Source organism: Schistocerca cancellata, chromosome 4 (assembly GCF_023864275.1).
Source record: "Schistocerca cancellata isolate TAMUIC-IGC-003103 chromosome 4, iqSchCanc2.1, whole genome shotgun sequence".
In the NCBI taxonomy this organism is placed as follows: domain Eukaryota; kingdom Metazoa; phylum Arthropoda; class Insecta; order Orthoptera; family Acrididae; genus Schistocerca; species Schistocerca cancellata.
The window spans coordinates 562793004-563081361 of NC_064629.1; the positions used below are offsets into that span (position 1 = coordinate 562793004).

The following is a 288358-nucleotide window of genomic DNA, read 5'->3' on the forward strand; positions in this document are numbered from 1 at the left end:
TAGTACAGTGTATATCCACCTTTCGCAGCAATGCAGGCTGCTATTCTCCCATGGAGACGATCGTAGAGATGCTGGATGTAGTCCTGTGGAACGGCTTGCCATGCCATTTCCACAAGGCACCTCAGTTGGACCAGCGTTCGTGCTGGACGTGCAGACCGCGTGAGACGACGCTTCATCCAGTCCCAAACATGCTCAATGGGGGACAGATCCGGAGATCTTGCTGGCCAGGGTAGTTGACTTACACCTTCTAGAGCACGTTGGGTGGCACGGGATACATGCGGACGTGCATTGTCCTGTTGGAACAGCAAGTTCCCTTGCCGCTCTAGGAATGGTAGAACGATGGGTTCGATGACGGTTTGGATGTACTGTGCACTATTCAGTGTCCCCTCGACGATCACCAGTGGTGTACGGCCAGTGTAGGAGATCGCTCCCCACACCATGATGCCGGGTGTTGGCCCTGTGTGCCTTGGTCGTATGCAGTCCTGATTGTGGCGCTCACCTGCACGGCGCCAAACACGCATACGACCATCATTGGCACCAAGGCAAAAGCGACTCTCATCGCTGAAGACGACACGTCTCCATTCGTCCCTCCATTCACGCCTGTCGCGACACCACTGGAGGCGGGCTGCACGATGTTGGGGCGTGAGCGGAAGACGGCCTAACAGTGTGCGGGACCGTAGCCCAGCTTCATGGAGACGGTTGCGAATGGTCCTCGCCGATACCCCAGGAGCAACAGTGTCCCTAATTTGCTGGGAAGTGGCGGTGCGGTCCCCTACGGCACTGCGTAGGATCCTACGGTCTTGGCGTGCATCCGTGCGTCGCTGCTGTCCGGTCCCAGGTCGACGGGCACGTGCACCTTCCGCCGACCACTGGCGACAACATCGATGCACTGTGGAGACCTCACGCCCCACATGTTGAGCAATTCGGCGGTACGTCCACCTGGCCTCCCGCATGCCCACTATACGCCCTCGCTCAAAGTCCGTCAACTGCACATACGGTTCACGTCCACGCTGTCGCGGCATGCTACCAGTGTTAAAGACTGCGATGGAGCTCCGTATGCCACGGCAAACTGGCTGACACTGACGGCGGCGGTGCACAAATGCTGCGCAGCTAGCGCCATTCGACGGCCGACACCGCGGTTCCTGGTGTGTCCGCTGTGCCGTGCATGTGATCATTGCTTGTACAGCCCTCTCGCAGTGTCCGGAGCAAGTATGGTGGGTCTGACACACCGGTGTCAATGTGTTCTTTTTTCCATTTCCAGGAGTGTATTTATGTGTTCATTAATATCAAATATTTAATCTTATTTTGTTTTATAACTAAATTAGGCTTTTGGTCATATCTAGTGTTAAGAAACTAACAATTTTATTCTAACATTTACCTCCAATATCTACAAGTATTTCAGTATTTGTATCTCCATTAACAAATGAATAATAGATAGGAATATATTTTACATCACATTTTTTACGAAAATCAGGAAATTTAAATTATGTCCTTTATGTTTTTTTTGCAGTCTCATAATAAAACATTCTGAAAAAGTATTTCGAGTTTGTAATACAAAATCATGATATAGCAGCAACATATCATCTTTACATACATAAATAAAACCATATCTTGATCACAAAAATAGCCATTTTGTTATGGAATATATTTTAAATTTCATTACATATTTTAAAAATTTGGTACTTACTGTTCTTTGATATTTCTGTGTATTTTATCTCAGTATAATCATTCAAATATTAAGCTATAATTGTCATTGATGTTCTTGAATTTAGTATTACTTTGCAAAGTTTCTACTGTAATTTCCTAAAATCCAATGTTTGTTTGACAGTGACCATCATCCATTTTACTAATAGTAAAATTAAACTAACTCTATTCATTGAGTATTACAAAACTTCTAATATTTCTAAAAATAATGATAATGTGCAGAGCGTAATGAAAATTAATATTTGTCTTTAAATAATGTCGAATTTGGACAGTGTCTATTAATGAAGCATTGTATACTAAATTTATTTATATTCCTTGTGAATTAGTAATCAGTATATGACAGATTATGCTAGTCTAGTAGTTGTGTTGAATTCAAATGTATTTATTTTCTGGTCTTTTCAAGACTGAATGAAACTACTGTATTGTAAATAAACTGTCAGAAATTAATTATTGTTGATAGTAGATAATTGTTACCATTGACTTTGAGTATCGAACTAGTTTGTCTGCATATTAAGCTCAAGCTAATACAAAGCTGATGCTTCATTAAGCTTGATAAATGTGAGGCATTGTAATAATTCAGAAAGGAATAATATCACACAAAGATAGTGGTATTTTATCAGTATATTAAATTCGTTAATGACTTCTTTTCAAGATAATATAGGGGAGGATTGTTATGATGTATAACTATATAAAAGACTAATGAAGTTCTGTGTCTATTCACATTATAGCAGATTATTAAATATTCGTATGAAACAAAGAGGCAAAGTGATATTGTAACATTCTCCTTATGGTTGAAAACAGCATTAGCACATTGTGTAAGTTTATGCCTAGCATGAGTCATACCACAAAAAGTAAGGGAAATAATTGGGACAAATTTGAAAATTTTTGTTTTCATTCTTAAATGTGATCCTGCTTATGAACCAAAACTATGCTGTGTTAGTAATAGTCTCAATTGTAGGAAAGGGGAATTTTGTTAAAAATTCAGTAAAGGTACAATTGAGCAATGAAGCCTGGAGCCACTGGCAGTGTGTGGTAATAGTCGGCAGCCAGTAGGGCAGGCAGAGTAGACATGGCGCAGAGCTGTAGTGGCGTATTGCACATGCAATTTGTTTGGAATGAAGCAGCAGCAAGGCAGGGAACTGCAGTGCGGCTTTAAGTTATTGCGATGTATGAGGTGAGGCAGTAAGCCAGAGTCGAGAGTGGCGATGTGTAAGTGGCTGACATATGGGAATTTACCCTTGCCATAGGTTCTGTCTCGTTTTGATGCTACATCAGAAGCGAGGGGAAAATCAGTATAAATAGTCAGGCACTTTTAGCTTGAGGGGTGCCAGGTCAGTCGAGAGTCGGGTCGGACCTCTGCTGGTCTACACTTATAGGGGACAGTCTGGCAGCAATGTTGCAAATATTCTGTGTAACGTGTTCTTTGTTTCTGTGTACTTGTTCGGGCTGTATTCTGCCTCCAGGGACACAACACCAGGGCGGGATGGAATGGCAGCTGGGTACTTGGAGATTGCACGGTCTGCCTGAAGGAGGGGCAGTGACAGTGGTTTGCAGCGGGTCCAGGATGGGTCACGTTCGCTTCCCACCTGGTGTACTGGGGTCCGGGCGAGGCATACGCTGCAGGAGGCGTGGCAGCACTGCAGCAGCGCTGGAGACAGCGGCAGGTGTTGCCATCTGGCAAGCAACACTAGCAGCAAGTTGTGGTACCGCATCCAGGAGGACGTGGGTTCGAGTCCGATCATATCTAGGGAGCAGCAGTGGCTGAGGGCCATGGGTGGCCAGTTCAACCACCTTCGTCCCATGGTCAGACAGAGCAGGCCAAACGAGGTGGAGGGTGGCGGGGATCAGGGACTGTAACAGTCTCAGGAATCGAGGGCAGCTACGCAACACAAGACGGGACGCCTCGGCGGGCGGCGTCTGGTGAGAGTGCGGCCGGCTTCCAGCTGAGCGGACTTGTTGGCGGCAGCAGCGGTGTCGGCATACCAGGATTTACTGAGCCGGCTGGACTCGTGGGACAATGCTGTGGGTGGCATGCCGATGCTTCGCTGCACCCATCGTAGTACTGTAAATTATGTGAATGAAGCAATGCTACCAAATACCACTTTATCACTCTGCACTGCCCCTTGACGCTATTGAATTTGCTCGGCCTCCTGATGAGAAGCTGCGCAGTGGGCCCCAGCTTCAGCTCAGCCATCTGGAGTGCTGGGTTCAAACATCAACTAACTGAACAACAACTAATTGAATTTAAGCATAAGAAATTTTAAAATTTCCACATGTTACAATGGATACTCGATATGTATTTATGAAGACGCATTTTAAATTAAGTGTCGCAAATTAATAAATATCTAAAAAATATGATGAGTTATATTTCATAATTCTTGTATTCCAAATTAATCCCAAGTATAATGACATATTGCTATTTGATCACTTAACATTGCCAAATATTTGTACAGAAAGATGTAAAATAAAATTTTCTTTAATGATCATTGAATTTAGATCCATTGAACAGTTATTTAAAGGCTTATGATCATTTCATGGCTATGAACATTTTGAAGATTATATTCATGTTACACCTTTAGATTTAATAGTAAATAAATCTGTTTATGCAATAAACATGACATATACAGTGAATATTGTTTTGATACAAGTGAAATACAGTGAAACTAGATGTATATTTTAACAAACAAAAACATGATAGAAATTATTTATATAACTTATAGCTGAAAGAAAAGCTTTATGTATGGCATTTGTCATAAATTATAGATACTTGTAGAAAATTTTAAACAGTGTACATAAACAAGAAGTTATGACATTTAATTAGTCATAGACATCTGCATTTACATATATCCTCCACAAGTCACCATATGGTGTATGGTTGAGTGGAACTGTGTACCAGTGTTAGTCTTCTCCTTTCCTAATCCACTCAAAAATGGAGCTAGTGAGAGACGACTGTCTGTGTGCTTGCATTCGAGCCCTACTTTCTCTTATCTTGCCTTTGCTATCCTTACACGAGATGTGTGTTTGTGGCAGTAGAATTATTCTGCAATCTATTGCTGGTGGTTCCCTAAATTTCCTCACTATCGTCTCCCAAAAAGAACTGCTTATTCCCTCCAGGAACTCCCATTTCAAATCTTGGAGCATTTCTGTGTAATACTCATGTGCTAATTGAACAAACCAGTAACAAGTCTAGCAGCACACCTCTAAATTGTTTCAATGTCTTCCATTAACTTGATTTGGTGGGGTTCCCAGACACTCAACTATTACAGCAAAAGTGTAAAATGCCACCTTCTATTAATAAATCCATTGCTGTGCTCCCACTATGAAAAACAAAAAGAAAAAGAAAATTCTGACAGTTTCTTTCATCTTATGATGTCCTAATGGCTTATACCACTGATACGTCATTAAGTGACATTTAATTATGACGAATCGACAAAGAGTGATGTGTCTGTGGTAAATCATCAATGCACCAATGCCTTGAAATGCCATTAACACACCTCCAAAGCTCTACATTTGTCAACTGCTATCGAGTTTTGCGCTCAAATCGAGTTTTGTAGGAGAAATGTTATTTTGATGTCACTTCCCAACAAGAATCGGGTGAAGGTAGCATTTCCTTCGAGAAGAGGATCGTCGGGGCATCACACACTGATAGATTACACAGGCAATTGGCTATAGAACTGCAGAATGAGGATGCTGACATGGATTCAGGACAAATGCAGGACAACAGTGTAGCAAGAAAAGTTGGGGCGGCTGCACTATGAAATGCTGCGAGGTGCAGTTGCTCGACTTGCTATAATTCTATTCCTCAAATAATTATTTTTTATGTTTTATATTCTATCCAGAAACATGTATCCCGAATGTATGAAATCTCCAGATTCTTTCTTAAACTGTATTTCACTAAACTTCGTTATTCAAGCTACAGTTTTCGACTACTAATGATAATGGTATAATTAGTTTTTGAGGAAACAATTTATTTAAAAACATATTCACAATTTAGGGGTCCTGTAAACCACCAGTACTTCAGATTTTGATCCTGATAATAATTGTTGTTTGATGGCTGCCATCATCAGCACTACCTGATGATGGGGGAATGGTTATTCGCCGAATTATTGGGGCATTCAATGGTCGTATCCGGCTGGACAGCCAAGAACCCTTCAAACAGCATATACGCTGGCCTCAGATCACATACTGATAATAATGGTTTATTTTAGGTTTGAGCTTCCTTGTTTAAAATCTGTCATTCCTATCTTTCTGTAGAACATATAGAACATATATATTTTCTATTCAAAAGTTATTCCTATTCAGAACTATCACATCCCACAAAGTTCGAATCTTAAAATGTAATCCTGTCAAAATTCCAGTGCTAGGTTGGTGCACAAGTTGGTAGCGTTTTCATTTTGCGTGTTGGTATTCCGGTTGCTATGGTTTTATTTATCGATTGGCATGTTTTATTTGTAGTTCACTGTTGCTATCTAACTTTAGAGCTGTGGACGCTATAAAATGGAGTGCCAGGTGGATACATCGGAACATTTCTGACATGTCTACATGTACATCTACATATACATCCATACTCCGCAAGCCACCTGACAGTGTGTGGTGGAGGGTAACTTGAGTACCTCTATCGGTTCTCCCTTCTATTCCAGTCTCATACTGTTTGTGGAAAGAAAGATTGTAGGTATGCCTCTGTGTGGGCTCTAATCTCTCTGATTTTATCCTCATGGTCTCTTCGCGAGATATACGTAGGAGGGAGCAATATACTGCTTGACTCCTCGGTGAAGGTATGCTCTCAAAACTTCAACAAAAGCCCATACCGAGCTACTGAGCGTCTTTCTTGCAGAATCTTCCACTGGAGTTTATGTATGATCTCCGTAACCCCTTTGCGATTACTAAATGATCCTGTAACAAAGCGCGCTGCTCTCCATTGGATCTTCTCTACCTCTTCTATCAACACTATCTGGTACAGATCCAACACTGATGAGCAGTATTCAAGCAGTGGGCGAACAAGTGTACTGTAACCTACTTCCTTTGTTTTCAGACTGCATTTCCTTAGGATTCTTCCAATGAATCTCAGTCTGGCATCTGCATTACACTTGTCTACATTGAGATTCAATTGCCATTCCCTGCACCATGCGTCAATTCGTTGCAGATCCTCCTGCATTTCAGTACAATTTTCCATTGTTACAACCTCTTGATATACCCCAGCATCATCCGCAAAAAGCCTCAGTGATCTTCCGATGTTATCCACAAGGTCATTTATTTATATTGTGAATAGCAATGGTCCTACGACACTGCCCTACGGCACACCTGAAATCACTCTTACTTCGGAAGACTTCTCTCCATTGCGAATGACATGCTGTGTTCTGCTATCTAGGAACTCTTCAATCCAATCACACAATTGGTCTGATAGTCCATATGCTCTTACCTTGTTCATTAAACGACTGTGGGGAACTGTATCAAACGCCTTTCAGAAGTCAAGAAACACATTATCTACCTGGGAACCCGTGTCTATGGCCCTCTGAGTCTCGTGGACGAACAGTGCGAGCTGGGCTTCACACGATCTTCTTTTTCGAAACCCATGTTGATTCCTACAGAGTAGATTTCTAGTTTCCAGAAAAGTCATTATACTCGAACTTAATACGTATTCCAAAATTCTATAACTGATTGACGTTAGAGATTTAGGTCTATAGTTCTGCACATCTGTTCGACGTTCCTTCTTGAAAACGGGGACGACCTGTGCCCTTTGCCAATCTTTTGGAAGGCTACGCTCTTCTAGATACCTACAGTACATCGCTGCAAGAGGGGGGCTCCCCCTGTGGGTTCGGGGGTAAGAATAGGCCCGCGGTATTCCTGCCTGTCGTAAGAGGGGCGTAAAGGAGTCTCAAACGTTTCGGCCTTCTGTGATGGTCCCCTCTTGGTTTTGACCTCCTTTTTTCCAAATTTCCGTTGTTAGTGCGTGTCATTTGGGGAAGGACGCCTTACATGGTGTTTTTCTATTGGGCCATCATGCACCACCATCTTGCATGTTACCTATTGTCGTGTGGTGGGATTTACACCGAACGTCTTCTGGGTTGCCTCCTTCTCGTCTTGTTCGCAATCCCCTTCTTCGCGCCCACGACAACTGTGGACCCTTTCAACACCTAAAATCCAGCACGGTAGCCAGTCCGTTGTGGTGGGGTCGTCATGTACCCTCTTGGTGGTAGCCCCCTGACCACGCAGGGATCACACTACAGATGCCAGAGCTGTTTCCTCCCCATGCATGCCAAGGAGTATGTGCCCATCGTGTCTGGGGGACTCCGGGCAACGGGATATTGGCCAGGTACCTGTTGCTTTGGCTGGGTGGCGCCCTTGGGGTGATCCCTCGTTCGGAGTAGGTGGCATCTGAGCGGATGTGGCGCAATGAAGCGCAATAAATCACACCAAGCTGGTGGTCGCACGGCGACCAGCGTCTCTAAGCGAGGCAGAGTAGACTTTGATGCTGCGCAATATGACCCTCAGTCATTCCCCTCGTTGGCTGCGCCATGGGAGGTACGCGGATCTAGTGCCAAGCGGGAGCCTTATGTACCACAATACCTTGTCTGCAGCAGAACTGATGGTGACTCCTTTCTTACGACGAAGCCTCTGTTTTTTGTGGAACACCTGGAGGATAAGTTTGGGAAGTGGCAGGGTTGTCTAAAATGAGGAATGGGTCCATCCTCCTCAAGACGTCCTCCCCAGCCCAGTCACGAGCGTTGCTCTTGTGTGATAAGCTGGGTGACGTCCCTGTTACCGTTGCTCCCCACAGTAGCTTAAATATGGTCCAGGGGATTATTTACCATCGTGACCTATTGTTACAATCCGACGACGAGCTGAGAGCCGACTTGGAACGACGTGGTGTACGTTTTGTCCGTCGTGTACATAGAGGACCCAAGACTAACAGGGTGGCCACCGGTGCCTTTATCTGGGCCTTCGAGGGTGCTGTATTGCCCGAGAAGGTCGAGGTAATGGTCTACCGTTGTGACGTCAAGCCATACATCCCTCCCCCAATGCGGTGCTTCCAGTGCTGGACGTTTGGGCACGTCCTCCCGTTGCCCATCCAGCGCCACATGTCGAGATTGCGGACGCCCCTCTCATCCCGATTCTCCATGTGCGCCTCCACCTGTATGTGTCAACTGTGGGGAGCACCACTCTCCATGCTCGCCGGATTGCCCCGTTCTTCATAAGGAGCGGAAGATAATGGAATTTAAGACCCTGGACCGGCTTACTTATCGAGAGGTAAAACTGAAATTTAAAGGTTGTATCCTGCTTCCCTTCGAACATCTTATGCTGCAGCCACGTTATCGTCGCCCTCGCGAGCGGCGGTTGTCGCCTCATCTGTGCCGCCTTCAGTGGGCCCTCGGGGCCGTGCACCTCTGTCTGCCCCCCTCGTGTCTGGGGGCAAGCCTTCCTCTGTTGCCCCCTTAGCAGTTGGGGGCAAACCCTCTTCTGTCGCTCCCCCCACGCTTACTTCGGGAGTGATCTCTGCTCCAAAACCGGGGGGCGCGATCCCTCCCCCGGCGTTGCCTATGCCAGTTCCTCTCTTGCAGAAGGGGTCCCTCGGGGCTCTCCCTTCCTCCGTTTCTTCTCCTACCCAGCCGGATGTCAGCCAGTGACTGAAGGTTCCGTCACCTGCTGGTCGTAGGGCTTCTGCATCGTCGTCAGCCTCTGACGCTCCTTCAGAGAAGCTCTCCCAGCCCTCTCACCCTAAGGGCAGATTCGAGAAGAAGGAACGGAACGTGTCCAAGAAGAAGGACGTTCCGGCGGTTTCAGTACTGCCTGCTGTCAATAGTCCTGGCTCCGGGGATGAGGTGGAGATCCTCGCCTCTGCCGCGGATCTCGCCCTCACGGAACCCTCGGGGGCCTTTCCTATGGACACAGCTGACTCTCCCCCAGTGGCGGCAATTGGCTCTGAGGCGCCATCTGCCTCATAGTCGCCTTCACGCCCTACCAGTCCCTTACTGCTTCCATTCTCCAGTTGAATTGCGGCGGTTATTTCCGCCACCTGCCTGAGCTCCGGATGCTTCTGAGTGTTTCCCCTGTTCTCTGCATTGCTCTGCAGGAAACTTGGTTTCCAGCAATGCGGACCCCCGCCCTTTGCGGTTATCAAGGCTACTATAAGAACCGCACTGCCTGTCAATGAGCGTCAGGTGGAGTTTGCCTCTTTGTTCACCACTCTGTCTGTAGCTCGCCCATACCCCTTCTGACGCCTTTAGAGGCAGTCGCTGTCAGGGTTGAGCTCTCGCCGGCTATTACTGTTTGCTCTGTTTACATTCCTCCGGATGGGGAGCTCCCCCGACATGTCTTGACTGCGCTGCTGGCTCAACTCCCGCCACCATTGCTGCTTCTGGGCGATTTCAATGCCCACAACCCTCTATGGGGTGGGACTGTCTCCGATGACCACGGTCGTGCCGTGGAGCATGTGTTGGCTCAGCTCGACCTTAGCCTCTTGAACACCGGTGCTCCCACGCATTTCAGTGTGGCCCATGGCTCGTTCTCGGCCATCGATCTCTCTCTTTGCAGCCCCAGACTTGTCCCATCCCTCCACTGGAGAGTGCATCCTGACCTGTGTGGTAGTGACCATTTTCCCATCTATTTGTCACTGCCCCAGTGTCATTCTTCTGGGCGCCTACCCCGCTGGGCTCTCCACAGGGCTGACTGGCCAGCTGTTACTTCCGCTGCCACCATTGCGTCTCCCCCACAGGGTGACATTGATGAGGTGGTCCATGTCTTGACCACGTCAATCATTTCTGCGGCCGAGGCTGCCATCCCCCGCTCTTCTAGACTCCCTCGGAGGAAGGCTGTACCCTGGTGGTCGCCGGAGATTGCTGAGGCTATTCGCGACCGTAGGCGGGCTCTCCAGCGTCATAGGCGGTACCCGTCTCTGGAGACCCTCATCGCCTTTAAGAGGCTCCGTGCCTTGGCCCGTCGTCTTATTGCACGGCGTAAGCAGGAGTGCTGGGAGAGGTATGTCTCATCCTTGGGCTCCCGTGTCTCTCCCTCACTCGTGTGGTCCCGGATCCGGAGGATTTATGGATACTGGACCCCTATGGGTGTCCCTGGGCTCTCCCTGGACGGCGCTGTTTGCACGGACGCTGCCGCCCTTGCTGAACACCTTGCCGCGCATTTTGCTATGAGCTCTGCGACTGCAACTTACGCCCCCGCCTTTCGCTCTCTAAAGGAGCGAGCCGAGCAGACGCCATTATCATTCCACATGCGTCATTCTGAATAATACAATGCTCCTTTCAGCGAGAGGGAATTCCTCGCTGCCCTCGCCGATTGCCCTGATACAGCACCAGGACCAGACTGCATCCACACGCAGATGCTGAAGCATCTCTCCAGGGACTGCCAGAGGCACATCCTCACCATCTTTAACCGCATTTGGAATGAGGGCGTGTTGCCGTCGCAATGGCGAGAGGGTGTTATTGTCCCCATCTTGAAGCCCGGTGCGGACCCACTGGCGGTGGGCAGCTATCGTCCCATTACCCTCACCAACGTTTTGTGCAAATTGCTCGAATGTATGGTGGGGCGGCGTTTGTGTTGGGTCCTTGAGTCGCGCGGTCTCCTCGCTCCATCCTAGGGTGGCTTCTGTCGGTGCCGGTCTGCTGCGGACAATTTGGTGCGGCTGGAATCTGCTATCCGTACGGCCTTTGCCCGACGTCAGCATCTCGTTGCTGTATTTTTTGATCTGCGGAAGGTGTATGACACCACATGGAGGCATCACATCCTTGCTACGTTGCATGAGTGGGGTCTTCGTGGTCAGCTCCCGGCTTTTCTTCAAACCTTTTTATTGTGCCGCTCTTTCCGGGTGCAAGTCGGTGCCACCTCTAGTTCATCTTATATACAGGAAAATGGGGTCCCGCAGGGCTCGGTGTTGAGCGTCTCCTTATTTCTAGTGGCCATTAATGGTCTGGCTGCAGCTGTGGGGTCGTCGGTGTCTCCTTCTTTGTATGCCGACGACTTCTGCATCTCATTTAGCTCAACGACTATGGGAGTCGCCGAACGCAGGCTGCAAGTAGCCGTTCGCAAGGCAGCATCATGGGCTCTGACTCATGGTTTTCAGTTCTCTGCAACCAAGACTCGAGTTATGCACTTCTGCAGGCGTCGGACGGTCCACCCTCATCCTGAACTTTACCTCGACAGCCACCTCCTTGAAGTGGTGGACACTAGCCGCTTCTTAGGACTTGTCTTTGATGCCCGGCTCACATGGGTTCCTCATATTACTCAGCTGAAGCAAAAGTGTTGGCGGCACCTCAACGCCCTCCGCTGCCTGAGCCACACGTCTTGGGGTGCAGATCGCTGCACACTGTTGTGATTGTACAGAGCCCTTGTGTAGTCCAGGCTTGATTATGGGAGCCTGGCCTATGGGTCTGCATCACCCTCAGTGTTGACGATGTTAGACCCCATACACCACTGTGGGGTTCGGCTTGCAACTGGCGCTTTCCGTATGAGCCCCGTGGATAGTCTACTGGTGGAGGCCGGGGTTCCCCCGCTGCGGATTCGCCGCCATCGACCGCTCGCCGACTATGCTGTCCACGTGCATTGCTCGCCAGGCCATCCCAATCATCGCCTGCTTTTCCCTGCCATGGTCCTCCATCTGCCCGAACGGCGACCTCGGTCTGGGCTTTCCATAGCTGTCCGCGTCCAGTCCCTGCTGTCAGAACTGGGGTCATTCCCTCTTCTGCCTCCCTTCCGGGTCCGTGCACCTACGCCTCCCTGGTGTTTGCCCCGGCCGTCCGTCCGTCTGGACTTGGCACAGGGACCCAAGGACTTGGTTCCGCCTGTGGCCCTCCGTCGCCGTTTTCTTGCGCTCCTCGCCTCATTTTCGGGCTGTGAGACTGTCTACACTGATGGTTCCCTGGTTGATGGTCGCACTGCCTACGCTTTTGCTCACACTGCCCATGTTGAACAGCGCTCCTTGCCGGCTGGCTGCAGTATTTTTACTGCAGAGCTGGTGGCCATATTGCGCGCTTTTGAGCATATGCGTTCCTGCTCAGGTACGTCCATCGTCATCTGCAGTGACTCCCTGAGCAGCCTCCAGGCCATCGATCGCTGCTATCCCTCTTCTCCTCTGGTATCCTCTATTCGGGAGTCTGTTTCCGACATTACCCGCTCTGGTCGTTCGGTGGTCTTTGTTTGGACGCCAGGTCATGTTGGCATCCCGGGGAACGAACGTGTCGACAGGCTGGCCAAAGGGGCGATCGACGCCCCAGCTTTGGAGATCGGCCTCCCGGCTCGAGATCAGCAGTTGGTGTTGCGCCGTAAGGTGCTTGGGATGTGGGCTGATGAGTGGCGTGGCCTGACATCCCTGAATAAACTGCGGGCTGTTAAGGAGACGACCGATGTGTGGTGGTCCTCCCTGCGGGCTTCTCACAGGGACTCTGTAATCCTGTGTCGGCTCCGCATTGGCCATACCTACCTGACGCACGGCCATCTTTTGCGTCAGGAGGATCCCTCCCTGTGTCGGTGTGGGTCCCGGCTGACGGTCGCCCACATTTTGTTGGAGTGTCCCCGACTGCGCACCCTCCGGCAGTCTTTTAATCTCCTGGGCACTTTGCCATTGGTTTTATGCGACAATGCCTCCATGGCTGACGACATTTTAAATTTTATCTGTGGTAGTCCTTTTTATGGTTCCATTTAGGGAGGTCCTGCACCTTTCCCTTTATGTGTCTCTTGTCCTCGAGTCTCTCATATTTGGTTGCATATTTTAGTGTGCAGTAAGATGGTTGACTCTTTCCCTTTTTTTGTTCTCGTGGTCAGTCAACCAATCTCCGGCCATCTTCTTTTCTTGTGTTTCTTTCTGTCTGGTGTTCATCTGTACTCTTCTTGTCTGTAGTGTTTGTTGCCTAATTTGTGTTCTTTCAGTGCCTGGGGGGGGGGGGGGGAGTCACCTTCCCCTTGGGGTTTTACCTGCTCCGCGAATTTATGTCTCGCCTGTTTTTGGAATGGGGGACTGATGACCTTAGCTGTTTAGTCCCCCTTAAACACCCCAACAACCACCACCAGAAGGGGGGCAAGTTCCTTCGCGTTCTCTGTGTAAAATCGAACTGGTATCCCATCAGGTCCAGCGGCCTTTCCTCTTTTGAGCGATTTTAATTGTTTTTCTAACCCTCTGTCATCTATTTCGATATCTACCATTTTGTCATCTGTGTGACAATCTAGAGAAGGAACTACAGTGCAGTCTTCTTCTGTCGGAGTTCAGTAGAGAGATGACAGCAGCAGAGGAAGCCAGAAACATTTGCAGCGTGTGTGGGGATAATGTTGCTGGGCAGAGCATGACAAGAAAATGGTTTCCTCTATTCAAGGAGGATTGTTTTGATATTAATGACTCTCCACGTTCAGGAAGATGATGAACTGTAATCATTCCACCATTGTGTGACATTTGCATGCAGTGGTGAATGTTCAAAAATCGGGTGTATGGGTACCACATGCTCTAAGCCAAAATCACAAAGATCAGCAGGTGCCCATATGTGCATCTCTGCTTGCTCATCATCAGCTGGCTCATGAACAATGCCGTCCATCCCTAGACTGTATCATTACTGGTGACGAGAAGTTTTGTCTTTGGTTGAGCCCAAACAAAGCAGCAACTCCCTGAGCAAAGACCTGTACACATCCACAAAAGCTCGCTTCCCGAGCACGGGGTCCCGGGTTCGATTCCCGGCGGGGTCAGGGATTTTCACCTGCCTCGAGATGACTGGGTGTTTGTGTTGTCCTCATCATTTCATCATCATCCAGGAAAGTAGCGAAATTGGACTGAGCAAAGATTGGGTAATTGTACGGGCGCTGATAACCACGCAGTTGAGCGCCCCACAAACCAAACATCATCATCATCACATCCACAAAAGATAATGTTACACGTGTGGTTGAAGAGCGGCAGTCTGGTGTACTTTGAACTGCTTTCCAGAGGTGTAACCATCACTGCTGACGTTTATTGTCAACAACTGAGACATCTTTAGACGGAATCCAAGAACAAGGATGAGGAAGACTGTGTGAAGTGATGCTACTGCACGGTAACACCCACCTGCATTCTGCTAGACTGACAAAAAACGCTATACAGGAGTTGGGATGGGAAGTAATTCCGCATCCACCTTATTCACCTGATCTTGGCCCTCAGTTCTTCATCTTTTCCGCTCTCTATCGAACAAGCTTCAAGGAACTTCCTTTCTGGATGAAAATGCGCTTCGAACAGGGCTCGAAGAGTTTTTCGATTCAAAACTACATGATTTCTACAGTTTCGGAGTCGAAAAGTTACCCAGCTTTGGCAGACTGTTGTAAATAGGGAAGCAGAATATATTGTTGATGGCTAAATTCTCTGTTATGTGTATGAGTTGTCTTTACTACACTCATGGAGAAAAGGCTATGAACATGTGCACCAACTTAATATTTCAAATCTTTTTGATTCTCCCTCAGTATTTAAATTCATCGTTATTTGTGAAGTTCAAACTAAAATTACAGCTAAAATTCACTCTGTCTTTTTAGTAATACCTTCACTTGATGTTAACACTAAGATTTTAGTATATAGTTCCACTGGCTCTGACAGACAGATAGCAACAGCTGAAAGGTTACAGGTAGAGTGTCATCATGACCTGTGGGGATCAGGTTACTGGAAGTTGGGTCGAGATCTCTAGTTGCCATGCATCTTTTACCGCTGACACCATGCCACAGACAAAAGTGGATGGTGTAGTGTAGAGCCAAGGTCAAATGGGCCACTAAGTGACATTCTGTGGTTTTCAGGAATGAGTCTCACTTCTGTTTGTGATGGTCGGATCGAGACGACCTGGTGAAATTCTTCAGATCCATATTCTCCCAACTCCTTGTATCATGATGTGGGGAACTTTTCGAAATGAAAACAGGTAATTTGATAATTATTGGAGGAAGGCTGTATGCTCGCCAGTACATGGCAAGAATGATAGACCCTGGTGTCATAACCTTCTTGACCTGGGCATCAAATGGCATATACAAGCGGGATAAATCAAGAAACCACACTGCAGTTCACACCAAAAGCGCTTTGAGGAATGTGCAGATCCCCATGTGGCCTGCCCAGTCCCTTGATTTATTGCCCATAGAGCATATTACCAGCCTTCAGCCAGCAGTCCTCATGAACTGACTCAGCGTGTATTTAAGATAAAATAGAAAATTCCTCATCATGATATCTGGAGGCTGTTTGCTCCCATTTCACAATGAATTCAACAGTGTATTCGTGCCCATTGAGGCTACATCTCATTCTGATTCTGCCAATAGAAATCAGTTCTGAACGGAATGAAATTTTAATAGTTTGATACCTGATCTGTGGGGACTACCTCCACAAAGATTTTAGCGCCTCCACTATTTTTTGGGCGTTTCTGCAGACACTATCAACTCAGCCACAGCAGTTGAAAGAGCCATAAGCAGCTGGCAGGCACTAAGGTGCACGCTACTTGCAGTAACAGGGCTATTTATACACTGCAAGGCTGGCCAGGCCAAACATGACAACCCTGCCAACATGGTTCTCTCGCAGGATGGGCCATGCACTTTTACATCACCAGATCACAGGTTTGTCGTTCTGAATGTGACTGTAAGCAGGACATCGGTACAACAAGTGAGCTCATATCCTACGGAAATAACTAAATTTTAGCAGAGGTATCAGCTGTCCAGCGGTGCCTACTATGACTAGAGAGCTACACCAAGTGCAAGAGTGCTATGCGATAGTAACAATCACTGTGACTTTGGGCCTCCACCGCCACATCATCGTCTAGCACCAAGTCCTTCTTCTTAAACTTGCTGCCTCTTCACTGGTGGGTCACCTGCAGGCTCACTCCAACAGCAGCCACGCTCCTGCCTGGAGACCGTGCTGGTAAAGGCACTCACCCTTCTGTACCATGCACCATCGCTTGCAGGAGTGAGCTCCATCAACGGAGACTGTCATCCCCAGGAAGTATTCTGGCAGTCATTCACACTGCTGGCACCTCTCGTGAGCATCTGTGTAGCATCTGACTGGGATGTGCTGTTTAATGAGCTCTTGGCATCAGCATTTCTGGGTTCAGACGTCATGGCCTACAGCGGCCATGCAACATGTGGTGTGCTCAAGATGCTGTGAGTATAGTTGAATAAAATTCAATAAAAAATAAGATTTTCGGTGTTGTTTATCTGAGCTGGCACTGGCTTGCACCCTCGCCACGACCTACCACCGCTACCTAACCAGGGGTCCACTTCAGTTGATGTCAGAGGGACCTTAACGCAGCGTACATCACAGTTGCAGCTCGCTGTGTCATCATACAGTAGGGTGAGTGAAACACCTGTTTGATTCTACTTTCGTGTGCAGAGGAGGTGGGGTCAAGGTGGGAGATTCACCTGAATTTGAAGTTCATGTTAGTAAAGCCCTTAGAACTGGCTAACATGTGGCATTTATAGATAATACCAGAGAGCAATATTTTCAATCCATAGGGTATCCCCAATGCAGTCTACCTAGACACGCTGTACTGTGTGCTGAATCAGTGGCAGTAGTGTGTTTTACTTGTCACCAGTATGGCCATATGGCTAATCAATGCATGGAGTCAAGATGGGTCATAATGAAACATAGGGTGTAAGTTGTCTTGTAATTGCGAATATGTGGACTAGTATTGACTGATACTGTTATACTTCCTTGTGTATTAAGGACAGAGGTTCCACAATTCCACAATGACAGAGTCCAGGCCACAACGGCATAGCACAGTTGAGAGCAGGTAAGATGGAGTTACTCTGGCAGACTGTGTGACTCAAGATAAGGAGTTAGCATTATCTGAATATCCTGCTCTTCAGATAGATCAACCCGCTACTAACTTAATTATTTCCGGTTTCTAGTAAATCAGCTGAAGATGTAATGTCTTTTTGGATGACCTCATATCACCGGCAAAGATTGGAGTTTGGCCAGATGATCAGTTATTGAAGGTGACGAAATTACAGTTTGTTGTGGAGGTGGAAACGTTTGTTCAGTGCATGGAGGAGCTGATGAATGCACACTCATTTAGTGAGTCGAAGGAAGGCTTCCTACAGCAGTATAAAAAGCGAAATAGAACGAGAAATGAAGAAGTGTGACGAAGATGTGTAGTTAAACAGTAGAATGTTTCACAGTTAGGATTTGAAAGATTGATGCACAAATATATGAGCTGGGGGAGAATAAGATTATACTACAAGAAGCCCAACATAGGGCACTACTCGCCTTCCTGAGGGGCGTGTCACCCAATATGTCTAGAAGAGTTTGGACAAGTGCCCTGTAAGACTTGTACACTGCAGTCAGATTGGCTGCAGAGTTTAAAAAAGCGATATAGCATGAGGAGTGCTTGACAAACAAGGGATGTTTTCCACTAATCTGAAATGTTATGGATGTGTCCAGAGCCACTGTAGGTAGCTACAGTGAGCTAGAAATGATTTTGGGTGGATACCAACAACAGGCTTGTACAAGGAATGGTAAGGCTAGACAAGGGGGAATTGGGCAGGTGTTAAACGAAAGAGGGAACCCCAAGTCCGCCGAGAGGCGTTCTCATTAAATTTTAATGCGACAGTTGCACACACAGAAGTGGAATGTGGTATAGTGGGAATTAGGAGAGGCAGGAAACATAAGATTTTGTTAAACACAGGGGCACGTGTGCCATTGATGCATTGGGACCTCATAGATTGGAAGGAACTGAACCCACCATGTTATTGGTTGTGTGTGGTGAGAGACAATGACTTGAAGTCATTAGGGTCAGTGGTATTAAATTTTCAGATTGGGGCAGTTCAGTTTCAACAATGTGTGGAAATTGTGCCTCATGTAGGCGAATGTTACTGTACGATCCTGGGGTTAGACATTCTGTTACAATGTAGTGCTAAAACTTGAGAGGTGGCATGAGCCCCCTCTCATATTTCTATCTTACGATTCTCCTCTCTAATTGCATGTGGTGGAAAGTTGCTACTCCTTCACATGCGGACTTCCCACGCAGCGTCTCTCATCACCTGGGTGGTCCAGTGACAGGCGGGCTCTGCTGATTTTGAAAGGGTAAGCCGACGGGTGTGAGGGAGTCGAGTGAATGCTTTCCAGATGCTGACATTGTCAAGAGACACGCCCGCAGGGGCCTGAAGTAGTGGCTGGGCTAGAGGTTCCGTTACTTCGCAGAAACTTGGCGAAAACACTTTCTGGCGGGCTACCAGCGAGGCTTGGGAATGACTTGTGTACCCAGGCAGTTGTGGCAGGAAAATTCCCGCGCTTTCTGTAAAATAGTAACTGTGATTGGCTTGCTCAGGGCATAGCTCCGTGACGTAGCAAAACCAGCGAAGAAATTGGCGCCAAGAATTTCCATTGGTGGAATGGTAGTGTTCCGGCAATAGAGTGGAATTTTCCACCGGTTTTCGAGTTGCTGATTGGAACGGTTAACCACGGCCACTGTCGTGGGGGCGGGAATGTTCTGTGTTCGGTTTGTACGGGTGCTGTTGTGGGGTAGTCGGCTCTCGCCTTTCGGTCGGAGTAGGTTACAAGACTGAGCTCTTGCTGCTCTGGTCAGCCTGCTTCCGTTGGCTGTCTAATATACGTTTATTTAATTGTAACTGCTTGACGAAGTTGCTGAAGTTTCGACTTCAACGTAACTTTCCGAGTACAGTTGGCAATTGAGCGTTCTGCGTACAAGAGGCCTATGTTGTCTGTCTTGAGCAGTTTTGGCTAAAGTTGACTGTATTGGAGTTACTGTGTGACTTCGCTTGTTAAAATCAATCACTGTACCGTCAGTGATTGTGTGGCGAGCCTTCTTCGTCTCCCTCAGAGGCGCATTTGTATTGCTAGGAAGTCTTTAGTCTGGAACAACCAGACCAGGACAATTTGTTTCGGGCTATACTCGCGACATTATCATCACCACGACGGGACGTCGAAGCAACCAGCCATCGCTTCCAGTACCCCAGATCGCGTCCTTGCAGCTAAGAAGACAGCTTGGTAATGTACGTCCGCAGCACCGGCAAAGCAGGCATTTTTGCTAGGCGATAATCAGAGCTCAGCAGAGCGCGCCTGTTCGTCTTTTCTAACTTTGTTCTATCTTGGGTGTTCATTGTCTGAGTTCTCACTAATGTAGCAGCAATTAATGTTGGGTTAGCAGTGTGTCTCTCTTAAGAGTTGAGTTGCTAGGAATTGGCTCCACATACCACTTCGTCATAAACGTCACAATCTAGTTTAGGGACAACTTCACCTTCACAGCGTTTATTTGAGTATCCAATTTGAGCCAATTTGAGGTATTGTAAATGTTTCATTTGTTTTTGTTTATTATTTTGTGTTTAGTCTTAATAAATCATATTGTTATTTTGGACAGAACTTTCATTCTGTTAATCGGTAGAGCAACCCTATCATTTCTCACTACGTTAATGAAACCTTCCTTTATTTAACTTATTTATCAAATTAAATTATTGCAGGTGCCAAACTCTTTTTCTACTCCACTTGCAGGGTTTGTTACAGTCAGTTCGCGTGTCTTTTTAATCCATGTGCAGCAGCAAAAGTCGGAGTTAGAATAGGGGGGGGGGGGCGCTTAGAGCATCATTTAAATTTGTAGATTCTAGAAGAATTTAGTGTTAAATACACTGCTACCCCTGGCACCTCGCAAACTGACAACAGCAGTGTGTGGTGGAACTTGGAGGGATGACATTCCAGCTAGTGGAAGCTGTCACTGGTAAAGTACTGTCACAAAGCTCATCTGACTTAGAGGATAAATCAATTAAACCGTGTACAAAAACACTAAGGCTTCATTCGCATGATACTGTGACACAGAGCACCATAATGTTACTCTGGGTGAGTGTAGAACCCCAGTTGCCTGTTGATATGTTGTGTGAAACAGAGCCACTAGCGGAGAACGATATATTGGACACATCAAGTCGTTTTGTGAGAAAAAAAACTTTGCATGTGTACAAGAGAGAGATGGCTGGAAAGTGGTACCTGTGAAATTAGATAATTGTGGTACTGATTAAATGAATTTGAGATAAAGAGACTGCTAGTTGCGAATTTAGACACCCTAGAGGAGAATAAATGGGACATGTCAAATTTGAACTAGGGTCAATTGCAGTTCGCCACTAAAACTGCATTATGTAAGAAGGTAGAGGATGTGGAAGAAACAGAAAAGGTAGAGATGGAGAAGCTGTTATTGGAATTCGAGGGTTTGTTTAGTCCCCAAGATCCGTTGCCAGTGATGCCCATGATGCAACATCAAATTCCAACAGGATGTGAATCACCAGCTTACATGTTGACACTGCCGCGCGGTATTAGCCGAGCGGTCTTAGGAACTGCAGTCATGGACTGTGCGGCTGGTCCCGGCGGAGGTTCGAGTCCTCCCTCGGGCATGGGTGTGTGTGTATGTCCTTAGGATAATTTAGGGACTGATGACTTTAGCAGTTAAGTCCCATAAGATTTCACACACGCCTGAACATCATCATGTTACCCCCTTTTGAGGTGGAATATGGGAGGAAGACACCATCACCATTTGATATGATCAGACTAACAATCTGTAAGGATGGAGATCTGGTTTACAATTTTGTCAAGACTCTAAGAGAGGTATGGGGGTATGTGCAGAGAGCAAATACCAAAACACAATACTGAAAAGATGTAGTGGGGAAATGCAAAGGGAAATCACAAATTACTGCAGGGTAGGTCAGTGAATCAAGTTATCAAGCCTTTACACCTCAAAGGGTAAAACAAAAAAAGTTTGTGACAAGGTACCAGTAACTATACCAAACGATAGAGACAATGTCACCAGTCAGCCTCGAACTTCAGTGGCCAACTAGAACAACAATAATACATATAAGACACAGAGGTTGAAAATACCGCTTCAGTTGTAAATTTCTTGATTTTCACACGACCGGTTTCGGACTGTTATAAGCCGATCTTCAGGTATCGTAGCTGTGCTGTGGCCCCTGATCGCTGCGTGTACCAGGCGTGGTGTGCTGCTTATGAGCGCAGAACAGGGAGTGATCGAAATGACAAAAGGGAACAAGGCAGTAGTGCACTGGCGTATCACGCAATCAGAAAGTTTGAAGCATGAGCTGTTGAAAAATAAGTGCGAGTTACAGAAATTGACGACTGAGGTAGTGGAGTATGTGAACTCGTCAGTTGGTACCGTGAAATGGATTCTAGGAAATATGCCCACTGGGGTGTATAGCCAGTATAGCCACTCACCCGTCTGTGGTGGTATGGGCACGTTGGTGTCATATGCGAACACTCGCATGGGTGAGATCCATCACTGGAGGCTGTCATCCCTAGCAAGTATTCCAGCAGTCTCCCACACAACTGGCGCCCCTAATGAGCAGCATCCTACTCGGACACAGTACGGAACGAGCTCCTGGCATCGGCATTGCTGGATGCAGACGTCATAGCCAACTGGCCGACAGCGGGCCATGCACCATGTGCCGCCCTTACTACTTACTGATAGGCAACGTGGCCGTCCCACCACGACACTACGAGTGTAGCTATAGGTAACGAATTCAGACTGATTCCCCGTTTCTTAATTTCGGGAATGCATTTTACAACGAACCACAATGCAGTTAAGTGAAAAAAATACGAGCTTTCCGAATATCGGACCAGATTTAAGACTACATTCAAGACTTCCTTGCAAATAGAACTCAACACGTCACTCTTAACGGAACTAAATCGACAGACGTAAATGTAATTTCTGGAGTACCCCAAGGAAGTGTGATAGGACCGTTACTGTTTACAATGTATATTAATGATGGAGTAGAAAGCGTCGGATGCTCTTTAAGGGGGGCAGGACGTCAAACGGGCCGACCTGGAGCAAGTGAGGCACAACAGGACATTTTAATTTCCACTGTCTATACTTTTACAACTAAATTCATAAAACTTTGTCAGGGTCACCGGAAAGGATTCAGGATTCACACTCATAGCAGTGGAAGTTCAAAAACATAACAAAATTCATTTTCTTGCATGTGAAGTTTCATCATTTTTTCACTTACTATTTGGCTGCATTTGTTGCTATAGATACACTTTTGCTCATAAGTTAGAGAAATACTTTGATGAATTTTGCACAACAAACAAACTATACTTACAGGTGTATGAAACTCTAGAATTTTCCAAATGTATTAAAAACTGTGGTAAAAATTGAGATAATTATCTATAAAATTTGAGTTTTTTCTAAACATGAAGTTTAAAATGCAACAGCTCATTTATTTTTTCATAAATTAAATAAATTCTACAGTTTCGTACAACTGTAAGTATGGTTTGCATGCTGTGCAAAATTCATCGAAGAATCTCTCCTACTTATGAAGCAAAGTGTACCTATAGCAACAAATGCAGCTAATAGAAAGTGAAAAATTTATGAAAATTCACATGTAAAAAAATTTATTTTGTTATGTTTTTGAACTTCCACAGCTAAGAGTGTCAATCCCGAATCCTTCCTGGTCATGCTGACGAAGTTGTATGAATTTATTTGTAAAAGTATAGACAGTAGCAATTAAAATGTCCTGTGGTGCCTCACCTGCTCCAAGTCGGCCTGTTTGCCGTCCTCCCCCCCCCCCCCCCCTTAAGATTGTTTGCAGATGATGCGGTTGTCTATAAGGAAGTAGCAATGCCAGAAGACAATATCGATTTACAGAATGGACTACAGAGGAATGATGAATAGTGTAAGCTCTGGCAGTTGACCCTGAACGTAAATAAATCTAATAATACAATGCACATACATAGAAAAAGAAATCCGCTACTGTACAAGTAAGCTATTGATGACAAATTGCTGAAACCAGTATCTGCTGTAATATATTTAGGAGTAACTATCCAGAGCAACCACAAGTGAAATGACCACATAAACCAAATACAGTAGTAGGAAAAGTTCACCAGAGTGAGATTCATAGCAACAACCTTAACGAAATGTAACTCATCCACGAAAGAAGTGGCTTGCATGGTACTTGTTCGACCGATTCTTGAGTATTGTTCATCAATCTGGGACCTTACCACGTAGGGCTGATAGAAGAGATAGAGAAGATCCAACGAATATTTGCGCATTCCGTCACGGGATCGTTTAGTTAGCGCGAGAGCGGTATAGAGATGCTCTACAAATTCCAATGGCAGATGCTGCAAGAGAGGCGTTGTGCCTCAGGGAGGGGTTTACTACTGAAATTTCGAGAGAGTCCTCTTCCCAGGGAGAGTCGGACAACGTATTGATTCCCCCCCCCCCCCCCCCCCCACATACATCTCGCAAAATGACCATGATGAGGAAATTCGAGCTAATGCATATAAAGGAACTTAATAATTTTTTCTTATTCATAAATGTATAGATAATTATTCGATTCTAATACCAAAGATTACTTTTAAAAGTATTTAACACTGACGGACAAAAGAAGATTTACGCTCTTCGTTTATTAGTTTTAGTAATCGTTACCTTTCGTTGTTCTCATGTCCTGGTGATAACATTTGGACATTTGTGGTAATGACTATGGGAACAAACTACTGAGCTCATCGGTCCCTAGGCTTACGCACTACTTACTCTAACTTAAACTAACTTACACTAAGGGCAACACACACACCTATGTCCGAGGGTGGACTCGAACCTCCGACAGGGGGAGCCGCGCGAACCGTACAAGACGCGAGAGACCTCACGGCTTTCCCGCGCGGCCCTGGTGATAAGACGTGCTGTATAATTACTAGTGAAATTGTGCTAAATAATGAAAGCAACTGCCGAAACAAAGCAACTTACTTATTTACGATACCATGGATCCCAGCTCCTCTAACTCTGGAAGATTATTATTATTATTTTAATTTTGTATGGAGAATTTAGATGGAGGCGACGATCTTCACGAAGGCACTGCTCAACAACAGAGGTACGTGAATATGTTCATCTCTTTCCCTTCGTGGCCGCCAGTGACAATTTCAATATTTAGGTCATATTTGCCGTGACATTCAGAACCTGCAGTCTTTCTTTTCATTAAATTACGAAGTCCGATTATTTTCATTCTTAGATGGATAAATGCATTTTAACTACAACTATTTTTACCCAGGCCACGGGGAGTGATAGACTTAGCCCGTACGTGCCTCTACCCCGATCGTACGTTCGCATACAACTGAGTGTTACCGACGTAACTATACTTATGACCCATTTCCTTTACAGTATTAATTATTATTTTGAACCACTCATTAGCGAATGTACGTGCCCTCTTATTTTGTGTAGTCAGTTGGGTGTGTTCTTTAACAACGTTGCTTATAATATTCAGTGGCTTAGTTTCCACAATATTTATTACGCGACATTCGTACGAACTCTCATTTCAAAATTACGACACCGATTGATTAAGTTTCTAACAATTTAAACAGGGCCGTTACAATGGCGACTGAGTACCTTGACCTTTGTTTCAGAAAAAATTTGTACATATTTTAAGTTGAAATATTTAAGTAATTTTTTCCATCCATTATTTTGACTATAACCAATTGTTTCTGTTAAATGTTACACCAACTGCGCACCAGATAAGAAAATTATTACCGAAATCAGTCCACAAAATTCACAAATATTTATCCTAAAAATTTAGAAAAGAAGAAAGTTTTCGAACGTTAAACGTTAAACCTACTACCAAGAAAACTGACTGGTAAAAGAAAATACCTAAGATACGAGCAACAGTTCTACTACGCTTTTGGTTGATCGTAAATGTGGTACAGAACTGCATTTTTGCGACACCCATTGCGTAGCACGCATTTTTTTTTTTCAAAATTTATTTTTCAGTTAGTTTTCTATATATTTGTAAATATATTATACGTGAATGTATCACAAGGTGGAGGATCATTTTCATTGATTGCGCGAGTACAAGTCATATATCAGCCTTCTGTTTCACCACATACACTGAGCGAGGAGGCACAGTGGCTAGCACACTGGACTCGCATTCGGGAGGATGACGGTTCAAACCTGGGCCCGGCCATCCTGATGTAGGTTTTCGCTCCAGGCACGGTCGACTTCCTTCCTCGTCCTTCCCTAATTCGATGAGACCTATGACCTCGTAGTTTGGTCTCTTCTCCCAAACAACCCAAACCCATCACCAAAGACATATTTTACTGCATTGAATATCACGAACGAGCGCGGCTTCATCTGTGATTTGTTTACGTGTAGTACGAGCCGGAATAGTAGTGAAGTTCGGCTGCACGGTGATTTATGGATATATTCAGCTATGGTGAAATTAAGATCACAAACCAAAACGATTCATGCGATGAGGAATCAGTTGCTCAACCTGTGCCTAACACAGAAGTAGAAAACACTGCAGATACTGGTAACGCAGTCGCAGCGACTAGTAGTGCTCAGTCGCAAGCGACAGACGATAATATGTCAACTCTCGAAACTGTTCCAGATTCCGCAAATGCACAAGGTCCAGTAGAGCCAGACATTATGCAGATGTTTAGAATAATGCAGTAAAGTTTGATGTCACAATTTGTAGCTCAGATAACAGCCAAAATTAATACACACATGGTGAATGTAAGAGCCCGAATGATGTACACAGATAGGAAATGTCACAACACAGTTAGGGAATGTAACAGCCCAAATGAATACACAAACAGGCAATGTCACAGCACAGATAAGCAATGTCACTGTACACAGGTAGACAATGTCACAACACAGGTAGGAAATGTAACAGCCCAAATGAATACACAGACAAGAAATGTCACAGCACTGATAAGCAATTTCACTACACAGGTAGACAATGTCACAACACAGATAGGGAATGTAACAGCCCAAATGAATACACAGACAGGAAAAGTCACAGCACAGATAAGCAATGTCACTGTACACAGGTAGGCAATGCCACAACACAGATAGGGAATGCAACAGGCCAACTGAAGACACAGACAGGAAATGTCACAGTACAGATAGGCAATGTCACTACACAGGTAGACGTCACAATACAGATAGGGAATGTAACAACTCAGAAAAGCAATGTCACTACACAGGGAGACAATGTCACAACACAGATAGGGAATGTAACAGCCCAAATGAATACACAGACAGGAAAAGTCACAGCACAGATAAGCAATGTCACTACACAGGTAGACAATGTCACAACACAGATAGGGAGTGTAACCATTCAAATGAACAGGCTAGACAGTGACGTAAAAAACCTTAGTGATATGCACAATAGCCTGACATCACAACCGACACAACTAAAAAGAGAGGTAGCGGATCAGGTAATAGAAGTGATACGTGAAGATTTAAATTCCATGACTCCGGATATTGATAAACTGAAAACCACAGTTAAGGATGTGCCAGATCAGATACGTAAGTTAACTGAAAATTTCAATGCCATGAGTGTACAGCAACCCGAGCTCAATACAAAATTGCAGGAAGCTGTAAATCAAGTTGAGGACATGACAAAACAGCAAAAACAGCAGTTGTAGGGCTCTCTAGAAGAAAAAGACACACACATAAAACACACTCTACGAACGGAGTTACAAAAAGCAATAAGTAACACAATGGAACAAGTATACACTACACAAAACACATCTGTAGTTAAAGTGCAAAATAACATAGGCCAGATACAGAAAACTTTGACACAGGACTTACCAGGCTTGCAGAATCAGATAGTCGAGCAACTCAACAGGAAACTTAGCACATTGAAAGAACTACATCAAGACGCAGAAGAAGAACTTGTCAACATACCCACAGGTAAGAGCGATGGTGCAGCTAGTGGCCATCCTACACCGAATGTAGATGTGTTCACCAAATTATGAGCTGTACAGTAACCAACGACACCATGATGAAAGAAAGAAACAGCAGACAGCTGAACCCCCTTTGTCATCAGTTTTATTAGAAGAGAGTCTTATAAAACACCGGCAGTTTCAAAGTTTTTATCCCTGAAAAGAAGTCTGTGCATCCGGTAATTTTTATAAAGTCATTCAAAAATGTATTGCCTAAAACACGGTCGGAACAGCGAAAGGTGCAATATGTTACGAGTTACATCCAAGGCGATGGAGCGTTATGGGCAATGGAAAGGTCAGAAACTTGTCAGACATTAGAACAGTTTGAAAACGCGTTTCTTTCAAAGTACTGGTCACATGGCGTTCAAGTGAGATTAAGAAAAGCCCTGTTTAACCATGAACAATATAATCCAAAATTTGGTTCATTGCGAAAGTATTTTGAGAAATATTTAAATAAGACGAGGTTCTGGGACGAGCCAGTAATACACACCGACGTCCTACGCATTCTGAAAGCTAAACTACCGCTTAATATTTGGGAAAAGCTAGTCCAAGTACCAGAAAGCAATTTGGAGTATTTTATGTCTGCCTTGGACTCTATTGACTTAATTAATGAAGATGCAATAGAGAACCACACCAACCAAAATAATTTCCGTAGCAGTGGTGGAAACCACCCTCCGCAGCGCCAGCCGCAGTACAGCGTCAACAATGTAGCGTGCATAGCTGAGTCACGACCGGCTTTTGTCGATCCCACGGCAACAGCGCATATGCCAGGCCCGAGTTCGGGAGGCAAGTTTAGTAATAACTATAGCCAAAATTTTAACCCAGGGTATAAAAGGAGAAGAAGGAATGGTGACAGAAACTACTCTGGCTATTCCCGTAACCAGAAATGAAATTGGAATAGAAACTAGAACAGGAATCAGTGGGGTAACGCTTAAAGTAAATTTCAGCCTCAATTTAGCAACAACTTCACAGCTGACGCACGAAATGTGCAGTGGCAGTACCCGACTAGCAATCAACCTATCAGTCCCAAGCGCAAAATTACATTATGCCTATAAACTCAGGGCAGAATCGTGATCAGAATACCCAACAGAGTGTCAAACGAAACACCTACAAACAGTAATAATGGGGCATTAAACTAAACATGGCCTCATTATGCTCACCAATGTTGGCCATGGATGGTCGTGGGGTCGATTCATGCTACCATGGTAGTAGTTTGCTAAGGTATCAAGACGAAGCCTCTCATCTGTTCCAAGACAACCTGTAGATTTAAATGAAAAGGTAAGACAGGTATTGGTCTCTATTACAGAACAAGCTCAACGCCGTAAGAAACACTTTGACATCTACATGGTGTTACTAGATTTGTGTTTACAGAAAAAGTATTCCTTAAGACCCATGTGAAATCTTCTCTGTTAGCCAAGAAAAACGCTAAGTGGCAAATAAGGTATACTGGTCCGTACATTATTGTACATTCCGCATGACAGATGTTATTTACTTGTGCATCCTCACAATGGTAAAATTAAAGGACTCTATGCACACTGAGACTTGAGGAAATTCCACCATATGTAAGTATCACACTCCACATTTATCTATGCACACAAGTGAAATAAGTAACCTATGGTAAAAAGAAGGAATACGATAAGGGTAAAGTAAGTATGTTTTATGCAGCTACGTGAATCAGAGCACTTCACTACCTTTGGTTACATTTGTCAGTGACTGTGGACACAATACACAAGCAAGCTGGGACGTACACATAAGTTGATGAGTAGCAATGTTAACACAGGGTGTACTTGAAAGGTTTGACTGAGTAGTTTATGATCACAGTGATATTTTAGTTTTAAGTTTATGTACGAAGGATTCTGAAGTGAACAATTAGCACAGACCTCGGAACAAAGTAGCTGTAAGTTTTTTTTTTTTTGTGCCACTTGTGCATCAAGATTTATGGTACAGGATAATATACAGAAAATATTGGACTCCCTCAGGTACTGCTTAAGTATATGGCCACGCAAGTACATGTCATGTTGCAGAGAGAGTATTTTTTTCTTTTTCTGGCGTATCCACCCCACTAGGCATTATCTGTGAATACATCGAGCAAATCGGTATTAATTTTTTTGTATGCTGCAATCATGAAACGATTTCTGGCTGCTAATGAAAGTTTAGCGTGCTATATATCATATACACGACAACCTAATCTCAGTAAAGTACATCTAAAGATACAAGCTATGAATAAAAGCTAGTGTCATCTTACTGAAATACAAATAATTTTTCAACTTTATACACACATTAGAGTCCAAATACACTGTTGTGGTACGATTTGTAAACGTTATCCGAGGTAAACTTAACACAATTTCTTATAAAAAGAAAAATAGAAATATGTATGAGGTAAGTTACAGGAAACTGACTGGCTAAGAAATTAGGTAATGCCGAAACAGACATAACTCTTTACAGGTGGCGTTCATCGAGATGCCGCGAGACTTCAACCGATGAGAAGCAACTAACTTACCCTAATGTCACTACGATTTACGATCGGTTATAAAATATTACCATGATCACTGAGAAGTGCACTACTTGACGCTCAGTAACACCAGAGATTTTTAATAGTTTGTCATGGCTTCGGCATGAAAGTACTACGTTGACTTTAGGGGAATACATACACTGATTTTCTCTAATGGTTATAATATTGTATCCAATCTGAGCTGAAGATATTTGGTGGAAGAAGTAAAGTAAGGAGTGACTAAGGTCATGTTCGGAAAAAAATTGTGCACATACCAGTGATACAATGATGAACATACAAACTTGAAAACGTGAACAAACACTGACACAGACTTAGAAAGCAGAATAGCATACAGCAGCCAAACTACATTACCAGTCTGTTCGTATTACTTAGCACTTTAATTTTCTATGTGTGTGTGAATTTAAGTATAGTGATTTGTTTATTTGTGTGTTTTTGTTCATTATACTTGTTTCTGGTGTGTATCACACTTCGTTACAATGTTGGGTGACATACACTCCTGGAAATTGAAATAAGAACACCGTGAATTCATTGTCCCAGGAAGGGGAAACTTTATTGACACATTCCTGGGGTCAGATACATCACATGATCACACTGACAGAACCACAGGCACATAGACACAGGCAACAAAGCATGCACAATGTCGGCACTAGTACAGTGTATATCCACCTTTCGCAGCAATGCAGGCTGCTATTCTCCCATGGAGACGATCGTAGAGATGCTGGATGTAGTCCTGTGGAACGGCTTGCCATGCCACTTCCACCTGGCGCCTCAGTTGGACCAGAGTTCGTGCTGGACGTGCAGACCGCGTGAGACGACGCTTCATCCAGTCCAAAACATGCTCAATGGGGGACAGATCCGGAGATCTTGCTGGCCAGGGTAGTTGACTTACACCTTCTAGAGCACGTTGGGTGGCACGGGATACATGCGGACGTGCATTGTCCTGTTGGAACAGCAAGTTCCCTTGCCGGTCTAGGAATGGTAGAACGATGGGTTCGATGACGGTTTGGATGTACCGTGCACTATTCAGTGTCCCCTCGACGATCACCAGTGGTGTACGGCCAGTGTAGGAGATCGCTCCCCACACCATGATGCCGGGTGTTGGCTCTGTGTGCCTCGGTCGTATGCAGTCCTGATTGTGGCGCTCACCTGCACGGCGCCAAACACGCATACGACCATCATTGGCACCAAGGCAGAAGCGACTCTCATCGCTGAAGACGACACGTCTCCATTCGTCCCTCCATTCACTCCTGTCGCGACACCACTGGAGGCGGGCTGCACGATGTTGGGGCGTGAGCGGAAGACGGCCTAACGGTGTGCGGGACCGTAGCCCAGCTTCATGGAGACGGTTGCGAATGGTCCTCGCCGATACCCCAGGAGCAACAGTGTCCCTAATTTGCTGGGAAGTGGTGGTGCGGTCCCCTACGGCACTGCGTAGGATCCTACGGTCTTGGCGTGCATCCGTGCGTCGCTGCGGTCCGGTTCCAGGTCGACGGGCACGTGCACCTTCCTCCGACCACTGGCGACAACATCGATGTACTGTGGAGACCTCACGCCCCACGTGTTGAGCAATTTGGCGGTACGTCCACCCGGCCTCCCGCATGCCCACTATACGCCCTCGCATAAGTCCGTCAACTGCACATACGGTTCACGTCCACGCTGTCGCGGCATGCTACCAGTGTTAAAGACTGCGATGGAGCTCCGTATCCCACGGCAAACTGGCTGACACTGACGGCGGCGGTGCACAAATGCTGCGCAGCTAGCGCCATTCGACGGCCAACACCGCGGTTCCTGGTGTGTCCGCTGTGCCGTGCGTGTGATCATTGCTTGTACAGCCCTCTCGCAGTGTCCGGAGCAAGTATGGTGGGTCTGACACACCGGTGTCAATGTGTTCTTTTTTCCATTTCCAGGAGTGTAGATATGAAATTCCCCCCCTCCTCCCCCAGTAACTTGCGGGTAGTTAATGTACAGATTTTGCCTCATTTGGAGACAATTTCTATAAGCACTGTAGGTGCATTCATTTTTAGTATATGAGGTGCGACAATATACATTCCTGGTACCGCCGAATTGCTCAACACGTGGGGCGTGAGGTCTCCACAGTACATCGATGTTGTCGCCAGTGGTCGGCGGAAGGTGCACGTGCCCGTCGACCTGGGACCGGACCGCAGCGACGCACGGATGCACGCCAAGACCGTAGGATCCTACGCAGTGCCGTAGGGGACCGCACCGCCACTTCCCAGCAAATTAGGGACACTGTTGCTCCTGGGGTATCGGCGAGGACCATTCGCAACCGTCTCCATGAAGCTGGGCTACGGTCCCGCACACCGTTAGGCCGCCTTCCGCTCACGCCCCAACATCGTGCAGCCCGCCTCCAGTGGTGTCGCGACAGGCGTGAATGGAGGGACGAATGGAGACGTGTCGTCTTCAGCGATGAGAGTCGCTTCTGCCTTGGTGCCAATGATGGTCGTATGCGTGTTTGGCGCCGTGTAGGTGAGCGCCACAATCAGGACTGCATACGACCGAGGCACACAGGGCCAACACCCGGCATCATGGTGTGGGGAGCGATCTCCTACACTGGCCGTACACCGCTGGTGATCGTCGAGGGGACACTGAATAGTGCACGGTACATCGAAACCGTCATCGAACCCATCGTTCTACCATTCCTAGACCGGCAAGGGAACTTGCTGTTCCAACAGGACAATGCACGTCCGCATGTATCCCGTGCCACCCAACGTGCTCTAGAAGGTGTAAGTCAACTACCCTGGCCAGCAAGATCTCCGGATCTGTCCCCCATTGAGCATGTTTTGGACTGGATGAAGCGTCGTCTCACGCGGTCTGCATGTCCAGCACGAACGCTGGTCCAACTGAGGCGCCAGGTGGAAATGGCATGGCAAGCCGTTCCACAGGACTACATCCAGCATCTCTACGATCGTCTCCATGGGAGAATAGCAGCCTGCATTGCTGCGAAAGGTGGATATACACTGTACTAGTGCCGACATTGTGCATGCTTTGTTGCCTGTGTCTATGTGCCTGTGGTTCTGTCAGTGTGATCATGTGATGTATCTGACCCCAGGAATGTGTCAATAAAGTTTCCCCTTCCTGGGACAATGAATTCACGGTGTTCTTATTTCAATTTCCAGGAGTGTAGTAATGAGACTGATTTTCTTTGCAAGATATGGCAACCCTGCAGGCTTGCATAGGCACAATATCTTTGATCTTGTTCTATAAGCTGCTTCTAGTTCAAGAGGCACATCGATGGAACTGATCAGTCGTGAGTTGTGCTGTAATAAGTTAAAACGTGTTTGTCCCTTTTGTCACGGAAATGGAACCGTATAATATTGCGCAGTAGTATGCCAATTCTTTTTGCGTTAAATTGGGTGAAAACGCGACAACAATTTACGGTAAGCTTCAGGACACTTTTAGAGGGGAGCTTATGTCAAGAGCTCAAGTTTTTCCTTGGCATAAAATGTTTAGTGAAGGCAGAACGAATGTTGAAGAAAAAGTGAAATGCATGCTTGTGAGCTTTGATTCAAAGGGAATTGTTGATAAAGAGTGGGTGCCTCCTGGATAAACAGTTAACCAATATTACTACTAAGAAATTTTAGAAACACTTCGTAAAAGAGTTATTGGTGGCTGTGCCAACACTGTTGATTATTAGATCTGCATCACGATAATGGGCCATCCCATACTGCTCTGTCAGTGCAGCAATTTTTAACTTCAAAACAAATTTCAGTACTACGCCAGCTACCTTTTTCACCAGATATCACTCCGTGCGACCTTTTTCTATTTCCAAGAGTCAAAACGGCTGTCAAGGGACACCATTTTCAAACAACACAAGATATCCAAAAAGCTGTGACGAGTGTCTTGGAGGATTTTACAGAAGATGATTTCTAAAATGTTACCATCAATGGCAGAAGCGCTGGAAAAAGTGTGTGCAATCAGAAGGGAACTACTTTGAAGGAGACAGCACTAAACTTGACTAAAACGGTAAGCAACATTTTTTTTCACATAAGTCTCATTACTTTATTGTCGCATCTTGTAGTTGTTTCGACGTATAAGTGCATTTGCAGCAGGATCCTAAGTTAGAGAAGTGCTGTTGTTCTCGAAAACCTGTTGTCTTATGCCCTGTGTGATGTAAGATAGTATCGCGATCGCTAACTGTAGTAGTAGAGGCACTTGTCTTCAGAGAACACATTCACCTACCAACTTGCGAATTATTTTGAGCAATATGTACACTGATAATGTTTTGAAAGAGAATACAGGAACAAATAACGAACGTGGCCACAAACTACAAAAACCTAGCAAGTGGTGTTATGAGCTACAATTTTTTGAACAGTAAAATTGAACGGAATGGTGTATAGTTACTCAGTGACATTGATTTATTCAGTGACAGTGATTTATTCAGTGGTATGTGAGTTATACACATAGAGGCAAGCGAGAATAAGTTTTGTAGCATGAGCCTTCTACTTCGAAATAATTGAGACTTTGTGAAGCCAGTACGGTACGGGTGTTTGTGCACTAGGACAATGTGCCGTTGGCAAGCTAAACAATAAAGTGCAGTTCTTACCTTCCTGCAGTTAACGTGGGAGGTGCCCTGTGGTCCTTTCTCACAACCAAGGTGGACGACGAGTTGAAGCAGGTGCAGTAGTTTCGCATCTGCGAACGCTGCACAAAAACACTTAAACAGATGCATTGACCGGCTGCATCACTACCGGGCGGTGGGTGCATGGCTACTGGACTCCAAACGGTGTGTAGCATGCTGCCAGACTAATGGTTGCATGTGTGGTTACTTTTTAACTGACGCATTGTTCACTCGTGGTGTGATGCAGAAGGACAATTTGAATGGAAAGCAAAATCTACCTTCAAATGGACACTCACCATAGTGCAAAGAGATATAGAGGCACGATTTCCTGACCCACTAAATAAAGTCTTACCACTACAGCTCATGATTTACGTCGCACGTTACGAAATAAAAACGATACCCATGTTCATTGAAGAGCACCTGTGTTTATGTATATGTTAGTGTTAAGATGGACTAAGTATTAACTCTGTGAATTTTATTTGTTACATGTTTATTTTGCCCATGATGAGACAACTATAAAACCCAGATGGGAGATATACTAGATCGTTGTCAAATATATCCTGGCACAAAGGAGGGAGGCAGTGGAGAGTATAAGCAACTATAAGGAAGAATTTCGCACTTACCACCCCAGATACCCTTGCTAACCCTAGAGCCTGGATCGACACAGCAAAACATAGGACATCCTTGTGAAATTTTTGCAGTAATTTTTGTGTGCAGTATGTAAGTTAATATATATTTTGTGTATCCTAGTGTATATATTTTGTTTTCATTGTTAAACCATGAATGTACAGCATACGAAAGAAGCGAATGTTACAACAAATGATTAGCCAAATGCCAGTGCCGGCACCAGAAATTTGTAAGTAAAGTGATGATGAAAAATCCGTTAAATGACAGACACGAACAGTGTAATTCAAGTACGTGTGTAAAAGAGTGACAGAACTACCAGCGTGTAATGTGGTTCATTTCTTTGGACAGTTCACCCAAGGGAATACATATAAAGTAACATGCACAGAAAATCGGGTACAATTTCTTATTCAACATTTTGAAATTAGTTTCTGGTGACTTTTCACACCATCGAGAGGTATACAGGACTGAACTGAGTTTTAGCATGTGGCTACAGGTGGGCACAGGCGCATCAGGTGTGAACCTCTGCTGTATCCACCAGCAGCCTCGTGGCAATGAACATGTTAACTACCTGACTAAAAAAAGAAATATTGTCAGAGGCATAGCTTAGGTTTTGGAAGGGTTCCAGTATTGAGAAGGCTATTTACCCACATGGTGAGAATGTACTTTATTTGTTACATAACAAATTACAGAATATCAGTATATTCTGTAATGTGTCAAATTTATTTTATTGTGTAAATCATAATGTGTTTTTAAGTAAACTGGAATATAAAGTCGCAACAGGAATTGTTCGAATAGTATCTCTCTGACAAGAAACACAGGATGTGAACAGGAACGAGTTTCTTATTATGCTATCAGTCGTCGTCCAACAGGGAGGTAATTACATGTGGTGTCCCACAAGGTTCAGTCTTAGTGTCCCTGCTTTTTCTTGTGTATATTAATAACCTTTCATCAGTCACGTTACCATATAGAGCAAATCACAGAACTGTTGAAGTGGCTAACAAATCTTTATTAGTAACGCAGTTGCTGCAGACATTGGTAATATGAAAATAAAAAAGCTAGATTACGAATCTTACTTTAATTTCTCCATGCTGTAGGGTATCTTGAGGTAATTCACTAAACCAAGGTAAAGTTTGCCAAGCCAAAAGTGTATAACACAAATTATACTTATAAAGAAACTGGTATAGGCATGCGTATTCAAATAAAGAGATATGAAAACTGGCAGAAGATGGCGATGCGGCTGGCAACACCTATACACGACAACAAGTGTCTGGCGCAGTTGTCAGATCGGTTACTGCTGCTGCAATGGCTAGTTTACTTCAAGATTTAAGTGAGTTTGAACGTGGTCTTATAGTCGGCCCACGAGTGATGGGACACAGCATCTCTGAGGTTGCGATGAAGTGGAGACTTTCATGTGAGACCATTTCACGAGTATACCGTGACTATCAGGAATCCGGTAAAACATCAAATCTCCGACATCTCTGTGGCTGGAAAAAGATCCTGCGAGAATGGGACCAACGACGACTGAAGAGAATCGTTCAACATGACAGAAGTGCAACCGTTCCCAAAATTGCTGCAGATTTCAATGTTGGGCCATCAACAAGTGTCAGCATGCGAACCATTCAACGAAACATCATCGATATGAGCTTTTGGAGCCCAAGCCCCTCTCGTGTACTTTTGATGACTGCATCACACCAAGCTTTGTGCCTCGCCTGGGCCCATCAACACTGACATTGGACTGTTGATGACTGGATACATGTTGCCTGGTTGTACGAGTTTCGTTTCAAATTGTATCGAGCAGATGGACATGTACAGGTATGGAGACAATGTGATGAATCCATGGACCCTGCATGTTAGCAGGGCACGACTGTTCTAGCTGGTGGAGACCCTGTAATGGTGTGGAGCGTGTGCAGCTGGAGTGATGTGTGGTCCTTGACACTTCTCGATACGACTCTGACAGGTGATAGGTACGTAAGCATCCTGTCTGATCACCTGCATGCATTGTGCATTCCGACGGATTTAGGAAATTTTAGCAGGACAATGCGACGCCTCATACATCCAGAACTGCTACAAAGTGGCTCCAGCACACTCTTCTGAGTTTAAACATTTCTGCTGGCCACCAGACTCCCCAGACATGAACATTTATTAATAATATCAGTTAAAGTGTTGCATAAAAACTGACTTCTGCACATCTTAGAATAGAACAGAATAAAAAATGGTTCAAATGGCTCTGAGCACTATGGGACTTAACTTCTGAGGTCATCAGTCCCCTAGAACTTAGAACTACTTAAACCTAACTAACCTAAGGACATCACACATATCTACGCCCGAGGCAGGATTCAAACCTGCGACCGTAGCGGTCGCTCGGTTCCAGACTGTAGCGCCTAGAACCGCTCGGCCACTCCGGCCGGCGAACAGAATAATAGAGAGTAGAATATTTATTCATTTTTGAACATTCAAACACGCAATCGGTGTCGTCATATAAAATTGATATCCACTTATAGTTACAACTTTACAGTGATTTTACATTGATCCTTACCTAATTATGTTACAAGGAGGTTTTTATATGAGTAACTACTTTAGGAAAGGACATAGGTATACAAACTGATCACTTTTTGCAAACCTAATTCAGTGTGCCACAATGAATCGACATATCATGTTAATATCTTTGTACTTCTGTAATATGTAAATAATTATAATAATCATGAACTTTATCTTGGTATTGCCTTACACAATATGGCACAGTAGTGCATTGGTAGATTCATATAATATTACAGTCTGTAATTTTGTGTACTTCCAGCTCAAAACTCTGCATCATTCATCGTATTTTCATCAAATTCCTTCACTGTATAGAAGGCTTTGCTTTTTACTCACTTTGTGATTACGCTTTTTTAATATATTCATGGGCAGTTTGTGGGCATTTTAGGTAGTTTGTTGAAATTTGAGAGACCAAAATATTTATAGTTGTTGTGGACCTTTGCTGGTCTAACATGTGGCTTGTCAGTTTCGTGTCTATGTCTGGTGTTATGACAATGTACTGACATCTTTAGGTTAAAATTATTCATGTTTTCTTTGGTGTATACTAAACAACTATAAATATGTAAATTAGATGCAGATATAATGTTCATTTCCTTGAAGTAGGTGTCTACAAGATTCTCATGGTGTGAGTTGCAATGCATCTGATAGCCCTTTTTTACCATTTAAATACAGTCTTAGATACGGGTGAATTTCTCTATAGCAAAACACCATATGCTAGATGGAAACTGAAAAGTATGCATACAGTAGCAGAGTTTTACTTACCTAGCCTCTCAGCTTGTATGGCAGATAAATCACACCTGTGAGTCTGGAGGATAACTTATCCATATGTATATCCAAGCTTAGACTTTGATCGATATGGAATTAGAGGAATTTATTTTCATTATTGAGGGCATTCAGATTAAATACAATGTTTTCTGTTTTATTACTATTTATGTGTAATGTATTAGCCTCAAACCAGAATGTACATCTATCTATTGCTACAACAGATTCAGTTATGTCTCATTCCTGTTGGTTTCTGACCAGTTAATGTGTTGGTGTCTGCACATAGTACAGTGTCAGAGGGCAATATGGAAGGTACCCCTTTTTTAACGGATGAAGGATCTGGTTTTTGGATATTCAAAACACAGTACTTGTTTTCTATTGCATAGGTATGACTCCAGTAGGAAGAGGGCTTTCTCCCCTGTTCCATAGTACTGTAGTTTTCTTATTGGTATACTGTGGCACATTCTACCAAAGGTTTTCCTTAAATCCAGTAGCGTTGTACAACTTACTGACTTATTCTCAAAGCAGTCATATACTTTTGTTATGATCCTTTCAACTGCTTTTTAAATGGTGGAGAGGATAGAGCTAAAGCCATACTGTGCAGGACAGATTAGGTTATTACATTCAAAATGTTTATTCATCTGGTAGTGTATACAGTGCTCTGTTATTTTAGAGAAAATTTGGACTAGTGAAATGGCTTTGTAATTGTCAGGTGATGTTGTTATACCTTTTTTATGGACCAGCTTACTTAAGGATATTGTTAGGCATTATGGGTACACTCCTTCTGTCAATATTTTGTTTATTATTTTTGTTAAGGGGTTATTATTTATTTTCTTATTTGTGAATAAGAAAATTAGAAAAGCTATAGTAATCGTCTGTTCAGGAATTACTGAGTTTAGCTATTGCTTCACTGACATGTCGGCAGGTTACATGACTCCATTCAGAACATTAAGATGCTTTATTGGGTAATGGTGGCAGTATTACTTCTGTCTAGTTCTCGTCATCCTTGACTTTGGTTTTTGATATAAAATTGGCAACGTATTTATTTAGTGTACCAGGAGAAACTGGAATATAGCAATCTTTCTTTTGACAATTTATTTCAGTTTTGATAACTTCCTATACTGTTGTTAATTTATTTAAAGAGTTAAAAATGTATTCGTCATTGGCCTTGCATTTTGCTGCCTTGATTTCAGACTCGTAGTGCTCTTTTATGAGCTTGTTTTTATCCCTATCTACTTTACTGTGTTGTGGCCTGTCATAATACAGGAGCATCAAGATTCTTAACTTATTTAGCTGTGGTGTGTACCAATGTTTTAAAGTCATTTGTTTATAATGAAGGTTATGCTTGTGATGTTTCTTATAACATCTAGAGCATATATCTTGAAAGATTCCAGTTACCACTTCTAAAAATCTTTTGGTTAACTCATTAGTATCCATATCATGTCTAATTAGTTCATGCCACACAGTTAATGTTAACGTAGATTTTATTTTGTTTAGCTTCTGTTAATTTATGTGCCTGATTATTCATTCCTGACAAGTATCTGTTTGATCCAGGCGAATTCTAAGCCATAGCCCTTCATGGTCAGAAATACCTAATCTGATTGTATTAAACTGACATCTGTTCATGTGAAAATTACAGATAATGTTATGGAGACATGCACTAAGTCTGGTGGGCTTGTCATTTATACAGTTAAGATTTAGTGATCTTCATAAATTGAGTAAACTGCTTACAATGCTACTTATAAATCTAATGTCTATATTAATGTCACCAAATCTTAAAACTCTGCAGTTTTTATGCCTGAAAAGCAAGACTATAAGTTTCTGTAGACTTTCTATAAGCAAATCTTCATTAGAATTGGGAGGATGATATGGAGACACTGCTATAATTCCCAGTCTTGGCAACACTACTGCAACAACTTTGAAGTTAGATTGTATACAAAGAACACTTACATCTGTGATTTCATGATTTAGTTTTAATGTTTCATTGATGTAGAGAGACACGCCACCATGTTTCATATTTGTTGTGCAGTAACCTCTAACCAATTCATAGCCATTTGCTACACCTAGCTCTAATTCACTTCATGATAATGAGCGTTCATTTACCATAAGTATACTACAGCTAAACGTTTTCAGCCAGTATTGGAAGTCTAGAACTGTCCTTTTTACGGACATTTGGCTCTTCTCATTGCAAGCTGTTGTTAACAAGTCTACTTCAGAATTATCAAGATCACTTACTCTACTTGTCAGTTCTAGTTGGTCTGCACTATTGTCTTTTAACATGGATGCATTCATATTTGCATATGTTACCTTATCATTTATTGTAATTATTGTGGATGAGGTACTGCTGTAATGTTTCATTTGTCTAGAAGGCTTCAAGGTGATAATGTCGGGCGATTGGTTCCTTCTGAATAGGGGACTGAGATTTAGTTCACTAACCTTAATTTCCCTTTCATGTCCGTGTGAAGTCCATGCTGTGTGTGTGTTCATCTTGGTCCAGGTTGCCACCATCTACTAAGTGTTCATAGCAAAATATTTTACATATTTTCTGTAACACTGAATTGTGAGCCGCTATTTCCCTATTAACACAAGACCACTCTCGGAGGTCGTACCATACTGGTACCTTTGTTTTGACAACATTGGTGTGGTGCAATAGTGGCAATCACTTCTGTAACTTTGCAATGCTGATTTGCTTCAGTTATTGCTTATGCCATTGACGCCTCCTATGGTCAAAATACAGTCTTCATTGTTCAATTTTTTTGTTTCAATGGTTAAGTTTTCGATCATAGAACTAAATATAGCATCAGGTTTGACCTTAGCAAACACAGAATAATCTGAGTTCGTATTTTCGTGAAGTGAGAGTCTTTTTCCGTGGCTAACAGCACAAATTAGAAGTTTTTTGCTTTTTTTGACGTTTGAACATTTCGGTTTAGAGGTTTACTGGTCGTCCTGACAGATTTTTCGCCACCTAGATCTTGGGGTGGACGGTTAAAAAACACAGGTGAAGGAACGAGACCCACTTGTTCTGCTTGCTTGTGCGATTTATTCAGTAAACTGCACTTCTGCTGCGATGAACGAACGCTTTTAGAAACTTCCTGGCCGTTTAAAACTGTGTGTGGACCTTTACCTTACGTGGACAAGTGCTCTAACGACTGAGCTACCCAAGCACGACTCACGAGCCGTCCTTACAGATTTGCTTCCGGCAGTACCTCGCCTCCTACCTTCCAAACTTCACAGAAGCTCTCCTGGAAGAAAGGATATAGTGGAGACATGGCTTAGCCACAGCCTGGGGGATGTTTCCAAAATGAAATTTTCACTCTGCAGCGGAGTGTGCGCTGATGTGAAACTTCCTGGCAGATTTTTTAATCCGCCACTTACTGCACAACCACATCTTCAACTTGGTTCTCATTAACATAGCTATAACGGTATATTGTGTTGCATTTTACGCACATGATACCTTTCGTCGCAGGTTTTTCGCAGCAGCAGATATCTGTGCTCACTTTTCACGGACAGTCATGAGATGATGTAGTCACTTCACATGAGAATTCTTTTATTTTTTTCCGAATTATTTGTGTCTATTTTGTTATTATATTACACGAAATACACTCAGTTTCACTGTATAAACATAATCTTTTGCATTTCTGACACTTTTATTAATTACTAATATTATTTGGAGACCTACTAAACTCACAACTTCCACCTGGCGCCATCTCGGCAGAGTGATGCGATCGTTGTAAATCAGTGTTGTTAACTGGTTTCCTGTTTAATGATGTATTACTACAATAGTCTAAGAACAGTTATATAGGCATCAGTATATTGTAGAGTTACACATTTTGTGAAAGTTTGTCAAGTCTTCTGAGATGAGAGATTCACATCCACGAGGGCCATTTAACTTGGTAACTGTGGTACAAACAGTAATATATCTCTTTTTAAAGCAAATATGTATTATGCATTCTAGTTATAACATTTTTCACATCCATTGAGGATTTTTGCATCATGTATATATGGAACAGAAGCATATTTAATCAAATCTGATGTAAATGTTGTGTTATGCAAATGTGCACTCTAATTGTCACAAAATTTTTTTATGAATTACCACAAGTAAATAAAATAAACCCCTTTTCCCTGATATGTTAGCAACTTTCAGTAATTTATGAGTAGGTAATAGAAACTAGTTTGGCTCCTTCTACTAAGTAACCATCTAATCAAAGTCCTGTGATCCATTTTGAATTTTGTATGAAACTCATGGCGAGCACCAACCAGGAGAAAGTGAAACTAACGTAGTACGTTACTAAGAGAGAAGGAAATCGACGACTTCCAGTCGATAGTACTGAACTAAAGGGATAAATTACTCCAGGAGTAAATGTTTCATTTATTTCTGAAGTAAGTTTATTTACTCCACTGCTGATGGAGAGCACCACTGAAGAGTACACTACTATGTTAGTACCTTACAGAGGTAATAAGGCCAAAATTTTCTCCTAGGCAGTAGTACGAGTAAAGTAAGAGAGTAAGGTGCGATCTTTGAGTTCTGTGTTTAAGTGTCAAATTCTGCGGATTAACTGGGCTACGAATAATATATGGAGATGGAGGAAGAAGTGAACATCCCAAGAATTAGGGTTTTGATGGAGAGAGGAGACGCATTTGTGACGTATAGCAACAGTGATTTCAAAGAGCGGTTTAGGCTTCGTAAGGAATCTTTTGAGCTGCTGTTTGGTATGCTGGAGCTGTTACTGCAGCATAATTCTGATAAGAACCGTGCTTTGTCTCCTAGGCTGCAACTTATTTGTGGACTGCGAATCTTTCACACAGGTACTTATCAAATTGTCGCAAAGGATCTCATTAATGTCCATTGTACTACTGCTGGAAGAGCTTTTAACAGTGTGATAAACAGTTTAACTGCCTTAAAGCCACTGTATTTGTCCGTGCCACAGAGCCAAGAAAATATATCAAAGAACAAAGGGGAATTCTATCGAACTGGTGGATTTCCAAATGTCATAGGGGCCATAGATTGTGTACAAATATTACTCGCGGAAACAAAGTTGACACTCGGCGCGGTGGCTGATGGGAACGGCTGTAAATGGGAAATGCCTTTACTGTCGCTCCCATCAGCCACCGCGGCGAGTGTCAACTTTGTTTGCGCGTGTAATACCTATATTTTGTCCTTCTGGAGCAGAAGCAGAACTATACAGAAATCGCAAGAATTTACAAAAATCATCTGTGATGCCAATATGAAGATTTTGAACGTGGTAAGCTGTTGGCCGGGTTCCATGCATGATGCACGCATTTGGCACTGTAGTAGAGTTGCTGCAGAATTTGAAAATGGACAGTACGTTGGGTTGCTTGTTGGTGACAGTGGATACGCTCTCTCCAAACATCTTATGATGCCTGTGTTCCGAGCCCACACGAGAGCCGAACGGCGCTACAATAGAGCCCATATCGCTATCAGATGTGTAATAGAGTGGGAGTTGGGTGTTTGGAAGAAACGTTTCCGAATTCTCACTAAAGCAATGCGATTTAAACGAAACAAGTGTGGGAATGTTGTTGTGACTGCTGCAGTTCTAAACAACTTTGGAATAGAAGTTAGAGATGTTTTTCACCCTGTTGCTGTGGAGATGAATGACACCGAACAATATGCATTTCAGCCAGAAGCATACCAAGATGTCAGAAAGTCTATTGTGCTTAATTACTTTAATTAAAATTGTACCTAGTTTGCTAGTAAAAATAGAAGTTAGTGTAAAGACACCAGATTGTCACTACTGCAGTGAAAAGTGACTCATTTTATTTATGTGTAATTTTATAGTTATGCTCTTTTTTTTTTTTGCTTGTGGGTGAATATTCTCATTGTTTCGATTATTTATAAAAGAAAGACTTCTTTTATAACACTGCAAATTCAGATACATATTGGAATCTGGTACTGACAAAAATCAGTACCGATGCTGAAATGATAAACACAAATATTATGCCATACAAGAACACAAACATATTAACCACTTGAAAAAATACCAAGCAAATAAAAGATATTTTAGACATATGAATATTTTCTTATTCATTCACAAAAACCCCAATTTCTTGATCACATTGGCTGAAGAACTGGAACCTGAAGTTTGCTCCATTACGTTCTTGAGCTTATTCATAATTCCCATTTTAAGGTTATGCTCTTCTTCCATTGTTTCTCTTTGTCTTTCTATTAATAACATTTTTGGATTGTATTAAACGCATTTTTAAGGAATGAAGCTCGTCTGATTTTATCAACAACTCTCGGTTCTTCATTACAACCAGATGCTCTCTCCCTCTTTTGCTGGGCACATCTTCTGATAAGCTGTCACCAGAGAATACTGGCCAATGTTCATGACTATGGGATAAAGTTCCACCTTCAGCAGTTTCATTGTCACCTTCAGAGCAGTTATCATCACCGAAGTTGCTTGAAAGTACCACATTATCTTCAGATGTGTCATTGTCGTTAACTGCAGCTATCCCCTTGAAAACTTGCGGGATCATATCAACAACCATTTGGCTTATATCGTCAAGCTTCGTCTCACCTACTCCACCGTAGTTTGAAATTGTTCTCGATTACATTTAGCTTTCAATTTCTTTGCTTTGGCTTTTATGCCCTTCCAAATTACTTTAAGCTGCTCTTATGATCTTTGTGTAAGAGATTTTGCGTTGTATTCAACGTGTATTTTTTCCCAAGCATCCTTCTTTCCTTTTTAGCATGTTGACATCGTGCGTTAGCCAGCCGAAGTGGGCGTGCGGTTCTAGGCGCTGCAGTCTGGAACCGCGTGACCGCTACGGTCACAGGTTCGAATCCTGCCTCAGGCATGAATGCGTGTGATGTCCTTAGGTTAGTTAGGTTTAACTAGTTCTAAGTTCTAGGGGACTAATGACCGCAGAAGTTGAGTCCCATAGTGCTCAGAGCCATTTGAACCAATTTGAACATCGTGCGTTTTAGATTCAAAAGTAGTTATGTACTTTTCATTATTTCAGCAAAACGCTCTTTTTAATTTTCTGGTATGTGTTTTCAACGCTCCTTGACGACCTACATGTTGCTGCTAGCTTGTATCTCAAACTACACTTAAACTAATACATGTCTCCAACCAACAATGGACGTTGGTAATGAAATGGTCGTATAGCGTTTATTGGCTGGGATATCCCCTTCGGAGTCCGGCCAATGTATTGCAAGTCTTCTTAGTTGACGCCACTTCAGCGGCTTGCGTGTCAATGATGATGAAAATGATGATGAAGGGCACACGACACCCAGTACCCTGCCAGGAATTGAACCTGGTCCCCGCTGCGTGGTAGGCAGTAACGCTACCGCTGTGCTTCGGAGGCAGACATGGACATTTGTAGCTGTAGATGGTGGGGTTAGCAATAGATTCAGTCATTAATAGGCTGTTTCTCTTTCATAATACACAGATCTATCATTAGTTTGTACAATAGCATTTAGATTTTCCAATGTAATAATGCTTTCTACCTTCTAAAATTATAGAAATGAATATAAATTACACAAAAGATGATGCAATAATGTCTGCCGACAATCAATATTTTCCATGAGGGAACATAATGCATATGCCACCAGTGTGCAGAAATGGCTTACATACTTAGTAAACAGGCATTACTACTTTAGTTACAACTAAAGAAGTAAATAGAAATTGAGCTCCCCAACAGTTACTAAAAGTGTATAATACTACAGAAGTAATTTACTAAAGTGGTCCAGACCAAAGAAGTAAGAGTCAATACAAGAGTAATTTATACTAGTCTGGTGCTCACCACCCATAGGAGCGACAGATGTTAGGTAAAGTGCTTTTATTTTAGAATAGTTTATTCAGTTCTGTCAGAGCAGATCTTCATGCTATTACCAGTAAATGCAAGTTTTATTTGTCTAATATATTACTGAGATTGTCTTTATATGAAGATCACAATCTCTTGAAAATTAATTTCTTGTTCATTGGTAGTAGCAACTGAGAACACAATGTACCAAGTGTTCTGCAACACATCACTCTTTCTATGACAAACTTGAAATGTCTTCTAGGCAGTAGTATTCTTCTGTGTACTAGAGATCACATAATCTCTGAAGAAAATGTAAATTTTTGTCAAATTGGTATACAAATAAAAGTACATTTAAGTGCTTATTTATTACTTATATCACTTTCACATATGTGAACATTATGTACCAAGATTAATACAAAATTACTTTTAATGAGGGGATTGCACTCATTATTAGGTGTGTGCTACACATAAAAAATAATACTTTACCGTTAAAATAAAATTTAGGCTGTGTAAAAGTCACGTTTTTGATACATTGGTTAGAGAGAGGATGAGTGGGTCACAGTAACCACACTTCTCATGTTCGTATGATGGCTTTTGTTTCCTGGATTCCAAAATGCAATCCTATTAGACTGAACATCAGTACTGTCATTTTCATCATTCCAGTCCTACTTGATAATTTTGTTTTTGTCAGTTTGCTTCTTATGTTCACATTATTTTTTTTACATATGAGGAAGTGAATGATCAAATGTGTCGAAAAAGAAATCGTGATGTATACATTTGCGGTAAGGGTGATGGAAAATATATTATATTTTACTGAAAACTAAAATGAGATGTCATACATCCAATGAAGAGTCAAACCTACTCTAATACATAGTATTTTAATGTATTTATTACTTGATGACATTATAACAATAATGTCTATTCACTTACATAGTAAATAATACTAATCGCTTACATAGTAAATAACTGTTTAAATGAAGCAACACAGTGATGGTGGAGCTGTTCAGTCAACACAGTCAATCATCACACATCATCAAGGGCTTACTTAGTATATTATAAATCGTATGCTACTGTAACTCTTCAAGCAGCAAGCATAGTAATACTTCAGGTTTGTATTACCCAGGTATTAGTGTTTTAATATCTTTGAACATTCATCAAAGAATAACTAAAGAACTAAAAGATATAAGTTTAATTTATTGACATAGTATGTATATACATATACATTTACATTTGTGCAGTGTATAGCTTAAGTAAGGAGACTTCCATGTTTGAATGTGAAATTCAGCAATAATTCTCGAATTTACAGTTTGGTATACTTTCTACATGCAATATCACACCTGAAATTCTGAGTTTTGATTTTCATTCATACACAAAATAGTAACTGAATTTCCATCCAAAATAAAGTTTCTTGCACATAAAATATAACATTTTCAGTTGTCCTCAATGAAATGTCCTTGTTCATCCTGAAAAAGATCAAAATAAAAATTAAAAGTATCTTTTCAATTTATTATTGTTAGTTTCTTATTTTATACTTTGTAAATGACATGAGAAGTACAAATGGAAAGCAACAGACTCTTTTGAAGTGACAGGTGACTATTTACTTTGTACGTGATATTGACTGCAGCACTACACTGGAGGCTTAAGATAATTTGTGCTTCACAATCGAAAAATTGATGCAAACTGCAAAAATATGTTCCTAATTTTGTAATGTTTATTGTCCATAATTATGAAAGTTTGTTATGTTAAGTTAGTAAATAGAAAAGAGGATATCCACAACATGTAATAAATGTTTTAGAGAATCTGTATAAGTAAATCTATAAGTTTAGATACAACTAGTGCTTTAACACAGTCTATAACAAAAAAAAAAAAATGAATTCGACAAGGATGCAGCATTTCACCCACATTTTTTAACATTTATTTATATAAAACTATCTGGAAATGGAAAGAGATCTTTAACAGGGAAATAGAGATTAACAAAACTTTCCACTTGAATTGATTTTCATATGCAGGCATCATGCTGCTGATGGAAAATGAAAATGACCTGCTAAGGAGAATACATATATTATATAAGACTTGTGTAGAGTACAATATGAATTTTTCAGAATATAAGACAAAGTCAATGGCTTTTAAAAGAAAACACCCTGTAGGAGAAAAGTTTTAGTTAACAGCAGAATAAACAGACAGATCAAATATTTTAGCTACTTTGGGTGCAGTTCAAAAAATGGCTCTGAGCACTATGGGACTTAACTTCTGAGGTCATCAGTCCCCTAGAACTTAGAACTACTTGAACCTAACTAACCTGAGGACATCACACATATCCATGCCCGAGGCAGGATTCGAACCTGCGGCCATAGCAGTCGCGTGTTTGCAGACTGTAGCGCCTAGAGCCGCTCGGCCACTCCGGCCGGCTTGGGTGCAGTGTCATATATTAGTGTGAAAAAGACATAGAGAAGATATTAGCAAATTTTGGGAATATATGTAGAATAAGGAAGAGCTTCCTAAAAAATAAAACAAGTAAATAAATGAGACTGAAATTTCATAAGATAATGGCTGTTCCTAGGCTTGTTTAGATACATGAATTGTGGGTTACAAATAAATGCCAAGAAGTTTCGCACAAGCAACAGAGATAAGATTTCTAAGACAAGTACAGGGATGTACAAAATGTGAGAGTTTTTGAAATATGGAATTTAGGAAATAACTGAATACATTTAATATTCTCAATAAAGTACTACTGGAATAATCATTTCAAAATAATAAGTGGAGAGACATTACCTCTCCAGATAAGAAGTTTTAACACATTTGGTAGATGTAGTCCAGGAAGACTGAGGAAGCAATGGGTACCATAGCAGATAAAACAATAAAGACATAATGCTTCAAATGAATATGGTGATGATGATGATAATTAAATTATGTAGAAACATCAGGAAACCCAACAGAATGCAACAAACTCTTTTGAAATGGCAGTGAAATATTTGCTTTGTATGTGATATTACCTGCAAGAAATAAGAAATAACTGAGAAATCACTCACAAGTCTTTTTTTTTTAAGTATAGAGTAGAGCTGTATGATTTTATGGACTGACAGAACTGATTTATTTCCATACTTCTCGAATTATACCTACAAGGTTTTAGAAAATCAGCCAGTAGATGCATATTCTGAAGACTGATCATTTTTATGAAAGGGCAGCTACTGAGAACTGTGTTTCTCTTAATGGTTTTCACACAAATTTTGGAAATTTCTAAGTGGAATGTCGATATGCCATTAACTTTAACTATTTTTCTCTATTTTGTGTGTGTGTGTGTGTGTGTGTGTGTGTGTGTGTGTGTGTGTGTGTGTGTGTGTGTGTGTGTGTTTGTGTTACTTAAAAATGTACATTTAAATATTGATTATAACATACAAGTTCTGAATTAAACAACAATGTATATGAGTTTCTTACTCTTAGAGTTCATTTTTCGAAATATAAGGCAGTTTAATTCTTTATAAATAATGGTTTAACTGATTAATTATAACTAGCTCCTCATACATATTTGAGAGTTCGTTGTTTACAGTACTATATAAGTTCTTACCTTGCTGGTTTTGTTTCCATATTTTGACCAGAATGTAACTTTACATTGTGTCTTTTTTCCAGTTCTCTGATTAAATACAGAACATGTGTCAAATGGAGGACAATAGAGGTGAAGACTAACAGCTGGCTCTGTGTGGCTTGGATTTTCAACTCGATGAAGACCCAGTGAATCTGAAATATTACAAATGACTTAAAAATTATTGTGTAAACTATGCTTGAGAAAGTAAATTATATCTCACAAACCATATACTCCTATTACCTATTATAGCAGTTTGTCACTATTTCAGTAGTAACTGAATTAACAAGGAGTGGTAAAATGACATGTAAATAGATACATGAAGTTTTGGTACTAGATGTATCTACAGGAAAGTTTATTGGAATAAATATTTTAGTGCTCTGCAATGGAACCAATTAGTGCTCAAGTGTTTTGGTATTCAGAATGTCTATTTACATTGAAAGCAGGAATTATTATTTAAAAATAATTATCAGCCTCTAGGGTTGTGCTGCATAATATTAGTTCCTGCCAATGTAAATATAATTGATATATTTCTTCATATGTCTGGCTGAATGTTGAGGGGTTCCATAATTCTGGAAGCTCACTGAATCCTGTGTGGTCAATGCAATGTATTTCCCAGGAAATGCAAGTAATTGTTTGCTGATATTTACATGTTAAAAGACAAAAGCTTTGATCATACACGCTAATTACTTGTGAAACAAGTGTTGTTCTGTGACTATCAATGATCATCACATGTAATTTATTCCAACCAATGTAAATATGTTTGCATTAGTAAAGACTGTTAATAAAAGCACCTCATGATCTGTGGTAAATCATTGCCAAATAACATCAAGTTGAGCGGCACTGCCTCCATTGTGAAGATGTTGCACATATTGTAGGTGAAGTGGGGATATATGCATTGCAGAAGCCATTGTCTACTAGATGCAGAACTGTGCTGAATGTTGTTCATAATGTGTTGCTGTCCCTGGGCATTATACTGAGCTTCTTATTAATATTTAACATGAACTGGGAAACGTACCCCTTCTGTACCATATGTTGAAAGTTGATTGCAGAAAAATTAAGGGGGGACACTGTCACAAGTGGTAAAATGCCAGTGGTCACAAGTGTCAGAGGGATGCCTTTTTTGGATAGGGAAGGGGGAAAGAAACCGAGTTTTAAGAGAGATTGGCAGACACACTCAGTTTGAGAAAACAGATGAACAGGAGTCAGATTTTAGCATACAGCCCCCATTTTAACAATGTTTAACAGAAAGTAATCAGAAACTGCCAGTTCATCTCCGCCAAAGCAGTTATAATCCCATTAGTATGCAGTATCAGTTATCCTTATTACACCAGAACATTCCAGGACTCAGAAATAAAGTTGATGAATAGTTGTATAGATGAAATGAATTCATCTAACCAAATTAATATAATCTGCCTCTCTGAACATCAAGTGACCACTGGTATAGATATTTTAGACATTTCAGGATTTAAGCTAGCTTCCTACTTCTGCAGAGTAGATATGGATGGAGGAGGAGTTGCCACATTTATTAAAAACTGCCATAAATTCAAGAACATTGACATTAATAAATTCTGTTTAGAGCAGCATCTAGAAGCATAATCAACAGAAGTAGAGTTCCATAACAGATCCTATATAATAGTAACTGTTTACTGAGCACCTGCAGGAAATTATAATCTATTCATAAATCATCCAGAAGCTCTTTTGGGTTATTTAACAGGCAGAAACAAAGAAATTTTGATTGCTGGTAACTTTAATACAGATTTTCTAATACAATCTTCCAGTAAACATTTGCTGCAGTTAGTAATTTTGTCTTTCGATCTAACTCACACTGTAAACTTTCCAACTAGGATCACTAAATCCTCAAGGACAGCTATTGATAACATTTTTATAGACAAATCAAAGGAACAAAAGCATATCATGGACTATCAGATCATGACATGCAGCTCCTTGTTTTAAATGTAAATTCTAAGCAGATTATCAAGACTGCTAAATCTGAGTACGGGAGAGTAGTCAATCAACCAAAAATTGAGTGTTTTAGAAAACTACTCAAAGATATGAACTGGAAAGATGTTAATAGTGCTCATGACATGAATGAAAAATGTAACACATTCATGAACAATGTCAGTACCATGTTTGAAAACTGTTTTCCTCTAAAAGTTACTCAAATTAAACAGAAGACTATAATAAAACCATGGATTACACAAGGAATAAAGATTTCCTGTAAGACAAAAAGGAAAATGTATCTGTCGACCAAGAATAGCTCCAATGCTGATGATTTAGCTAAATACAGGGAATACTGTAAAATATTAAAAAAAGTAATTCAGACATCTCAACAAATGCACTACGAGAAGATAGCAATGTCAGGGAACAAAATAAAAACAATATGGGATATAGTGAAAGAGGATACTGGTAGAACCAGAAAGGAACAGGAGCAAATATCACTAGGGGTAGATGTCACATAAGTAACCGAAGGGCATAGTGTGGCAAATCTATTTGACCAGTACTTTATATCCGTTATTGATAGATTGAGATTGTCAGGATCAGTAAATAATGCCCTTGAAAATCTGAAACTAGCCTTTACAAATAGCTTCAGGTACATGAATATGTCACTCACTTCGCCAAAATAAATAACTTCCGTAATAAAATCTTTAAAACAAAGACTTCTAGTGGTTATGATGAAATATCAACAAAGTTAATTAAGGCCTGTTCTTGCGAGTTAAGTACAATTCTAAGTTACTTGTGTAAGCAGTCAGTTATAACTGGGACATTTCCTGACTGGCTAAAATATGCAGATGTTAAGCCTCTATTCAAGAAAGGGGATAAAGAGATACCATCAAACTACAGACCGATTTCACTTTTGCCAGCATTCTCAAAAATTTTAGAAAAAGTAATGTACAGGCAGGTTCTGAACCATATGACCACAAATAACATATTATCAAGAACACAGTTTGGATTTCTGAAGGGTTCTGATATCGAGAAGGCTATTTACACCTACAGTGAAAATGTACTTAATTCATTAAATAACAAGTTACAAGCAGCAGGTATTTTCTGTGATTTGTCAAAGGCATTCGATGGTGTGAACCACAACATCCTTTTAAATAAATTAGAATTCTATGGTGTCACAGGCAGTGCTGCAAAATGGTTCAAGTCATACCTCGCTAACAGGAAACAAAGGGTGTCAGTGCAAGGAACTAGTGAATTAAGTCATCAGTCATCATCAGAACTGGAAGAAATTACATGTGGTGTCCCACAAGGATCCATCTTAGGGCCATTGCTTTTTCTTGTGTACATTGATGATCTCTCACCAGTTACACTGCCAGAAGCTGAGTTCGTTTTGTTTGCAGATGACACAAGTATTGCAATAAATAGTATGTTGAGTGTAGTTCTAGAAAAATCTGCTAATGATATCTTCATGGATATTAATAAATGGTTTAAAGCCAACTCACTGACATTAAACTTCGAAAAGACTCACTATATGCAATTCAGAACCTGTAAGATGTTTCCACCCAGCATATGCATAAAGAATGAAGAAGAGCAGATAAAAGAGGTTGACAGTCTTAAATTCCTGGGATTACAACTTGATAATAAATTCAGTTGGGAGGAGCATGCCACAGAACTGCAGAAACGCCTTAACAAATCTGTATTTGCAATTCGAGTGTTAGCAGACATAGGCGACATAAAAATGAAAAAGCTTGCATACTTTGCCTACTTTCATTCCATAATGTCATATGGTATAATATTTTGGGTTAACTCTTCAAGTCAAACAAAAGTTTTCAGAGTCCAAAAGCGTGTAATACGTATTAATTGTGGAGTAAATTCACGGATGTCCTGTAGAAACCTCTTCAAAGAACTGGGTATACTAACTACTGCCTCTCAGTATATTTACTCCTTAATGAAATTTGTCCTAAATAATGTACCTCTTTTTTCAACAAACAACTCAGTTGATACATACAATACCAGGAACAAAAATGATCTGCACAAGGGCTTAAAAGCACTTACTTTAGTTCAAAAAGGGGTCCACTACTCAGGAACACTCATCTTCAATAATTAGCTAGCAAAGACAAAAAATTTAGTTACAAATAAAGATCAGTTTAAAAGGAGCCTGAAAGACTTACTAGTGGCCAACTCCTTCTACTTCATTGACGAAGTTTTTAATAGAAGCAAATGATGTATTGTATATATTCATACTATTAGTACTGTTATTTCAACTTTAAAAAAATTATAATTTCACTTGTTCCACATCCACGAGGATCTCCTCAGCACAGATCTATGGAACGAAAAACTAATCTAATCTAATATAGTCTAGGAAAAAACGTCATGGTCTAATTGGTGACCATACAGAAAGTTGTAGTAGGTGAAATATCATCCCAGAAGCTGTAAATATATATGACATCTGCTCATTGTGTATTATTATTTTTAGCTACCACTTGTACAGTGAAACAGTTATCTTACTTTGATACTCCCATAGTTGCCAGTACTCATACAGTCACATGACTAACTGTAAATTCAATGATGCAGTAAAGATATGCAGTACACACACAGAGGAAAGGTGGTAGATGGGCTGAACAGAAACTGCGTTCAAGAAAGGCAAGGAAACAATCTACATAAAATATACTCTATCTTGGAAAAAAGTCATTGTACGAATATCTGTGTCAGTATCTTGCTAAAAATAACCATCTGTCACCTATATGTACATTGACCTTTTGTTAACAGAGTCCTTTCATCACTTCAGTCATCTATATCCCTACCCCCAATACCAATTACTCTGAACTAAGTAGGTGGGAACTAGCTTTTCAACACACTTCTGCAGCATCCTGCATATCATAAATCTACTCACTTGAAGGCCTATGTTGAAACCATGACAAAATCATAGATCACAGTAAGGGTAATATTTCAACCAAGGAAGCTAAAGGTTAACAGGAACTCTTTTACATTGCAATATTATGTCTGTTGGCTAGACCGAGTAACTTTCTGCAATTATGGCTCAGTCTTGTTTTCAGTACGGCTGCTGTACAGTAGCTGATAAGCATAAATGGTCAGAGTCAAAGAGTTCCGAGATAAAATTCTAGTGAGAAATAGTGCATGAAACTTTTCTACAAAAGAAAAATGGCTAATGCAGCCATTTTATCACCTCAGTCATATATATCCTTGCTCCTGCCACGAATTACTCTGAACAAAGTATGTGAAAATTAGCTTTTCATTACACTCCCTCTTTCCGGGCATCACCCAGCTGAAGTTTTAAAAATGCTACACCCTCTACTTCCTCTATTCCTATTTTCTTGACAGCTCTCTTTCTGTTTTCCTCCAATTATTTTCCACATTCCTGCTTTTTTAACACACTTGTCTCTTGTAGGTGTGTACACTGTCTGCATTTTTTTCACTCTGTACCTTTGTCAATTTCTATTCCCCATTTCCAGTTCTCGTAGTTCCACTTGTTGTCTTATATTTGCCTTACCCTTCCCAAAGCCCTCCTTCTTCCTTATACAAAACTGTTAGTCTGTTCTGTGGATTATGTAATCAAATAAGAAACTTGGACATTACTAACACCTAAAATATTTGTTTATTAGGTGCAATAAGAACTTCAAAATTTGAACCTTTGAGAATAGCACACAATGCTGTTAAGCAATATCACTTTGGTAATCCATCTAGTGTTATTAAGAAAACTCAATGACAGCTACAAATTTGGGCAATGTTTAAGGTTTCATATATGGATAATGTTGGATCTATATAAGAGGAATGTGTCCTGTTTTATTGCTGTATTATTTCTTTATATTCTAATAGGATTTTAGTCATATAATGTACTCAGTATAAATAACAAATTAACAGAAAAAACTATGCTTACACTGCAACTTTTACAGAAAGTAGACATAGTCTCATTCACAGGAGCTTTAATTAAAAATATGAGTGAATTATGGCACTGCATGCTGAGAAATTTGATTCTACCATATGGCACTGTTCATTATTGACACAAAAATTACGTTATATCACTAATCTGTTAAACTAGACAGAGATTTCAACATACTGTAGTAAATTTAGTTTTGATTGATGTATTCTTATCAGAAGCATATCTATAAAGTAGACAACAAGTAAATATTTGTGATGTACTGTCAGATTTAAATCTATTCAATCTCTAATATATTTTTAGAAGACAAGTGTTAGAATATTGAGGTGACAGGTTTCAGATTGAACACTTGATTGTGGAATCTATGCCCTTACACTTACTATTCTTCTTCTTAGCAATTAAAACAAAGACTTTGTATGCATCGTGTCTGTAGTTTCACCCTTATCAAATGGTTACATGCTGTATGGATCACAAACACAACTGTGTTCTGTGATGCGTGGAATGAATTATATGTTCATACAGGTTAAATTAGTTGCTTTTTACAACTTACCATTAATATAGCATACTTCATTCAGACCAAGCTCGGTTCTTGAAAGTTCTTTCAGTCCCCCATCTTCATCCATTATTTCATCACCTTCTTCAATGTTTTTTTCAGGCCATGCAAATCTTACTTCACTGAGGGTACCTTGTAACACTTTCATGAAACAATGTGCATCTGCATGATCATGAATGGCTGAGCCATGTCCTTCACCCCAACATAGGATCATCAAGTTAAATTTACCATTTCCTTCATCCACTAAGTTCCTTGTGTACCTGTAAAAAAATTATTTTTTCTCTTGTTTATTTGTCAATATAAATATTCTATGATATTTAAGATGTTGGACATTACATCTATCTGCCCAAGATTGTGTAGAAATAGTTTTGGAGAAATTAGCATGCCACTGATATTTTTTAGACTAGCTAGGTCAGAAATAGATTTTATACTGGTAAGTAACACATATTATTACTATTGTTTCTTTTTTTGTTTTTGGTTTCTGAAAGCTGTTATATTCCAGTTAGCATTTCTTGTAGATGTGGTGCTGTACATAAGCATAGGTACATAGGTACTTTACCAATATATTACACTATTTCAGAATTTGTTTTGCTCAAAATGATTCCTTTCAATGTGATTAATTTAGAAATATATGAGAGATCCATTAAAGGTTTCCTTGAGTATGACTTTAAAGAAACTTAATTTCAGGAAAATTTTGAATACCTTTTTTATTCTGTTGCAGATACAGGTGTACAGATACTGTTTTTTGACAAAATATGCACACTCTTCTTCAGACGCTGCCATATTCTTAGTTGTCTTCCTTCAGGAACTGTGAGTTAACAGACACTTTTGTGAAGGTTAAATGTAAATCTTATTTTCTTTCATGACCTTTATTTCATTGCTTAAGGATGATTTTTCATATGTGATTCTATTCAGTCATTTGACTGAACTCTACCACAGCATTTGTGCTGCCTTAGGAGAACAGCAGATCAACTACAGCTACTGTATTTGTCAGGTGTAAGGGCTGATACATTTATTTTCATTTTTCCACTTCATTTTAGACCCGATTTCTTAGGGTCAAAGTAGATGGTTTGGTTGAATACTGTTGCTTGAAGCCTATTGGTAGCCATAAACAATAATACACTCCTGGAAATTGAAATAAGAACACCGTGAATTCATTGTCCCAGGAAGGGGAAACTTTATTGACACATTCCTGGGGTCAGATACATCACATGATCACACTGACAGAACCACAGGCACATAGACACAGGCAACAGAGCATGCACAATGTCGGCACTAGTACAGTGTATATCCACCTTTCGCAGCAATGCAGGCTGCTATTCTCCCATGGAGACGATCGTAGAGATGCTGGATGTAGTCCTGTGGAACGGCTTGCCATGCCATTTCCACCTGGCGCCTCAGTTGGACCAGCGTTCGTGCTGGACGTGCAGACCGCGTGAGACGACGCTTCATCCAGTCCCAAACATGCTCAATGGGGGACAGATCCGGAGATCTTGCTGGCCAGGGTAGTTGACTTACACCTTCTAGAGCACGTTGGGTGGCACGGGATACATGCGGACGTGCATTGTCCTGTTGGAACAGCAAGTTCCCTTGCCGGTCTAGGAATGGTAGAACGATGGGTTCGATGACGGTTTGGATGTACCGTGCACTATTCAGTGTCCCCTCGACGATCTCCAGTGGTGTACGGCCAGTGTAGGAGATCGCTCCCCACACCATGATGCCGGGTGTTGGCCCTGTGTGCCTCGGTCGTATGCAGTCCTGATTGTGGCGCTCACCGGCACGGCGCCAAACACGCATACGACCATCATTGGCACCAAGGCAGAAGCGACTCTCATCGCTGAAGACGACACGTCTCCATTCGTCCCTCCATTCACGCCTGTCGCGACACCACTGGAGGCGGGCTGCACGATGTTGGGGCGTGAGCGGAAGACGGCCTAACGGTGTGCGGGACCGTAGCCCAGCTTCATGGATACGGTTGCGAATGGTCCTCGCCGATACCCCAGGAGCAACAGCGTCCCTAATTTGCTGGGAAGTGGCGGTGCGGTCCCCTACGGCACTGCGTAGGATCCTACGGTCTTGGCGTGCATCCGTGCGTTGCTGCGGTCCGGTCCCAGGTCGACGGGCACGTGCACCTTCCGCCGACCACTGGCGACAACATCGATGTACTGTGGAGACCTCACGCCCCACGTGTTGAGCAATTCGGCGGTACGTCCACCCGGCCTCCGTCCGCCGCTCGTGGTCTCGCGGTAGCGTTCTCGCTTCCCGAGCCCGGGGTCCCGGGTTCGATTCTCGGCGGGGTCAGGGATTTTCACCTGCCTCGAGATGACTGGGTGTTTGTGTTGTCCTCATCATTTCATCATCATCCAGGAAAGTGGCGAAATTGGCCTGAGCAAAGGTTGGGAAATTGTACGGGCGCTGATAACCACGCAGTTGAGCGCCCCACAAACCAAACATCATCATCATCATCATCATCACCCGGCCTCCCGCATGCCCACTATACGCCCTCGCTCAAAGTCCGTCAACTGCACATACGGTTCACGTCCACGCTGTCGCGGCATGCTACCAGTGTTAAAGACTGCGATGGAGCTCCGTATGCCACGGCAAACTGGCTGACACTGACGGCGGCGGTGCACAAATGCTGCGCAGCTAGCGCCATTCGACGGCCAACACCGCGGTTCCTGGTGTGTCCGCTGTGCCGTGCGTGTGATCATTGCTTGTACAGCCCTCTCGCAGTGTCCGGAGCAAGTATGGTGGGTCTGACACACCGGTGTCAATGTGTTCTTTTTTCCATTTCCAGGAGTGTATCTATATTAAGGAGTGTACTCACTTATAACAATAAGACTTCCTTTATATTATTTCGCAACGAAATCTTTTCGAGACTCACTGAATTTGTGGCCTTGAAAATCTCCCATGCTCTCAGTATACTGTTAATATTATGAATACGCTTACTTAAATTCGTAATTTGGTGCCTAATCTCGTTATTGGAAATCTACATACGTATCAATTTTACATATGCTAGTTACTACTGGCATGTTAAACTTGAAAATGGAAGGGGTAAACAGTATACGATGAAAAGTATCCAGGCACATCTACGTAACAGGGAGGTTAGTGACCATGTCATCATAGCGACTATGGTTGCTAAACCTAATAAATCAGTCAAGAAGGCTTGGAGAGTATTTCCGCTAGAGAGGCCAGATAAGCAGTTTTTATCATCCAACTTAGACAATGAATTAACATTATTTAGTTCCAGTATGATGGATGTAGAGGAACTACGGGCAAAGTTTAAACTTATTGTAAATCATGCTCTGAAGAAGTGTGTGCCGAGTAAGTGGATTAAGGACGGTAAAAACCAACCATGATTTATAAACGAAATTCGAAAGTGCTGAGAAAGCAAAGGCTGTTGCACTTTCTGCTCAAAGGAGAACGCGCTAATGACGACAGGTAAAACTTAGTAGAAATTGGCGCGGCTGTAAAAAGATCGATTCGCAAAGAATACCACAATTAGCACCCATCATACGTTACCAGAAGATCCTGCCCAGTACCCAAGAAAATTCTGGTCCTAGGTAAAATCGCTAAGCGGATCTAAAGCCGTCGGCACACGGACAGTGCTGTCGAACGTCAACGTTGAGTGTGCAGAATTCAACGTGCTGTTGAACACTTACAAGGGAACCTCCCCATCGCACCCCCCTCAGATTTAGTTATGAGTTGGCACAGTGGACAGGCCTTGAAAAACTGAACACAGATCAATGGAGGAAACAGGAAGAAGTTGTGTGAACTATGAAAAAAATAAGCAAAATATACAAGATGTGCAAGATAGGCAATATCAAGGATAGTGTGAGATAAGGAGCGCCGTGGTCCCGTGGTTAGTGCGCGCAGTTGCGGAATGAGAGGTCCTTAGTTCAAGTCTTCACTCGAATGAAAAGTTTAATTTTTTTTTATTTTCGCAAAGTTATGATCTATCTGTTTATTTCATTGACGTCTCTGTTCACTGTAATAAGTTTAGTGTCTGTGTTTTGCGACCGCGCCGCAAAACCGTGCGATTAGTAGACGACAGGACGTGCCTCTCCAATGGGAACCGAAAACATTTGATCGCAAAGTCATAGGTCAACCGATTCCTCCACAGGAAAACACGTCTGATATATTCTATACGACACTGGTGACGGCAGTGCGTCACATGACAGGAATATGTTGTGGACCCACACTTGTACACTTGGCGAATGGGTAAAAAGATTCTTCTACCTTGCCCGATTTAGGTTTTCTTGTGGATGTGATAATCACTCCCAAAAAAGTCATGAAAACATAAGAGTTTGTCAGATAATAAAAAATTAAATTTTTCAGTTGAGGGAGACTTGAACCAGACGCTAACCACGGGACCACGGCACTCCCGAGCGCATAGTGTCCTTGAAGTTGCCTATCTTGCACATGGACTACTCAGTTTGTATATTTTGCTTATTTTTTCATAGTTCCACACAACTTCTTCCTGTTCTCTCGATTGTTCTGTGTTCAGTTTTTCAAGGCCTATCCATTGTGCCAACTTATAACTAAATCTGAGAGGTGTGCGATGGGAAGGTTCCCTTGTTAGAAACGATTCTATACGTGCATACAGTGTATATGCCGTAACGTGAAATACGCGATCGAAGCGCACTCCAGCGGCGGTTCTCAGTTGTATCTGGCTCGCAAATCACACTGTTTACGAAATGGACGGGCGTAAAATTCCTGCTTTAGTTCTATTAAACCGCACACTTCCTCCATTATCAACATGCTAGTAATGTTGTTCTGTCTGTAGTATAGATAAATAAAAACTGAAATATCCAGGGACATGTTATATGGCAAAAAGGAGAGTAATATATCCATTCAATAAGAACATTGGCTTATAAAAGTTCCATTACAAATAGTGCGGAAAAAATTACGATAGTTATAAGATAAAAATTATTTCATCATTCTCACTGTTCAGTAAAATCATAAGATCATTCTTACTTGATCACCGTTCCTATTCAGCAGCAGAAGCCTTACAACATGTAACAGACAAAATTTAAAACAAGAAAGTGCAACCTGTCTTGTAGATCAAGTCAATCGACCAAACTCATTCCTCAGAAAGAGAGCTTTTACATTGACATAGCATCGACTATATCTATAGAACATACTTTTATTAAAGTAATAAGAAAGTATCACAATCTATCAAAAAACGAGAAGGATAGTAAAAAAAAATGCAGTTTGTTTTTCCTCGGCACGATGGCACTTACCATCAGGATAATGCAACGTGTCACACTGCTCGTAGCCTACATGCGTGGTTTGAAGAACACCAGGATGAGCTTACTCGTATACTCCTCTGACTACCAAACTACCCGGATTTAATCCTAATCGAGAATCTGTGGGACCACCTCGATCGGGCTGTAAGCGCCATGTATCCTCAACCGGGAAATCTAGCGCAGCAGGCCACAGAACTGGAGTCAGCATGGCTCCACATCTCCATCGGTACCTTCCAGAACCTCATCGACTCTCTTCCTGAACGTCTCGCAGCGCTCAGCAGTGCAAAAGGTGGTTATTCAGAGTTTTACCAGTGGTCACATTTAAGTGACCGGACAGGGTACTAGGATTGTATGGAAATACAGCATAAAATAAGCATGGTCTGCCTGGAATCTGAAGAGTGAGCGGCCGAGTCCTCACAATCCACCCACTACTTCACAAGCAGCAACTACACACTGTTTCACAATGCTATACAGACCCTTTTGTAGCGCACCTTGTAAGTCAGCAGTGAAGCAGTGACCTGACACGCCCAGGGAGTGTTTATTTTCCACAGAATGTGTTAACAGCCTATGGAATACAGAAATAAGTAACTAATATAACTAACGCAAGAAACGCACACGAACGGTATCCATGTAAATCAAAGAACGCCGTGCTCTTCGAGAGGAAGCTAGCAGCTGCAGCGTTCTTTCAGTAAAGGCCACTTCCCAGCAACAAACGCTACTCGCTCTACAGTTTACAGATAGACCGTACTACTATTAGAAGTGGACCTTCACATTTTCCGCTAAAAATATGGCCCTCCACAGGGATCGGTTCTCAGACTACTTCTGTTCATTACGCATGGCAGTTTTACAGGGTAAGTCAGGAGGAAAGGTTCCTGCTTTGAGGGGTGATAGTATTTCTGAACAAAAAGTCATATGAACATACCTCCTATCGTTAAAAGTTTCACATGAAACTAATGAAAACATTGGGGAACAGGACAAATGCCGGTGATAGTAAATGGAACATTGTGATCTAGTGTTTTATTTAACTGCGTAAATTTCCTCACAAAAGATGTTCAAAAACTCCACAACCAAATACAATGCATTTTGCAGCTTTTGTCGTTAGTGTACGGTCCTATACTAGAGCACACGCATGTGAAATACGAGGGAGAACTTACTCCTTTGTGTCCACTCTGCCCTTGTAGACTTCGGTCTTAAGCCAACCTCACAAACAGTAATCTAATGGAGTACGATCGGGTGACCTCGGTGGCCAAGAAATGACTCCATGGCAACCGATCCAACGTCCACGATACGTTTCAGTGAGGTACTGTGTCACTGGCCGTGCCGAATGTGCAGGAACTCCATCATGCTGGAAGTACATACCGTTTCTTGTTGCCGAGGTATATCTTCCAAGTATTCTGGTAACACATTTTGAAGGAAATCAAGATACCGTACTCCATTAAGACGGCTACCTAAAACAACAGGACCGATGAGTTGGTCATCAACAATACTAAACCACACGGTCACTGAGAATGGTCAATAAAGACAAAACTACGTAGCGTAATGTAGCTTTAGTTGTATCCACATGTGAGTGCTGGTGAAGGAGGACATGCGACTGATGCCTGTGATTTTCAAACGGTTGTATGTCGGATACGGCTAAGAAGATGGCATATCACTAATGAAATGTGATTAACGTTGTCGACTTACATAACAAACTAAGGTTTTCACTTTAGGATTTTGTTTATGTAGTGCGACTTAGCTTTAAAAAATATACGACAATGTGTAATGAGTGTCACTCAGTGAACAACATTTCTGAAGAGGGCTCGGTAATGACCCGAAGCCGATAATCAGTAAATAAAATTTGTAATCTTAACGTAGGATTTTTAGCCACACATGTTTTAGATCAACAGATCGCGTATCTCTCCCCACTGACAATGTCCAAGAGTGACACTAATGATGATTGTTTTTGAATGCCAATAAAGATATTTTGTTTGTAACTCTTTGTTTCCTTTATTGTCTGAGAGCAGTCACCGAATTTGGAGGCTCACACTGTACATTGTTTATAACTAATTAATGTAACCAACACTAATTAGCTTCCAAAGCAATATAGTGTAATGAATCAGTCGCAACATAAAATGACTTCATAACGTGCACGTAACTAAAGATGACTACATTGTTTTAAAGTACACAGAGTTTATGAATATGCCACTCTAATTGCACATGATAATCATCAGAAAATCTTTGCTTTTAATTACATAAGTAAAGTACTGAAGCTCACGGTTGCGTCAGCGAGAAATACTGCATCTTTTACCCACATGACATTACTCAGTGATGACAGTGCCTCTGCATTCATTTACATAGAACATGATGGTTTCTCCTCGAACTGCAAAGAACACGTCAAGTATTTTGCCTCTCCCAGGAGAGATATCACGCATATGTCACTACATGCTGCTTCTCTGCCTTGTGAAAAATTTTAACTGACGCTGTGAGGCCGTGAAAAATTCGTCGCGCACCGTCAGGGCCGCAGGTTGTAGGCTAATACTGTGGTATGAGCCCTCTTACAATCGTAATCTCTGGGTTTATTCGATTGCAATTTTCAGCGATCATCTGATTATGAATTAAGTCAGCGTACAGCTATCAAAGACCGCGTTCCTCAAGTCATATCCGCAATGGTATTTGATTAAATGTGTGGCAGTTCAGTTAGCAAATAGCAAAGAGTTTTAAAGGAACAGGTAAGGGAGATTTGGCAGTTTCAAGTGAGTTCGATTCCGGAAAAGCCAACTTCTTCCATACCTCACCTCATCCAAGCCAAAAATCCTAATATTTCACTTTCAGGCGCTGGACTCGGCTTCTGACCTCTTGAAGGAAACTACACTGAAGCGCCAAAGAAACTGGTATAGGCACGCTTATTCAACTGCAGATATATGTAAATAGGCAGAATACGGCGGTGCGGTCGGCAACGCCTATATAAGATAAGTGTCTGGCGCAGTTGTTGGATCCGTTACTGCTGCTACAACGGCAGGTTATCAAGATTTAAGTGAGTTTGAACGTGGCGGTATAGTCGGCGCACGAGCGATGGGACACAGCATCTTCGAGGTAGCGATGAAGTGGGAATTTTCCCGTACGACCATTTCACAAGTGTGCCGTGAATGTCAGGAACCCGGTAAAACATCAAATCTCCGACATCGCTGCGGCCGGAAAAAGATCCTGCAAAAACTGGTCCACCGACGTCTGGAGAGAATCGTTCAACGTGACAGAAATGCAACCCTTGCGCAAATTGCTGCAGTTTTCAATACTGGGCCATCAAAAAGTGTTAGCGTACGAACCATTCAACGAAAAATCATCGATATGGGCTTTCGGCGCCGAAGGCCCACTCGTGTACCCTTGATGACTGCACGACACAAAGCTTTACGCCTCGCCTGGGCCCGTCAGCACCGAGATTGGACTGTTGATGACTGGAAACATGTTGCCTGGTCGGACGAATCTCGTTTCAAATTGTATCGAGCGGATGGACATGTACGGGTATGGAGACAACCTCATGAATTCATGTACCCTGCATGTCAGCAGGAGACTGTTCAAGCTTGTGCAGGCTCTCTGATGGTGTGGGGCGTGTGCAGCTGGAGTGATGTGTAGCCCCTGACACGTTTAGATACGACTCTAACAGGTGACGCGTACCTAAGAATCCAGTCTGATAACCTGCATCCATTCATGTCCGTGCATTCCCAACGGACTTGGGCAATTACAGCAGGTCAATGCGACACTCCACACGTCCAGAATTGCTACAGAGCGACTCCAGGAACACTCTTCTGAGGTTAAACACTTCCGCTGGCCACTAAACTCCCCAGATATGAACATTATTGAGCACATCTGGAATGCCTTGCAACGTGCTGTTCAGAAGAAATCTCCAGACCCTCGTACTCTTACGGATTTATGGACAGCCCTGCAGGATTCATGGTGTCAATTCCCTCCAGCTCTACTTCAGACATTAATCGAGTCCATGCCACGTCGTGTTGCGGCTCTTTTGCGTGCTCATAGGGGCCCTACATGATATTAGCCAGGTGTACCTGTTTCTTTGGCTCTTCAGTGTGTTGTCGGGTAACTTCATTCGTTAAAAAGATACTTCTTCAAAGCAGTGAAGCCTGATATTGTGTTTAAGTGGTTTATGAAATAAAAATTTCTTAAGGTAAAAAAACTTTTAATGCCTAGACTGTAATTTTCCTGTCACAATTAAAGTACGATAACTAGTTGTGGTTGCAGATCGTCCAAAACTTGTAAAAGCCGTGAATATGCATTGGAAAGCATCATAAGATGTAGTCATGCAATAACATGTATTCTCAAATACGAAGACAATCACAGTACGTAGTTTAAAAACATCACCTTGAGCAACCCAGGTTGTAGACCGTAATCTCGCGGGATGACGGAAGTATAGGAAAATGTCCAGTTGCCTGAGTAAATGTTGCTTCGAATGCTCATTATTTGCAACGCAACAATACTGCAGGTATTATTGTGGGAACAGTGTATGATTAGGTTCCAGAAATGGTCAGCTGTTCCGTAGACTGGCGTATAAGAGGATGATCCTGTATGACGCATGAAGTAGTCATCTTTATAAAATTTGCGCAGATTGAAGAATAGTAGGAAAATAGCGAAAGTGGTTTATGCCTGACAAGACACGTCAATACAAACTTAGTTTCGACGTCTATTGTCAGGCTGGTGGCTTTCTGAGGATGACACACCGATCAGTCGGTACCATTGGGCCTTCTGAGGCCTGTTCGGACGGAGAGAGAGAGTTACTTCATAACCTGTGTACTTCGACATTCCAAACGTTTATGAGTTTCATAACTTCTCGTAAAGTGATATCATATGACTTTTTCTTTTCACCACTATAGTGATAGTAATCGATCAAGAAAACCAATCCACAAAATAAATTAGCGGTATGCAGTGAAAGAAGAAAAAGGACAGTTCTGTCATTTTCCTCTCTCTCTTTTCGGTGGAGAAAGACCTCGCTGTATTTTAACAAATATACTAGCATAGCATAGAGGAGCATGGGTTACTATGAAATTTAATAATATCACTGGGACACATTAATATTTCATAATGTTAAGCAACATATTTCAATTGCACTTAAATAAAATGTAAACCTTTGCCTTTTTTACATTACTCAGAAACCCCTCTCCACTTGATCCATGGAATGCGGCTAATATTATGCAACGTAACACTCTTTTCATTTATTTATCCGTAAGTATTTACTTATTGAAATCATAAGCCGTGTAAAAGAATAGATACTTGCTACAGTTAGTAAAGTCTGTTAGGATGGATACACACCTAAGTTACTAAACTAAATTTATTTCAGTTTATTCCACGGGAAAGCTGAATCCAGAGGGCTGGATGAGAATTTGAACCCCGCTGTTCCTCTTATGCTTCTTTATAGGTTTAGTGATGCATTTTACTTTGCGATAACACTGTTTTAAGCGCAACGTTTTTGCGCCTTTCCTTGAATCTGGTGACACTTTCGCGCATGTAATCCGTGTTTACTATGTCAAGCTGGTGGAGTGAACGCCTTTTTGTTAGCAGGAATTCTAGTGAGAGATGTAGCATGGAGCTTAAGGCAATGGACTCGCATTCGAGAGGAGCGTGGTTCGAATCCCCGTCTGGCAACCGGCAATTAGGTTTACCATGGTTTATGGTTTCTCTAAATCAGTGAAGGTGATTGCCGTGATGGTTCCACTGAAAAGGACGCGACTGATATATTTCCTTGCCAATGTCCTAATTGAGTTTGTAATCTCCCTCAACGAGACGTTGTTGCTAATCTTTTTACCTTTTTTAATTATGGTGGTTTCCTAAGATTAGCCTTTATTGTTTTTTCTTTATTCTTTCTTTTCCTCGGTTTTACTTTTCTTTATACATAACGAACAGCTGAAGAACAGAGTGATAAATTTCTGAATGTATCTAGTCTCTGGAGTACGATGAGTGAGGCACGTAGATATCAAGAATCCACAGATGCCATTCTACGTAGCTCGCTCTGATTTCATATAAGCTAACTTGAGATAAACACAGAGGTTCCTTAAGCCGACATGGATCAAAAGATATTGATCCAGTTGTGTTTAAAATTCTCCGAAATAATTTGCTTCATTTTCTCATGTCATGTGTTACGTTGAATAGTTACTTTCAAGTATCAGACTAGAGTAACTGTGCTTCAGGAACTCACGCTTAGTACTCTTCGCAACGTGGCCGAGCGGTTCTAGGCGCTTCCGTCCGGAACGCGCTGCTCCTACGGTCGCAGGTTCGAATCCTGCCTCGGGCGTGGATGTGTGTGATGTTCTTAGGTTAGTTAGGTTTAAGTAGTTCTAAGTCTAGGGGACTGGTGACCTCAGATGTTAAGTCCCATAGTACTCAGAGCCATTTGAACCATTTTCTTCGCAACGCCATAACAGGTGTGACTTGCTGTTGCCTTTCTCAGACCGTCGGCTGGTTCGTCGAGTCCTCGACGATTATTCAGTATCATTTCAGTCATGTTCACTCCTCGCAGCTAAAAATCTTAGTCACTGAGATGAAATACAACCTGGCTGACCGAGACAGTGAGATACTACACACAGGAAGCGGCTATACGGGTAGCAGGGGCTGTGTGGAGGAGACTGGTTGGTTTTTTAGGTTGTAGTGTTTCGGGAAACTACAGAAAGGGCGTCAGTCTAAAAGGGTGCAGGGCAAACAAAGGAAGATAGACCTAGCAATAATCATTATTGTAGTTGTAAATTGTCGTAGCTGTGTTAGGAAAGGACCAGAGCTCCAGCGCTAATAGAAAGCACTGAAGCTCAAATCGTTATAGGTATGGAAAGCTAGCTAAAGTCGGAAATAATTGTAGCTGAAATTTTTTCAAGGGACCTCACCGTATTGAGAAATTATGGATTATGTACAGTTGGCGGTGGAGTGTTTATTGCTGTCAGAATTACTTTACCTTGTTGTGAAATTGAAGTAGATAGTTCCTGTGTTTTAGAATGGATAGAGGTTATACTTGACAGCCGGAATAAATTGATAATTTTTCTCTGCCTCGTGATGACTGGGTATTGTGTGCTGTCCTTAGGTTAGTTAGGTTTAAGTAGTTCTAAGTTCTAGGGGACTGATGACCATAGATGTTAAGTCCCATAGTGCTCAGAGCCATTTGAACCCATTTAAATTGATAATTAATTAGTTTTACCTACCCCTTGACTCAGATGATACAGTTGCTGAGCATTTCAAAGAAAACTTGAGTCTTGTTTCAAATAGGTACCCTACTCATACAATTATAGGTGATGGTCACTCGAATCTACCCTCGATATGCTAACAAAAATACATGTTTAAACGTGAAGTTAGTTCAGGAGCCTACTAGAAGTGTAAATGGTTGCGAAAACATTCATGACCTCTTATCAACATGTAATCCTGAGCAAATTGGGAACATCACTTAACATACAGGCATTAATGATCACAAGGCATTTGTAGCGAGACTGAAAACCGTAACATCCAAATCCACCAAAAATAAACGCAAAGTACATCTGTAAAAAAAAAAAAAATATTCGTTCGACGTCTTTCTGACTGTGTAAATGAAGACCAGCTGTGGTTTGAATTCAGAGAGATAGTATCGACGGCAATTGAGAGACATATACCACATAAATTAATATGAGATGGTACTGATTCCATATGGTACACAAAATGGGTCAGAACATCATTGCAGAAGCTACGAAAAAAGCATGCCAAATTTAAAGGAACGCAAAATCCCTAAGATTGGTGAAGTTTTACAGAAGCCCAAATTTAGCGCGAACTTCAATGTGAGATGCATTTATTAGTTTCCGTAACGAAGTTCTGTCTCGAAATCTGGCAGGAAACCCAAAGATATTCTGATCATATGTAAAGTACACCAGCGGCAAGACGTAATCAGTACCTTACTGCGCAATAACAATGGTTATGTCACTGACGACAGTGCCGCTAAAGCATAGTTACTAAACACAGTTCTCCGAAACTCCTTCACCAATGAAGTCTAAACAAATATTCCAGAAATCGAATATAGAATAACTGCCAACATGATTAACTTAGAAGTGGATATTCTCGTTATAGCAAAGCATCTTAGGTCACTTAATAAAGCCAAAGTCTCCAGTCGAGATTGTATACCAGTCAGGTTTCTCTCAGAATATGCTGATACAATAGCTCCATACTTAGCAATCACATACAACCGCTCGCTCTTCGAAAGATCAGTACCCAAAGACTGGGAAGCTGCACCAGTCAAACCAATACCCAAGAAAGGAAATAGGAGTAATTCGCTGAATTACAGGCCCATATCACTAAATTCGATTTGCAGTAGGATTTTGTAACATATACTATTTTCGAACATTATGAATCACCTCGAAGAAAATGATTTATTGACAAATAGTCAGCACGGATTCAGAAAATGTCGTTCTTATGAAACACAACTAAATCTTTAGTCTCACGAAGTAATGAGGGCTATCGAGAGGGGATGTCAAATGGATTCCATGTTTTTAGATATCCAGAAGGAAAAGTCTTCCGCCGCGCGCGGTAGCCGCGCGGTCTGGGGCGTCTTGTCACGGTCCGTGCGGCTCCCTCCGTCTGAGATTCGAGTCCTCCCTCGGGCATGGCTGTGTGTGTTGTCCTTAGCTTAAGTTAGTTTAAGTTAGATTAAGTAGTACGTAAGCTTAGAGACCGATGACCTCATCAGTTTGGTCCCATAAGACCTTCCCACAAATTTCAAATTTTCAAACGTCTTCTGATTGAATTGCGTGCCTATGCTGCATCGGCTCAGTTGTGTGATTGGATTCATGATTTCCTGTCAGAAATGTCACATTTCGCAGTAACTGGCGGAAAGTCATCGAGTAAAACAGAAGTAATATCTCGCGTCCCCCAAGGAAGAGTTATAAGCCTTCTGCTGTTCCATATGATGCTATCATTTACCGCCTTCTACAGTCATCAGATGGTCGAAAACAACTTAAACAACTTCTAAATGATTTAGACAAGGTAACTGTATGGTGTAAACCGTGTCAACTAACTCTAAATAATGAAGAGTGCGAATGCATTCATATGAGTGCTAAAAGAAATCCGCTAAATTTCCATTACGACTAAATAACAAAAATCCAAAGGTTGTAAATTCAGCTACATACTTAAGGATTACAATTTCGAATAACTTAAATCGGAACGATCACATAGATAATGTTGTGTGTAAAGCAAACCAAAGACTGCGATTTATTGGCAGAACATGTAGAAAGTGCAATAGGTCCACTAAGTAGACTGCTTACACCATGCTTGTCCGCCCTCTGTGCGGTGCGGCATTCACACCAGACGGGACTGTCGGAGGACACCGAAAAAGTTCAAAGAAGGGCAGCTCGTTTTATATATATGATAGGGCGGCCAATCTATGTTCGTAATTGTACGACAAATTAACGTCAGTGATATAGGTCTATAATTCTGCGTCATTCTTGTGATTTTCCTGGTCACGTCTCATGTTCCTTTGATCCGGTGACTTGATCTTTTACTTGTTTACGGCACTAGGTACTTCACGCGCGAAAGTTATGGTTTTTTATTTTATGAAAATCGCGTATGCTTTCTAAATAATGAAGTGCATGTATTAAAATTCGGGTTCATAATATTCTTTCTAAGAGATACCATCTACGCTGCCACATGCAGACAACGGGTAACTGAGTATTGCGACACCGCTGGCGTGTTCTAAGTGCATCTTAATCGGAGTGTTTATTTGTTTTTGCTTTATATGTCCTTCGCTAATTGTAACTTGCTTTCAAGTGTAGAGGAAAACACGTAAGTGCCATCTACCGACAGGATGTAACCCATAATATTCACTTACACTGCAGATGTGACATTTTTTCACTTCAGCGAAAGTTGGTGAACATTGCGGTTACAGATGAAGATGTTAAGCTGAAGCAGATGTAACATGCACAAAACGTCAATGTAGCCCTTAAAAACGGAGTTGCAGCTCCGAAGCGCGTTTGACTAAAACGGGAAAATAAAGTTCTGTGACTGAAGACGGCGTCATACTAACAAAAATATTCGTCACCATTAAGCTATACTAACGTCTGTTAAGGGGACATTGTACATAAAATTCGTTGAAATTTGAGATTTTCTGTTTCCTACTCCATAATGTACGTTGGACGTTCCTAAACGTTTTGGTATGTAATACATTAAAATCGGACAATTGTGAGACATTCAAATAATATTTTGAATGTTGACGTGTGACTGTCAAATTTCGCGGCTACGCATATACTGCAACAGTTGAGCAGTCATATATTGGGACCTACTCAGTTTAGAAGGCTGTGAATTGCTTCGTTTTGTGTCTACTGCTACATCTGAAAAGTTCACATTACGAATAAACGAATCAGTCCTTTGTTTGTGATACTAGTTTTCGTTGAAAGTAGTGTAATTATCGGCTATTTTTGTAGTAAGCTAAGTTCTCTTGCTTTTTATGCGTAAATAAAATGACTAAGCGTAAAAGTAACTTCAAGAAACGCAAATTTGCGGTTAACAGATATGCGAGACCTGCATTTTCTTCTGACGTACTATAAAACACGTATGTTAGCGGTGAAAGAAACCACGATAATGTTTTTGAAGTGACCACGTCCCCTAGTGCATCGAAAAGGAAAGTAACTTTAGAAACAGGTGACAGTGGTAAAAGTAATGATATTGCGGACAGCGTCACTATTGATCTGCAAATCCTTGCACAAATTGTCTCTTGCTGTCTTTGTGGTGGTGAAGTTGAACTTTATGAGGATATTGGAGCTAGAATAGGTGTATCTAAATTAATTATGAAATGTCAGAAATGCAAAAAAGAAAGGCATTTCATACTTCATCAAAGTGTTCAGCTAATGAATTGTATTAAACTAATGTGAGACTGTTCTATGGCCTTAGATGCATTGGTAAAGGTGCAAGGGCTGCTAATGTTCTCTGCACTGTGTTGAATTTGCCAAAACCACCTTCGATGTATATGAAGTATGTAACAGCAATTGGGGACTCTGTAAATGCTGTGGCTGAAGATTCAATGGTTGCTGCTACATCAGAAGCTGTTGAACAAAATGAGGGTGACACAGACATCAGCATTGCTGTGGATGGATCCTGGCAAAAGTGTGCGCTTAGTTCTAAAAATGGTTTTACATCTACAATAAGTATTGACACTGGAAAAGTTTTGGATTTTGAAGTTCTCAGTAAGTACTGCCAAGATTGTACAGCGAACCAGAAGAACAGATTACTTCATAAGCAGCAGTGTATAAAAATTATGATGGCACAATTGGAGGAATGGAAGTGAAAGGAGCAGTTAACATTTTCCAGTGTTCGCATAAGGAGAGAGGTGTCAGATATGTGAATTACTTAGGTGATGGAGACAGCAAGGCTTTCATTACAGTACAAAACAGTACACCATTTGATGTTCCTATGCAAAATCTTGAGTGTGTAGGACATGTCAAGAAAAGGATGGGAACATGTCTGCATAACCTAAAAACCGTGCAGGGTAACACAAAAATCTCTGACGGTAGGACAATAAAATGTGCTGGAAGATTAATGGACAAAGTAATTGATGAATTACAGGAATATTATGGAAGGCCATTAGAGATAACTGACAATTTACAGGTGATGAAAAGAGCTGTGTGGAGCACTTTCTTTCATCGACTATCAACTGATGAAAAGCTATGTCATGCTTTGTGTCCACCTCCACCAAACACTTGGTGTAAATATAGGCAAGCTGAATTTTCAGGCACCCTGCATGAATGTATACATAAACATTCTCTTCCTCTGGCAGTAATAGAGGCAATCAAGCCTATTTACAGAGATTTGGCAAATCCTGAGCTACTAAAGAAGTGCTTGCATAGCAAGACCCAGAATGTGAATGAATCCCCCAGTATTGTTGTGTGGTGCCGTGTGCCTAAAAATGTATTTATTGGCCTTATGACTCTGAAGTTAGCAGTAATAACTTGTAATGGTGGGACCTATGAAAGACTTAAGGTTCTGGAGAAGTTAGGGGTAAGATTTGGACAGAACACAGCTAAAGGACTACGGGAACAGGATGAGCTTCATGTACGTGGAGTTAGCTGCTCAGCAGACGACAAAAGAAGCAAGAAAGGAAAGGAGAAGGCAAGCACTGGACTGTTGTGACACTGAAGGAGACACAGACTATGGGCCAGGTCAATTCTAGTGCATAAAAGACGCAGAAATGTAAGTCTGTATAAGAATTTGTAATAAAAAACTTTTATACCTCAATATCTCTGAACTTAAGTTTTTGCAATAACTGACCCATTTTCTAAAAAAGTACTGATGGTAGAGACATGAAATTTCCACAGCGTGTCAGTGAGATTCAAGACATATGGAACTAGAATATTTAAAATATCCTGAGTTGTTTTGTTTTTATGTTCATTTATTTACAAAATTCTGTCAGAAAGTTGAGCGTTTGAAAAAAAAAAAAGATAGCATGTCCCACAATACAATTTTAGTAATAATTATAGTTCAGTATATCTGGAAAGGTGCATTCCATAATTATGGAAAATTGTAAGTTGGTGTCTTAAAACGTTTCCAAGATAATGGATCACAAAATTCGATTATTTAACATTGGCGGCATAGGACATACAATGTCCCCTTAATGCAGCGTCAAACATGATGCTTTTAAGGTAAATGAATGGAGCTCTCTCGATTAGCGTCATAATAGCAACACAGCAGTATTGACTCAAGTTGTGCAATTCAATTGCTCTCTCACTTTGCAAATATTCCATCGTTCATTCTTAAAAGAACATGGTATTCATAGTTCAAACTTGCTCGACATCATATAACACAAGAAATAAGAAAAAGAAATGGAAATGAATGTTAAGCTCCACATAAGCTAAGTTTTAACCCCTCCATAAAGCTAAGTTTTAACCCCTCCATATTGTGAAGATCGACTTTTATAATTGGCAGCTCTACATCACCAATGCTAGGCTGCTCCTGTTACGACCGTCAGATGGTCAGAATCAATAATGCAATCGCCAAATTTAAAATTCATGAACCTTGCATGACAGTCAGAAATGTATGTTCGTGTCACAAAATATTTTGAACAAACATACACTCGTATGTAAAGTCTGAGATAGGATGGACACCAAACCACAGCATCCTCAATATTTGGTTTACTCCAAGACAGATGAATTTCGATCATAAGGTGCGAGAAAAATAAACCATATGCAGTCATTTACTCATTAAATGATTGTTTGTATTCACGATATTAATCATTACTCTCTATTGGTTACTTATTTCTGATAATGAACCTATGAAACTTACGAGTGTCACAGGATTGCCAATTACGAACATTCTCAGCACAAGAACTGAGTAATTATGTGGCGTTTGTGAACATGTTTATAACTTTGTAGTTGTCTAAATTGCCAGGTAGCTGGATGTCATACAAATACGAACAATAGGAAAAATATATGTTGTGCACTGTCTGGCACTCAAGTCATACTAGTCATGCGATCAGGAGTAGTGCCTATATCACATTGCATTAGTGGTATTCCATGGATCGCATGGAGAGTGGTCTCTGGAATGTATTAAAGTGCTAGTACTAACTATAAAATAAGATAAAACATTAAATTTAATATTTTTGAGAGCATTTCTCGTGAAGAGCAGCTGTTTTTCTTGGTGTTTTAAAATGAACATAAACAGTTTCGACTGCAAGAAACATTTATTTTTGTGGTTACCGGTTTCGGTCAGTTTCTGACCATCTTCAGACCTCACGCCATGACAATAGGTGGTAGTAGTGAATAGAGCTGGCGTTTCGAATTCCACGAATGTCAACCACTCAGTTGATTTTCGTGGAGTTCGTAACGCCTGCTCCGCTCACTGCCAGTGCCTTCCATCATGGTATGTGGTCTGAAGATGGTCATAAACTGACCGAAACCAGTAACCATAAAAATAAAGGTTTCTTGCGGTCGAGACTGTTTATGTTCATTTTAATAAATTAAATTTAATAGATGATGACTTACTGACAACCTCAGCTGCCGACAGGTGTTGTTGATATACCTCGATGTGGACAGCTGAACATGTGTGCCCCGACCAGCACACGAACCCGGGATCTCCTGCTTACATGGCAGACGCTCTATCCATCTGTGCCACCGAGGACACAGATGAATCGTGCGACTGCAGGGACTTATCCCTTGCACGCTTCCCGTGAGACTCACATTCCCAACTGTCCACAATTCTACATATGTTTTGTACCTTATAGACATTTTCCCACCCACTCTTTACTCGCGCACGCTTTGGCGATTCCCGTAAGAGTTTGGGCAACCTGTACGCATTCGCACAGACGAAGGTCAATGGCTGTGTAGCCTGTAACTATATATACGAAGACAGTAACTTGTTCTCGAAAGAACCGTTACTGTTGATGACCGTGCAGCTTTTCCCAGGAATAAATGATGACTAACTGACAACCTCAGCTGCCGACAGGTCTTGTTGATATACCTCGATGTGGACAGCTGAAAATGTGGAGTGTCTGCCATGTAAGCAGGAGATCCCGGGTTCGAGTCCAGGTCGGGGCACACATTTTCAGCTGTCCACATCGGCAGCTGGGGTTGTCAGTTAGTCATCATTTATTCCTGGGAAAAGCTGCACGGTCATCAACAGTAACTGTTCTTTCGAGAACAAGTTACTGTCTTCGTATATATAGTTAAAGGCTACACAGCCATTGACCTTCGTCTGTGCGAATGCGCACAGGTTACCCAAACTCTTACGCGAATCGCCAAAGCGTGCGCGAGTAAAGAGTGTGTGAGCAAATGTCTATAAGGTACAATACATATGTAGAATTGTGGACAGTTGGGAATGAGTGTCTCACGGGAAGCGTGTAAGGGATAAGTCCCTGCAGTCGCAGTATTCATCTGTGTCCTCGGTGGCTCAGATGGATAGAGCGTGTGCCATGTAAGCAGGAGATCCCGGGTTCGTGTCCCGGTCGGAGCAAACATTTTCAGCTGTCCACATCGAGGTATATCAACAACACCTGTCGGCGGCTGAGGTTGTCAGTTAGTCATCATTGATTCCTGGGAAAAGCTGCATGGTCATCAACAGTAACTGTTCTTTCGAGAACAAGTTACTGTCTTCGTATATAAATTTAATAGCTCCTGTGAAAATGTTCTTCAATTGAGTAGAAAGATTTACTCAACAGAAAGTTCGTTACTTCATATTTGGACTCCACCACATTATTTACACCACACTTCATGTGCCCTGGCAGGTTGTTGAATACATGTGGACTCATGTATCTGAGTTCTTTCTGAACTAATGTTGACTCCTTGGAAGAGTTTGTTTATGGTCTTTGTGTTATATTCACGTATTTCACTATTTCCGAAAGAAGAGAAATATTGGTAATGACCAAGAACGTTATAGAATGTAAATGTAGCTGTAGTGAAGCAGTTGTCAAAGTTTTTCGATCAAATATGATTCTTATAATGCACTTCAGTATACAGTTGTGTTTCCCTCAAAAAATGAGTCGATTAGTAAAAGTAAATATGCTGCATAAACTCGTTTCTTCTTTTTTAAAGCACCTCTTGCATGAAACACGCGTGCTCCAAATGTACAAGGGAATTTCATGAATAATGCACATTAATTATTTTTACTTACACGTTTATTTTTGTCACTATCTCTTTTCAGTATAGTTTCCCTGCTTCTCTATGACGGAATCCCAATGTTTTGGAAGCTTTATTATTCCAATCAGGACACCACTTCTGTTTGTATGTCGAATGGCTCGGGTAACAGCGGTGGTGGAAAACTCTTCCAGAGAAAGATAACGATGTTCACGCATACGTTTTTTTCAACTTCGGGAAGAAGTCGAAGTCTGGTAGACTCAAGTACGCGCTGTAGGGAGGATGTGGCAACAGTCCCATCCGTATTCGCGCGGTTTGTGGGCTACAACGTTGCCGATACGCGGGCGAGCATTGTCGTGGAGAATGAGTGGCCCAGCCTCGAGGAAGTGAGGTGTTTTTTTTTTTTGCATTTTTCTGCGTTGGTCTTGCATGAAGTTACAATAATACACTGCTGTGACACTTGTTCCACATGAGACTCTCTCCATCATATTTTGGACGTGGGGAATTTGAAGCTTTCGACCCATTCCACTGTGATTTTTAACTCCAGTTCAAAGTCTCTAATACACGTTTCATCAACAGCGATAATTCGACACGAGAATCCTTGACCTTTATGAACGGATTGTTGTTTGTGCAAGGTTGCAGTGTCCAGTCGTTTCTACTTCTCTAACTTCTCTATAGCAGTCAAACAGTGTGGGACACATCTTGCAGAAATTTTTCTCTTTTTCAAATCATTAGTCAGAACACGGAATACAGATGTTGAGGTAAGTACCATGGTTTCAAAGAGTTCCTCACAAGTCGCAACTCCGATCTTCTTCAAGAACATCTGCCACTTGTCTCACACTTTGTTCATGTGTTGACGTTTTTGGCCTTTCAGGTCTTGGATTATTGTTTATGCTCATGCGACCACTACGAAAACGATTTACCCAACGTGAAACTGTACTATGCTCCACTGTAAATACATCACAAACTTCACTTAACGCACTATGGGTTTCTGTCGGGTTTTTGCCGAGTAAAGATCCGACCTTGATGTACGACCTCTGGTTTTCAGCAGTACCGTAACAGTCCCTGAGACGCCTGCAGGGTCCATTACTACACCCCGCCAGTTTTATGTTAGAGTACACAGCGAAAAATCAACCACTTAACTCAAGCTCCCAACTACATCTGACGTAATTTTCATTGTTGTTGCATCAAACAATCCACAGTGATACCAGCTTGCGCATTATTTGTGAAATGCACCTCACAATTGAATAAGGCGCTACATTAGTTGTATACAATGGGTTTCCCGAATGAGATTTTCACTCTGCAGCGGAGTGTGCGCTGATATGAAACTTCCTGGCAGATTAAAACTGTGTGCTGGACCGAGACTCGAACTCGGGACCTTTGCCTTTTGCGGGCAAGCGCTCTACCAACTGAGCTACCCAAGCACGACTCACGGCCCGTCCTCACAGCTTTACTTCTGCCAGTACCTCGTCCCCTACCTTCCAAACTTTACAGAAGCACTCCTGCGAACCTTGCAGAACTAGCACTCCTGAAAGAAAGAATATTGCGGAGACATGGCTTAGCGCACACTCCGCTGCAGAGTGAAAATCTCATTCTGGAAACCTCCCCCAGGCTGTGGCTAAGCCATGTCTCCGCACTCATGGAATTAATGCGAGAAATTAAAACTTGTAGTATATTACACACAATTACACAAAGATGGCAATGTCAGGGGTAGTATAGGTATGGAAGTTGTGAGTTCTAGAAGACTACTAAGTGAGTAGAATACTTTATCATAAAATTTAGTTACAATTTATTAATTTGACAACGTCAAGAAAGACCAAATTAAATTTTCTTGTTGTCCACTTGTTCTGGCTACTTGTCTCATTTATCATTGTACGTAATGAACGAGAAGGAGAAATTGCATCAGTTTGCGCATAGCAGATCGTAGTTTTGGCCGGCCGTGGTGGCCGAGCGGTTCTAGGCGCTTCAGTCCGAAACCGGGCGACTGCTACGATCGCAGGTTCGAATCCTGCCTCGGGCATGGATGTGTATGATGTTCTTAGGTTAGTTAGGTTTAAATAGTTCTAAGTTCTAGGGGACTGATCACCTCCGATGTTAAGTCCCATAGTGCTCAGAGTCATTTGAACCATTCGTAGTTTTGATCCGAAGGGATTATAACAGAAGGGATTAAAACTGCGTATCCTCTAATGGACCCACGTGCTCTTGTAAATCAAGTACTTTCTAATTGTACGATTAATATCGTTACTGATATCTCGCTTGTATACGCATAGAAGGATCCTTGTGTTCCATAATTACGAATGCTCCAGTACCAGATTAGATACAATGTTTCATGTCGAAATCAACACCTAATATGGCATCAATACCTCGATAATATTGGGGCAAAGGTATCGAGAGGAATAGGTTGCTTTTTTATGTATTTTAAGCCTTTTTTAAGAAGCATAAGCACTTACTTCGAATACAACGCGAAATATGGAAATTATGATGAGTTTCCATGAATCAAAATGAGTATAAAAACAAATAATAACATAAGCAGATAAGGACAAATATTGCAAACACAAATTTAAAAAAAATGGTTCAAATGGCTCTGAGCACTACGGGACTTAACATCTATGGTCATCAGTCCCCTAGAACTGAGAACTACTTAAACCTAACTAACCTAAGGACATCACACAACACCCAGTCATCACGAGGCAGAGAAAATCCCTGACCCCGCCGGGAATCGAACCCGGGAACCCGGGTGCGGGAAGCGAGAACGCTACCGCACGACAAATAAAAATATGAGCCTCTACGTGAATAAATGACACATGCAGTACGCTCGTTACAAGCAAACCTATTTTCTTAGAGAAAAGTCATATCAACTTTATCCATTCTGTTTTCATAAGCAGCCTAAAAATTTTGCTTTTATGCTGAACTGCATGAAGTTCACATAGATTTGAGTACTCGAACTACTTTTCCAGGGTAGTAGATATACTTCCTGACAAAAAAGTGAAGCACCCAGAAGACATAGCCGCTTGCCAGCAGGTACGTAAATGGTTAGAGTTACATTACTCTTTGACAAGTAGAGCGGCCAACAGAGTGCATTAGTGTTCATGTTTAGTGTGTTACCAGGCCTGGTGGTGTATACAGGGTGAATCACCTAAAACTTGCTCCGCAAATATTACGGAAATGGAAACCGCTACTGATCTGTGGTTTCCACAGAACGTGTTGGTAGTCAGGAGCTCGTACTGTCAGCCAATCGACAGATTGTAATACTTAGAAAGCGTATTTTTTATGCAAACATTTTGATATTTACAAACTACAGGTAGAGTAAATTAGAAAGTCTGTGTTTGTTGTAGGATTCTAGTGCGAGTCGTTTACGAGATACAGTATTTTGGAAAATTTCCACGTCAGCACTTAATAGTGCCATTCAACCTGCGTAGTTGCTAGGTACGATGTTCTTATGTTTGCTTACAGTGTGCTCGTGTGTTCCTTGAGTGCACTGCGACTTGTAGTCAGTTAGTGTGTTGAAACGACCCCTTTGAAAAATTGTGAATGACTGTGCTAGTAAACTTCTACGTTATTTGATACAAAGACAGCTGAGTAAAACAGAACGTACTGAGACAGTTCTCTCTTTACTTATTCTGATCATCACTAAACTGACACACAACATTTTTTTTAGCGCAACGCAATCTGACTTCCAATAATCCCTACAAAAGAATGTCACTGACTAACAATAACCTATACCTTTCATGAATCACTTACCTCACAAAAATTTTCGTTACTCGAACTACTACAATATAGCGAGCGCCAGTACTGTCAGCTAAATAAAAGAAGGCACTAACTACTGAAGGCACTAACTACTGATAGGCATAGTTAGCAAATGAAAGATTTTGATAGAGAACAAACAATGTATTTACCTTAATAGCGTGCAAAAGTCATAATATATATATTATTGCTTAATTTGATGTCACAAAATTGTGACATCAAATTAAACAAATTTCCTTTTTCTGAAGGACACACGTCCAGATCGTCCGCTCAAAACTGGCATCTCTCTCCACAATCCACCACTGCTGGCGGCTCACCTCCAACTGCGCAACGCTACGCGCTGTTCACATCCAACTGCCCAACACTACAATAGCGAATATTACAACAATGCCAACCAGCAACAGACTGCACACACCACAGTCAGTGATTTTCATACAGAGCGCAACGTGGCGTTACCAACATAAAAACCTAAACAGCCTACTTACAGTGTGAAAGTCCAAACAGGAGGTCGTGAGTAGACGATGGGATTTACCAATGCGGAAAAAGTTGACATGCTCATGGTGTATGGAGACTGTATGAAGAATGCAGTTCGTTCTTGTACGGTATATCCGGCAAGATATTCCAGAAGATGTCAACCACCTAGGCAATTATTTTTCAACCTCTTCAACGACTTACGTGAAAGTGGTAGCGTAACACCTAGACAACGTGACAGAAGGAAACAAGTGACGACAGAAGAGGGAGAAATCAATGATCTCACTGTTGTTGTAGTTGATCCGCACTTTAGCTCCTGCACAATCGCACGACGAAGTGGCATGAGTCAGGCAAGTGTCTTACACATTCTCCATCGACATAGGTTTCATCCATATCACACCAGTCTCCACCAAGAGCTGCATAGAAACAATTATGAGAATCGTGTTAACTACTATACATCAGCATTAGGCAGGATACTCCAGAAGTGCCATGTATCATGTTTATTGATGAAGCCACATTTAGCAGTCATGACCCCGCAAACCGCTGAAACATGAAACATGCTTCGCCAAGAGGAACGTCAGCGTCCACGGAGTATAAACATGTGGTGTGGGATAGTGAGCCGTCATCTATAGGCCCATTTTTCAGAGACAGAACACTTTACATGCATAAGTATCGTCTCCTCCTAACAGACCATCTTCCACGGATGTTAGAAGATGTTACTCTGCAGACTAGGGGGAACCTGCAGTACCAACATGATGGCTGTCCAGCACATAGTGCACGAAGTACGACAACATGTCTTCACGAATTGTTTGCAAATCGTTGGATTGGACGCAAGGAGCCTGTACCTTGCCCGCCCTTTCCCTAGATTTGACGCCTGCGGGGAAATCTGAAAGACGCTGTATACAAGGACATACGAACTACACCCGATGATACGCAACGATGTATTACTGCAACTTGCACGGACATCTGCGCTGAAATGCTAGCACTTGTGGCAGCAGTCGTTCAATACCAGAGTGGGAGCGTGTGTTGCCGCTGTCGATGGTCATTTTGAACACAACCTGAGATGGTCAGTTGCCTCTTTACTGGTCAGAATCCACACAATTAGTATATGCACTTGTGTTGTACTTCGTGTGTCCTACCACAGGTATTGCAAAAGTGTCGGTGCGGGAACTTTTCAAAATACGAAATCTAGCAAACCTCTAGCACTAAAATCCTGCAACAAGCATAACTGACATTTTAATTTACCCTACTTTTAGTTTTTTAATGTCAAAAGGCATTGTTCCATTTCAAAAAGCGTATCTTGGCACAAAAAATACGCTTTCTAAGTATTATTACGTCTGTTGATTGGCTAACAATACGAGCCCCTGACTGCCAATCCATTCTACGAAAACCGAACATCATAGCACTTTCCATTTACGCAATATCTGCGGTGCAAGTTTTAGGTGATTCACCCTGTACAAGGAGGGTGAACAGAGTCAGACGTCGAGCGATCACTGTGAAAGTACGGAGATGCCGCGGGCCGCATGGTACAGAAGCCAGATTTCTGGAGCATTCAAATGTAACGGTGACGCGATGTTTGACTACATGGGAACGTAATCTACATCTACATTTACATCTACATGGATACTTCGCAAATCACACTTAAGTGCCTGGAAGATGTTCAGCGAACCGCCGTCACAATAATTCTCTATTATCCCAATCTCGAAAAGCGCGTGGAAAAACGTACACATATATTTTTCCGTGCGAGGTCTGATTACCCTTATTTTATTATGACGATCGTTTCTCCCTATCTAGGTCGGCGCGAACAAAATATTTTGCATTCGGAGGAGAAAGTTAGTGATTGAAATTTCGTGAGAACATTCCGCCGCAACGAAAAATGCCTTTGTTTTAGTGACAGCCACTCCAAATCCTATATCATGTCAGTGACACACTTTCCCCTATTCCTCGATAATACGAAACGTGCTGCTCTTCTTTGAGCTTTCTCGATGTACTCCGTTAATCCACCGCACAGCAGTACTCCAAAAGAGGACGGACAAGCGTAGTATAGGCAGTCTCTTTAGTAGATCTGTTGCATCGTCTAAGTGTCCTACCAACAAAACATAGTCTTTGGCTAGCCTTCCCCACGACATTATATGTGTGTTCTTTCCAATTTAAGTCGTTCGTGATTATAATTCCTAGGTACTTAGTTGAATTCACGGCCTTTAGTTTTGACTGACTTATCGTGTAACCGTAGCTTAACGGATTCTTGTAGCACACATTTGGATGACCTCACACATTACATTATTTAGGGTCAATTGCCTTTTTCGCACCATACAGATATCTTTTTTAAATCGTTTTGCAATTTGTTTTGATCTTATCATGACTCTACTAGGCAATAAACGACAGCATCATCTGCAGACAACTTAAGACGGCTGCTCATATTGTCACCTAAATCGTTTATATATATATAAGAAACAGCAAGTGGGCCTATAACACTACCTCTGGACACGGCGGGAATCAATTCTGTTTACTCAATGACTTCCCACCAATTATAACGAACTGTGACCTCACGAATCCATTCGCATAACTGAGACGATATTCCATTACCACGCAATCTGACTACAAACCGCTTGTGAGGTATAGTATCAAAAGCCTTCTGGAAATCTAGAAATACGGAATCAATTTGAAATCCCTTGTAAGTAGCACTCAACACTTCGGTGAGCAAAGATCTAGTTGTGTTTCCCAAGAACGATGCTTTCTAAATCCGTGTTGACTGTGTGCCAATAGACCGTTCTGTTTGAGGTAATTCATAATGTCCGAACACAATATACGTTCTAAAATCCTGCTGAATATCGACGTTAATGATATGGGATTGTAATTTAATGGATTACTCCTACTGCGTTTCTTGAACACTGGTGCGACCTGCGCAGCTTTCCAATCGTCGGGTATGCATTTTTCTTCCAGCGAGCGGTTGTATATGACTGCCAAGTGTGGAGCTATTGCATCAGCATACTCTGAAAGGAACCTAATTGGTATACAGTCTGGACCGGTAGACTTGCTTTTATTGATTGAAGTTCCTTCAATACCCCGAAGATATCTAATTCTACGTTAGTCATGTTGGTAGCTGCTCTTGATTTGGTTTCTGGGATATTTACTTCGTCTTCTTTGGTGAAGGAATTTCGTAAGACTGTGTTTAGTAGCCGCCCGGTGTGGCCGTGCGGTTCTAGGTGCTTCAGTCTGGAGCCGCGTGACCGCTACGGTCGCAGGTTCGAATCCTGCCTCGGGCATGGACGTGTGTGATGTCCTTAGGTTAGTTAGGTTTAAGTAGTTCTAAGTTATAGGGGACTGATGACCACAGATGTTCAGCCCCATTGTGCTCAGAGCCATTTGAACCATTTTTGTGTTTAGTAACTCCGCTTTGGCAGCACTGTCATCGATTGTATTTCCATTGCTATTGGGCAGAGAAGGCATTGATTGAGTGTTGCTGCTTGCATACTTTACATACGACCAGAATCTCTTTGGATTGGATTTTCTGCCAGGTTTCGAGACAAAGTGTGCGTATGTGTGTGAACTCCTAAGGGTGATGAGGTCATCGGTCCTTAGACTTACACACCACTTAACTTAACTTAGGCTAAGGACAACACACACACGCCCTCTAACCGCGCGGCCTCGAGACAAAGTTTCGTTGTAGAAGCTATTATAAGCATCTCTCATTGAAGTGCGACCTAAATTTCATGCTTCTGTAAAAGGTCGGCGATCTTAGAGATTTTGCTTTCATTTAAATTTCTCATGTTTTTTTTTTTTTTGTTCTGACGCCTCTGTGTACCAAGGGGAATCAACTACGTCGTCTGCTAATTTATTTGGTATAAATCTGTCAACTGCCGTCGATACTATTTCTTTGAATTAGGGCCACATCTGGTCTACACTTACATCGTTAATTTGGAAGGAGTGGACATTGTCTCTCAGGAAGGCGTGAAGTGAATTTTTATCTGCTCTTTTGGATACGTCCGTAACTTTTCCCGAGGGCATGCAGCTTTACTGTATGATTAAATGATGATGGCGTCCTCTTGCGTAAAATATTCCGGAGGTAAAATAGTCCCCCATTCGGATCTCCGGGCGGGGACTACTCAAGAGGACGTCGTTATCAGGAGAAAGAAAACTGGCGTTCTACGGATCGGAGCGTGGAATGTCAGATCACTTAATCGGGCAGGCAGGTTAGAAAATTTAAAAAGGGAAATGGATAGGTTAAAGTTAGATATAGTGGGAATTAGTGAAGTTCGGTTGCAGGAGGAACAAGACTTCTGGTCAGGTGACTACAGGGTTAGAAACACAAAGTCAAATAGGGGTAATGCAGGAGTAGGTTTAATAATGAATAGGAAAATAGGAATGCGGGTAAGCTACTACAAACAGCATAGTGAACGCATTATTGTGGCCAAGATAGATACGAAGCCCACACCTACTACAGTAGTGCAAGTTTATATGCCAACTAGCTCTGCAGATGACGAAGAAATTGAAGAAATGTATGATGAAATAAAAGAAATTATTCAGACAGTGAAGGGAGACGAAAATTTAATAGTCATGGGTGACTGGAATTCGAGTGTAGGAAAAGGGAGAGAAGGAAACGTAGTAGGTGAATATGGATTGGGGCTAAGAAATGAAAGAGGAAGCCGCCTGGTAGAATTTTGCACAGAGCACAACTTAATCATAGCTAACACTTGGTTTAAGAATCATGATAGAAGGTTGTATATATGGAAGAACCCTGGAGATACTAAAAGGTATCAGATAGATTATATAATGGTAAGACAGAGATTTAGGAACCAGGTTTTAAATTGTAAGACATTTCCAGGGCAGATGTGGACTCTGACCACAATCTATTGGTTATGACCTGTAGATTAAAACTGAAGAAACTGCAAAAAGGTGGGAATTTAAGGAGATGGGACCTGGATAAACTGAAAGAACCAGAGGTTGGACAGAGTTTCAGGAAGAGCATAAGGGAACAATTGACAGGAATGGGGGAAAGAAATACAGTAGAAGAAGAATGGGTAGCTTTGAGGGATGAAGTAGTGAAGGCAGCAGAGGATCAAGTAGGTAAAAAGACGAGGGCTAGTAGAAATCCTTGGGTAACAGAAGAAATATTGAATTTAATTGATGAAAGGAGAAAATATAAAAATGCAGTAAATGAAGCAGGCGAAAAGGAATACAAACGTCTCAAAAATGAGATCGACAGGAAGTGCAAAATGGCTAAGCAAGGATGGCTAGAGGACAAATGCAAGGATGTAGAGGCTTATCTCACTAGGGGTAAGATAGATACTGCCTACAGGAAAATTAAAGAGACCTTTGGAGATAAGAGAACCACTTGTATGAACATCAAGAGCTCAGATGGAAACCCAGTTCTAAGCAAAGAAGGGAAGGCAGAAAGGTGGAAGGAGTATATAGAGGGTCTATACAAGGGCGATGTACTTGAGGACAATATTATGGAAATGGAAGAGGATGTAGATGAAGATGAAATGGGAGATACAATACTGCGTGAAGAGTTTGACAGAGCACTGAAAGACCTGAGTCGAAACAAGGCACCCGGAGTAGACAACATTCCATTGGAACTACTGACGGCCTTGGGAGAGCCAGTCCTGACAAAACTCTACCATCTGGTGAGCAAGATGTATGAAACAGGCGAAATACCCTCAGACTTCAAGAAGAATATAATAATTCCAATCCCAAAGAAAGCAGGTGTTGACAGATGTGAAAATTACCGAACAATCAGTTTAATAAGCCACAGCTGCAAAATACTAACACGAATTTTTTACAGACGAATGGAAAAACTAGTAGAAGCCGACCTCGGGGAAGATCAGTTTGGATTCCGTAGAAATACTGGAACACGTGAGGCAATACTGACCTTACGACTTATCTTAGAAGAAAGATTAAGGAAAGGCAAAGCTACGTTTCTAGCATTTGTAGACTTAGAGAAAGCTTTTGACAATGTTGACTGGAATACTCCCTTTCAAATTCTAAAGGTGGCAGGGGTAAAATACAGGGAGCAAAAGGCTATTTACAATTTGTACAGAAACCAGATGGCAGTTATGAGTCGAGGGGCATGAAAGGGAAGCAGTGGTTGGGGAGTAAGACAGGGTTGTAGCCTCTCCCCGATGTTATTCAATCTGTATATTGAGCAAGCAGTAAAGGAAACAAAAGAAAAATTCGGAGTAAGTATTAAAATCCATGGAGAAGAAATAAAAACTTTGAGGTTCGCCGATGACGTTGTAACTCTGTCAGAGACAGCAAAGGACTTGGAAGAGCAGTTGAACGGAATGGATGGTGTCTTGAAGGGAGGATATAAGATGAACACCAACAAAAGCAAAACGAGGATAATGGAATGTAGTCGAATTAAGTCGGGTGATGTTGAGGGTATTAGATTAGGAAATGAGACACTTGATGTAGTAAAGGAGTTTTGCTATTTGGGGATCAAAATAACTGATGATGGTCGAAGTAGAGAGGGTATAAAATGTAGACTGGCAATGGCAAGGAAAGCGTTTCTCAAGAAGAGAAATTTGTTAACATCGAGTATAGATTTAAGTGTCAGGAAGTCATTTCTGAAAGTATTTGTATGGAGTGTAGCCATGTATGGAAGCGAAACATGGACGGTAAATAGTTTGGACAAGAAGAGAATAGAAGCTTTCGAAATGTGATGCTACAGAAGAATGCTGAAGATTAGATGGGTAGATCACGTAACTAATGAGGAAGTATTGAATAGGATTGGGGAGAAGAGAAGTTTGTGGCACAACTTGACCAAAAGAAGGGATCGGTTGGTAGGACATGTTCTGAGGCATCAAGGGATCACCAATTTAGTATTGGAGGGCAGCGTGGAGGGTAAAAATCGTAGGGGGAGACCAAGAGATGAATACACTAAGCAGATTCAGAAGGATGTAGGTTGCAGTAGGTACTGGGAGATGAAGAAGCTTGCACAGGATAGAGTAGCATGGAGAGCTGCATCAAACCAGTCTCAGGACTGAAGACCACAACAACAACAACAATATTCAGTCTCACTACGACAGCCCTGTGTTCACTGTTCGTTTTACACTCGCTATTAGCTCAGGATTATTTGGTGCTAAGGGGTCAAGTGTGTTTTCACAGCCATTTACTATTCGAGTGGGTTCATGAACTAACTGCTTGAAATAATTTTTAGAGAATGCGTTTAGCATAATTTCGAACGATATTTCATGCGTGCCTCCAGATTTAAACATGTATTTTCACCACCACATCGAAGGTAAAATGAATTCAATACCCAAGTCGGGTACGTGTCTGAAATTAGACTCAAGTTTTATTTGACCAGTACAGCAATTGTATCATCTGAGTTTGGAGGTCGGTAAAAGGATCCAGTTGTTATTTTATTCCGGTTGCCAAGAATGACCTCTACCTATACTAACTCACAGGAACTATCTACTTCAATTTCGCTACAAGATAAACTATTTCTAACAGCAAAAAACACGCCACCGTCAACTGTGTTTAGCTTATCCCTTCTGAACACCGTTAGCTCCTTCCCAAAAATTTCGGCTGAACTTATCTCCAGATTTAGCCAGCTTTCAGTGCCTGTATCGATTTGATCGCTTCGACCTCTGGTACTTCGCCAAGACAGCTACGACGACTTACAACTGTTATACCGATGGTTCCTAGATCTATGTTCTTCCTGTGATCGACTTGCTCCCTTTGAGACTGAAGCCCTTTTTGTGTTTCCCGAGACCCTCCAACCTAAAAAACGTCCAGTCCACGCCACACAACCCCTGCTACCCATGTAGCCGGCTTCTGCGTGTAGTGGACTCCTGACCTCTTTACTGGAAACCGAAAGCCAACCACCCTATGGCTCAAGTCGAGGAATCTGCAGTCTACACGGTCGCAGGACCGTCTGAGCCTCTGATTCAGATCCTCCGCTCGGCTCTGTACTAGAGATCCGCAATCGGTCCCGTCGACTGTGCTGCAAATGGTGAGCTCTGCTTTCATCTCGCTAGCAAGATTGGCAGCGCTTACCACTTCTGGCACGTATGTTTGTCGTCATGATTCCGGACGACCATGTTTGACCACGATATGGGAGGATCGTCGTACTGTGCACCAAACACATCGTACCCTTTCACATCTACGCCTGACATCCCAGAGCAAGTAACGTATTCCCTGAAACACTGCGTGTCATCCCGCACCATTGGTCAGGGACTAGAGAACTGCCGTCTCATGCGTAGGCTGTCGTTACACAACAACACAAACGACTGCATTTATGATAGTGTCGTGACTTGGAAGCATGAGACTGCTGATGAATGGCGTCGCGATGTGTGCAACGATGAATCACGGTTCTGCACTACCTCGGATGGCCATCGTCGGCGAGACTGCGGGCGACCTGGGCAGAGGTCCCATTCTTCCACTGTTTTGGAGTGACATAGCGATGTTACTCCTGGCACTGTGGTGTAGGGAGTCATTTGATATGACTTCAGGACACGGCTGGTAGTGACTGAGGGATCTCTGAGAGGACAACGTTATGTCACGGGTATCTTGCGCCCTTATGTCTTACCTCTCATGTGACAATACCGTGATGTCTTTTTCAATAGGACAATGGTCGTCAGCACATAGTTCAAGTCTCTATGAACTGCCTGCGTGATGTTGAGGTAGTCTTATGGCCAGTAAGATTCACAGTTCTTAGAACATGTGTGGGACCTGCTCAGAATTCAACTCCGTCCCATAGCCAGCGTTCAGGTTATCGAGGATGAGGTACGATAGTTGTGGGCCTGGTTGCCTCTGGACAGGATACAACAGCTTTACGACACTCTTTCCAAACGAAACAATGCATACATGCAGGACAAAGGGAGTGCAACGGCATGTTGATAAGTGTGCTCATACTGCGAAGTTCTTTATAAATTTGACTTTATATTTTAAACACTGAATAACGTATGGGAACGAAGTTTTTCGCGGTGGCACTTATGTATAAAATATTTTCGGTATTCTTGCCGCGTCAGTTCTAGATAAAATCTGGAGCTTTCGACGATTACCTCCATCGTCATCGTCAGGAACTGACTGTCTCCACTGCTGCTATGGTAGCCTCTATATAGCCCGAAGACGGCTTCTGATCGCCGACCAATCATAAGCTGACCAATTAGAAGCCGTCTTCGGGCTATATAGAGGCTACCATAGCAGCAGTGGAGACAGTCAGCTCCTGACGATGACGATGGAGGTAATCGTCGAAAGTTCGAGATTTTATCTAGAACTGACGCGGCAAGAAGACCGAGAATATTTTATACACTGAAATAACATCACATACCCTCTCAGCCCGCGAAGTTTCATTTCGTCATCTCCTCCGTTTCTGAGTGATTCACTTTTTGGTCATGTTGTGTAAATACTTAAATTTACTGTTTTCATTTACTGAAATTTGATATATTCATCACAGACTGCATTGTAGTATATAGTTATTACTACTGGACTTGTGTTTCTCGTATACAACGTAGATGTCCTCTATAGTCTTAATTCTTATTACAGTAATGACAGGTTATTATTTTCCCCACAAACATTTCATACTTCCGAAGCTGATCCACATCCACATCTACCTGATTACTCTGCTATTCACAATAAAGTGCCTGGCAGAGTATTCAATGAACCACCTTCAAGCTGTCTCTCTACCGTTCCACTCTCGAACGGCGCGCGGGGAAAACGAGCACTTAAATTTTTCTGTGCGAGCCCTGATTTCTCTTATTTTATCGTGATGATCATTTTTTCCTATGTAGGTGGGTGCTAACAGAATGTTTTCGCAATCGGAGGAATAAACTGGTGATTTAAATCTCATGAGAAGATCCCGTCGCAACGAAAAACCCCTTTCTTTTAATGATTGCCACTCCAATGCACTTATCATGTCTGTGGCACTATCTCCCCTAGTTCGCGATAATGCAAAACGAGCTGCCCTTCTTTGAACTTTTTCGATGTCATCCGCCAGTCCCACCTGATCCGGATCCGACACCGCACAACAATACTCCAGGACAGGGTGAACCATCGTGGTGTAAGCCGTCTCTTTAGTAGACGTTGGTTTGCTCTACCCACAACGTTATCTAGGTGATCGTTCCAATTTAGGTTATTTGTAATTGTTATCTCTAAGTATTGAATTGAATTTACAGCCTTCACATTTGTGTGACTTACCGCGTAATCGAAATTCAGCAGATATCATTTAGTACTCATGTGAATAACTTCACACTTTTCTTTATGCAGGGTCAATTGCCACTTTTAGCATTACACAGATATCTTATCTAAATCATTTTGCAATTCGTTTCGGTCATCTGATGACTTTACAAGGTGGTGAATGACAGCATAATACGCAAACAATCTAAGAAGACTACTCAGATTGTCTCCTATGTCGTTAATATAGATAAGGAACATTGGAGAGCCTATAACACTTCCATGGGGAATGCGGATATTACTTCTGTTTTACTCGATGACTTTCCGTCTATTACTACGAAAATTTCTGACTGGAAATAACGAATCCAGTCGCACAACTGAGGCGATATTCCATAGTTTGGTTAGAAGACGCTTATGAGGAACGGTATCGAAAGCCCTCTGCAAATCTAAAAATATGGAATAAATTTGACATTTCCTGTCGATGGCACTCATTACTTCATGAGTATAAAGAGCTAGATGTGTTTCACAAGAATGATATTTTCTGGATCCGTGCTGACTATGTGTCAATAAATCGTTTATTTCGAGGTAATTCATTATGTCCGAACACAGTTTATGTTCCAAAACCCTACTGCAAATCGACGTTAGCGATATGGGCCTGTAATTCAGTGAATTACTCCTATTTCCCTTTTTGGGTATTGGTGTGACTTGAACAATTTCCCAGTCTTTAGGTACAGATCTTTCTATGAGCGAACGGTTGTATATAATTGATAAATATGACTACTGTGAAGGAAGGAAGGAAGGAAGTAGCAGGATTACGGTTTAATGTCCCATCGACGACGAAATGATAAGAGACGCAGCACAAGCGAGGATTGTGGAAAGATTGGGAGGAAAATCGGCCGTGCCCTTTTCAGAAATCATCTCGTCATTTGCCTTAGGCGATTTAAGGAGATCACGGGAAATCTTAATATGAATAGCCGGGAGAAGGTTTGAGTAACTATCCTTCTCAATATGGGGTCAGTGTCTTACCACTGCGCCACCTTGGTCGGTCTTAGGATACTGTGACATTATCGAATACACGTTATCGTTATCGGAAGTATCGATACTTATATATTCGCGATTTCGGAACGTCGCTATCTGTGACGTCTCGACATTGCTAATAATAATAATATTAATAACAAAAAGGTATCGATTTTCCGATATCGATAACTACTCATATTAGCGATATCGGGACGTCACTATCTGTTGAGAATACGTTGCACTTGCCAACGGGTGGGCGTTAAAATAGTCGATGAATGATAGACGGTAGACATTAGCAGATGAGTAAGAGCTGACTGTTACGTTGGAGAGAGGCCTTCTGTCACCATGTCCAGTGGAGTGCGTGCAGAATAGCCGGGACGCCCAATACCAACGTATTTAATCGTGGCCAGATAACGGGTGTGTTACGCTTGGAACACTTCATCTCCGAGGTCGTGCAAGCACTTGACTTTTAAAATGCCACCGTGTCAATTATGAACAGCGAATATCTCAATTCGGGGAAATACGTCGACGAAAAGGCAACTGACGCAGATAATCCCCCAGTAATCTGAAGTGGCAGCACAGAAGCGCTCTTGATATTGTGGCCAGAGCACTATTAAGCTGCATGCCAGCTACAGAATGCGACTTATTCTAGCTCCTTGTGTTCTCTACAGATGTTATATATTTGATGGCGTCATTTCCAAGGTTACTGAATTCAAAGCATGACTTCCGATTGCATTTATCGAGTTTAACCTTGGTTGTTTGAAAGGCGGAGAGGTTATCTGGAGATGGTGCTTCTTGAACATTTTTAATGCGCCCACATTTATCTAAATGCAGAGCTGCACTGGTCACACTGTAGGGAACTGGTCGAGCTGAAGGTTATGACCGGATGCGTAATTGGTGCCAGCGATGCCAACTAGCAAATCGCAGAAGCTACCTCGTTTTGCGAAGATTTCTGGCCAATTTTGGTGACTTATTTATATGTGATTGCGTTGTGGTGAAAAAAGAAAGGAACATTGTCACTTGACTTTAGTTCACAGTTAGAGAGAGTGGATACAAATACGAAAACGCGGCCGGCCGCGGTGGTCTAGCGGTTCTGGCGCTGCAGTCCGGAACCGCGGGACTGCTACGGTCGCAGGTTCGAATCCTGCCTCGGGCATGGGTGTGTGTGCTGTCCTTAGGTTAGTTAGGTTTAAGTAGATACAAGTTCTAGGGGACTTATGACCTAAGATGTGGAGTCACATGGTGCTCAGAGCCATTTGAACGAAAACGCGAAAAACACAACACATTATCTGCCAAATACGCTGTAGGAAAGCCATTGGCACTCAAAACAGCTTCCAGTAGTTTAGGAGTAGATAAATATGAGTCCTGCGTGGCGATCAAGGCAATGACATGCCATTCTTCCTGCAAAACAGTGGTAAGTGTACGTACCGATGACCGAGGTGGACAGCGATCACGTACCCTTCTGTCCAAAGCAGGCCAAAAAGGCTAAATAATACTGAGATCTTCTGCCCGCGGTGGCCAGGGCAGATGCGACAGTTCATTCTCGTGCTCATAAAACCTGTGCCAGACTATGCGAGCTGTGTAAAAAGGGGCCTTGTTGTCATGGAACATCGCATCACCAGGGGTAATCGCAGGCTCGAATCCTGCCTCGGGCATGGATGTGTGTGATGTCCTTAGGTTAGTTAGGTTTAAGTAGTTCTACGTTCTAGGGGACTGGTGAACTCAGCAGTTAAGTCCCATAGTGCTCAGAGCCATTTTGAACCATGGGTAACAAACATCTTATCATGGGACGCACCTGATCCCTGTTCAGCCAAAATGGTCACGTAAGCCTTGGCAGTAATGCGACCTTGCAGAATAACCATGGACCCCATGAAGTACCACGATATGGCTGCCCAAATCATCACCAAACCAGCGCCATATTTCACTCTTGCGACGTAAACTCGATCAGAAAATGGAAACTGTGTGAAACAAGACTCATCCTATCATATGACTTTCTTCCATTGCTCCATAGCCTAGGTTTTATGTCTTCGTCACCATGTTCTCCTGTTACGGGAATCTGCAGCACTGACGAGTGGTTTTGGAATTCCAGTTCACCCGGAAAATCTCTGCTTTTGGAGCTCTCTTCGTGTCGTTTTTGTGCTGACAGGGTTCGCGAGTGCGACATTCAGCTCTGCAGTGACTTTGACATATGTTGATGTCTTATTTTTGGTCACAATCCCCTTTAAAGACCGTCCGTTTCGATCACTCAACACACACTTTCGTTCGCGTTGCGACTTAGGCGATGATGTTTTTCCGCTCTCCCCGTAAGCGAGACAAAACTTGGATACGGTGTCTCTTGAAACATCAAACACTTCTGGCGCGTTACTCACGGAAGCACCCACCATACGATCACCAATAGTTTGCCCACGTTCGAATTCCTTTATCTCCGACATAATGCACTCGCAACTACATAGAACACTGTTCTGACCACGACTGACACTTGCAACGTATTCAGGACATTGCGCGGGTGCCTTTCGTGCTTAAATACAACACCCTTACACTCCTGCGCACTTCAGTACGATAGAACGAGACGATGAGTATGAAGCGACCGCAGCGTCATAGTTCTCACAAGAGATACTCCTCATCGCAACCCCTCTCCCCTCCCCCCCCCCCCACCACATTCTGAGATTTAGCAGTGCCAGTGGATAGCTCGTCAAAAACTGAACATACACTACTGGCCATTAAAACTGCTACACTAAGAAGAAATGCAGATGATAAACGGGTATTTATCGGACAAATATATTATACTAGAACTGACATGTGATTACATTTTCACGCAATTTGGGTGCATAGATCCTGAGAAATCAGTACCCAGAACAACCACCTCTGGCCGTAATAACGGCCTTTATACGCCTGGGCATTGAGTCAAACAGAGCTTGGATGGCTTGTACAGGTACAGCTGCCCACGCAGCTTCAACACGATACCACAGTTCATCAAGAGTAGTGACTGGCGTATTGTGACGAGCCAGTTGCTCGGCCACCATTGACCAGACGTTTTCAATTGGTAAGAGATCTGGAGAATGTGCTGGCCAGTGCAGCAGTCGAACATATTCTGTATCCAGAAAGGCCCGTAAGGGCGTGCAACATGCGGACGTGCATTATCCTGCTGAAATGCAGGGTTTCGCAGGGATCGAATGAAGGGTAGAGCCACGGGTCGTAACACATCTGAAATGTGACGTCCACTCTTCAAAGTGCCGTCAATGCGAACAAGAGGTGACCGAGACGTGTAACCAATGGCACCCCATACTATCACGCCGAGTGATACGCCAGTATGGCGATGACGAATACACGCTTCTAATGTGCGTTCACCGCGATGTCACCAAACACGGATGCGACCGTCATGATGCTGTAAACAGAACCTAGATTCATCCGAAAAAATGACGTTTTGCCATTGGTGCACCCAGGTTCGTCGTTGAGTACACCATCGCAGGCGCTCCTGTCTGTGATGCAGCGTCAAGGGTAACCGCAGCCATGGTCTCCGAGCTGATAGTCCATGCTGCTGCAAACGTCGTCGAACTGTTCGTGCAGATGGTTGTTGTCTTGCAAACGTCCCCATCTGTTGACTCAGGGATCGAGACGTGGCTTCACGATCCGTTACAGCCATGCGGATAAGATGCCTGTCATCTCGACTGCTAGTGATACGAGGCCGTTGGGATCCAGCACGGCGTTTCGTATTACCCTCCTGAACCCACCGATTCCATATTCTGCTAACAGTCATTGGATCTCGACCAACGCGAGCAGCAATGTCGTGATACGATAAACCGCAATCGCGCTAGGCTACAATCCGACCTTTCTCAAAGTCGGAAACGTGATGGTACGCATTTCTCCTCATTACACGAGGCATCACAACAACGTTTCACCAGGCAACGCCGGTCAACTGCTGTTTGTGTATGAGAAATCGGTTGGAAACTTTCCTCATGTCAGCACGTTGGAGGTGTCGCCACCGGCGCCAACCTTGTGTGAATGCTCTGAAAAGCTAATCATTTGCATATCACAGCATCTTCTTCCTGTCGGTTAAATTTCGCGTCTGTAGCACGTCATCTTCGTGGTGTAGCAATTTTAATGGCCAATAGTGTAGATCAAGCACGAAAACAAGAAGAAGGTGTACCTAACTGCGAAAAAAGAAACAAAATAGAAATAGTGAACGGTTGGGCTGGGAAGGGGGAGATCCGCGTTCAAATATCCCGTGTGCCCCATATTTTTTTTTCACTAAAACGTTAACTGTCCGGTCATTGACGTGTCTGTTCGCTGTGTTAAAATTTGTGTCTGCATCGTGGTGTAACATCCGTCTGCCACAACGACGTGTAACGAAGGGACCTCCAGACGTACGTACCTCCTATCTGTTCTACATAAGTACCACATGTTATGACCCTTGCGTTCCGTTTTGGAAGTTCTGACTCTTGAATTCCTTTGTTGTAACATAGTTCACAAGCCGGACGCGGTGGTCTAGCGGTTCTGGCGCTGCAGTCCGGAACCGCGGGACTGCTACGGTCGCAGGTTCGAATCCTGCCTCGGGCATGGGTGTGTGTGATGTCCTTAGGTTAGTTAGGTTTAAGTAGTTCTAAGTTCTAGGGGACTTATGACCTAAGATGTTGAGTCCCATAGTGCTCAGAGCCATTTGAACCATAGTTCACACCCGTTTATTTGTTCTTTTTGTTTCTGTTAGAGATGTATGCGGCATCTCGCCAGTTGTAACTATTCATTACATTTACTTGCGACGGTAATATATCTTACCACATGACTCATATTCTATAACCATTGTATAGTATGACAATTACCAATACTACAGAAAGAGAATAGACACGTCAATGACCGAACGGATAGTTCATAAATTTGTAAAGAAAAGCATGCTCGAAATTTGAACGCGGATCTTCCAATTTGCGGTCCAACACCGTGACCACACAACCACGACGCCTTCGTTCTTGCAATTCGCTCGCTGTTGCACATCTTGAGTTTGGACCGTTCACTGTTCCTATTTTGGTTCTTTTTTCACAGTTCACTACACCTTCTTCTTGTGTTCAGTTTTTGACAGGCTAGCCACTGGACCATTTTAGCACTAAACCTGAGGGGGGTGCGACTGGGAGTTTCCCTTATCAGACTCGTCATATTCGCGGAACTGCAGTGGGAACGAAGGCAGCCCGTTAGCGTTGATACGACAGCGGCGCCTTGATTTGCGAAGTATGCAACCTGTAGTCGCTTCTTTTCTGATCTCTACTTCACACTGAAAGCACGTTTGTTGACATACGTACAAAAGTACACATGGAGCTAAACTGCCTCAATAGGTTCAAATGGCTCTGAGCACTATGGGACTTAACAGCTGAGGTCATCAGTCCACTAGAACTTAGAACTACTTAAACCTAACTAACCTAAGGACATCACACACATCCATGCCCGAGGCAGGATTTGAACCTGCGACCGTAGCGGTCGCGCGGTTCCAGACTGAAGCGCCTAGGACCGCTCGGCGCCTTAGTAGGGAGTGCTTCTATTTGCAGATACCTAGAACGTACATAGAATGTTCGTAGATACAGAGGAAGGCGATTATACCATAAACAATTAACTCCTAGAAATCACAAGTGTTAAATAATTGCAGAAGGTTGGGAACGACCCGTACGCCGCCACCCAGCTACCAGCTAACGTAGCACAGCATGCGGCAACGTTTGCGCGATTTTTTTAAAAAATGAAAAAAAAAGACCAACAGAAATGTGGGCGGAAATGAACGAGTAGCTGTTGTGAGAGGCATTAGACCATTTACCCAAATAGCATGTGTAGTTTTACCCCAGCGCTTTCAGCAACTAATTCTTTGACATATTGCGACAGGATAAGTACTTCTTGTTTCTAGTACACCAGGAAGCCTACGAAACAATAAAACTGAGTACATACGGACTATTTCAACAGATATACCATAATATTGAGGATTTTATGGCAAACAAATGCTAGTTTGTCGTTCTTGCTGGAGAGATATCCGAAAGTGACGCCCAGTGTCAAGATAAAATGATAGAACCGCTACTGTTCATGTTCGCAGACAAAGACTTTAGTCCTCTGAACCTGTTCCCGGACGACACAGTAGCATCTAGGGAGGTGATATTCTTAGGATATTGTTAACAAATGCAAAGAGACTTGCAGATACAGAACAATTGGTGCAAAGATTGCTAGTTGCCCTTCAGCATAGGTGAATGTAGTTTAATATGGGTTGACAGAGTGAAAGACCTGATAGCGTTTCATTACGTAATCGCCGATCAGGCACTGGAATCAGTAGTATTGTCAAATATCAAGGCGTAACTGTCCGGGATGATTTAAGGTGGAGTGGCTACATAATTGTATGTAGACGTCGATGCTCAGATTTATAGGAGAAAGAACTGTTGTTGAAACATGAAAAAAGTAGTTCTCAAAACCCTCGTTCGACTATTTCATAAGTATTATTCGACGATCTGGGACCCTTACCACGTCGGATTAAGGACAAAGATGGAAAAGATTCTAAGAAGAGCTGCACGATTTGCCACTGGATCGCTTCGTCACGATTATTCGTCACAGAAATCCATCTCTACATCTATAATCCGCAAGAAACCTTAGGATGTGTGGTGGAGGGTACTTTGTGTACCACTGTTACCTCCCTCCTTTCCCCTTTTCATGACCTTTTCGCGAGATGTACGTAGAAGGAACCAATATATTCCTTGATTCTTGTGGGAACATACGCTTTCGGAACTTTTAACAGGAAACCACACCGTGATGCAGAACGCCTGTCTTTCAGTGTCTGCCACTGAAGTTGAGCGAGCATTTCCGTGACGGTTTCGAGCTTACTAAATAAACCTGTAACGAAACGCGCTGCCCTTCTTTGGATTTCTCTACTGTTCTTATCAGTCCTGTCTTGTACGGATACCAGACTGACGAACGATATTCGAGTTCCGGTCGGACGATGGTTTTGAAAGCTACCTCCTTTATGAGTGGACTACTTTTCCAGAAAATTCTTCCAATGAATCTCAGTCCGGCTTCTGACTTACCTGCGATAATTCTTTTATCGTCATTCCACTTCAAATTGCTCCGTACACATGTAACCGTTTCCAGTGATTGCTCTGCAGTCGTGCAATGATACAGTAATGGATCTTCTTGCCTTTTTATGCGTAACACGTTACATTTGTTTATGTTGAGGGTTAATTGTCACTCTTGCACGAAGAGTCGATCCTCAGCAGGTGTTCCTGCATTTTGCAACAATGTTCTAGCGTTGCGGCTTCTCTGTATACAACAGCATCAGCCGCGAAAAGCCTCATGGAATTTCCGACGTTATCCACTAGGTTATTTTTACATATTGTGAAAAGTAATGGACCTATAAGCATCTATTAGGGTACGTCCACCCGAATTTCTTTTGCGTCTGAAGATTTCTCTCCGCTGAGAATGGCATGCTGTGTTCTGTTTGCTAAAAACTCTTCAGTCTAATCACACAGTTAGTCTGACATTACGTACTCTCGCACACTGCGAACACAATTAAAGAATGAGTTTTTCGAAACGCCATAATTATCTCCCATCGCAACGCAAAGGTTTGAAATTAGGCCCAAAGATGTATACAGTCTTTCACTGTCTTGTTGCAAAAGCGTGGATCTCTGGGACATCACCCGCGGGGTCAGCGACGCTTCAGACAGCAAGGTGCCGATACGTGCGGAAAAAAGCAAGAACTCAGAAGTTCATGTGAGGTGTAATGTGGGTTAATAATGTCACATTGGCATCAAATGTCGCTGCAATTCAGACCAACGCCACTCTGGACGTGCCACACAATGGCAAGGTCGTCACACCCCCTTTCACGCTAATGACCATAGAAGTTTTGCGCCCTAAAACCAAAAACAAAACAAAAACCTTTTACTCACATTCACTCCTTCTTTTGACGCCTCTGCGATGTACAACCAAAGCTGAAATCACGCGGTTTTCTTCTTAATGGCAGAGAAAAACATTTCAAACACACCGCCGCTCAGAATCAACACGAGAAGGCCTTATGGAATGGCATAAAGGGTGTCAATGAAACCATACCTTTCCTTGCGGCGTTGATTCCCACACGTTTCGCGGTCGAAAACGACAGTTCGCAGTGTGATGAGCAACAGGACGAGGTTCTTAGAAACCTTTGACGCCACTGACGCCCCCCGGACGATTCAACACTTCTCTAAGAACTTCGTAGACCAGCAACACCCCTGAACGTGATCGTATCCATTTGTAGCGCAGTGCGAGCGCAGTTTTTGCTCTGGTGTACAGGGTGGAACCATTCTGGTTCGTTAGAAGCCATTAGCCGAAATCTGAATGCGATCCGGGAGAGCAAAGGGTGTTTATGTTTTTTGAGCCCTCCCGGTTCACGCCTTTCTGTGCCGTGATTACGGGGGAGTGCGACGTTGACACATGAGTGAATAAAATGAAAAAGTGTCCCTCTAAGACCTCCCCCTCCCCGCCCCCCCCCCCCCCCCCCCCCAGTTCGTCAACACCATCGGTGACACATTCCTGCCTATGTTGAGCTCGTTAAAAATGTACCTGTCACCTTTGGTGACGAATTCAAAGCATCCTGTTGGAAGGGCTCCCCCTGTAACACATTGCCCGTGGGAGTAGGAATCCGGGTTCGAATCCCGGTCTGTACACTGCATTAACTTTTCGTGTAATATCAATGTTCGCTTATTTTAAGCATGATGGCGTGAAAACCAAATAATATTTTCATCATTTTCTCTGCAAGCATTGTGGTGGGATATCTTGATGACCACTATTTTATCCCATAATTTAACTGTTTACATTGCTATTTTCGATCCATATATAACCGTAGTCCATTACACTGGGTTTTCTCTTTGTGTAGTGCTTCTGAGAAGTATGAAGTATCGCTAAGGTATGTGGCAGTTATTACGCATTCGTCGGTACTCTTCAGTGTTCGTGTTCAAGTTATTTAAGGTATTATGTTTTTCTGCTTTCTACCACCATGCACGCAGAACAGCTTTGCCTAAACTTTTTTATAACATGAAACCATCGATCATATTTTGTTTGAAGTTAGTACTATGAGGTCTAATATTTTTTAAGCACCGGTCGGTCTCGAAACGGAAACCATAGTGAAAATCAAAAATGTTTCATGTGCAACATTTAGTTACATCTACTAGCCACTGCTTTGCATAGTCGACGCTTCGACTAAGACATTTTTCGTGGCATAATAGCAACTTTCCAATATCATTGAGATAGAAGGCAGCCGCCTGTACTTTCCACTAATTTCCTGGTCTGCTGCTCGTTGTCTGTGCCAAAATGGTGTCCTCGTAGCCAGCTGTTTATGTTCGAAGAGGTGGAAACAAGGGGAAGCCAAGTCCGGGTTGTATGGTGGGTGATCACACACTTCCCATCGAAAACGCTGCAGGAGTGCCTTTGTTGCAACGATATACGTTATGCATGAAATCAGGCGGAATCCTCCGGCATGAAGTAATCGTATAACAGCACTTGGCGAAAGGTTCTATTGCTCTAGGCATCTTTACGTGTTAACCGCGAGCTCAGAACTGAGAAATTTGATGCGACGCGATCGACGGGCGTACTAGAATTTGGAAATTTGTGGTAAGATCTTATGGGACCAAACTGCTCAGGTCATCAGTCCCTAAGCTTACACACTGCTTAATCTAACTTAAGCTAACTTACCCTAAGGACAACACACACACCCATGCCCGAAGGAGGACTCGAACCTCCGACGGGGGGAGCCGCACGGACCGTGACAAGGCTCCCTTAGACGGCGCGGCTACCCCGCGCAGATAGGGCGTACTAGAGACACTGCGAAACACATCTGTGCAAAGCTTCATTGGATTTTCACTGTCGTTTTAATTTCGCAACTGAGAAGAATTTGAAAAAATTGTCCTCGTATATTTCGTGTTCTTATTTCTTATTCGTTGATTCATGGTATTCCCTTCCTCATCTTTGGATTGCTGCTCTGAATAATAATGAGGACAAAAGACGATGGAACCGAAAAAACGGCCGATCGAGATTCCATCTGCTGTCTAATCTGTAGATGATACAAATAGTGATGATGAAGGAAGCTGATACTTCTAAAGTGTCTTGCACGGCAAGGACGAGGCCCTCGACGATACGGCTACCTATCCATTACCAGACCCACAACAGTCTATATCTACTACCAGCCGTCTAAATTCCTTGGTTTCCGTATCCGTTTACCTTTCCCCACGCATATCCTATACCAGCTTATTAAGCTCCCGCATCTCTTCAAAATACCCAGGATGATTCCGATTACCCTCCTCTACCAGTCCGCGATATCATTCCTATCATCTAGTAAGATTCAAGATCATATGTGTGTCATCAAACCTAAAAGCATTATTTTTTATTCTTATAAATGTATGTCTATGTATGCAGTAGCTTTAATAAATGACTGTAGGACGGGAACGTGCTAGCTGCCAGACTTCCCCTTCAGAAAAATTTACATTACAAAGAAAAAAAAATCGGCGATAAGGCAGTCAGTTACCACTCAGCAGTGGCCGAGGGCCGAAGGGAACTCGACAAAAAGTGGGTGGAAATTTAAGCATCTGATAAATTTTTATAAGCCCGAGAAAATTGTATTACTTTATATCTCCACAAGATCAAGTATCCATAAAATATGTAAAAAAAATGTTACACAATTATAACTCCTTCGAAACAACCTCCATTGTATCCGACCCTCTGTTCCTAGTTTTCATGCTGATAACTCATACATAATTTCTCGTATTTGCGAATCTGCAGATTAAAAAATTCATAATTTGGAGCGAGCGAGGTAGCGCAGTGGTTAGCACGCTGGACTCGCATTCGGGATGACGACGGTTCAAACGCGTGTCCGGCCATCCTGATTTAGGTTTTCCGCGATTTCCCTAAATCGTTTCAGGCAAATGTTGAGATGGTTCCTTTGGAAAAGCATGGCTGGCTTCCTTCCCCATCCTTCCCTAATCCGATGGGACAAATGAACTTGCTGTTTGGTCCCCTCCCCCAACTCAAAAGACCAGATAACCATAACATGAAGGTAATTCACTCATACAGTTCCCTCATCATAAATAATAGTCTTATTTTCACGAAGTACAGTAAAAAGGACTGCCGTTCTAAGAGTTAAGCAACACCTAAAACCTGTGAAAATTGTGAGATTCTGCTGTAATAAAAGACATGAGCTGTAATGGGTGAGGAAATCATATCGTCCGCATCTGCGCGTGAGCTCCGATAGCGGATGGGACCGATCGGTATTATATTGTTAGATTGCTGGATGGAGAAGTTCTCTTACGACGAAATGGGAGATATGTTCCTGTATCTAATGCCACTGGAGATAGGGAAAAAATAGCACAATGTCTCTGTGAACAGACAATTCGAAAGAGACATCATTCAGATAATCGTATGTTCGTACCTGTGAAGACATGTCATCGCGAGACATCAGTAGTACAGAAAAGGGGCTCTGACCCCAATTTTGATATCAAATGGACATCAAACTGATATGCAAATTAAATTAAACTGATCAATTAATCATTCCTCCACACATCCCCCAGCCACCACCACGACAGGATGACGTCATGTGTCCTCAGTTGACGCATGGGTCCTCACACCCTCTCCCACCCTATCTCTCCCCCATACCTACACTATTGGCAAGAATTTCGAATTTAGACGTGTATTTGGAATTTTGGCGGGAATTTCGAACTTTGGCGGGAATTTATTTGTCCCACGGCTGTGCTGACGTCCAACGTCACCAAACTTGACTACATCGACAGGTCATAACCCAAGTCTCGTTTGTCCACTGAAGGGCAGAGAGGAAAGGTAGATTCGTGTGCCATGCAATGTAGAAACTAGAGAGCAAAATCGACTCATGGCTGCAGACCAACTCGTCGCAAATCATGCACCGTTTGTGGTGATAAAGGCATAGCTGTCGTTCTTGCAGAATCGCCAACACATCTTGGTGGCTTGCATGAATATTATTTGCACTTCTACACCAGCTACCTAATGGGCCATCAGCCTTCACTGGCTTATGTGCTCGATTTAAATTGTGCTGTCGGTAGTAGGGTAGTTGGGCTCCATCCCCAATTTTGATATCAACTTGATATGCAAATTAATTAAATTGATCAATGAATCACTCCGACAAACACTCCACCCACACCCCACCCGCCCCCATCTCCAGATGACGTCATGTGTTTCAACTGGCATGTTATTGTCTGAATAGCATAAGGAGAAGACAATGGGCTTCACAGTAAGAAGTCATTGGAACGAAATGCTGACATACGGTGCCAAAAGATGCAGTCTGTGAACCACAAACGTAAAAAGTCTACGTAGACTACGTTAAAGACGATATACAACTCAGCTCATCATCTCACTGTCTTCAGTCAGAGTGCCCTTTAGTTCTGTAATTGCATGGTTCAGTATTTGTGCCATATGAAAGAATATCTAATAAGTGTTATTTCATATATGTGTGTTAACTGACCCTACCATATTCATACAGCCTGAGGCGGTTTCGCTTAGCCGTAGTCTAAAATTTGAACCTTATCGACACAATACTGACAAAATTAGCAAAGGAATAGACTTGAAATGACTGTCAAGAGTTCTAAACTAATTTTTTGTTTAGTACGCGCGAAAAAATACATACCTCTTTTAAACTACCCTTTTGCTATTTCAGTAGTTTTGAACCAAAAGAACAATTCCTATTTATAGCACAACCTAGACAATCACTGTAATTTTATGAAATTTTTAGTTGTTGATTCCACAACGATTTTTCATTATATATTTTTGCGACTTGGCATTACACGTTCTCTCCGGCGTGTACTGTTGGTGATTCAAAGCTACATCTTTCGTTGTTTTAAAAATATAATCTGAATATATTAAAATAGTATCCTAGGGCGTTTGAATACGAAAAGCAACGCCGCCAGATGAATGAAAGCATGAATACATGCGCGGCCCCACAGCGAGAAATACAATTCGTTGCGCCGGCGCAAACGTGTTAATGTGCTATTCCTGTGTGATTTTACCAGTGCAGCATCGGCATTGTTATGGTTTTATTACTGTTTCACTTCTGGAATTAATTTAGGAAGCATATCACTAAAATTTTAAAGAGTCACATCACTACTCGTTATTACGAGGGCGTGGTTTCATTGATGGGTTTCATTACTTCTCAAAATTGCTTATCACAGTGTTTCTCATTGAAATAACGGATTGCGCTTTGCACACTGATTGTACATACTGTCCGTTTCAAAGACAGTTCCTAAAAATTGTACTGAAAGTTCCCAACTTACTTAGCAAGCGTATGGTTAATCAAAATGCGACAATTTGTTAAGACTGCCATGATTTAGGTGAGTGGAGCTGAATTACATGACTCTACCATTACATACTCTCAGTCCTCTGTATTCGTAACATTATTGCACTTTAAATCTCTTTTATAACATTGAGACAATAAAGAGATTTGTGTTGGTATTTTTTTTAGATCTGCTAAATAAAGTTCGATGTGCATCGTCATTGAAATTGTTAGATACAGTTTTAAGGGAACTTAAAGCGATTAGTCTCCCTTGTGACCTGACGTTCTAATAGCAAACATGCCGACAGGAAAATTAAATGATGGTGATGGTGATGATGAAAAGAGAAATTTCAGAAGGCCTGAAGTAATCGTAACTTTGACAAGACGGTGACCACATGCGAACAAATGAAATTAAAGTAAGATTGTGGCACTATCGTATTACCATGACGACATAATGAAACAACAATCAAAACGTTGTTTAAATCTCGCTCGAATATCAAAGGGTCGTGCAATCGGTTCTGGGATGCATATGCCCGCAAAAGGCAGTGATCTACTTTCGAAACTGGTGTCGCAAACGGTTTTAACTGGTCGCGTAGCCTCGGAGCAGAGAAAAAACTACTTAGAGTAAAAAAGTTAATACTCGCCTCGTTTCGTTTATTTCACTGGTATTGCATTACTCCTTCCAACATACAGGGTGAACCAGAACTCCACCGACAAAGTTTCAGATGTTGTTGAGGTATACCTTCTGAGGATTTCTGCATGAGGGATCCACGATCTCCGGCAGCTCGTTACAAGGTAAATGTAATTATAATTTATTCGGTTTGTTACTGCAGTCACCATTCTTCCAGTGAAAATACCTTCACAACAAGGAAGAAGCTTGCAATATGCAAAAAGCAAAACGGACACCGCACAACACAGGGTAATCCATGAACCCAAGCGCAAAAGTGCTGTGATGTGGCTGCCGTGACTGCGGGAATAGCTCAGCGTAGCGTCGTTGTGCCGCTCTTCTATCGTATCCAGTAAAGCCATACACGAGATGCATATTGGCCAACTCCTCATCAGCAAACATACATTACAGCCATGTATCGTTGTCAACGTACAACTAACACTGCAGGAAAAACAAAACCTAGACAGAACCGAGCAGTACTGAATGCAAGCCTGAAGGTGAAGAGTAAAATGGGTACTACTCTTGTCAACAACATGTAGCGTTAGCGAATGGAAACGAGAGACACTGTGCATGACGTCAAAATTTGCACTGTTGTGGATCATTTTCAGTGCAATACACACAGAAAACTAACTGGGACAAGAAACCAAACGAAATGCAGTAATTCCGTAACGAGCCGTCGGCCACCGTTGGTCCCTTATACCAAACTACTCAGATGGTATCCATAAACAACTTTTGAAAGTTTGGCGATGGAGTTGTGGCTCACCTTGTATCTTTATGACAGGTGAGGCAGTTTGTTTCGCGAATTTTGGTGTCTCGTGCAGTCACCTGCTTAATCTGTTACAAAGTATTTCTGACCTTCTATATGTGTCGCTCATCATTGAACATTTTCAGTAAGTAGAATGTGCAGACGGTCCGAGAACTACTGGCTTGCAGGAGATAACGTGTGAACACCATTATTATTCTCACGAAGAAAGTGTTTATAAAGTTGGTTAGGCACTGCTTTCGTCCAGCGCGTGTATGATGTACAGTACTGCATTGTTTGTTGGCTCTGAAAGGTTGAAATGGAAGAAAAAGAGAATAGGGAATTTGGGTTGACACATAGGCTTGTCACTCGGGAAACCGACAATGCGGTAGCTAATATGAACGTCCTTGTGCCTTGCATATTGCTACCAAACACGCACAGGTAATTCTGAAGGCTGGGTCTGAACAGACCAGATCCTGAGTATTTCTCAGCGCCTGTAGGGAATTCACACAGGACGGAGGCGGTAGCAACAGTCGACGAAAGCAGAGCTGAAAAACCGTCTGGCATCTGCCGGCACGTCGCGGAAATCCGCCATGTGTGACCAAGCCTCTGTTGCGCTTGGGTATATCCCACTCAACAATAGACAGTAAGTATATCACGTGGTAACGATAAAATAATAAAAAAGACAAATAAATTGCACTATAGTGACTAACAGCTAATGTAGGGTCTAGGGATTTACTAATTACAGCTGAAAAATTGTAAGTTTCTGTTTGCAAGTAATCTAATTATTTTCTGAAAGATAATTAGCCAAAAATTATGACCTTCACCGAAGTTCCTTAGATGTTGGTTATTCAGTCCTAAATAGTACAGCATCTAATATCATTTCGGAACAAAAATACTATAACTATTCGTATGATACAACACGAACAACTAAAATTGTTGCTGATACTGTTCAGTCAATGTCCACGCCCTAAAGTGTGAGTCTTCAGCCTACCGGTCTTAATTAAGGTTCATTAATTCAACTTGTACAATACCAATTCCCTTGCAAAATTACAATGACAACACACTGTAAAAGCATGAAAAAGTTTAAAGACTGAGAGACAAATTATATTAACTGAATCTAAAGGTTCCACAACGGCTTCACCTACGAAACGTAATCAATCATGCCTATCGAAATGCTTTAAAAGAGCACCATTGATTTGTTCCTGACACAATCAGAGTCTGCCTCTGCATCATGACGATGCAGTCTAAACTCGACATGAAGTATACTGTGTCGAATACTGACAACCGAGGTTGGCCTCTGAACGACACGGGGACCTTGACACAACTTAAACAGCTGTCAAAATTTATAAGCATATGGCTGTGGATCATGAGTAAACAAGCGCTTGGCCGCTGCTCTAATCACAGACAGCAACTGCAAAAACGAATCTAATTTCAGCCCTTTGTCAGTCACCAGAGTAGGTATTGCAGTTTGCAGCGACCTTTGAGCGGGAGGGAGGGGACGGGGGTTAGGGAAGGATACGAATTATTTTGCTATTTAATTCACGACGTTAGCCCACAATCTACATGTATATCTCTGATCGCTGTACTAAGTAAACTGAGGAGAGGAAAATGTATTCCAGCGCAGGCACTGCAAGCAGCTGTATAGAAGTGGAGTTCGCCGTTCTCAGACCTCAGTCACAGAGAAGACTATCGTACAACTACATGCGGCGTTTGAAACCTTCTGGCAGATTAAAATGGTGTGTCGGACCGAGACTCGAATCAGGAACCTGTGCCCGTCACCGGGAAGTACCCTGCCAACATTTTATTATCATTATTTTTATTATTATTACTATTATTTATCAGCTGTCCTACTCGTGCACGATTCAGGATCCGTCTTCACAGATTTACTTCCGGCAGCCCTCGTCTCCTACCCTCCAAACTTCACAGTTCTAGAAATCTGCGGGACTAGCGCTCGTGGAAGAAAGGATACCGTGGAGACATGACTTAGGCATAGACCGCGCAATTGTTTCGTAGTAAACTGAAACAGTATGCCTGATCGGGTCTCGAACCCGGGACCTCTAAAATTTTGCGGGCAAGTACTCTACCAAGAGGGTAAATACTCTACCAACTGAGCTACCTGATCACGACACACGACTTGTCTTCACAGCTTTAATCTGCTAGGAAGTTTTCTATCAACGCACATTACTCTACAGAATGAAGATACATTCGGGAAACAATTCCGTAGGCTGTGGCTAAGCCAAGTCTCCACAGTATCCTTTCTTCTAGCAGTGCTAGTCCTGCAAGTATCGCGGGAGAACTTCTGTCAAGATAGGAACGTAGATGAGGTACCGGCTTAGTGACGGAAGTAAAACTGTGAAGAAGGGTTGGGAATCGTGCTCGGAGAGCGCTCACCCACGAGAGGTAAAGGTTCGGTTTCGAGTCCCGGTCTGCTACACATTTTTTATGTGTCAGGAATTTTGATATCAGCGCACACTCCTCTGCAGAGTGAAAATTCATTCTGGAAACATGTCACGGTTATCGTTACTTCTTCTATAGAGTGTATGGTAATTAGCAGCGAAAACTGACACCGTTGAAAGTATATGATAATAAAAGAAAAAAACGTTCTAGTAAAGATGGATAATCATATTACCCATTTTCGAGATGGATGCGAATACGTGGTTACGAGTAGCCACTTACTTCAGGATGATATATTGTCCTTGTTAGTACAATTGTATTTGCAATATAAACTTTTCGATTAAGTCCCCATCCAACAGGGCTAGAAATTCACCCATGGCCCATGTTTGGGTAATGTGGCAGATATGTAATGGGCACCGGTGCATTTTGCTCCTGATGTAAAATGACATCTAACGGGGCAATGTGGTCCAAGATGATTAAGTTGAACAAGGTCTGCAGGCCAAAGTGGCCGAGCGGTTCTAGGCGCTACAGTCTGGAACCACGTGACCGCTACGGTCGCAGGTTCGAATCGTGCCTCGGGCGTGGATGTGTGTGATGTCCTTAGGTTAGTTAGGTTTAAGTAGTTCTAAGTTCTAGGGGACTGATGACCTCAGAAGTTAAGTTCCATAGTGCTCAGAGCCATTTGAAGCATTTGAGAAATTTCGCCTGAAGCTATGCAGCCAACATTCCATAACTGTCGTGCGTTTTCTTCTTCAAGACAATTCTCAGCCGCATTCTGCAGGGGTAATGAAGATGCTCCTGCATCGTTTTCAATTAGAAATGTTTGATTACCCACTGTACAGCCCGTAATTGTCTCCCTCTGAGTTTCATCTCTGCTCACATATACTGCTGGCTACGAAAACAACATTTTGGCACAGACAACGAGCTGTAGGCAAGCGTAGAGAATTGGCGGAAAGCACTGGCGGCTGCCTTCTGTAACGAGGTTATTGGACAGTTGGTACAACGGTACGACAAACGTCTAAGTCGGATCGGTGACTATGGAGATACGTAGCTGGAAGCTGTATCTAACTGTTGCAAATAAAACAGTTTTGATTTTCACTGTGGTTTCCATTTCGCGACATATCGTTCCTTACTTTCCAAATAGCCCTCGTATATTTGGCGAACGCGACAAGTGCAGAAAAGTTTATCAGTACATTAAGGAAAATACTTATCATTTTCTCGATAACGTATACCAGAATTAAATGTTCTCGAATTCACTGTTTGTAAAATTACTCGATGATTGAATGTCACTAATATACGGAAACACTGTCAGATTCATACAGTTTTATTTTTTAACAAACCAAAATCATCCTCATATCACAAATCAATGTGGCTAACATGTGAACAACCTGAAAATAGCAAGAAGCAGCAGACGCACATCTAGTTCTGACGAGAGCTGAGCAATAACTGCAATACCTGACTGAATCAACTCTATTTAAAGATAGCGCTGTCTACGTGATCAGTCATCAGTTATGACTCAAACGTAATTGTGATCTACATTATTTTTGGTTCAAGGTCCAAATGTAAATTAATTCAGGACAGTTTTAAAAGAGGTTTCGAAAGGCCCTTTTTTATATAAAAAATACGAGTAATAAGGCAATATATGTGGCACTAAGAAAAATTACTTTTCCCCTAAAATACAAAATTGTACAAGTAATTTATTGATACATGTTTTGACCTTCATTTTGTGCGTAATGATAGTTTCTGGCATTAAAATCTTCCTGTAATGTATGTACATGAGGAAATTAAAGACATAATGTGAGTACATTAATTTATTTTAATTGAAATCTAGAATTTTACTTGCATTAGATTTCCTGAAGTGAGATAGCATGAGGCTCAGCGTAATCTACTCTAGACAAGTCATTCGAATATGTGATATTATCAAAACAACGGAATACGACCTACGCAAAGTACCAAATTTAAGTGGTTACGGATCAAGTACAACGAATCAGTCCATTACAGAGTCAATTATGTAACAATGAACTATATGTCTTCCTGTCTTCCTATAAATGTTAGCATTATTTGATGGGTACACAAAACTGAGCATGTGCATGTATATTAGACTCAGATACAGATATTCCACACTAGTATGTTTTTAGTGTGTCTAGAATAAAAACAAATAATAAATTATGAGTTAAATTAAGTTATGTCAGAATATCTTTCTGCAGTCGAAACATAAGTGAAAAACAACGTAAATTTAGGTTATGACACAAATACAGTCTAGTCCGTATGAGCCGGCCAATAATCGAACTTTTACATGCGATGTGACTTCTAAGCATGAAAGACAGCGATTAATTTTAATTATGTAACAAGCTCTTAGCGGCCAAGTTCAGACTGGACCACATCTTTTTCATTGCATGCACGACTATTGTGTTAATACGTTATTCGTTAATTTATCCAGAATGCATAAAGTAGTTTCAAATGACGCCGTGCTGACCTACAGTCCCTGGAGCAGAATGCGGCGACCTCATAACGGGACAGCAGTTAGCGGGCACAGATCTCATATCTCCGCTAACGACGCAGGTAGGTCCGTACTTCATACATGTCGCACCGCTTCCAGGGTACATCGCTAAGAATTTACTACTGCAATAAAAAGGTAGGAGCCACAACTGCTAACCTCCACTTAGCGCCTAGCAATTGTCAATTTAAGAAAAGTATCACCGAAATACATCTTAGGCGAAGGCGAACTTATATAAATGACATATTATTTATATATCTTCACGTCTTCTGTCTTCAGCCTTAATCTTTTCTTTTGAGTAATATACGTTTTATAATAGTTGTCCAAAATCTTCCAATATATTCAAAGATGTCCCCTTTTAAATAGCATTTTGTGATGCTTCATGTTCTGAATATCAAAGAATGTTCTGACAAAGGGGAAATTTCTGAAAATTTTATAAAAAGTAGAAAAATTACTGCACCAAAACTAAGAAATGTTACAGAATGTAGTTGTTAGTGGCTCATTTTCCTTCTATTCCACAAGATGAAAATATTGGTAAACATAATAGTGAGCAGAATAAAAATTAAAGTCTCAAAGTCTGTTTGGTTTTAGTTCGAGAAGACGAATAATACGAGTAGAAAAGAATTAGAGAACTGAAAATTGTCCTGTGAAGAAGGAGAAGTAGTCAAGGGTCACTTTCCTACGTTTGTTAAAACTTTTGACGTGATAAACTGAAATTGCTGTTTCAGTTCATGACGAGGATAGGGACTGACTGCGAGAATATAAGGCTCATTTGAAAATTTTATCAGCTTCAGGCCACACAAATAACCGTAAATGGGTTTGAAAGAGCTGCAAAAATCAGACAATGTGTTAGACATGACTGTTCCCTTTCATCATAATTAATATGATTATTGTGGACACCTGGAACAGAAAACAAAGGTAGTTAGGACGAACGTACAGCCTGTCCGCTGCAAAAGGTTCATCGGGCACGAATGAGCACCTAACAGAGGCCTGGAAGTAACAGCAGCTTCTTTAAAATCATATAAGTTAAACAGAAATGCAAAGAAAGCACCTACCGCAAATATAAAACTAGGTAAGTGAAAAATCGATGAAGTGAAACAGCTTGGGAAGCATAGTTTCTGAAGATAACAGATACAATTCAGATATTATCTAAGACTAGGTCTTGGTAAGCACAGCTTCCAGAAAAAAAGAAGCTTCTTAAGCAGCGACCACGTGAAAATCAAGATAAGACAGAGCGTACTCGTGCGCCGGAAGTGAAAGCAGAAAAATGGAAGAGAAAGACAAAGACCATCTGGGAGCAACAAGAATGCGGATATGGAGGAAAGTAACCAAAACGAGCTGGACACAAAAGGCTTCCAATGAAGGAGATGCTAAACAAGTAGTTGAAATAAGACAACCTCTTAAAGAAATGAAGAAAAAAATGAGACACAGGACACCAACCTTACAAACATCTTTGAATGAAAAGTATAGGAGAAAAGTCCAAAAGGCACACCAATGAAATATTGCTTCGAGATCTCAAGAGAATGATGCGATCCGCGAAATAAAGTACGAGTCAGAAGGCAGAAGATGAGTTTTGGAGCTTGGTCTTTGGACCATGACATGACATTCTGCATACACCTTTTGGCTCTAAAACTTCATATTGAACATTAAAGTCTACACATAATCATACTAAGTCTGCTAGAAATGGCTTTAGAAAATCTGCACTGATTCATTTATTTGCTTTCCATGTAAAGGACATGAAATTATTGCAAATATGATAGAATCATTAATATTATACACACAGATTAATTGAATGCAAAAACAATTACAGAGAAAAGTCAATAAAATAAAGGAGAAAGCAATAACAATATAATGGCACGGATTAATACGTACAACAAGAGTTTATAAATAGAGAGAAGAAGATAAAAAACAAATAAACAGAAAGGTAATTCGTTTCATATTAATATGTACAAAACGTGGAGGGCTTATAAACTTGCACAATAAACATAATAACGTAACGGAGAAAGCCTGAAAATTAAATACAATAAGCATATAAGAATGTGTAACCCATGAACTGGAAAGAAAACAGTATACATTAAATACATGGAGCCAGTGGATCAGTTTACATACTTCGGGCAGTTGAAGATAATGAATGGATACAAACTCGAGTTGGGCAAGTATGAGAAGGGAAATGGGCCATGTTCTTTTTAAAGGAACCATTCCGACATATGCCACGGAAAATGTAATCTGTTGTGGTTCGATAGGAACTTGAAGCACCACCCTCCCGGATGCGAGTCCGAAGTCTCTCCACTGTTCCACCTCACTCGGTGATAACAGTAATAATGTTGATGATGATGCCGATTGTAATGTACAAAAAACGGAAGAAATCTATGGCGACGCGAAGTTTTCTATGTCAGCTTCCCTTTTTTACTATATAATAAGAGTCGTAGTGTCTTGATTAAGAATTCCATTCTAGTATAAAATATCCGGTTATAAATAATCTTCCGTTTAACAAGTTTCTTGTAGTGGTCATTTTCGCAGCAGCTGTATACAAATTGCAGTTGCTTCAAAGAAAATGCCTTTTTTGCATGCTGCACATCGAAATTTTTTATTTTCATTTATGCGCCCAGACGCGTTTCGCCTTTTTTACAAGGCATCTTCAGTGGGTGTCAGGTAACTTCTAATTCACTGCATCTAAGTAAACTGCTTTTCTCGTCTGGCAACCAGGTGGACATCTTACAGTTCACTTTCAGTTCACTGTTTACGTTACAAATGATTAAAAAGGTGGCAATTACAGTGATGTGTAACGTAAACAGTGAACTGAAAGTGAACTGTAAGATGTCCACCTGGCTGCCACATGATAAAAAGCAGTTTGCATAGATGCAATGAATTAGAAGTTACCTGACACTCACTGAAGATGCCTCGTAAAAAAAGGCGAAACGCGTCTGGGTGCATAAATAAAAATAAAAATTTCGATGTGCAGCATGCAAAAAAGGCATTTTCCTTGAAACAACTGCAATCTTCCGTTTGGCTATTGGTTACCTATCTGGACATTAGACTAGGCTGTTGCTGCTCTCTTAAAAAATTAAATTCTGTAATCGGTGCTGTACTGTTACCTAAAGAAATGGCATTTAAATAGTAGGCCATGTATCATCAGACATATGTTGCTCTTTTTCACTATCTTCTAATGTATAGTCAACAGCCCGATAATTAAAGGCGAGCACCAACTTCTCTCAGACAGAATGTTGACTGAAGTTATCCAAATGTGTGCAAGGAGCAATGTACAGAAAGAACGGAAAGTCTCTTCGCGATTTGAATCTGGCACCACACTGTTGTAACAGTAGACCTGCTCAGTTTCTCAGTGTTTTTCAACTACAGTCGTAGTATATGAATAAGCTCTAGCTGTCACGTGTCTCAAAAACTTGCAACACATACCACACCATCGTAGAGAGGCGCCAGATATATCACCCTGTAATCTTCAGCTACCACACTTCTTTCAGGTGACGTAAATGTAAATATAAACTTCTGATCTATTGGTAGGATACTGGAAAACAGCAATTCGACTGAACAAAAAACAGTAATAGTACTCAAACTTAAATAGTGCTGAAGGACATTGATCAGCCAGAACATTATGACCACATACACACTATCGACGTAAACTCGTCCAGGCGATAGCAGCGTCACCTGGCGAGGAATGACTGCTAGTCAGACACACATCAGTGAGTATGTTGTGCGTAGAATGGGGATCAATTTGAGTTTGATCGAGTGCAGATTGCGATGGCCCGGAGGCTCTGTACGAGCATTTCGGAAGCACCACTACTTGTCAGGTGTTTGAGGAGTGCTGTAGTGAGTGTGTTCAACACTTTGCGACACCGAGGTGAAACCACATCCAGACGTCATAATGTTTACAGATGTCGGACGTCGTTGGCTGCGGAGAATGGTTTAAACAGGACAGGAGGCGAACTGTGGCGGAACGAACATCAGTCTCTAATGCTGCGCAGAGTACAAGTGTGTCTGAACACACAGCGCACCGAACACTTCTAACGAGCGACTTCCGCAGCCGACGACTCATGCATGTGCCAATGTGAACATGACGACATCGGCAACTACGACTGAAATGGGCACGTGACCATCGGCACTGAACTTTGGCGCAGTGGCAGAGCGCTGCATGGTCTGATGAATCCCTATACATTCTTCATCATGCCGAGGGAAGGGCGCGAATCTGTCGACTTCCATGGAAACAGCTCCTTGACACCTGTATTGCGGTACGGAGACAAGCTGGAGGCGACTCCATTATGCTCTGGGGAAAACTCACGTGGGCATCCATGGGTCCATTGGAGCTCTTGCAAGGCACCATGACAGGCAAGGAGTATCGTACGGTGGTTGCAGACCACGTACAACTCTTCATGGCGATCATGTTTCCCGGCGACAGTGGCATTTTTCAATAAGACAATGCGCAATGTCGCAAAGCTGGGAATGTGATGGAGTGGTTCGAGGAACACAGTGGCGAGTTTCAATCGACGCGTTGGCTTCCCAACCCGCTAGATCTGAACTCAATCGAACACATCTGGGATGTGATTGAAATCGCGTCAGAGCTCATCACTCCCCTCCCCCGGAATTTACAGTAATTAGATGACTTGTGCATGCTGATGTGGTGTCAGCTCCTTCCAGCGACCTACCAAGGTGTCTTTGCTTCCATGCCACGACGCGTCTTCGCTGTTATCCGTGCCAAATGTGGACATACCGGCTATTAGGTATGGTCATAATGTTCTGGCTGATTAGTGGATGTGGGGCCCTTATCAGGCCGATTAACAGTGGACTTCGAACGTATACAAAAATGGATGGGTGAAAATGTTCACAGGCTTATTTGACTCGCTAGACCGCGTAACAGAAATGTTGAAAAATCTTTACTAGCAGACTGTCGAAGAACCTCCTTAGAAAACTTCAAGTTTTTCGGGGCAGGAACTACAAGCGTTGTTCAGCACTACTTATCTATCACGAAGAGACAGTGCAGACAAAATCAGGCACAGAAGATCCATATTAACAATCATCCTTCCTACACTTCATCCGTGAATGGAAATGGAAGAAACTTTGTGATACAGTACAGTAAAAAGTATACTCTGCCACACACTTCACAGTGACTCGCAGCAAGACGTAGACCTTGCTGGAAAAACACTTGAGCTTCCAAGTTCCTAGCAGTTTTATGAATGTGTGAAACAGGAAAAGGGAATCCACAACCATACCCATTCAGCATGGGAGACACAAGACATGCACGTTTTGGAACTCCGTAATTCCCAGAGGTAGAGAGGACGTCTGAGAAGATACACGCAGCCGTAGGAACAAAACGGTGTCGTTGCGACGGCACACAAACACCGCAGTGAAAGCCTGAGTCTCTAATGGTCTGTTGACTCGAATAACTTCTCATCACAGTCCTATGTCATCAATTCCTTTCTTTACACGCTCTGTTCAGCATCGCATGAGGAGAATGACAAAGCTCGCTAGCTATAGGTTGGTCTATCAGTTTGCAAAGCGATGGCGCATATGTCTAAATATATGAATTTAGATATAAACAGATTGCTCTAGGTGCATTTTTAGATCCATTTTTTCTATTCCTTTTTTGTGACGGTGACAACACGTCTACAGTTTTATCTGTCCTTTTTACGTATGCGAAGACATATTACTTTAGCTTGTAGTTAATTCATATTCCAGGAATTTAAATTACAACAGATTTTCTTGTACTCTGACATCAATATGTTCCTCAACGAATCTACTGTTTATTTCTGGTATAAATAACCTAATGAGGATTCTAAGAGTTTGGTAGTAACGCCCAATAAAGGTAATGTTTTCCTCTTTACTCTACACTTCGTGTATAATGTCGTAATTCAATCAAAAGTGATTATCAGGGTTGATAATGCTGTGCATATTTATTGACGTCCAGCACCACGGAAGCCTTCCCACCAAAGTACAATCCCTGATGTTACGAGTTAAAGAACACGGTTCTCGAGTGTTAGACAAGAAGTAAGGACGTTTCCAACGGAAAATTCCGTTCACGCATCGTGCAACTCCGTGACAGATAAGCGGCTGTAGGAAGGCTCTGCGATTAGCGCAGGCGCGTATTTTAATCAATTTTTCGTTTACTTCGAGAAAAGACTCTCGTTAAGACAGTTTTGAATAAGCATGATGAGAGTTGATTGTAATTTTCGAGAAACAGGAATGATTATAGAAAAGCATCTTTTGAGCATAAGTACGAAATCAGAACCATTTGCGATGTTCAAACAGAAGATAAAAGTAACTGTATTAGATACGGTCTCTAGAAGTAATACAGTGGAACTTGTGCATTTCCAAATTTCTCTCGATGCCTCGAAGGAAAACCTGAATAACATTGTTGTGTGGATTTAATTTGAAGCTCAACGACACAGACTGTCTAGCCGACGAACAAAAATTAAAGCAAAAATTGGATCCAAATAATTTTGGTGCGATTGTCACAAATCAGTCCCCAGTTTTAATGTAATTTGTTCTTACACCAAATTCTGGAAACTAGAAATGAAAATTCAGTTTCAATTTTCAGTGTTAGTCCATGAGTAACTACTACTGGTTCGTGAAAGTCTGTGAATATAAAAAGAACATAATTTTTGCTCACTGCACAGAGAGATCGTAACAGGAATAGGAATATGAACGTAAATATAATGGAGAACGATAACTAAACAGATGATCAGTAAAAAAAAATAACTATAATGCGACCTACTACTATTTTATCTTGTAATACAAGTATCGAATAAACTTTAAAACCACTGTAATCACTTCTTCCTGAAGGCCAAGGAAAATTATATTCCATGTGTTTCGTAATCCCTTTCACAACTTCACTTATCACCAGAATAAATGCATATTACCGTGAATCATCAGTTAATATTCTCGCTTTGATGATTAATTGCTCGTCAAAAGTGAGCCAAGTGAAATCTCTCAGGCCCTGTGACTTTTCAACACGTCTCTTATTCACTAATAATTCTGAATTTCACTTGAATTTTTCTGTTCACTTTCCCCATTTCGTTATACGTTGTTTAGTACATCTTTCATGACTAACTTCCTTAAAGGAAAAGGAAAACAGAAAAAAAGGGTACTGACAGAATCGTCTTTGTTTTATAAACGTGCTCTATGAGATATAGCAATCAATTTATTTAATTAAAAGGTAGAATTAGCAGTGCTTTCTGCAAACCTTATACGAATTTCTGTTAAGCTGAGTGAAGAAGTGTCAACGCAGAAAATAATATACTGTCTTCAGTGACAATTGTTAACTCATCTTGCATAAATGGTCTCGTTCAAATATTGAAATACAGCATCTCATGTAGGTTTGTGCTACCATAAATATGCAGAAAAAATAAATAGCAAATTACGAAGAAAATTCTATGTTTGTGGCGCAAGTAATGATGAAACCGCTAATTGTAATTATCATTTCGTCGGCTTGCTAAAAAATTTAGCTTCCTCTACTTCTGCATAAGAATAGTTGCCCATTTTGACGGCCTATAAATTCGTAACTTATCTATCATGTACATCAAGTAGGCATATTTTTAAGGAGTTGAAATTATTATCTGTAGTCTCACAGTATATTGGTTCATTAATGATATGAAATATGTTTTTATCTATTTACTGCAGTCTGAGACAGATATTTATAAATGCAATAGTACAAGGGAGAATCATGTGAACTGTCTTATAATGCATCGAACTTCGGCACACAAAGGACTGACCGTACAGATAAATATAAAATTGTTTGACGATTTGACCAGATTTGAAAGAGTAATTGATGTTTTCTTGTTGATAAATCCTATACCATAGAGTACTGAATAGATGGGCCCTCTGCCATGTACTTACAGTAACGTGCAGGGTATAGGTGTGGAGATTGTTAAACAGAAGTATGTGGTCAGTTCCATACCTGTAAACGAGAAAAATAAAATAATATAGATTTATCTGTAACAACTACACACTTCAAAAAAGGTTTTGCATCACCTGTACAGAAAATTGGAATAGAGATCAACTTAAACGTCATTTCCGCCATTTTTATTGCTCATGAAAACCACACATTGAATGCTGTACCACGATACAGCGAGACCTTCAGAGGTGGTGGTCCATACTGCTGCACACACCGATACCTCAAACACCCAGTAGCACGTCCTCTTGGATCGATGCATGCCTGTATTCGTCGTGGCATACTATCCACAAGTTCATCAAGGCACTGTTGGTCCAGATGGTCCCACTCCTCAACGGCGATTCGGCGTAGATCCCTCAGAGTAGTTGTTGGGCCACATTGTTCATAAGCAGCTCTTTTCAATCTGTTCCAGGCATGTTCGATAGGGTTCACGTCTGGAGAAGATGCTGGCCACTCTTGTCGAGCGATGTCGTTAATCCTGAAGGAAGTTCACAAGATGTGCACGATGGCGGCGCTCATTGTCGTCCATGAAGACGAATGCCTCACCAATATGTTGCAGATATGGTTGCACTATCGGTCGGAGGGTGGTATTCACGTATCGTACAGCCGTTACGGCGCCTTCCATGACCACCAGCGTTGTGCGTCGGCCCCACATAATGCCACCCCAAAACAGCAGAGAAGCTCCACCTTGCTGCACTCGCTGGACAGTGTGTGAGGCGTTCAGTCTGACCGGGTTGCCTCCAAACACGTCTCCGACGATTGTCTGGTTGAAGGCATATGCGACTCTCATCGGTGAAGAGAACGTGAATGCAATCCTGAGCGGTCCATTCGGCATGTTGTTGGGCCCATCTGTACCACGTTGCATGGTGTCGTGGTTGCAAAGATGGACCTCGCCATGAACGTCGGGAGTGAAGTTGCGCATCATGCAGCCTACTGCGCACAGCTTGAATCGTAACACGACGTCCTGTGGCTGCAGGGAAAGCATTATACAACACGGTGGCGTTGCTGTCAGGGTTCATCCAAGCCATAATCCGTAGGTAGCGGTCATCCACTGCAGTAGTAGCACTTGGGCGGCCTGAGTGAGGCATGTCATCGACAGTTCCTGTCTCTCTGTATCTCCTCCATGTCCGACCAACATCGCTTTGGTTCTCTCGGAGACGCCTGGACACTTTCCTTGTTGAGAGCCCTCCCTGGCACAACGTAACAATGCGGACGCGATCGAACCGTAGTATTGACCGTCTAGGCATGGTTGAACTACAGGAAACATAAGCCGTGTACCTCCTTCCTGGTGGAATGAAGAACTGATCGGCTGTCGGACCCCTTCCGGCTAATAGGCGCTGCTCATGAATGGTTGTGTACATCTTTCGGCGGGTTTAGTGACATCTCTGAACAGTTAAAGGGACTGTGTCTGTGATACAATATCTACAGTCAACGTCTGTCTTCAGGAGTTCTGGGAACAGGGGTAATGCAAAACTTTTTTTGATGTGTGTATATATGATAGTTGTTTAAATGACACATGGTACATGCTAATGTCTATCGTGAATATGATCAGCGAAACACATAACTAACTAATGCAAATATTTTACTGCAATATTTCATATCATGGATATATTGGCAGTAAATTTACTATGTAGACAATATTTAGCATATCACAGTTGGCGACTACTTGGTTAAGTGTCAGAACAACATAAATCCAAGGATTTGTGGTTCAATCGTAAGTTGATCTCAGGGTTCGTTGTGGCACTTGTCACTTATTTAGTTTTTTTTCTGTAATAAATTGTTTTCGAGGAAAATGCCAAGTTGGGCCGTGATTGCGAGTCCACGTTCAACTGTAGGTCTCTCGACAGCTGTCTGGTTAAGTCAGTACAAAGGTCAGAGGAAGGCAAGGGACATCATGTCCGATAGTAGCACGCGGTATTCAAAAATGGTTCAAGAGGCTCTGAGCACTATGGGACTTAACATCTGAGGTCATCAGTCCCCTAGAACTTAGAACTACTTAAACCTAACCGACCTATGGGCATCACAACCATCCATGCCCGAGGCAGGATTCGAACCTGCGACCGTAGGGGTTGTGCGGTTCCAGACTGAAGCGCCTAAAACCGCTCGGCCACAGCGGCCGGCACGCGGTATTCAAGCCAACCTGAGGGCTGAAGACGGCTTTGTCATCTTTTCTGATATACTGAAGCGGTATTAAGAATGCACTAATAGCTATCAGAAACACATCACAGTACACATGCTTCCCTTCAAATGTGGAATCAACTTTGAAGCCGTGGGAAATTCGCGACGTATTGCAATTGTATTTAACCTAAGATTTCTAACTGTTGTGAACATGATCGACGCGTCAGCGGTAAGCTGCAGATAAAATTAAGTTTCTGATGAACTGTTGGACGAATAATCTTCTTTCTTTTCCACGAAATCGGAACGCTTTTTAGCAGTACGTGTCTTGTTGACTTGCTGTCAGAATAATTCGTCACCCATACACAACGGGAGATTTAGTAATAGTGGACTGAAGGGATACCTCTGAAACCGGTAAACATAGCCGCAGTGTCTAAGAAAAGTTGCGATTCATCCACTTGGTGTCACACAAACAGTTTTAGCACGCAGGAATAACATAGTTTGCTTGAATTCTGCGTTGTGACTGGTTCTCGCTAGTTCCTAAGCACAGTCAACAGGCAGTTACGATGGCTGGAATCTCCTGTCATTACGTTGCCGTCCCTCGCCCAGGTGGCTGCCCTGCAGTAGGCTGAACAGCGTGTCTAGCAGACGTTAACCTTACGGCGCTGAGTAGATAACGGTAGCCTGTACGTAACTGCGGAATGTTGCTGTTGTAGTCACGTCTCAAGACTAGTTTGACACAGCTATCCATCCTAGTCTATCTTCAGCAAGTCTTTTAATATCTGCGCAGCTATTGCAGCCTACTTCCGACTAGATCTGTTTACTGTATTGAAACCTAGGTGTTTGCCCTCTAGACTTCCCTTCATTACCAAATTTACTATTCTTTGATGCCTCAGTATGTGTCCCATCAAATTATCTCTACCTTTAATTAAGTTTTGCCATAACACTCTTTTTCTCTCCTATTAAATTCAGTAACTCATCATCGGCTTGCACAGAAATGAACATATGATAATAAAATTGTCTGAACTGCAAATTAAAACACCAGCGATCTTGCTTGAATTGATGGAATTACGGTGGTGGAAAACGAAAAAAAGGCCCACAAAGTAGAAACACTGTATCGAGGGTGTCCCAGTAATAATGGACAATATCCAGGGATATAACGGGATCATTAGAAATAAAAAAAAAATCTAATAAACATTCTCTCTAAAATGCGTGTCTTAAGAGCTATGAGCATTGCTTCATCTTCGATACTGCGAAGCAAATCTCTTCTACTGCAAGCTCTTTGCTTTCCATATGTTGAGATGTCGTCGAAGGACGAAAACAAGAGAAAAATGTCCAACATACATGGTTTCTAAAGCGCATACCTTAAGAGCTATGAGCACCTTCTCATCATCGCCACTGAACAAGTGCTTATAGGTCTTAAGATACGCACTTTAGAAACCATGTATGTTGGACATTTTTATCTTGTTTTCGTCCATTCGACGACATCTCAATATATGGAAAGTAATGAGCTTGCAGTAGAAGAGATTTGTTTCACGGAACAAATACTCATAGCTCTAACAGCTGCATTTTAGAGCTAATGTTTACTAGATTCTTTTTGCTTCAAATGATCGCTCCTGTCATATCCCTGAATGCTGACTATTCCTCCTGGGACATCCTGTATGTACTGGGCACTAATTAAGGTCTTCAAGTGAATGATTCAGTACGTCATGCTGAGGAAATTGTAGGAAGCACATACTGAACACGAAACTCTCAGCCAGTAACAGCTGTAGTTGACAAACTGAAAGAGTAGTCTACTGCTACGAGCACAGTGAGGTAAAGGTATCGTCAACCCGAAGTTAGAACACTGCAGAGAAGTAGTAGGCGTGGTTCTGTTGGAGGTGGTATGTCCCTGCCTTCTTCTGGCCGTTGAGCTGGTTCAAAATGGTTCAAATGGCTCTGAGCACTATGCGACTTAACTTCTGAGGTCATCAGTCGCCTATGACTTAGAACTAATTAAACCTAACTAACCTAAGGACATCACACACATCCATGCCCGAGGCAGGATTCGAACCTGCGACCGTAGCAGTCACTCGGTTCCAGAGTGTAGCGCCTAGAACCGCACGGCCACTCCGGCCGGCCCGTTGAGCTGACTTATCGAGCCATTTATGAGAGGGACTAGAGTTTTAGGTAGAGCACGAACCAATCTATAACTTGACATTTTTCATTTTATATATACTAAGATGGTATCTGTTCTTTCGGACATGTCCGAAAGAACAGATACCATCGGTGACCATGCAGCTCGTTAGAATGAAATTACAATGAATGAACACCCTTAGCTGCTTACAGGCGTTGACATACGTCAACGGGGACAGATGAAAATGTGTGCCCCGACCGGGACTCGAACCCGGGATCTCCTGCTTACATGGCAGACGCTCTATCCATCTGAGCCACCGAGTAACGGCACGGTAACTCAGCGTGTTCGGTCAGAGGGTTTGGTGCCTTCTGTAATAAAAAAAACTGAGTTAATGGAACAACGACGAACTGAAATGGGTGTCTTGCGACGTCCGCCCCGAGCAGATACAACGCACGAAAACGAACAAAATGAGATTAAAAAAAAAAAAGTGGATAGAGCGTCTGCCATGTGAGCAGGAGATCCCGGCTTCGAGTCCCGGTCGGGACATACATTTTCCCTGTAAGCAGCTAAGGGTGTTCATTTCATTGTAATTTTTCATTTTAACACATCATTGTCAGATGTCAAAGATACGGTGAATGGCACAAACAGTCCTAGGATCGGTTGAGAACTGAGTCCCACTTCTGCAGTCTGACGCTTACGCACTTAGCTACCTTTTAAATTTTTACTTATTAATTCTGTACAAATTATTAGTTCCTTATATTGGACAAAATAAATTTATTTTTCTGTGAGTAGCCCTCTTAATCCTACTCACTATTCCTTAAACTGGTGCTTACAAATAAGAAGGATTATATGCATCTTCATGTTATCTCTGCGCAAAGACCGTTCCATAAAATTTCGGAAGTGCATCCGCATTAATTCAGCATGCGCAGTGGTTCGGTCCTTGAGTAAAAAGGACGGAGCAAGTGCTGGAGCGTCAGTCACCTCGGCTCACTCTGAAGATGGCTGGACGCTATTCAGCTGAAATATTAGACGAAGAAGTTGAGTTTATGCAGCTGCACACCTGAAATCACACCTGAAATTTTATGGTACAAGAAGGATTATACTTGGGTTATACTTTGATTAAGAGAGCTTTATCAGTGATATTCCAGCGAGTCGAGTGGTAGCGGTGGGTCACAAGCGGTATGTGCTCAAAGTGTTGCTCGTTGGGCACATGTAGAACTTTGTCAAGAATGGTTGGCTGCATGCCAGCAGTACTACGCCCGCCACTGTAACCACAAAGATATTTCATGATTATAATTACGAAATTAAACAAGAGTCATGACCTCGCTTCTGACGCGGGGAAGCAAATGCAGTTCATCTCTTCTATGCGACACCTTAAACCCTGGTCTTGTGATAACGTGGTGACTGAAAACTTCATGAAACAAAGTTATTAAGGCCTTCTAATCTCAACAGAGAGAAATGTACTGCTAAATTAGAACTCCCGCTCTCTTTTGAACTGAACCGAGCGAGGTGGCGCAGTGGTTAGCACACTGGACTCGCATCCGGGAGGACAACGGTTCAATCTCGCGCCCGGCCATCCTGATTTAGGTTTTCCGTGATTTCCCCAAATCACTCCAGGCAAATGCCGGGATGGTTCATTTGAAAGGGCACGGCCGACTTCCTTCCCCGTCCTTCCCTAATCCGATAAGGCCGATGACATCGCTGTATGGTCTCTTCCCCCAAACAATCCAAATCTTTTGAACTGAAACTGGTTTTACTTCACACATTATTATTTTACGTGGGATAGGAAAATTCTGTATCCGTTGTTTACGTTGCGCATATGAAACGATACTGACGTATTAAGTCTTTGCCGTTCGCACATAATCCAAAAAGTAAGTCTCGTTTTGTCCAACCTACACTGAAACAGGTATAGCCATGCGTATCCAAATACAGAGTATGTAAACAGGCAGAATAGGGCGCTGCTGTCGGCAACCCCTACACAGGGTGTTACAAAAAGGTACGGCCAAACTTTCAGGAAACATTCCTCACACACAAATAAAGAAAAGATGTTATGTGGACATGTGACCGGAAACGCTTAATTTCCATGTTAGAGCTCATTTTAGTTTCGTCAGTATGTACTGTACTTCCTCGATTGATCGCCAGTTGGTCCAATTGAAGAAAGGTAATGTTGACTTCGGTGCTTGTGTTGACATGCGACTCATTGCTCTACAGTACTAGCATCAAGCACATCAGTACGTAGCATCAACAAGTTAGTGTTCATCACGAACGTGGTTTTGCAGTCAGTGCAATGTTTACAAACGCGGAGTTGGCAGATGCCCAGTGATGTATGGATTAGCACGGGGCAATAGCCGTGGCGCGGTACGTTTGTATCGAGACAGATTTCCAGAACGAAAGTGTCCCGACAGAAAGACGTTCGAAGCAATTGATCGGCGTCTTAGGGAGCACGGAACATTCCAGCCTATGACTCGCGACTGGGGAAGAACTAGAACGACGAGGACACCTGCAATGGACGAGGAAATTCTTCGTGCAGTTGACGATAACCCTAATGTGAGCGTCAGAGAAGTTGCTGCTGTACAAGGTAACGTTGACCACGTCACTGTATGGAGAGTGCTACGGGAGAACCAGTTGTTTCCGTACCATGTACAGCGTGTGCAGGCACTATCAGCAGCTGATTGGCCTCCACGGGTACACTTCTGCGAATGGTTCATCCAACAATGTGTCAATTCCTCATTTCAGTGCAAATGTTCTCTTTACGGATGAGGCTTCATTCCAACGTGATCAAATTGTAAATTTTCACAATCAACATGTGTGGGCTGACGAGAATCCGCACGCAATTGTGCAGTCACGTCATCAACACAGATTTTCTGTGAACGTTTGGGCAGGCATTGTTGGTGATGTCTTGATTGAGCCCCATGTTCTTCCACCTACGCTCAATGGAGCACGTTATCATGATTTCATACGGGATACTCTACCTGTGCTGCTGGAACATGTGCCTTTACAAGTAGGACACAACATGTGGTTCATGCACGATGGAGCTCCTGCACATTTCAGTCGCTTCTCAACAACAGATTCGGTGACCGATGGATTGGTAGAGGCGGATCAATTCCATGGCCTCCTCGCTCTCCTGACCTCAACCCTCTTGACTTTCATTTATGGGGGCATTTGAAATCTCTTGTCTGCGCAACCCCGGTACCAAATGTAGAGACTCTTCGTGCTCGTATTGTGGACGGCTGTGATACAATACGCCATTCTCCAGGGCTGCATCAGCACATCAGGGATTCCATGCGACGGAGAGTGGATGCATGTATCCTCGCTAACGGAGGATATTTGAACATTCCCTGTAACAAAGTGTTTGAAGTCACGCTGGTACGTTCTGTTGCTGTGCGTTTCCATTCCATGATTAATGTGATTTAAAGAGAAGTAATGAAATGAGCTCTAACATGGAAAGTAAGCGTTTCCGGACTCATGTCCACATAACATATTTTCTTTCTTTGTGTGTGAGGGATGTTTCCTGAAAGTTTGGCCGTACCTTTTTGTAACACCCTGTATAAGACAACAAGTGTCTGGCGCAGTTGTTAGATCGGTTATTGCTGCTGCAATGGTAGGTTATCAAGATTTAAGTGAGTTTGAACGTGGTGTTATAGATGGCGCACGAGCGATGGGCACAGCGTCTATACTGTAGCGATGAAGTGTGGATTTTCCCGTACGGCCATTTCACGAGTGTACCGTGAATATCAGCACTCTGGTAAAACATCAAATCTCCGACATCGCTGCAGCCGGAAAAAGATCCTGCGAGAACGGGATCAACGACGACTGAAGAGAATCGTTCAACGTGGCTGGAGTACAGCCCTTCCGCAAATTGCTGCAGATTTCCATGCTGGGCCATCACCAAGTGTCAGCGTGCGAACCATTCAACGAAACATCATGAATATGGTAATTTGGAGCCGAAGGCCGACTCGTGTACTCTTGATGACTGCAGGACACAAAGCTTTAGGCCTCACCTCGGTCCGTCAACACCGACATTGGACTATTGATGACGAAACATGTTGCCTGGTCGGACGAGTTTCGTTTCAAATTATATCTAGCGGATGGACGTGTACGGGTATGGAGACAACCTCATGAATCCATGGGCCCTGCATGTCAGCAGGGGACTGTTCAAGCTGGTGGAGGCTCTGTAATGGTGTGGGGCGTGTGCAGTTGGAGTGATATGGGACCCCTGGTACGTCTAGATACGACTTTGACAGGTGACATGTACGTAAGCATCCTCTCTGATTACCTGTCATCCATTCATGTCCTTTGTGCATTCCGACGGACTTGGGAAATTCCAGCAGGACAATGCGACACCCCACACGTCCAGAATTGCTACAAAGTTGCTCCAGGAACACTCTTCTGAGTTTCAACACTTCTGTTGCCCACCAACTTCTCAGACAGGAACATTATTGAGCATATCGTGGATGCGTTACAACGAACTGTTCAGAAGATATTTCCACCGCCTCGTACTCTTATGGATTTAAGGACAGCTCTGCAGCGTTCATGGTGTCAATTACCTCCAGCACTATTTCATACATTGGTCGAGTCCATGCCACGTCGTGTTGCGTCATTTCTGTGTGCTCGCGGGAGCCCTACACGATATTAGGCAGGTGTACCACTTTCTTCGGCTCTTCAGTGTATAATGAGTACTTTGTCCTACAAGCCACGTGAAGCTATTGTTTTTCGCAGTCGGAAATCAGCTGATTGTGATAAGGTTTTTAACTATCGTTTATTTGCATCGCGATGGTCCTGATAAAGAGACGAGTTCTTCCTAACCATCTTCAAAATTCTTACTGATCACGGCGCCTGACTCTGTCTCTAACTTAGAGTACTAGTTGACACTTTCGCCAGTGAATTTTATGAAGGCCTTTTTCCTGTGGCTATGGGGTGCCGTTCTTACACAAGATGATTGTTAATATTTTCGCACAGCCTCGGGCTGTCTGACCTTCGGTATTTCATTACCACTGAATGTTTTAGGCCTTTGGTTGACAGTTCCCCACACACCTGTCATCAATAACTGACAGGTTTTTCACTTATTGTAAGTAGCTCAGTTCCAGATAACATTTACACACACAATCATATTGCAATTTAGCTCCCCTCAACTAATTATTAGATCTAAATTCTCAAATAAGTACATGGTTAAGGGTCCTCAGTCCCTTGTATTGAATTGTATGTATCTTCAATGAACATAGCCGCTTACTGAAGTCAGCAAACCATTACGAGTATCATCGTGTGTGTCAGCATTGGGATGTGCCAAGAACAGCCATAAATGAATTTTTAGAGAATGAATCTTCCATCCTGCAACGGAGACTGTGATATTTTGAAGCCTTATGGCAGATTAAAACTTTGTGCCCTTCACAGGCAACGCTCTCACTGACTGAACCATGTAGGCAAGATTCGCGGCCGGCCCTCAGCGTCACTTCTGTCAGGATCTCTCCCACATCACAGAATCTGTCCTGCATACCTTGTTGGACTAGCATTACTGAAATAAAGTTTCTTACGGAGAAGTGCCTTAACCACAGACTGGGAGATTGTTTCTACCTTAGACCAGAGTCTGAGAAAATCAAGATTCCTGGTTGGTGCTGCATACATTTTAATATGCCAGGAAGATTCAAAACAGAGCAAATTCCGTTGCAAAATGAAAGACTTAAACTAAAAACTATCCTCACTGCTGTGATCGTGATTTAAAGTGACGACCGTCATCCTCAGTGCATGTACAACAGTATAATCCAGTTTCAAAATTGAAGACTGGATTCAGAATTACACTGCCTGACAAAAGAGTGAAGCACCAAGAAGACATGGTCGAATGTCAATGTGACTTTGTAAACGTACACATCATCGGCGGATGTGTAAATGATCAGAATTGCAATTATCTGTGGGAGGTGGAATGGCCACCAGAGGGCATCAGTTTTGTTCTTGTTTAGTGTTGTGGCCAGGCCTAGTATGTATGTCAGGGGAGTGAACTGTATCAAATATTGAGCGATCACTATGAAGGACAGGAAGATGCCACATACTAATCTGAGACGCTGTTATCGCCACCTGACGGAGTTTTAAATGGGCTCAATGTGGTTCTCCATTTGGCTAGCTGGTGGAATCGTAGTTTACCCAGATTTGTGAGGCATTCACATGTGACAATGGCGTGATGTTGGATTGCAGGTGCCGGCATACTCGTCGTCAAGGTTTCCGCCGACCACGTCTGACCACCATAAGGGGTGATCGACATACTTTCCACCAAGCACATCGTAACCCTTTCATATCTGCGCTTGCCGTACGAAAACGTTGAATACACTCCCTTCAATATTCTGAGTCATGCAGCACCAATCGAAGGAGACTAGCAGCAACCTGGCAAAGGAATTACCGTCGAATGCGTAGGCTGTCTTTAACACCACAACAGAAACGGCGGTGTTTCCAGTGGTGGTGTGACCGGGAAGCATCTGATAAATGGCACCGCACTGTGGTCAGCGATGGACCGTGGGTCTGCACAACCTCGGATGACCATCGACGCTGAGTATGGCGGCAAGCTGGGAAGAGGTCTCTCAACCCTTGAAGTTTCATTGGGTTTCCTCCTCCCCTTCTGGGTGCTACACCTTTTTTTGTCTGGCAGTCTGTTTACAGATGCTGTTTACGACACGAATGTAATTACAGTTCAAAATGGTTCAAATGGCTCTGAGCACTATGGGACTCAACTTCTGAGGTCATTAGTCCCCTAGAACTTAGAACTAGTTAAACCTAACTAACCTAAGGACATCACACACATCCATGCCCGAGGCAGGATTCGAACCTGCGACCGTAGTGGTCTCGCGGTTCCAGACTGCAGCGCCTAGAACCGCACGGCCACTTCGGCCGGCGTAATTACAGTTCCACTAGTGTCCTCCTCACTATATTATTCAATGTCTGCGTTTCATGAGAAAGGTGGCGGGTGCTTAATAACAAATCTACTCGCTCGCGATGCAACACAGTCTCAAATTCTACAGTGCGACAATCTCATTCACCAGATACTAGCCAGCTAACAGCGTCTGCAACGTTCCAGTACCTTGTGTGTTTGTATCCACGATAGCCAATTTCTTCCAGTTGAGATGACGCCTGTTGTGAAACTATTCCCTATTATCCGTTTGACTTTCCGGGAAATGCATTTTGCTTCACCACACGTTAAATGTATGTCTCCAAACTCGTTTAAGAGAAATGCTCCCTATTCGACATTTAGTCATGATCGTAACCACTAGTAAACTCTACCGTGGAAACGTGACATATGACTGCGTATCGTTTTTGAATGTAGTGACTCCAGCGTCGATGCAACAGGCAATTGTTTATTATAGGTTCGTTTGAGCAGTCGCCAGCGGGATCACGGGCATGCACAAAGCTGAAGGCGCGTTTGAACAGCGCCTTTTCGCGCTTCCGGCTGCTTGGTGTGTGGCTGTTAGCTGTTTCAACAGTGAGAAGCAAGCAGCCCGACTGCAGCCGTAAAAATTTTTCCGGCGCTCCCAAGCTGCCAGATTGGCGCAAGCGCAGAGCTGTCTGAGTTGTCTCTTCACGTACAGGTCTCACGTCAAATGAAAGTGAAAGGGGTTTCTCTGAGTGGTGAACTGTCAAGTGAATTAAAATTCATTCACATAATCGTGGAAGTCTAAAATAATATGTTATTAATTTAAGTTTTCTGATCTTATTTTATATCCACGTTATTAGCAGACAAAGAATTAATCGTTTTACAAAACACCGAGTTTATATTTGTCAGTTTGCTGAAGACATTTGATTTTTAGTAATCTATTGAAATAAACTGTTCTTCGCCACAGAGGCAGACAACTTATTTGAAACAAAGAGTTTCATTCCACACTGTTGTCTAGTTTTAACTGTTCACTTAATTTCAAGTGCACATTTTCGTTTCCTCGCACTATGGCGTTAACAGACCACATATTACGCCACAATGAAGAGCCAAACATGAGAGTTACAGTAACCTTACTCCAAGGAAATTGGCAACCCGAAAATAAAGCTGAAAAGCTTAATACTAAGTAGGTACATCAGTGTGAATCTGGACATACAAATACTTACTTTAAACCGAATTATTATTTTTAGTGTGGTTTAGCAGAGTTCGTGGTTCCTCTCATACCTTCCGCAAAAACACAATGTATTTCGATCACAGGACATTTTCAATATCTGTCTGGTACCTCCTCTAGGACTCATGCTATTTCTGAAATTCGTGTTGTTTACGTCTTAAACTTACACAAAGTTATTCTCGGTAAATTATAGACTGGCAACATACCGCGTTTTATCATAGTAACTTCTCAGATCGCTTTATATTAATTCCTAAAGTAGAATATAAAGTGTCAGTTGTACAGACTCTTGTATTTACAGATAATCTTATTAAATGTTTGTACAGTTTCAAATGCAGGTAGTCATAAAATAACTTATTGCCTTTAGTTCTGGTGTATACAAGGAACTGTTTTTTAGTTTTGCAAGGAATTTGTATTCCTTCTTTCTAGTTTTGGGCAGTGCTGTGTCGATGTAAACCTGATTGGAAATGTTGCATCTTAACAGTATTTCACAGTTCCAATAAAAAATCTATGTTAAAGTCAATACATAACAAAATACACCGTGGAGACAAACGTCATGGGATACCTTCTAATATCATGCCGAACCTTCTTTGGCTCTGGATAGTGCAGCGACTTGACTTGGTATGTACTCAACAAGTCGTTGGCATTCCCCTACAGAAATACTGAGCCCTGCTGCCTCTATACCCGTACATAAACGCGAAAGCGTTGCCGGTGTAGGATTCTGTGCACGAACTGACCTCTCGATTATGTCCCATAAATGTTCGATGGCATTTACGTCGGGCGACCTGGGTGGCCAAATCATTATCTCTAACTGTTCAAATGGCTCTGAGCACTATGGGACTCAACATCTTAGGTCATAAGTCCCCTAGAACTTAGAACTACTTAAACCTAACTAACCTAAGGACATCACACACACCCATGCCCGAGGCAGGATTCGAACCTGCGACCGTAGCAGTCCCGCGGTTCCGGACTGCAGCGCCAGAACCGCTAGACCACCGCGGCCGGCTCTAACTGTTCATAATGTTCTTCAAAGGGATCGCGAACAACTGTGGCCCGGTGGCATTGCTCATTGTCATCTATAAAAAATTCCATTTGGGAACATGAAATCCATGAATAACTATTTCCAGTGGATTATCGGTTCAGTTGGACCAAAGAACCCAGCACATTCCACGTAAATACAGCCGACACCATTATGGAGCCACCATGCGCAGTCTCTTGTTGACAACGTGGGTCCGTGGTTTCGTGGAGTCTGAGCCACAATCGAACCCTACCATCAGCTCTTACCAGCTGAAATCGGCACTCACCTGACCAGGTCACGGTTTTCGAGTCGTTTAGGGTCCAACCATTATGGTCATGAGCCCAGGAGAGGCGCTGCATTCGATGTCGTGCTGTTAGCAGAGGCATTCGCGCTGGTCCTCTGTTGACATAGCTCTTTAACGCCAAATTTCGCCTCATTCTCATAACGGATACGTTCGTCTTACGTCCCACATCGACTTCTGCTGTTGTTTCACGCAGTGTTGCTTCTCTATCATTACTATAGTCTAGTTTTGAAATCAGTATTATTCCAACAACTGCTTCATAATTTTGGATTCCTGATCATGGTACTATATGCTAAAACAATTGCCCTGAGTACAATAACTGCGTATGTCCTGTCAGAACAACATTCCACAGTGCTGCCCATGATCGCGTGATGCTCCAGTACTGACGAAGGTCCAAACAGAAATGCGACGAGAAGCGTTTGAGCAAAGCAAAAACCGAGCACGGGCTCCATACGTCATCGTAGCTGCGCATGTGCAGTTACGCCTACTTCCTGACGCTTGAAAGTAGCCGTCTGGCAGCTGCTCAGACGAACTTTGTGGGGTATAAGCAATTTACAACCACGTGTGTAATAACTGCTACCGTTTGAATTATTCATATCCAACCATTGGTTCCTTATCTGCAGATATTCAGTTTAGGGTTCTCTGCATATGTCTAAGTTTAGCCCTAAGCGTTTCGCACAATCTGTATCACTATCCGATCAGAAGTATTCGGACACCTATTAGTGAACATTAAATGGGGTTTGTCCACCCTTCGTCTTTATGACGACTTCGACTCTGCAGGGGACATTTAAAATGAGGTGTCTGAACGTCTGTGGGGGACGTCAGTCCACTCTTCCTCAAGAGTCGAAATCAGAGAGGATACTGGTGTTGCACGCTGGGTTCTGGAGGGAATTCGGCGTCTCACTCACCCCACAGATGTTCCATTGTATTAAGGTCGGGACTACGGGTAGGTCAGTCCATTTCAGGAATGTTATTGTCCAAAAACCATTGCTTCACAGATGCTAATTAATGAAAGGTTGCACTGTCATGCTGATACAAACAATCTTCGTCTCCGAACTATTCCCCCACGGTTCGCCGTACAAAATGCTATAAAATGGGTTAATTTCCTTCCGTATTTACCGGATTCTTAAGCACAATAAGAGTATCACACCCTAACCACGACTAACACCCCATACCATAACACCACCTCCAGGTAGTTCACCGTTGTCACTACGCACGATGTCAGGCGACGTTTTCCAGGTATTCGCCAAACTCATATCCTTCCATCGAATGACCACAGGGTATTGTATGGTTCATCAATCCAAACCAATCGTTTCTAGTCATCAACTGTCGATCGGCGTCGCTATTTACGCCACTTCGAGCGTCGCTTAGCGTTGTCTATAAAATGTGTGGCTTATGAGCAGCTATTTCAGATGGTTCAAATGGCTCTGAGCACTATGGGACTTAACATCTGAGGTCATGAATCCCCTTGGACTTAGAACTACTTAAACTTAACCAACCTAAGGACATCACACACATCCCTGTCCGAGGCAGGATTCAAACCTGCGACCGTAACGGTCGCGCGGTTCCAGACTGAAGCGCCTAGAACCGCTCGGCCACAAAGGCCGGCAGCAGCTATTTGACCACTGCTCCTCATTCTTTTTACATCCCTACGCACAGTCATTGTACTAGCTGGACTGCTGTAGCACTTTGGAATTCAGGCATGATTTCTTCCGCTGATTTCATGTGATTTTTTTAAAAATCGCTTTGCGCAGTGCTCGACCGTCTCTGTCCGTCAGTACATAAAGTCTGCCTTGACTTGGTTTAACTGTTGTCACCAACAGTCGAGTTGGGCAGCTTTATAACGCTGTAAATGCCTAACTGATTAGTTACTCAAGTGACATCCTGTGAGTAGTCCCCGTTCGGAGTCACTGAGCTCTCCGGATCGACACATTCTGCTGTTACTGCATCTCTAGTGGGAAAACAATACTCCTCGCCTCCATTTATACTAGCTGGTCGGCATCATGTGACATTTTCCGTATAACATAGGGATCTCCGTATGCCATTGCTCAGATAGTGTACACTCCACAATACACTGAACAGTAAAGGCGGATGCTGAGTACATAGTTCGGCTGATAGACCCCCATTTACAAGAGGGGCATAGCTCTTGGAATGAAATCTGACGAAGCTCTAAAAATAATGATTTTAAAACACCACAGTAGTAGAAACTTGAAGACTCAGCCTTGTTTCTTACCTATCCTATACTTTCTTACTTCATTATCAAAAAACCACTCTTACTGTTCTGTGATGCAGATATGACCATCGATTATAAAATTATCTGATAACTGCGAATATCGTTTGACCTTTGGCGGAAGAAAGTCCTTTTAACTTTGGCGGGAGACTTCAAGGACAGTATTCTTGTTAACGAATTGGTAGATAGTAACAGTGAACAAGTGACGAGAGTAATTCTAGCACAGTTAACACTATGCTGAGTAACAGATCCCTAAAATAGCCCTGTGGAATACGGCTATATTCTGTGTTTCAAGGTCGTCCTCGTCTTACATACAGGGATTAGGCACGTGCCACCTCCGTCTTACAACGTTTATGTCCACCATATTCCTGGTTCCTCTATGTGTCTCCTACTGTTCAGATTGTAGTTCAGGATTTTCTATGTTAGTCTTTCATTTCTCATTTTCTTCACATGTAGTTTCCATCTGTCTCTGTATTAAACTATTTGCTCATTGATAACAATCAAATTCGTATGATTACTTTCGCTTTCGTACAATAGCAATGTTGTTTTATAAAACCTGATATTTGTATATTTTCGGATTTGATAGTTGAACATTCTGTTTATTGTTTCTCATATACGAGGGTAATCCCTAAAGTAAGCTCTCCTATTTTTTATAAGTACATAGACCTGTTTATTTCTACAATGGTTTACATCAGTTTACAGCTTGAACATTTAGCTATTTTTCGACATAATCACCATTTCTGTCGATGCATTTTTGTAGACGCTGTGGCAGTTTTTGTATACCCATGTCATACCAGTTCGCCGCCATGCTGTTCAGAAGGTTATGAACCTCTTCTTTCACCTCGTCATCGGAGCTGAATCGCTTTCCGGCCAAACGTTCTTTCAACCTAGGGAACACGTGATACTCACTGGGCGCCAAGTCAGGACTATAGGGTGGGTGGGTGATTATGTCCCACTGAAACTGTTGCAGGAGAGCAAAGGTTTGCCGAGTGATGTTTGGGCGAGCGTTGTCATGGAGAATGTGTACGCCCTTGCTCAACATTCCACTTCTCCGGTTCTGAATTGCCCGATTGATTTTTTTCAGAGTCTCACAGTACCTGTCAGCGATAACTGTGGTCCCAGCGATTCAGCTCCGACGATGAGGTGAAAGAAGAGGTTCATAACTTTCTGAACAGCATGGCGGCGAGCTGGTATGACTTGGGCATACAAAAACTGCCACAGCGTCTACAAAAATTCGTCGACAGGAATGGTGATTATGTCAAAAAATAACTACATGTTCAAGCTGTAAACTGATGTAAACCATTGTAGAAATAAACAGGTCTATGTACTTATAAAAAAATAGGAGCGCTTACTTTTGGGACTACCCTCGTAGCTTCAAATCTGATAAGCTTTTCATCTATTTGATTATCATTATCATAACCTGTGTCGCAGGTTACATATTAAATTATTTCATTGTTTTACTGTCTCCGAGTTTACTAAGTTTTTATCTTGAAAAGGCTGCCACTTTCGTCTTAACTCCACCCGAACAGGCCATGAAGGCCCAACGGAACCGACCGGCCGCCGTGTCATCCTCAGATTACAGGCATCACCGGATGCAGATACGGACGGGCATGTGGTCAGCACACCGCTCTCCCGTCCGTATGTCAGTTTCCGAGACCGGAGGCGCTACTTCTCAATCAAGTAGTTCCTCAGTTTGCCTCACAAGGGCTGAGTGCACCCCGCATGCCAACAGCGCTCAGCGGACACGATGGTCACCCATCCAAGTGATAGCCCAGCCCGATAGCGCTTAACTTCGGTGATCTGACGGGAACCGGTGTTACCACTGCGGCAAGGCCGTTGGCACTTTCATCTTACGTAATGCAATTTTAAACATTATATTCTGTACGTACATGGTTTAGCCTATGTACTGCCAACTGCGTCTTGTCCTGAGTTTATTGCATTATCAACTTTGATCTTCGCCTAGAACTGTTATTCTATTGCTCAGAATTTTTTAGTAGATCTTGTACGCATCTTTTAACAGACTAGTTCCTCTGTAATTTCTACATTCGAGTCGCAACACATACAGTAAAACGTGGTTTTTCAAGAGCTTCCACGGAGAACACTAAAGCAAAAGAGTGTGTCCCACGTTTGGTTACGAACATCACTCAGAACCTTGTCTTCCTGCATAACAGATCTGAACTACCAAATACATCGGCTCTATGATGCGAAGAACGCGAATTTGTCACTTTATTTTTATAACAATGAAGGTCGGTATGGATTCACTGATCTCCTTAGTAAACGCAATTTAAAACATTCAGTTTATGTGAGGAGAGGTAACAGTGGATGGTAGCTTGGGTTGTATTTGAGCTACGCCACTTCAGAACCATTCGAGAAACAAAAATTGGCGGACATTAATGGCAGTAAGAAGATTTCTTTACTGTCACGTACAAGATGTAAAGCACTGGGGAATCAAGTAACCAATGAGCACCACATTAGCGGCAGAGATAACACAAATGCATAAGTAATTTCAGGATAATTATTCGCTAAAATTAATAACAAGGCATAAACGACCGAACGGAATTGCGCATTAAAGTCATACGCACGATCATTACATCGAATGTGACAGATGGTTTCAGGTATTCCACACTTACACAGCCCAGTCATATTATATGACCACCTGTCAAAAGCTTGACATTTTGCAGCGCAGATCGCTGCGAGACGCGCAGGAAAAGTCATTGAAGTTCTGGAAGGTAGCGATAGGGCTGTGGAGCCACGTCGACTCCAGTGCAGTGGCCAGCTGCCCTAGGTTTCTCGGTTGAGGATCAATGGCGCGAATAGCCGGATCGAGGTGGTTCCACAGAGTCTCGATTGGGTTAAAATCCGGGCAGTTTGGTAGCCAGGGAGTACGGTAAACTCATCTTGGTGCTCTTCAAGCCACGCACGTACACAACTAGCTGTGTGGTACTTTGTATTAATCTGCTGGTAGAAGCCCTCGTGCATAGGAAAAACGAACAGCATGTAGAGGTGAACATGGTCCCCGAGGATAGATCCATACCTGTGTTGACCCACTGTGCCTTTCAGAATGACGAGATCACCCAGGGAATGTCACGAAAACATTTCCCAGACAACAACGCTTCTCGTCCGGCCTGGACATATCGGACGATTGTAGCAACGTGTTTGCTTTGAGACGTTCCACACCATAAACGCCAACGGCCTTCTGGCGTCTGATAATGCCACCTGTCGCCACTCAGTGAACGTCCAGTAGCGGTACTGGCGTGCATTCCAGCCTTCGTCGATCATGAAGAGCAGACAGGACGGGTGCTTGAACAGGGGGCTAACGGTCGTTGAGGGGACACTCTTAGTAGCCCCTTCGTTCATCTGGGCTGTCAGTAGCTCAACAGTTGAACGGCTATGCGATCGTACACATCTTCGCAGCCGTCGTTCACCCCTGTCACCTGTGACCAATGGTACGCCACAGTTGCCTCGGCGCCGGCTTTGAATAGCGCCATTTTGCCATGGACGGTGTGCATTAACCATGGTGGCATATACACAGTTTAAAAACTTAGCCGTTTCGGAAATGCTTCCGCCCTTGGCCCGCAAGCCTATGATCATATCCTTTTGGATGTCAGATCAATCGCTCCGTTTCCGAATTACCACACAACTGTACTCCAGAATGAGATTTTCACCCTGCAGCGGAGTGTGCGCTGATATGAAACTTCCTGGCAGATTAAAACTGTGTGCCCGACCGAGACTCGAACTCGGGACCTTTGCCTATCGCGGGCAAGTGCCCTACTATCTGAGCTACCGAAGCACGACTCACGCCCGGTACTCACAGCTTTACTTCTGCCAGTATCTCGTCTCCTACCTTCCAAACTGCTGTGAGTACCGGGCGTGAGTCGTGCTTCGGTAGCTCAGATGGTAGAGCGCTTGCCCGCGAAAGGCAAAGGTCCCGAGTTCGGGTCTCGGTCGGGCACACAGTTTCAATCTGCCAGGAAGTTTCATATCAGCGCACACTCCGCTGCAGAGTGAAAATCTCATTCTGTAAACATCCCTCAGGCTGTGGCTAAGCCATGTCTCCGCTATATCCTTTCTTTCAGAAGTGCTAGTTCAGCAAGGTTCGCAGGAGAGCTTCTGTAAAGTTTGGAAGGTAGGAGACGAGATACTGGCAGAAGTAAAGCTGTAAGTACCGGGCGAGAGTCGTGCTTCGGTAGCTTAGATGGTAGAGCACTTGCCCGCGAAAGGCAAAGGTCCCGAGTTCGAGTCTCAGTCGGGCACACAGTTTTAATCTGCCAGGAAGTTTCAACAATTGTACTGTTTTCCGAATTCCCCAGACACGCTTTGTATACCCTCCACTGCTAGTGCTTCCACGTATTGTCTGTGAGTGGTTATTGAAAGTTGACGTCGAATACAGGGTGTTACAAAGAGGTACGGCCGAACTTTCAGGAAACATTCCTCACACACAAAGAAAGAAAATATGTTATGTGGACATGTGTCCGGAAACGCTTACTTTCCATGTAAGAGCTCATTTTATTACTTCTCTTCAAATCACATTAATCATGCAATGAAAACACACTGCAACAGAACGTACCAGCGTGACTTCAAACACTTTGTTACAGGAAATGTTCAAATTGTCCTCCGTTAGCCAGGATACATGCATCCACCCTCCGTCGCATGGAATCCCTGATGCGCTGATGCAGCCCCGGAGAATGGCGTATTGTATCACAGCCGTCCACAACACGAGCACGAAGAGTCTCTACATTTGGTACCGAGGTTGCGCAGACAAGAGCTTTCAAATGCCCCCATAAATGAAAGTCAAGAGGGTTGAGGTCAGGAGAGCGAAGAGGCTATGGAATTGGTCCGCCTCTACCAATCCATCGGTCACCGAATCTGTTGTTGAGAAGCGTACGAACCGTTCGACTGAAATGTGCAGGAGCTCCATCGTGCATGAACCACATGTTGTGTCCTACTTGTAAAGGCACATGTTCCAGCAGCACAGGTAGAGTATCCCGTATGAAATCATGATAACGTGCTCCATTGAGCGTAGGTGGAAGAACATGGGGCTAAATCAAGACATCACCAACAATGCCTGCCCAAACGTTCACAGAAAATCTGTGTTGATGACGTGATTGCACAATTGCGTGCGGATTCTCGTCAGCCCACACATTTTGATTGCGAAAATTTACAATTTGATCACGTTGGAATGAAGCCTCATCCGTAAAGAGAACATTTGCACTGAAATGAGGAATTGACACATTGTTGGATGAACCATTCGCAGAAGTGTACCCGTGGAGGCCAATCAGCTGCTGATAGTGCCTGCACACGCTGTACATGGTACGGAAACAACTGGTTCTCCCGTAGCACTCTCCATACAGTGACGTGGTCAACGTTATCTTGTACAGCAGCAACTTCTCTGACGTCAACTGCACGAAGAATTTCCTCGTCCATTGCAGGTGTCCTCGTCGTTCTAGGTCTTCCCTAGTCGCGAGTCATAGGCTGGAATGTTCCGTGCTCCCTAAGACGCCGATCAATTGCTTCGAAAGTCTTTCTGTCGGGACACCTTCGTTCTGGAAATCTGTCTCGATACAAACGTACCGCGCCACGGCTATTGCCCCGTGCTAATCCATACATCAAATGGGCATCTGCCAACTCCGCGTTTGTGAACATTGCACTGACTGCAAAACCACGTTCGTGATGAACACTAACCTGTTGATGCTACGTACTGATGTGCTTGATGCTAGTACTGTAGAGGAATGAGTCGCATGTCAACACAAGCACCGAAGTCAACATTACCTTCCTTCAATTGGGCCAACTGGCGGTGAATCGAGGAAGTACAGTACATACTGACGAAACTAAAATGAGCTCTAACATGGAAATTAAGCGTTTCCGGACACATGTCCACATAACATCTTTTCTTTATTTGTGTGTGAGGAATGTTTCCTGAAAGTTTGGCCGTACCTTTTTGTAACATCTTGTATAGGCGGTGCTCGCATTAATGTGAGTGGACTGTCTATAATCATGCAGAATACTTTGTTGCTGTGTCACTTTCTTCAGCATTTTCCTGTGTAATCATTTGTCCATATGTTACGAGTTCAAAAGCAGAGCACCAGTGCTTCAGACATATCAGTACCACTATTCTTAATAGTGAAACATTCTTAGGAAATATCGGTCAACCTCAATGCGGCACTTCGTGAATATAATCGAGAAATACACGCAAAATTCTGCGCAAGCACAACGCTGCTATTTGATTTGATTCATCATAAAAACTGCCTCGAAAAGCTACACTCATCCTAACATTCGGCTAACTCAGCTTCTGCAAATCTGATTATTGAAATCAGAGAGACAACTTAATATTCGGGAACAGTATAAGTAATCAGACAAATTGGCCTTTTTTCCCCAAATGAACCGAAACACCATTGTCTGAAACGATTGAGGGAAACTACGGGAAACATAAATCAGGTTATAGAACTGAAATTTGAAACATGCTCTTCGCAAATACAAGTCGAGGGTTTTATCTATTGCTACAGCTCCGATAATTTTGAACAAACCGTTGTAGAAATAATCCCACGGAAATAAGAGCACATACAAGAGACTCCATATTGCTTGTTTCGCTCGAATCATACACTAATGGATACATATTTCCGTCCTTCAAGCAACTAAAATAATACGTGTGACTCGGGCCTCCCGTCGGGTAGACCGTTCGTCGGGTGCAAGTCTTTCGATTGGACGCCACTTTGGCGACTTGCGCGTTGATGGGGATGAAATGATGATGATTAGGACGACACAATACCCAGTCCGTGAGCGGAGAAAATCTTTCTGTCGCTCTGACCACTCTGCTACCTGGGGCGGACCTTCAAGCAACTATATGTATCAGACCAAAACAACTTATTTATGTGGGTTGGTGCTTGACTGGCCAAAGATTTTGAGTATTAACAGGCGCTCGGTCCTTCAATTTTCTGCTTTCTAACGCTACTGTCACTGGCTTTTATACGTATAATGTGCCACGTTCCGCCATGACTTAAACTGCAATTTATGCGATGTAGCTGTCTGTGTTATAGAAACGCAAGAGCATTTCACTTTTAGTGGGGCTATGCCTGTTCAGAGACTGATTAGTACTCTACTTTTTACTCTGTAATTACAGTATTTTCAGTTCCTACCACAGTAATGGATCATTCAGAATCGAAAATCCAGTCGATCTGTGGAGAAATTCGAGTTATTACCTGCGGGCAGAATCGACTGGATGTGGTAATATACTTAAACTGCACATCAGATGCATTAAGAAGTGGAACTCGAAGAAAGAAGGAGGAGAATGAGATTAGTGTTTAAAGTCCCGTCGACAACGCGATCATTAGAATCGGAGAACAAGCTCGGATTAGGGAAGAATGCAGAATGAAATCGGCCCCGCCCTTTCAAAGGAACCACCCCAGCATTTGCTTCTAGCGATTTAGCGAAATCTCGGAAAACTTTAGGATAGCCGGACGCGGGTTTGAACCATCGTCCTCCTGAATGCGAGTACAGTATGCTAACCACTGCGCTAAATCGCTTGGTGTCAAAAAAGAAATTTCTCTTCATTTAGCCTTGGAAGCATCGCACTAGAATCAATTTAAAAGCGTGAATCAAGGAGTCTGTTACTACATTGTTTCTGGGGACGTCGCTGAACAGGAAGAACCATACAACTAGAATAATACTTGGGAAAGACTAATATAATTCAAACACAATGTGCATTATAAATTTACATGTTTTCAAGCAAACAAAATTTTGCATTATTATCGTCATCAAGTTTCACAACGTAACAAAACATCTGTTAAAAAAAGGCTATGAAACTAATTTGTTCTGATATTTAGATAGGCATTATTGACGTTGAAACAATCGGAAGATAGAAATGCAAGCAATGCGAAGCGACAGTGACAGATGACCAATCGTGCAAATTGTAACACCTCAACTATTTTCAGTTGACACCTGAAATGGAGATTGCTACCAAAAACTGTACCACTTTTACATGCGAGTTCTGAGGAAACCCTACACATCTGTTAGGTTTCCATTAGCTTGGTGGTCGTACCAGCCAATTTATTCTCAGCAGAGGTATACTTAACGCTTCTGGCGTCCTCACTCATATAAAGAATCTTATCCAACGCTCAACAAAAATTTATGATTAGTAATTGAAAGGAGTTACATCACAAATAAAATAACTCAAAAGTACTTCCGTATCTAACGAATAATACTGTCTAATTTCCATTCTCCATCATCTCGAACACAAAGAAATTAGTTTTTCGAAGTTCAACAGTAATTGGGTAACAACTTATTCGCTCAACGGAGTATAACATATTGATTACATTAAGTGTCTCTGTTCTTTGGTTATACGATTATATGAAAATCTGACTCCTTTGCGGTGTCGTACTAGACAGGGTATCGCTACAACTGAATGACTGCAGATGTAAATTCGCAAAAACGTTACCTGCTACCCCATCTCCCATTACTGTCAACGGAAAAATTAATAAGTTTAGGAATTTCCTCCTTGCAATATGCAGCACGGAAATGCCAGTTCGCCACCGTAGATTGTTGTTACCACCCGGTTACACCTTATCTTGAATAACTTGAGTGTTATCACTACGTCGATTGGTGCTCAGGGTCAAAAACATTGCTCTGAAATGGGACTTATCGCGAAGCATTGCGTTTTTAAGAAATACTTTATTCTAATTTATATCTGGTTTTTCTGTCATATCTTTGAGAGGCAATTGACAGAACAGTTCTGCAATAATTAGCAGCCATTCGGACGTTATGTTCGGGCAGATGGCGTATGACCTCCCTCCCCCCCCCAATCCCCATCACCCACAGCACCACCGCCGCCAAGCCGCACGAACGAGGAGGGACAGTGGTAAGGCATAGGCCTCGCCAGGTTGACCAACTCTCCCGTATAACCCGGGATCTCCCGTACTTAGAGAAATTTTTTCATAATCTCCCGGCTCCCGTATTTTCAGGCTCAGTGGCCGTTTATCTCTCGTTTTTAACCGTAATTTTCTTATCACGCACCGGTACATAAAATATTTTTCAATCATTTAAATTTTGCACGCACTGTCAGGATTCATTCCTAGACAGCACAGAAAACTGATTCTACACTCCTGGAAATGGAAAAAAGAACGCATTGACACCGGTGTGTCAGACCCACCATACTTGCTCCGGACATTGCGAGAGGGCTGTACAAGCAATGATCACACGCACGGCACAGCGGACACACCAGGAACCGCGGTGTTGGCCGTCCAATGGCGCTAGCTGCGCAGCATTTGTGCACCGCCGCCGTCAGTGTCAGCCAGTTTGCCGTGGCATACGGAGCTCCATCGCAGTCTTTAACACTGGTAGCATGCCGCGGCAGCGTGGACGTGAACCGTATGTGCAGTTGACGGACTTTGAGCGAGGGCGTATAGTGGGCATGCGGGAGGCCGGGTGGACGTACCGCCGAATTGCTCAACACGTGGGGCGTGAGGTCTCCACAGTACATCGATGTTGTCGCCAGTGGTCGGCGGAAGGTGCACGTGCCCGTCGACCTGGGACCGGACCGCAGCGACGCACGGATGCACGCCAAGACCGTAGGATCCTACGCAGTGCCGTAGGGGACCGCACCGCCACTTCCCAGCAAATTAGGGACACTGTTGCTCCTGGGGTATCGGCGAGGACCATTCGCAACCGTCTCCATGAAGCTGGGCTACGGTCCCGCACACCGTTAGGCCGTCTTCCGCTCACGCCACAACATCGTGCAGCCCGCCTCCAGTGGTGTCGCGACAGGCGTGAATGGAGGGACGTATGGACGTGTCGTCTTCAGCGATGAGAGTCGCTTCTGCCTTGGTGCCAATGATTGTCGTATGCGTGTTTGGCGCCGTGCAGGTGAGCGCCACAATCAGGACTGCATACGACCGAGGCACACAGGGCCAACACCCGGAATCATGGTGTGGGGAGCGATCTCCTACACTGGCCGTACACCACTGGTGATCGTCGAGGGGACACTGAATAGTGCACGGTACATCCAAACCGTCATCGAACCCATCGTTCTACCATTCCTAGACCGGCAAGGGAACTTGCTGTTCCAACAGGACAATGCACGTCCGCATGTATCCCGTGCCACCCAACGTGCTCTAGAAGGTGTAAGTCAACTACCCTGGCCAGCAAGATCTCCGGATCTGTCCCCCATTGAGCATGTTTGGGACTGGATGAAGCGTCGTCTCACGCGGTCTGCACGTCCAGCACGAACGCTGGTCCAACTGAGGCGCCAGGTGGAAATGGCATGGCAAGCCGTTCCACAGGACTACATCCAGCATCTCTACGATCGTCTCCATGGGAGAATAGCAGCCTGCATTGCTGCGAAAGGTGGATATACACTGTACTAGTGCCGACATTGTGCATGCTCTGTTGCCTGTGTCTATGTGCCTGTGGTTCTGTCAGTGTGATCATGTGATGTATCTGACCCCAGGAATGTGTCAATAAAGTTTCCCCTTCCGGGGACAAAGAATTCACGGTGTTCTTATTTCAATTTCCAGGAGTGTATATCGACCTTCGACCATAGATGTCGACATTATGTCTATCGAATATCTTTGGAATGATCGACCGGCGCTTGACGGTTAGATGTGACTTTGTTTCTGTGCCAGTGCTTACTGTGAATCGTCGTTAACTTGTTCAAGATTTTATGGTGGGCAGCGAAGACGAAGCTAAAACGCCACCAAAAAAGAAAACAAAGTATGTGTGTACATATCTTACGAAATGGGAAGCTTTACATTCCTGGATTGGACCAGCACGGTCAAATGCTTACAAAGCAAACTGATCAATTTGCAAACGGGAGTTTAGCATCGCGCATGGCGGCAAGAACGATTGTTTACAGCACATGAATACTTCAGGTGCGGTAATAAATTATTAATATGTATCTTATATAAAATCGCATATATAATATCTTACTGTTCAGTGTGTAGTAATTAGTAATCCGCAATTTTCTGAGTTAACATCTTGTATTTGTTTGTAGGTCACAAAAGCAAGGCAAATGATGTCACTACTTCATCCAAAATAACTACGTTCTTCATCTCTCCTCACCTGAGCAAAGGCTTAACAAACGAAGATATGAAAACCATTGCTGGTGAACTTTCATTAGTCTACCACACAGTGCAACACAATCTAAGCTATAGGAGCTTGGACTGTACTATCAAATTTTCGAAAAACGTGTTCAGTGAATCTAATGTGTCAAAGAAAATATCTTGCGGGCGAACTAAAATGATGATAATGAACGTATTGGTCCCAAGAAGTGTGAACGATTTTCTGGAAGTTTTAAATGACCCCAAGAAGTGTTTCATGTTGTTTTCTTTAGGAACAGATCCTCCAATCACCTAAACAGGAAAATGTTTCCAATTGTCATACGATATTTTGACCCCTTTAGCGGAATTCAAAACAAATTGCTGGATTTCGTAGAACAGGCAGATGAAAGTGCAACTGATGTACATAGGTTGTTAAAAAACTCACTGAAATCAAATAATTTGAATATCAGTAATATATCGTCATACTGTGCCGATGGTGCCAATATAAATTATGGCAAGCATAATTCAGTCATGAAACTATTAACTAACGAAAATGAAGAAATCCTTAAAGCAAGTTGTTATAACCATGTACTTCATAATGCAATGAAACGTGCTTTCAACTGTTTACAATATGTAGACGTTGAAGTGTTGGTGTTAAAAATATGTAGTCACTTTTCCTGTTCTGCCAAACGAAGGGAAACGTTAAAATCATTTTTTGGTTTTGTTGATGTGGAATGGGCTGAAATTTGCGACATGTGAATACTAGATGGTTATCTCTCACTCCTGCTGTAGAAAGGCTTTTAAAAAATTGGGAGCCTATAAAAAGCTATTTGAAAAGCATAGATGAATCAGACTGTCCTAAAGTTCTGAAAAAGTATTTTTGTAATGAAAATACAGAAGTAGAAACAATTGTTCAAGCTTATATTAGTTTTTTTGTGAATATTGGAAATGTTTTCATTCAAAAAGCAAAATATTTGGAGAATTCCGACCTTAGTATTATGGAATCTCATGAAGCTGTAAACTTAATAATTAGTAAAATTAGACAGAGAAAGGAAAGTAGGTTTTTTGGTAGTGGTAATCATAAATTATTAGCCTCTGTTCTTGATTTAAATTTGAAATCTAGTAGTGAGAACAACTTCATTGAATTCTATGATTGTTTATATGCTTACTTAGGTAGTAAATTTGATAATAGTTTAAAGAGTTTAATCCCACTATGTCTAAAAAGGGAATCGACATTAAATCACATGCATGAAGTTGTAGAATATCTTAAGCTGGATTGTATTAACGAAGATGAATTATATGAGGAGTTTTGTAGTTCTAATGATGCAATTAGATGTGCTGTCTCTTTAGATGGTAATGTTAGCCAGAAATGGATACAGGTTTTTACAACTTTGAAATCAAATAACGTTAATTTTGAAAACTTGGGTAAGCTGGTTTGTTTTGTTATGAGTATACCAGGAGGTAATGCTCACACTGAGAGAGTATTTTCTCTTATGAATAATAAGTGAACTGATGTAAGGAACAGAAGTAGCACAAACTTAATCAAATCTGAACTACAAGTTGCCATGAATTTTCCTTATTCGTGTAGTGAATTCTTTGAATTTGCTAAAAATGATGTAAAACTACTGACTGAGGCAAAATCTGTTGCAAAATATGTATAACTAATTGTGATATGTGAATAAATAGTCTACTTTTACAAACACTGCTTTGATTTTCGGCGGAATTTTGCCGTGCTACTAATCTCCTTATTTTTTGTCAAGCATATAAGAATCTCCCTAATTTTCGTTTAGAAAAATTGGTCACCCTAGGCCTCGCATTCGAGAGATTGGCGGTTCAAATCCACTTCCAGTCATTCACGTTTAAGTTTTTCGAGCTTTTCTTAAATTACGTAAGGTAAACGCGGGAAAGGTTCCCTGGAAGAGGAACCCCTGCCTCCGTTGGATAAGCAGCTGCAGCAGCAAGTCGTATACCCCTAGCTTACTTATTTGTTACATAGTTTAATTCTTAATTTCTTTGCGTGTTTCTGGCTACTTGCATTGTTTAATTCATAAATTTCGGGCGTATTATAGAATTTGAGAGTTGTAGCATTGCGCTTTAGTACCTGAATAGTGTAAATTCGCGTAGTCGTCTGTCTTCTGTTTTCGTTTTGGACGGCCAGTGTCGGTTGGTCACAGCCAGTTTGCTCCCTGCCGCCGTTGGATAAGAAGCTGCAGCAGCAAGTCGTATACCCCTAGCTTAATTATTTGTTACATAGTTTAATTCATAATTTCTTTGCGTGTTTTTGGGTACTTGCATTGTTTAATTCATAAATTTCGGGCGTATTATAGTATTTGAGAGTTGTAGCATCGCGCTTTAGTGTTTACTTCGTAGATTCTTACTTAAATTGCATGCGAGTTTCGTATAGGAGGTGTAATTTCGAGTTTTAGTTACTGTAATCGTAAATTCAGGCAGATTGTAGCGCAGTCGTTAGGCATTTGTACAGGTTGGTTAATACATTCTTTGCGTGTTTCCCTTGCGTTATCTGGGCACGGACTCGTGTTTCAGTAACTGCTCATCAACATCGATTAGAATGGACAGGGACTGTGATTGCTGTGTTCGGATGAGGGCTGAGTTGGCATGCCTTCGCTCACAGTTGCAAGCGGCGCTGACTTCGGTCGCGCAGCTTGCGGCTGTTGCCAATGGGCACCACTGTGGGGAGCCGGACTTGGGTATCACGGGGATGTCAACCTCGTCCCGTCTGTCCCCAGATCGGTCTGCCGCTCTGGTTGTCCAGGTTGCTGCCCGCAGTGGGGCTGTGCCCTCGCCTGTGGTTGATTGGGAGGTCGTTCCAAGGCGTGGCAGGCAGCGAAAGATGTCCCCGGAGGCTGATCAGAAAGCCTTCCCGGTGCGTCTGACAAACAGGTTTCAGGCACTGTCTCTGGCTGAGCCAGATGTAGCTGCCTGCCCTGTTTCAGAGGATGATTCTCAGCCTTCAAGGTCCGGGCAATCACAGAGGGTGGGCTTATTGGTAGTTGGGAGCTCCAATGTTAGGCGCGTAATGGGGCCCCTTAGGGATATGGCGGCTAAGGAGGGGAAGAAATCCAGTGTGCACTCCGTGTGCACTCCGGGTGGAGTCATTCCTGATGTGGAAATGGTCCTTCCGGATGCCATGAAGAGCACAGGGTGCAGCCAACTGCAGGTGGTGGCACATGTCGGCACTAATGACGTGTGTCGCTTTGGATCTGAGGAAATTCTCTCTGGAATCCAGCGGCTATCTGATTTGGTGAAGGCTGCCGGTCTTGCTTACGAGATGAAGGCAGAGCTCACCATCTGCAGCATCGTTGACAGAACCGACTGCGGACCTTTGGTGCAGAGCCAGGTGGAGGGTCTGAATCAGAGGCTCAGACGGTTTTGCGACCGTGTTGGCTGCAGATTCCTTGACTTGCGCCATAGGGTGGTGGGGTTTCGGGTTCCGCTGAATAGGTCAGGAGTTCACTACACTCAGCTGGCGGCTACACGGGTAGCGGAGGCTGTGTGGCGTGGACTGGGCGGTTTTTTAGGTTAGAAGGCCTCGGGAAAGTAAGGGGTGGGCTGCAATCTCAAAGGGTGCATGGCAAATACAGGACGCGCTCGGATCGAAGAACAGTCGGAATTGTAGTTGTAAATTGTTGTAGTTGTGCTGGGAAAGTCCCTGAGCTTCAAGCGCTAATAGAAAGCACAGAAGCTGAAATCGTTATAGGTACAGAAAGCTGGCTAAAGCCTGAAATAAGTTCTGCAGAAATTTTTACGAAGTCTGAGACGGTGTTCAGGAAAGATAGATTAGGCAGAATTGGTGGTGGAGTGTTTGTGTCTGTCAGTAGTGGTTTATCTTGTAGTGAAGTCGAAGTAGATACTCCGTGCGAATTGGTATGGGTGGAGGTTATACTTAACAGCCGAACTAAGTTAATAATGGCTCCTTCTACCGACCCCCAGACTCCGATGATATAGTTGCTGAGCAGTTCAGAGAAAATTTGAGTCTCGTGACAAATAAATACCCCACTCCTACGGTTATAGTTGGTGGGGACTTCAACCTTCCCTCGATATGTTGGCAAAACTACTTGTTCAAAACCGGTGGTAGGCAGAAAACATCTTCCGAGATTGTCCTAATTGCTTTCTCCGAAAATTATTTCGAGCAGTTAGTCCACGAACCCACACGAATTGTAAATTGTTGCGAAAACACACTTGATCTCTTAGCCACAAACAATCCAGAGCTGATAGAGAGCATCATGACTGATACAGGGATTAGTGATCACAAGGTCGTTGTAGCTAGGCTCAATACCGTTTCTTCCAAATCCACCAGAAACAAACGCAAAATAATTTTATTTAAAAAAGCGGATAAAGTGTCACTAGAAGCCTTCCTAAGAGACAATCTCCATTCCTTCCGAACTGACTATGCAAATGTAGACGAGATGTGGCTCAAATTCAAAGATATAATAGCAACAGCAATTGAGAGATTCATACCTCATAAATTGGTAAGAGATGGAACTGATCCCCCGTGGTACACAAAACAGGTCCGAACGCTGTTGCAGAGGCAACGGAAAAAGCATGCGAAGTTCAGGAGAACGCGAAATCCCGAAGATTGGCTAAAATTTACAGACGCGCGAAATTTGGCACGGACTTCAATGCGAGATGCCTTTAATAGGTTCCACAACGAAACATTGTCTCGAAATTTGGTAGAAAATCCGAAGAAATTCGGGTCGTATGTAAAGTACACAAGCGGCAAGACGCAGTCAATACCCTCGCTGCGCAGTGCCGATGGTACTGTTACCGACGACTGTGCCGCTAAAGCGGTGTTATTGAACGCTGTTTTCCGAAATTCCTTCACCAGGGAAGACGAATGGAATATTCCAGAATTTGAAACACGAACAGCTGCTAGCATGAGTTTCTTAGAAGTAGATACCTTAGGGGTTGCGAAGCAACTCAGATCGCTTGATACGGGCAAGTCTTTAGGTCCAGATTGTATACCCATTAGGTTCCTTTCAGATTACGCTGATACAATAGCTCCCTGCTTAGCAATCATATACAACCGCTCGCTAACCGATAGATCTGTACCTACAGATTGGAAAATTGCGCAGGTCGCACCAGTGTTTATGAAGGGTAGTAGGAGTAATCCATCGAACTACAGACCTGTATCCTTGACGTCGGTTTGCAGTAGGGTTTTGGAACATATACTGTATTCAAACATTATGAATCACCTCGAAGGGGACGATCTATTGATAGGTAATCAGCATGGTTTCAGAAAACATCGTTCTTGTGCAACGCAGCTAGCTCTTTATTCGCACGAAGTAATGTCCGCTATCGACAGCGGATCTCAAGTTGATTCCGTATTTCTAGATTTCCGGAAAGCTTTTGTCACCGTTCCTCACAAGCGACTTCTAATCAAGCTGCGGGCCTATGGGGTACCGTCAGAGTTATGCTACTGGATTCGTGATTTCTTGTCAGGAAGGTCGCAGTTCGTAGTAATAGACGGCAAATCATCAAGTAAAACTGAAGTGATATCAGGTGTTCCCCAGGGAATCGTCCTGGGACCTCTGCTGTTCCTGATCTATACTGTATAAATGACCTGTGTGACAATCTGAGCAGTTCTCTTAGGTTGTTCGCAGATAATGATGTAATTTACCGTCTACTAAGGTCATCCGAAGACCAGTATCAGCTGCAAAGCGATTTAGAAAAGATTGCTGTATGTTGTGGCAGGTTGACTCTAAATAACGAAATGTGTGAGGTGATCCACATGAGTTCCAAAAGAAATCCGTTGGAATTCGATTACTCGATAAATAGTACAATTCTCAAGGCTGTCAATTCAACTAAGTACCTGGGTGTAAAAATTACGAACAACTTCATTTGGAAAGACCACATAGATAATATTGTGGGGAAGGCGAGCCAAAGATTGCGTTTCATTGGCAGGACACTTAGCAGATGCAACAAGTGCACTAAAGAGACAGCTTACACTACACTCGTTCGTCCTCTGTCAGAATATTGCTGCGCGGTGTGGGATCCTTACCAGGTGGGATTGACGGAGGACATCGAAAGGGTGCAAAAAAGGGCAGCTCGTTTTGTATTGTCACGTAATAGGGGAGAGAGTGTGGCAGATACGATACGCGAATTGGGATGGAGATCTATTTACGAAATTTCAGTCACCAACTTTCTCTTCCGAATGCGAAAATATTTTGTTGAGCCCAACCTACATAGGTAGGAATGATCATCAAAATAAAATAAGAGAAATCAGAATTCGAACAGAAAGGTTTAGGTGTTCGTTTTCCCCGCGCGCTGTTCGGGAGTGGAATGGTAGAGAGATAGTATGATTGTGGTTCTATGAACCCTCTGCCAAGCACTTAAATGTGAATTGCAGAGTAGTCATGCAGATGTAGATGTAGATTGTTCACTTCCTTCCCCATCCGAGTTTTTGCTCCGTCTCTAACAACGTCGTCGTCGATGAGGAGCTAAACTGTTTTTCTTTTTTTTTACCCCGTATTTAATAGAGTACATTTTATATTTTGACAAAATTGTCAACCGTAAACTTGTTGGCATTCTGGCACATTTTCTATATTTTGTTCTCCATCTGGACTAGCAATGTTTTTTTTTTACCTGCTGAAAAGTGGCTCACTCATTTATTTTTAGTCCAGCGATCAGCCAGACACACCTATATTCCATAATATACTCATTATTTCTTTTTCCTTTCCACTTTCTCTTAAAGTTAAGTAAAATACTGATATCATGACTTTATCAAGTGCCTTAAAAGGCAGAATTTTCTGGCGAGACCACGAGCAGTTTAGATTGTTTCACACAACAGTCTGTTTCTATGCGAAACAGAAGTGCTCTGAGACAAACCACATTTGTAAAAGGCTGTTTCCTTTCTTGTGTGAGCTATCTCCGTTATGTGACAGAGGAGTGGCATATGTTATTGGTTTAGTAAGCTGTTTGCGTTTTGGGGGATGAGCTAATAGTCCAACTCCACCATCGTTCACTCAAGAGGTAAGTCTTAGTAGGCTGTTTGTGGCTTCAAACACCAGCGAGCATCCTTGTTTGCTGGGAATATCCAAAGCCGTTGCTTGGATTGTGAGAGATTCTCAAACTCATTACTGGATAAGTGAAAAACAAGGGTATTCTTTAGAGTAACTTTTATTTCTATCTAGAGTTTTATCGAAATTTGGATCAAGCATATATGTTTTGATTTTATCGCAGTTTGGTACAAGGGCGCAAAATACGTTATGTAATATAATGATATAGTTACGTGAGTCAACATGTTGAAATTCAGGTAATTATGATATGAAGTGACGTGTATCTGAAGACTTTAGCAATGGAAGACACTTGACAGAAGTGGTCATTTTTATCACCGGTAAGTATTTGCAATGAATTCCCTTCATCTCTAGATAAAAACAGTTTTTCTGACTTCGATGGAATATTTATGTTTGTAAGTGCTCATAAGATGAGTGCTCCCCATTTTCAGATAAAATCAATTTGATTGTTATAAACTCCAAGGTTAGTGTTTGTCATTTTACTGTGATATTATCTTCGAGTTTCCAGAGACGTTCCTCGTGATTGGGAAAGAGCACAGGTCACACCCATCTAGAAAAGGGAGATCAGAAATGACCTGCAGAGCCACCGTCTTATATAAATTACATTTATTGGTCGCATATCTAAAAATTATTCTCATTTCAAACATTATGACCTACCTGGAACAAATTGATCTCCACGGAAATTGGTACAGGGTCCGGAAAGACAGAACGCACACTTCACTCGTTATATACTCACTGCTGTGAATAGAGCGACTCAGGTTGGTTCGGATTTTCAAGACTATAAAAATCTTCGGATTCGCTATCATATCGACACTTTCTAAAAATAAAGAATGTTGCTATAGGATACCTAACTAGGCTTGCGACACACTACGGTGATGGATAGTCATTTGCAGTCAATTCAGTAATATCTGGTACGCCTCAGGGAAGTATAACAGCACCTTTGTAGTTTATGTTGTACATCAGTGACTTAGTGGATGGTATTAGATGCAATATCAGACTTTTCGTAGCTGATACAGTTGTCAACGAAGAAATTCTGTGAGACGAAATTTGTAGCAATATCCATCTAGATCTCGATGAAATAGGAACTTAGTGCAAATACTGGCAACTAGCTGTTAATGTACAGAAATGCTACGTTGAGCGCTTCACGAAACATAAAAAAACGGTATCCTTTGACCACTGGATTAATGAGTCACCTTTGAAGGCAGTTAAGCACCGCTTAATCGAAAGTATCCAGACACCAATATATAATGCGGAATTGCACACTAGTTGTCACGAGAGGGGGACCCACTAGTATAAATGAAGGCGGGGAGTATTACATTTTCAGTAGAGTAGCAATACCAGCAAGTGGGGCAACTTCGAACGTGGGCTGAACACTGGATGTCAGCTGGGTAGCAAGTCCATCAGGGACATTTAAACCCGAGTCGAGTATTCGAGAAGTGGAAAGGAGCAACCACAGATAAACTAAGTCCAGGCAGAAATTATGTACTGACGGACAGGAAGCGTCGATCATTGCGGAGGGCGGTTTTCAAAAACATAGCATGAAATCAGTGGTAGGAATCTTTAGTGAGGTCCAAAGTGCCACCAGTAGTCCAGGTAGCACAATGTGCACCGCGTGTAGGGAGTTAAAAAGAATGGATTACCGTGGTCGATCAGCTCCTCATAATCCATACATTTCTGTAGGCAATGCTAAGCGACGCGTGATATGGTTTAAAGAGCGACGCCAGTGGACAGTGGGTGATTTGAAGTGACGATCACGCTATACCCTGTCGGTTTGGATTTGTCAAAAGCTGGAGAACGTTACTCGTCATTATGTGTAGTGTCAATAATCAAGTCGGAGGAGGTGGTATTATGGTATGGTGGTATTTTGGGGTGTGGCCTCCTTACTGCGCTTAAGAAAATTCTAAATGCTGAAGGATATGAACATATTTTATAGCGTTGTGTACGGCATACCGTAGAGGAACAATTCGGAAACGATGACTGTTTGTACATGCATATTGAAACACATTCTCATAAAGCAGCATCTGCGACACAACTGTTTGTGGGGAATAACATTCCTGAAATGGACTGGCCTGCTAAGAGTCGCAATCTGAACCCAATGGAATACCTTTCGGATGAGTAAATCGTCGATTTCGCTCCAGAACCAAGCGTGCAGCATAAGTACCTCCTCTGGTTTCGGATCTCGAGGAAGAATGGACTTCCATTCCTCTACAGACATTTAGATACTTGATTGAAAGCATTCCCAGCAAATTTCAAGCTGTCATAAATACGGAGGATGGATACATCCCATATTATTATCCACTAATGATTGTCCGAAGTTTTTTATCAACAGTGGACAAATATTCGAGAGTAACGTGTGTAGCAGTATGAAATGGAATAATCTTATAGCCTCAGTTGTAGGTAAAGCACATGGCAGGCTACGATTCATTGGTAGGATACAGGTAACTGCAATTTGGCGAGAAAAGACATTTCAAATAGAATACTTGTACGGCCAAAACTTAGAATACTGTTCAATTGTATGGGATTCGATCAGGTCAGTCTAACAGGTGGCATCGAGCGTATGCAAAGAAGGACTCTACGAATGGATACAGGCTTCTTCATTGATAAGTGTAACAGAAACGTCAAAAAACTTAAATAGGCCCACATTCGGAGGGAGGCATCGCACATTTCCGAGACCTCTTACAAGACTTAAGATGTTCCGTTGAGAACATAAATTTCAAACATTCTCCCGCTCGCTACGTTTTTATCTTGTAGATATCCCGCAGTTAAAATCAGGCAAATAACAGCTCGCACATATACGGAGGGAACTGGAAGAAAATATGGGACAATAAAGTGTGCCTTCTGGCATGCGCTTTACAGTGCTTCGCACAGTACAGATGAAGGTATTAAAATATGTGTTCTTAATAGAGGCAGGTTCTAGGAAGCGATTAAAGCACAACGTTCAGTTGAGGTTTGTGGTCTGAACATTTGCACATCAGTAATAGCGGAATAAATACTTGATTAAATTTTAATTCTCACAATTAATGCAAAGTGTGTGTAGTTTATCAGTTTACTTGACGGTACGTGGGGGAAAATAAAAGATGGTGTCGTATATTTCCGTTTATAGGTTGTTAAACTGGTAGTCAGCTCAGGCAGTTACATCTGTGACTCAGATCTTTCGACTGCGTGGAAGACATAGAGTGGGTTGACACTATTTTGCACACTTGTTGTGATGCATGCTCCGCTTGTGCCCTAGGTAAAGCTAAAGTGGGTGTCGCAAGCCCTCCACCGCTCTATTCGCATGAATGTATGGGGCGTATGGCATTTCCAAACCGCGGCACCAGAAGTGAGAGGGTGGCCGGCCCATGACCCCGGCTACCTTTTATCCCTGGAGAAAAGTCCAGGTACTTACTTGATAGCAGGCTGAGTGGGTCTGGGGCAGGAAAAATCCCCGCCCCTAGCCGGGATCGAACCCGTGGCTCCCAGGTCCCAAGTTTAGCACTCTACCCTCTTTCTCCTTCTTTCTTTATTTCTTTCTTTCTTTCTTTCTATCTGTTTCTTCGTCTACAATTTTGTGCGGATGTCACATGAAATCTCTCAAGTAACGACGCTGAAAATTTCACTCAGTTTCTTATTACCGATGGTGACCTGGCCCTGACCGAACGCACTGAGCTAGCGTGTCGCACCCGTTAGCCCACCATGGCCACCTTGCACTCTATACCGTCTCAAGTAACTATCAGATCCATTTCAACAAAAAAAAGATCAACCTTCAATCTATCACCATGCCACGGAACACACAAAATAAAAAGCGTGCAAGGAACATATTACAAACCGTGCGGTATAAGTCACTACCTACTTCAGGGCGAGTTTATACCCATAATTACATGCGCTGTAGCCAAGAGCTCTCGAGTCTCCTATCAGTTTTACAATAGGTGTTGACTACACAGCATCAAGACATTTCGTACTGGACGAAAAAGAAAAGTATCGAGCACTTCTGAGACAATTATTTTCGGTCGCCGACATGGACTCAAGGGAATATCTCAAACCTTGGGAATGATCGTTCACGACTCTCTTCTATTTCCAAGCAGATCAGATAGTTTTACAAGGATAATTTCTTTCGAGAACATTACCCGCACACGTCGACCTCCATCTTCTTCTTCCACTGAATAGAATGTTGCTCCATTACGGAAACTAGTGGAGGAAAACCGGTGTGTGTCATACCGTGTAGCAGATACAGTAAGCCTCGCGCAGCGTGTGCACCTGTAATTCGAAACGTTCAGAGAGACCACAGTGAAGAACTTTTGTGCTTTAGGGCGATTATACTACAGAGAGAAGAACAGGTGGCACTTCATAGACTACGAGGGAAAAAAAATGGAGAACAGCATATCGGCGTTCAACGCCACAAAGATATTGAAGTTATTACACACGCAGAACTAAATGAGTTCGCAAAATATGGGAAAGTAAGTTGGTCACGGTCTTTTTCAAGAAACTGGTCATTCGCTTGAAATATTTGAATGAAATTTCGCGAGAGATGTATCCAGATGCTTGAGATTTGCTCCTTTTGAAAACGAAAGAACTATGGAAATTAGAGTAGGCGTAAACGTCTTCTCGACGCCGAGGTCACTAGAGAAGAAATACGAACTCGAATTGGCAGATATTCAGTTATGTCCTCTTCAAAGCAAGTGATTTTGGGAAACCACGGAAACGGAATTCTGGATGACTGAGCGGGGATTGGATTTAGATTAGATGTAGTTTTCGTTACATCAGATCCATAGTGAGAAGATCCTCTAGGATGTAGAACATACCAGAAAACAAGAATACACAATAAATATTTACGAGGAAAAACAAATATATTAATGTATCTTCCACAAATCCGAAATAAAAAGATCCTCGTGGAGGTGGAATACGTCAAAAATCTTAAACATCTTTTCATTTAAAAGGTAATAACAAACTTGTTACAAAACATGTAAACTTTCAACACACTGAGGTGTGTACGATAATTCTTAGGCTATTGCAGCCATGCGTCATCAAGCAGAAAAATCTTTTTCCAACACTTATTTACAATGATGGCATTTCTGCACTGAAACTGTACTGAAGTCAGAGGGTACTTAATATTCGCATTGGGGAGTTGAATCCTGCTTCTCGAGAATTCTAGAGCAATTGATATTAATGAATGAACAGATGGGAGAGTTGTAATAATGCTAGTCATAGTAGAAGTAGTACAAACTGTAGTACTAGTAGTCGGATAAGGTGTCAACAGTAGATTTTTAGTGTCAGAAATTATTCACTTTTATATTTTTTATTCTGTTTCTTTTCCTTTGTAGTACTAGGTTTTCTGGAGTACTCGTATGTAGCAAGTACTAACAGCGATTACACACAGGGGGTGTATGGCCTTTTTTAGCTATCCAGAAAATAGGCTGTAAGTCTGAAGAATAAATAAATAAAGAAGTCCAGTGCCTTAACCACTGCACTGCCTGGTTCTTTCAACAACTTCTGAAGTGTTACACCTATCTATGTGAATGGGTTTGTATGTGTTCTTGTGAGTAAAATAGTTTGCTGAGCCATGACTCGATTTCTTGTCTTCATCATTAATATTCATGTAATTATGGATAAACTAAACAAATCAGAGTTTGCAGTTTCGTGTATATTGATTTGAATTTATAAAAAAAGGTCTTTACTAAAAACCCAACAGAAGTGTGAACTGTTTTCGGGGATCACTTCATATGACTACTAATCCGGTGTAAGATGAAAATGTGTGCTACAGAAACATACAGCGACGTTCATAAATATTTTTCTTCAGAGGAGTATTAATACACTTTCCTGCGGTTATCACTTTTATCAATTGCGTCTTGTGTTGGGTACCGCTGTCCATTTCAAGACAAAGTGTTTACAGTCACTGCAAAGCTGAAGGTACCTACGTACTGATGCTTCTGTCGTAATGCCAGCTACTGCCGTATTTCTGTAATGTCCCAGCAAGCGTTGTATACTAAAGTGGACACTCATTTGACTCGAGATTCACACGCAAACTCCAACTCGAACTGGTGAAAGCATATACAAGGTGTCCCTCCTAAGAGTCAACAGAGGCATTTTCCCTGATGTTTCGGCAGATATTTGCAATTTCGTGTTTGCAATGTGTATCCTGTGTCAGCCCAAACAAATATTGTTCATCACGTCTTTCATGCGACACCCAGTGTAGACGGAAAGTGTCGATTTGGTTCCGTTACAAACAAAATTATTTTTAAAGCGGGATTTTACGTGCCTATTCGATATTCTTATTAGTCTAGTGCGATATACGTTTTATCGATATTTATTAACAGGGACATACAGCACGAAGGACTTGCCCATCTCAAGTATCGTCCTGACCCGCGCTGTCTGCTCCTGTGTGCAGCAGCGCTGCTGAGCCACTGTTGGTGTACTGGTTATTTTTCGTGATTCTATCCCTGTTAATACATATCAATAAAACGAATATCACACTACACTAAATTGGGACCGCTCTATCGAATGGCAAATAAAATTCCGCTTTAAAAATAATTTTGTTTATAACGGAAAATGTGATGCACAGTAGTTGTTTGGGCCGACCCAGGCTCAACTTTGCAAAAATAAGATTAAAATATTTGCCAAAACACGAGAGAAAATGCGCCCGACGACTGTTAGGCGGAACACTTTCTATATATGTATAAGACTCGTCATCAGCAACACTTCGAAGTACATTGATCATGGGAAACACATGGGGACACATGGAACTCTCTCTCACATTGTTAACTTAAGCATAAGATAACGTTTCTTTCCTTAATGCATGTTCTTCCAATTTCAGAACTAAGGAATAATTTTCCAGTGGAAATATTATCGGAGCGTACCTGTGTTTCAGGTGGAATGCTACATTATCTACACATCTATGGCCGAAATTAGTATCTACTCACCAAAAATTGAAATTTAGTCTAAAGGTAAGATCCAGTTAGACATAAAAGTAATTTAAGGGGACTGGTATGTGAACACAAGGGGAAAATTTGAAAAAAAAAGTCAGTTTTCGAAATAATGTAGCTTAAACTATAAGAGTCGTAAGCCCACGTTACCTGTGTGAACAGATATTTTGGGAACATTTTGATGTATGGACCATAGTTTTTGGTTACACACTTTTTTCTAAATTGTGTTTTGTGTTGCAAGTGAAAGAAACGTTCACAGCAGATCCCACAACTGTTGTGAAACATCTTAGGGTAAACGCAAACATATAAGTGTTTCTTGCTAGGACACAGATCCTGTTAATCATATAATATTATAATCTGACGTCCAGGATACAAAAATAATTATAGCAAACTACCGTCGTTTTTCTATGCTTTTTCCCTGACACTTTGTCCCTTGTTAGAAAGCTTTTGGACAAATCCATAAGCAGAGGACAAAAGGCTAGTCAATTAGTTAATGTGATAAAAGTGAAAAATACATCATTTGAAAGTTGATAGTGGGACGGTATTAGAAAGAAGTAGTAAAGAAAAGCTGCATGTTCACGTTCAGAAGCTGCTCTTAGCTGTGAGGAAATGGTCTCTAGCTTTACCTTCACTCTCGCAGGAAAAAGAGAAAAGAGAGGGGACGAGCAACAGACGCCGATACGGAGTGTAGAAGTAGCGGAACGAAGCCATACTGGGGAACTGGATGCTTCGCAGACGACCTGTCTCTCGCTCCTCACCGGGAATCCGCAACACGCTGTTAGGAGCAAAATATTTGCCACGATATACCTGAAGTCCCAAATGGAAAACAGAAAGAGGACAAGAGCAAACGATAAGCCAACTCTCAAGTTAAAAAAAAAACCCTACAATAGTAAGTAAATGCTTTAATGAAATCGTACTGAGTAATAAACGTTCCGGTTGTTTTTGGACATGAAATGATACTGGTATTGAGGATACGGTAGTGTTCATCCCAGTTACCATAATTTCGATAGCATATGAGAACCTCGATATGTGTTACAGGAAGACACTAACGATGAAGTTCCTCAAGGCAATATCGGCTACTGAGGAAATCATATTTAAGACCACCCATTGGTCTAGACTAGGGGAAGAGGAAGGTCGAGAGATGTGTAACCTTCCTTCAAAAGCTGAAATGAAATCTCAGGGTGGAGTGCAAGGCGATCCAGAACAGTGTTCTTTTTAATTAGGAGAATCTCATGATTCACAGGAGGAATACCGAATGAATTTGATGTAATCGTACAATGTAGGCTTTCACGGCCCGCATCTAATTCAGTTTACTGAACAACTTGACATATTTTTAGGAATAGTAACTTAAATTGTTATTATAGCCATGGAGAGCAGAAAAATAGCTTATTGTTTGCTTAAATGTTCCCTTTTCCAGCATGTCACCGAGACTTACAAAAAGACAACCTTATCCGTAGATTCTATTGTTCTTGAAGAACATTTATCTTTGGTTGAGTTAGTCAATGAAGGAAAGTATTAGCTGCTCTGTGTTATCATTCGAAAAAAAATGTCAGTAGCTTATTCGACATTGCTGTTCTTTCTCAAGTTACATTTAAGATATTTCCAGTGGTTTCCTACAATCCGATTTTGTAGCACCTAAAGGAAAACAATTTTTGGTAGAATAATTCATAACAAGGAAATAATAACAGTTACTACTGAAAAACTGTTTTTTTTTAAAGTAATTGAGTATTGTCAGATAATGAAAAGCATTAATGAATGTCAAGCGAGTTTATAAACTAAGTCCGTTTCCGAAGCTGAGTGGTCAGCGCGGCTGAGTACCATGCGGAGGACCGGGGTTCGACTCCCAGCACCGTCAGAGATTTTTCTTTCGTGGGAGGACTGGAACAGTGTACACTCAGCCTCGTGATGCCAATTGAGGAGCTATTCGACAGAGTAGCAGCTACACCAGGTCACGAAAACTGGAAACATGCTGACCCCCACGCTTCTCCACACAGCATCCAATGACGCCATTGCCGGAGGATGGCACGGCCGACGGTCGGTGCCGATGGGCCCACAACGGCCTGTGGACGGAGTTTACCTTATTATTAACTAAGACTTCAGTTTCTCTGTAACTTCCTTTAGAAAATATTACGGGAGAGACAAATTTAAAAAATAAACAAATAAACACAGCCACTCCAAATGCTTGACTTTCAGATTAATGACTTTTACTTTAGCGACCTATTAAGGGATTCTGATCAGGAGACTTTATTCCTCAAGAAAATAAAGTGAGGGAGCTATCACAATTTTCTTATGTAAAGCACGTTTAACTTACAAGTGAAAGGTGCGCTCTAGCAATAAATTGGAGTAAAGACTATAAACTTTACAGCGGACTCGTATGTGGAATTTATTTCCTTCATTGAGAAAATATGGTCAGTAGTTAGCATGAAGAGAAATTTGATGCACCTTCCCGCAATCACATAAAAACGTTATATCTCAATGATGTGGAGTAAATCAATCGTACATAGGCTATCTAGAAATTAATATATATCCCCTGTACAATTGATTTACTCCAACACACACACACACACACACACACACACACACACACACACACGACATACGTACGTACATACATACATTTTGACCGAGCTGGAGCAGACAGAAAGGAACTGTATTAATTTGTCTTTAAGAATAATTTTATCACATGTTTAGGCATTATTTATAATTCAAGTATTGTGAGTCATTGTCGTCGGTGTTCGTGGTGCGTACTGAATAAGTGAGCGGGTGACCTATTCACGCGCCAGTGCCAGTGTGTCAGTTGCGCATCTTTGTCATGAGGTTGAGTGTGATTAGTATTTATGTGGTCTAAAGTTTCTGGTATTATCGGTAGTTGTAGAAATGAAAACTAGTTGCTTGTGGAAATCCGTGCTCACGCCTAGCCTACACCTCTGATCTCACAGGTAGAGACACCGAGATTAACGTCCCATTATGACATACCAATCGGACGTCAAAGATGTAACTCTATGATGAATTGCAGAGAACTTTGGGATTTGGTCAGGAGAATAGGATCTTTAAGCCAAGGACTCTCTCCCATTTGTCAACCATAACCTGGTAATGAGAACTTACACCACCACTGAAATTCGAATCGACCCACTCGGGGTTGAGTGCTATCCCGCTGCACTGTTTTAGTAATTCCGGTTAAATCTTCATTTGCACCAGTACTCCCAGGACAGAGTAAGGTTTTCGATTCGCGGATGATATGTAGTAAGGAAGATGGACGGTAGCTTTCTCTACTCGTACAAATTACTCTAATTTTAATGTCTTAATCAATACACGAAATTCATGTTGGAGTAAACAGTGTGTTCTTTTTTTTAAATCTCGTACTCGAACAGGGGCCCTCGGAATTTAGAGAGTAAGGCTGACGAAAAAGCATAAGGAGATGTAGCCTTATGTAAAGCCAGTAAACGGATCGAAATAATATATCCAATCGTTCGGAACGAAAGATGACTCGAAGAAATCCTAAATACTAAATTCGGTCTTCCGAAACTGTTTTATAACGAAAAACCGTAATTCGATTCTTTCTTTCAACCTGACGTAAGTGATCGCGGAATTGAAAATCAATTCTAATCGCTTAATGGCGGTAAGGTATCAAAACCGGATGAGATACTTGTAAGGTTCTACAGAGATTATGCGAAGTAACTTGCTCCCCTTGTTGCAACAATTTATCGTTGGTCGCAGGCTCAACGAACGGTACCTAGCGACTGGAAAAAAGCGGAGTTCATTTCCGTTGCCAAGAAGGGTCGTAAGACAAATGCATATAATTATAGGTTTATATCGCTGGCGGTGATCTATTGTAGAATTGTGGAACTGGTTTTATGCTCTCGTATTACGACATTTTTGTGGAACGAAAATATTGTCTATAAAAATCAGCATGTATTCTGTAAACAGAGACGTTGAGAAATTCAGCTCGCTCCGTTCGTCCATGATGTCCATAGCGCCGTAGACATCGGCGCTCAGATAGACGATATGTTCCTTGATGCCGGGAAGGCATTTCATACAGTTCCACTCTGTCGTTTAATGAAAGAGGACTACACGTTTACCGGGTATCGGACCAGATTTGAGACTGGCTTAAGGAATTTCTTGCAGATCAGCTCCGGGTCAACGATATTTCCGAACCGGGGAAAAACTTGATAGTTCCCCCCCTCCCCTACAGCGTTTGAGATAGGACGTCAAAAATTTAAAAAATCGATTTTTCAAAAATATGTTCACTTTGTAGCGCACATCTTTCTGAAGAGTTTGCTATATAAAACAAGAAATGTAAGACATGTTATTCGGTCTTAAGTGTGTCAAAGAGTAGTGTCACGCTTCTTCACACAGCATTCTTCTGTCGCATGTCATTGTATTTCGCTCTGTGGAATCCAAACGTGTATACTTTGTAGTGAAAGCCATCAAGCCTATATTCAAGACAGTGGAAATTAGTGTCCTGTAGTGCCCCTCCTGCTCCCAGATGGCCGATTTGACATCCTACACCCCCCCTTTTTTTTTTATAGAAAACCTCACAATTAATGCTGGGTGCAATTATTTGTGACCGGAAGAATAAGAACTCTTCAGAAAATTTGCACTCTTCACTGCTTATTAGCTAATAACTTTCTCTTTTGTGTGATATAAAATTAAATATAGGAAACATAAAACCAGTGAAGGCAAGAGACAAGCAAGACAGTACACATTTCTTCAATCCATAGGTCCCAGTATTTTTTTCTCTATAATCTTGCTGCAGCTTTACTCTGCGAACTTTTCTTTCTGCGAAAAAATATATTTCCTCATCAAAGTTCGTCAAAAGTTTTCGTACACGAAAAATCAAATTGTTGATGTCTAATACTGAAAAATCTGTCAATACGAATAACACCCAAGACTGATGTGGTTTCTCGATTTGATTAAGTCTATTTTGTCACTGTCTACTAAATAAAACGAAATAGGTCTTTCTAATAGTGCAGCACTTGTAAAGCACGCCAAATAAGGGAGACTGTTTTGGCACAAACGGTCATTTTTATGTACTTCATTTACATAAATAACACGTCAGAACATAATCCACAAAGTACCAATATCAAATTCCTATCAGGCCTACTACAAGTAGAAAGTTTTATGTTAGGAAATAGTTTCACATTTCATTCATAGGATCCAGTTTGTCAAGCATAAAATCGAAAAGTAGTAGTACGAAGTTTTTATATAAATTTGGAATTGTCATATTCTTCTATATAATTTCTGGGATGTCCCCGTTTTTTCCTCATACTAGCAAACAATCTTGTCATCACTAATTCTGTAACAATTCCAGCCTCTGTCAAAACTTACTCTCCGGTTTAACTTCACTATCTGACAGAATCACAGGTTCAGTTACCCCGCGTTTATTCTCCGGCTAGGCGTTATTATGTGTTCGTACAACGCGTTTTCCACGCTATTCCGAGAATAGAACTTAAGCGGCTGCTAACCGTGGAGTCTACAACTGGTAATGTAGCGATCTGGCAAAAATTTCTGTCAAAATTTCATTTTCTTGGAAACATCGAGAAGATAATATGCAAGATTTCATACCTGTTATTCCTGTTAGTCGTTTATGTCCACACTGGTAGTCTGAATCTATGGATTTTGCTACTGATTATAACAACGCTGATCATTCGCACACCTAGTCAACCACAAAAGGAAACAGCGATTGACATTCACTCGTTCGGGTTTATTTAGCTCAGCTCGTATAGCCCTGTCCTCTTTTGTCAGCGAGAATTTTTTTTTTATTTCTAGATTCCCCTGGCAGAGACGTCACGTACACCATGCACGCATTCAAATGTCAACTCATGATTCGTTAGGAAGTCAACTTAGAATGTGTTCAAAAATGCTCAAAAACCAACTGGGATGAGTTTCAAAATAATGAGTAATCGATAGACCAACGTGCGCTAGATGCCAGGCGCTTTCTGAAACCAGTTTTTTTTTCTTAAAGAATACGAATTTGGCGCCCCCTGAAATTGAAGCCAGGGGCACATACCCCGGTTTGCCCCCCCCCCCCCTTCCCGCTCTCTAGATTCGGGCCTGTTGCAGATAGAATTTTTCATGTCACTCTTAACGGAACAAAATAGACGTATCCAACAGTAATTTCAGTATACACCAAGGTAGTGTGATAAGACCGTTACTGTTTACGAGATATGTAACTTGTATAATGGATGACTTCGGAAGCTGGATGAGGCATCATTTGCAGATGAAAGTGGTTATCTATAAGAATGTAGGTAACGCCAGAAGACTTTAGTGACTTTCAGGGTCTGCACAGGATTGATTATTGGTGGAGGTAGCGGCAGTTGACCCTGAGTGTAAATAAATGTAACATACTACATATAAATAGGTTAAGAAATCCACTGCTGTATGGTTACACTGTTGGTAAGCTGGAAAAAGTAAATACCGTAAAATACCCACGAGTAACCGTTCGTAGCGACCATAAGTGACTGAAATTCATAGTAAGAATCTTAAGGGAATGTAATTCATACACGAAAGGAGTAGCTTACAAAACGCCAGTTAGAGCGATTCCTGAGCGCTGCTCATCAGTCTGGGACTGATAGAAGAGATAGACAAGATCCACCCAAAAAGCGGTGCATTGCGTCACGGAATCGTTTATTCGGCGAAAGAACGCTATGGAGCGGTGCGAGAGTATGACGGAGATGCTCAAAAACTCCAATGGCAGACCAGACGCTACAAGAGGGTCATTGTGCATCACGGAGAGGTATGATATTGAAACTCTGATAGGGTACATTCCGAGATGGGTCGGGCAATACATTACATCTACCCACACACGTCTTGTAAAATGACTACACCGAAAAAAAAATCGGAGAAATTAGGGCAAATGCAAAGGAATACCGACAATCGTTATTCACATGCATCATCCGCGGATGGAACAGATAGTGGTACAAAACTACCACCTTAAGGTGGGTTTCGGAGTATACGTGTAGATGTAGAACGTACAACAGAATCCTTAAGAAACGTGCTACGAATTGCACATCCCGTTTCAGAAACTTCTTTGTCTCTCCTGTTAACCCAACTTGGTACGGGTCACTGATAGACGAACAATACGCAAAACATGATTGATCAAGGGTTTGGTAAGCTGAGTTGTTCTCAAGTGGATTACGTTTTCACTGAATACTCTCAGTAAGTCACAAAACGAATGTACTTACTCCAAAGGTAGTTTCATGTAGTCTTACACCTTAAATCTCTCTGTATAAATACTCCTAGATATTCTAAATTGGTGAATAGTTACCATGATAGATCCCCGATATTGTAGGCAATAGATGACGTGTTTTTTACGTCTAATTACGCACATTACTTGTACTGATGGTCAGTTGTTAGCATTTTCACCAAGCGTTGATCAACTGCCGGTTCTCATGCGGTTACTAACGATTTCCCAACCACGTCACAAACTGCATCAGGAAACCACAAGTGTCAGCTCCCTTGTTGTTTATATCTATCGTCTCAGATAAAAAGAAGAAAGAAAAACGACATACCACGAAGGAACTGTACGAATGGGACAGAAATCGGTAGAACTGATGTATATGCACAGACAAACAAATGATTAGTTTAAGAAAAACTGGATTATTTGTTCAAGAGGAAAAGCTTCACTAATTGAGCAAGTCAGTTGCACATTGGTACACCTCTGGACCTTATGGAAGCAGTTATTCGGCTTGTCATTGATTGATAGAGTTTTTGGGTGCCCTCCTGAAGGATATCGTGCAAGATTCTGTCCAACTGACGCTTTATATCGCTAAAATTCCGAGTTGGTTAGAGGGCCCTGCACAAAATACTCCAAACGTTCCCAACTGGGAAGAGATCCGGCAACCTTGCTGGCCAAGAGAGGTTCTGACAAGCACGAAGACAAGCAGTAAAACTGTCGCTGTGTGCGGGCGGGCATTATATTGCTGAAATGTATATCCAGGATGACTTTCCCCGAAGGGAAACACAACGGAGCACAGAATATCGTCGACGTTTCGCTGTGCAGAGCGCCGTGAATGACAACCAAAGTGGTGCTGTTATGAAATGAAATGGCATCCCAATTCATCACTCCTGCATGTTGGGCCGTATGGCGGGAGACAGTCAGCTTGGTATCCCACCGCCGTCCGTGGCGTCTCCAGAAGCGTCTTCGCTGGCCATCGTGACTCAGTTCGAAGCAAGACTCTTCCGTGATAACTTATGAACGAATAAAGCGACCTATATGTTACACTGTCTGTGCTCGTGAAATTCAAGTTCATACCTACAGAGCTTTTCGTGCCCAGTAAAGTCATCACACACCAGCAGGTAGTTTTCCTATTTGCGGTAATTGGACTACTTGTTACTTAGGACCGAGGACGATCGAAGTTATACTAATTAAGTGAGGAGAAGCCATAAAGGTTTTGATCATGGGTCATCTACTCGTGTTGCAAAATGTGAGTGAGTCAGGCAAAAGCACAAATGAAATATTTGCTAAAATATTTAACTCATCTCTTCCACTGCAAGCTCTTTGCTTTTCATATTTTGGGAAGTGATAGTATGGACCAAAACAAGAAAAAAAGTCCAGTAAACATGTGCTCTTAAAGGTATACCTTAAGAGTTATACAACTCGTTCATCTTCTCTACTTTGAAACACAATTCTTCTAATGAACAAGTGCTCATAACTTTTAAGGTATGCATTTTAGAGAACATGTTTACTGGACATTTTTTCTTATTTCGGTCCATACTACCACTTTAAAAATATGGAAAGCAAAGAGCTTGCAGTAAAAGAGATTTGTTTCACAGTAGCCCGCATCTCGTGGTCGTGCGGTAGCGTTCTCGCTTCCCACGCCCGGGTTCCCGGGTTCGATTCCCGGCGGGGTCAGGGATTTTCTCTGCCTCGTGATGGCTGGGTGTTGTGTGATGTCCTTAGGTTAGTTAGGTTTAAGTAGTTCTAAGTTCTAGGGGACTGATGACCATAGATGTTAAGTCCCATAGTGCTCAGAGCCATTTGAACCATTTTTTTCACAGTATCGAAGATCAAGAATTGCTCATAGCCCTTAAGGTATGCGTTTTACAGTCCATGTTTACTTGACTTTTTTGTTTCGAATGATCATTCCTGTCAAATACCTAAATATTTCTCATCACTTCTGAAACACCCAGTATATCTATTACTTAGCATTACGTTTCTAGGGCCGGCCGGAGTGGCCGTGCGGTTCTAGGCGCTACAGTCTAGAGTCGAGCGACCGCTACGATCGCAGGTTCGAATCCTGCCTCGGGCATGGATGTGTGTGATGTCCTTAGGTTAGTTAGGTTTAATTAGTTCTAAGTTCTAGGCGACTGATGACCTCAGAAGTTAAGTCGCATAGTGCTCAGAGCCATTTTTTACGTTTCTAGAATTACGTGTTGACGAGGTGAACTTTGAAAATAATGTTATCGACGTGCTAAAAATTTTCGTTCCGCTACTTTAGCTAAACACACAATATACAACATCGGGCTCAAAAAACTCGGTAAATTAAAGTGCTGTAATTATTTTCATTCATTTATTTCCTATGACACAATGACTCGAGCTTTCTCTTCATCTACTATTCACGTACTGTTCACTGGCAAAAGAAAACCTATGGCAGGGACTTTTAAGCAGCAAGAAGTTCCAACATCAACCTCAAGGTAAATTATTCTCTCATGAAATTTGTTCTCAGTAATCCATTTCAGTTTGAGAACAATAGTGATTCTCACAAATAAGATGCAGGAATGAGAAATGTAGGAAATGTAGTATTATATCCTGCAGAAAATTTTCTTTTGCGTAAAAAAACAGTAAATTACCTAATTAGTCCCTTTGACAACCTAGGCACTGAATTCATCTCTGACAGACTATGAAAATATGCTTAAATGCAGATTGTTCGTCCTGACTGTTTCCTCTCTACAACAACGCAAGTCGTCAGTCGCATACGAATTTCCAGAGAGATATACGGGTTGCCCCAAAAGGGCAGGTCAGTATTTTTCGAAATGAGAAAAATTATCGTATGACGCAAAAGCGTTCATATAGACAGATGCTCTATCCCAAATGGTTTCTGAAGTAATACACCCTTTGTGTAGATAGGTAATGTGTCACGTTATTTTAGAGGATCCAGTTTATTTTATTTTAGAAAAATTGTATATGAGGTACTGTAAGCTGCATTAAATACAATGTGCTTCCAGTATGATTAGTTCCCCCAGCCTCCACCGCCCCCACCCCCCAGTCTACTTTACTTTCCCTCATTACCTGGGCACGAAAATGTTCTGATCAAATATTGTTCCATTTGTGTGCAAGGAACTGAATGAAGAGAGAAGGAAGGAAGATACGCAGCATGTAGCGTGCTACACTCACTAACGCACTCCAACACCAGTAACACAGCATGTTATTCTTTCGTTGAAGTAGGTGGTTGAAATAGTAAAATTTATCGTAATTTGTTTCTTAAAACTTATTTTGTAGTTTCTAGATTTGTTCTGAACTACGGTAAATGTGTTGTGAACTGCTGATAAAGTATTACGAACTTTTGTCAATTTGCAAGCCAATAAATATTTGTAAATTTGTTAATCAATAAATAATTGTAATTTTTAACCGAAAAATGTATTCTAACACAACTAAATAAAAATAGAATCAGTTTGTAATAACAGTAAACATTTACGAGCATTTATCTATAAACTGTTTGAAATGAAGTTTATATCTTCGTAAACTTTATCTACTTTCCATTTCTGTCAGTTTGAAGAATACTGATATTTCCGGCCACGGCACGCTGTGTATTAAACGTAAACAAGTAAAAATGTGACATACCGTATTACGACGTTCTTCAAGAATGTGTTTTACCGCGCATGTACCTGAACAACTAAAAAGATTGAAACACATGTTATGTTTCTCTCATTCAAATACAGATATGTACAGTTACGACTAATATCACTATAATAGCTAGATAATTCCGTTAGAATTGGATTGTGCACGCTACTATTCTCACAAAGTGGTATCGCGAGTTTATGACAAACGTTCAGGAAAAACAAATATACAAGGAAATTCTTGTTGACAATTAACGTTTAACTGCTACAGTATCACTCATCTTCTTGAGAAAAAGATTTCTTGTGTAAAGCGCCAGTTTCTGCAAACAGGTATTCCATGGATCATTGTGAAGTGAAATGTGCAATAAAATTCTTCTAATTGACTACATTTTTCATTGAAGATAAGCTAATGGATATACTAAAATTAAACTGAAGGAGACTTAATTTGCAGAAAATCATTTAAAAACTTTTTTAAATTACAGGTATAAGTTTCTCTTTTATGTTTCCTCATCAGCAAAATGGATTGAAACTGTTTCTTCGTAAGGAACAGAAGTTTACAGAGATTTGTAGAAGGGAGAGGAGGGTGGGAGTCTGTCCTAACCTAGAAAATTTTCTGCTTTGTGTCCATTGTCTCAATTAATACGAATACGACTTTATCTGCATATTTGTTGTCTGAAAGAAATTAATTGCTTGACACTACGAATTTAAGACATGCTGATATTTTATAACTGGCAGTCATATAATAATAAAAGTGTTGCTATTCTGTTCTCAAATTTTTTTTGTATGAAAGGCATTTATAAAAGGAGAATTCCCTGATAATTTTAGCCATGATAAGAAAAGTACATTTATGTGACCGACGTGGGTGATTACACTATTATTCCAGAAATTTTCGTAAACGGTGTCAGCAATAAATATTATCCAGTCTTCAAAATACCCGTCGTACAGTTTTCTTACGAAAAGTCTTTGCAGTGATTTGTTTTTAATTATCATGTAAAATACTACGATTCAGAGATGTATTTATCGCGCAACACGAAACAATTGTAATACCAAAAAACATTTGTTTCTTAAATATCTGTTTTTGAGAGCGAGCGAGAGAGAGATTTTAAATTCAGAAGATAATGGGCAAGTGATTTAAATTTAACTAATTATTTGAGTGCTGTCTATAAAAGGTTCCACCAAACTTCTAAATTACTTCATACTTTTTCTGTATTAAATTCAGAAATGATCCTAATGCTGAAATGGTTTTGCATCCAGTCTAATTGTGATATTTTCTTTATGAGTGACAAACTGTCCTATGCCTTTTCTCTAAAATCCATATCAATTTCGTTAAGTTACAGCTATCTCAGTGTGCATACTGCTGTCTTAACATGTTGCGGTAATTTTTAGGCCATGACCGTTTCCACATCTAGTGATCTTTTAATGCCTCAAGCTGTGCACTGATCTGGGGCCAGCAAAAGGGCCAGAGGTTGAGGGTTATCACCGGCTGCGGAACAAAATAATGCCGGCCTGGAACATTCTGACTAAAGCTCGAGAAAGCACTACACTCCGCTTCATAGCTTTTTTTCTCTCTTACAGTGAGAACTATCAGATATTTAATGCTAAGAGACTGACATTCACTTTTCGTCTCGATTTACAATAACCCACTGTCCTAAAGTTGCAATGATTTGTTAATAATTCTTCTCGACAATTACACAGAAGTTGGCAATTCTGAGCAGAAATTTTCTGCATGATGAGTGCGGTATCTTCAAGATATTTTCTTCAATTAGGCTTCTGAACACATTAGTTCTATTTTGGTTGCCATGTTCCCAAGGAAAAAATCCATGATTATTGTACGATATGCTTTTGGATACAATTGCCTTTAGTAAAAATAGTGCACTAAGATAATTCCCATGACAATTGTTAAAAAATAATTTTCAGTTCATAGATTTATAAACATTATAAAACTGGCGCTAAGAACGCAAGGTGTTTTCAAGACGTCAATGACACAGTTAAATTACAATGGAATTAGAAACACCGTTTTCATTTTGAGAACATGTTTTTAAGCAACATGTTAGAAATTATATGTTTCTAACTTATTGTCTATGTTTTTACGATTTCGTATTTAATAAACAGTTATCCACTAAAGGTAACAGAGAAAGAGCTGAATCATATGTAGATAAAATAAAAGGAAATGGTGGTGTCTCGCATATGGTGGAATTCGGGTAACATTTATAAACTTTTCACCAAATTTCACACACATAGGCCCTACATACCCAAGTTATCTATGGTTCCTTGTATGTTTACGGTAGTTAGCTTGAAGATATCAACCATTAGCAATGACAGGAATGTATACATTAGTTGCACAATAATCACTGGTGATTGTTAAGGAAGAGAACCATCTTAATCAGTGCATATGTACACATACTGCAATATATGCCTGAAAATAGGGCTCTGTGATAGATGCAAGATGAGACTGCTGAAGCATTATACGTCTGAAAGATAACGTTGTTCGACAGCTAGCACAATTTTAACGTCCTTTTTTCGTTTTAAGTGATTGTTTCGTTCCTTAAGCTCCAGTTACACCAACATGTGTTGCATATCGATGTACATCTTAGTATCGTCGGCTGACGGACTGTAAGCTCTTTTCGTAACGTTTGACAGGCGCCAGTGGCTAGCACTGTCAAAATATTCAGCCCCCGTGGCAGGTGGCAGACTGGAGTCAAGCTCGCCCGCGGCCGTCGACCGCTGATCGGAGACGAGTGGCAGCGTGCAACACACCAAGAGGTGGCAACGATAGCTTGAAAAATATAATTTTTAGAAAATTACCGAGTTAGTATAAAGTAGTAAGGGATGCAAAAACATACTGTATGCAACAAAAATGCTCTTTTTTCCTAATTTTTAGATTTTTAAAAAGCAAAATTTGTTTCTGGTATGTATTTGAGGCGTTTGATAATGGTTTAACGGCCGAAACTGACAGTAACAACAAATAAAAGGACATTATAAAATCAGCCAGTTGTGGAACGTTATCTCTCACAACATTTATATTGGCTGAAGATCCACAAGTAACAAACGCACAATATCGTAATAAATATTATATTGGACTGCACAGGATTTTCTTTGCGGACTTAACTCTCAAACGGAGTGAGAAAAGATGCTGTAGGGGAAAAAAGCTGCCCAGATTCATCACTTACAATTTTCTATGTCAGCAGCAAATGTCACGAGGAAAACCACTTTATTTGGCAAGTCTATGATGCAAATCATTTCTTTGCCGAACAGGCAATCTGACAGGAAAGGAATGTAAAGCATTTGTCATTGGTTCAGCCCTGGGGGCAATGGAAAACGGCTGCCTTCACTACGACGGTGACAAGACTGTGTGACAAAATGAGGGGATGGGACAGGAGCGATATCGGAAGCTCATAATTCACGGGGACAATCATTATGACAGGACTTAAGTGTTATTCATTTCTGCTTGTTTCGGACTCTATTATTTCGCAAAATCTGCCATCACATTCGGCATTTGTGTTTTCTTCGTTTTGATATTTCATGTTACATAGATCATTTGCACGATTTTTATGGAAATGATGTAGACCGATTGGTGACGCATATCCGAAGTTCGACTATACCACAGACGAGGAAGTGACATACAGCGTGAACCAGAACTCCACCGACAAACTTTCAGAGGTAATACTGTGGACCAAAACAAGAAAAAATTCTATAAACATGGACTCTAAATTGCATACCTTAAGAGCTATGAACTCTTTTTCAGCTTAGGTACTGTGAAATACATCTCTTCTACTGCAGGCTCTTGTTTTCTACGTTTTGGGATGAGGTAGTATGGACTAAAACAAGAAAAAAGTCCCGTAAACACTGGGTCTAAAATGCATGTCTTAAAAACTATGAGCATGTACTCAGCAGAAGAGATATGTTTCACAATAACTAAGACGAGAAAGTGCTCATAGCTCTAAAGTTATTCACTTTAGAGACCATATTTACTGGAGACTTTTTATTCGTTTTGATTCATTCCATTACCTCTGAAAATATGGAAAGCTAAGATCTTTCATTAGAAGAGATGTGTCTGACAGTAGCAAATGTGCTTTGTCTCTTAAGGTATGCATTTTAGAGCCATGTTTACTAGGTTTTTCCTTGTTTTGGTTCATACTATCATCTCTGAAAGATTGGAGTTCTGGTTCGCATTGTATGCAGGAATAAGTGACTGTGAAATTGAAAACCTGGACAAATCGCTCGCTAGAGGGGATGTCTAGTGCGGTGCCCGTTAGATTCTTTACTAAATATACTGAGGAACTTGTCTCTCTTCCAACATCACATTACCTTAGGTCGCTAGAACAACGGAGGGAGCCACATGCGCAGAAAATGTGTAGATCAATGCAAGAAGAGTAGGAAGTTTGATGTACAGAAATACAGACCTATCTTACTGATGTAGATTTCTGCCAGAGTAATGGGACGTATATTGTGCTCGCTTATGATGCGTTTCCTGGGGACCCAACAACTCCTATGTAGGAATAATTGTGGTTTCCGCAAGCACCGATCTTGTGGAATCAAGGTTGCTCTGCTCGTTAACGAGATGCAGATGGTAGCAAATAGTGGAGTTCGAGTTGATATCGTGTTTGTCAACTTCCAGAAATGAGTCGATACATGCCCGCATCGTCGCCAAACAATCAAAATACACGCTAACGGAATTTACGAACTGTTAAAGGTATTGGAATGAAGAATTGTTAGCAATCAGAACTCAGTACGTCGTTCTTAATAGGGAGCCATTGTTAGAAGAGAAGATATTGTCTATCACACTTCAGGTCTTGTGACTCTGTCACTGTTTCATAATATTTACGCCCTTACAAAACAACGTTTTGCACCAATATCATGACTTGAATGATTGTTGTTGTTTTGGTTGTGAACTTCTCTCTCAGTACTTTCTTGATCACAGGAAATCACTTGTGTACTGGATAAAAAAAAAACCTGCGCTCTCAGAACAGTTCAGCAGAGCATGCTTTGTCTCCTGTCGAGAAGTGGACAATGTGATATTTGTACACTGTTTAGTCTGATGTACCTGAAAAAGAATATTCAATATGTCTGTCACATGTGACCTACGCTTCCTAATAACCTGACAAAACTGTGAGCTTGATGTGGTGGAAGAAATAACTTCCCATGACGCCCTCTCTGCAGCCGAGTGTCCTGAAGAGCTGCATTTACGTCACCTCACCGGAAGTGCTGTAAGGTTCTTGCGGAAGGTAATTGCAAATTCTGCTTATTTATACATAGTAGCCTCAGAGTAGATTCTAATATAAGTGGATGAATATTCACTTACAGAGATAAAGGACACTTGGCGGAATTAGAGACAGGACAATTGGTGGAATTCGTGAACAAAGGAAGAGGTACAATATAATAAATTCACGAAGGCCAAACGTATGAAAACGCGATACCATGTTTTAAAAGACAACTAACATAAGGTTACACTTCATGGATAAATAGAAGTCACAGATATAACCGCTTGACATCGCCACTGGACGTCATAGTGCAAGTATACTTAAAATAAGGCTACAAGTTTCTGGAACAGATTTTACGAGACAGAGAATCTGTTTGTTAGTCACTTGAATTTACTGACGGTTAACTCAGAAAACGATACCGATCATCATGTGTTCTGTTGAGATCAAAAACGAGAACGAAAGCTCAACGTGTCCCATGCAAAGTTTGAATGTAAACTGCAACGTGTGCAGGACACAATTCTACATAATCCCAAAGCACGTTTGAATACGCCAACTGCATGAATACAAGCCAAATACCCGGCGCTTTCTGCAGTCCCACCATAGTACTGAAAGTTGTCAGTCGAATGCACCCATCTCTAAAGGCACAAGGCAAGTGTCTAAATCACGTAGGCTCGATGTGCTGCCACGACGAAGAGCGCTTTTTGGTAAAAGTGCTCGAGGGGTCCAATTGAAAAATAAGTGCCCAGCGTTGTGATTGGCAGGCACCAGTCAAAGCTTCCGCATGTCCCGAAGAGATACCTGCTGATTCCTTCACAAAGTTCGCCGGTGTGGCCGTGCGGTTCTAGGCGCTTCAGTCTGGAACCGCGTGACCGCTACGGTCGCAGGTTCGAATCCTGCCTCGGGCATGGATGTGTGTGATGTCCTTAGGTTAGTTAGGTTTAAGTAGTTCTAAGTTCTAGGGGACTGATTACCACAGATGTTCAGCCCCATAGTGGTCAGAGCCATTTCAACTTTTAAACATTTTCCTTCACAAAGTTCATCGTTCAAGCAAACAGAGACGTTCACACGGAAACAGCTCTTCTTCAAAACAAATGCTAATTTTATTATCACGCTCTTTCCTTTTCTTGTGAAAGGATCTCACTATCGAAAATGCTAATCTCTCCAGAACAAGATCGGTCAGAAACGATATGTTACTTAAACAAATGTATACGTTGCTAATTTACGGCAAGTAAACGTTTTCTATCGTATCTGATTTCTGATCATAACTGTATGAGTGTTTATGCCTTGCATGTGTAATAATTGCTTCAATTTCTTTTCCACTGACATCAAAAGAAGCATCTAGTGTGATCCTATATAAATGCATATTCTTCGATATATTTATACACTTGTCTGTTAGAAAGAGATCCTGATTCATTACAACCGGGATCCACAAACATTTTTCATTGACAGCTTTGTACATAGTTATTATCGTAGTGATATATTTATTTCCCGATTTAGATGACTGATCTGATGCTCCCGTTTGCTGTCTTCACACCGATTCCTATACATTCGCACTTGCTTCAACTTTATTCTGAGGATGTCCGCCTGTTTAGCGGAGTGGTAACTTGCTTGCCACCCATGCAGTGGGACCGGATTCGATTCCCGGCCGGGATGGAAATTTTCTCTGCTCTTGGACTGGCTGTTGTGTTGTCCTCATCATAATTTCATCTTCATCACGGGCACGCAAGTCGCCCAATGTGGCGTCGACTGAAATAAGACTTGCACTCGGCGACGGAACTTCCCCGGATGAGGCCTCCCGGCCAACAATGTCACACGCTCATTTAATTTTTTATTCTATGTACTTATATGTAAATGAAATGGGGATGGGGTGTAACGACATGTACGGGAAGGTGATACTGTTGGAAAATTGTTGCGAACTTCAGAGAGAAACTTGCAGATGATCAACACCTGGTGCAAATACTGGCAGCTGGCTCTAAAAATAAATAAATGTAGTTTAATGAACCCAGTCTTGCGGAGAACATATACCAGACTGATATTATTAGGAAGAACCGTAAGTGTAGTTCACGCACGAAAGAGGTCACTTCTAGCCGCGCGGAGTGGCCGCGCAGTTAGAGGCGCCATGTCACTGACTGCGCGGCCACTCCCATCGGTGGTTCGAGTCCTCCCTCGGGTATGGGTGTGTGTGTTGTTCTTAGCATAAGTCAGTTTAAGTAGTGTGTAAGTCTAGGGACCGATGGCCTCAGCAGTTTGGTCCGTTAGAAATTCACACACATTTGAACAGATCACTTGTAAGAGCCTCGTTCGACTAATTGTTGCTGATTGCTTGCCTGTCTAGGAACCTTACCAAATGAGATTAACGGAAGAGACAGATAAGACTGAAAGAAGAGCTGCGCTTGGTTTGTTTATTTAGTGTAAGAGTTTCACGGAAATGCTTAACAAACTGCTGTGCGTGGTGTTACAAGAAAGAGGTTGTACATCACGGAGAGCCTTGCTAACAAAACAGCGTGAGCAAAAAGTATCAAGAAACATACTTTTATCTTTGTTCCCACGAAGTCTACGTACCATAAGCTAGTGGAATAGGGAGGGAGGAAATTTTGCTAGCGCACTGTGTACCCTCCTCTACACACCATATATTGGCTTGCGGAGTACGGTTCAAATGGTTCAAATGGCTCTGAGCACTATTGGACTTAACTTCTGAGGTCATCAATCCCCTACTTAAACCTAACTAGCCTAAGGACATCACACACATCCATGCCCGAGGCAGGATTCGAACCTGCGACCGTAGCGGTCACGCGGTTCCAGACTGTAGCGCCTAGAACCACTCTGCCACTACGGCCGGCAAGGAGTACGGATGCAGATGTAGATTTGTTCCTGTACATGGCTACATGTTGGTCATTTAAAGATTTCTAAATAGCACAGTGGTATAAATTTAATGAAATGATTGGTTCAAATGGCTCTGAGCACTATGCGACTTAACATCAGCCTCCTAGAACTTAGAACTACTTAAACCTAACTAACTGAAAGACATCACACACATCCATGCTCGAGGCAGGATTCGAACCTGAGGCCGTAGCAGTCTCGCGGTTCCGGACTGAAGCGCCTAGAACCGCTTGGCCACCTTTAATGAAATGAACAATTACTCTCCGATAATGTTCATGTTAGTAGTGCAGAAAATTTAAATTTGAGAAAAAAATTTTCTGTATCTCATATTCAATTAGTTTTATTTAAAATTTAATGTTGGTCCACAGTCTAGAAATTTTTCAGGGATAGTCGGTGCACTGTGTGTGGTGCAACAGGTTACCGGCAGTGTATGCATGTATATATCTTTCTACATCTGTGGTTATGAAGCCGTTACACGGCGTCAGCTAGTGGATACTTAGTGTACCAATGTCTTTTATGGTCCACACTCCCACATTCCTTTCGCATATGGTGGAGGAGAAGAATACCCGTTTTCTAAACGTGAACTTCCTTAATTTCATTTCACATTATTACTATGGTAAACTTAATAATTTTTATTGAATGCTCTACTACACTTTAAAGTGACACAGATACATAACACTATTTTTCAGTATAGCCGGCAATGTCTGTAGACAACCCTTGGAACGTTCTACGAATCGTTCCATTTCTCGACGACAGAAACCCACTCCTTGTTACGGAGGCATTCAAGAACCGCTGTGCGAACGTCCTAATCACTGAGTAATCACTTTCCTGCCGAAAGCACTGCTTGTTGAAAACACTGCTGGGACACTGTCGTCAGTGGTCGACGTCGATGGTCTTCTTCACTGTTTCCATGATACAAGTCAGTGTGGCGTTGGTCAAATTGTTGGCACCATTTCATTACGCCTGGATGAGACATTGTATACGACGAGAATTTCACGGTGAATCTGTGTACAATTTAGACGTTTTTCCCACAAAAATCGCACTGTTACACGTACTTCAACTTTGGAATACGTCCCCAGATTCCGTGCCATTTCACTGCACCCTGTGATACACCAGTTTTCTGTATAGCAACAGAACTGTCTCTGTAGGATACTTGGAACATGTACTTTCTGACAATACGCCTCTATAAGTTACGCAATGGTTCCAGTGTGGGGCAACAAGTGTAACTTACTTTATGAAGTCCCTACTGATTTCTTGACTCGCTTGGAATGTATTCACCCTGAATTTTAAGAGTAAATCTTTACATAACGCAGAACATCTTTCCTGTTGTTCCATATACGCGATTATTGAACATTTATCTTACACACTCGCAGTGAACGAATATGCGAATATCGAAAATCACGTCTCTCATAGACTATAAACGTTTCAACAGCAAAAGGCTAAAAGCCTTCTCGTTCTACTATGTGACGTCAATGCATCTCTGTACACTTCTCTACTACCTACAACAAGTTTTTTGTAGGTCTTTAGCATTAAACGTGGAATACGAAACATTTGTCTTTTCGTGAGTTCTTGAACGGAACGAGAGGGAATTTAGATCAGCAGTATGCCTGCGTACAAAGATTCATGTTTATGTAGTGGCTACCCTCCCCTGTAGTCGGGGTCGTCAACAAACGCCCGTGCAGTTGCGCTCAACTCCCTGAAAATAATTAAAACTAGACGTAACAACACAACACTGAAACATTTGTTTGAATAAAACGATTGTATATAACGGAGGTCTGAAGATGGAGGATTAATCTTCCAAAAGCTGTAGCCTTTAAAAAAGAAATAGTGACAGAGGTTTCCTATAATCGGTAACTGCCGCGGACCAATCAAAAACTGATAAACTTATGCTATCCGTACGGCCGGTAGGGGCGCTTGCCCTCAAGAAATGTTGTGCCCCCTCACCAACGTATTGTCATCAAGAAATGGGATCAAAATGGCTCTGAGCACTATGGGACTTAACTTCTGAGGTCCTCAGTCCCCTAGAACTTAGAACTACTTAAACCTAACTAACCTAAGGACATCGCACACATCCACGCCCGAGGCAGGATTCGAACCTGCGACCGTAGCGGTCGTGCGGTTCCAGACTGTAGCGCCTAGAACCGCTCGGCCACTCCGGCCGGCCAAGAAATGGGTCCACCGTCTAAACTACAATTCGACACTTGAGAGCACAGCGCAACCAGAAAGCTCGCAGCGTTCCCGCTATAGTAGGACAGTGTGAAGCGGAGAAAGCGTCGTACGCACCTGTAGCGGTCGAACTTGGCGAACTTCTTCCAGTGCGCGGGGTCGCTGCGGTAGGCCTCCATGAGGGCCTGTACGTGCTCCACGTTGACGGAGTCGTGCTGGAAGGCGGCGTGCAGCTGCTGCGCCAGCTCCTGCAGAGTGCCGGCGGCGGGCAGCGGCTGCGGCGCCTTGCGCCAGTGCGCCACCACGTGCTGCTGCTGCTGCTGGTGTTGCCTCGCTACGCGCTCCATGCTGTGTGTCGCCCGGCCGCTAGTCGCCGCTGGCGAAACCGCGCCGCTCCCCCGCCACCACGCTCCGCGCTCTGCGATAAACCCGCTGGCCAGTGACCTTCCTACGCTTTTGCATCCATTAGCAATACATTAATTTACGAAATGGCTTGCGAAAAGACGAGCGTACGTCAGAACGAGCTATCTATCTGGAGCACACGTTTGCGTTCGAGGGCCACTAGGGTTTTTACATTTATTCGAAGGTACCGTCTCGTAGCATTTCTCAAGTAACTGAAAGCCTATTCGCAAGAAATGGTATAAAATCCCAGTGACTTCTGTTCAGAACGTGTATGCATCGATCGACACCAGACTCGCGCTGTTCTGTACGCCTAAGGTGTCCTTACACTGTACGATCCAGCGTATACTGTTCCTGAGGAAACTTTTAACCGTAATTGCTCATCTTATTCATTATTTCATTTGCCACGAACATCTCCGTGCCGGCCGGTCGTGGCCGAGCGGTTCTAGGCGCTTCAGTCCGGAACTGCGCTGCTGCTGCGGTCGCAGGTTCGAATCCTGCCTCGGGAATGGATGTGTGTGATGTCCTTAGGTTAGGTTTAAGTAGTTATAAGTTATAGGGGACTGATGATCTGAGATGTTAAGTCCCATAGTGCTCAGAGCCATTTGAACCATAACATCTCCATACGCAGGATTCTAAAATCAATATGCCATTTGGCAGTGTGGACCAAAAGAAGCAAAACTTCCCAATAAATATGGCCTCTATAATGGATAACTTAAGAGCTATGAACACTTGTTTATCTTCGCTACTGAGAAACACATCTCTTCTACTGAATTCTCTTCAGTTTTAAGAACGACCTACAAAATATAGTAAACAAATGAGAACACATTATTCTGTTACTGTAAAATAACAGCACATCTAATGTGATCTGCCTCCTACTACGCTGCCAGAAAAAAATGCAACACCCTATAGGACAATATCATTTTGTTGACAGGTGAGGTGACGGGTGATTCATCACTGTAGCAGTATATTCAGACCAAATGAAACACACATATCACATTAAGCGGTGCCCAGACATTCGCGTCACAACACAATGTACCGCCTCTGGAGCCGACGCAGGCGTATATCCTCGCATGCGAGCGATCATAAAGGTACCGAATGGCATCCTGCGATAGATTGTCACAAGCATCATGCGCCTTTTATTGCAGTTCGGCAATGTTTCTTGCAGGCTCTGGAAAACCAATAAGTCCCCACTTCATCATATCCCATAAGTGTTCGATTGGCGAGAGATCTAGTCATGTTGCCAGGCAGGGCAGTTGTTCTACGCCTCTAAGAGCATTTTGCGTAGCAGCGGTCGTATATGAATGTGCATTGTCTTGTTGAGAAAGCACATCAACTTTCTCTCGAAGAAATGGCAGTAGCACGGGGATAACAGCCCGTGCCACGTAGCAGGCACTGGTTACTTTATCCAACAGAAACGCCAGACGGCCGGCCGGTGTGACCGAGTGGTCCTAGGCGCTTCAGTCTGGAGCCGCGCGACTGCTACGGTCGCAGGTTCGAATCCTGCCTCGGGCATGGATGTGTGTGATGTCCTTAGGTTAGTTAGGTTTAAGTAGTTCTAAGTTCTAGGGGACTGATGACCTCAGATGTTAAGTCCCATAGTGCTCAGAGCCATTTGAGCCAAGAAACGAAAGATGTGACGGCGAGTTGGAACTCATGGCCACCCCACACCATAAAGTGTGGGTTGGGACGTGCGTGTAGTGGACGAATGAACTCTGGAACAGGCAGCTCACTAGGTCTACGCCATACACATGTACGTCCGTCCCTCGCATACTGACAGAAACTCACTACTGAAGACAACAGAGCGCCTTTCCACTCTCCAATCAACTCTCCCACGACACCTGAGTAGCCATGTTTGGCAGTGTCGTGGCGTCAGTAGTAGCCTGGCCAGAGGCACGCGTGACCTCAATCCTGCTGCAAACAGACGGCTCCCAATGCCCTATATGTGCCAAGATTTAGTCCTTGGATGATGTTCGGTCAACCACAGCTGCTCGCACAATGCGTCGATCTTGACGTGCGTCTGCACTACGCGGACGTCAAGAACCTGGTCTACAGGTGTGCGAATGTTCCACAGACCACTGCTGAAAGCAGTGATACATCACCGATACATACAAGCTCAACTTGTGTAGCAATCCGTCGATACGTTCATTCGTCTTCCTGCTGCCCCACAATGTGACCTTGTTCAAATGACTGAAACCGAGCGAGGTGGCGCAGTGACTAGCACACTGGACTCGCATTCGGGAGGACGACGGTTCAATCCCGCGTCCGGCCATCCTGATTTAGGTTTCCCGTGATTTCCCTAAATCGCTCCAGGCAAATGCTGGGATGGTTCCTTTGAAAGGGCACGGCCGACTTCTTTCCCCGTCCTTGTCTTATCCGAGGAGACCGATGACCTCGTAGTCTGGTCTCCTTCCCCAACCAACCCACCAAATGACTGAAGCTGTTCATCAGGAGCACGCACTCGTCAGCGGGTCTTGACTGTGCCATAGAATGAATGTTGCAAACACTGTTCACCTCTAAACCCAACAAAGTTACTGCCTGCAGAGTCAACACAGAGCGTGTACAGAGAGCCCTCCTGAGGGCCACCTGATCGCCGATGATCGTGATAGATGGATCACTAACGCTATAACCCCTTAGTGTGCATATATTATACCCTGGTGCCACTGAACACAGTCCTTGGGGACGTTGCATTTTTTCCGGCAGTATATATACGACCTGCACTTGTGAGCAGTCGCCAAGATCATGTCTGCCATTTCCATGTGGAATAATAGGTTTTCATTATGCTGACAAATGCAAAGATAAAACTACAATATGAAAGCATTTCACATACTTACTAAAACATAAAACGGTTCCGTTAGAACTAATATATGCGCTGCACATATCCAGAAGTGTGAATAATGTTTACAGTAACACCACTAACAGAAGTTTACTACGTTCTGTGTCCATGGAAAATGACAGAGAAATGTGTTCTCATACGTTTGTTGCATTCTCCAGGCAGTTTATAATATCAAAGAGATTACAGTAGAAGAGATATGTTCCACAGCAGCAAAGACGAGCAACTGTTCATAGCTCTTAAGGTACGCATTTTAGAGCCCATGTTCACGGGGCTTTATTTCTTTTTTTAACTAAATGTAAAATGTAAACTATCTCGACCGGAATTGTCACAGTTTACACAATATTCCAGGCTATTATGCCGCAGTCGAATGGTTTCACATTTAAACCTCACGATTTGTCCCCCTCTGCGGAGACATTTTGAAGGGGGATCATAGCTTCTTTGAGTGTCCGATTCACACTGTGGCTCGCTAGTGACTGCACATGCCGCGCGACCGCTACGGTCGCAGGTTCGAATCCTGCCTCGGGCATGGATGTGTGTGATGTCCTTAGGTTAGTTAGGTTTAAGTAGTTCTAAGTTCTAGGGGACTGATGACCACAGCAGTTAAGTCCCATAGTGCTCAGAGCCATTTGAACCATTTTTGACTGCACATGAATTCCGTACTGGTAGCCGCAAGCAGATATCATGAAAGACTATACAGAGAGACTATAAAGTCTGTGAAACACAGAAACATTTCATTGGGAAGGAGGAGGGAGTTAAATTGAATGACATTTGGGTTCCTGTGCTGAAGAAGATGTGTACCAGTCTTCTACCATAGGGTGACAGCAACAGCGGACGACGGCAATCGACAACGGCCAATTGCGCTCGGGTATTCAAAGCATATGACGTCACTCCACCGCGCAGGAGCCCGCGTACACGTAATTTAGCTGCAGTGAGTAGCGAGTCAGTGTGGGAATCGGACGCTCAATGAAGCTACGATACCACTCAAATATGTCCTTCACAAAAAGGGACGAAACGTTTGGTTTAAATGTGAAATCCATTCTACCACGGCATAGTAGCCTGAAACATTTTATAAACTGTCACTTTCTTGAACACCTTGTATACTCCACAAGCCACTGTACATTGCATGACGGATGTACTTCATTCAGCTATTAGCGGTTTTTTGTTCTATTTCATTCGCGTATTGAGTGAGGGAAAAATGACTGCATATGAATCTGTGAGCATCCTAGCCTCTATTGTCAGTCTAAAAATTACTACGCGAGATATTCGACGGTGACAGCAAAACTGTCTCACAGTCTTCCTCGAATACAGGTGCTCTAAATTTACCCAACAGTTTTACACGAGAACTTCTTCCAAGGATTCCCACGTAATTTCCCAGAGCACTTCTGTTATACTTTCATACGGCGTAAGGCTGGTGACGCATAAGGGAAGAACAGGGAGACGTCTGCGTGGAAGCGTCGAGAGTGGCATCCTAAATATGATAGACGCTTTGCATTGGAATGCTTCTCGTTATAGAGGAAAAGTACGGCGTAAAATACGGGTAGCGACATTCCTCAGACGTGAGGACGGACTCTTCTGCCGAGGACAAATAGCGAAGCTACAGAAAATAGTGCGGGAAAAGGTTTAAGTTTTGAGGAAAAGCTCTATTAGAAATTGTGATGCCAAATGGAGTTTCCGTAATTTAAATTCCTTGTAGAAAGTAAAAGAAAAAAATGTAGAATTTCGTAGCAAGAGGTAATGTGAAGTAAAGAACGGGGCTGGCTGACTGTTCGAGAAAACGATACCGCCGGCCGATGAAGAAAGCTTCCCGGAAAGCAGAATCTTCTGCGAGACCAACAAATTCAATGTCTGTTGCCTAGAGCTCTGGTTTTCACTTCGTTGTTAAAATGGCATACAGAGAACGTCGTGTAAACGCCGTTTCCACTCACTTACTTTAGTTTTTTGTGAGAGATGGGGCCAGTGAAGAAATTTCGTACCTTTACTGCGTTCTTTGCTACACGTACACCGTTCGCCACGTGAGCTTAGTGACACATTACTCTTGCAGAGATCACATGGTTTTGCCTTGTAATCAATGACTATGGAGAGATTAATTTTTTCGCCCTTTATTTGTTTTTGAACTAAGTCCTCACAACTTCTGTTGTATGAGTTTCAAAGAACTTCTCTTGCCCATAATCTTTGCTGAAAACGCAATTACTAAAGATAAAAAGAAGGGGACTTAAATACCTTTCTCAAAAATTGCAAACCAGCAGTTAGTTTCTGAGGGCGTGTTGCGACAGGCGACAGGAAAGCATCTTCCAGTAAAGTGCAAAAGTGGGCGATGTATACAACCCAACACAAGAAAGTAACTTCGCTTTATCACATTCTGATATCGTATGTTCTCATTACAAAGAGGCAAATTAACACGATATTACTGCTTATTCTCTTCATTTAACAAATCATAGTGATAGTCATCAGCAGATGATCAGACTTTAACATTCCTTCCGTTTTTCAGAGCTACAACAAATAAAACAAGTAGAGTCCTGGGTAGAGACGATTTTGAGTCCATTTTCTGGCCACCCTAGAAAGTTAAGAGATTCTGCGCACAGTAAAAGTCCGCCTTGGCCTCAGCGTTCCAGGAATTTATAACATTTCTTTCATTGGTTACTCAATAAGAACCGTTTCAAAACACTGCATAACGATGTCACATTAAATATCGCGATTTCGATAAGTCTGTTGTTGCCGAACAGACACTAATGAACAAACCTATGATTATATTTGTTGAAATGGTAATACTATCCTATGCATCTTCCTACTGGGATTCTGTCTTCAATTAAACCACTGAGATCCTGATCTGTACAGTGTGATGTTACGTTGTGTGGAAGTCAAAATGTACGAGTGAGTGGTTGCAGTAAAGCGCCCTATGTGCGTACTGTTACCGCTGTTACACTTCAGCTGTTCCGTAGTTTCTTACCAAAAACGGAATTTCTTAAGGACCGACTGATCTTGTATTTCGATAAAGGCAGACGTGGTATATGGTTATAGTCGTAATCAACCAATGTGTTCAAACTTAGTCGATTTATCTGCACGATTAATAACGACGTTCTAGTATTTGAAATTGACTGAAGAGTACTATAGTAAAAGATGGTGAGGTTTTATCCACGTTATTATTGGTTTTCAGAGATTAATTAACCCGTATATTAATCCCTTTCTGTTATCTGAAACGACTTTTGTGGTTTGGTATTATTTGCCACCCACCCCCTGCATTAGGACCTGCATCTTCGGAGTTTGTTTTAACTGTTTTCTGCTACTAAAGATTGAAAAACTTTGCCGATAACGATTTGCTGCGCAACTGTGAACGCATTGCACAGAGCGTGATAATTCGTCAGCCACAAGGCATAATAATATCTGCCCTCATTTGAATAATAATAATAATAGAGATTTCTATCTTTGATTTAATTAAAGTTGAGGAAGATAGTTTAGCAACGACGACTTTATCCAGGGCAGCGACTGTACCCTTAGTGGTGAGCGGAAGTAAGCTTCGTCATCCACCAATTAGCGAAATAAACATCACTTCTAGTGGTCTTCCATATTGACTTTGATATAATATCCTTCAGCACATGGAAATTCCGAAACTTCTTGGCGTCTCTATCACACAGTTCGCCCAAATAAATAAAGTACAATTAACTCCTGATGATCAAGACAGAGGAAGTCGTTGAAAGCTTGCGACTGCATATAAATCTGCCGCGGTATGACCTCCGTGAAGTATTAATTCAAGAATGTCACAGCGACAACTAAGTTGTCAGATATCAGTCTCTTTCCTCATAAAATGGTTCCCTAAATTCATTCCCGCCAGAACCGAGTGGGAGATATACAGGCAACAGAAAATGATGAGAAAACTGTAAACAATAAGGGACAATTGCAAACCTTGGTGTGCTCACAATTATTTCGTACAATGTTACGGAATGAAATTTTACTTTGGTCTTGAAAGGGTTAATATGTGAACACTAATACGAGTTTAAACGCGAACACACTGAAATGCGTCAGCCACTAGTGTGACGACAGGCTTCATAACTCGACACACATTAAGCTCACACACACATTAAAGACGAACGAGACTTACCTAATGGAAGAGATAACCAGTGTTTTGTAGCCCTGAAGTCGTGTTTCCCCATTCTTCTTCCCTTACTTACCTGGCAAGCACTCTAAATCCTCTCTTAGCTACGTCAAGTAATCCTGCTAACATTTTCCAAAGAACTGTTTAAGTGTATCTTTCGCTCTGTGTTTTGCACGCACAAGTCTTTGCGTAGAGATGTTTGCGAAGCATCCCTCAGCCAAGGAGGTTAGTCCTGAGCCGAAGTTGGCAATAAACGTAAGGGTGAAACTCTGTGGGCGAGAACCGACTGGGGGAAGGAGCAACCCGCAACGTGTTAAGGGAGATACCTGTTTTTGTTGGAAGTGTGCGGGAGCGGACGCATGGGCACGCGCTCCACACAGGATCCAAGAGGGGGTAATATGTCTCCTCCATATATCTCAAGGTGTTATCTAAATATTTTAACAAGAATTTACTTTCTTTCTGCACAACAGAGGTGTTTTTGCTTATTATTTTCCTATAAACTGCCGATTTAATAGTTCTATGCACCTTCATTGAGCACTGAGCCACATGGTCGTAGGTGAGTTTCGCTGCGCTATAAGATGAGTGACTGGTTTCATATTATTTCTGCCACTGTTTAAAATGCCACAAAAGTTTGCAGTAGTTACAAACTCACATTCATCGCTGTGCTATCTCCGCCTATGTTGGATCAGCGTAGCTGTTGTTTGTACATCACCTTCTGTTTCGTATGCTCCACTAACCAAGTAGTACGATACTGGGAAGACGTCATTTCTACAGTCAGCGTCGCTTAATTCAGAGTCACAACTTGCTATCGTATCTAATCCTTCCCTTCTACATTTCAAACGTATTTTCTGCCCTTTGCGAGTGTTAATGGTATGATTTCTTTACATCGGTGTTGCGTTATTTGAATATATGTTCCTTGTACTATGTACTACAGTAAGAGGTTTGAGCTTTCACACAATAAATGTTATTACAACCTTCAATGGATTACTTGTCGATCATGTCCTATCGCAGCATCCTGAGAATGCTTAGTTGGTCTGTTCTGCTAATGAACGAGATGCTCAGAGGGCTGGAATATATGTGCTGCTAGTTTCATACACCATTGCTTTAACCTGCAACTTACATAAAGATCCCTTTGTCATTTTTTTTAAAGAAACTACAATGAAATAAACACCTTTAGCTGCTTATAGGCGTTGACATACATCAACGGGGACAGATGAAAATGTGTGCCCCGCCCGGGACTCGAACCCGGGATCTCCTGCTTACATGGCAGACGCTCTATACATCTGAGCCACCGAGGACACAGAGGATAGCGCGACTGCAGGGATTTATCTCTGGCACGCCTCCCGCGAAAGCCACATTTTTTTTAAAATTCGGTACCTCAATCATGAAAAAGAAAACCCTTATAGGATCACTTTATTGTCTATCTATCCGTTTGTTAACACACCTTTTTCTCAGAAACCGATGAAAGTATCAAGTTGAAATTCATGTCAACTACTAAGGTCTACGGTCACTTGACAGTGTAAAAAATTTGAGCTTCTAAAATAATGCAATCAAAAGACATGGCCATTTATGTCACGTGTTTTGATACACGCAGACTGACTCATCAAAACCTGCAGGTGGCGGTGTACACAAGATATAAACGGGCAGTGCAATGGCGGAGCTGTCATATTTACTCAAGGGATTCATGTGAAAAGGTTTCCCACGTCAGTATGGCCACACGACGTCATTTAATAAACTTTGAACGAGGAATGGTAGTTAGCGCTAGACGCATGGGACATTCGATTTCGGGAATCGTTAAGGAATCCGATATCCCGCGATCTACGGTGTCGAGAGTGTGTCGAGAACATCAGTGTTCAGACATTACCTCTCACCACAGACAATGTAGTGCCGGCCGGTGTGGCCGTGCGGTTCTAGGCGCTTCAGTGTGGAACCGCGTGACCGCTACGGTCGCAGGTTCGAATCCTGCCTTGGGCCTGGATGTGTGTGATGTCCTTAGGTTAGTCAGCTTTAAGTAGTTCTAAGTTCTAGGGGACTGATGACCACAGATGTTAAGTTCCATAGTGCTCAGAGCCATTGGAACCATTTCAACCACAATGTAGTGGCCGACAGCCTTAACTTAACGACCGAGAGAAGCGGCGTTTGCGTAGAGTTCTCAGCGCTAAAAGGCAAGCAACTATGCATGAATTAACGGCAGAAATCAATGTGGGATGTTCGACGAACGTATCCGTTATGAGAGCGCGGCGAAATTTAGCGACAATGTGCTATGGCAGCAGACGACCGACGCGATTACCTTTGCTAACAGCACGACATCGTCTGCAGCGCCTCTCCAGGGCTCGGGACCATATCGGTTTGACCCTAGACGACTGGGAAACCGTGGCCTGGTCAGGTGAGTCCCGTTTTCAGCTGGTAGGAGCTGATGGTAGGGTTCGAGTGTGGCGCAGACCCTACGAAGTTATGGACCCAGGCTGTCAACAAGGTATATTCAAGCTGATGGTGGATTCATACTGGTGTGAACTGTTTACAAGGCAATGGACTGTAACCTCTGGTCTAATTGAACCAATCATTGACTGGAAATAATTATGCTCGGCTACTTGGAGACCATTTGCAGCCATTAATGTATGGAATTTTTATGGATGACAGGGCGTCATGTCACTGCGCCATAGTTGTTTGCGATTGGTTTGAAGAACATTCTGGGCAGTTCGAGTGAATGGCTTAGGTACCCAGATCGTTCGACATGAACCCCATCGAACATTTATGGGACATAGTCGAGAGGTCAATTCGTGCACAAAATCCTGCACCGGCAATACTTTCACAATTATGGACGGCTATGGAAGTAGCATGGCTCATTATTTATGCAGGCGACTTACAACGACTTGCTGAGTCTATGCCACGTCAAATTGCTGCATTACACTGGGCAAAAGAGGCCCGACACGATATTAGGGTGTATCCCATGACTTTTGTCACCTGCGTATATACGTAATAAAGTTTGTATAGAACCCATAGAGCGCGAGTTCTATTCGACCGTCTCTCTTTTTTTTTCTTCAGTTGCTAAGTAACTTGCTTATGATTCTTGCCTGCCTGATTCTCTTCCTATTTTTATGTACAGAGTGGTCAGAAAGAGCCTGAAAAGCTTGTAAGGGTGTTACAAGGTAGGTTAGGCTGAGAAATAATTGTTAATGAAGAATTCCATACGTTGCGCCGTTCCCGAGTTAGTTAGCATTGAAGTTAGCCATCAGGCCGCTGCGTGTACAAATTCAAGCGTCTACCCAGATATGATTACTGTCAATTGTTCTCATAGCGTAGATGATAGCGTACGAGACTGCTCAGCCTTTGGCTCGGGTTCGATCCTTATTACCGTTCCATGTGCAAGATTTGTATCGCCTTCGTGTTCGGTTTCAGGGAACCAAAGTAAGAACACATTTGGCGACACTACGACTGGCCGGCCGCTTGAATTTGCGCGCGCAACGGCCTGATTGGCTAACTTCAGTGCTAATTAACTCGGAAATGGCACAACGTATGGAATTTTGTTCTTAACAATTATTTTTTAGCATAACCTAGCCTGCAACAATCTTACAACCTTTTCAGATTGTTTCTGACCGCCCTGTATGTGGAGTAAGATAGGCTAGTTGCATAAATGACTCTCCTTTCCAAGCAAAACCAAGTAGACTACTTGCGAGACTAGTAAAAGAGCGTTGGAACGATCGGTTAGCATCGACGTTGCCCCGCAAACGAATAAGTAGCTAGCTAAAACTGTGCACTATCTTGTTTTGCCTCGTTTTTCAGTGTTAGTGATAGATACCGCTCATAACCTCGTGGTTACGGCTTATATTGATTGTGAACGTATGGTAATATTTAAGTTCCTGAAAAGAGAAATTCTTGTGGCAGGTACGGCATTCGTATCCTCCCGCAGCTGTTCAAAGACCAGCGTGGCAAAATATTCTTACAGAAAAATCTGTGTAAGTAATACGAGGGTGAGTCAAATGAAAACCTTAGATTTGTAATAACAAATCGAAATTTCGCGCCGTTATTGTGTAAGTTGGTAAGTGTGCTGCAAACAGCGTGCAGAATGCCCTGTAGGTGGCAGCATAGTGCAGATGCACACATACCGTCGCAGTATCAGTATAAAGATGGCCTCCCCACTTGCGACATGCACCAGGGAAGAATAGCGTTCTGTTATTCGGTTTTTGCGTAGTGAAGGTGTGAAACCTATTGAAATTCATCGACGAATGAAGGTTCAGTACGGTGATGCATGTTTGTCACAGCAGCAAGTCTACGAATGGAGTAGGAAGTTCGCAGATGGTGTGACTTCAGTGGAAGATGCTCCTCGTCTAGGTCAAGCACAACGAGTTGTGACTCCACAGAACATTGCAGCAGTTGAAGCCATAGTGAAGGAAAACCGCCGAATGACACTGAATGATATTGCCGCATATTTACAGATGAGCCATGGGTCAGCACACCACACTGTGCATGATGTGCTCCAGTTTTACAAAATGTCTGCAAGATGGGTGCCACGGCAGCTGACTCCTGAAATGAGAGAACGACGTGTTGATGCTTGTGAAGAACTTCTTCGGCGCTTTGAACGAGAAGGTGATGGCTTCCTTGCAAGAATCGTTACTGGGGACGAAACCTCTGTTCACTTCCACCAACCGGAAACGAAGAGAGCGAGCAAGGAATGGCGCCATTCCTCATCACCAAAACCAAAGAAGTTTCGAACAGAACCATCAGCAAGGAAGGTTATGCTGAGTCTCTTTTGGGACGGAAAAGGCGTCATTTTGGAGCATTACATGCGTAGAGGGACTACTGTCACCAGTGCATCATACACAGATCTCCTAAAAAATCATCTGCGGCCTGCAATCAAATCAAAGCGACGTGGATTGCTGTCAGAAGGTGTCCTTTTGCAATATGGCAATGCAAGGCCCCACACTGCTTGTACAACAGTTGCAACAATCACAAACCTGCATTTTGAATGTCTTCCTCATCCACCATTCTCACCAGACCTTGCCCCAAGTGATTTCCATATGTTTGGACCACTCAAAAACGCAATGGGAGGAAAGAAGTTCCGTTATGATGAAGAGGTACGCCACGCGGTGCATGAGTGGTTGTGCGGACCACCATAAGAATTTTTTCCTAAAGGAATTTAAGCACCTTGTAAGCGCTGGAGGACTTGCATTAAGCGTGGGGGAGATTATGTTGAAAAGTGATATAGCTTTGTACCACTTCTGCACAATAAATAATATTTAAAAAATATTTAAGGTTTTCATTTGACTCACCCTCGTAACTTCCCATGGATTCTGCGGCAGAACATAACTGGAAGGCGTATTGGTCGAATTTCATGGTTCGCCATGTTGGCTGTTAGTAGTATCACAACACTCTTTAGGTTGGTGTATGGCACTTTTATTTAAATGCAATAACTACGCTGGCGTTGACGCGATTCATGATGATCCCCAGGACATTACAAAAGGCGGAATAATGTTCATAATAAGGTATACAATCACCCTGGACGGCAATTCATGCTCTTCAATGCGGTCGCCTGCTAGCCACAAGGTTGGTAAGGAATTCATGCGGTAACGGGTTCCATTCTTCCACCAGTGCGGTTGACAACTGCTGGACGGTCGTTGGTGCGAGTGGACGTGCTGCAATACGAGGCCGGCCGGGGTGGCCGAGCGGTTCTTGGCATTACAGTCTGGAACCGCGCGACCGCTACGGTCGCAGGTTCGAATCCTGCCTCAGGCATGGATGTGTGTGATGTCCTTGGTTAGTTAGGTTTAAGTAGTTCTAAGTTCTAGGGGACTGATGACCTCAGAAGTTGAGTCACATAGTGCTCAGAGCCATTTGAACCAGCCAGTTGCAATACGAGGGGCGTTTTAAAAGTCCATGCAAAAATAAGAACTACTGGCGTGTTTGAGGTAAACCTTTTTTTTTATTTTTCAACATAGTCTCCTTTTAGATTTATACACTTCGTCCAACGCTGTTCTAATTTGTTGATCCCTTTCGAATAATAGGAATTGTCCAAGCCTGCAAAACAGCTATTAGTTGCTGCAATCACCTCCTCGTTTGAATAAAATTTTTGTCCCACCACCCATTTCTCGAAATTGGGGAACAAACAGTAGCCAAGAGAGCCAAGTCTGGAGAATAGGGAGGATGTGAAACGAGTTGGAGCCCTGTTTCCAATAATTTTGCGACCACAACTGCTGAGGTGTGTGCTGGTGCATTGTCGTGATGTAAAAGGACTTTTTTGCTGTCCAATCTCTTGCGTTTTTCTTGCAGCTCGGTTTTCAAGCGGTCTAATAACGATGAATAATATGCTCCTGTAATATTTTTACCCTTTTCCAGATAGACGATGAGAATTATCCCTTGCGAATCTCAAAAGACAGTCGCCATAAACTTTCCGACCGAAGGAATGGTCTTCACCTTTCTTGGTGCAGATTATCCCTTAGTATCCCACTATTTAGATTGTTGTTTGGTCTCAGGAGTATAGTAATGTATCCATGTTTCATCCACAGTGACGAAACGACGCTTAAAGCCCTGCAGATTCTTCCATCCTTGCAAGATTTCACACGATTCCGTTTTTGGCCAAGCGTGAGCAATCGCGGAACCCATCTTGCGGATAGCTTTCACATATCCAAATATTATGTACCCGTTCGTTTGAGATGCCCACAGCACTAGCAATCTCACACACCTTAACTCTTCTGTCATTCATCACCATATCATGGATTCTAAACCACTTATAAACTGTTCTAAGCGAAGGTGCAGAGTAACCGTAATGTTTATCAAGCTTCTCTTTACTTTCCTGAGGCGTTTTGCCTTTCATAAAGTAATGTTTAATCACCACACGAAATTCTTTTTCGTCCGTTTTTTGACAATCACTCGACTTCCTTGATTCACGCGAATGCCAAACACAAAGAAATAGACCAATATGGCTGAAACTTGGGGTGCGTTCTTTCCAAAGATGCTACTAACTAATCATGACCGCGATACGCGCCGGTGGTGCCATATCTCGGACTCTGCACGGACTTTTCAAGCGCCCCTCGTATGTCTCCCCAGCGCATTCTATAGATGCACGATGGCACTGAAGTCGAGGGAACGGGTCCGTTCGGTCCATTCGACGAATATTTATTTATTTATTTATTTAACCTGATCAGATTAGGGCCATCAGGCCCTCTCTTACATCGGACCAGTGTTCCACACATGCAGCATTTCACACATCAGAGTTACATCATGACAATAGTTTAAATAACAAAATTAGATTACTCTAGTGACAATATGAATAAAGAGTAATGACTAAGACCTAATAAAGTAAATGCTGGCAGTATTTTTACAACAGGTGCTATACATACAAATTATGATAAAAGCAATAATAATAACAGTAAAAAAATCAAATAATAATGATAAATATGAGAAAAATTGGCAATAGTAATGATGATTTTTGCAGATGTACATTAATATCTTGGTGTGTAAAGTAGATTTTTAGTAGTATAGCGAGTTTTGGGGAAGGGAGATTTAAGGAGGGGGAAAGAGGGAAGTAATGAGGTGAAGTGCATTCATGTACAGAGGAAGGCATTACTGTTGCTTAAGTAGATACGTAATTAACTGCTTTTTGAAGCCGGACATGTTTTTAAGTTCTCTAACATAACGAGGGAGGTTATTCCAGAGTCGGGTTCCCGCTACTGTAAAGGACTTGGAGAAAGTGCCTGAGCGATGCAGTGGAACAGAGAGGATTTTATTATGATGGGAACGTGTGTTTCTGTCATGTTGTTCCGACATAAGCATTAAGGACGAGGAAAGATATGAGGGACAGTGCGCATTTATAAGGCAGTAGATGAGACAGAATGTATGGAAATCTCTGCGTTTGTCTGCACGCAGCCAGGACAATTTTGCATATGCTGGTGAAATGTGATCAAAAAGTCGAACGTCACAGATATGTCGGATGCAGGCATTCATGACCAGTTCCAGACGTCGCGAATTTTCCTGAGAGAGGCCTTGTGGGATAACATCGCTGTAGTCAATGATTGGGAGTATAAGCGTTTGTACTAATTTCTTTTTCAGATCGAAAGGGAAGAGTTTTTTTATATTTTTGTAGGACATGAAGGGATGCTGATGCTTTTTTGCACACTGAAGTTACGTGCTCTGTCCAATTTAGATTTTCATCTATTATTACTCCTAAACTCTTTGCTGAGGGAGAGAAGTTAATATTTGTTCCATTTAGGATAAGAGATGGTACGAATTCCCGATGTTTTGGGCTAATGAGCTTAGAGTGACCAACAAGTACCGCTTGGGTTTTAGATGGGTTTAGTTTTAGTCCTATGTCCTGAGCCCATTTTCATAGTGCATCGAGGTCAGTATTGAAATTTTCAATAGCTTTCTTAAGATTGCTTGGTTTCGCACTTAGATACAACTGAAGGTCTTCAGCATACATATGATATTTGCATACAGAGAGAAGAGTATAGGACCTAATACTGAGCCCTGGGGAACGCCTGACACTACCTGCCGCCATTGTGATTTTATATTCCCGGACAGGACGCGTTGCTGACATGATGTCATGTATGAGCGAAACCACTGCACTGCACTTGGTGAGAAATTTAGACCGCTAAGTTTGGCTAGTAAGATGTCGAAATCGACAGTATCAAATGCTTTGCTGAAATCTAAGAAGCAAATGATAGTCGCTTCTGGTCTGTCCATGGCAAGTTTCAGGTCATCTGTCACCTTTATCAGTGCGGATGTTGTGCTTCGATGTTTACGGAAACCTGATTGGTATTCGTCTAGTAGGTTGTTAGTGGTTAGGTAGTTGGTGAGCTGGTCATGGACTATATATTCTAAGGCATTTGATAGTGCAGGAAGAAGGCAGATGGAGCGGTAGCCAGAGCGTGCTGTGTCAATGTCCTTTTTAGGCAGTGGCTTAATTTGTCCCAGTTTCGAGGCCTCAGGGAAAACACTTGTGATTAATGAATCGTTCAAAATGTCTGTTATGGAGGGCAGTAGTTGATCAATAATAAGTTTTACCATCTGGATAGTGATGCCATCATGTCCAGTAGATGCTGATCTAATGCACATTATGGCTTTCTTGATAGTATTGTAAGTGACATGCTGTAGATAGAATTTTTCTTTGCTACAGTCGTTCATCCCCACGAAGTAATCAACGCTTCTCTTTCTTTTTGCGGTTCAGTTGTGGTTGTAGGTAATATGAAGAATCGGTTTAGTTCTTCAGCTGGGACTATGGGATTTTCTGCAACTTTTATTTTGCCTAAACCGAGACTACGGAGATTTTTCCACAGGATAGCTGGTCTACATCTATTGTCAGCTAACGTACGGGCGTGCCTGAGCTTAGCGTTTCTCACCGCTTGACTGACTATGTTTCGTTTCTGCTTGTATACAGTATGATTTTCAGGTGTAGGGTGTATCTTGTATGCTCGATGTGAAGCGTCTCTGAGATTCATGAGCTGTTTTAGTTCATCAGTCAGCCAAGGTGCAGGTTTCCTTTTTACTTTTCTGGTCTTTATTGGACCATATTTGTCATATAGTTGAGTAATTTTGTTAGTGAAATCCTGGAGTTTGTTGTTTATGTCCATGTGGGGAGTAGAGGTCATCCCCCAAGCCATTTCTTGTGCCTCGCTTTCGAGTTCAAGCAAATTTATGCGTTTGAAGTCTCGGTATGTAGACAGTTTTTGTTTCTTTCTAGGACAGTCTAGTCAATACGCCATGAAAATGATGTCATGGGCAGACATGCCAGGCACAGATATTTGAGAGGTGCGGATTATTCTGTTTGGAGATTTCGTTGCGAATATATCTATGAAAGTGTGACTCGTAGTCGTGTGATTAGCAGGTGCCAGCTGAAGTAGCGTCATATTTGAGGAAGAAAGCATTCTCTTAAATTTCCCAGTGGAAGGACTATTGCGCGGAAAATAAATGTTAGAGTCACCTGCTATAATTACATGTTCATATGGCGATTTGAGACTAGAGAGGGCAGTTTCGAAGCAGGCGAACCCATCTACTTTAGGAGGTTTGTAAAGGACACATATTAAGCACTTTCTGTTAAGGGATTTGATCACTATGAACATATATTTCTCTTGTTTATTTACATTGTTGTCGGACGTATGAAGTACAGTAGGTGACAAATCAGAGCGTTTGTACGCCCCTACTCCGCCCCCTCGTCTGTTGCATCTGTCGTGCCTGAGAAAGATATAGCCATCTAGGTTTATGGAAGTCGTAGGAATGCTTGGTTTGAGCCAAGTCTATGACAAAAGTATTACATGTATATCAGTAGTTTGAAATATGTATTTGAACTCGTCGAAGTGAGCTGGCAGAGATTGGACATTTGCATGTGCAATATGCAGCTTGGTGCGTTCGGGTGTTGATTGCCCGAGGAGGCTGCCGACAGATGTTTGCGGGTCGTGGTTAGCAGTGACAAGAGGGTCTGGCACGAGGAATGCGGAAGGCGTGTGAAGGAGGAGGGGTGGAGTGTCCTCCCAGTTCTGTGCAGTGAAAGCGGCCGGGAGGGGGAGGGGGTGGGTCCCCGGGGAGGCAACAGGATCTGCGGCCAAGGTCAGCGAGGTCTGCAACGGTTCTGGAAGTAGCCGTGGGCTGGCAGGGGAAGGAATTTCGCTAAACACAACGGGAGTAATCTGCACGTAACAGTAGAGTGTGATATTAATTGCACCTACGAGGATAACAACTAAAGTATGATGGTGGGTTGCTAATTAAAGATGGAAGTGAGACTACCTTATGTAATAATTAACAAAATTACATGAGAAAAACAATTAGAGATGAAAATAGTTATGTGGAGAAACGAAAAGTTGATAATACAAATAATAACAAAATTACATGAGAAAACAATTAGAGATAAAAAATAGTTATGTGGAGAAACGAAAAATTTGATAATACATTAGTTAAGTTATGGTTGACAATGTAAACAATATAAACATACAGGTTAGTGGCAGCAAGATTAGACATGATTTAGCTTCTAAAGCACAGGCTTTCGAGTTCATTAACACTGCAAATTGTTCTCTTTCCGTTTTCAGTCTTAACCATTATCCTGCCGTCATTTGTCCATACGTTCTGTAGCCCAAATTTCGAAATCGCGCTCTTCAGACCTCTTTCAGAGGTCAGATCCTCGCGTACTGTCAGACCCGACCTCGCGAGATTCTTCTTTGCTCTGAAGATTTCAGATCTTTTCCTATAGGACACAAATTTCACTATTGTAGGTCTTGGTTTTGTAGAACCTGGCGACCTACGATCCACTCTATGACTTCTGTCAATGTCACTCAGAGACACTTGCACGGCTAGCTTTTCTTGGACAAGGTTTAGCACTAGTTCATCTGTGTTCTCTCTGCTGCCCTCTGGAATGCCGAACAGTCTGAGATTATTGATTCTCTGATATATTCTCTTATTCGAAGAGCTCCTCCACCTGTACTGTTCGATGCGCGCATTGACATGCATAAAAATAAAAATAAAATAGTTCAAATGGCTCTGAGCACTATGGGACTTGCCGGCTGCGGTGGCCGTGCGATTCTAGGCGCTCCAGTCCGGAACCGCGCTGCTGCTACGGTCGCAGGTTCGAATCCTGCCTCGGGCATGGGTGTGTGTGATGTCCTTAGGTTAGTTAGGTTTAAGTAGTTCTAAGTTCTAGGGGACTGATGACTACAGCAGTTGAGTCCCATAGTGCTCAGAGCCAGCCACTATGGGACTTAACATCTGAGGTCATCAGTCCCTTAGAACTTGGAACTACTTAAACCTAACTAACCTAAGGATATCACACACATCCATGCCCGAGGCAGGATTCGAACCTGCGACCGTAGCGGTCGCACGGTGCCAGACTGAAGCGCCTAGAACCGCTCGGCCACAGCGGCCGGCCATAAAAATTAAGTTAAGGCCGAATGCACTACTGAGAAGACGCTCATGGGGAACGCGTGTATTGTCACAATAACGTTGACCGGTGAGAGTACCGTGTTCAATGATGTGGATGTCAGTACGTTCATGCAACACTATGGATTCCACACCATAACACCTGGACCACCAAAATGATCGTGTTCGACAATTTTCTAGGGCGCATTACGTCTTCCCATCTTTCACCATATGAGCGTACATTCAGCATTGTTGAAAATAGTCGTTTTGGTGGTACAGGTGGTAAGCCATAATGTTGCATGTGCGTACTGATCTTCATATCTTTGAACAAAGTACACTCACCAGTCAACGCTATTGTGACACTGTACGCCCGCCCCGTGTGTGGCTTCTTAGGGGTACATTCGGCTGTGACTTCATTTTTATGCATGATAGTCGCGACCAAATCGAACAGCGCACGTGGATCAGCTCTTGGAACGAGAGGATATTCTGCTAGAGGATTGGCCTGCTCGTTCCCCCTATTTAAATCCCATCGAGTAAGTATGGGATGCATTGACGTGAAGTATTGAGGCACGTCGACTTGTACCAACGACTATCCACCAATGGTCAACTGTGTTGGTAGAGAAATGGAATGCCCGACCGCAAGAATTCCTTACTAACCTTGTGGTCAACACGGGAGCATATTTCAGATCATGTAGTGGCGTCTGTGGTGGTCATACGCCCTGTTATGAACGTTATACCGCCTTTTTAATTGTCCAGGGGATCGTCTGAATCTGGTTGATTCCGTGTAATTTTTGCATTTGAATAAAAGTGCCATTTCTGTTTGTCTCATTGCATATTTCTTTCATTACCTTCTGCACTATACTGTGGCAGTTCTTTCAATGTATTGTCCACGTCTCATCGATCTACGTTACTTGGCAGTGACACATCATGCGAAAGTTACTTCCATCCTTGTTTTGCATGCCAATTTACAAAGAATATACAAGTTTTGAGAGGACTAACCTTCAAACAGCGAGGTATCGGCATATGCGAAAAAAAAGACCACAACTCAGAAGTTCGTTTTACCTGGAAATTGGGTTAATGAGGTCATACCGGTATCCAATTTCGCCACAATTATGTTCAACGCCGCCATGTGCGTGTCGCCTCCTACCCACATTTCACCCCTTTTTTGACGCCTCTGCGATCGAGGTTAGAACCGCGACACCAAGGGTTGAAATCACGCGATTTTCTTATGGATGGCCGCGGAAAACATTTCAGATTGATCGTCGCTCAGAGTGGACATGAAAAGGCCTCTCGGGGTAGCATAAAGGGCGTCAGTGAAACCACCCGTACCCTTGGCGCTTTGATTCCCACACATTTCTCGATCGAAAACGCTAGTTGGTAGTGAGATGAGTAGCAGGACGACGTTCTTGACAAATTTAGCCACTGCTTACACCCCCTTGGCATTTCACCCTGCTCTTGGAAACTGCCGCGCAGGGTAGCCGCGCGGTCTCGGGCTCCTTTCCACGGTTCGCGCGGCTCCCCCCGTCGGAGGTTCGAGTCCTCCCTCGGGCATGGGTCTGTGTTGTCCTTCTTAGTGTAAAATCGTTCAAGTTAGGTTAAGTAGTGTGTAAGCCTAGGGACCGATGACTTCAGCCCTTTGGTCCTGTAGGAAATTACGTAAAATTTCCAAAATTTTCTTGGAAACTGCAGGGCTGCAATCCCACTAAACGTGAACGGACCCGTTTGGAGTGCAGCATGACAGCAGTTGTTGCTGTGCCATATAGGGTCAAACCACTAGAGATCGTTTAAAACAATTCGATGAAATTTGGACGTCATTCGAAGCAGAAAAGTGTTTTTACGGTTTTTCATCCCTCCTTTTTCATGCACTCCTATGGCATGATCATGAGAGTGTTCGACATTGACACATGCGTGAATGAAATATAAAAGTGTCTCTCTAAGGTCACCCAGTTTGGCAACACCTTCAGTGCCACCCATGCATCCTTGTTGAGCGTATGAAAAATGTGTCCGTCAGAAACTCCGACACCAATTCAGCATGAGGTTGCTCTGCCGGCTGAAGGTAGGCAAACTCCACCTACAGGTTGTAATGGTACTTGCATTACGTAACCATTACGGCAGCTCACCTGAACCTCTCGATACCAGCTATATTCTACTGTGTTTCTGTAAAGTAGTTGACATATTTCTGAGACAACATTCAGATTTGATTTCATTAATGTAGAGATACTTTGATACATCAATATGTTTATGTTGCAATGATATTATTCTTATGTGTATTCTTTCTTTTGTCACTATGATCTTTGACGTACTTGTAACTCTGATTTTTGGGCGCGTAAGCGATTATTAGTTAGTTTTGTTAGAGAGTCGGACCTTGAGAAGTCAAGTCTTGGACGTCATGTTGGAAAGACGCGTATTGTAGTCAGCTTATAAAATGTGAACTTTAACAGTGAGGAAGATGTTTTCAAATATGTTTTGTATTGTGAAGTGATGTATTGTGTGTTACGTGATATTGCAATAAAAAGGAAGTGTAACTGAAATTCGGAGATCTGATTATTTTTTTACATCACCATTGTGCTAACTTCGAAAGATTTAATCTTCAAGAGTGATTTGTGAAGCGCATCTACAAAACTTTTGAATGTAGCAGAATAAAACCTAGGCCTCTTTGCATCCGAGCTTGTAATCATCACCACCTAGATTTTCGACGATTGAGCCATGATTTTACAAAACCAGAGTGGGAAACACGAAAAGATCAGTGCCTAGTTTATTCATTATTACATGAAATGACTTTATTAACTGTGCTCTAATGACACCTGCCACATAATAACTTTGTTGTTGCCCGAAAATGCAGTATTTAGCAGCGTGAGCAACACCACAATCATTATTAAATTTTGACCTTTGTTGTGGTAGGGTTGTTAGAAGGTGTCGAACGGGCTGCCTATCCCTCAGGCAGCGTCGCTGCTGAATTGGTGTCAAAGTTTCTGACAGGCACATTTTGAATGTGCTCAATAAAGGTGCGTGGGTGGCACCGAAGATGTTGCCGAACTGGGTGGTCTTAGAGGGACATTGTCATTTTGTTCTTGCGTGTGTCAATGTCGAACCCTCCCATGATCACGCCACAGGAGGGTGGGATGAAAAAGCATAAAAATGCTTTATGGCTTCGAATCACATTCAGATTTCGTCGAATGTTTTTGAACGGTACCTAATGATTCGACCCTGATCTACATCTACATCTACATGATTACTCTGTAATTCACATTTAAGTGCTTGGCAGATGGTTCATCGAACCACAATCATACTATCTCTCTACCATTCCACTCCCGAACAGCGCGCGGGAAAAACGAACACCTAAACCTTTCTGTTCGATCTCTAATTTCTCTTATTTTATTTTGATTATCATTCCTACCAATGTAGGTTGGGCTCACCAAAATATTTTCGCATTCGGAAGAGAAAGTTGGTGACTGAAATTTCGTAAATAGATCTCGCCGCGACGAAAAACGTCTTTCCTTTAATGACTTCCATCCCAACTCGCGTATCATATCTGCCACACTCTCCCCCCTATTACGTGATAATACAAAACGAGCTGCCCTTTTTTGCACCCTTTCGTGTCCTCCGTCAATCCCGCCTGGTAAGGATCCCACACCGCGCAGCAATATTCTAACAGAGGACGAACGAGTGTAGTGTAAGCTGTCTCTTTAGTGGACTTGTTGCATCTGCTAAGTGTCCTGCCAATGAAACGCAACCTTTGGCTCTCCTTCCCCACAATATTATCCATGTGGTCTTTCCAACTGAAGCTGTTCGTAATTTTAACACCCAGGTACTTAGTTGAATTGACAGCCTTGAGAATTTTACTATTTACCGAGTAATCGAATTGCAACGGATTTCTTTTGGAACTCATGTGGATCACCTCACACTTTTCGTTATTTAGCGTCAACTGCCACCTGCCACACCATACAGCAATCTTTTCTAAGGCGCTTTGCAACTGATACTGGTCTTCGGATGACCTTACTAGACGTAAATTACAGCATCATCTGCGAACAACCTAAGAGAACTGCTCAGATTGTCACCCAGGTCATTTATATAGATCAGGAGGTCCCAGGACGCTTCCCTGGGGAACACCCGATATCACTTCAGTTATACTCGATGATTTACTGTCTATTACTACGAACTACGACCTTCCTGACAGGAAATCACGAATCCAGACGCACAACTGACACGATACCCCTCAGGCCCGCAGCTTGATTAGAAGTCGCTTGTGAGGAACGGCGTCAAAAGCCCTCCGGAAATCCAGAAACACGGAATCAACTTGAGATCCCCTGTCATTACTTTGTGCGAATAAAGAGCTAGCTGCGTTGCACAAGAACGATGGGACAGCAAAAACTGCTGTCACCCTACACTCCAAATGGGTAAGATCACGTTCAGTTGGTTTGAAACCCCACGATGTCCTTAGAGTAGGGTCGAAACGCCCAGGAGTTGCAGCAGTAGCCAAATTTGTCAAGAAGGTCGCCCCGTTGCTCACTGCACTGCAGACTGTCGCTTGCGACCGCCAAGTGTGTTCAAATCAATGCACCAAGGAAGGGTTCATTTCATTGACGCTCTTTATGCCACCTGCGGGACCTTTTTTCGTTTCCATTCTGAGCAGCGATGCGTCCGAAATGTTTTCCTCGGCCACCCATACGAAAACCGCGTGATTTCAACGCAGAGTGTCGTTGTTCTGGTCTCCATCGCAGAGGTGTGAAAGAAAGGGGTGAAATGTTGGTAAGAGGTGGCATCACGACCTTCCCAGCGAGTGACACGTCCACGGTGGCGTTGGGCAGAGTTGTGGTGAAATTTTACGCCAATGTAACATCTATAAACCGCCTTCTTGCTCACACGAACTTCTGAGAAGTCGATACTTCGCTGTTTGAAGCGTCGCCGACTCCGATGGTGAAGCCGCCGGGTGCGTCGTTTTGCACCATTATAGAGTAAGGCTGTAGACGCAGGAAACTTTTAAAGAAAATTAAAACTTACGCGTTACAGTGCGAAACAGTTACGGGGTTTCGAAACGTTACCGTTTAATTTTGTTGCGCAGTGTAGTAAACGAAATACATATAGAATGTGACACCAGGAGCGTTGTACCGACAGTGGTAGAGAAAAGGGGAAAGAACTATTTGAAAGCTCCCTGTGGTGTGCGTACTGTAAGACCTTCGGTACACACACCATCAGATTATTTGACTTGTCGCTCTAACGAAGTAGGCGAGTGTCAGCAATATGTCTCATGGTCTTATCGTGGCGTGTCTATCTTCTGCCATTAGGTCATACGATTGAAATGCTTAGAGTAGCAGATTGACGGTGACCGACTTTAAAAAGAACTTGATTAATTTTCACACACATTTATTAAAATAATAAAAAGCATAGACATTACGTAACTTGATTCTGGATGCTGTTTACAATTGACAATCTGAAGTTAGTACAGACTAATGTGGGCTGGTACAGACAGGTGCAGATAAATGCAGACAAATGCAGACTAATGCAGACAAATGCAGACTGACTAATCTGAGGTCTCGTTATAATATCTCGCATGTTCAGGTATCACTGCGCGAGTGTGATCTGCGAGGAGAAAAGGTTCTATGTTAGCAGCTACCTCATTGGCTGCGTTACATATTAATATACGGATTGGCGGAAGCAGAATTTGGTCCGTCTCTAAGGCAGCGCCATCTCGTAGTGCAGAGATGGACGAGCGCTGGGCCTGCGCTGTTGTGCTTAGCGGGGCGCGCTCTAGTGGGAAAGTTGTGTACACGCTGACTACGCACGCTGACTACGCGGAACTATGTACACAGCACTCCCCTAAATGAAACATAGTGGTCACTTTTGCCTGTTGATACTGCGCACTAGACTCAGAGGCGAATTCGGAATCAGAGGACCTCATCCTGGTTTGCCGGAGCCCTCAGAATGTTCTAATGTGTGTGAAATCTTGTGGGACTTAACTGCTAAGGTCATCAACACACACACACACACACACACACACACACACACCCATGCCTGAGGGAGGACTCGACCCTCCGCCGGGACCAGCCTCACAGTCCATGACTGCAGCGCCCTAGACCGCTTGGCTAATCCCTTGCGCCGGAGACCCCTACAGATCTGATGTACGACATCTTATATAACTAAGTTCAAGGGATGAAATGTTAGTCATCCCCTAAAAGCTCACACTGCTTACTTTGGAGCGATGTAGATGGTGTGGAACTAGTTCTAGGTAGTCATGTGACCGTGAACCACTGACGGAAGTTATAACAGTGGAGTGGCGTGTCTTAGTCAGTCTGTTGTATGGAATCAGCGCAGTAAAATGGGTTAACGTGGTGACGTAACAGAATGGCAGAAAGGTGCTATCGTGTTTCTACATGCCCATGACTACACCGTGAATGAAACTACCCGGTTTATTGGTGTATGGACATGGACTGCCCAGCATGTCTCTAAAGACTGGTGTTCTACAGGCAGTCATATAATCTGGCGCAAGAACAGCGGTCGTAAGAAGATCCTACTTGACGGGGACTGGAGGTGAGTGCCACGCCTTATCAGTGACAGACTGTTTCAAACCCAGCAGGAATTACTGCTGTCAGCGGCTGCAGCTCCATCTCATCCCAAACATTGCCAAGAGAACTACGTAAAATGGACCTTTGGAGTCAAATACCTCGCAAATGGCCATTTCTCACAAAGAACCATAAGCCTTCACGTCTTCATTTGGCCAAACAATACAGAAACCGGACAGTAGCTAACTGGATCTGTGTAATGTGATCCGAAGAGACGCGATTTTGCCTCTTTTCATGTAATGCAAGACGTCGACTGCATCGAATGCACATTGAGGCGTTTAACCTGCAGTGCGTGAAGAGCTTAGTTAAGACTGGAGGTGATTGTCTGATGTTTTGGGTGTGTTTTTTGTACTCTTTCTAGTTGTCGTGAAGAAAAAAAAGGGTGTTTATTTCAACACTTCCAGCGAACGAGTGTTGCTCTTTCTTCTACATCTTCACCATGAGTATGCTGTGGATTTGATCATCAGTGAGCGACTTCATCTAGATATGGCATGTCAAAAGAAACTCGTCGACTCTCATCTTAGCCGAACTGAGTCTGTTGTCAATGCTGAGGTGGTGCTAACCGATATGAACGTTATGTCTGCTGGGTTCCAGATTTTCTGGCCGGTGTGCTTATCTTCTTACTGTCAGTTGCAGGAGCACTCGTGAAGCCCGCACCCCCTCTGGAAACAGATAAGATACATCTAAACCTATGAAAAAAAGACCACTGTAATATTTCTGGTAAGCCCTTAAAGCAATAACTAAACTAAATATAGTATGAAGGTATTTCATTTCTGTGTTACTGTTTTTTTTCTTTCTAAGCACATTTACTTCGTATATACGTATATAGCATGGAAGACTGCAGTTTTGCCGGCCGGAGTGGCCGAGCGGTTCTAAGCGCTACAGTCTGGAACCGCGCGACCGCTACGGTCGCAGGTTCGAATCCTGCCTCGGGCATGGATGTGTGTGATGTCCTTGGGTTAGTTAGGTTTAAATGGTTCTAAGTTCTAGGGGACTGATGACATCAGAAGTTAAGTCCCATAGTGCTCGGAGCCATTTGAACCACTGCAGTTTTTATGGCACATTTGTTAACGACGGGAGAGAGTACCACATACAGCAGCACTTTGCTTATATAGCCGTGGCAGATGTTTGGTAACTGTATTTCAGACACCTGATTATATTGCTTCGCTGGACAGACTGTATTTTCTCCGTAAGTAGATTACATTTCGAAATCAGGATGGACTCTATAAGCAAGTGTATGGCATGGAACACTCTAGTTTTAATGGAAAATTTGTTAATTATTGGAGGGAGTACCATGCATAGCATCACTGTACTTAAACAGCACTGACAGACGTTTCGAAATTATCCGACAGTATTTCGCTAATAACTTTTTTGTATGCTTTGAATTCCGCATTTATTGCATGCAACAACTGCTGGAGTAGGCATACCATCTTGCAACGAACTTTCGTTGATCCTAGATTTATTGATGATCGAAATAACGAACAGCACAGCTCAACCTCAATGCTCCCACTGTCTTAAGCAAAACAATACCACAGATCTACTCTCGCTCCACTGTCGCGCATATTACTTCCTGCAGACCACGTGTGTTCACGAGACTTTGTTGCTTTATAAATTCGTCCTGTGATGACTCTCGAGCTGTAAATTTTAATGTAGCAACACCAAGCACAGTGATTAATTGCTGTCTAACACAGCTGCTGTCGAAGACGGGAATGCCAAGACAATGTATGGTACTTATCCGTCAATTGCTCCTCGATATATACGTCAGTTTGCTTCACATCTTTGCCCACTCTATTTGAACGAGTCCCACGTTCGTACCTCACTGTACATCCTCAGTTTCCATTATAACTTTGAGGTGATTGTCAGCTACTTTCCTGACATTAAATGGCATAGACGCTTTTGTGGTTAAATGACAGTTACTGGAGAACAGTAACATCGAAACGACAGATCGACACTGTATAGTCGCTCTCTACCAAACCTGTGAGCCCGCATCTGTTCGTGTTACGTGACTGACCTGTGAAGCAAAAGCATCATATGGATGCTGCAAGGATCACGTAGGTTGGCATACTCCATTCGAATATGTGATGAAAAGAAACTCTGGGAATGATGACTTATTTCTCCCGGAAACACGGGGGAATTATGGTATGTAAGGAAGAATATAGGCAATATTTTACTGGATAAGCGTGTAAGACTGGGACAGAAGCGTAATCGATAATACTTGTTTGATATACCCTCCACCACGCACTGTACAGCCGCTTGAAGTGTATTTGTTTTAGATGTGGGATGTTCGTAGGTGATGGAGAGGTCTGCAGGTATGTGGGAAGACATGTGGTGGAGTTGGTTGTTTGACCTGAACGTAACTAAATATATTGCACAGTAATAGGACTATGAATCCCGTACACTGTCATCGGAACCTTAGATTACCGTAAACTGCCTAGCAGCAAGGATCTGGCGCAAGCTGAAGTAGAATGCATATATCAGGTTCGGATTCAGTTACTGGAATCTTAAGGAATAGCAACCCAAGCACTAACAACCGACAAGTCGGTGAGCTAAAGCAGAAGAATATGTCAGGTTCAAATTAATTTGCATGGATTTTAACGGGGGATGTGTTCCACCCACTAAGAAGTGACGGTAGAGGAGGTGAGTGACAGGAAATCCCGTCGGTATCTCACTTAGAGACTGTGGCGCTACAATTCGGATCGAAGTGTAAGAGGTAGTAAGATGATAGCTGTTGCTGGAGACAACATTGACATTGATTTGGCCTGGCTTGTACTTGTTTGTTAATTGGCTCTCGATTTACGGTAGTTGGATAAGTGTGTAAGTATTGGGTTTTCTTCTAAATAAAAAGTTACCATCACACATATGCGTAGGACCCATGTGGATACGATCTGCTTTAGACGGAATACAGTATCGTGGTCGATTCACTATCGAAGAGCGCGTGGGTGTAAAACATGAGCAGTGCTGTCATTGAATCTCGAGTCTCCCCCTATTCTTGCAGTAGCTCCGAATTACGCGTGGATGTGTGAAGTTGTTGCGCCAGTGTAACTGATTCAATGGATAATGTGCTGGAAACCCTGTGATACTGTTAGATTCGTATTACGAAGATATGCTCCATTTGAAAAAAAAAGGTGATCTATTTCTCTCGAAACATTATGCTGTCAAGGAAGACTTGACACCATTACACTGCCGTATTTCTAGCGTAGGGATCATAGACATACGATAAAGGAGATTAGGACACATATAGCGATTTAGTTATAGCCAATTATTCGGTAACGATGAATTGCAGACGTATCAGATTTCCTTTGTGCAGTCCTCGTATGCTAAAGGTGCAGCAATAAGGTTTCATTGGTCATTTAAAAGACCTATTTCTGGCGTAGCAATCGCAGAGGAGATTAGGGTACACATTGAGGCGTACAGATAGTCATTTTTATTCTTTCATTACGTATGCGACTGGAAATGGAACGAAGAAAGCGATAATACTGTTACAAAATAGTCCACACCGTGCAGTGGTTTACGGAATATGTATTTAGATGTAGGCTCCCGTCTATTGCAGGGCTGCGACACTGGTAATCTATAGCGATTTGCATAGTATTGAGTATCGGTGGTCGTTGGGACTGAATGTAGATAAATGTAACTATTGAATCTAAAATAGCTGAAGAGCCCTGCTAGTGTTATGTTACGTCACTGACTCCAGATCAGTAGAAGCAGAACCGATTTAAAAAAAAAAAAAAAAAAATCTTGACACGAGCATCCGCGTGCTGGTGAATTTCTCGTTATGATAGCTTTGTACATAGCTAGTGATGGGTAGACGGCTAAGTAATGGAACATTGTTGTAGGAACGTGATGGGATTTCGAGAGAATTGGCAGGGGTCTGTGACTTGGCTGGGGGTATCTGTTCTTCAGGCTCCGGCATACGCCGATTATCGTTCAAGAGCGTATGGAACGTAAATAAAAGACGCGAGGGCTTTTTAATTGTAATTACGCCCTTTTCTCCTCAAGAAATATGTTATAACGACGATGGATGTCGCGGGAGAGGTTTGCTGCTGGGAAGCTATGGTAGGCAATGCGAAACGACATCCAACTGGTGTGATTATAGACATACCATACTTTTCCGGACGCCATACGCCTATAAATAATAACCATGCAAGTTGCCGAAAATATTACGTAGTTGGAACGTAGAGTTACTGCTGATAGTGATCCTACGTATCACCATACATGTGTTGAAAGTGACTGTACTACTACTCCTATAAAAAAATTACGTTATGTCTAGTCATAAGGGGAGACTAGATTTGATATGGGGAATTGTGATTTAAACGCATTGACGAATATATCCGACCATAATGAATGATACATTCATTTCGTAAACACATGTACAATATACCATAGCAAGGTTCAACTGGATGTGCTATAGTGTACAGACGGGGCAGGCAATACGGCTGTAACATAATGGATACACAGAACGTCCTCTCATCGTCTCCCCAAAGCAGACCCTAACATGTTGTTTGTCACACTATCGACTGTGATGTTTATTACAGTACATCAGCACTTATCGGTGATGCCTTCCCAACCCTTTACTCCACGGCAGCATTGTAGAATGTCACATAGTGCTGGACGCCTGTGATTTACAATTCTTGTTTGAGAGAGTCTTGACAGGATGCAGCACCTTCCAGAAGCGCTGACTGAAAGTAGCTGCAGTCTGTTCTAGAATCTGATTGGCTGAAAGACCTAAATATAAAATAATTTCCTAGAACTGAGGAAAATCTCCTAGCACTGAGGAAAATCGAGAAACCTAGCGAATGTGTGTGTGGTTATAACACAATTTTTTCGGACAATAAATACATATAAAGGATAATTGCACTGCTTGTCTGAAATGTGTATGTGTAGGAAGGTAAAGTTACCGTGGTCATAGTTACGACACGTACAAAGAAAATGGTTTGGGTTGGAAGTTAACAGATATGTCTGGCCATAAGAGACGTATACATTCTACTATTTTGACGTAGAAAATTGCTTTTTCAACACATGTCCAGCCACAGGGGTATGAAAGATTTTATGTGGAAAACTATGTCCAGTCATAAGGAGGGTATATATTTACGTGGAAAATTGACATTTCCAGAGCCACAGTCGTCATGAGGAGGTACTGTCGAATGTCACCAGGTTAGCACTGCGATGTAATATTTTATTGTAATTACACTAATTCTCTAGGACGACTCTGCTTGGCGTCTGGGCACAGGCACAGGGCGGAGGTATCCTGTGGCTGGAATGAATGGACATTTCCGGCTTAAGGCGCGAGCTGCCACTGAGCCTTCTGAACTGGTCAGGTGGGGTACAAGGGTGCAGTGGACCTAACTGTGCCGCTCTCTGTGTGGGTGAATACTGAACAGAGAACTAATGCTCAGTATGTGTTGGGCAGCCTTGACGATCAATTTTGTAGCGAGTATTCTCCGATTTTTATGTGGATATTGATGCAATATGGCAAGTGTTTGCGCTAGACGATTATTCCCCTGAGAACAATCGCGTAAATGGCATGATATTACGGCAAGCCTTGTGAAAATACACGAAGTTCTGGAATTTTTCATATGCTACTCGATGACTTCAGCATAAATGAGTCACAAATATTGTCGTTTTCGCATGTAAAATCGGATATTGCAGCTGGTATCAGTTTCGAGTTCTGCAAATCAATTCGCGATTGACAAAGCATTTCTCAGAAGACCTGGCCAGAAACAATACTGTTAGTGGACACCTTTGTCCCGGGAGAACCAGCCTTGCCTTTGTACACCAGTCTGGAGAGTGATCACTGTCTGCGGCATGTACATCATGCATCACGCCTCACGGGAGATGTCTAGCGTTGCGACTATATATGGAGCATAGATTTCTGTTTTTGGGATCTGTGTCTCTTCACAGTATATGTATAAGTGTCTGGTGGTCGATAGCTATATGCAGAATGCAGAAGAGATGATTTTGTATGGTGCAGGATACGAACTGTGTTTACTACAGTGATATGGTATGGTGATACAATCGTTTTGCTGTTATAGCCTGGTTGGAGATCGGTTTCATGCCGAAAACTTCAAGCTTTCCTCGTCGGTAGCAGAGCAGTGTAACTGAATAAGTGTCTTTGGCCATAGTTCCCATATTTCATAATCTGTAGACCACTTTTTCAGGGTGTAACTGTCAGTACAATATCACTGTTCTATGTTTTCTTTCGATCTGAACAAAACAGTTTTTCCCCTAAAATTCTCGTAATTTATCCATCTGTAGAAAGTGGTAGACAGTGCTCCCACACCATCAGCAGCATTTTGGCAAGTAAATTGAGTAACAACCAAGCAGGATGCTCCATTCACAGAAAGTTCCATAATGTCATAGAGTCATAAGATATACATTGTGGGAGAGGGTAGGGGGCAGAAGAGTGTTTACAGACTAGTAAGAATAAGACATTGGCAGAGCAAGGCATCTACAGAAAGTAGGACGGTGCCTCGAATTCTAGGGGGGTGGCGAAAGTGGGGGGGGGGGGGGGTCAATGACGTTGGAGTGTGGAGGAAAATCCATCAGCAATTTAACAACACCAAGAACACATATTCCGCCAAAATGAATACATAAATACTTTACGTCCTTTCTCTCTTGCAGCTAAGCACAGACTGAGTCTTTTCCCGCCAATTCACTAGCGAGGGATGGTGCAGAAGAAGGTGAGTGACATCATAGGAGTGGTGGAGGGATGGCGGAGTTAGGTTAGTGGAGGTAGCTCAAACGACCTATTTCCCACAATAGAAATACCGCCATTCTGAGGGAGTTGGATGGGGTTGTGACATTATTGGATGGTGGGGAAGACCTAGACACCATTTTGAATCAATTATTTGTTCTCATAACCCTTTGTTCCATTACTGCTGACGGCCTTCACTAAACGACCAAGAGCAGTGGCGTTTGCACAGTGTTGTCAGTGCTAATATACAGGCAACACTGCCTGAAATAGCCGCAGAAATCAATGTGGGTGAACGACGGTCGTATCCATTAGGACTGTGAGACGAAATTTGCCAATAATGGGCTATGGTAGCAGACGACCCACATGAGTGTCTTTGCTAATGGCATGATGTCGCCTGCAGCTCCTCTCCTGGGCTCATGGCCATATTGGTTGGGCCCTACATGACTGGGAAACGATGGCCTGTTCATATGAGTTTGGGTTTGAGTTGGTAAGAACTGGTGGTAGTGTTTGGGTGTGATGCATACCCCACAAAGCAATGGACCCAATTTCTCAACAAAGCAGTGTACAAACTGATGGTGGGACCATACTGGTGTGGGCTGTGTTTACGTGGAATGCGCTGTCCTCTGGTCCAACTGAACCAATCATTGACTGGAAATGGTTCTGTTCGGCTACTTGGAGACCATTTGCAGCCACTCATGGATGGAATTTTTATGGATGACAATGCACCATGTCACCGGAACACAGTTGTTCGTGACCGGATTGCAGAACATTTTGAACAATTTGAGCGAATGATTTGGCCACCCTGACCGTCCAACCTGAATCCCATCAAACACTTATGGGACATAATCGAAAGGTTTGTTCGTTGACAAAATTCAGCACTGACAATAGTTTCGCAATTATGGACAGCTAGAGAGGCAGCATAGCTCAGTATTTCTGCAGGGAAGTTCCAAAACTTGTTACGTCCACGCCACGTCTAGCTGATGCACTACTCTGGGAAAGAGAAGGTCAGACACGATATTAGGCGACATCCCAAGACATCTATCACCTCAGTGTATGTGCTCTTTAAGACGTCTCTTGGTGAGGCGATTGATGGAGTTGCAGAATCGAAAGAAGTTATATGACAACTTACTGCTGACGCTAGGCAACACATGACCCTTGTGTTTATTGCATCTACGACTTTGATAGTAGACTTGACACTTAGAATTAACAATCGCTGAAATGTTATGTGTAATTGACATTCAATTCTATTTACTGACTGGCATTTTAGACGCATCAAATACAGTGTTGTCCCATAACTAAAGCAGTCAGTACCTATCCACTTTAATCAGATTGTGTAGATTTAGTTACTTCCTTGAGCTACCTTGCCGAGAATCTTCTTACAGTGAGGTTATAGTATAATAGGTAATCAAATGAAAATGATGAAGATGGGAAAAAGTAAGTAAATTGTTTATTTTTCAAAAGTAATCGCCATAATTGATAATACTATTATTGCACTGTTAGACGAGATGGTCAGTGCCTTCATGGAAAAATATTTTCGGTTCTCTAGAGAACCATGATTATACACAGGCGTGCACCTTTTTGTTGAAAACAAATTAAGGGCCACAAACGTCTTTTTTCAGTGGTGCAAAACATGGATAACGTATGGGAGAGATCGAAAGTGAATGGGTGATGTGTAAGGTCTTCCCAGTGAAACTTCTGCATCGTATTCGAACAGCCTTGTCATCATGTGGACGGACCCACCTGTTGTCAAGGTTGTTTCGACTATGCTGCCATGTTCGCCAGAGATGGTCATCTGGAGTAGTGCAGAACCGCGATTCATCGCTGAACACAGTGCAGCGCCATTCATCAGCGGTCCATGCTTCCCAGGCACAGTATATCTCCGAACACGTAACGTGTTTGTGTTGTGGTGTTAATGGCAGCCTAAACATGCGACGGTAATTCCCTAGTCTGGTTGCTGGTTGTCTCCTACCACTGGTGCTGGATGATACAGAACGGCGCAGGGAGTCCATTACTTGTTCTCGTATGGCAGGTGCGGGTGTGAAGAGGTTACAGAATGGGATCCTGCCTTGTGGTATTCAGACGTGGTTGACTGGAACCTTGACGAATATGGCTGCCCTCATGTTTCCACGCAGTCCAACATCAGGCTACTTTCACATCCAAATGCCCCACAGATCTGGATATTGCAGGACTCAACGAGCTGATTAAATGGCGACCCCAAAAGAGGCGCCTTTAAACTCTGTGAGGTGTTGACAACGCTGTCTGAAATGAGTACTCAGAATCTCCGTGTCCTACATGATGATCACTCAACATCTGACGCTGTCCAGACCTCCTGTATACTCTACTAGGCCTGGTAATAATACTGAACACGAACAACACTAACGCACACTGTTGAATGTTCTACCTATCATCTCTTCTGGGTGCTTCCCTTTTTTTGTCAGCCAGTGTATTACGTACGCAGGGTACATTTGTAATGTAGGGTAGTCGAACTCGGCGGAAAAAGTAGATGAACATCACGTGAAGTGTTTACAGAAAACTCCACTAATGCACCACATATGGCATGGTGTGTATTTTGAAATTGTCAGCCGTGACATAAAGGTGTTGAAGAGTGCAGTCTGCGAGTATAAGCTGAAGTGTACAGTCGGTCAGCCCTGTTGATATGATGTTGTATTCATTTACAGAATAGCAGACATAGTTTTTGTACCGAGTGGCGCAGTGGTTAGTACACTGGAGTCGCATTTGGGAGGACGACGTTTCAAACCCGCATCTGGCTATTCTGATTTAGGTTTTTTTGTGATTTCCCTAAACTGATTCAGGCAAATTCTGGGGTGGTTCCTTTGAATGGGCATGGAGGACTTCCTTCCCTAATCCGATGGGACCAGTGACCTCTCTGTTCGGTCCCTCCCCCAAATCAACCAACCAACCAAGGTTTTAGTCTATGGACAAGCAGGTGTAAGCTGTAGGAAAGCTGAAGAGAGGTACTGCAAGAAGAAATATTGCTGTTTATGATACATGGCCGAAAGATGATGGAATATATTGGACCAAGATCTTACCTTGGAGATATCCAACACTCACCATGTTCCCACGACTGTTCGTATCATATCCTATTAATCACGAGCTTTGAGGTACAAATTTAAGAATCTTAAATTTTAAATATTGGTAATTTATATTATCTGTTTATTCAGATAAATTTTAGAAATTTTTAAAGTTAGATAACTTCAGTGTGTGGTATCTACAGATGTAGTTAGTTATTAATATTTAGTTATTTCATTTTATTTTTAGACTTGAAGGTTATCATTAAGCGAGCGAAAATAGTTACAAAGTGTGACTATTTGCAACTGAGACTGTTGTAAGAAATATTGCATGGGGAGCTTTCTGAACTACAGGCACTACTGCCTGAAGGAGAAGAGGTGGTCATCTACAGTAGCAGATAATCGCTACATTGCACAACTGGAAAAAAGGGCGCGTGTCCAATAAGAGATGCAATTGTAACAGCATTTAAGAGGACTGCAAGGCATAGAATCTCACAGTCCACAGTGAATGGTGACTGCATAAGGGTGGTCTCTTTGCCTGATTGCCTGATGACTAGTACGTTGTGTTTCTTTGACACACACACACACACACACACACACACACACACACACACACACACACACCGCTGGTATCGTTTGCGATGGTGTCAAGAGCATAGGAGCTGCCAACAAAGGAGTGGGGGTCGGGTATCTTCTTAGATGAGGGCAGATTCAGTCTGGGTGTTGATTCTGGACATACCCTTAAGTAGCAAGAGGTAGGAACGTGTAGTACACTCAGGAAAATTGCCGAACATGGTTGTTTTGAGGACCTGGTGTTACAACGTCGGGAGGCAGAAGTAATGGGACGATGACAAAGATGGCACTGTTTTGCACACCATTTTGCATAAGGTCAAGGTGAAAGTGAAGATCACCCCTCCTCTACATGGGAGAGGTGGCACAAGTTAGGCCAAGGTCAGTAAAGATGGAGTCCAAGATGGTGAACTATAGCGTCACTAAAATGGCGGCCAAGATGGTAACTGTGATGTTATTATCAAAGATGCAAACAAAAGATAGTGGCAGAAAATTAGCTGCAGAAAAATGGGATGACTCTGATATCACATAGCAAATGGATGGTGGTGCTGCAGTCTCTACTTATCCGTTATCATTGGTGTTCGGTTCACTATAGTGAAAGGTCTAGACAGAATACTAAGAAAAAATTATCTGATGTATTATTCTACTGGTTATAATCCAATTGTTGTCGCTGATAATTATGGATGAGCACAACTGACCTATCAGACTAATTATAGTGACCACATGTTTAACAGTTTCCTCAAAATTATGCTATGTATGTGTATACCTCAGCAGTTAACATACCAGTTACCACATTTAGGCTGTTTCTGGTATGAAAGCCAACTACCTACAAACGACTTGTGACACACATAACATATCACACTATTTACATACCAGTATCGCATTAAGGAACCACATATATACACCCCAGCATTTACACTGGGAGGGGAGGGGTAGGGGGGGAAGTTGAGCCACTTGACCTATAAAGTATATCAAGTTACAATCTTGCCACTGAGCAATCAAACAAGTAAACTACACATCACAAGTGAGGCATCACTGTTAGTGCTTACCACATATTTTTATCCAGTCACTTTGCACCACTAGGAGTTGTAGGAAGGAGTGACAAAGGAAGGTAGTCAAAGAAAGGATGTCTTTTATTGAAAACAAGCAGTAGAACACATGCCAGGACTTGTGAACGTTTGGAGATTTGTGAGCTGTGAGCAGCCGTAGCAGGCTATTTTCAGAGCAGCGAGCAGCGTCGAGCGAGTCAACAGAGCAGGGTGGGCTTCGTGTGTGTGTGTGTCTGGCACTTGAGATCAAGTTAGACCACCAGAGCGTGAGCTCTCCATTCCCAACCCTCTCTACCGCAGTCCTCAGTCTCAGGGTGTGCGCTGTGCATGCAGCCCACAAAACGTAACTGTCTTGCAGGTTCTTTAGTTTGTTTTTGGTACAGCCGTTTGACTATGCAAAATGGTTACCACAATTGACCACTAGAGAACACTGCTCTGTATGAGAGTAACTACAGATGCAAACAAATATCAAGAAACATCTTATTAGAGATGCTACAGTCTTTAACGCTTGTAATCTCAAATTTATTACAATAACTGACATTTCTAAAGGTTAACATTTAATCAGTATTTGAGACATCCAATGTCCATAACTCAACCACATAATCATTCCACTATAGATTTAAGTGTCAGGAAGTCTTTTCTGAAAGTATTTGTATGGAGTGTAGCCATGTATGGAAGTGAAACATGGACGATAAATAGTTTGGACGAGAAGAGAATAGAAGCTTTCGAAATGTGGAGCTACAGAAGAATGCTGAAGATTAGATGGGTAGATCACATAACTAATGATGAAGTATTGAATAGAATTGGGGAGAAGAGGAGTATGTGGCACAACTTGACAAAAAGAAGGGACCGGTTAGTAGGACATGTTCTGAGGCATCAAGGGATCACAAATTTAGCACTGGAGGGCAGCGTGGAGGGTAAAAATCGTAGAGGGAGACTAAGAGATGAATACACTAAGCATATTCAGAAGGATGTGGGTTGTAGTAAGTACTGGGAGATGATGAAGCTTGCACAGGATAGGGTAGCATGGAGAGCTGCATCAAACCAGTCTCAGGACTGAAGACCACAACAACAACAATCCTTCCCCAAAAGCAGTTTTCGAGAATGTCTGGACTCTCAAAGTTCGATGATAATTCAAAGCAATCTTGTTTTCTAAAAGGTTCTCCACCTATCTGTTAACTGTCATTTGCATCAACTGGTTAATGAATTAACCAGTGAGAAAACTGGAATTAACAGCATGAAGTGCTCTATGTAAATCTCATCATCAAAACTATATCACTAGTAATTTCACTGTATTCATGATGGCACGTGGATCTATGTGAAATTCGAAAATCACCTGTCATCCTTCTTCTCCAACACAAAGTGACATTAAAAATCATGAGCAGCTAGATATGCAATTGTTTGAACTTTAAAAAAGTGACCAACAGTTTTGTTCTGGATACGGATTAAAAACCATTATCTATAGGCAATTCAGACCAAGCAAAGCTTTAGTGCCTCACGAAGACTCGAATGAAAAAACTCTAAAAATCAAAATTATTTTCCATCAGGAGTTAGGTGTGCTGATGTTAGAGCTTGAAAGTACATCTTGAAAACCGTTGTGTTCGACAAGAATTCGAGCCCAGACAGGGGACTTATGTGAAGACATTGTGGAGTTTAGAATCTTGAGGAGACAAAGAATTGATGGAAATTTATCGTCAGAGAAGGATCAAGTCCGGCAGAGGGGGAAAATCCGAGTTCGAATCCAAATCTAGAAGCAATGTACTCAGCATCTCAAGCTCAAATAAAACATGCAGTAAGTGTCGTTAGTTAACTAAAATGAAGTTACAAATGTGAGAATGGTTACTGTTAACAGAGTTTCTACATATTGACCCTGCTGCCTCTGTCGTGGACCAATATATCTTCTAATCGGTGGCGAGGGCATCACGTTTTATGTGAATTTGGAACCGCGGTGCAATCTTACATTGTTCGCTTGGCGTTACCAGAGGTGAATAGGATCTGTTTGTGCCAGTTAAAAACCGTCGCCTTAACTGGAAATCGAACCCAGATCCTAAGTATGATACGCGCAAACAAAAGTTGACAATCGGCGCGGTGGTTGATGGGAGCGACTGTAAAGGCATTTCCCATTTACAGTCGCTCCCATCAGCCAGCGCGCCGAGTGTCAACTTTGTTTGCGCGAGTAATATATAAACCTACCATCAACCCACCAGACCACCAGGCTTCACATGTGGGTTGGTTTGCAATGACTCTGTCGTAACTCTGGTGCGACACACTGGATGAGAATCCAGCCTCCCCTATCCGTTGAAGTGAAAAACAGCCTGTTCCATACATTCATTTCCTCGTCTGATCAGGTCGCCATTAACCAGCTGCCTCTGCTACCCAGTGGATACATTGGAATTGATTTTGTAATCACTGAAATAAAATCATATAACGGTCAGTATGCAAACAGCTGACACTGTAGGATGCGGAAGTTTTCGCTGAAATTGCTGCCTTCCATTTGAGCTGACCTGTGCACTATCTGTGACTGGTAAACGTCGCGAAGTAGAAACTAAAAGGTGTGTTACTGAACCCACTTTTTTTGAAATTTATTAAAATCACCCATCGTCTGTCTGATAATAACATAAATCTGTTGGAAGCTCAGAGATAATTTACTTCATTTTCTAACCCGCCAGTAATAGCAAAATCTTGGAAAAACGTTTCCGAGGAAGAGCCTGTGGCTGGCTGTCCTGATCAGAACATTTCTACTCCTCCAGCCTGTGGTCATCTGACTCTAACCGGGGTCAGCCCAGGTGATCGTGATGTACTACGCCTTGAGCCTATGATCTACAGTGGACGTTCCTGCAATCATATTGGCAAGTATAAGATTATTTAATGTTGCAGTTTGGTTTTCAGCGTGAAACATCTCCGATAAACTGAGTATACACCATGCAGTAACAACAACGCTGCATAGAACTTGAGGAATACTAAGTACGTAATCCACAATTGTGGGAAAAATGCATCCCGAAAAAGTAGGTTGGTGCATGAGTTCATGACAATTCTGTTTGGCGAGTTGGTACGCAGCTTGATATGGGTGTATTTATGAATCGTCATTTTTATTTCATTTTCTAGTATTGTTCTTGCCTTGACATTTTGCACATTGCATATTGGAAGTTAAGAGTACCGTTGTTTATGACGTACACAACGGAGCGTTAAATGGAAGAAATTTGAACGTTTGTGACATTTTGTTTCCTTTGGATTTCATAGAGATGTGACATTAATGGAGGAAACTCGAATATTTGTACCTTTTTAGGACGAGTGCTATCGAAGAAATCACGTCAGAAAATAGTTTTCTCACTTCATGTAGGATTTTTTTACGATAAATTATTCGGCACATTCAGGAAGCCCAACGGCTGTAGTTCTGTCATAGAAGAAACTTGAACAAACGCCGTCTTGGCTTTACAGTTCTAGCATAAGCATGCCAAACTGCTGGTCGAATATAATTTTGATTTTTTAAGTCTTTTCATGTGTGAACAATAGCGATGTGGGACGGTTTCGACTTCCAGACAGACACAGAACTTTTCTCACCTCATTTCAAGTTCATACATGCCACTCCGAGCAGCTGCTGAAAAAGAACTCGATAGTTAACGTATCTTCGTGTGAAGTAATGTATATGCGGGGTGCGATTGCCAGTCATCACTGAATTCTTAGCCAGGTTATTTCCAATTCAAACACGCGCACATCTCACTAGTGGTGAAATAAATCTATATGCAACGTGACTTTTCGCAAAAAAAAAAAAAAAAAAAAAAAAAAAAAAAAAAAAAAAAAAAACCGGTGATAGGTGCCGTGTTCGAGTCCCAGAAAGAAAAACAATATTCATTCATGTCGTCATTTCAGGTTCTAACATCTCGCTACTGCTGAAACATTTGATTGCGGTTAGCTAACAGTCCGATTAGATGCTGGGTTCGAATCCCCGTCCAACACAAAACATTGTCATGTCATTTCAAGTACGTTACTTGTGAATGAAGCCATATTTAACATCTTTTGTGGTTGGTTAACAGGCACAATAGTTACTGGTTAAGAGTCCCAGTCCAGTACAAAGATTTTCATGCAATTTTATGTTCAGAATTACTAACTGCTGCTGCTTAAAATTTAGGTATGTCACGTCTCTCTATGCCCAGTGAGCAATGAAGATCAATCCTGTGTTCTACTCTCGGTCAGGCATGAAAGATTTGCTTAGTTTGAATTGTCTATAGATACTGAGTTCAAACATATACACAACTACCTAAAATTATGTTGTTGGTGGTGAGATTTCCGTTGACGCTGTTAATCGTGTTTTTCTAACTTGTTAGTTCATTAACCAGTTTTTGTAAATGACAGTTAATAGATAGTTTGAGAACCTTTTAGACAACAAGAATGCTTCAAATTATCATGGAACTGTGAGACTTCACATATCTTTGAAAAATCTCCTATTCGCAAAAAAGAGGAAAAGGATTATACACTCCTGGAAATGGAAAAAAGAACACATTGACACCGGTGTGTCAGACCCACCATACTTGCTCCGGACACTGCGAGAGGGCTGTACAAGCAATGATCACACGCACGGCACAGCGGACACACCAGGAACCGCGGTGTTGGCCGTCGAATGGCGCTAGCTGCGCAGCATTTGTGCACCGCCGCCGTCAGTGTCAGCCAGTTTGCCGTGGCATACGGAGCTCCATCGCAGTCTTTAACACTGGTAGCATGCCGCGACAGCGTGAACGTGAACCGTATGTGCAGTTGATGGACTTTGAGCGAGGGCGTATAGTGGGCATGCGGGAGGCCGGGTGGACGTACCGCCGAATTGCTCAACACGTGGGGCGTGAGGTCTCCACAGTACATCGATGTTGTCGCCAGTGGTCGGCGGAAGGTGCACGTGCCCGTCGACCTGGGACCGGACCGCAGCGACGCACGGATGCACGCCAAGACCGTAGGATCCTACGCAGTGCCGTAGGGGACCGCACCACCACTTCCCAGCAAATTAGGGACACTGTTGCTCCTGGGGTATCGGCGAGGACCATTCGCAACCGTCTCCATGAAGCTGGGCTACGGTCCCGCACACCGTTAGGCCGTCTTCCGCTCACGCCCCAACATCGTGCAGCCCGCCTCCAGTGGTGTCGCGACAGGCGTGAATGGAGGGACGAATGGAGACGTGTCGTCTTCAGCGATGAGAGTCGCTTCTGCCTTGGTGCCAATGATGGTCGTATGCATGTTTGGCGCCGTGCAGGTGAGCGCCACAATCAGGACTGCATACGACCGAGGCACACAGGGCCAACACCCGGCATCATGGTGTGGGGAGCGATCTGCTACACTGGCCGTACACCACTGGTGATCGTCGAGCGGACACTGAATAGTGCACGGTACATCCAAACCGTCATCGAACCCATCGTTCTACCATTCCTAGACCGGCAAGGGAACTTGCTGTTCCAACAGGACAATGCACGTCCGCATGTATCCCGTGCCACCCAACGTGCTCTAGAAGGTGTAAGTCAACTACCCTGGCCAGCAAGATCTCCGGATCTGTCCCCCATTGAGCATGTTTGGGACTGGATGAAGCGTCGTCTCACGCGGTCTGCACGTCCAGCACGAACGCTGGTCCAACTGAGGCGCCAGGTGGAAATGGCATGGCAAGCCGTTCCACAGGACTACATCCAGCATCTCTACGATCGTCTCCATGGGAGAATAGCAGCCTGCATTGCTGCGAAAGGTGGATATACACTGTACTAGTGCCGACATTGTGCATGCTCTGTTGCCTGTGTCTATGTGCCTGTGGTTTTGTCAGTGTGATCATGTGATGTATCTGACCCCAGGAATGTGTCAATAAAGTTTCCCCTTCCTGGGACAATGAATTCACGGTGTTCTTATTTCAATTTCCAGGAGTGTAGAATGATATATGGAGTTACAGACATAAGTTGTCTCAGATACTAATGAAAGTGGCAACTTTTAGAAATGTCACTTATTGTAATAAATTTGAGTTTACAAGCCTTAAGGATTGTCTCATCTCTAATGAGGCGCTTCCTGATATTTGTAGTATCGTGGTATTTGTTTACATCTGGAGCTACTGCCATACAGAGCAGTGTTCTGTAGTGGTCAACTGTGGTAACCATTTTGCATAGTCAAACGGTTGTACCGAGAAGACCTTAGAGAACCTGCAAGACAGTTACGTTATGTGGGGAGTATGATAGTACGTTGTCAACCTAATTTACCTCAATTACGCGGATGTATGACTGGATTTATTTATTTAAACCATTAGAGGTGCTTGCCACCAAATACGCGAAAACCTTACACGCTTCTAAATCGCTGCCATGGAGTCCTGCTCAGGAGGGTCACCGCTACACATAATACAGCGACCTGTCGGAATCGATCACCCGACCGCAACTGTCACTAGACAGCACCCAGCAATGCCCCTTCGTGCGTCCCATAGCCAGCTGCCGCCGACCGAGACCCAACAAGCACTAATGCTCGAAAAAAAATATATATATGTAAAACTTAGCAATTGTCGCTGTATATAGTATGCATACAAAGTAGGCAGTAAGAGCTATGTCCGCTGCTATTTAAACAACTGGTAAAAAAACTGTGGTTAGATGTACTGCCAATTAGGAAGCAAACGCCTCCAGCAGAGAACGACATCTAAGTATTTTGTTGGTGAAACCTGGCTGAAAAACCCCCATATTGGCTTTAACTTCACAGATTTTTCTCACCGAGCTAATTTCGCGTGATGTATGTTGCCCGGAACATGGTCTTAAATCTCACATGGAAAGATAAGTCAAAGATGTCGTTTTATTGGAAGAAAACTTAAAATGCGGGGCAAATCTACTAAACAGACCTTGCATTCAATACTCCTGTCAGTCCTCTTCTATAGTATTGAATTGTATGGAACCGGCATCACTTAGGATTGATGACTCTTTAGAGATAAGGACACAATGATGTAACTCGTCATTCCTATACCACTGTAGTTTGTTCAGCGTGTCATGTGGACTAAACGATTGCTCACATGCCGCTTTGCGTTGGATCATATCTACCTATTTCATTACAGCGACCTGAGACTGGCGAGCAATATTAACATGGCATATTTTGTTTAGGTAGTCATATCACTTATAGGTCGCTCCAGATGATCACTTAGGGGTATTTTTACGATTCCTAGCATATCTACCGATTTATCGTCAATAGCATAATAGTACCGAATTCCTTGTTCTGTTTCAGCACACCACGATATATATACATCAGCATCCTTTCTCTTTTCCATAGTTTTTTCTTGATCTCATTTCCATATAAATGAGCTGCTTTTGGAGCAAAGAACACATCTTTATAAGACGACTTCAGTTAGCTATCTATGTTTCCCATGAGTTAAAGAAATGAACCTAAGATGGTTGCTAGAATAAAGCAGCGAACGTTTTTCTCCTTCAACCTATGTGACACTCATACTCTGGCTGTTCCTCTGCTGGGTTCTCCGTGATATGAAACTGTGATACCATGGCAGTGAGCATGGGGGCTCATAGCATCTAAAGGTACATTGTACCCGATACAATTTTCACAGCACAGTATCGTTCCAGAATCACTCAAATAGGACATCGAGTTTATGATGTTCATGGTAGCATTCTGACAGCCTATCACATACGTCATCAGTGGAAAAACGTAACGCGAGAATTATTTGAGGCACATCTTTAGTCATTATGAGGGTGGCGGAGTTTACACGTTGACTCTTTGTGATATGCATTAATTGGATTCCGAAAAGCGTGCCATTCCCACGTCGTTTAACACTTGTTAGCAACTCTTCTTAACGGAATTTTACAGCACAGGTCAAAGTGTCTTAATAGTAGTGCTCTGTGAGGAATAAAATGAGGTTTCTTTTAACCGATTGGAAGACTGTTGACATCGACAAATGGTGGTATTATGAACACTCTCGTCTCATAAATCTACGTTTTCGACATTATGGTCCTTTAATGTTGGCTAGTTTTTTTTCGAAGAAAGTGTTAAGATGACAATGTAATCATGGCTACCGTATTAAGAGTTGGCCGAATTGTATAGCACAGGCCTAAATGTCTCAACAATAGTACTCTACGATGTGTGCCGTCTCACTTAAAAGAAAGAGCCACATCCTTTGAGTGTATTTATAATTATAAAATATTTTTGATGACTTCAGTACAGGATCTCTAACGCAACGTAAATTATACAGGACATCTAAAACATCAACTTATTCTCACTTACAAAAAAAAAAAAAAAATGCGTTCTACCTACGTTACTACATGAGTGCAATTGGCACTGTTCTTGTTGTTGCATTTTTAATGGTCAGCAGAGTACTTAGCTAAATTTCATATGAAGACATTTGTGAGCCAAAATTTACCAAATATAAACTCTGTAATTTGTTCTTAAAATTATAGCTGAATGCTGCAAGTAACTCGAGGAGTTCCCTACACATCTGTTGGTGATTGGGGTGTACATAATTTGCGGAGTATGTGTGGTTGCTACCATCAGTTCCACCTCCACGCGACCAACGCATTTTCTGCGCTCATTATAAGAGCATGGTGTAATTTCGATTTCGTGGATGTTTCTGTCCCATGTCAGAACTGAAACTACATATTTCCTCCTATTCTGCAATTTGTGTCGCTCCCCAATAAACGTATTTCACTAAAGCGCTTTCTCCAACTCATTCGGTTATCACGCGTTCTTTCGGAATGATGGAAAATCGCAATTTCCGAAGAACAGGGATGTGTCGTGAATCTGGTTAATCGTACTTCTAAAAACCTGTCAAGGGCTTGGCCAATACATAACTCACAGAATCGATTCTGTATTGAATGCAGAAGATAGATAGATAGATAGATCAGCACGCTATTAAGCTGTTAGTTATAATGTTCTGACTCATCTCTATTGATAACTATTTCCAAAGCACACACACACACACACACACACACACACACACAAATCACAGAAGTCCGCTGTAATTGGAATGCTGGTGCAGAGAATCAAGTGTAACTATTTGACAGGGGTATCTGGGCTGGATAATTTTCTTAATTATGATGTAATGTTAAAATGCATGCCAATATTAGCAACTGCCAATAGCTGCTAGGAATTGTCTGAAACAAAGAATTATAGAGGGAAAGCAGGAAGCAATGAGAGGAAGAGATAGGTGCACAAATTAGACTGATGGATTAGGGGTATAGTATCAGCCGCATGTGTACAAAGATCACTTCAATAACAATTCAGGAAATACTACTTGACAAGCTTATGTCATTACATTTAACGATAAAGAGAAGATTGACGTCCGCCAAGTCGTGCATATGTATCACAATCTCTCCACCATTTTGCGATAATACAAAATAAGCGGCCTTCTTTGAATTGTTTTTCGATGTTCTCCGTCTTTCCTGCCTGGTAAAGATCCAATACCTTGAAGCGCTGCCCTCAAATAGGATGGCGAATAAGTGCAGCAAACGTAAAGGAAGAGTTGTTTTCTGTGTGTGAGCGTATCTGCAGAAATTAATGAAGTTTTTTTTGTACCAGCGTATTTGTTTCTTATTCTCTGCCCTGCCAAAACAATCCCAGAAGGTCTCCTGATTACGATCATCTACACTTGTCTTTTGGATGGTGATGTTGCAAAGCAGTGGAAGCTTCCAATCTATTGCAATCAGTAACGATCCTATAATATTAATCCTTTGACTCAAAATGGTGAAATCTGCCAGTTTTCTCCATGTGTTGGAGTCCCGGAGATTGCATTTTTCTATGCTAAACGACCAGTGCTGGTATACATGTCTACGTGAAGAGAGAGATTGTCATCCCAAGTGAAGCATTATATCCACGACACTCTCACCATTATTTCGTGAAAACACAGGAACGGCAGGAGCTGATGCGTTTACACGAAACGCAACTCTTAAAACGCATCCAATATCATTAAGTTAATCAGTTGTCTGACACTATATGTGTCACTATATACGTTATGTGCTTAAATAATGTGTAAGCATAGCACCATTATAAACGATACATACCCAAGGTCCTATTCCAGAACTTTCCTGCACTGTGTCACGTATAGATATTACACACTGAGGTGACAATAGTCGTGGGATACCTCCTAATATCGTGTCAGACTTCCTTTTGCCCGGCGTAGGGCGACAACTCGCTGTGGTATGGATTCAACAAGTGGTTGGGCCCCCCTGCAGAAATATTGAGCCATGCTGCCTCTATAGCCGTCCATAATTGCGAAAATGTTGCCGGTGCAGGATTTTGTCCCCGAACTGACCTCTCGATTGTGTGTCATAAACGTTCCATGTGATCCACGTCGGGCTATCTGGGTGGCCAACTCATTCGCTCAAATTTTCCAGACTGTTCTTCAAACCTATCGCAAATAGTTGTGGCCCAGTGACACGGCGCATTGTCCTTCCATGAATGGCTACAAATTATCTCCACGTAGTCCAAACATAACCATTTCCAGTCCATGATCGGTAGGATTGGTCCAGAGGACCCAGTCCATTCCATGTAAGCACAGCCAACGCCAGTATGGAGCCACCATCAGCTTCTACAGTGCCTTGTTGACAACTTGGGTCCATAGCTTCATGGGGTCTTCGCCGCACTCATCTATATCTACATGGATACTCTGCAAATCACATTTAAGTGCCTGGCAGAGGGCTCATCGAAACTACCATCAGTTCTCAACAAAAGAAATCGGAACGAATCTGACCAGGCAACGGTATTCCAATTGTCTAGGGTGCAATCGATATGGTCACGAGCCCAGGAAAGGCGCTGCAGGCAATATCATACTGTTAGCAAAGGCACTTGCGCCGATCGTCTGCTGCCATAGCCCATTAACGCCAAATTTCGCCGCATTGTCAAATGGCTCTGAGCACTATGGGACTTAACTGCTGTGGTCATCAGTCCCCTAGAACTTAGAACTACTTAAACCTAACTAACCTAAGGACATCACACACATCCATGCCCGAGGCAGGATTCGAACCTGCGACCGTAGCAGTCGCGCGGTTCCGGACTGAGCGCCTAGAACCGCTAGACCACCGCGGCCGGCTGCCGCATTGTCCTAATGGGCACTGTGGATTTCGGATTCTGAAGTCCTTAACGTTTTCCGGAACGGAATGTCCGATGGGTCTAGCTCCAACTAACATTTTGCGTTCAAAGCCTGTTAAATCCTGTCGTGGAGCCATAATCACGGCGGAAACCTTTTCGTACGAATCACATGACGACAAATGACAGCTCCGCCAATGTGCGCGAGACTACCGCCATCTGTATGTGCATATCGCCATCCCACTACTTTCGTTACCTCTGTGTAGATACACACACGTTGACATACATGAATTTGTAGATAATACTAACTGAGGAATAAAACCACCTACACACAGAAAGCATAATTAGCTCTGAGGACGTAGTGAGTATAATCCAGAACTGTTGGCAAACTAACACAGCAACTGTGGGAACATCACTACCACATAGGTGAGAGTGCTATACGTACTGGATACTTCACTCAGAAATGTTGACTGCAACTTACAAAGTGACTCACGCTCTTGAGTGTATGCAAGAAGTATGTCATGAACAAACTATCAGCTTCCTGCGACCTCACAACAGCTCACATATGTTTGGCGAATTTATCTTCATGGAAATTTTTGCGCTTGCTGTTGTAAAACAATCCTCTAGTGTACTGCCCCCCTTCATGTTCTCAACACCACAAAAAAGTCTTCTGTGGGTATAGAGAAGCTGTTACCTATAGCTCAACACACCAGAACACAAGGGAAGTGTATGCCACTAGTTTTAATTATTTGATGTCTAAATCGATTATGCAAAGTCTGACAGTATATACGATTCAGTAACTAAGTTATAAAATGATGTATTTATGCAATGTGCTTGGTGCTCGCTGAACCTGCAGTGGCCTTCCATCACAGATGTGTGTGATGTAACTGGACACAGTTCAGCTGTACTGGCGACTTGCACGTGGTGATAAGGCTCTCTACAAGTAATGCCCAACACCCTTGTTCGCTACAGAACATGCTGCTTCAAATGGGAACGCCGGCCGCTGGTGGCCGAGCGGTTCTAGGCGCTTCAGTCTGGAACCGCGCGACCGCTACGGTCGCAGGTTCGAATCCTGCCTCGGGCATGGATGTGTGTGATGTCCTTAGGTTAGTTAGGTTTAAGTAGTTCTAAGTTCTAGGGGACTGATGACCTCAGATGTTAAGTCCCATAGTGCTCAGAGCCATTTCAACCATTTTTTAAAATGGGAATCATCGGGCTCTGAGTGCTTGGGAGGGCATCTGTAAGAGTGGCCTCACGAGATGTACAGCAAGTCTTCTGCGAATAACATTCAGGGCCACCCTCTCTTATCGCGTTAGGGAAGGGCAGCAAGCGAGAGACCACATGTGGTGGCTGAGAGCTGTGATGGAGACGATTGAGGAGCAGAGCACTCACTCTCTGATATTGGGTGACAGGGAAACACACGCATGGAGCCCACATGTGTCCTGGCACGTCTTACGCAGTGTCCAGTGTGGTGGCTGAGCTTATGGATGTGGTCCTGCCTCGTTTTTTGTTTGTTTGTAATAAAACATGTGTTCACTACCTTTCCGTGTCACTCTTTCCTACTACTCCTGACGGTACGGAGTGACTGGATAAAAAATGTGTTAGGAACTAACAGTGATATTTCATTTGCGATCGATATACACACGTTGACCTGCATGAAAATGTAGGGAACACTGGTTGAGGAATAAGACCACTTACGCAAGGAAAGCAAACGTTTGCTGTGAGAATATTGCAAATATAATTCAATTCTGTTGGAAAACTAACTTAGTAACTGTGCGAACATCACTGTCACATAGGTATTTGATGTCGAAATCAATTACGCTACATCTGGTAGTATATCGATTCGATATTTTTTAAAAATTATTTTATTCGTTTTAGCAATGGTGTGATTGTTCAGTGACAAGAGTGTAACTTAATATGCTTTGTAGGTCGATGCCAGGATTCATATATGTGAGGTTTGTTAATGTTACAGTGGTATGTAAATAGTGTGATAAGCTATGTGGTGTCACATGTCATATGTAGGTAGCCGGATTTTTACCTGAAACAGCATAATTGTGGTAACTGGTAGGCCAACTATATAGCCATACACACCCACAGCATCATTTTGCGCTATAATTGTTAAACATGGGGTCACACTAATTAGTTTGATAGGTCAGATGGATGCGCTATAATTATTTGCAACAGTAACTGGATAAGAACCTGTAGGGTAATGCCTCAACTCAGTTTTTTTTTTTCTTATTAATCTGTCTGGACCTTTGTCTGGAGTTTCCACTATAGTAAACAGAACATAAATGGTGGTGGGTAAGTAGAGATCGTCGCGCCACCATCTGTCTGCCGTATGACATCATTGTTCTGCCATTTTTCTGCCAATATTTTTTTTTCTGCCATCATCTTGGATTTGTCATTTTTGATAAAGACGTCACAGTCCGTCATCTTGGCCACCATTTTTAGTGATGTCTTAGTCCATCATCTTGGCCACTATCTTAAGTGATCTTTACCTAAACTGTGCTATCTCTCCACTGGGGTTGGGGCGGGGGAGGGAGTGACGTTAACCTAAATTGTGCCAGCTCTTCCAGGTGACCTTGACCTTGATCTTAGCCTAGAACTTGACTCAGAACTTGACCTTGTGCAAAACTGTTTCTAATTTGCTAGCTCCTCACTGAGCTATTACTGGCGTAATGTTCCATCGACATACTGACCTTAAAATTTTTGAAAAGGGTATACTCACTGGTCAAAGTTAGTTGTGGGACTGAACTCCTAGTCCTTGTGCATATTTTTGGGAATGCATTTGTTCCTGACTTCATTTTTGTGGATGACAAAGCGCGACCGCTTCGAACAAAGCGGGATATTCGGCGAATGCGCTGACCTGCCTTTTCTCCAAACTTAAATCCCTTCGAGCAACATGGGATATGTTGGAGAGACGTATTGTCGCAAGTTCGCATGCACCAATAGTCATCCAATAGGCGCACCCTGTTCCGTATCATGTCACGTCCTTTGTAATGTCCAGTGGACCATCATAAATCGCTGTGACCTTAGTGTCATTGTTGTTGTTGTGGTCTTCAGTCCAGAGACTGGTTTGATGCAGCTCTCCATGCTACTCTATCCTGTGCAAGCTTCTTCATCTCCCAGTACCTACTACAACCTACATCCTTCTGAATCTGTTTAGTGTATTCATCTCTTGATCTCCCTCTACGATTTTTACCCTTCACGATGCCCTCCAATACTAAATTGGTGATCCCTTGATGCCTCAGAATATGCTCTACCAACTGATTCCTTCTTCTAGTCAAGTTGTGCCACAAATTTCTCTTCTCCCCAATTCTATTCAATACCTCCTCATTAGTTATGTGATCTACCCATCTAATCTTCAGCATTCTTCTGTAGCACCACATTTCGAAAGCTTCTATTCTCTTCTTGTCCAAACTATTGATCGTCCACGTTTCACTTCCATACATGGCTACACTCCATACAAATACTTTCAGAAAAGACTTCCTGACACTTAAATCTACACTCGATGTTAACAAATTTCTCTTCTTCAGAAACGCTTTCCTTGCCATTGCCAGTCTACATTTTATATCCTCTCTACTTCGACCATCATCAGTTATTTTGCTCCCCAAATAGCAAAACTCATTTACTACTTTAAGCGTCTCATTTCCTAATCTAATTCCCGCAGCATCACCAGATTTAATTCGACTACATTCCATTATCCTCGTTTTGCTTTTGTTAATGTTCATCTTATATCCTCCTTTTAAGACACTATCCATTCCGTTCAGCTGCTCTTCCAGGTCCTTTGCTGTCTCTGACAGAATTACAATGTCATCGGCGAACCTAAAAGGTTTTATTTCTTCTCCATGGATTTTAATTACTACTCCGAATTTGTTTTTTTGTTTTTTTTGTTTCCTTTATGGCTTATTCAGTATACAGATAGAATAACATCGGGGATAGGCTACAACCCTGTCTCACTCCCTTCCCAACCGCTGCTTCCCTTTCATAACCTCCGACTCTTATAACTGCCATCTGGCTTCTGTGCAAATTGTAGGCAGCCTTTCGCTCCCTGTATTTACCCCTGCCACCTTCAGAATTTGAAAGAGAGTATTCCAGTCAACATTGTCAAAAGCTTTCTCTAAGTCTATAAATGCTACAAACGTGGGTTTGCCTTTCCTTAATCTTTCTTCTAAGATAAGTCGTAGGGTCAGTATTGCCTCACGTGTTCCAACATTTCTATGTAATCCAAACTGATCTTCCCCGAGGTCGGCTTCTACCAGTTTTTCCATTCGTCTGTAAAGAATTCGTGTTAGTATTTTGCAGCCGTGGCTTATTAAACTGATAGTTCGGTAATTTTCACATCTGTCAACACCTGATTTCTTTGGGATTGGAATTATGATATTCATCATGAAGTCTGAGGGTATTTCGCCTGTCTCATACATCTTGATCACTAGATGGCAGAGTTTTGTTAGGCCTGGCTCTCCCAAGGCTGTCAGTGGTTCTAATGGAATGTTGTCTACTCCCGGGGCCTTGTTTCGACTTTGGTCTTTCAGTGCTCTGTCAAACTCTTCACGCAGTATCATATCTCTTATTTCATCTTCATCTACATTTTCTTCCATTTCTTTAATGTTGTCCTCAAGAACTTCGCCCTTGTATCGACCCTCTATATACTCCTTCCACCTTTCTGCTTTCCCTTCTTTGCTTAGAACTGGGTTTCCAACTGAGATCTTGATATTCATGCAAGTGGTTCTCTTTTCTCCAAAGGTCTCTTTAATTTTCCTGTAGTGTCATTACTATCTTTAAATAAAAGTGTCATTTGTGTTCGTCTCATTGCGTATTTCTTTCAGTCACCTTCTGTACTATACTGTAGCACTTCTTTCTATGTCAAGCTTTAACGAGCTATGTTAATTGCAGCGATACATCATGTGAAAGTTACTTTGGGCCTTAAGTTTTGCACACTAGCGTAGTTTTAGTGGGTTTCCAGTGCATCACCGCCCAGCAACAGAGTTTGTTTATTCCCCGACTATTACAGAAGCAGCGATGTTATTACAGAACTTGCCTGTAAGCTAAATCCATTTACTGGCGTGAAAACTGCTGTGCATATGCGGAAAATTCTTCCACCCATTTGTGCTATGCTGACGCTGCACCTATGACGCCTCTAGAATTGCATCCAGTACAGTAGCTGAACATATTACACTACACACAAAAACAGTGACTATTACTAAGAATATGCCTGTGAGAGGAACTATCACATATTATCCACCAGCTATTTGTTTCGACACTTTTGCTTTCAGAAGATAAAAACAAAATTAAAAGAACTAATAAACAACTGAAACATATTCTAATACGTCGACATGCCAGATGTATTGATACAGACTTCGAGAGAGCCAGGGACATTATTTTGGGTGGCAGAAAGTTCTGTTTTTGAAGGCTGCTATTGCAGAGGTCGTGGCAAACACCTCACAGGGTGGTGTTAGTTGGCCGGTACAAGAAATAAATACTCAGCCCCTCGGGTGGATCAACAGTTGATGCGCCGTCACTGAAACGGCATATGATGGTTATCGAATACAAGTTAGATCGCTATTAGGATCTAGACTTTGGATTGGAACTCTGTGTGATTGAATGTTGCGTTGTAAGACGATTCTGCATTCGTTTATCGATAATAATTTGGGTTCACGTTACCTGCTGTTGTTACTTTCGTTTTCTATTTCGCATTTGGTCATCGACTTACCGACAAATGTAACGCTACCACTAGGTCTAGTTTATGTCGCGACCCTATTAAACAGTGAATGTTAGAGCTAGGATCTGCCCCTGTGAATTTTCTGTCTTTATCAAGCGACGAAATTTCAGAAAACTGTCTTCTGACTATGATCATGACAACAATTGGGCAATCGCATTTGATTTTGGTTTCGGTATTGTGCCATATCCAATAACGTAGCGTCTTCGCGATCAAACCTGAATGTTAGTGACTACAGAAGCGCGCATTCTGCGTAAATAGCTGGCGCACCTGATTCCCTGTTATGTCCCTGGGTTGAACGCCACCACAAAAAAAGCTTTTCTCTCGGCTACAAACCCTCTGCACTCTCTTTTCTGTTGAGCGAGGCGATCGACTCAACTGTGGTGTATAAGGCAGAACTGTTGCAGACGAGAACCTGGGATATTCATGTCATTACTCCAGCTTAACTAGAGCACTGAGTCCGATGATTCTGACCTTAACGCTGGTAAATAACTCTCCACTCCGCGGAAGAAATGAAGTCCCGTTAACATAAAAACAAAACAGGGAAAAAATTGCCTACTGACGTTAATAACTAGAACATACTACAAAAAACTGTAAATATTCACCTGGGTTCCAGTAGTATTTTAGTAATTAACGTGACTCAGTAATTAAGTATAAAGAAAATATGGCAGTCAGGCACGGATCCAAAGTTGGGTTCTGCGATCGTCACGCCCATCCCCTCTCCATTTCCACCATCACCGTCCCTGTCTCTCAGCCTAATATAACATGCTAGTACTCCGACATTTAACATCACAGTTGCCTACGATTTAATAACAATAACTATAAGATACATACAATATTTTAATATAATTTAATAATTTGTTCAGAGTAAGGCTTAGTACATTACTTTAGCATAACTTACAAGAATAACAATTTACAGGATATCAAATCGAAGTGTGGATGCACTATTACCAGTATTTCACTTATCACCACAAACTGTGAACACAAATCTCCAGACTGTGACTGTGCGAGCATGTAAAGGAGAGGAAAGCTGTTTCTCTCAGTCGTTTCCGCCTGCAGTCAGGAAAGGCAGTGTTTCTGTTATTTTTCCCTTGGTGGAAGGTCTTTTCCTTCACGCCTCGCTCGCTCAACTTCCTGCGATTTGCCGGTTCTGCCTGTGAACTCACGAACCCTGTCGCGTTTGTTGCTGACAGCATGTACAGTCAGCCTGTGAACGGGAAAACTGTTCATCGCCGGAATACTGTCTGTAACTAGTCAGCCAGTTTGTAATTTGCTAGAATTCCCTGCCATTTTTGACTCCTTTCGTGCTACTTTATTTTCTGAAAATGATTTAAACAAATTGTAAATCGGTAAACGTAAAAATATAAACGCCTTTAGTAAAGTGAGGAAGGAGGGGGATGTCAAGCCCCAGTGACCTCCCGCCCTCCCCTTCGATACACACCTGACGCCAAACAATAATGTAATCACCTAATACAAAGACGTTTTACTCATATTAGACCTTTTTTAGCCTCTGTTGACTGTGCTATTATGCCACCAGTGTAGTCAGCTATTTCGTTAACATTATTAATTTAAACGTGCCCGTGAGGGTAACGAGGGCATTCCCTCGCTATGTTTGCGGGTGGAACAGTAAAGGAAACGGCAAGTAGTGGTGCAGGATACCTTCCACCACGCACCGTACTGTGGCTTGCGGAATATCTATGTAAATGTAGAAAGAGAAACAACTTTTGTAAACGTAACGCTAAAACTAGTTACGTTGACAATTCGATCCAAACTTCGCCCTTACAAGCACAGTAGTTTCGAAGCAAGAAGGCCTAACGAATATAACGACGTAACTATAAAATTTGCGCGAACGTTACTTTTACAATTTGTAAGTGCTTGACTAAGTCCTTGGCGTTAAGGCCAGTAAATGAAGACCAAAAAAGGCCGATTGTGGGAAATAAGTTGTGTAGACGCAAATTTTTGTACGGTGGTAGGAATGAGTGCGGTGAACTACATACTAGAAGTCCTGACTAATAGTGGCTGATTGTGGGAGTGGAAAGTCAATTTTGTACGATTTCCTTGAATAATTTTATAATTACAACCTCTAACGAAAACGTATCCCAGTACAAAATTTAACTACATTAATTTTCCTACAAAAAGGCCCTGTTTATTTTTTTTCTCTAGGACTAACAGTTCGTACTTAGCGGGCGAGACAGTATAACAATCTCGCGCGTGACTTCTGAAGGATGGGTTTAGAATTGCAGCTTACATAGGACGTCATCAGTAAGGGGAGCTCAGTCACCACAATACATAGAGGGTGTCCCCCCCCCCCCCCCCCTCGGAGCGTCGTCTGGCATATCTTCCCTGGCGTTTCGGCAGATATCTGCAATGCGCAGCTAGAGCCAACCCAAGCAAATACTGCTAATCACGTGTTTCCTGCTGCACCGACTGTTGAGGGTAAGCTTCGGTTTGTTTCTCATTGCGAACGAAAATGTTTTTAAAACGGAATTAAACGTGTCCATTCGAGAGAAAGGTCTCACGTTTGTCTAATGCGATATTCGTTTTATGAATATTTATTAACAGCGTCATTTAGACACGAAGAATAAACAGTACTCGTGCGGTGACTGGGTAGTACTACTGCATGGGGGTAATAGTCAGTGTGAACCAGGGCAGTGTTGGAGTATTGGTTATTCTTCGTATTTTATGTCCCTGTTAACACATACCGATAAAACGAATATAAACTCTCCTTCCACACAGGCCATGAAAGCCCAAAGGTACCGACCGGCCGCCGTGTCATCCTCAGCCCACAGGCGTCACTGGATGCGGATATGGAGGGGCATGTGGTCAGCACACCGCTCTCTCGGCAGTATGTCACTTTCCGAGACCAGAGCCGCTACTTCTCAATCAAGAAGGTCCTCAGTTTGCCTAACAAGGGCTGAGTGCACCCCGCTTGCGAACAGCGCTCGGCAAACCGGATGGTCACCCATCCAAGTGCTGGCCCAGCCCGACAGCGCTTAACTTCGGTGATCTCACGGGAACCGGTGTTACCACTGCGGCAAGGTCATTGGTCAAAACTAATATAGCACTAAACTAATTCTGGGCCGTTCTGTCTATTGGGCATCTAAAATTCCACTATAAAAATTATTTTGTTCGTAATGAGAAACAAATTGACACTAGCCTCTCATGAAAGACTTGTTGCCTGAATTTGTTTAAAGTGACGCGAGTTACACACTGAAAAAACGAAACTGCTAATATCTAGCGAAACACAAGACGAAATGGGCCTGACGACTTCTAGGAGGGATACCTGAGTGTCCGTTTGATTGTTTGAAATTCATGCAAATCTACAGTTTTATTCCGATGTTGATAAAATTTTACTCATTTTCACCTTCAAAACAAGAGGAAGATCACTGTTTACATAATGTTTCGCAATCCGACTCGAAGCATATATATATACTACTGGTCATTAAAATTGCTACAACAAGAAGAAATACAGATGATTAACGGGTATTCATTGGACAAATATATTATACTAGAACTGACATGTGATTACATTTTCACGCAATTTGGGTGCATAGAATCCTGAGAAATCAGTACCCAGAACAACCACCTCTGGCCGTAATAACGGCCTTGACACGCCTGGGCATTGAGTCAAACAGAGCTTGGATGGCGTGTACAGGTACAGTTGCCCATGCAGCTTCAACACGATACCACAGTTCATCAAGAATAGTGACTGGCGTATTGTGACGAGCCAGTTGCTCGGCCACCATTGACCAGACGTTTTCAGTTGGTGAGAGATCTGGAGAATGTGCTAGCCAGGGCCGCAGTCGAACATTTTCTGTATCCAGAAAGGCCCGTACAGGACCTGCAACATACGGTCGTGTATTATCCTGCTGAAATGTAGGGTTTCGCGGGGATCGAATGAAGGGTAGAGCCACGGGTCGTAACACATCTGAAATGTAACGTCCACTCTTCAAAGTGCCGTCAATGCGAACAAGAGGTGACCGAGACGTGTAACCAATGGCACATCTTCGTGGTGTAGCAATTTTAACGGCCAGTAGTGTATTAAGGGAAAGGTTGTTACCAAAAATCTCTAAAAGTTATTGACCGATTTACTTCAGATTTTTACACGATCCCGTAATGAACGTTTGGGCAGATATAGAAGATACATTGTTAGCAAACATCTCGAAAAGTCCGTTATGCGTTACAGATATATTAATTTAATTTGCACTTTAAAAAGGAATTAATGCATAATCTTTGATGTAATTGTTATTACTAAACTTTTGGACTAAAATTGGTGTATATTTGCAAAAGTCATAACCGGAATTCGAGAACCTGATTTTTATGAATGCCACAGGTGAAGTCGTATTCGTTCGTCTCGTTCCGTTGACATCCAGTACTTCGGATACACGCTTAGATTTCAAGCGCTTGCAGTTTCCTATGTGATCTGCATTCGCAATGAGTATCAGCACGGCACAGTAACATTCGGCCATCTCCAGGCACTGCAGCAGTATATATCTACAGCAACAATTGTAAGGTAAAATAGAATGAAGAACCATCGCTACAATTATTCGAACAGCAAAAAGTCCTCCCAGAGAATCTTTGAATTTACTTAGTCAGTTTCTCAAGATAGTGTGGTCTCCTTCCTTTGTACGCTGTAGCAAATGGTAACCATTGTTCTTCCCGTGTCTAACACTCATGTGATTTTTGTAGCACCAAATTTTTCGGAGTGGAATAACTTTTAGTTTGAGTTGGAGTCTCAGAGAAGCCAGCCCGGCGAGTCAGTGCCTGCATGCAGCCGCTTCAGCTTGTGTGTGACCTCTTCCTCAGTTGCTCTGGTGGATCGGCTATAGGTTTTCAGGTATTTTAATCTTTCATATTATATTCTTTGATGATCTTAGATTATGTGTGTCTTTGAGTCATTTACTTGTTAACCGTCAGCAGTCCTTATGCATCCTATTATTCATTGGACTATAACGCACTTGTGTGATTTATGGCATTAGCCAAATTACGTGTATTTCACATAGCACTGTGGAACATAGTTATAATCTGTATGCTGCCAAGTCATTTATGAGTAGTATGCAATTTTGGTCGACCTGATGTACTGCTTTGCAAGTTTTGAGTATGATTTGGAAGTACATAAGTATAATTCTGAGATTTTTCGTCCGTGGTTTTCTATTTTTGTGGTTCAGCCTTCCAGTGATGATGGTTATAAAAATCAAAACCAGTAAGCTTAATGCGTATACCTGATGGTTATAAATATGCTTTTCTTCAAATATTAATTAGCTGGAGCAATTGCTACAATTTATTGTGCAATTTTGAGCTAAATTATAGTACGTTATTCGGAAAAAATATAACCACATGCAGTCTGTGTACGAAAAACGTACTGTAGTTTACACTTTTTGGAGCACTTCTGTTCGTTACTAGTTATATTCACAGAAAAGATTGAGTAATGCCCCTAATAAATTCTCGACTTAGTGAAGTGTCGTTCTTCATATCAAATCAAAGATTAGATAAACTCTTCGTTCCACTGATCGATAATGAATAGATTCTCGTGGATGTGGAATATGTCACATAGATCTTTTTTACAATATATGATGTTAATAAAAAGTACTCCAATAATAATAATAATAATAATAATAATAATAATAATAATCCCCGTGGAGATCCGGGAAAAGAATAGGCCTCCGGTGTGTTCTGCCAGTCGTAAAAGGCGTCGAAAAGAACAAACCACTAATAGGGCTAACCCCCCTTTTAGTGTGATTAGTTTTTTCAGGACAGAACTAAAGAAGCCTCGGACAAGCGCCGTCATGGTCGGGGACGACGCTTGAACCCTATGACCGCCCACAATGGTAACGACACTGCTAGCCAACTGGAAAATGATTTAAATCCAAATAGAGGTGTTTTGCAGGATATGCTTCCTGCAACCACCCTAGAAGGAAAACAAAGACAGAGGATGAGATGGTCAGATAAAGTTAATAGACACCTCATGTTCTGTTATTACCAAGCAACAAACCTAGGAACCAACACAACTGGATACAGATCACAAGTATACACAACATTTATTACCAGATACCCAGAATTAAAATTTTTAACAGAACAACGAATACCTGATCAGATCCGTGTAATAATCAAAAATAACAGGATACTCCAGTCAGAATTAGAAAACATCAAACAACAAGTACAACAAATACTAGAACAAAATAATGCGCAATCAGAACAAGAAAATACAGTAATGGACTCAAACATCCCAGAGCAAACAAACAAAGAACAACACGCATTAATTAAACAATCAGAGGAAAACGACATCTTAAGACAGCCACCAGAACAAGCACAAATAGAACACGAAGTGACACAGATGTTAGATATAGAAGAAAAATTTCAGCTGACATACACTCCTGGAAATGGAAAAAAGAACACATTGACACCGGTGTGTCAGACCCACCATACTTGCTCCGGACACTGCGAGAGGGCTGTACAAGCAATGATCACACGCACGGCACAGCGGACACACCAGGAACCGCGGTGTTGGCCGTCGAATGGCGCTAGCTGCGCAGCATTTGTGCACCGCCGCCGTCAGTGTCAGCCAGTTTGCCGTGGCATACGGAGCTCCATCGCAGTCTTTAACACTGGTAGCATGCCGCGACAGCGTGAACGTGAACCGTATGTGCAGTTGACGGACTTTGAGCGAGGGCGTATAGTGGGCATGCGCGAGGCCGGGTGGACGTACCGCCGAATTGCTCAACACGTGGGGCGTGAGGTCTCCACAGTACATCGATGTTGTCGCCAGTGGTCGGCGGAAGGTGCACGTGCCCGTCGACCTGGGACCGGACCGCAGCGACGCACGGATGCACGCCAAGACCGTAGGATCCTACGCAGTGCCGTAGGGGACCGCACCGCCACTTCCCAGCAAATTAGGGACACTGTTGCTCCTGGGGTATCGGCGAGGACCATTCGCAACCGTCTCCATGAAGCTGGGCTACGGTCCCGCACACCGTTAGGCCGTCTTCCGCTCACGCCCCAACATCGTGCAGCCCGCCTCCAGTGGTGTCGCGACAGGCGTGAATGGAGGGACGAATGGAGACGTGTCGTCTTCAGCGATGAGAGCCGCTTCTGCCTTGGTGCCAATGATGGTCGTATGCGTGTTTGGCGCCGTGCAGGTGAGCGCCACAATCAGGACTGCATACGACCGAGGCACACAGGGCCAACACCCGGCATCATGGTGTGGGGAGCGATCTCCTACACTGGCCGTACACCACTGGTGATCGTCGAGGGGACACTGAATAGTGCACGGTACATCCAAACCGTCATCGAACCCATCGTTCTACCATTCCTAGACCGGCAAGGGAACTTGCTGTTCTAACAGGACAATGCACGTCCGCATGTATCCCGTGCCACCCAACGTGCTCTAGAAGGTGTAAGTCAACTACCCTGGCCAGTAAGATCTCCGGATCTGTCCCCCATTGAGCATGTTTGGGACTGGATGAAGCGTCGTCTCACGCGGTCTGCACGTCCAGCACGAACGCTGGTCCAACTGAGGCGCCAGGTGGAAATGGCATGGCAAGCCGTTCCACAGGACTACATCCAGCATCTCTACGATCGTCTCCATGGGAGAATAGCAGCCTGCATTGCTGCGAAAGGTGGATATACACTGTACTAGTGCCGACATTGTGCATGCTCTGTTGCCTGTGTCTATGTGCCTGTGGTTCTGTCAGTGTGATCATGTGATGTATCTGACCCCAGGAATGTGTCAATAAAGTTTCCCCTTCCTGGGACAATGAATTCACGGTGTTCTTATTTAAATTTCCAGGAGTGTATATAGAATACAAAGACGCAAATACAGACATTAGACCATTCTTGCATAGACCACAATATAACCCACAAGTCGAAACAACAATAACAACTATCAACACAATCATACACAACAAAATAAATGAAAATACAACTATGGAAGAGTTACAACTACTGGTTTACGTAGGAGCACTCACTACACTAAATATACACACTAGCCAGAGATCAGAACCAACCAACACACAGAAGAAACCCACAAAACCAGCATGGCAACACAGGCTACAGATCAGAATAGAAAAACTGAGAAAAGACATCGGACAGCTAACACAATTTATAAAAAATGAAATATCAGACAAAAAACGAAAAAGGTTAGGTAAAATATCACAACAAGAAGCAATAAAGCAATTAGATGAAATGAAGCAGAAATTACAAGCATTGGCCAAACGACTTAGAATATACAAAAAAAGTGAAAACAGAAGGAAACAAAACCAAACATTCAACACAAACCAAAAGAAATTTTACCAGACAATAGATAACACAAACATTAAAATAGACAATCCACCAAACATAACAGACATGGAACACTTCTGGAGCAACATATGGTCAAACCCAGTATAACATAACAGGCATGCACGGTGGATACAAGCAGAAACAGACTCATACAAGATGATACCACAAATGCCTGCAGTGATAATTTTGCAACATGAAGTCACCCGAGAAATTAATTCTACGCACAATTGGAAAGCCCCTGGAAATGATAAAATAGCAAATTTCTGGCTAAAGAAGTTCACCTCAACACATTCACATCTAACTAAATTATTTAACAGTTACATTGCAGACCAATACACATTCCCTGATACACTTACACATGGAATAACCTATCTGAAACCTAAAGATCAAGCAGACACAGCAAACCCAGCTAAATATCGCCCCATAACATGCCTACCAACAATCTACAAAATATTAACTTCAGTCATTACACAGAAATTAATGACACATACAACACAGAACAAAATTATAAATGAAGAACAAAAAGGCTGCTGCAAAGGAGCACGAGGATGTAAAGAGCAACTGATAATAGATACAGAGGTGACATATCAAGCTAAAACTAAGCAAAGGTCACTACACTACGCATACATTGATTACCAAAAAGCTTTTGATAGTGTACCCCACTCATGGTTACTACAGATATTGGAAATATACAAAGTAGATCCTAAACTGATACAGTTCCTAAACATAGTTATGAAAAACTGGAAAACCACACTTAATATCCAAACAAACTCTAATAATATCACATCACAGCCAATACAGATTAAGCGTGGAATATACCAAGGAGACTCATTAAGTCCTTTCTGGTTCTGTCTTGCTCTGAACCCACTATCCAACTTGCTAAATAATACAAATTATGGATATAATATTACTGGAACATTCCCACACAAAATCACACATTTGCTGTACATGGATGATCTAAAACTACTGGCAGCAACAAATCAACAACTCAACCAAGTACTAAAGGTAACAGAAGTATTCAGCAATGATATAAATATGGCTTTTGGAACAGACAAATGTAAGAAAAATAGCATAGTCAAGGGAAAACACACGAAACAAGAACATTACATATTGAATAACCACAGTGACTCCATAGAAGCGATGGAAAAAACAGATGCCTATAAATATCTAGGATACAGACAAAAAATAGGAATAGATAATACAAATACAGTATTAAAGAAGAACTAAAAGAAAAATATAGACAAAGACTAACAAAAATACTGAAAACAGAATTGACAGCAAGAAACAAGACAAAAGCTATAAATACTTATGCTATACCAATATTGACCTACTCATTTGGAGTAGTGAAATGGAGTAACACAGACCTAGAAGCACTCAATACACTTACACGTTCACAATGCCACAAATATAGAATACGTCACACACATTCAGCAACAGAAAGATTCACATTACGCAGAAAGGAAGGAGGAAGGGGATTCATCGACATAAAAAACCTACATTATGGACAGGTAGACAATTTAAGAAAATTCCTTCTAGAACGAGCAGAAACTAGCAAAATACACAAAGCAATCACTCATATAAATACATCGGCTACACCACTGCAATTTCATAACCACTTCTACAACCCTTTAGATCACATAATATCAGCAGATACGAAGAAAGTAAATTGGAAAAAGAAAACACTACATGGCAAGCACCCGTATCATCTAACATAGCCACACATCGATCAAGACGCATCCAACACATGTCTAAGAAAAGGCAATATATACAGTGAGATGGAAGGATTCATGATTGTAATACAGGATCAAACAATAAACACCAGATATTACAGCAAGCATATTATTAAAGATCCCAATACCACAACAGATAAATGCAGACTTTGCAAACAACAAATAGAAACGGTAGATCACATCACAAGTGGATGTACAATACTAGCAAATACAGAATACCCCAGAAGACATGACAATGTAGCAAAAATAATACATCAACAGCTTGCCTTACAACATAAACTTATAAAACAACACGTTCCCACATACAAGTATGCACCACAAAATGTACTGGAGAATGATGAATACAAATTATACTGGAACAGAACCATTATAACAGATAAAACAACACCACATAACAAACCTGACATCATACTCACCAATAAAAAGAAGAAATTAACACAACTAATCGAAATATCCATACCCAATATAACAAATATACAAAAGAAAACAGGAGAAGAAATTGAAAAATACATCCAACTGGCTGAGGAAGTCAAGGACATGTGGCATCATGATAAAGGTGACATTATACCAATTATACTATCAACTACAGGAGTCATATCACACAATATCCACCAGTACATCAATGCAATACAGCTACATCCAAACTTATATATACAACTACAGAAATCCGTAATTATTGATACATGTTCAATTACCCGAAAGTTCCTAAATGCAATATAACATATACCGTACAGTTAAAAGGAAGTGACGCTTGATCAAGGTCCGCGTCACTTTCCATTTTTAACCAGACTTAACGTCTGAGAAAGTAAAGAAATAATAATAATAATAGTAATTATACACACATACGTTACTTCAGTTGGTTCTGTTTAGAAATTCGTCAGCGTAGTTGAAAGAGTTGGTCCCACGTAAGTATTTTAGATTCTAGTTAAACTGAACTTTATATGTAACTAATTTTTTATGGTTACTGGCAACTTATTGAAGAGTAAGCCAACGTATGATACCATATAACACACTCTAAGAAAAAGGAAGAAGAAGAAGAAGAAGAGGAAAGAGAAACAGTCGACGCACCGCGAAGGAATTATCCAAGTGGAACGTAAATCGGTAGATGTGATGTATATATACAAACAAACAAATGATCACAATTTTAGAAAAATTTGTTGATTTATTCAAGAGAAGGAGCTTCACAAACTGAGCAAGTAAATAACGCGTTGGTCCACCTCTGGCCCTTATGCAATCGGGAATTCGGCTTGGCATTGGTTGTAGCGTTGTTGAACGTGCTCCAAGGGAGAACGTGCCAAATTCTGTCCAACTGGGCGGTAGATAATGAAAATCCCGAGATGGTTGGAGGACCCTGCCCATAATGTTCCAAACGTTCTCAATTTGGGAGAGATCTGGCGACCTTGCTGGTCAAAGTAGGATTTGGCGAGCACAAAGACAAGCAGTAGAAACTGTCGCTGTATGCGGGCGGGCATTATCTTGCTGAAATGTAAGCCCAGGACGGCTTGCCACGAAGGGCAACAAAACGGGTGCAGAATATCGTCGACGTACCGCTGTGCTGTGATGGTGGCACAGCTAACAACCAAAGGGATCCTGCTCTGAAATGAAATGGCACCTCAGACCATCACTCGTGGTTGTCGGGCTGTATGGTGGGCGACAGTCGGGCAGGTATACCACTGCTGTCTGGGGTGTCTCCAGACACGTCTTCGCTGCTCATCGGTGCTCAGTTTGAAGCAGGTCTCGTTACTGAAGACTATACTACTCCAGTCAATGAGATACCTGGCCGAAGACGTGTCTGGAGACGCTCCAGACAGTGGTCGGATACCAACCCCAGTGTCGTCTGCCGTACGCCCCGACAACTAGGCGTTACGGTTCGGGGTGCCATTTAATTTCGTAGCAGGATCCCTTTGGTTATGTCGACGATAATCTGTGCCCCGTTTTGTTGCCCTTCATGTCAAGCCACCTGGGACGTATATTTTAGCAGGGGAATGCCCTCCCGCACACGGCGAGTATCTCTACTGCTTGCCTTTGTGCTTGTCAAAGCCTACCTTGGCCAGAAAATTTTGGGGATATCTCCCTAATTTAGATCATTTGGAACAGTATGGGCAGGGCCCTCCAACCAGCTTCTGAGTTTGAAGATCCAACGCACCAATTGGACAGCATTTGGCACGATATCCCTCAGGACGACATCCAGCAACTCTATCAATCAATGCCGAGCCGAACAACTGCTTGGACAAGGGTCAGAGGTGGACCAACACGTTACTGACTTCTCAATTTGTGAAGCTCTTTCTTTTGTATAAATCATCGAATTTCTCTGAAATTGTCATAATTTGTTTGTCTGTATATATGTATCGTAGCTACCCATTTCCTTCCCATTTTGGTAATTCCTTGGTGGTGTGTCGTTTTTTTATTGAACGAAAGTAAGTATGCCAGTTTTCGTTATTTTTATTCCAACTATGTCTGATAACATTCGTATTATAGATAAGGATTGGTTCGTGCTACGCTCTTCCCACTTGAATTTATTATCAAATTGTAATACCAGGGATTTAACCACGTCAAACTATTATATCTGCGCTTCGTCATATTTTATGGATATGCTTGGTGGAAACTTCTCACATGTTCTGAATTGCATCTAGTTATTCTTTTCAAAGTTTAACGACAGTTGACTGACTATCATCTGCAAACAACACAAACTCTGCTTCTTGCAATGTAATTCATGAGCGTTCATTAATGTAGACAAGAAATAGCAGTGGCCTGTAGATAGAGCCTTGTACGTCACCACACATAATTGCTCCACAATCTATCGATGACTGATGGCATAGTTCACTGGTGTCGAAAATATTCCAGTGATAAAAGGCAGGTTGCGCAAGTAACTTAAGATTTTACTAAACTCACAAGAACACTTTTAACTAACTTTGTTAATATTTCATCATAAATACTAGAATACTTTGATTTTAAAGAATTTGTTACTGATATCATTTCTTTTGGTGATGCAAGTCCCATATTCATATAACCGAAGTTATTTTTAAGTGCTAGTCTTAGGTATTCTATGACATTACCTTCTGGCCCTGATAATCCCATGCTACCAGTAATATATGCTATAACTAGTAACAACACAATAAATATACCAACGTTCTACGGTTTACTGACAATTCTGTTACCAAGCGCCAAGTTGTAGATGACCACTTTATGGAAAATTATACTAAATTGATGGTGGTTATACCAATGTCCAGGAAGTGCAAGTGAAATCACAAGTCCGTTGACATACTAAGCCTAGTGAGCGTTGAAGTCCAAGTTCCAGTATAACATCCGGATTCAAAGTCCAGAGCGCAGCCGAATCAACATTGAACAGCAGGTCCACCGCGGCGTAACACTTCCGAGTTGTGGAGAAGAAACGTAGCACGCTGAGAACTGGCTTGTAAACGTCAGGAGCGGCGTTAAATAAGGTTCCATAATTAATGGAGCCTGCAACTGAGGTCACTGTATATCGTGGGCGGCCAGCAGCTGAGTGTTATGGGAGGCTAATCGCTGGAAGCGGCCTGCGATATTAGCAGCGGGCCGCTCACGGAGTAGTGCGACCGATGATGTATTTCTCGGCCGCGCGGAATGGAGCGCTCCGCTGCTCGGTGCGGTAATTTAACAGTGGTGGATATCACACCACTTCCCACTTGGGGAAACGGGGAAGCATCTGCCGCGAATGAAGGCCGCATCCATGGGGTCCTCCTCCTAGTCCTCTGCGGCGTTGATGACTCGGGGCACAGGAGCATACGGACGAAAACGCCCCGGCCAGGGGAGAAGGATGTATGGTGTGGACCTCGGCAGCGGAGTCGGTGGAGCAAGATGAGCCAGCGGGAATGTCTTCATCTTCATCCGGACTACATCTCGTAGTCTGGGAAGTAGTCTGGAGCTGGGCGACGTCTGGGGTATGTCACTCCCGTGGGGGTGTGATGTTGGTAAGCTGGAGGTGGACAAAATGCATGTCTAAGCCTGATGTTACTCTGGCTGGGTGTCTTGGGGTAGGATGGCAACTAGGTGACTGGTTATGGTGGTGGGGAGAGGAGGACGGAAAAAACTTGGGAAACTAGTCGGGGACGAAGTTGATCGGCATGCTGCAGAACCTCCAGTTCGAAAGCTGCAACTCGATGACCTTTCGGCTCTGGTGCTGAACGATTGTTCCTGGAATCGAGACTCGTTATCGACCAAATCCTTTCACCCACACCAACATCCCAGGACGGAACTTGGAAGCAGGCAGTGGTGGTGCTGGCCGTGGCGTTGGCATGAGCAGGTTTAAGAGGGTCCGGGACTGCCGTCCATGAAGAAGTTCCGCATGACTTCTGTCTCCAATGGGTGTTGACCTATAACTGCTCAAAAACAAAGTTAGTGATGTATCAGTGGAGTGATCTTGGAGATATTTCTTCACTTGCGGAAGTGAATCTCATACCGGCAGCGCGCCAAAAATAAAGCCCAGCACTGGAGGCGGTGAGCAGTCCTGTCTGGAATCTTCGCTGCTGGATTGAATAAGGAGATCAGCGGTTTATTGTCTGTGACGAGGTGAAACTTTGTGCTATAAACAAAAACATGGAATTTCTTTAATGCGAAGATGATGACCATTGCTTCTTTTTCTATCGGGACATGATGGCAATCGTTTCGGTATCCAAGACCTGTTTGATAGGCTCGAGTGTAATGGAGAACGTTGTTGGTTAATTTGTACGGCGTCCCGCTTGTACAGTTGCTACGTCCAAATCGCCATTATTGTGGCCATACGCTGCTTGCTCGTATGTGTTTACATTAACGGCTGCTATGTCGATCTACATCTACATCTACATCTACATTTATACTCCGCAAGCCACCCAACAGTGTGTGGCGGAGGGCACTTTACGTGCCACTGTCATTATCTCCCTTTCCTGTTCCAGTCGCGTATGGTTCGCGGGAAGAACGACTGTCTGAAAGCCTCTGTGCGCGCTCTAATCTCTCTAATTTTACATTCGTGATCTCCTCGGGAGGTATAAGTAGGGGGAAGCAATATATTCGATACCTCATCCAGAAACGCATCCTCTCGAAACCTGGCGAGCAAGCTACACCGCGATGCAGAGCGCCTCTCTTGCAGAGTCTGCCACTTGAGTTTGTTAAACATCTCCGTAACGCTATCACGGTTACCAAATAACCCTGTGACGAAACGCGCCGCTCTTCTTTGCATCTTCTCTATCTCCTCCGTCAACCCGATCTGGTACGGATCCCACACTGATGAGCAATACTCAAGTATAGGTCGAACGAGTGTTTTGTAAGCCACCTCCTTTGTTGATGGACTACATTTTCTAAGGACTCTCCCAATGAATCTCAACCTGGTACCCGCCTTACCAACAATTAATTTTATATGATCATTCCACTTCAAATCGTTCCGCACGCATACTCCCAGATATTTTACAGAAGTAACTGCTACCAGTGTTTGTTCCGCTATCATATAATCATACAATAAAGGATCCTTCTTTCTATGTATTCGCAATACATTACATTTGTCTATATTAAGGGTCAGTTGCCACTCCCTTCACCAAGTGCCTATCCGCTGCAGATCTTCCTGCATTTCGCTACAATTTTCTAATGCAGCAACTTCTCTGTATACTACAGCATCATCCGCGAAAAGCCGCATGGAACTTCCGACACTATCTACTAGGTCATTCATATATATTGTGAAAAGCAATGGTCCCATAACACTCCCCTGTGGCACGCCAGAGGTTACTTTAATGTCTGTAGACGTCTCTCCGTTGATAACAACATGCTGTGTTCTGTTTGCTAAAAACTCTTCAATCCAGCCACACAGCTGGTCTGATATTCCGTAGGCTCTTACTTTGTTTATCAGGCGACAGTGCGGAACTGTATCGAACGCCTTCCGGAAGTCAAGAAAAATAGCATCTACCTGGGAGCCTGTATCTAATATTTTCTGGGTCTCATGAACAAATAAAGCGAGTTGGGTTTCACACGATCGCTGTTTCCGGAATCCATGTTGATTCCTACATAGTAGATTCTGAGTTTCCAAAAACGACATGATATTCGAGCAAAAAACATGTTCTAAAATTCTACAACAGATCGACGTCAGAGATATAGGTCTATAGTTTTGCGCATCTGCTCGACGACCCTTCTTGAAGACTGGGACTACCTGTGCTCTTTTCCAATCATTTGGAACCTTCTGTTCCTCTAGAGACTTGCGGTACACGACTGTTAGAAGGGGGGCAAGTTCTTTCGCGTACTCTGTGTAGAATCGAATTGGTATCCCGTCAGGTCCAGTGGACTTTCCTCTGTTGAGTGATTTCAGTTGCTTTTCTATTCCTTGGACACTTATTTCGATGTCAGCCATTTTTTCGTTGGTGCGAGGATTTAGAGAAGGAACTGCAGTGCGGTCTTCCTCTGTGAAACAGCTTTGGAAAAAGGTGTTTAGTATTTCAGCTTTACGCTTGTCATCCTCTGTTTCAATGCCATCATCATCCCTGAGTGTCTGGACATGATGTTTCGAGCCACTTACTGATTTAACGTAAGACCAGAACTTCCTAGGATTTTCTGTCAAGTCGGTACCTAGTATTTTACTTTCGAATTCACTGAACGCTTCACGCATAGCCCTCCTTACGCTAACTTTGACATCGTTTAGCTTCTGTTTGTCTGAGAGGTTTTGGCTGCGTTTAAACTTTGAGTGAAGGTCTCTTTGCTTTCGCAGTAGTTTCCTAACTTTGTTGTTGTACCACGGTGGGTTTTTCCCGTCCCTCACAGTTTTACTCGGCACGTACCTGTCTAAAACGCATTTTACGATTGCCTTGAACTTTTTCCATAAACACTCAACATTGTCAGTGTCGGAACAGAAATTTTCGTTTTGATCTGTTAGGTAGTCTGAAATCTGCCTTCTATTACTCTTGCTAAACAGATAAACCTTCCTCCCTTTTTTTATATTCCTATTAACTTCCATATTCAGGGATGCTGCAACGGCCTTATGATCACTGATTCCCTGTTCTGCACTTACAGAGTCGAAAAGTTCGGGTCTGTTTGTTATCAGTAGGTCCAAGATGTTATCTCCACGAGTCGGTTCTCTGTTTAATTGCTCGAGGTAATTTTCGGATAGTGCACTCAGTATAATGTCACTCGATGCTCTGTCCCTACCACCCGTCCTAAACATCTGAGTGTCCCAGTCTATATCTGGTAAATTGAAATCTCCACCTAAGACCATAACATGCTGAGAAAATTTATGTGAAATGTATTCCAAATTTTCTCTCAGTTGTTCTGCCACTAATGCTGCTGAGTCGGGGGGTCGGTAAAAGGAGCCAATTATTAACCTAGTTCGGTTGTTGAGTGTAACCTCCACCCATAATAATTCACAACTCCAGTTTCTTGCCTGCTGCTCGGGTCACTTCGAAGCTTGGTGCTAAGTCCAAAACTTTGTCTAATGACGGCTCTTCGAGTGTAAGTGCCTCGTGCGGGAAATCCCTGTCTGGAGTACCCCGGATGATCATGTCCCTGATCATTTATTCTGCATATGACTCCTAATTTTTATGGCTAACAAAATGACATTTTCGCCCTAAACCTTGCAACACTGCGGTCCATTATCAATGAGTTTGGTTGGGCTGTTTCTTGCATTGGTAAAATGCTACCCGAGAGAAAATAACATGGGTATGCGGATGGTAATATTTAGTCAGCAACGAACGAATATTTGAAGTGAGCTCTGAAGGCTTAGATAAGGGGGCCAATCTGCACAGTAACCAGTGGTTCAAATGGCTCTGAGCACTACGGGACTTAACATCTGAGGTCATCAGTCCCCTAGAACTTAGAACTACTTAAACCTAACTAACCTAAGGACATCATACACATCCATGCCCGACGCAGGATACGAACCTGCCACCGTAGCAGTCGCGCGGTTCCGGACTGAAGCGCCTAGAACTGCTCGGCCACCGCGGCCGGCAGTAACCAGTGGATCACAGTTTTTGACCGTGACAAAAGATTTCATGAGTCAGGCGTCAGTTACCTTGAATACGTGGAAATGTTCCAGTAGTCTTGATTCGTAGACTTGCCAGTCCTGTAAAGCCTCATCGAAGGAAGGGAAATCCGGAACTTGCTATGTTGCTTGCGTCTGCAGTAAGGTTTGAAGAAGTGATTGGATAGTGTTCAGTAGCAGCTTCTGCCTCTCGTCCTGCTGATGAATAAGCTGCGTGAGTAGAGCATCTAATGTAGATGGTTGCCGTCTCGTCGCCATTTGGTTGTGTAATAACTGGGAATAACACAGTAAATATATCATCGTTCTACCGTTTATTGACACAACACTGACACAAATAATTATGTTACCATGGACCAAGCTGTAAATGAACACTATATGGAAAATTAGGTAAATTGATGGTGGTTATACGAATGTCATATAAGATGAACATCAACAAAAGCAAAACGAGTATAATGGAATGTAGTCGAATTAAAACGGGTGATGCTGCGGGAATTAGATTAGGAAATGAGACGCTTAAAGTAGTAAATGAGTTTTGCTATTTGGGGAGCAAAATAACTGATGGTGGTCGAAGTAGAGAGGATATAAAATGTAGACTGGAAATGGCAAGGAAAGCGTTTCCGAAGAAGAGAAATTTGTTAACATCAAGTATAGATTTAAGTGTCAGGAAGTAGTTTCTGAAAGTATTTGTATGGAGTGTAGCCATGTATGGAAGTGAAACGTGGACGATAAATAGTTTAGACAAGAAGAGAATAGAAGCTTTCGAAATGTAGTGCTACAGAAGAATGCTGAAGATTAGATGGGTAGATCACATAACTAATGAGGAGGTATTGAATAGAATTTGAGAGAAGAGAAATTTGTGGCACAACTTGACTAGAAGAAGGGATCGGTTGGTAGGGCATATTCTGAAGCATCAAAGGATCGCCAATTTGCTATTGGAGGGCAGCGTGGAGGGTGAAAATCATAGAGGGAGACCAAGAGATGAATACACTAAACAGATTCAGAAGGATGTAGGTTGCAGTAGGTACTGGGAGATAAAGATGCTTGCACGGGATAGAATAGCATGGAGAGCTGCATCAAACCAGTCTCTGGACTGAAGCCACAAAAACAACAACATACGAATGTCCAGGAAGTACAAGTGAAATGCAGAATTACGGCGGAAATCACAAGTCCGTTGACATACTAAGCCTAGTGAACGTTGAAGCCCAAGTTTCAGTATAGTATTCGGATTCTTAGTCCAGAGTGCAGCCCAATCAACATCGAACAGCATGTCCACCACAGCGTAGCAATTCCGAGTTGTGGAGTAGAAACCTAGCACGATGAGAACTGGCTTGTAAACGTTAGGAACGGCGTTAAATAAGGCTCTATAGTTAATGGAGTCGGCAGCTGAGGTCGCTGTATATTCTAGGCGGCCAGTGTTATGGGACGCCAATCGCTGTGTTTTAAAGCGCGCGAAAGCGGCCTGCAATATTAGCAGCGGGCCGCGCACGGAGATGTGCGGCCGACGATGTATTTCTAGGCAGCGCGCAATGGACCGCGCCGCTGCTCGGTGGGGAGATTTAATAGTGCTGGATGCCACAAGATATAAAATATTTGTTAATGAGATTTTCCACACTACACCCATCGTTACCAGCGTATCATCTGCCCATAAAGCTAGCTACTCCTGTCCCTTTCTAGTTCTATCAGCATCCTCTTTCCTTGCAAAATGGCTCTGAGCACTATGGGACTTAACTTCTGAGGTCATCAGTCCCCTAGAACTTAGAACTACTTAAACGCAACTAACCTAAGGACATCACACACATCCATGCCCGAGGCAGGATTCGAACCTGTGACCGTAGCGGTCTCGCGGTTTCAGACTGAAGCGCCTAGAACAGCTCGGCCACTCCGGCCGGCCGTTCATCAAAGACAAGGGTATCGTAAGGAGTGCTCCAAGGAAGTGTGATACGACCGATATTATTTTCTGTATGCAAAAATGATCTGACGGACAGGGTGGCAGCAATCTGCGGTTGTTTGTTGATGATGCTGTGGTGTACGGGAAGGTGTCGTCGTTGAGTGACTGTAGGAGGATACAAGATGACTTAGGCAAATTTCTTGTTGATGTGATGACTACACGTAGCTCTAAATGTAGAAAAATGGAAATTAATGCAGATGAGCAGGAGAAACAGTCCTGTAATGTTCGAATATAGCATTAGTAGTGTACCGCTTGACACGATCACGTCGTTTAAATATTTTTGCGTAATGTTGCAAAACGATATGAACGAGCATGTGAGGATTGTGGTAGGGGAGGCGAGTGGTCGACTCCTGTTCATTGGGAGAATTTTGGGAACGTGTGGTTCTTCTGTAAAGGATACAGCACATAGAACATTAGTGCGACCTATTCTTGAGTACTACTCTAGTGTTTGGGATGTGCACCAGGTCGGATTAAAGGAAGCCATCGAACCAATTCAGAGATTCGTTACTTGCAGGTTCGAACAACATGCAAGTATTACGGAGATGCTTCGGGAACATAAATAGGAATCCCTGGAGGAAAGGCGACTTTCTTTTCGAGGAACACTGTTGAGAAAATTTATTTGGCTAGGATTTGAGGCTGACTGCAGAACGATTCTACTATCGTCAATACAGATTTTGCGTAAGGACTACGAAGATAAGACGTGAGATATTTACGCTGACACGGAGGCATATAGTCAGTTGCCAATAGGATAGGAAAGGAAAGGAAATGGCTAGTAGTGGCAGAGGGTACCCTCCGCCAAGCACCGTATGGTGGCTTTTGGAGTATGTATGTAGATGTAATGTAGATGTAGATGTAGATTAGATAAACTGCCTCGCAGTCACTTGAATCGATACCAGGAGCGAGTAGAATGGGATACTTACCTTATGTAAAATCTCAACTAGCACTGGTCACCGTGCGATTTGCCCTAGGCTTAGGTTTGCCGCAGGCTTAGGTTTGGCGTCAGTTCAGTCGTGTTCCGTAAACAGGGAGCGAGTGACTTCCAAACAGTGAGTCTCCGTGGTCTTAGCGTAGCGCTGCTTACTCGACTCCAACGTTTGTTCAGGGTAACACACCTCTCTTGTTATAGACACAGTTAGAAACGCTTAGGACGTTGATAAACTACAATTCTGGAAAAAAAGTATGCCTGGAAAGACGACGTTGATTTTGATGCATCCGGGGGATAGCAGACAGCGTCATCCATCAACAGATAACGTAGTGGTATAAGTACCAGTACTCCATATAGGGAATGTCCGCAGCCAGAAGGCTCAGTATGGTGCAAACGTGTGAAGAAAGCAGGCAAACATGCTCTGGAGACGCACTCGAGCTGCTAAAGCCAATTGAGCGACTTTAAAGGGCCTCCGAGTGGCGAGATGGCCATTTCGGCGAATTGCTGAACAAGTTGGATGGGCTGCGTTAGTTGTGCAATGATGCTGATATCAGTGGACACGTGAACATTCTCACACTCGTAGACGAGGTTCTGGACGTCCACGTACCTCAGATGCTTGACAGAATCGTCGTATTGTTAGGGCAGTAGTGGCACACTGTACAGTTACATGTCAACACGTACTGTTGCAAACCGATTATTAGCAGTGGGTTTAAGGGCACACACACCTCTAGCCCGTCTTCCATTCACGCCACAGCATCGACGTGCGTGGCTCGGCTGGTGTTGTCAGAAGATCATTTGGAAGCTGGAATGGCACACCGTGGTCTTCCGCAATAAAAACAGTTCTGCATGCACGCAAGGAATGGTCGTTTGCGCGTACGACATAGACCTGGTTAGTGCTGTCTCCAAGAATGCATTCGTCCAAGGCACGCTGGCCCCACCGGAGTGCAATAAGTTACAATTCTCGTTCACCTTTGGTGTTTCTGAAGGGGACGCTAACCAGCACTCGGTACGTGCAGAATGTTGTTAGACCCATTCTTTTGATGTTCTTGCAACAGGAGGGTGATGTGTATTTCCAACAGGATAATGGTCGACTACACACTGACCGTGGAACTCGATTTGCTCTGCGATACGTGCAGCAACTTCTTTGGCCAGCACGATCTCTAAACTTGTCTGTAAACGAGCATGTGTGGGATACGATTGGACGAGAAGTGACTCGTGCGACTCATCAACCAACAACTCTTACAGAACTACGTGAACAGGTCGAGCAGGCGTGGCATAACATTTCCCAGGACGGTATTTGCCATCTGTACTATCGACTGGATGGCAGAGTCAGCTCCTGCTTTGCCACCCGTGGACGTTATCCCACGTTGTAATATGGATGTTTCAACATGGGTCGATACCTAGTACCTAAGAACCGCTTGCGTTATTGAATTGTAAATATAAACATTTCATGTACTCTATATGCACCGTTGCAACTGTAAATCTTGTGTGGATAGAAAACTTCTAAAGGGGTGTGCACATTCTTTTCCCGGCAGTGTATTTTCACATTCACAATAATTACAGTCAGCTCATTAAATATGTGGTAATCTTATTAACCACGAGCTGCTGGTACTTAACTCTTTTTTTTTTTTGAATGATATAAAACAGTTTTTTGGTTGCAGACAATCCTCGATGACTTCCACTGCTCTTTATACATTTGGTGACTTTCTCTTGAAGTTAGAACAAGCTTTGTCAATTTTTCCCTAGTAAAAATTATTGCAGACCTAAAAGCCACTTACAAATCAATGAAAATTCGCCAAATTCAGTATTTTTGGAGCAGCATAAATTAAACTAGGTTCTTGATGTCTCTTAATATGCGTATTCACATGAACATTGATTCCAATATAGTTCTGTTGTGTTCATCACAACCTTATGTTACGCAACAAAACAGGTAGCAGGAAGCGAACTTCCAGTTGCAGATATTTAGTTGCTGTACACACTTCGCCACTTTATGTAAATACAGGGCTCTAAAACACTCTTTAGAAGGGCAACACAAAATGAATCAAATAATAAATGTTATTAAGTTTTTGTACGAAAGTAATATTCATCTTTGAGTGTTGACAGATGCGTGGCTTCGTATTCAATGTCCAACACGCTGACTAGCCAAACACATTGAAGATAACTATCCAATCTAAAAATGTTTAACATGACTGCCGCATTTGACAGTAGTCTGTTCTGTCTGTAGTAACTTCACTAGACAGTTGTTGTTGAACAGTCCAACGTAAACTCGCATGTAGCGGCTTGTTATTACGGTGGCGAATGGAAATACCGGCGGCTGATGTAGACTGGAACTGTAGAACTGTAGGCACTCGGACCTGAACTCGGCGTGAACTGTGCCTGAGGTGAACTGGAAGTGCACCGTCCGCGAACCGCAATGTGAACTGCTATGAACCAGAAATGAACTCGATGTGAACTGGCGTGAACCGGATGAGAGTGGCCGCGCGACGCTGTTCATCCCGCGACTGGCGGGATGCTCTTCCATTCGCGAAGAGGAAAATAGTTTCCGGATATCAGAGCCTCTTCCCCCCTCCCCCCCCCCCCCCCAATACCACTAGCGACTGAAGAATCTTGCGCTTTCAGTCTTCTAGCGGAAGCAGAAATCGCCATCAAGGCGGCAATAGATGGAACTCAGTGTGCCGTCACGGCTGGAGTGCCAGGAAGTTAGGGCCCTCTGGTGCATATCGCTGTGTACGAGAGACTAAGTTCGCAACAGTTTTACTTAAATCTCCATAAATCCAGAACGCAATTAATTAAATATTTCCCGTCTCGGCAAAACATTTTAACGCTAAGAGAAACATAAAATTCCTTGGAGTATGTATTCAACCCCCACGAAAACACAAGGAAACCCTAATTTTAGATACAATTTTTATGTAATTTCTTCCCAGACAGCCAAAACTTTATGTCCACTTGCTTAATGACGTGTTGGTTCACATCTGGAAGGCAGTATACAGTAGCGATTCTGAGTAACATGTTTCTTACAAGTCATTGGTAGGCTACTGACAAGGGAAACTCAAAACTGAACACAGATCAAGGATGAAAACTGGAAGAAGGTGTCCTGAACTATGAAAAAAGAAGCAACGATCCAAGGACAAGAAGTGCAATATACAGCAGCGTTAAAAAACAACGGCGTTGTTAGGTGGATTCGGTGTTGGTCCATCCCGCGGGCGAGCCGTGTTCAAACCTCCCTCGTCCTAATTTCTTTTCTTTTTTTCGCTTTTCGCTGTATTCAAATTCGTGTCTGTATCGTGGTCGTGATGTAAGGTCCGTTTGCAACATCGAGATGTAAGGAAGGGAGCTACAATGACAGTTGATTCTGCACAGTTACTCATTAGCAGCCGAAAGCAAGTGGCTTTCGAATGGGAACCGCAAATGTTCAACGAGAAGGTGACAAGTCAACCGAATCCTCCGCCAGAAAACACGTCTGTTGTGTCATACATGGCATTAGTGGCAGTACGTGTGTCATATGATAGGAATCTCTTACCGATGCACCTAATTTGTATGCTTGGTAAGCGAGTGAGATACGCCTCCCTGCCCGATGTAGATGTTCGTATGAATGTGTATATCATCACTCCCAAGGAAATGATGAAAACCTAATAGTTTGTCACAAAGCTGTAACACCTGAACGCAATAGTTTCACAATCTCATCGTTTATCTATGCTCTGTCAAAACATATTTTTTAACGTTTTTGAAGTTGCGTTTCGTTTTGGAAGTTTTGACTCTTGAATTCCTTTATTGTTGTAACATAATTCACACCCGTCCGTTTGTTGTGTTCATTTCTGTGATACGTCTATGTGGTATCTCGTCTGATCTCACTATTCATTACGTTTACTTGCGACGGTAATGTATTCTTACCACATGACTCACATTCTACAACCAATGTATAGTATGACAATTACCAAGATTGGTTCAAATGGCTCTGAGCACTATGGGACTCAACTGCTGTGGTCGTAAGTCCCCTAGAACTTAGAACTACTTAAACCTAACTAACCTAAGGACATCACACACATCCATGCCCGAGGCAGGATTCGAACCTGCGACCGTAGCGGTCGTGCGGTTCCAGACTGTAGCGCCTTTAACCGCACGGCCACTCCGGCCGGCCAATTGCCAAGACTACAGAAAGAAAACAAACATTTCAATGAGGGGACGGACAGTTCATTATGTAAAAAAATGGGTGTGAGGGAGTTCTGAACACTGTCCGTCCGTTTTGCAGTCCAACGTCGTTACCACTTTTTTATGTATTTATTTAAAAGAGTAGAGTGGTCAGTTCTGACCAGGTGAAGACAAGGCGGGTAGGGGTCGAAACCCGAGGCCTGGCCACGATGCCTCTCCCCTCCCATCCCTGAATCATACCCTCAAGTAGCTTCCTTTTTTACCGGGAACAGGGTAAATAAACAAAATATCGTTATTGCTACAAGCTTAAATACGACAGAAATGCCATCCTTCCAGCGGAAATAACACGAGATATTACAGTCGAACAAAGCGAGCAAAGTTTTTATTAAAAAGGTGTCGGAAAAAAATAACAATAATACTGATGTAAGCTAAGAGGTGTGAAACAATAGACAGTAGAGTTGTGGGAATAACCAGCGTGTTCTGGTATAGCGCATAAAAGAGAGGAGGCGTGTGTCCATGCGCCTACTCCACTGTGGGTACGATATAGAAAGTAGCGACGAGAGTCTCAGATGTCAGCAGGGCGTGTAGCACCATCCAGCTGAGCGGGGGTGACGTAAAGATCGTGTGTAGGTAGTTGGTGAAGAAGGCGCGGTAGCGCGGTCGGTGCTCGACTTCACTGTGGGCGGTTTGTAAGTACTGCCAGAAGTCAAGGCCATCATTATACATGTTGGTGATTGTCTACCCCTTGACCTATATAATAATATGATTTTTGGTGGCGGGGAAATAAGTATCCTCAGGATGGATAAAAGTCCATGGGTCAATCGAAACTGGCGGAACGCGGAGATAACAGGCAACGAACTGTCGGCCAATTTTCCAGACGTCACTGGTGGCAGCACAAGTCAGTTGGTGGACATCGTCATCCATGAGGTGGCAAATGGGACAAAGCGGAGAGTCTGTTAGTACGATAGAGTGAAGATGTTGATTTGTAGCGAATTTTCCACTTGCGACGTGGTACCATGTTGCCCGGACGTTGGAGGGAAGGAAAGGCTGGTGGATATGACGCCAAACCGTGGGCCACCGCTTAGATGGATGTATGAGTTCGATGTTGTTGCTGGATATGCAACGAATCAGTGGGGTGTAAAAATCTTTAGGTCGAGGAGAACTAGTGTTCGGTAAGTGTGTGTGAGCATAACTGAAGTCGACAATGAAATCAGAAATGTGCGTTGCCGCGCGGGATTAGCCGAGCGGTCTTAGGCGCTACACTCATGGACTGTGCGGCTGGTCCCGGTGGAGGTTCGAGTCCTCCCTCGGGCATGGGTGTATGTGTTTGTCCTTAGGATAATTTAGGTTAAGTAGTGTGTAAGCTTAGGGACTGATGACCTTAGCAGTTAAGTCCCATAAGATTTCACACACATTTGAACATTTTTGAAATGTGCGTCAGATGGTGCTTGATGTGTCCGACTGGTATTGGTGGCGTTATGATCACGGGCATAAGAATTTCCAGTAAGCTGCGCGGAAGGGAGGTGCCCCCGTGCCACTGCTTGTGCATGATGGACATGTACAAGGACGCCGCTCGGAGTCGCACATTGAAAAGGCCGAGGCCTCTGGCTCGCGGGGGAAGGGTGAGCGTTTCGTAGCAGACTTTAAAGAGCGTACCGGCTGTAAGAAAGTATCTGAAAGCAGCCAGGAGGCTGCGTCCAATAATTGATGGCAGCGGGAGTACCTGTGCGATGTTGACCATTCTGGACGCCGCCGCCGGCCGCGGTGACAGAGCGGTTCTAGGCGCTTCAGTCCGGACTCGTGCGACTGCTACGGTCGCAGGTTCGAATCCTGCCTCGGGCATGGATGTGTGTGATGTCCTTAGGTTAGTTAGGTTTAAGTAGTTCTAAGTTCTAGGGGACTGATGACCTTAGATATTAAGTCCCATAGTGCTCAGAGCTATTTGAACCATTTGGACGCCACATGCTCATTGAGGTATTGGACACGTTGCAAAGAATCGAGTCGGCGGAGGAGATTTTGTCGCACCACCGTGCGGATAATTTCGAGTGCACGCCGAAAATTGATGGTAGCGGAGCGGCGCACGGTGGAGATGAAAATGATACGAAGGTATCGTAGTTTCTGTACACACGGGAGAGGTGCGAAGTCGTCGTGTGAGAAGCCGCGTCCAATCTACATTGGCGTGGATTTAGCCACATTCATGTTACTGCCCGCTGCAGTTCCGTACGTTGATATCAAATCAAGCACCGTTTGTGTTTCATACCGTGAGCGGACCAAGAGGAGGAGGTCGTCCGCATACGGACGACACGGAAAACTGTGCTGTCGCAAAGTGAGACCAGAAAGGTGGTTTGTCAGACTCCCGATGAGTGGATCTAGGTTTATGGCACACAGTAGGGTCGAAAGTGAGCAACCCTGCCTTATGGAACGCAGGATCGTCACTGATCCCACCACACGGACATTGACCGGAATCAGCGATTCGGCGGTGCCGTACAGGCGCCGCATGACATCGATAAAGGCGGGTGGAAAACACATTTGGCTCATCACTGAAAACAGAAAGCGCCATATCGAATGCGCCTGTCAAAATCAATGGCAACCACCGCGGCGCGGAGTCCGCACGCCGCTGCCAGTGTAATTAAATCACGACATTCACCTGTGCCCGTTTGTATATTAACTGAGCCACCAGGAGTTGTATGTTCCGGGGATAGAATGCTAGGCAGAATCTTGCGGCATCGCATCGCCAGGATCCGTCAAAAAATTTTATAGTCTGCGTTAAGCAGTGTCAAGGGACGGTAACGTGCTGTCGTCACTTCCCGCATCGGTTTGTGGATTGGTATAATAATTCCCGTGACAAAGGACGGAGGTACGGCGTTTCCCATCGTCATCAGTTCATGAAACATCGTTGTCCACCGTGACGCCATTAGTGCGAGGAAAGTGCAACAAAATTCTATCGGTAGTCCGTCGAAAACAGGTGACTTATTCAGAACACCTTTGCTGATTGCATCGTGGACTTCGTCACGCGCTGGCCGCTGTGGCCGAGCGGTTCTAGGCGCTTCAGTCTGGAACCGCGCTGCTGCTACGCTCGCAGTTTCGAATCCTGCTTCGGGCATGGATGTGTGTGATGTCCTTAGGTTAGTTAGGTTTAAGTAGTTCTAATTCTATGTGACTGATGACCTCAGATGTCAAGTCCCATAGTGCTTAGAGCCATTTGAACCATGTTTGAACTTCGTCTCGCGTAACTGGCTCCATCAGCTCGTCCGCCTCGTCGCTGGCGAGGGTGCGAGTTACGTGTGGTAACACAGACTCCTCAGCGTGGTTGTTGGTAGTCTCCTCCTAGCACAATGTGCGACGATGGTCTACAAAGGCATTGACGATTTCGGCCTGGCAAGTGACTTGCTGGGCGCAACAGGTGTACATCTCGGTGATGAGTCGTTGTCGTCGGTTTTTCCTATCGGAGGTGATATGATGCATGGTTGGATGTTCTTGTTCCGCCGAATCTTGACGTCGGGTCCGCACCATCGCCCCCTGCAGTCTACGGCGTATCAACGTTAAAATTTGTGCCTTAATCCTGATGCGTTCCTTCTGGGTGTCAGGGGTGGGCAGCTAGGCGTCCAGGTCGCGGAGAACGGCGTAGAAATAGTCGGTAGTGTGCCGGCGCCACGCAGCTACTTCCTTGCCATGCTGAATCAAGGTACGTCGAATGGCAGGTTTAGCACATGGCAGCCACCAATTAAAGGTCGTACAGTACTTGGGTAAGCGACGTTCACAGGTGTCCAATGTCGCGGTAACACGTTGATGACATTTGGGGTCATGAGGATAAGAGGTGTTTAGCTTCCACAGTACACGACTGCGCCATTGCAGTTGCTGGGGAAGGAGAATGTTGCAGATGTAGGCACAGTGGTCGGAAAAGGCCAAGGGCCAAAGTTCTGCACCTTGGACTGTAGGTGTGAGTTCCCGAGAGACGTAAATCCTATCAAGGAAGCTCGCTTAGTGACTCGTCTGGTAAGTATGTCCAGGCGCATCGCCGTGCTGAACTTCCCAAGTGTCATGGAGCAACAGATCATGGACGACAAGGCGCAGTTCTTGACAGTTGTTGTAGTGGGGCATTTGATCCTTAGGGTGCAGGACACAATTAAAATCATCCCCAAGCAAATAATGGTCACAGCATCCAAGAAACAAAGGGGTGATTTCTTCTGAATAGAAGTGTGCTCTGTCGCGTCTGCGGGTGGGACCTGACGGAGCATAAATATTGAAAATACGTGTCCCCATGGCGGTGACGGCCATGCCTCTGGCGGATGGAAGGTATGTGATATCAGCCAGTAGAATCCCTTCTCGGGCCCTGATGGCTACGCCGCGTCCCAGGTGGTCACCAGGAGAATGATAAGTGTTATATCCCGCGACGTCTGGAAGTGTGGTCAGATGTACTTCCTGTAATAGTGCGATGTTGACGTCCGATGCCCATATCATCTCTCGCATCAGTGTCACGGGGGAGCTAATCGTTTTAGTGTTGATCGTCCCTACTCGGTAGGTTTGGAGCCGTACCCCGCCGTGGAGGGGAACTCCATCAGCGGAGAGTGAAGAGTGGCGAGGCAAAGGCGAGTCATGCCTTACGCCACCAGATGGCGTTATCGGCGGCGTAACTAGGCTTCCGTCTGGGGTAACTCTGTCCCCAGCGTGTGGTCCGGGCCTTCATCGACTTCGTCACTCCACGCCGATGAAGGCTCTGTCGTTGTGATGTTCTTACGTTGCACTTCGTTCATAGGAGCGGTGGAGGTCTCGGCGGCAGTCGCAGTGGTGGAGTCCATTGGTTCAGGTGCACCTGGGCAAGCCAACAGAGTAGGCACTAGCACAGCCACAGCCTGCGTCATGTTGCCGTCATTCGTGTCGTCGTGCAGGTTCTCCGAGGCCTCGTCGGGCCGGACGGCCTGTGGAGTCTCGGGGGAGGTGGTCCGCCTAGTTCCGAGACCGTACGGCGCCTCTTCTTGCGCCTTTTATGCGAATGTTGGTATCGTGTTCGTCCCTCTGTGTCGGAAGACGGCACGGAGTCGCGGCGCTCTCGGAGGAACGCCTTCGTGAGAACGATAAGTGAAGGGGCGTCCAGATCATCGGCCGGGTGGGGATCGGAAGTCGTCGCTGTTAGTAGTGGCGCCGGAGTAGCGTCAGGTTGTGAGAGCGACGCGTCGACCCTGGCGGTATCTGTAGCAGCAGGAAGGGTCACCTGTACATGGTCCGACTGGCGGCAGCCGGTGGGAGGAGAAGAGAGCGCCGTTGCGTAGGTGATTGGTAAAACCGTCGTCGGAGTCGGAGGGGCCACAGCAGGTGGTGGCAATTGGGTGATTCGTCGCTGAAGTCACTCAGACCTGAGGTGGCTTTCTTTCCCGCACCCGAAACAGGTCTTCGGTTGGCCGTCATATATGACGACCACGCGGCACCCTAAAGTAAGGAACGTGGCAATGGAGATCGATGGTGATCTGTCGCACACCGTTAAGAATGGGGTACGTTTGTAATTGCGCCCAGCATTCGGCAGTGTGGCCAAGTACAGTTCCATAGGAGCGGAAAGCCGCGATAACGTCGTCCGCTTGGAAGCTCGAACGGGATTTCTAAAACTCGTATGGTACGCATTCCCAAGCCTGTGTGGTCGACGGTGACCGCACCAACATTTCCGTCGGCGTGGCAAAAGCGTAGTCCATGTTTGGTGACACAAAGTATTCTTTCGCACACCAGGTCATTGACGGCTTTAGCTCTTAACACTATGGGACTTAACATCTGAGGTCATCAGTCCCCTATAACTTAGAACTACTTAAACCTAACTAACCTAAGGACATCACACAAATCCATGCCCGAGGCAGGATTCGAACCTGCGACAGTAGCAGTCGCGCGGTTCCGGACTGAAGCGCCTAGAACCGCTCGGCCACCACGGTCGGCCTTGACGGCTTTGACGAACAACGAACTGCTTAATGTGGACAAATGGATGCCCAAGATGTCGAAAGCTGGGAACTTAGCAACGTCGCGTAGTAAGCGTTCCACTTCCAAGGCCTTTGGTCGTGTGTAGTCGTTGCAGTAGCTGAATCGCAGTGTTGATTTTCTAAAACGATTGGACATGGTTCTACTACACGTTAAGCGACACGTAAGTGACGGCCGCTGAAATGTAAACAACAGCGAGCGCGCGCGCTCAGCAGGCGGAAACAACAGCACGTCCGTACTGCACGGCTGCGAAAGCCGGACTGCTTAAACACGACAACACAGTTATTTATCTGACCCTAATATTGCACTTGTAAGTTTAGACCATTCACTGTTTCTCTTTTGCTTTTTTTTTTACAGTTCAGTACACCTTCTTCCTATTTTACTGCTTGATCTGTGTTCAGTTTTTAACTATCCACTGAGCCGTCTTACCACTAAATCTGAGGGGCGTGCAGTGGGGAGCTTCCCTTATGAGGTATGCTTATGCATGCGGCATGCAGTTCCCGAAATAATACGGGTCGGTAGTTCATGGATGGTGGCCGAGCGCTTCTAGGCGCTTCAGTCTGGAACCGCGAGACCGCTACGGTCGCAGGTTCGAATCTTGCCTTGGGCATGGATGTGTGTGACGTCCTTAGGTTAGTTAGGTTTAAGTAGTTCTAAGTTATAAGGGGCTGATGACCTCAGATGTTAAGTCCCATAGTGCTCAGAGCCATTTGAACCAAGTTTATGGATGTGGAGCTTGCGCCTGATAGTGTCCCATATGACAATCGTTGGGTTCAGTCCAAGTAAATTTAGTATCCAAGAGGTCAACTTGAGTTCATTATCATGCTCCTTAAACAACTGTGATACGATTCGGGCATTGTGACACTGGCAGTTTTTCTTCCGGGAGGTGGCATCGCCTTCGCGGAAGACATCAAGCATGAAGGAATACGATTGGTACGCAAATAAGGCTCGCAAACCACAATAAGGTTCACATATTCCACAGCTGTCATGGTGTCTTCGATTACTATCGTAGGAGCCACGGAAGTTGAGGTGAATATCTCTTCTAGCATAAAACTGCTCCTACCGGACTTCGTCCGTGGCGCAGTGCACGTTTCGAGTAGCTCTTCGCCTGGTTGACAGCACATCCAGATCTCGTATCACGGCCCGTTGACTTTAAAAGCCCGCCGGAGAGCATAGAACAGCATCCCGGCCGGTAGGCGGACATGTTACAACCTCGAGTGCTAGGACCGCCTTGCTGTGGCGCCACACGCCAAATCGCAGGTCAATACGAGCCTGCGCCTGCCCTATAAGTTCTGCTGCGCACAGGACTTCGTGGTGTATTCACTTGACTGTTGTCTCGGTCTGCGCTTTCACTTCGTCTCAGGTTCTCTCTCTCTCTCTCTCTCTCTCTCTCTCTCTCTCTCTCTGTAGGATTACTCGCTGGTCGTTGTTCATCCATGGTGCCGATTCCACTTGTCGGTTTTCTTGTTGTTTTTTCTGTTCACACTCGGCGATCCACTGATGACGGCTCCAGACGAGTTGGTCCTGCCTCATCAGATTACTCTCGAGTCGTTTCCTACATGTGGTCGAATCTCCGTCACAATACATGACCACCGACCTGATGTATAAGGAAATGTCAGTCATCCGGTCAGGTGAAACGTTTCTATTGGTTCACAGTCCAATTTTGCAAATCCCGTTCTCACTGCTTTCGTAATTTGCGATGGACCTGGGTCAGTAAGAGAACACGTATGGATCAACTGCTAGAGAGATCCTGTCCAACAATGCGCGCTGAACGGTGTACTCCGCAACACTTGTGCCTGCAGCAGCGCTGTACTGTCCTTCAACCACTTTCCATAACAATGTGCTCAGGAAAGTAGCGGGCTAATAGCCGACCAGCTTCGCCGTTTCCAAGGTGCTCGTTCTCAGACGCAGTGCTACAACAATCTGTCCTTTATCAGAGTCTTTTATGTCCGTCGATTTCCTCATTTGCAGCCAACAGAATGACTTCGCATTCCTGTCGGCCCCTTACCGCGTCACGTGCCAACAACATCACCAGGCAACATTCAGTCACGCTAAGGCTAGTGGTCTTAATATTTTGACTCATCGTTACACAGGGTGTCAGGGGTATAAGTGCAGATATTGTGATCGTTGGTACCTTAATATGTACTCAATCCAGTGCGTTATTTGTTTCTTCTCTGTGTCGAAGTCTTCCCACAAATATGTCACAAATTTTACGACCTAATGTTTTCTGCTGGGTCATAACTGCACTACAAGGAGGACTATGCCTATCTCTATAGACTAACTGCATTGCGTCCATGTCTCCAAGCTTTAAAACCTGACCTGCTGCCCAGAGGAAAATAAGCAATAATGGCTTGCTCTTGCCACATGTACTTTGAGGTACAATCAAAACTAAAAACTTACTAGTACTAGTAGCTATAATTATGAGTCTGCAAATAAAGTAAATGCTAGTGTAATTTTGTACAATACACTGTCCTCAGTCACAAAAAAAAAATCTGCACTTATACCGATTACACCCTGTATATTTGTATAAGCACACACGACAAAAAGTTCGTTACCGCCAGGACACACCAGGCTAATACCGTGTATCAAATCCTCTAGCCTTGTCATTGGCCTCAATTCGGCGAGGAGGAGACTCAACAAATTTCCTTATGTATGCCATATGCAGTTGCAGTCATACATTGATAATTAATTTACGTAGCGCTAGCAAAATTCATCATGTTGATCGCTAAGTTTAACCCACTGTTACACAAAGTTCTCGATATTTTCTATGCTGGGATGGTGTGATTCAGTGGGCCAGTCGGGATGCGATATGGTGGCTGAGTTTTCCTCAGTCCAGGAACGTATATACACTGTCCCCCGAATATGGTTGTTATCATTCACAGTATACTCATCATGAAGAAGGAGAAGAAATTGCAACATTTGGTCTCCGGGAACGTTAAAATAAACATCTTGGTTCATGTTCACAATAACCTGAACTAGTGGGCCATGTGATGAAACGGAAAACACCCCTACAGCATAACAGACCCATATCGGGCCTGAACGACATTGTCGACACACCGCAGATAAATGCCTCCTAAGGCAGTCATTACCCTCGACAACCTGCATCATTTGAAAGGAGCCAAAATCGCGACTCGTTGGATCACTCTACACGCCTCCACACAGCTACGAACCGATTTCTATCGTGTTCTTACCATGGAAGACGCGCAGTTACGTGGGCTGCTGAGCATTAGGACTCTGCGGAAATAGTTCACTTATCTCAAGTTAAAATGTTGGGACATTATTAATGGAAAAACCAAATGGCAGGAATTTGAAGACACTCAAGTGTTAGTCCTATATTGGACCTATCCCACTTCAGCTACGTCAAAATGCTGTTCTTCAGTGTAACATTGTGAATTTAATAACACCATAATTTGGTTATACTCTCTCCCATAGAGAAAATTACGATATAAGTGATAATTATAGAGTCATATAAGTAATGAAATAAATTTAATCAACTGCAGCACAGAGATAAAAATTTTTGATCGACTGAGAACGTGCGGCTTTATGTATCACTGCGAGAAAAGGCCTTTTGCAAGGTACTCGACTGCAGTGTCTGTTGCATGCAGTTATCTTAGCAACGTTGAGATGGACCTGAATTCACTGTCAGCAACATTTCCTTTCCAGTTTGAAACCGATCGTCATTAACAAGGTCTGACACTCATCTTCTCTCCCTGTCGGTTAGGATATTTTTACGACCACTGCTCTTACTCCACATTACATGACTGCGAGTGATGCCCCATTCCTTGTAGACTCGTTAGACAGTCACCGCTGATACGTCAACATACGAGGTGGAATCCAAAACTTTCGGGACTGGTGCTGCCATCTAAAAAGTAGAAGTAGTAGATTTTTGCACCGCTAGGTGTCGAGAGCTGCAAATCTGATGAGTCAGTGTGCGGAGTGGCATTCAGCGGGAAGGACGTGTTGCGTGTCCACAGTTATTTCCGTAATACTCTGTGTTTGGTGTGTGGCTATTTTACGATGGATCCGCGAACAGAATAGCGCGTGTGTATCAAATTCTGTGTGAATCTCGAGAAAAGTGCTACGGAGACCCTTGCAATGATTCAACAAGAGTTTGGGAGATGGAGCATGAGCTGTGCAGTCGTCCCAGTGGAAGGGCTTGGGCTCTCCAAGACCCATAAAAGCGGGACAGGTGAAAAGCAAAGTGAAGAGCATGATCATCATTTTCTTTGATACCAAGGGAATTGTGCACAAGGAATTCGTCCCACCCAACCAAACAGTGAATTCCACGTACTACTGCGACGTTTTCGACGGCTCCGTGAAAACGTGCGGCGACGACGGCCTGAACTTTGGCGTCAAGGGAAGTGGCTGCTGCATAACGACAACGCGCCCTGTCACACGTCCTTGCTCACCAGGACCTTTTTGACAAAAAACAACATGGCGGTTGTACCCCAGCCACCGTACTCGCCAGATTTGGCACCTTGCGACTTCGCGCTATTGCCAAAACTGAAACTTAAGTTGAAAGGCAGTCGGTTCTTCACTCTACGGAGGATTCAAGAAGCATCGCTGGCGGTGGTAAACACCCTCAAAGAACAGTACTTCCAGAAAACATTTGACCAGTTGCAGAAGCGCTGCGACTGGTGTCTATGTGCAGATGGGAACAACTTCGAGGGTGATGCTGACCATTAGTCCAAAGGTAAGGTTTTTAACAGATGGCAGCACCAGTCCCGAAAATTTTGGATAGCACCTCGTATCGGGTAACCTCATTCATTGTGTGATCGTGGTCACATACAAACAGAATGGCTTCTTTTTGCCATTCTGCCACGTCTCCTAATTGTATCTGTTCCATCTTACTGCTCTGATTCCATACGATCCACTCAAACATTCATATCACTCCATTGATTTATATCAGCAGTGGAGGGTTACACGACAGCCTGGCACTAGTTACGCACCATCTACAGCGCTACAAAGTGACCAGTGTATTCTTTTAAGTGGACGACTAATGGTTCAAATGGCTCTGAGCACTATGGGACTCAATGTATTAGGTCATAAGTCCCCTAGAACTTAGAACTACTTAAACCTAACTAACCTAAGGACATCACACACACCCATGCCCGAGGCAGGATTCGAACCTGCGACTGTAGCAGTCCCGCGGTTCCGGACTGCAGCGCCTGAACCGCTAGACCACCGCGGCCGGCGGGACGACTAATATTTTATCTGTTGAGCTTGTATATGCATGGTACAGTCACATTAATGTGACCACTCCCTGTGTTCAACGTTAACATGCAATAACCCCTCACAGACAGCAGGTGGCAGCACTTGCAGTGGAGGGTATACGAGGCGTGTCGAGGGCCACGCGGGAACCAGTGCAGTCATTGTCGTAATGCGGAAACAGAGCGATTTATCTGACGTCCAAAAAGGAATGATCATTGGCTTTCGGGCCATGGGTGGAAGCATCTCCGAAACGGGTAGGTCTGTAAACTGTTCACTTGCCGCCATGGTTAAAGTATGCAGTGCATGGCAAATAGGAGCTATCCAGAACCGACACCGAGGCAACTGTGGTGCACCACAGGCCACAGATGATAGGAGTGAACGACGGCTGAAGAGATGTGTGCCAGTGAATAGACGTGCTATAGTTGAACAACTGAACCCCTAGATGTACTAAGGGAGTAGCACGAGTGTCCTCAACGACTGTTCAGCGATTGTTGACTCGTATGGACCACTGCAACAGGTGCATAGATCAAGCAAACATGCTGACTGCTGTTCATCGGCGATGAAAGGTAGAATTTGCACTCCAATACTGGAACTGGACGTCCACTGAGTGGCGAAAGGTGGCCCTTTTAGGTGAATCACGTTCTATGCTCCACTGGACAGATGGCTCTTAGCGTGTACGGCTCTGCAACAATGATCGGAAGGCGCTAGGCCGGAGTAGGGATATTTAAGATCTGGGGAATATTTTCATGGATTTCCCTGGGTGATCTCGTCATTCTGGAAGGTACAATGGTTCAACATTTGTATGCCTCTATCCTGGAGCCAAGTTTTGTTTTTTCCTCGGAATGATGGCATCCACCTGCAGGATAATGAAACGTGTCACACGGCTCGCAGTGAGCACAAGTGTTGTTCGAAGAGCACCAGGATGAGTTTATCGTACTCCCATGGCCATGGTTAAAACTAAATCTATCGAGCTTACACTCCACGGGTCCTCAACCGAGAAACGTAGCGCAGCTGGCCACGGTACTGGAGTCGGCATGGCTCAGCATCCCTGTCGGTAACTTCCAAAAACTCAGTGACTCTAATCATCTTGAGGCTGAAGCGCTTCTTTCGGTGTTTGCTTACTTATTGCTCGCCTAGTGCAGACCTTCACAGTGAAGATAAAGGGGAAAGCAGAAAAAATGGAAACTGTAAAAAAAAGAACTGCATTAAATTACATAAAATCCAGGATATCCCCAGCATGTGGTAACAAGAAGAGAATAAAAAAAAACACTGATAATGCTGAAACTTCTGCGAAACATGTCTAGGGAATAAAAAGAAAAAGAAAAATTCTGTTTTGCTCAAGGTGGACTCTCTCCAAAAACAAATCTACTCATTGGCTCTCCTCCTGCACGTCTCGCAGCGGTCCCCGCTGCAAAAGGTGGTTATTCAGTCTTTTTACAGGAGGTCATGTTAATTTGACAGGATTGTGTATATCACAGTTAATAGAGAAAACGCAAACGAGTGAAACGTAAAAGCATACAATAATAGAGGAAAAACAGTGCCAGTAGAAAAAGAGTCCGCAAATGAGATGTCTGAGAGATAATAGGGAATGGTGAGGTTACGGGCCGCCGATAAACTCTGTATAAAATATTGCGCTAGTCAGTAAAAATGTATTTGAAATGTAAACTTTTGGAGAAAGTCCACATATACACTCCTGGAAATGGAAAAAAGAACACATTGACACCGGTGTGTCAGACCCACCATACTTGCTCCGGACACTGCGAGAGGGCTGTACAAGCAATGATCACACGCACGGCACAGCGGACACACCAGGAACCGCGGTGTTGGCCGTCGAATGGCGCTAGCTGCGCAGCATTTGTGCACCGCCGCCGTCAGTGTCAGCCAGTTTGCCGTGGCATACGGAGCTCCATCGCAGTCTTTAACACTGGTAGCATGCCGCGACAGCGTGGACGTGAACCGTATGTGCAGTTGACGGACTTTGAGCGAGGGCGTATAGTGGGCATGCGGGAGGCCGGGTGGACGTACCGCCGAATTGCTCAACACGTGGGGCGTGAGGTCTCCACAGTACATCGATGTTGTCGCCAGTGGTCGGCGGAAGGTGCACGTGCCCGTCGACCTGGGACCGGACCGCAGCGACGCACGGATGCACGCCAAGACCGTAGGATCCTACGCAGTGCCGTAGGGGACCGCACCGCCACTTCCCAGCAAATTAGGGACACTGTTGCTCCTGAGGTATCGGCGAGGACCATTCGCAACCGTCTCCATGAAACTGGGCTATGGTCCCGCACACCGTTAGGCCGTCTTCCGCTCACGCCCCAACATCGTGCAGCCCGCCTCCAGTGGTGTCGCGACAGGCGTGAATGGAGGGACGAATGGAGACGTGTCGTCTTCAGCGATGAGAGTCGCTTCTGCCTTGGTGCCAATGATGGTCGTATGCGTGTTTGGCGCCGTGCAGGTGAGCGCCACAATCAGGACTGCATACGACCGAGGCACACAGGGCCAACACCCGGCATCATGGTGTGGGGAGCGATCTCCTACACTGGCCGTACACCACTGGTGATCGTCGAGGGGACACTGAATAGTGCACGGTACATCCAAACCGTCATCGAACCCATCGTTCTACCATTCCTAGACCGGCAAGGGAACTTGCTGTTCCAACAGGACAATGCACGTCCGCATGTATCCCGTGCCACCCAACGTGCTCTAGAAGGTGTAAGTCAACTACCCTGGCCAGCAAGATCTCCGGATCTGTCCCCCGTTGAGCATGTTTGGGACTGGATGAAGCGTCGTCTCACGCGGTCTGCACGTCCAGCACGAACGCTGGTCCAACTGAGGCGCCAGGTGGAAATGGCATGGCAAGCCGTTCCACAGGACTACATCCAGCATCTCTACGATCGTCTCCATGGGAGAATAGCAGCCTGCATTGCTGCGAAAGGTGGATATACACTGTACTAGTGCCGACATTGTGCATGCTCTGTTGCCTGTGTCTATGTGCCTGTGGTTCTGTCAGTGTGATCATGTGATGTATCTGACCCCAGGAATGTGTCAATAAAGTTTCCCCTTCCTGGGACAATGAATTCACGGTGTTCTTATTTCAATTTCCAGGAGTGTATATGCTCAAACGTGTTTTGTTTTGTATCCTTCACATTAGGTGGAGAAGCGTCCGCAGCCAAAACAAGGGGAGCGTGACAGGGAAAAGGGGGTAAGGCGGGGGGCAGAATTGCAACATGCGCTTCAGCTGTGTGAAGGCCTGCTCACAGGCCGCTGACCACTGAAACGAATAGCCTTCCTTCCGCAACTGGTTAAGAGGATACATAATATATGCTGCTTGCGGAAGGAACTTTGAATAATAATTCTGTTTCCCCCAAAAAAGCCCGCAACTCCTGGAGGTTTTGGGGACACAGGAGAGAGTCAATAGCAGAAACGTTATTGTCAGTGGACTGAATTCTGTCTTTGGCGAGCAAGTGGCCCAGGTAGTACTCTTGTTCCTGGAAAAACTGGAATTTGTGCAAACGGCAGGCGAGCCCTGCACCATGCAACGTAGTGAAGAGGATACGGAAGTTGCGCAGGTGGTTTTGGCGAGTAGCACCCGTAACAATTAAGTAATCCAGGTAATTGGTACAAGCTGGGATGGACATGGTTAACTGTTCCAGGTATCTCTGCAAGATCACTGGAGCAGAAGAGATCCGAAAAGTCAAACGCTTGTATTTGTATAAGCCAAAAGTCATATTGATGACAACAATGCGTTGCGATTCCTCATCGAGTGCAAAGTGTAAGTAAACATCAAGAATGTCTATTTTAGAAAAACATTCACGTCCAACAAGCTTTGAGAGGAGCTCCTCTTGTAGTAGTATGGGGTAGGTTTCCACCAGAGCTTGGGCATTGATCGTCAACTTAAAATCTCCACAAAGCTGGAGGGAACCATTTGGCTTCTGGACTACGACCAGAGGTGTGGCGCAAGCACTAGTTTTAACCGGTTCTGTGACCCCAGCGTCTTGAAGGCGACCAAGTTCGAGCTTAACGGCCGTCCATGCGGAGACTGGAAGAAGACATGCACGACAGAACCGGGGTAAAGCGTCTAGACGTACAGAAATATGTGCCTCAAAATCAGTGGAGCACCACAAGCCAGGCTCAGAGACGCAGAAGAGGCACAAAAGTCACCAAGTTCCTGAAAAGGAACCGTGTTGGAGACTACCCCAGCTTCGTCCATGATGGAGAACCCAAACAACGAGAAAGCATCCAGGCAGAAAACGTTGCCAGCAGAATGACTGCTGACAACATATAGCGTTAGCGGCCGTGTAACTATCTTGTATGTGGGTGTAGTGGTGAACTGACCTTTGAGGGAAATAGAGCTGTCACCATATGCAACCTACTTGCGAGAGGGCACGGCAAACGCGATGGCCTGAAGCTCATGCGCTGTCCCATGACGCAAGTTAGGAATACCATTAGACTGACCTGACGGCCGATGGCAGACAGTTATGAGATGTCCGTCCTTGCCACAAACGGCGCAGTGTGCCCAACGATCAGGGCAGTCTGCCCATTGGTGCCTCATAATATAGTCAGGACAAGAAGGCGCTGGTTGCACCACCGTCAGCGACATTATCGCGGACACAGTTGCACACAACATCAATGTGGATTGCCTAACTCCCCAGCAACCACTTATTCATTTTCCATTTAGAAAGCGCGATTTCATCAGTAACGATGATGGTTAGCGTTTACTTCGAACGCGACATTTTTTATTTAATATTTTTCGAGATGATACATAATAATTCATGTAAACTTACTTGGGGTCCAGGATTACATAGTTATAAGCCGTTTCAGAGTGCAAATCACTCTTAATACATGGAGTGGTCTACAAATTGGCGGGACATGTTGTGTGTTTATGTGTCTTTAAATGTTTGCTTCTTTGTAATTTTTTTCATCACGGCAAACAATTTCAATTTATCATTGAACAACACGTTTCAAGTCACCACCTTTCGGTGTGCCTAGCTTCCTCAAAAATCAGTTTATATTGTACATATGTTTGCCTTTGTATTCGTCTCAAGGAATCTGCACCTGGCGAGTGAGCATATAGCAATGAAACCTCCTGTAACCATAGCCCAATAGCGTGTGACTCAGCCTTCAGTGACAAAGTTTCGCCTTAGCGTAGTGTGAAACATAAGAATACATTCCATAGGCATTACTTCTGAATATAAGCTTTAGAAATATTAAGAGTGAACAGTTTACTTCTCAGTTTCAGTTAATATAATAACACTTGAGCAGCATTCTTCTTCTGCTGACTTTCTTTATTTGGTTCCAGTTAAAAGACCACCACATACCATCGATTGTCTGCATTCCTGGCTAGGATTAGACTGTCAGCTGTCTTTACACCAAGGTTCTTTTACACAAAAGTGCGGCATCTAACTATACCTGCGCTGCTTCGTCCATATGTGTTCCATTTATCATGTGTGGCACATCTTATCAAACCTGTAATCTTCCACTGTAAAAGCTCTGCCATTACCTGATAATAAACACAGTTTTCAAACGGAATATGAAGTCTGTAATACCAAAATCATCTATATCATTATGTATGATATTCTGTTGATGTCAGGGTGATTACATTTAAAGTTAAACTTTCAAAACGCTGTAGAAATAACACCACTGGTCAGAATGACATCAAATTGCAACGGAATATTATCGGAGAAGGGGGGAAATGTATGGCAGAAGAAAAAAATAGTGTGAAATTTGATAAATAGATGGTGCTGTATATAACAGAATATGTAAATGGTAACACCTGTCATGCGCGCGGCTCATTGAATTTGGTATAAAAACGGTGGGTATACGGCTTTTCCTCCTTTCGCGTCTGTATCGTTCGCCATGACTGTCTCAATGCAGGATCACGCTCTGCTTGTAAAGCTGTATTACAAGACTGAAGACTGTGCACACGTCGCTCTGCAAAAGTTCCGGACACTGGAGGGTTTGAAAAAAGGCGTTGGTCCGATGACTGCCGTGTGTCTGGAGAAAATGGTTCCGAATTCGAAAAGACGGGTTTTTTGGTGTGCAACCTGGTAGAGAGATTAAACGAATTGATTCGAAGTCAGTGGAAGCAGTGGCCACAACAATGCAGGAAGAGACGAGTGGTGGTGTGCAGACGTGTAGGGCACGGAAAATTGCCCGAACATTGGACATACCCGTGAGCGCGGTACGTAAAATCCTACGAAACATCCTTCTTTGCTATTCATTCAAAATTACTCATGGGAACGAGTTGCTTCCTGTTCACCTGCCAGAAAGAGAAACCTTTGCTTTAGAATTTCTTGGTCGCATGGAAGTGGACTATGACTGGCCATGGAAGATTTTGTGGAAAGGCAAAGCCCACTTCCATGTGACAGGATATGTCAATACACAGAACTGTGGAATATGGGCAACGGGAAATCCACACGTAAATCAATCAGTATCACTCCATCCTGACAAGGTCACTGTGTGGTGCAAGCTTACGGTATCATTTATCATTGGGCCATATTTTTTCGAAGAGATAGGTGCTTCCTGTCCTGTTACCTGTACCGTCACTGGTAAGCGCTGTGAGTGTCTTTTCCGCAACCACGTCATTCCAGCTCTCTAACAGCGTGGATGTGTGGATGGGATCATTTGTATGCAAGATAGCGCACCTCCGCACGTAGCAAACCCAGTTAAGCAGCTGCTGAAGCGCCGTTTCGGAAATGCTATAATTATCAGCTGCCATTTCCCTATAGCCTGGCCGTCCCAGTCACCTGATGTCAATCCGTGTGACTTCCGGCTGTGAGGCTATCTGAAAGATGTTGTGTTCATTGCAACTTGCAAACTTGGCTGCATTGAAGGCACGCATTGCGCAACACATACTGAATATGACCCCGGGAACACTTCGATCAGTTGTCGAACATGCTGTTTCTCGATTTCAACTTGTTGCAGAAAACGGTGGACAGCATGCTGAACATGTTTTGCTCCAGTCACACGAATATTAATAATCCGATTTGATTTTGATTGATACTTTTTATGTGGTTTTTGGCCTCAGAAAAATTTAAAAGTTATGTGATTGATGCTTTTTATGCGGCTTTCGGCCTCAGGACGATTAAAAAGCGATGTGATTGATGTTTATGAGGTTTTTCGTGCTCAGGACAATAAAAAACCGATTTTCCACATCCGATGCGATGACCTTGCCGTGGTGGATGGGCTTACATAACTAACGGTATCACACGTGTACACCCATGCACACTGAGTAGTACAGTTTGTTTAATGGCAAACGTACACCTTAGGCATTGTTGTATGGTTCATTTGTCATTGGTAGTCGACCACTCTTAAATTATGGTGCTTAGAGCGCCATCTATTGCTACATTTTGTTACCATACGTTTTCCCCCTTCTCCGATAATATTCCGTTGCAATTTGACTTTGCGTTTGACCAGTGGTGTTATTTCTACAGCGTTTTGAAACTTTGACTTCAATAACAATCACCCTGTATATTCACGTAGTGTTCCTACAAGCTGAAGTGTGGCAACAGAGTATGTTCCGTTTTCTCACTTACGAACTGAGAGATTTATACAAAATAAATTAACGAACGACGGAGCTGATCCTCCTTCGTACACAAAACGGGTCAGAACACTGTTGCAGAAGCAACTAAGCAAACATGCAAAATTTAAACAGACGCAAAATCCCCAAAACTGGAGATCTTTTACAGAAGCTCGAAATTTAGCGCGGACTTCAATGCGAGATGCTTATAATAGTTTCCACAACGAAACTTTGTCTCGAAATCTTGCAGAAAATCCAAAGAGTATGTGAAATATGAAGCGGTCATCTTTCCCCGCTGCAGTATGGAATCAGTAAAGAACATATCTGGGAACAGGATGTGCTGTCCATTGTTGATAATCAGGATAATCTAACCCTGAAAGTCATGCCTGTGGAGATCGCACAGACCATGATGCGGTACTTTTACGACGTAACATTATCCATGAGCTACTTTCCAAGTTTGCAGGCCTAATGTGAAGTTCAGGAGAGAAGATGTATTGTATTGTATGTTAACCGGGGACCTAGAAACGACGGAGAGGCTCCGTCCCAGCCGTAGTGGTCCACAACCCCACGACGGCTACGGCAGTCCACTTCACCCCTCCATCGCCCCACAACGAACCCAGGGTTATTGTGCAGTTCGGCCCCCGGTGGACCTCCCAGGGAACGTCTCACACCAGACGAGTGTACCCCCTATGTTTGCGTGGTAGAGTAATGGTGGTGTAGTCTTACGTGGAGAACTTGTTTGCGCAGCAATCGCCGACATAGTGTAACTGAGGCGGAATAAGGGGAACCAACCCGCATTCGCCGAGGCAGATGGAAAACCGCCTAAAAACCATCCACAGACTGGTCGGTTCACCGGACCTCGACACAAATCCGCCGGGCGGATTCGTGCCGGGAACCAGGTGCTCCTTCCCGCCCGGAAAGCCGTGCGTTAGACCGCACGGCCAACCTGTCGGGCTCGGGAGAGAAGATGACTTCATTGAGACTCCAACAATGAAGAGGCCTATGAACGCCCCTTCCCCATGTGGGATTTGGACACAGCATTAACAGCAGCTCGCGAGACGGTCCCTGGGCCAGACTTTATACATTGTGGTATTGTACGGCACATTGAGCATGAATCTAAAGCAATCCCACGTGCCTGTTTTAATAAATATGGAGTGATGAGGAATATCATGACCCCTTCTTAAACGAGAGAAGAACCACACAACCCTAGCAGCTATCGTAGTGTCGCTCTTCCCAGCTGTGTAGGAAAAGATGCTAGAGCGGATGATCGATACCCACCTCTTTTGGATTCTGGAATCTAGAAATCTCCTGGGTTCTGAATATATCGTTCCACTCTTGATAACTTGACTGGAGGCGGCTATACAGGAGACATTCCTACAAAACCAGCATTTAATAGCAATTTGGCTGGCTCTGAGTTCTATGGGACTTAACTGCTGAGGTCATCAGTCCCCTAGAACTGAAAACTACTTAAACCTAACTAACCTAAGGACATCACACACATCCATGCCCGAGGCAGGATTCGAAACTGCGACCGTAGCGGTCGCGCGGTTCCAGACTTTAGCGCCTAGAACCACTCGGCCACTCCGGCCGGCTAATATCAATCTTTTCCGACATTTAAAAGGCGTAAAACACTACATGGAGACACAATATCGTCCATCAGTTATACGAATGAGGGTTTCGTGGCCATCTCCCGATACTACTTAGCGTAGTTGGTTAAAGTTCCTTTCTTAAAGTTAAAAGTTTCGGTGGTAGTTATGTTCTGACCGGTATTATTAGTGTCATTAATTGTGAATGTAATTATATTGCGATCATTTCTGGTCAGTCTAGAGTGGATTGTCCACTAGGAAATTTTATTTACAGATTTTCTATTTGTTAGTGTGATTTCTATATTAGTAGCCGCATCGGTGCTTGTGGTGTGTCTCAGATTGTTCCGGATGATACGCCAGTAACAGGTGAAATTCTTGAATTACGTCTAAAACCTTCTGCCCCTATCATCTGATTGTCTGCTAAACCATACTCCACTTTTCAAATTTATGTTCGCTGTTGTTAACAAAACATTGCGTGACCGTAGTTTTACGGTTTCCTGAATTTTTAAATATATGACTTTATGTGGCAGAGTACTCTGCGTAGGCCAATATGCTTGTGAAGATCCATTCGCCGTTTTCGTATCGAAATGGAGTAGATGCCGAATGTTCGCTTCACATTTCAGAGATTTTTTTTTGAAATCTATGATGGGACTGCGTGAGGTTGCCATTTTTCAAGTATAACTCATGCGTATAGAACATTTAGGCTCCCATTTCTTCTACCGTGTCTCCGAGTTCAAAGGAAATTCTCACTGCAGTAAGCTGTATACGTTTGAAGTCATTGTGGGAAGTGCGTTGGAATGTAGTACTTGGGAGATGAGAGTCAGGGCGCCAATTCAGTTCGTCTTAGCTCGTACGAGGCAGATGCACAAGCTGTGTAGATCCAGATGTTCCAATCTTTTTCTGGAGACTTGGTTTAGTAGTTCATATAATTCTTTAATGTCTATGGTCCGATTATTTGCATTCATTATTAATCTGTCCCTGTCTCGGTTGTAGTGGGGGGGAGGGGCGTTGGTGATTCATTGTCCCTTTTCATGTTTTATTCTTGTTATTAATAGGAGGGCGACGTATATGATCATTTCGTCGTCTAGTTTACTGAGCTACACGTTTAAGTCTATGTCCATTAACCTGAGTCCGATCCACCCGTTCTAGATATTGTCTAGTGTCTGTATTTATTAGCGTAGTCACATTGTTTGACGATTTCACTCCTTCCTGGTTCATTACGTTATATTGTAGGTCCACTGTGATCGTCGGTAGATTGTCTTTTTGTTGAGCTTGCTCCGTAATTATAGAGCGTGTGATTTGTGTATTGTTACCGGAAGTTGTTCACAAGGAGAACTGTGCCCAGCATACACACTATTACAAAATACGTCTGCCAGTCAATGAATGTAGCGTTTACAGGAGAAAATCCGAGAAACCATTGAGATTTCTGAGGATGTGTTTTAATTTCAACAGATACGACGGCTACTGGCTTCCGGGTTCGTGACTTCCTGACATCAAGGAAGTAAACAGCCAAGGCGAGCGGGAAATGAAAACAGCTCTCGGGAAACCACCTTGGCAGCACAATAACAATAATATTTTTGTTTCTGACACGTTCCTAGAACATTATCACTCTATGTACTGCCTGACATCATTATGGCCTGTGGTTGTTATAGATCCTCAATACATGCTAGAAAAATATGAGGTGATGAATTGAGTAAGTTTCAACATTCGAAATACGAATTTCTTACAGGAATGCTAAAATCAGCTTCAGAAGGATTGTATGGTATCTATATAGTCAGCAAGCACTCAGCAATTTTGTGTTGTTGTTATGTATTTTGTATAAGAAAAAATTGGAATTCTCTTGATAAAGTTTAGGTTAGGGTCAGAGATTTTGCTGTTGGGTGTTACGATCGGCTGTTTCGATAATCTATAGTCTGTGATGAAATTATATCGCACTATGCAGTTCTTTCTTTGTCGATATCATAAAAAACGAATGGCTGTAATTAAAGTGTAGTTACAGAGGTCCCGTGTGCCCTGTAATTAATAGTATGGAAGCGAAACATTGTAGATATTCCAATGCGTGAAACCGATTTACGCTGGAGAAAAATTAGAGGCTAGTTTGGGCACCAGATGCAAATATGGCGCTGTGAATGCAAGAAAGGCGCATATAAATGTTTCCATATGTAATGGATTAGGAACAGGATGTGGTCAGAACAGGTACAACTAATGAGAAAGGCATAATGTTAATTTTATTATTAACCTTCGTTTACGCAATTTGTTCAGTTTGAGCACCGGAGACGTCGACGAGATGCTGTACAGCGCTGGATTTACACCTGGTGGCCAAAACTGGAACTAATTTTTTCGGTATAAATCGATTAGGCAGTAACGCATTAGCATATCTACCAAGATTCGCCCCAATAATATAATTACAGCCAACACTGAGTAGCTGCACCTTAATTGTAACTAACAAGTAGCTCGCTTCACAGCTTAGATGTTTAAAAAGTGTCACGTATTCGATTATTTTGTTCTTAATCACAATCTTCTACAGCACTGGGTATTTACCTTAAAAGTCCACTGAACCTCCCACTTGTTCAGTTGTAAACGAGCTAAAACTCGAAACTGGCCAGTAGATTAAATGTAGTACTGTTTTAACCTAACGACCTAGTGGAGATTTCTTTCTTTGAATTTGTCGACCCTCTGGTGGCCATCCAGAAGATATCAACTTTATGTAGGTATTTTAATGGCCGACACTGGCGAATCAGGAGTGACCTGATATTGCTGCCGCTGTGTTCGTTGTGGTTCTGTTTTCTATTTTCCCTTCAGAGGAAGGGTTCGCAGCCGCTTGTGATAAGACAACTTAGCGAGACTAGTCTGTCGACATATTGACAGCCAACACAAAAACATAATTAATGTACAGCAATGAACTTTGAGGAAGACATCTGTCTAGCTAACATAATTAAGTGATTAACACTGCAAGATCACGGGTTAATGTAAGCTCGAGATAAGCTACTGCAAATGTAAAATGCTTGTACATTAATAACCCGTGTAACCATCAGAATGTTAGATGCAGGCATGCAAATGTGGGTGCATTGTATTGTACGGGTGCCGGATGTCATTTTGTGAGATGAAGTTCCATGCATATTGCACTTCGTTGGTCAATACAGGGACGCTTAATGCTGCTTTTGGTTGACGCTGGAGCTGTCGGCCGGTGATGTCCCATATGTGCTCAATTGGAGACAGATTTGGTGATCGAGCAGGCCAAGACAGGATGTCGACACTCTGTAAAGCATGTTGGCCTACAACAGCGGTATGTGGGCGAGCGTTATCGTGTTGGAAAACATCTCCTGGAATGCTGTTCATGAATGACAACACAATAAGTCTATTCACCAAGTGGACTTACAAATTTGCAGTCAGGGTGCGTGGGATAACCACGAGAGTTGTCCTACTGTCACACAAAATGGCATCCCAGCCCATAACTCCAATTGTAGGTCCAGTGTGTCTAGCATGCAGACGGGTTGGTTGCAGGTGCTCAACTGGGCTCCTCCTAACCAACATACTGCCATCGCCGGCACCAAGGCAGAACCGACTTTCATCAGAAAATACAACAGACCTCCGCTCCGCCCTTGAATGAGCTTGACACCACTGAGGTCGCAAATGGCGGTGGTTTGATGTCAGCGGAATGCAAGCTACAGGGCGTGTGACTGGCTGCGAGCTGTCCTTGAAGTAACCGATTTGTAACAGTTCGTTGTGTCACTGCGGTGCCAACTGCTGCTCAAATTGCTGCTGCAGATGCAGTACAATGCTCCAGAGCCATACGCCGTACATAACAGTCTTCCCTCCCGGTAATGCCACGTGGCCGTCCAGAGAACGGTCTTCTTGCGACCGTACATTCTCGTGACCACCACTGCCATCATTCGCGTGCAGTAGCTACATTCCTGCCAAGTCTTTCTCCATATTGCCGAAGAAACATCCAGTTTCTCGTAGTCCTATTACACGACCTCGTTCAAACACAGTGTGCTGTTGATAATGGCGCCTGGCATACTAGCTGAGTCTTACGTGACTGGCGCGAAATCTAAAGAGATGTCACATTTCAGTTACGTTTACCAACACACAATTCCTTCCTTCGCCGCGCCTTTTTTTTCTGTCAGTGTATCTCCGAGCGTGTAGCTGCGGCGTCTTTGGTTCGTCCCAGCAGTTCTCTAATTTGTTACTTCTCAAATGGATAGGCTTAATGCCTACTCGGTGTAGATTCACCATGCGATGGCGACTACCTGCCTGTATGGTTGTTTTACTTCCTCGCTTCCTTCGCTCCTATCCTTGGTAGACATGGTTTTCTTAGTGATCTACTAGCTGTTATGATTATACATGAAGGTGGTTCACAGCTTCAGCAAATCCAACTTTATATTGTCTTCATCGCAGATTCGACGAGTTCTTTACGTCAACGAATGCAATAGCGAATTCTTTTGCTGCGTGTAGTGATGAGACACAGCACGCAGATATCTGTTGGTACTGTACACTATGCAGCACATGTACACTTCCAAGTCCAGAGAAAGCAGCAAGTCGTTCTTTTATACTGCCGCCGTAAAATGCATACTTCTGTGTTAAGCATTATGATACTAGTGGAATGGCTCTGAGCACTATGCGACTTAACTTCTGAGGTCATCAGTCGCCTAGAACTTAGAACTAATTAAACCTAACTAACCTAAGGACATCACACACATCCATGCCCGAAGCAGGATTCGAACCTGCGACCGGAGCGGTCGCTCGGTTCCAGACTGTAGCGCCTAGAACCGCACGACCACTCTGGCCGGCTACTAGTGGAATCTGCTGACTTTGTTTCTCCATGCGCCCAGACAACGAAAGTATTACCAATATAGGGAAGTCAACGTTTCTGTTGTAGAGGTGCGAAATGAAACGCTGATTCCTCAAAAGTTTCCGTGAAGATGTGCGCTGCCAATGGTGAAAGGAGGGGTCCCATTACTACTCCGTGCGTCTTTTCATGAAGTTTCCCTTACCACTTGGAAGAAGTGGTCGTCAAGCAGTGTCGCACGACTTAATACACGTCCGAAACAGCTTGATGTAGTCAAATGTTCACCGAATATTACACCTGTGTATTTTTCAAGTGGAAAAAATATACACTCCTGGAAATTGAAATAAGAACACCGTGAATTCATTGTCCCAGGAAGGGGAAACTTTATTGACACATTCCTGGGGTCAGATACATCACATGATCACACTGACATAACCACAGGCACATAGACACAGGCAACAGAGCATGCACAATGTCGGCACTAGTACAGTGTATATCCACCTTTCGCAGCAATGCAGGCTGCTATTCTCCCATGGAGACGATCGTAGAGATGCTGGATGTAGTCCTGTGGAACGGCTTGCCATGCCATTTCCACCTGGCGCCTCAGTTGGACCAGCGTTCGTGCTGGACGTGCAGACCGCGTGAGACGACGCTTCATCCAGTCCCAAACATGCTCAATGGGGGACAGATCCGGAGATCTTGCTGGCCAGGGTAGTTGACTTACACCTTCTAGAGCACGTTGGGTGGCACGGGATACATGCGGACGTGCATTGTCCTGTTGGAACAGTAGGTTCCCTTGCCGGTCTAGGAATGGTAGAACGATGGGTTCGATGACGGTTTGGATGTACCGTGCACTATTCAGTGTCCCCTCGACGATCACCAGTGGTGTACGGCCAGTGTAGGAGATCGCTCCCCACACCATGATGCCGGGTGTTGGCCCTGTGTGCCTCGGTCGTATGCAGTCCTGATTGTGGCGCTCACCTGCACGGCGCCAAACACGCATATGACCATCATTGGCACCAAGGCAGAAGCGACTCTCATCGCTGAAGACGACACGTCTCCATTCGTCCCTCCATTCACGCCTGTCGCGACACCACTGGAGGCGGGCTGCACGATGTTGGGGCGTGAGCGGAAGACGGCCTAACGGTGTGCAGGACCGTAGCCCAGCTTCATGGAGACGGTTGCGAATGGTCCTCGCCGATACCCCAGGAGCAACAGTGTCCCTAATTTGCTGGGAAGTGGCGGTGCGGTCCCCTACGGCACTGCGTAGGATCCTACGGTCTTGGCGTGCATCCGTGCGTCGCTGCGGTCCGGTCCCAGGTCGACGGGCACGTGCACCTTCCGCCGACCACTGGCGACAACATCGATGTACTGTGGAGACCTCACGCCCCACGTGTTGAGCAATTCGGCGGTACGTCCACCCGGCCTCCCGCATGCCCACTATACGCCCTCGCTCAAAGTCCGTCAACTGCACATACGGTTCACGTCCACGCTGTCGCGGCATGCTACCAGTGTTAAAGACTGCGATGGAGCTCCGTATGCCACGGCAAACTGGCTGACACTGACGGCGGCGGTGCACAAATGCTGCGCAGCTAGCGCCATTCGACGGCCAACACCGCGGTTCCTGGTGTGTCCGCTGTGCCGTGCGTGTGATCATTGCTTGTACAGCCCTCTCGCAGTGTCCGGAGCAAGTATGGTGGGTCTGACACACCGGTGTCAATGTGTTCTTTTTTCCATTTCCAGGAGTGTATATTCAGAAGTTTCGTTATGTACCTGACTTCATATCTAAGAAGCATTCTTCTACAACAATTTCAATAATACGTTCAGATTCAGGTTACAAAATAATTAATTATATCATAGTCTTTTGCGTATCTATTGCATTCACATGTATAACCTCTTATATGTCTGCGCCACATACACCACTCTCATTCACATATGTCAGGACCCACCTAAATATTTCTGTCCATTCTCTTTCACTTTATGACATCATACCATTCTTAAGGCATCTAAACTCACCCAGACAGACAGATATCTCCTTTCCAGCATGCTCAGGTAAATACCCCATTTTATTCAAAAGCCCAGCATTGTTTTTTGGGGAAAGGGAGATTAGCTTGCTGCTTCATGTATTTGGCAGCTGGGAATTTATCATATGCGCATATTTCCGACATTGACTGCTGCTTAAAAGTCATACCATAGACAGCAAGTGGCAGCAGGAAATAGTAAGACTAATCTTAAATCATACATTATTTCATCCAGGAGGCCTTCCACCTCAATGATTTACTACATATTGAAAGGCTTCCAAATCACTTGAGTTTCGACAGGACGTATACAAGACTCCATCAGAAGAGTGAGCACTTGTATCTACAGTCATACTCTGTAAACAACTCTGAAGTTTATGGCAAAAGGTACGTCCCTTTTACATTCAGCAATTCCTGTTAGACTTATTTGGTATGGGTCCCACACATTTGAGCAATATTCTAGAATAGGTCATACGAGTTATTTGTAAGCAATCTCCTTTATATAATGATTGCATTTATCTAGTAGTGTACCAATAAACGGAAGTCTGTTACCTGATTTACCCAAGACTGAGCTTATGTGATCTTCCCATTTCATGCTCCTACAAAGTGTTCATATGAGCTGACTGATTCCAGTAGTGACTCACTGATATTATAGTCATAGGATACTACGTTTTTTCGTTTTGTGAAATGCACAGTTTTACATTTATGAACACTTAAAGCAATAGGGACTGATGACCATAGATGTTAAGTCCCATAGTGCTCAGAGCCATTTCAACCAATTAAAGCAAGTTGTCAATCCTTGGACAACTTCGAAGTCCTTTCAAGATGTGGCTGAGAATCTGTGCAGCTTCTTTCAGACAGTATTTCATTAAGGATAAGTTACAGATTACTATTAATATTGTCCGCAAGGTCATCATTATAAAACATGA

The 288358-nt window shown here is 43.1% G+C and overlaps 1 protein-coding gene and 2 non-coding genes across 3 annotated transcripts; all 3 read right to left on the reverse strand.

The window, feature by feature from the left end:
* Positions 1-47299: 47299 nt before the first annotated feature.
* LOC126184889 (cysteine dioxygenase type 1) lies at positions 47300-181915 on the reverse strand. The gene is made up of 4 exons (XM_049927520.1): positions 181671-181915; positions 56098-56360; positions 49691-49860; positions 47300-47588 (listed from the first exon to the last, which is right to left on the reverse strand). The coding sequence occupies exons 1-4, from the start codon at positions 181898-181900 to the stop codon at positions 47556-47558; spliced, it is 696 nt and encodes a 231-aa protein (XP_049783477.1). The 5' UTR covers positions 181901-181915; the 3' UTR covers positions 47300-47555.
* On the reverse strand, positions 78242-78316 carry Trnal-caa (transfer RNA leucine (anticodon CAA)). Its single transcript has one exon. It is a non-coding gene; the product is annotated as a tRNA-Leu (tRNA).
* Positions 124190-124268, reverse strand: Trnat-ugu (transfer RNA threonine (anticodon UGU)). Its single transcript has one exon. It is a non-coding gene; the product is annotated as a tRNA-Thr (tRNA).
* Positions 181916-288358: the final 106443 nt, after the last annotated feature.

Excerpts from the sequence above, each read along its gene's own strand:
- LOC126184889 (XM_049927520.1), bottom strand. The coding sequence starts at position 181,900 with ATGGAGCGCGTAGCGAGGCAACACCAGCAGCAGCAGCAGCACGTGGTG. Across the intron at positions 56,361-181,670 it reads GCCAAGTTCGACCGCTACAG|GTACACAAGGAACTTAGTGG; the intron begins GTGCGTACGACG and ends ATTTTTTTACAG. Across the intron at positions 49,861-56,097 it reads TGAAGTATGCTATATTAATG|ATTCACTGGGTCTTCATCGA; the intron begins GTAAGTTGTAAA and ends GTAATATTTCAG.